Source organism: Equus przewalskii, chromosome 9, assembly GCF_037783145.1.
Source record: "Equus przewalskii isolate Varuska chromosome 9, EquPr2, whole genome shotgun sequence".
NCBI classification, from domain to species: Eukaryota; Metazoa; Chordata; class Mammalia; order Perissodactyla; family Equidae; genus Equus; species Equus przewalskii.
Genome location: NC_091839.1, coordinates 46,471,611 through 46,759,968, shown reverse-complemented (window position 1 = coordinate 46,759,968; position 288,358 = coordinate 46,471,611). Strand labels below are relative to the sequence as shown.

Here is a 288,358-nt window from a genome sequence, read left to right as displayed (position 1 = left end):
TGATCATCTAAGAGCTATAAACATGGAGTTTGTGGGCAGGTTTCAATTCAGAATGTGACCTAGATAGAAATTATCTCCATGAGTGTTACTACTTTAAGTGTTTTAAAAATCTAATTAGATTCAAGAAAGATTTGGAAATTGCCTTAAGGTACTTACACAAGCAGTGTTTGTAAAAACAAGGAAAAGTAAATAGGTATTTTAATAAGAAAAACATTCAGCCATGTAGACTATTTTTCTAAATTTTGACTGTAACAAGCATGGTTGGCTGAGGTCTGTTCACAGCTACTACAGCTACAACCAACACCTCCAGCATCAGCATCTTACCCTCCTCATGATATCCACTTGAATCCATTGAAACTTTCCTTTTAATAGGGAAAGGAGAGAGGTGAGAGCATGACAGCAGTGATGTGAGGCATTCAGGTTCCCTACATGGCCTGCTTTTGAGCCCTGATTGAGGGAGGAGTGAAAGGCAGAAACATGTAGAACAGTTTTGGGCAACATCAGAACTGCACTGGGAATGAGATCCCAAGTATGGTACAGAATTGAGGAGGAGAATAATGTTTGCTTCCCTGCACAGAATGTAGCAATGCAGCTGGAAGATTGAAGACTTCGGTGACATTCAGAGACGGAAAGCTTTGCCTGAATATTATTGATTTCCTGCTGGGCACCATCCATGTTGACTCTTCTGTGCGGCTCAGTGGGAAGAGGAATTGGACAAGCAGAACTGAGGAAAAGAAGAGCAAGACCTGAGCAGAGGCTGTGTAGTGACTGTAGTTGAAAGGCTGATGCATTAATCCATCATGTGAGAAACATACTTGGGAACAACCAGAAAAAAATTAGAACATTTTGAGGAGGATTTGGAAATGAAAAAACTGCAGATTTACTGTATAGATTTGAAATTATTGGAGCATTCATTTGTATTAGTTAAAATGCCCTCTGCTGTTTCTACTGGACAAAATCACTTTTTCAAAATGATTGGAACAGTGAGAAGGATGGTCTTTTGTATGACAGTAGTCCAGAGGAAGTGTAGGATCCAAGCATGGCGGCTCACATTTCTGTAGTCCTCTTGGCTCTGCCTTTCCCCACAGGGTGGCTGTGCTCAGGCTGGTGGTAGGGAATTTGTAGCCGTTGCAGGTGACATATTTGGATATGTGTCCAGAGAGAAGAATAGAGAGAACTATTCCAAGAGTCCCTCAAAGATTTTCCTTTGCATGTCATTGACCAGAATCTAGTGAGATGCCCAATTGTAAGAATATAGCGGTTGAGGGAATGAGATTGCTAGGATTAGCTTCAATTTATCAGAGTATTTTCCTAAGACTAGCAGCTTTCCCTTAGTCATCTGGGGTAGCAATTGAATTTAAACAAAAAAAGGAATTCAAATGTGGCAGAAGGAAGATGAAAGCGATGTTATGTAGACAATCAACAGTGTCTATCTTTGAAACATTCGCACTGACAGCAGAGTCAGTGAAGACTCCAGTCCCCCAAGGAGCCCAGTGTTTGATCTCAAAGCAAGTTTGGTTTTGGCCTCTCAATTATAAACCACACAAAGGAAAGCTGAGACCATAGGGACAATCTAAAGGAAATAATTCTCTGAATGAACATGTAAACAGAGTTAGCTTCCACAAGAAAACTTACAAACAGCCTTGTCTCCCAACTAGGGAGAAGCAACAGAAGAAAGAAGCAAGAACAAAAGGAGAAGAAAGCAAAGGTTTTGGGAGGTGAAAGGAGCCTCATTCTGGCTTAAGGTTAATTTAAAAACATGTTTCTTTTTTTTTAAGTGTTTCAATGCTATGTTTTTTTCTTACATCTTTTCCAGTCCACCTCTCCCATTCCTTCTAAATTTTATCATTTTGGGGGGTATATTAGCTTTTGTGAGCTCTATTTACCATTATTTGCTATTAAAAATTATCATGAGTATTTATGTAACAAAGTACATAAAGGGAAAAAGTATGAATGGGAGGAAGGTTTGGGAGGGTGGAGAAGAATTATGACCTTGCTGCACTAGTTCAATAATTTATACAATTACACCATAGAATGTTCTAGATACTGTATTGGATCAAGTAGAGAATCAAATAACAATCATTACTTTCATCTTTTGTTTTTTCAGTTCAATACCTTCATAGGTATAGCACTAATAATTGATCAAAAACAGATTATGTATCACCTACCTTTCTTTGTTTAACTTCTAAAATGTTAAATTGAATAGTATAAATTCATATTTATTGATTGTCAATGTCATTTAGAGGGAGCATCGCTTTTTGGAAATTTATCTTAAACATATATATACTTGCACAATACATTTATGCTAATTTTTATGTTTAATTATTCTGACAGTAAATCTACATTTGTGAAAGAGGTTACAAAAGAATTATAAGATATAATGCCTGTGCTTTAATCTGAAATAATTGGCTTTACATATATGCAAAATTGAGAACATTGAGAATTGAGAACATACATAAGGTGATGTTTTTAAAATTTTTCTACCACGATTTGTTTAAAAAAAAATTTGGAATAGCCACAAACTAATACAGTTTTAAATAACAAATGCTTCCAGGGGAAACCGATTTTGAGACCAGTATTGAGAGAACACATCTCAGCCAGGACTTATGTTAAAAGAGATTAAGAGAAGGCCTCCATATGTAGAAAGTGGCCTGCAATAATATGAAGACAGGACACTTGATTTTTTACTGTTATGAGGAATGTAAGAGAATTTATTTGGTGAATAATAGGAATTGTGGTTCTTGAGATGGTAAGAAAGGGGACTTCAAAGAAACATTGCATCAGATGCCTCAGAATCCTAGGGGCAAGCGTGTCCACTTACCTCATGTGCTTGGTAATAGCGGTTGTTTGGGGAAATGTACAAAACAATTTTTCTGTTAATTCTAATCTGCTATAGAAAATCTGCAGGAAGTAATGAGTATCCGTGTTAACCGATAGTGTTTGGATGAGAGTATAGACAGGAATTTTACAGCTAATTCGTGATATTATGGATGATGCCTTAATTTTGAGGAAGCTTGATTGCACTTTATTAGAATACTTGAAGAAAAGTTTTCTGCAAATTATTCAATTTATGCAGTTTAGCATTTTCAATTAACTAGGCTTTATTGATTTCTAAACTTCTTTAAATCAGTGATGCACATTTTCATAACTTTTTACTTTTCCATTAATCATATTTCTAATTAGCTTATAGACTCATATAATTTCTTGATAACGTGATAAAGTTGTTTAAAATTCTGAAGGTACATTTGACTAAATCTTCATCATGACTGACAAGCTGCAATTTTGTCTGACAATGATATTTTAAAAGTTATCTGAAAATAAACTAATTACATTTTCCTCAAAAAGATTTAAAATGGTCATTAATTTGTGCACTTGATTTTTTTCTCTTATCATCCATAATTAGTCTGTCAAGGTGATAAATACATACCTACCATTCTTTCCATGCATAATGAGCCACAAAGTTTGCAATAGTTGAATGTGAAGTTTGAACACCAAGTGGCAAAACTCCTGTTAGAAATGTTTGTAGAACTTGCATCTCATTTAAAAGTTTTGTAAGTTTAAAATGTGCTTAGACATAAATATATGATCATCATGAGGAATTCTACACAGAAATGCAAGTAGCCTATAAATGCCTTCACATTTTCCATGCTAATGTGGGTATTGCTATAAAAATGGAAAGTATACTACAAGAATTTTTATCCATTTGCAGTTTGCTTCCTTTAACATTAGTAACACATTGAATGCACATAAGGCTCCCTTGCTCATCTGATTAAAATATTACCATATCTAGGTCCTAAATTGCTCAATTCAAAAGTATGCCCTAGGATTTTATAGTAAAGTTGTTTCTGAGACCTAGAGGCATAGAAAAGAGTAGAAAATCACTTTAGTTTTACTCATAGCCCACTTTACATATTTCAAATTCATTTATTATTAATTCAACAAATTTTTATTTCCCACTCACTATATGACAGATACTCTTCCAATGGTTGAAAAGATGAATAAGACATGAATCCTATAATTACATTTGCATATAGAAGAAAGAAACGTGCTTCTAGTTTTTTCTTAATTTTCTCAATGACTAATGATTTCCCTCTCCATTCTCATGAAAATTGTTTTTGGAAATATTTTTTGTGTCTGAAAGTTGCCAGCAATATGACAGCTGTTGTGGTAGATTGCAATAGCCATAATATTTTGTAGTTTGTCCCATGAAGAGGTGGAATCTATTCTCCCACCCACTGACTTTCTTATGTTCTAGAAAGGACATAGTATAGCTGAATTGAATTTCTACAATATTTATTTTGCAAAGTTTAATTTAAAATAAATGAGTATCCCTTTATGACTGTAAAGGCTCTATTAAATAAGAAGGTTAATCTACAATGATGAGCAAGGTGGATTGGTGGAGACATACATTTGGTAGAAATAAGGAAAACATCTGAGATGTTTGATTCACTTTACTGTTGAACATTCTTGGAGAAATAGTTCATTTCAACAATATATTTCCAAGTCCCTTGCTTCGACCCTTTCAAAGGGTGGGGCTTAGATCACAATGGAAACTTTAAAAGAGAAAGAAACCAAAAGGAAAGTAAAAAAATCCAAAATGGTAGATGGTGAAAGAGGGAAAGATAGAGGAAAAGCAGAAAGAAAAGAATAGGAAAATATCTTATCCCTTTCTAGAAATACAGTAGGATAAACAATTTAATGTGTGAAGATTTTGGATTAAGATGCATTTTAGAAAAAAAGATGGACCCCAGTTATAAATTCAAAAACAATGAACTCAAGAGACATGCATGCAGCAATGCACATAACTAAAAGCAAGAGATTTGACATGAGAAATAGTATTTATTTTGGAAAAACTTAATTAGTGAAAGGGGAACAGGACCCCTGTTGAAATTTAATAGCATTGTCACCTAGCAGGGAAGGGTTAAAGAAATAATTCTTTTATTTGTTTTTACAAATGAAATGCTATATAAAAGAGACATATTGACAGTGATTATGATACTTTCCTAAATCTAGAAAAAGTTGCATTTGAGTTGTTTTTTTATACTCAAAATAAGCATGAAAGAAGACATTATAAGGAAAAGTTGAATGTATAAACCATCTTATCTTAATGTAATGTGTGATGGGAAAAGTGTTTTAAGTACAGGAAAATAACACTGTGATGCCATCATTTTTGTTTTTTAAAGATTTTATTTTTTCATTTTTCTCCCCAAAGCCCCTAGTACATAGTTGTGTACTTTTAGTTGTGGGTCCTTCTAGTTGTAGCACATGGGACGTCGCCTCAGCATGGCCCAATGAGCGGTGCCACGTCCATGCCCAGGACTGGAACTGGCGAAACCCCGGGCCGCTGAAGCGGAGCACGCGAACCCAACCACTCGGCCACAGGGCCAGCCCCTATGATGCCTTCTATAGCAACAGGATCCTCTGTAACATTGTTTAAGGAAAAGAAAGGCCTATGTTTTAAGCCAAGTGTGTGTCATAAGGGAAATAATCTTAAGGGGGATAGCCTCTGGTGTACCAAATAAAAAGAATAATTTATTTGGATAAATTTCCTAAATTTTTCATGAAAGCTATTTCTCACTACCCTACTCATTAACTGCACAAGAAGAGGAAAATGGTAAAAGGAAGTCTTGGAAAAAAATGAGCAAAAACGAGGATGAAATTCAGAATTTAGATAGGAGGGGTGGGGGAAGTTGAAGCAGCAAAAAATGACCCAAAATTGTAGGAAGGAAGAAGAGGAAAGTTTTTACTGCTGAGGGACATTTATGTGAGAAGAGCAAGTTCTTCATGAACTTGATGAAGAAAGGCCAGACATCTTGTTATGAGTGCCTCACAATGCTTTCAAGTTTAAGATGCCTAAAACAAACTCAGCACCTTTCTACCTAAATTAGCTCCTAGTTTAGAATTGGAATTTTGTTTTTTGTCAGCAGTACCATCAGTGTCCAGTTATTTACATATTCCAGAAAGAGATAATGTGTCTTGGACAATGATGGTAGGTGCAGAATTGGTAAGAAATAGGATTTGGAGATATACACATATATACATACACAACTTAATTTAGATTCAGTAAAATTCACCACTTTTAGTATAAATTTCTAGGAGTTTTGACAAATGTATACAGTCACGTAACTACTTTCACAATGAACACTTTCATCACTTTCCCCACCTCAAGATTTTCTTGTGCCCCTTTGTAGTCAAGGCTGAGTGTCCCGACAAGCCTGCCAAAGACATTATTCATTTATGTTAAGTATTTATTATTTCTACCATTTCCATTTGACCTCTTTTATAATTTCCATCTCACTTCTAAAATTCCCAATATGTTCATGCATGTTGCCCACCTTTTCCACTAGAGCTTTTCACATGTTAAGAACAGCTATTTCAATTTCCCAGTGATGTCTTCTACCACATCTCAGTGTGGTTCTGCGATTTCTTAGTCTCTGACAGTCGCCCCACCCCTCCCTTTTCCTTTTTCTGATGTCTTATTATTTGTGATTGGAAGTTTGTCATTGTGTGTAGGACAGTAGAAATTGAAGTAAACTGTATTTATGCCTGGAAATAGCATGTCTCTTCTGCTAAGCCTTTGTTACGGGTGAGTCAATCTAATTAGAAATTAATTTTAGTTTAGTTTTGTTGTACCAGATCTTCAAATTCTTCTCAGTTTACCTTGTGCATGTGGTGTGATCTGGATTCCTGGAGGATTTTTCTCACTGTTTAAATTCTACTCTCAGTGTGCATCTTTCCCTGTTGATCCTGCATTTCTTTGCATTTATTCCTCCCCTGGAGGGAAACTTCTGGTACTTGTTAATCTCTTCTTTCTGGCTTTGTGGTGAGAAATGTGGGGCATTCTCTGCATCTTTGCTCATGCTGAGTCTCAGGCAGGCAATATGTCCTTCTGTCTTGTGGGTAGCTTTCTCTATTTCCTTTTCCCTCTCCAGTGGTAGGAGATGGTTAATAGTCCTGGAACCTTTTCTTGCCTTTCCCCCAGAGTTTAATTTTGTTTTCTGTTTCCCTACTCTAACCACAGTGGCCCTTTACCTGGGCCTAGGGGGTGACAGAATTTGCTGCTTTTCCTCTAGAGGATTAATTCTTTTGTTCCATATGGGAGAAAGATATAGTCAAGACTTCCTGTCTTATCTGCAGCAGAAAAAGCAGCTTTCTCTAGTTTCATGCCCCCTTTCCACAAAAACCCCACTTTTTTGGGTACACACTGTGAGATCCAAGGAGGAGAACATGCAAGTAGGTGCAAACTATCTTTGTGTCTGAGGCTCTCAGGGGTTTTGTACTCTCACATTAGTCCACACTTGGCTGAGTAATTAAGCTTGGCAGCCTTTTCTTCCTCCTGTTCTCTGCCCCAGATAAGCCAGTGCCCTGTTGCTCCACGGAGATGTTCCACTTTCCTTAGATTTCAGGCTAGTTGATTACTCTGTGATGTCAGCTATCTGATAGATTCAGCAAAAGTTACGGGTTTTTTGATTACCTTTCTTCTTATTTTGTGTTGAGAATAGCACTCATTCCAACTTTCTACATTCTAATTGGAAGCTAGAAGTCTGACTCTGGATATATTTTGAAGATCAAGCCAAAAGAATTTGTTGATAGATTGGATGAAGTTTGGGAGAAACAGAGGAGTTAAGAATGTATAAATATCTTCTAATTGAAGCCAGGGAGTTCATTATAAGATTAAATGTATCCAATATTTTGGTGTAGAGAAAGAATTGAGAAGATGGTTATGTGAGAGGGAGGATAAGAAATTTAAAATGATGAGGATAGATGAAAAACAGAATACCCTACACTCTCCAAATTGGACTAAGTTATAAGACAGCTACAAAATGGATATCATCCCCTTATTACAATGTATTTAGAAACAGTTTGTAAAATAGAGAAACAGCTAATGCTTTTTAAATGAGAAGGCAAGACTACAATGTATATATAATCACAATCCCATAAAAATATATTCAGCAAATGACACAAAGGAAATCTGACAAGATATTAACAGTGATTATGTATGAGAGATTTGTTTTCCTCTTTCTATAGTTATATTGTTTCCAGACATTCTATGATGAAAATATTACTTTGTAATAACGAAAAGCAATTTTACAAAAATAGATAGAGCTGAAGGGGAATGTGATTAATAGAAGATTTCCTTATATAAGCATTCCAGGAGAAAAAAATGAACAAGAAATGATTAAAGATATAATTCAATACCAGGATATAATTAAAAAGAAGAAGAAATATGATGACAAATGGCCCAGCTCAAGAAGTAACCAGCATAGTCAAAAAATGAATTTCACTGGTCTTCTCATTTCTCTAGTTATCCCAGATTTAACCTAAATTTGTCCTCAGGCAACCATGTGCACTCCTTACATAGTATTTCATTTCCTAATCACCATGTCCAGACTACTGGTCACATTAATATACCTGCTAACTGAATGCACCTTCCTGTATTCAGCTCTCTTGCCCTTACCGAATCTAAGGCCATCTAGGATACAGCACTAGATAAATTACTGTCTAAATGCTGAAGAACACGGTTATGATACATTAACTAGTGCATAAAAATAAGTGAAAATGTATTTAATAGTTTTTGGAATATAAGAGCTCTCTATCTCTCAGCAGAGGTATCTGAGCGCTCTACGCTGACAGAGGATTAAAACAAGGATGTGGAAGAGAGGAAACAAAATCAGAATTTTAACATGTTTTTGAACAATCTTTCCATATGAATGTACTCTAGAACAGTTCTAGGAAATTTTTTCCTATCCCTTGGCTGCAAATAAAGAACATTTACTTTTCTTAAATCAATATTTACAGTCTATAGCTTTAATCTAGATTTGTCACATGCATTGTCAGTAACAATGATGAGAAAATAATACTCCAGTGATTTAAAATATATTACAATGTTATTGAGAGAAAGAATAATCTGCAGACATTTTCCATTTCTAATGCACTGATAAAATACAATAAAAAATTCAAAGAAATATTACAAGTGGAAATTTATTCTTGCATGTTATCATCTCAAAGGTACAGAAATTATGTGACAATTATTGTCTATGCATTATCAACACTACGATATTTTGACAAAATGTAGATAGCCACTTTATGAATGTTATTCTAAATATCACTATGTGCTTTTAAGTAAACATAAACTTTCCTAATTGAGGTCATTGAATTTTAAAAGACTAGTGATTTTCCTGAAAGAAAACAAAAAGAGGATAAATTTAAAACAAATTTGGACAGGGGCTGGCCCCGTGGCCGAGTGGTTTAGTCTGCGCGCTCCGCTGCCGGCAGCCCAGTGTTTCGTTGGTTCGAATCCTGGGTGCGGACATGGCACTGCTCATCAAACCACACTGAGGCAGCGTCCCAGATGCCACAACTAGAAGGACCCACAACGAAGAATATACAACTATGTACCGGGGGGCTTTGGGGAGAAAAAGAAAAAATAGAATCTTAAAAAAAAAAAAAAAAATTTGGACAAGAAACCAAACTTCAACTCAGTTGCATAACTACTGAATACATCAAAATGCTGTCATAAACATTCTTGACCAGAAAAGAAGCTAAAAATTTTAGGGAAAAAACCCAACATCTGGTCAGACCTACTGATTTTACGTTTCTCAGGTAATTTAGATAAAACCAGACAATTTTTATCGAATTTGACCAAAAAAATGCGACTTATAGGAGAGCTTTTTATTGAATTTGCAATTTCATTTTAACCTTCAGAGATAAAAGAAGATATTAGACAGAATACAAACAGCAGGGCTTTCAGGCAAAGAAAAAGTAAATATACTTACAGATGAGAAGAAAACATGGATGCAACCTATTAGTCTCATTGATTCATTAATTCATTCAATTATCAAACAACTTTGCTTGACACTGTCAGAGACTAGTAACATTAATAATAGAACTCTTCCCTCACTGTAGCGTGAAAAATATTTATGAATGTAAGAAATGAAAATTTATTTCCAAAATATTTGTGAGATGGCAACACAAGATGACAATATATGGTATGATTCAATCATTAATTTATCTGACAAATATATATGTCATTAGGCATCATAAGGCTAGGCATTAAGTGAGTGAGGTGGAAGGCTGGTAATATTCTGCAAGAGAAAGAAACTAGTTTATACAAGAATGACAGGGCAAGTGTCATGTTAGTGGTGATGTTTGGGCTGTCTTAAATATGGGTAAATTTAGATAGCTGCAGAAGAAATATTCTTTCACAAACAACAATGGACTTGAGGAAGGCAGAAGACCTCAAAGAACGTATAAGCATAGTATATTTAGTTAGCTTTGAATAAGTCAACATGGACCACACTAGCCAGTTAGAGTAGAGGACTTATTTTAGGCAATAGTAATAGATGAGGCTGAAGAAATAAAATGGGAAAAAATTGTGGAGGACACCAAAAGTTCTGAAAAATATGTTAGGCCTTTTTGTGTAGGTAATGTGGAGTCATTTAAAGTTTGTGATTAGAGCAAGCCTAATGTGTACGAAGGTTAGAGGAGTATGATACTTGAAATAGAAGAATCAGATAAGTGGAAAGTATAAATAATTTTGGCATGGTCTTTGCTGTTCTAATAACAATTATTTTGGAAGTGTTTTAGTTGAGATCAGTTATATTTTTAATGTGACAATGTTGAAAAAATTTAAATCATAAGACATGGCGATATCTAGTAGAAATGCGAGCATTTGTGCGTGCATGAGAACAATAGGATGCAAATATATTAACAAGTGTAATAGAACATTAAAATGAAACTTTATCTGAAGCGTATTGCAAAGTGCAGCCTTAGGCAAAATGCAAAAGTTTTCAAAATAGATTACTAAGCCACAGCTAAAAGAACTTTTAGTCTCACTTTTTTGCGATGCATAAAAGCCCATGACAATACCTATAATCAAACACTCTCACATTTTAAAATGTATAGTGCTTACTTTATTCTGTTTATTCAATAAATGGGCTATTTTATGGTACATAGAAAATTATTATAAAATTAAATGAATATTGAAATGTACTATAACAATGTAAACCTTTTTTTTTTTTTTTTAAAGATTTTATTTTTTCCTTTTTCTCCCCAAAGCCCCCCGGTATATAGTTGTATATTCTTCGTTGTGGGTCCTTTTAGTTGTGGCATGTGGGACGCTGCCTCAGCGTGGTTTGATGAGCAGTGCCATGTCCGCGCCCAGGATTCGAACCAACGAAACACTGGGCCGCCTACAGCGGAGCGCACGAACTTAACCACTCGGCCACGGGGCCAGCCCCAACAATGCAAACCTTTTAAAGGATGAATCTAAAACAAACAACTAAGCAGAGATCAATAAAATCTAACTGAAAGCTAAAGACAGCAACAGAATTTGGGACAACTAAGAGTTAGTGTGTAGTAAATATGGCATTTCCAATTGTGTGGAAATGGAGAATTATAGAATAATTGTTTAGATATTTGTAAAAGAACACAAGCAATATCTTCACACCATGTAAGAAAATAAATTCTCAATTAAAAATAAAACAAACATCAGAAAATAGCTAGAAAAATAATGAATTATTTATAATTTTTTGTTACCATGGGACATGGCATGGCGATCATAATACCGGTGAAATACAATTGAATAGAATGTTATCTTCAAGAAGGCAGCGCTTTTAATTGTTTTTTATTGTCTTCTCCATATCCAGAACAGTTCCTGACATATAGTAGAGGCTTAGTGTATGCTTTTTGAATGTTGGAGGAATATTAAAGAAATCACAAAAAATTGAGAGATTTAACTACATTATAATTAAAGGTTACAGTATGCCAAACCACACAAGAGAAAAATTAAAGACCAAATGATAAAGTGGGAAAATATTTTACATCAGTTTATATCATAAATAAAAACCCATTAAATAACTGAGAAATAATTGGTATTACATTAGAAAAAAGAAAAGGATAGCTATAAACAAACACTTCAATAAAGAAAACCATTTATGGTCAATAAACAGTTGAAAAGAAGTACTTACATACCATTGGTATTTAATGATACAACCATGAGAAATATATTTTTACTTCTTATATAGTCAAAGATTTAAAAACAGTATTCTTAGTATTAATGAGGGTATGTAGAAAAATTAATATACTTTTAAAATTTGCAAGTGGAAGTATAAAATGGTGCAAGATTTCATAGAAGCAATTTGACAATGTGTATCAAGTATATTACAATTTTTTTATAATTATGTGCCATAATTTATTTTTTTAAGAATTTAAATAAACAATTCTTACACAAGTATTTGGCCATAGAAGCTGTTTATTTTGGCATTTGGTAAAATTATTAAGTATCAAGAAAAATTTAAGAATCCAAAATAAAGAATTGGTTAAATAAATTATGATACATCAGTATGAATCAAAACTGTGCAGTAAATACAAATTGATGTAAACAATTACTTGATTAAACACACCCACACACACCTGTCTTAGATATTCATATATAGAATCACATTCAATTTTGTCTGTATAACTCATATGTTTCACGGAATCCCGCAAAGCTAATAGTATTACTAGTTTTGACTTCCATAGGTAGCGGATCTACTATTGTCTTGGCCTAAGATTGTTTTATGTTATTTTGGTTAAAAGTAAAGATAAGAATGTAAAAATGAGTGAAATTACAAAGAAAAATTGACCCACAATCACAATAAAAAGTTTTAAATACCTCTTTCAACGTTAACAGACAAAGCAGATAAAGAGAAATAAAGCTATAGAATACTTACCTGATGCCATTATCTAACATCGCTGATGATTGAATCATTAACATTTAGTTAGACATAAAACCTGACAAAGAAATGATCAGGCAATGCATATTATTTTCAAGCTTTCTATTTTTATTCATTTCTACTCTTTATTTCCTTTTGCCACTTTCTTGGGTTTATGCCAATATATATTCTCTAAATTCTTGGATTAGATGTTTCCTTAATTAATTTAAATGGTATTTTTTTGTTAAAAAATAGAATTTACGTACTAATGGTAGAATTATAAACTGGTATAACTACCTTGGAGAATAATTTGCAATAATGAATAACATTTTAGCTGCACATGTAGTAGGACTCAGCACGTCTGTTTAATCTTAGGAATATACCCTAGAAAAACTCACACGTGTGCACAAAGACATGTACAAGGATGATTATTGTTATTTTGTTTTTAATAGGGGAAAAATGAGAAAAAAGCCCAAATTTACGTCAAAAGCAAAGTGGCTAAATATATTGTATATTAATCATCTATTAAAACACCACATAGCAGTAAAAATTATTGAACTAGATATTCATGTATAGTTTATAGACATGGATAAGGATTAAACAAAAATGTTAAGTGAAAAAAACAAGTTGCAGAAAGATGTGCAGTATGATAGCATGTTATGAGGTTTATAAACATATATATACAATTATAAATATATAACATGCACAAAAGTACACATGTATTATAGATAATACACTGTATCTGTGTGCTTGTTTGCTGTGTTTGTGTGTATAGTAAAACTATAAAAACATGCTTTGGGAAGTAACACACAAAATTTAGGACGGTTGTCACTTCTAAGTAAGGAAGAAAGGAAAATAGATTGGGGACACTAGCAAAATGGATTTAATATGTATCTGTAATATTGTATTCTTATTATTTTGAATGCTCTGAATTTAAGATACAAAAATGTTAAGAAGTAACAAAATTGAAGGGTAGGAACATAGATATTTGTTCTATTACTCTCTCTGTATTTATTTACACTTGAAATATTTCATAATTTTAAAAAAAATAAACAAGGGATCATTGAACACCCACTTATCCTCTCATATTCTCCTTGTGTTCTAACAATGCTCTTGTGTATTGTTATCACTTCCATGGTTAATCATTATTTTGTGTTGTCTCTCAAGTTAGACTGAAAATCATCTGAGTTTAGGAACAAAGTCAAAAGTTTTGTATCCTAAATGAGGTACAAAAAGTAATAATCAGAAACCTCATTAAATTGTAGTCAGGAGGAGTGACGTCAGCAGCATGGCAGAGTGAGCTGTTCCCTTTATCCTTCTCCCTTTGAACTACAACTAAATGGACATTCTTTAACCAGTGGAGGATACTCACACAGCACAACAGGACACCCGAGGGACCCATGCAGCTATACATTCGAAGGTAGATGGACTTGCTCCCCAGGAAGTGGTGGAGATAGACGAGCACTCCCCTCCCTTCCCTGGCAGCCTTGTACACATACCGAAATGCTTTCCTGGCTGAAACGAGAACCCATAGTACTGCTACAGCCCGCAAAGTGGGAACCTGCCTCAGTGTGAATGTGGGAAGGGGTGGAGGCAGCCCGGGGCCTGCAAGAGAATGCTTTCCTGGCTGCTGAGAGAACCCATCCTGCTACCATGGCCCCAACAAATGGTCTAGACTCAAATCCTGCAAAAAGGCCCCATCCCTCAAGCACAGTGGCCAGTGCAACCGTCAAAAGAGGTGACGGCGTATATACACACACATGAACACTTTCCCAGCCAGTGTGAGCACCCATAGTACCACTGTAGCCCCACAAGTGGGAAAGCATCTTGGCATAGCAGCAGCCCTGAGCCCACGTGCAAATGCTTTCCTGGCCAGTTGGGACCTTTCACCATAGGTGCATAACTTCCAGCAAACAGGGTGCGATTGGAAACACAGCTCCTGCTTCCCCCCAACAGTTGTAGGCGGAATCTGTGACCTGATACTACCACAAATGTACCACCAAAAGATTAGCTCATCAAACACCATGAGAAACTACAGGAACAATGCAGAGCAGAAAGAGAGTGACAAATCTCCAGAAACCAACCCAGAAGTCACAGAAATTTACAATCTAAATGACAGAGAACACAAAATAGCTGTCATAAAGAATCTCAATGAGTTACAAGAAAATTCAGAAAAACAGTTCTATGGCTTAGGAATAAAAATAATGAGAAGAAGGAATACTTCACCAAAGAGATTGAAACTATAAAAAAAAAAACAAGCAGAAATTCTGGATCTGAAGAATATAATTAATGAGATAAAAAATAATCTAGAATCCTTGAAAGATACAGCTGACATTATGGAGGAAGGAACTAGTGAGTTACAGGACAGAAATATAGAAATGCTTCAGGTGGAGGAGAGAGAATTAAAATTAAAAAAAAATTAAAGAATTCTTTGAAAAATATCCCACTCAGTTAGGAAAAGCAACATAAGGATTATGGGTATTCCTGAAGGAGAAGGGAGGGTGAAAGAAGCAGAGAGCTTGTTCAAAGAAATAATAGCTGAAAATTTCCCAAACCTGGTAAACGAACTGGACTTACAGATACATGAAACCAATAGAACTCCTAAGATGCAAAAGTCTTCAACAAAATATTGGCAAACCAAATAAAGCAATGCATTAAAAGGATTATACACCATGATCAAGTGAGATTTATAGCAGAGATGCAGGGATGGTTCAAAATCTGCAAATCAATCAATGTGAATACACCACATCAACAAAATAAGGAATAAAAATCACGTAATCATCTCAGTAGAAGCAGAGAAAGCATTTGACAAGATCCAACATCCATTTATGAAAAAACTCTCAATAAAATGGGTATAGAAAGAAAGTATGTCAGCATAATAAAGTCCATATATGACAAACCCACAGCCAACATCAAACTTAGCAGGGAGAAACTAAAAGCCATCCCTCTGAGAACAGGAACAAAACAAGGGTGCCCACTCTCACTGCTCCTATTCAACACAGTAGTGGAGGTTTTGGTCAGAGCAATTAGGCAAGAAAAAGAAATAAATGGAACCCAAATTGGAAAGGAAGAAATGAAACTCTCGCTGCTTGCAGATGACATGATTCTATATACAGAAAACCCTAAAGAATCCATCAGAAAACTATTATAAATAATCAGCAACTACAGCAAAGTTGCAGAGTACAAAATCAACTTACAAAAATCAGTTGCATCTCTATACACTAATAATGAACCAGCAGAAGGAGAAGTCCAGAATATAATCCTATTTACAATTGTGATAAAAAGAATAAAATATCTAGGAGTAAATTTGACCAAAGAGGTGAAAGACCTATACACTGAAAACTATGACATTATTGAAACAAATCGAAGAAGATATAAAGAAATAGAAAGACAGTCCATGCTCTTGGATTGGAGGAATAAACATAAAGTGTCTATATTACCTAAAGCAATCTATAGATTCAATGCAATACCAATCAGAATCCCAATGACATTTTTCATGGAAATAGAATAAAGACTTCTAAAATTTATATAGAACAACAAAAGACCCCAAATTGCCAAAGGAATCCTGAGAAAAAGAACAAAGCTGGAGGCATCACACTCCCTGACTTCAAAATATACTACAAAGCTATAATAATCAAACAGCATGGTACTGGTACAAAAACAGGCACACAGATCAATGGACCAGAATTGAGAGCCAAGAAAGAAAATGACACATCTGTGGTGAGTTAATCTTAGTCAAAGAAGCCAAGAGCATACATTGGAGACAGGAAAGTCTCTTCAATAAATGGTGTTGTGAAAACTGGACAGCAACACGCAAAAGAATGAAAGTAGACCATTATCTTGCATCATACACAAAAATTAACTCAAAATGGATTAAAGACTTGAATGTAAGACCTGAAACCATAAAACTCCTAGAAGAAAATATAGGTAGTACACTCTTTGACGTCAGTCTTAGCAGCATCTTTTGAATACCATGTCTACTCAGGCAAGGGAAGCAAAATAAAAAATTAATGAATGGGACTACATCAGACTAAATAGCTTCTACAAGGCAAAGGAAACCATGAACAAAATGAAAAGACAACCCACCAAGTGGGAGAAAATATTTGCAAATCATATATCTGACAAGGGGTTAATTTCCAGAATATATAAAGAACTCGTAGAACTCAACAACAACAACAAATCCTAATCAAAAAGTGGGCAGAGGATATGAACAGATATTTTTCCAGAGAAGATATACAGATGACCAACAGGCACATGAAAAGATGTTCAAATCACTAATTATTAGGAAAATGCAAATTAGCACTATAATGAGATATCACCTGGCCCTGTCAGAATGGCTATAATTACCATGACAAAAAGTAGTAAATGTTGGAGATGATGTGGAGAAAAGGGAAACATCATATGCTGCTGGTGGGAATGCAAACTGTGCAGCCAGTATGGAAAACAGTATGGAGATTTCTCAAAAAATTAAAAATAGAAACACCGTATGATCCAGCTATTTCACTACTGGGTCTTTATCCAAAGATCTTGAAACTGACAATACAAAGAGTCTACACACCCCTATGTTCATTGCAGCATTATTCACAACAGCCAAGAACGTGGAAGCCACCCAAGTGCCCATCAACTGAAGAATGGATAAAGAAGATGTGGTATATATATATAAATGGAATACTACTCAGCCATAAAAAAGACAAAATTGTCCCATTTGCAACAACATGGATGGACCTCGAGGGTATGATGTTAAGTGGAATAACCCAGACAAAGACAAATACAGCATGATTTCACTCACATGTGGAAGCTAAACACAGGGATAAAGAGAACAGATTAGCGGTTACCTGAGGGGAAGGGGGTTGGGAGGTGGACAAAGGGTACCAGCAGGGGGCACATGTCTATGGTGATGGATAAAAATTACACTATTGGCGGTGAGCACGAGACAGTCTATATAGAAACTGATAAATAATAATGTACACTTGGAATTATACAATGTTGTAAATCTTTATGATTTAGATAAAATAATCTGAAAAACCATTGGAGTCAGGAGGCCAAAGTGGGATAGCAGGTGGATAGTAGAGCCCAACGGGAAGAAGAAGACTTCTTCACCGGCAAGAGGTTCAGCCAATTAGAGACTGTCACAACTCAGCCAATGAAAAACCATTACACGGTGAACCCGCAATTCCTTTAATGAATCCTTTGTTTATAATAGCACTACCAGCTCCCTCTTCACCTCTATAAAAACTTTCTCCTCCTCTTGCTTCTGGGGGTCTTACATGTGCCTTTCATGGTTGCAGACCCTGAATTGCAATTTTTTTTGCTGATCTCCGATAAACTCATTTTAGCTGGAGAAATAACTGGCCATTTGGTTAAGGCCAAAGTGGTAGTAAAAATTTTTGGAGAAACAGAAAATAGAAATACTGTTTTTCTAGCAGTCACAATTTGTCTTGTCTAACTACTGAAGTGTGTAGCTCCTGAGACAATAAACAGAAATAACTAATAAAAAGACATAATCATAAAAGGACTGAGACACATGGAAATATTGAGTTAAACACATTTTGCATACCATTATTATACAGCATTGTTAGAAGACCAAGAATTGTTTTAAACACAATCTTCCCTTGCAGAGCTGTAGAATGGGTGCCAAACACTTGCAGAAAAAGCATAAAATTCAGTCTTTCTTGCAGACGTTTCTGTATATTTTAGTAAGGTGTAGACATAAAAACATCTATAAATATGACATCCATTTAGAAAAAAAAACTAATTTGTTCTTTGGGGGTCCCTGGGAGATCTGTGTAAGTGGATCTCATAGTGAGAATAAGGGAAAATGCAACCTGAAGCCATTATAAGAACTGTGCTAACAGTTTCCTACCAACAGGAAACATTTTGGGAAACGTAAAGCATATGGAATAGAAATGTCCAGTCAAAGACAATGCAACAGTTTCTCTTTCCTCATCTCCATTCTTTAATAGTGCTTCCTTATCCAGCCAGGGAATTTCAGGGTGTAAACTGTTTCTATATTAAAGACTAAAATTCTAGTAATTCGAACTAATCAGTATTCCTCTGGGTAATACTTTTTACTTCTCTCTGCTTATGTATGTTTGGTTTGCCTCTGAATGAATTTTAATGTTTTCTGATAATGCCTTTTGTTATGTTCCTTTTGGAATTATTAAATAAAACTCTTTTTTCCTTTTCTTTCTCTTTAATCACTTTTCTCTCTCACTCTAAATTATGGTCTCTTGCCTGGGACTTCCCAGACCTTTGATGATTGTAAATCAAGACAGTAGCTATACAGGAATGCAACTTTAAATGAGTTTTGTGTCTTAAGGGAATTACGGATTTTTTTGTTTTACTGACAATAAAAGGAAATTCTTTTGCAATTTTATACCTTGAAATGTGTCTAATTGAGATATGCAAACTTTTAAAACGTATCTCACCAATGGGATAACACTTTAATACGTGTTTTCACGTCAATGCTTGTACGAGGCTTAAGCTTTAGTTTTGAACTTCAAAAATTCATTTAAAAATACTCTGCAACCTATTTTTTTTAACTTAAAATATTTCTTTTAGGGGATTGTTTCGCAGAATAGGATACAATGTAAATTCTAACACATTAACTTTGTTTTATATACTTGAATATCCTTGAGACTCTTATCATACCTAAGAAATATCAGAAGTTTTAAAATTTTTCTATCATTTGAGAAAAAACTTATGCCATCTGTGATAGTTGTGTAATTCAACAGTTTACAATAATTTTTAAATTCGATAATTTCATAGTTGAGAATATCTTAGTGAAAATATAAAATTAGTCTTATTCAAACATTGAGACTTTCAAAAATAATGCAGATTAATTGTATGTACCCATTAGGATGATTTCAGTGCTGAGTAACTGAAAACTCTAATGCAGACTAGCTTAAATAGTATTTTCCTGATACACTATAAATTCAAAGATAGGGTAAGCTTCAGGGATGGTATGAAGATATCTTGAAGAGTTCTTCAAGAATTTAAGTGCTTTCCATACCTACTTGGCCAGCATTAACTTACCCTGGCCAGTTTCCGCATGGTTGCAAGAGGTATTTCGTTCACATCATCAGTAAGAAGGTAGAGAAACCTCTCCCCAGCACATGAAAAATAGTACTTCTCTTCACTCTGATTGGTCAGCTTAGAGAGTAGGGTGTCACGCCCAAATCCAGGCCAGACACACTCACCAGGGACAGAGGTGGATTTGGTGTGAAGTATGAGATTTTTCTAAAATTCTGAGACAGACCTTAGCAATGTGATCATATGTTCATATTTTCTTTTTTGTAAAATTTGCAAAATAAAATATTTTAATCTCAGTTAGTTAAGACTACTATGTCTTTGAACTTTGATCTACTCTCGCTCATACCATCCTTCATTTTAGGTGGCATTTAAGTTTGAATATTTGGAGTGACTGTTGCTAAGGAGAATTTAAATTGAGAGTTCACTTAGTTTTGGGTTAATGGGGTAGATTTGTGTGGTTTGCAGTCACCTTCCTCTTTATTTGATATAGTTAAATTTTTGCTAGCTTTCCAGCTTACTGTCCACTATGCTTAGGGTGAATTGCGATATGAACATGTCTTCCAGTGTCTGGCACTGGAAAGACATGAATACTGGTGGAAAAAAAGATTTGACATGTAGAAAATAAGAAACAGCCTATTCAACACTCTTCCAATATCAGAAGAGGAAAATTTCTAGCTAAGGATTCAATTCTCATGTATAACTTTTTAAAATGAAAGATTATTCTTCTCTGGAATACATTTCATATTATAGAATATACAAGTATAAATAAATAATACATTTTGTTTTGCTATTTGATGGGAATTACATGAAATGGAATTTATCAGAATTCCCCTATTTGTAGGGCATATGCCTGTAGTAGAACTAAAAACCAGCAAGTAATTCTCAATGAAAACAGAGTTTGATTTTAACTTTACGATAAAAGACTGAAGTATATTTTTATTCTCTCTGTAGGAAATGATGCCATAAAATTATTTTATAAGAAGTGGTAATCAATAGCTATGCGTTTTGAAAAAAAAGGATAATGTAGAGATGAGTCAAGCAGTTCATTAAAATGATATTGTTTTTCTGGATTTTGTTGTGGTTAGTACTTTTAGTCAGCTTTAAGATTTTTAAATTTCTTATTAATAACTATTTAATCATGCATATGTTTATATTCATAATTAGTATTATTTTTCTGAAAGACAGCACCCTTATAGTTTTCAGAGCCCGAAAAATCTTGTCCACCTGACCAAGGGAATGCCACGCACAGCTTGACTACACAGACAGATGAAGGTTCCACTTTGGAGTAAAAAATAGGGTAGATTAGTGGTATTATTTGGATTCTTCTGGAACAGGGGAGATAGAGGTTGGGTGGGCCACTAAGAGGTTCCAAGTCAGGACAAATGATATAACATAGATTAATATAAAATTTAAGTTGAAGTTTTAAAAAAAATTAGTAAAGTATTACAAAGAGAGGACTCAGTTGTGTGTCCAATAGTAGGCAAGACCCTGTTCATTTACCGGTCACATTTGTAGCTCTTTTCTCCTCCAGATAAAAATTTCATAAGCGAAGAATGTGTAATACGTAAGTCTGAATTTACAAAATAACTAAATAAAGAAAAGCACTAAGTTAGCCTTCTAAATATTTTTCTTTGAAAAGAATGCATATTAAGATAGTTGATAGAGATATTTGTTTTCTGTGTCAATCTCATCTCAACAGAATATATATTAGCCACACATCTTAGAAAGTAAGATGGGCCACTTTCTGTGTTCCTTCATTAGTACTCATTGGAATAAAACTTTCCCAACAGAAACAAAAATAATATTCCCATTTTGTAGATTAATTATTATTGGATTGCTTTTTTCTTCACTATTATTTCAGAGGAATTAAATTGTTTTAAAGATATTTTCATGTTTGGGCTTGAAAAAACTCTAGCAAACAAAGTAAGCCAGTATGAGAAATTTCTTTTTCTAGCTTTGCCATGAAAAAAGATGTAAAAACTAAATCAGGTGGATGTAAGGAAAGATGTTTGAACTGCCCTTATGGACTAACACAAATAAGTTCCCTCATTTTGTGCCACAACTGAGTCTAGGACCACATGGCCCCTTGTTTTTGAGACTTTTGGCAGCTTAGCCATTATTGAAATGAAGGAGGAACTGCTTGTCCATCTTCCTGCCTCCATTCCTACTCTCTGCCCTCTCTTTTCTCTCTCTACATTTTTTTTCTTTTTAGCTGAGGAAGATTTGCCCTGAGCTAACAGCTGTTGCCAATCTTCCTCTTTTTGCTCAAGAAAGATTCACCTTGAGCTAATATCTGTGCCAATCTTCCTCTACTTTGGCTGTGGCTTGCCACCACAGCATGGCTGCTGATGAGTAGTGTATATCTGTGCCTGGGAACTGAACCCAGGCTGCCAAAGAGGAGTGTGCCAAACTTAACCACTAGGCTGTGGGGCTGGCTCCCTCTCCCTACTTTTTTAAACCGATATTTACTGAGCATTAACCCAGGAGTGGCTCCGGTAATACACTTGTAAACAAGATGTGAATGAGGCTTCAAAGAGTTTCCCAGCAGTGAGGATATGAACAAGTAAAGAGGCAGTATTATGAAATGTCACAAATGCTGTGGTACAGGAAGTTCAGGTGCTGCAAAGTACAAATTAGATTTGACACAACCTAGATTTGACTTCCCGGAAGAAGTGATATCCAAGCTGAGGTTTGAATGATCAACCACAATAAGCAAGAATCATCCAGAAAGAAAGCTTAGAAGGTCAGGGAGAGAGTTCTAGGTAGGGAAAAGCAGAGGAGGAAAGAGAACATGGACTAGTTGAATGATATCTTTAATTTCCTCATCTTGTTTCACAGTACTAAAGATAGCTTATTTGATGCTTCTGTTTCCTGGAAACAGGTTGTGCTGCATCCCTTGAAATCTGTTTCAGAATCTTTTGAGCATTTTTTTCCGTATAAAAAGCATTCCTTTGCAATCTTTCATCTATAATAAACCAATTCTATATCTTTGAAGTGACATTATGATTTGCCATTTTATAATGTTCAACACTGTTCAAAAAATCAGGGTAAAAGCATCTATTACTGATAGTTTTCTTCTGAATGTGGGTCCACTGCCACCACCATCACTCATCTTTGCTTTAATCAGAGATGGGATGACATCTTTAAATTTTAGCATCTTCCAGGGTTTGTGTCACTAGCATGTGATTTTCTTCCTAGTGGGTCCTGAGAAGCACTAGCCGACATGTACTGTCACAGAGCAGCTGGATTTAAGGGAAAACTGTTTCCCAAGGAAAAGACATGTTCAAATGGTACGTACCATCCTCCTTCTGAGTGGTTCTGTAGACAATCTGAAGGTTGGAGAGCACAGAAAGTGCATAAACAAACACAAATATGTTTTTATAGCAGCATCTGAGGTTGCCTATGAGATATTCCACTGCACATGCTAATAATGTTTTCTTAAAAGTGAATTTTCCAATTTGATTAAGTACTTTTACCATTCTTTCTATTATAACATCAATAGCTAACAGTCATTTAGTAATTTCTATATGTCAGGCATTGTATCGTCTCATTTAAGTGTTAAAATGCCTATAAAATTATAGTAGTCATTTTATAAGCATTTCATAGATGAGGAAACTGAGATCCAAGAGGTTAAGTACCTTTCCGAAAGGCACAAATCTAGCTATAAATGCAGGCAGTCTGAATCCAGGATCTGTACTCTTAACCATGCACTATATTGCCTCCCAGAGAGAAAACAGGGTGCAGTAAATGAATCTGATGACAATCAGAATTGCAATCATGATACAGATGAAGAATTTTTAGATTATGATGACTGAGAGTGGCTTACATGAAATTAAGCCTGATGAATAATTAAAACACTAATTTGCCTTTTGTGTATCAGTATCATTTAACTGGAAACTGTCTTTGTATTTTTTATGTATCTTTTGTTACACCAAGCATTTAGTCTTCTTTGAAAATGTAGGTCTTCTGTTTTTCATATTGTCAACAGTTTTGGGCATAGGTGACTTCACCTTTCAAGTACTCAGGAAGCTTGAGTGGCATCTTAAACATAACCATCCGGTAAATGATTTTCTGGAATCCATTTATAGAATCAATTTAGAGCTATGCACACTATAATTTTGAAGTGTTTTCATTCCTGGAAAATGATAATTTTATTTTGGATATTTATGCATGAAATACTTTATGATTGTATGGTTCCATTAGTAAATGCACTGCTTCCATCATGCCAACATTTATCACAAATAAAGATGACTATCATTTTGGCATTTCTTTTTACTCAATATTTATTATGATTATTGCTATTGATTTTATTAATGTAGTAGCATTCTATTTTTATATAATTTTTGAAATATATTCACAAAAGTTGTCTAAAATAAGCAAATAAAATGTGCAAATTCTTTTAAGTGTTTCATTTGCTAGAGCAATGTGTATTTACTGAGACCTTTTTATTTGGGGAGGGAGGATAATACATTTGATGCTTTGTAGGTAATCAGAGCAAGGAAAATTAGTTCAGGCAAATGTAGATGCTTGACTTTATGACTCTCACATCTTATTTTTCAAGGCTTTTAGATTGCCCCATCTACAGCTAATCATTGATCTCATGTTGATTTTTGGCACCCAGCATTGCATCTACAAAGCTCTCCTAATGCTCAAGAAGATTCCTTCTCTTCTGCTCCATATTAAACCTCAGTTCTTCTCTCCTAATCTCAACCAATTAGTTTTTATATCAGAAAATTTCAGATAACAGAAATTCTAATGCTTTAACGAATTATCTGCCCCCACACTTTGTATGGTAGCTCTGCATTTTAACACAGGACTCTTGGAAATGAGAACACTTCAATCTACAAGAATGTATATCTATTAGGAAGTGTGGCATGAAAGTTTTGGCTACAGGTGTTTCTATAGTATTCTTCTTATATCAGTATTCACAATCATATGATTATCATTGTCCCTGGATGAGAATGTCATATAATCAAGAGCTTTGAGGACCATGTCAAGCAGGGTTAGAGCAAGGCTGAGGAAAATGAGGTACTTGACCTGTGCACAAAATTTAAAGGGATACCAAAACACTCACTAATGGAGATAAAAAATCAGTATTAATAAAAAACATCCATGATGAACAAAATATCAAACTTTTAAACAAAGAAGACAGGATCAATATTACTGAATTTTTCTGAAAACCCAGAAGAGAACGCTAAAAATGACTTAACCTTTTTTCTTGAGCTATTGTACAATTAAAAACAAACAGAATGAAAATATTTTAGTATCTTTCAGATCAAAATGGCAGATGCAGCACAGACATCCACTTCCTAGGGCTGTTATTCATCTCTGCAGTGTAAGAGGGTTATCAGAGGACAGCACTCTTCTGAAAGGAAAAGGCTGGTGGAAATGTGTGACGGGGTGGAGAGTGCTCTAGGGGATCCTAGAAACTAGAAATTGGATGCAGAGTAGCGTGGGATGAGAATAGTGGCCAAACCAGATGTATATGGAGCATCTTTGCCTGTTTTCCAGCCAAATTATGCTCACCCTGTCCCCACACGTGTGCACAGCAAAAGGCAGCCAGACATTCATTCCAAGACCTGAAAACCTGGGGCATTTCTCCAAACAGAGATTCTATTCGCATGATTATGCTTCTAAATTCTGGCATGTGGGGGGCTCAAAGCCTGATGGTCTCTTGCTCAGCAATGGGAAGCTATTTTTCAACCAGTCCTGCTTACACAGACAGACTTTCCAGTGGTTAAGGGTCTGGGTCCTAAGGCCAGAGTGCCTGGGGTTCACTGGGGCTTGTGAGAATAATAATACATCTAAAATTCTAAAAGCTTCCAATGATAAGTGCTCAACTAAATTAGTTGTTGTTATAAATTCCCACTCAGGGAAGATTTCTGAAGGGAAATAGCCCTCATTGCATAACCATATAGAAAGCAGACTGGCTTTCTAGAACAGGGGTCAGCAAGCTTTTTATGTAAAAGGTCAGATAGTAAATGTTTTTGGCTTTGTGAACCATAGGGTCTCTGTTGAAGTTACTCAACTCTGTCTATGACATAAAAGAAGCCATAAGAAATAAAGAAATGAGTAGACATGGTTTTGCTCAAATAAATTTTTTTTACAAAGACAGACAGTGGGCTAGTTTTAGCACTTGGATTATAGTTTGATGACCCCTCTTGCAGAATAAATGACTTGGCTTTTAAATATAAGAGTATAAACAAAGGCTCGCTAGAGACATGAAATGTGGACGACACTGTGAAGAACTCCAGATATGCCTCGTTTGATGAAGGACATGTGACCTCAGAAGCTGGGGGGTTGTGGGCAAATGGACTTTAGCTGCCAGCCTCTTCAGTGATTGCCCTAGCTGCATAGTCCCTCACCCAAAGTCACATCCTTTCCTGGGGTAACCCACATCTAATAGCTGACGGATGTGAGGTCTCTATGTCTGACCTTCATGATCTATCTGGAGATATTCTAAACAATCATTCTAGTTCCAGAGCGGACCGTGGGGTTAGTAGAGGCTGTCTTTGAGCCTGCACTGCAGATCGTCTTCTTCCGGTGCTCAACCCTGCTTTCCTCCCCTCTCTTCTGCTGGTATCCAGCCCAAGGGAATCCCTTAATAAATACTTTACACACTAAACTCTGTCCCATAGTCTGCTTTCCCAGGAGCCCAACCTGGTTTGAGGGAAACAAAAATTCTGAAAGAAAAAAGACCAAGATGAATCTGCAGAAAATCTGACCTTGAAAAAGAAAGAGAGAATTGAGAGAATAGAAGGGAAAGCAAAAGAAATTAAATAAGTAATAAAGCAATGTACACAGATTTAAGAAGATATTCTAGCCATAAAATTATAAGAAATCCAAAAATAAACTGAATAAACTTTATGGAATAAAGAATATAAAAGACCTGAAAGTAAAAAAAATGTTCGAGGATATAGGGAAAGTCAGAGAGGACCTATCCAGCAGGGCCAATATTTTTTCAATGAGAGTGTTGAAAAAGAAAATGGAGGCCACTAAAATATTAAAGAAATATTATCACATTTACCAACTGAATCACCGAACTAAATTGTGGAAGACATTTAATTTTCAATAACCTAACTTTCCTTTTAAGTTTTATTTTGTGGAAAAATTTAATTGAGTATGAAATGGAAAATCTTTGTAGTTTTAATTGCATTTCCTGGTTACTGATGAGATTGAGCCTCTCATTATGTGACTATTGGTCATTTAGACACCTTCTTTTGTGAATTGTCAGCTCAAGTTTTCCGCCCACTTTTCTTTTATGTTACCTGTCTTCTCTTTATTATTTATGTGTTCTTTTAATATTCCAGATATAACTTTTTGTTGGAAACATTTAATGATATACAAAATCAGAGTTATGCACATAATGAAACATAAATGACAAAGAGCTCACAAAAATGCTAATCAGTGGTTTTTCCAGTTTATTGATATATAATTGACATATAACATTGTGTAAGTTTAAGATGTAGAACACAATGATTTGAGATATGTATATATTGTAAAATGATCACCACAAGAAGTGTAGCTAACATCTATTACCACACAGTTACATTTTTTTGTGATAAGAACTTTTAAGATTTACTCTCTTAGCAGCTTTCAAATATCCAATACAGATTTGCTAATTATAGTCACCATGTACCTTACTGTACATTACATTCACAGAACTTATTTATCATATTATTGGACATTTGTAATTTTTGACCACCTTCACCCGTTTTTCTCACTCCCTCCTCCCCCAAAATAACTTTTTGTAGGGTATGTGTATTGCAAATAGTTTATATAGCTCTTTGGTTTAGCCTTTCATTCTTTTGTAGTTTGTTTTGACAAACAATTCAATTTATCAATTTTTTTCTTTATGGTTAATGCTTTTTTTTGTGTGTAATATAAAGAAATTTTGCCTACCCCAAGTCTGGAAAATATTCTTATGTTTTCTTCTAGAAGCTTTGTTGTGTTACTTTTTCTATTCTCATCCAGAATTGATTTTATGTATGGTATGAGTTAGAGATTATGTGGGTATATAAATGACCCAAAGCTGTATATTTATTTGTAAGACTATTTATTCTCCCATTGTTCTATCATACCACTTTTGTCATAAATCAGGTATACATGAAATATTTACTTATCATTGTGCCTATACCATACTGCCTATGACCTTTGAACTTCTTTTCTTCAAGATTGTCTTGGTTATTCTTAACCTTTGGAAGAAGCTTGTAAATTCACCCCACCCCCCAAAACTACAGGAATTATGATTGATATTCCTGTAATCTATAGGTCAATTTTGAAAGATTTGACATCTTTACAGTTCTGAGACTTCTATTTATAACTATAGCACATCTTTCCATTTATTTAATTTTGCTCAGCAATATTTTGCATCCATTTTTTTTCTGTAGGGGTACTACACATATTTTGTATATTTAATCCTAAGAATTTGATGTTATTTGATACTATTGTAAGTGATACCTTTTTAAAAATTTTATATTCTACGGGGGCTGGCCCCGTGGCCGAGCGGTTAGGTTCTCGTGCTCCACTGCAGGCGGCCCAGTGTTTTGTTGGTTCCAATCCTGGGCGGACATTGCACTGCTCATCAGACCACACTGAGGCAGTGTCCCACATGCCACAACTAGAAGGACCCACAACGAAGAATATACAACTATGTACCGGGGGGCTTTGGGGAGAAAAAGGAAAAAAAATAAAATCTTAAAAAAAAATTTATATTCTAGTTTCAATTACTAATAAATTGAGCTACATTTTATACTTTTTACACTAAACTTATACAGAATGACCTTGCTAAATCTTCAGTTATGTTCTTCTGCACTTTATTTTGTATTTCGATGTACAAAATTATGAGTTTCAAGATTACTTTTAGTGTTTTTTTCTTTCTTTACAATTCTTATACTTTCCTCATCTTGTTTTATTTCACTCAAAATCTTCAGAACAATGTTGAATAGAAGTGGTGATAAAGATCATCTTCCTCTCATTCTTAATTTCAAAATTGTGCAGTATTTCACCTTTTCACAGTCTCTCATGATGTTAGCTGATTTTTGTTTTGCTTTGATATTCTTTTTGTCTTTAGACACACAATCAGATTAAGGAAATTTCTTTATTTTCTAGTTTATTATCAAATGGATTCTCTGAATCCACTGAGGTCATATTTTTATCCATTATTCTTTTAGTATGTTAAATTCCATTGATTTTTAAATGTTAAATGCCCTTGGTATCTAAACTAAATCTTATTTGTTTATCATATCTTAGTTTTTATATATACTGGTGATTTTGTTTGCCAATTTTTTTTAAGTATTTTCACATCTATCTCTGGGAGAAGGTTATGTTATTTTCATTTCACCTCATTTCCTGTTAGGATTTTGTAATGTTTGGGATTTAATCTTTGATTTCTATCTTGCTGTTATCAATATCTGTTTTCCTAATATTTGGTCAATTCTTATCCCCTTGCATGCCTGGTGATTTTTGTTTTGATGTCAGACATTGTTTGTATGAAAACTTTTAGAAAAAATTTGAAGCACTGGATTATGTGATATTCTTCCAAAAAATAAATGTACTTTATTTTATGGAGACAGTCGGAGTAATGCCAAATTACTTTAATCCCATCATGGACTGAGCTTCTTTAATTGAGGTTTAGTTCTTCTGAATACTGGTCTAATTCTGTCTTATTTTTACTCTGATTGTGTATCAGTTTTTTAAGCCTAGCCTGTTTATCAGAACCTGTTCTTGGGGCTGGGCTTTGATCTTTGATTTCTGTCCTTTTGCTCCCATAAAATTGCTTTTCTCCATTTCACACCCTCTCAGCCACAAGGTTAGAATCATGAATTCCTTGCAGAGAAAAAGTAGTGCCAAATATCATAATCACTTCTCCTAACTTCTCTTCTTTTTGGGATCTTAGCCCCTCAAGCCTTCACAGACTTGGTGGCTTTCTGACATCTTCAAATGAACACTTTAGATATTTTTCCAGTTTCTTTAGCTGTTTCCTGTAGGCGGCTTATTTTGAATCAAGCTAGTCCTCCATTTTTCAAAACAAAAATCTTGAGTTGCTATATTCATTGTAATCAAATTCATAAATATTTTAAGGAAACTAGGGAGTATTTTCATGCTAATTTCAACTTTATTTAAGAAGTCTTTCCTTATTTAAAGGTAAGAATAATATTCTAATTTATTTTTGGCCAAAGTTTTAAAAATTTACTTCCCATACTGAAGTGTCAATCTGTTTGTAATTAAGTTTTGTGAACAGTGTGAGGTTGAGATCCAAATTTATTTTCTTCCAAAATAAAAACTAATAGACCCAGTACCATACTATGCTAGTTCATTCTTTCTGCACTGATCTACAATACTAGCTCTGTCCTATGTCAGATTAGTATATAAATAACTGTTTTCACAAAGTGCTTTTTCTTCTCTTGCTCCATTTTTCTGTCTTTGAGCCAGTAAAACATCTTAATTATATTATTTAAGATGGAGTATTTGCAGTATGCTTGTATCATTGGGGGAATCATCCAATAGTAAGGGAATTTGATGATTCAAGAACAGCAGGAGAATACTTCAAGAGTAATGCCTTTGAAGAGGGACAGGACGTGGGATCTAGTACCCATTTTGACAGAATTACAGATTGCTTGATAGAGTTGGTGGCGAACATATGTTAGGTTCTCTTTTCTCAGTAAAATTAAAGGGAAGATACCAGATGTTAGGACGCCTAAAGAAGTATGAATATCTAAAAAGAGAGAAGATGTGATAAAATGGTATGGATAGTGGGGGTGGGTGGGTTTAGGACAATGCAATAGGCCTGCTGATCTCTCAAAACTCATGTAAAATGCGTGGCAGTGACTTTGGAGGGTGACCAGGTGGCATAACTGAGTTTTCTCTAGCCACTGTCAGATGCTCAGTTGCAGCATAGTGTAGTTGGAGAGTTTATATTTAACCAGGGATGTGGTGGTCACAGAGATGATACAGAAGAGAGAAAGCCATAAAATGGGAACAAAATAAAGAGGCTCTGAGAGGGAGGCTTTTGGGATAAAAAGAGATGTTACAAAATAGTCTGATTGTACAGGTGGGTAAATATGAGAATATGATAAACACATGCTAAACTTTTACCCATAGACACACAGCATATACATAAAATAATTAGAAACTCCAAGGAAAAGCAAATCCAACACAAAACCGAAAAGGGAAAGATCTGGTTAAGAAAACCATGTTCTACATATGGAGCAAATTAAGGTGTTTCATCATTTTAAGCAATCAATGGAATGTTACAAACGGGAATGTCAGTGATGTTGATGCCAGCAATATGTCCCTTAGAATATCCCAATGTTGTGATATTGGAATATAACACATTGTCTGGCTTTTCAATAAACAATACCTACATGGTTTTACTCATATATTGTTGTTCATGGGTTTTCAACTTTAAGAATCAAGAGGGAACACAGAAGACTTCATTGGGATTTCCTACTTAAATATACATATTATCTTAACATGAAAGTGATCATTGAACGAAGGTTCAAGGTGAAAGGGAGGATGAAAGGGCTGAGTCAAGATACTGAATGAAGAGCTTTGATCAACAAATAGAAATGTATTATTTAGTTTTAAAAAGGTAACTGACAGTAAGTAGATATTGTCTAGTGGTGTGCTAGAGCTGGCCTGTACTGGATCGCTAGAGTTAACTGCTAAATTTTCAGGAATTTTTCGAGTGAATTCTCTGGTAGCTTGAAATTAGCCATAGTGAGACTATTCCTGGAATATTCCCACAATGGAAATCAGTAAAAGCTACAAATAGGGGCCTTTTTTCTCCTTAGTGAACCCATTATTAAAGTTTTACCAGAACATCCTTGATTATAACCATGGAACAATTGTAGAGGTGAAGGCAAATGGCTTAGATTTTTTAATTAAGCTCAGTGTCCCACTTTCAACTCTTGTGAAGGAGTAATTCGATATTGTTTAAAATTGATAAATTAATAAACACAGCCTTAAGCTTTTAGAAACAGAAAAAGAAATAAAAACAGAAACATTTAAAATAAATTGATTCAGGAGATTACAAATTGGGGTTAGAAAGATTGAGGTGAGAGATTTTTCATGAAGACTTTTTCTGTTCTGTTTACCAACCACACCACATTGGAATTTCCTTAATAAGCTTACATATATTTATTATATAACAAAATATGTAGATATATAAATTAAAGTTAAAACTATTTTCCTCAATATATGAAGCATTTCAGTGCATCTGATTTTATTTTCCCATTATTACTACAAATCATAATTTAGACATAAAAATTGAGAAATGCACATAAATAAGAAATATGATTACAAATGGAGTCTACCCTGATGGTTACCTAAATCATTTCAATTCACTCGATAGCCACTTATCAGGCAGAAGCATGACGTTCCTCACATTCTTTGGGGGATTCTAATCTCCTTTGCTCCCTGTGGAAGTCCCATTTGTCCTCCTAAACATAGACAGTGAACCATTACTGGAATGCTGCTGCCTTGAGGTAAGCAGAACAAAATACACACAGCGAGGAAGTCACAACTTTTTCTACAGAGATGTTTCTGTAGGAGGAGAAGCAGATCTTAACGTTCCAGCTGAAATTTAGTTTAGATGGATGTGGGAGCTTTACTGCATTTTACACTGTCCACTCTAGATCATTGTCTTAATGCTTTCTTTACAAATTATCTGGCCCCTTTCCCTTATTTTTATTGATGTGAGATTGTAGAACCTGTTTCTTATAGGACACTTTCCAGGAATAAATTCATTTACGTGTGTTTCTCCTTTTGAGGCTTATTTCTCATGAAAATTTCAGTGTGAACTTGAACACAGCAGAGTTGTGGAGATGAATTCTTGATGGGGAAACAAAACATTTGGTTCAGATATGAATCATGATGTGTCAAAATCATATGGAAAGGGAAAAACATTTTTTGGCTATCTTTTACAGTTAGAAAAATTGTAATATGCAATCAATTGTGCTTACAAATATATGTGACTTGAAAGAAATGTTAATACCTAAACAAGGAATAATTATAGGGAATATTTTTAAGTGGACTTAAAACTTTACCTTTTGGGGAAGAAAAGCTTTACTTTTAAATATACACTATTGAAAATTATCTGTTTCCCTAAAAAGAAATAAAAGTGTCTTAACTTACTTTCCAAATTTGTGTCACAAGAAAATAATCTCAAATCTGTGTTCACAGTAAACAGAAACCTGTCACATTCAGTTGAAAAATTAGGTTTTATATTTGGTTGTCAAAATAGATAGGTGGCAACTGTGAGGCGAGATTACATTTTATCTTTCCTTGGTGTACAATAACATAGATAAAATTTATAGAATAGGACTATGGTGGAGGTATTATCTATCAATTTTTGGAGTTTAAAATAATATTGAAGAACTGAATCAGAGAATATTAAAGATAGGAGTCTTCTTAATCACAATTTAATCGCTTTCCTCCAATTTAGATATAACAAAATTGTCATAAACATACAATTTCAATGTGTGATTAGTTTTGTAAGGTGGTCCTAGGTACCACAGCAGAGAGGAGCAGCCAACTTAGGCTGAGGTGGTTTGGGAAAAAGATGTCAAATGTGCTGGCTCTTGTAGTCATCCAGGTAAAGAATGAAGGAAATACATTTCAGCTAGAAGAAAAAGTACATAAATAGTTATTGAGATGAAAGAGTCTATGCCACTAATGTAACAAGTACAAAGAGTCTATGCCACTAATGTAACAAAAGCCACTGGCTTTGAGAATAAAGCCATATTTTATGTCACTCAACAGAAAGTTTAAGCATATAGTGGTACCCAGTTGTGATATGAATTAGTTTTTGGTTCTGTTCCTTAATTATTTTCTTAGCTTTGTGTGTTGGTTTCTTTCTTCAACTCACAAGATGTCTGCCAATAGCAGCTAGAAAATGTTTCTATGTCAAAGTCTAATAAAAACAGAAGGCTACTTCTCACATAATATTGGAATGTAAGTCTTTCAGACTGATTGGCCCAACTTAGACCATGTGCCCAAACTGGCATGTACCACAGTTGCTGAGGAATGTTGTGAGTTAATTGGATTTAGTTTGGGATCCATTGACATTGGCATGGGGTTTGAGATTATCATGATTGACCAAAAGAAATGAGTGTACCCTTGAATCTAGCAATGGGAATAGCTCCCTGTGAATCATGAGTGGGTACTTTCGTAATGCAGATACTACACCTACGCACTCCACTTCCCAGCCTCCCTTCTTTGTTTTATTTTGTTCTATATAAGTATTTATGAGACCTTATATGTTATTTTATTTTTCTATTTGTTTTCTCTTTCCACAAGGAAATGTAAACATAAAAGCAGAGATTTTTGTCAGTTTTTAAAATTGATAAATTCCTAGTTGATAGGCAATAAATATGACTTGAATAAATACAAGTCGGAGAGAAAAATCTAGGGTTGCTCCTACAACGTGTATGAATGTGTGGATTTGGTGACCTCCAAAGACTGAGGAATTGGGTTGAAGATAATATATTCAAGGTTGGAGAGTTACCAACTGCCCCAGTTTCCTGAAGTAAGAGGTTTTCCAGGATGCAGAAATTTCAGTGATAAAATTGAAACAGTTCCTGGCAAACTGGGATGATTGTTCACCCTAGTATTGAGGTGACAGGGAGAAATATGTCCAGAGTCAATAGGCTACCGTGTTGTGGAGTTTAGAAGAAAAATCTGGACTAGAGATGTGTATTTCTTGAGTCACGAACATGTAAGTATTTTTGTGATTTTAAGTGGGTAGATGAGTTTTCCCAAGATCATGCAGATGTGGAAGAAGCAGTTACCCTTCCCTCTCACGTCCAGAGCATAGGCTTAAAGGCTTGCTGTGCATTTTGCTTTGCAGGTGAAATGTGAGCTGTAGAACAGTCTAAAGATTCCATAGGTCTGGCTCTGTCCTTGGTTTTAGGGTAAGAGTTAAATGAGGATGTTTGACGTTTCTACCCTTTCAAGATCAGCTAGCTAAGGAAGAGGCCAGGCAGGAGCCTCAGAATGAGAGGGACTCAAATATCATAGGAGTATTTTAGGACCCAAGGAAAGCAGTTAACAAGCAGATTTGTTTTTTTGGAGAAGTTAGCCAACTTTTCAAGATGAAGAAACACTAAGTTGCTTTTGTTTCAAAATTTACAGTGACCCACATGAAACGTATTGTTTTCTTTGTACTGCTGGCAGCACAGCTAGTTGTAGGAGAGGCCCAGGTCTGCAAGTTACATTATAGGTTTGCAAATAATGAAAGCATTTAATACAAGGGTTTGAGATACTGGGGTTTATGAAATACAGCAGTGACCCTGAAAGCCCAGTGGAATATGAATCTCAATTATATCATAAAACACAGTCTGGAACTCTGTGGGAAAGTGTTAGTGTAAACTCTTATATTCCTGAAAATTTGTCCTTGTCTACCTTTAAGCGTTCCTGAAAGTTACCTGATAAGTCTTATATGTATTTTATATATTCTGTTGGATATTGCACCCTCTTTAAATATATCAGATTTGGCCTTTCTCAGATACGTATTTTTTTTTCCAGTTTTAGCACTAGAGATCTTTTTCACAGATAGAAGGTATGATGAGAGTTGGGAGAGCAACTTGAAAACGGCCATGGAATTTCCTTCTGAGCCACAGAGGGAGTAGAGACTGAAGCAGAAGAGGTTATGGTTATTTGGAGGGCTTCTCAGCCCCTTTCTCCTGCCCGTCGGAGCCCCGGAGCTGGGACTCGCTCAGCCGGCGTCACCATGACCAAGTCTGGTAGCAAGGACGGGAACCTCCGCGACAAGCTGGACGGCAACGACCTGGACCTGAGCCTCAGCGACCCGAATGAGGTCCCCGTCAAGGAGCTTGCCGCCTTCCCAAAGGCCACCCTACTGGATCTGTCCTGCAATAAAGTGATTACTCTACCGTCGGATTTCTGTGGCCTCAGGCACCTTGTGAAGCTGGACCTCAGTAAGAACAAACTGCAGCAACTGTGGGCCGACTTCGGCCGTCTGGTCAACCTCCAGCACCTGGCTCTCCTCAACAGGCTGCTCACCCTGTCTGTCAGATTTGCTCAGCTCAAGAGCCTGAAGTTGGCTGGACCTGAAGGATAACCCCCTGGATCCTGTCCTGGCCAAAGTGGCAGACGATTGCTTGGATGAGAAGCAGTGTAAGCAGTGTGCCAGCAAGGCGTGACAGCACATGAAGGCCTTGCAGGCGAATCAGGAGCGAGAGAGGCTGCGGCGACTAGAAGTAGAACGAGAGAATGAGAGGAAGCGGGAGGCCAGGCAGGGAGCTAAGGAAGCTCAGGAGCGGGAACTAGGGAAGCGGGAGAAGGCAGAAGAGAAGGAGCACCGGAGAAAAGAGTATGATGCCTTCAAGGCAGCCAAGAGGGAGCGGGAGAAGAAACCTAAGAAGGAAACAAATCAGGCCACGAAATCTAAGTCTGGCTCTCGCCCGCGGAAGCCACCACCCCGGAAACACACCCGGTCCTGGGCTGTGCTGAAGCTGCTGCTGCTGTGCGTGGCCGGTGGGCTGGTTGCTTGTCGGGTGACAGAGCTGCAGCAGCAGCCCCTCTGCACCAGCGTGAACACCATCTACGACAGTGCGGTCCGGGGTCTGCGCAGCCAAGACATCCTCCAGTGGGTCCTGCAGACCGATTCTCAGCAGTGAGCTTGTCCTCAACACCGGCTGCCTCCCAGCCTTGGAGCTTGGATTCCTATGGAATTGGGTTCTGCTGGAAAACAACCTCTTTTTAGCGTCAGACCTGCCTGCCATCATCAAATGGCTGCTGATTGGTACTTGAGACCTCCTCTTCGTAGGACTTCTTTGTTCCTTAGTCAGGGTTCCCTGGTTTAAGGAGGAAAAATGGGAGGTGGGGACAGTTACCTGCATGCCTAAAGGAACAGTCTGGGGGGGTCGGGAGAGGAAAGAACATAGCCTTTTCTAGTTGTTATACAAAGCTGTGTAAAGAAAGGCATTTCTACTAAATGGTCAACTGTCACTACACTTATACCTTTTTTATCACAAACCCTCTTTCATTCCTCCCTGGGTAGCCAGGGCAGATCAGGAGGCCGTGTGTTTTTGGGGACTAGAGTTTTGCCACACTCAGCAAATCTAACCTAAATTAGGGGGGAGGGTATACCTGTTTTCTTAAGGACTTCAGGCATTCAGACATTTTAGTGACCAGACACACTCTCAGGCCGTGAAAGGGACTTCAGGATCATCCAGAATAATATAACACCTGCAGACGGGAAAACTGAGACCTTCCATGACTTCCCTACAGTCTCCCAGCTAGTTTGAAGCAGAACTCCAGTATCCTTTCTTTTCCATCATTTTGCCTGCTTTCTAATGTCCTGAGAGGACAGAACTCACACCAGAATTGAGGATCTCTCAGCCAGAGTATAGAATCTCCCATGGTAGACAGATTTATGAGCCACAAATGGAAACCTCATTGCCATGAGGGTCTTGGGCAGCTCCTGTGGAGACCTCCCCCACCTTGTGGCTTCCATAAAATGGGGATGGTCCAGATTCCTTGCCTCAATCTTAGAGCATTAACTCCCCAATTGCCGATAACCAGGAAGGCAGACCCTTGAAAGCACGCTGTCTGTGACAGTTCTGTTAATGACCATCTGTTAGTTAGTGTGACTAAATACCTCAAAGGCAACCTGAAAACTCAAGCTTCATGGGAACTAGGTTTAGAATTGTTTGATTCTTGACCTATAACTACATCTGTACAATGAAGGGGAACCAGCGGCACCATGAAGTTAAGAGCAAGGTGTTCACTAATGACCAGCACAGAAAAGGGCAGGACCGTCCATTCTCTTGTCTGCCAGATTAAGCCTTTTCTTACTCTGTGGCCTCCTCTGCCTCATCTTTTCACGGCAGCTGGATGAAAGGATCAGAAATGGCCATGTCGTGGTGCTCATTCACTAAAAACTCCCAATTGCAAGCTCCTTTCCTCCCCTCGGAGAGAGCAGGAACCTGTCACGGTTCAGAGACAAAGGTCGGGGTCCATCTTTTTAGCCCTAGTGACCCATTTGGATAAGATTGCCACTCATGACTGTCTTGATACTGGAAGGAATGACTTGTGCTCTCCTCCCCCAAGGATAGCTCTGCTGTGTAGGCCCACACCTTACTCAGAATCGCTACACATTCCTAGACGTCCTCCAAGCTCCAGAGTCATTGGTACAAATGCTTTATTGAATCTAAACCCGGAGTACATAAAATGAGATAGAGAATACAGAAGTCAGCATAGTGATCACACCCCTGCTCCTTGGCTGGTCAAGGCAGCTCCAGTGGGTGAGAGGAAGGCTGGAGCACACCCAGCCTGTTCACCAATCCACACAATCCACACAAGTGAGGGCAGTTCACTCATGGTTTTGAGATTTGATGCTGTGGTTCTTTTGGATTTCTGCAATTATTAAATATGTGTCTGAAAAAATAAATAATTTGATTAAATGTTAAAATGATATTTTGCATTGGGTTACAAAAGAATATTAGAACGAATTTCACATATTTCTTTTTGCTTATTTAATATGACTTAAAAAATTAAAAAACATGATTTGCATTTGTGGCTCACATTTATTTCTCTTGGACAGTATTGTTCTATACTTCTTAATCTCTCTCAATCCAACTACAAATGCAAAATGAAACAGCATGTTTTGTGTGTGTGTGTGTGTGTGTGTGTGTGTGCACGTTGGTGAAGTTGTTGGAGTTCTTAACAAATTAGAGATCATGTTGTTTCCCCTCATCCATCTGGAGATTTTGCCTGACTGTAAATTTAAAATACTAAACTCCAGTGACATATCATGAAAACTCTTTTTATATCTTTATACACATAAACCAAATATTAAATAGAGGACATTATGGAGTGGAATTGCTATTTTAACTCTAAAGAGAGAAAATGTTTTGTAGAAGTGCATAATAAATCCTGGAATATTTTCTCTTAACCTTTATATAGCACTCTCTTGAGGAGAGAAAGCAATTTAAAGTGTAATTGTAGATATTACAAGTATTATTTTAATGACAGCTTCCAAATGTGATATCATCTATCATTTATAATCTCCTGAACTCTGAGATATGCTGAAATTCCTTAAAAACATATTATTACAGTGTTCAAGTTTAGAAATGTGGTATTTGCTGAATTTTATATGTAATTCTAAATTAGAAAATATACGTAAAGATTGTTTTCAATTTTATAATGACAAATATTCACATAATTTTTTCCATGAAATGTATGATTTGGAAATGCTTATTAAATGCTTATTATCTGCCAAGTACTTTTCTAAGTTGCATTCTTACAATAAACCTATGAATTGCTTAATATAAATACTCTTTTGTACAGATCAGCAACTGGTACACAGAGAGGCTAACTAACTTAACAAGGTCTCCCAGCTAGTCAGGATAGATGGAGGATTCAGTCCTGGAAGTCTGGTACCAAAGTCTCTACCTACTATCATGATACACTGTCTCTCCTAACAATGATATTTTGATAATATTTCATATCTAAACTATTTTGACATTCATAAAATCTAGCCCATTATAATTAAGTTAGACTTTATACGTATATTTTTTAACAAATTAAAACAGGCAACACGTATTGAGCAGTGACCGTGTACCACAGACAGTAATAAGAACTTTACATTTATTATCTTGTTAAATCTCACAGCAATCCCTGTGAGAGTCATGATCCCCATTTTAAGGATGAGAAAATCGATGACTCCATAGGTTGAGAGCACAGCTGGGACTCAAGCCCACATCTGCCTGAGGCCAAAATCCAGCTCTTGACCACTACAGAACTGGAGACAAGTTGCGAGATAAAATCTTGGATCCTTGGAGACAACCAAAGATAGAGGGGTTTTGTGACGTTAAAATATAGGATTTGCTGCCAAATTTAATATGAAGTCGGAAAAGGACAAATCACTAGGTGTAAGAGCAGAGAAGCAGATGGAAGAAATGAATGAAAAAGTGTAAATAGGAGATAAACGACTTTTTTCTTTGTTTTTGGTTCTTTCATTTAACCAAGCAAGTGAGAAAAGAAAAGTACTGAGACATAATCAGTTGGTAAAGACATAGGAATATAGACAAAACTCTTAGATGTCACAGTGTATCTTCGTTTCAAGTTACTCGTTATAGAGTATCTTTATAACAGCCACTGGTTTGAGATGTTCACATTTGTTTTAACTAGAAGATCACCCTCAGTGCATTCTTGACTAGAACTGCTTTTGAGTCTTTGAAATATGTACCCTGAGGCCTTAAAGCAGGTTTGCAGAGCAAACAGGGACTATGGTGCTCTTGTTACTATTTGCTATCTTCCTGGGAGTTTCCCTTAAAGGTTGGTTGATGCAAACTAGCCATAACATCCTTATTCTGGAAAGAGATTCACTCCATTTGGTGATCAGTGAGATAGAGACTTCGGAGGTTATGTAGAAGGGGCAGTAAAGGTATTCTTAGATGGTGCAATAGAAGAGGTTGTAAAATCATAGGATTAAATCTCTTCACTTCACCGATTTTGCGTGTGGTCTTTAGGACATTGTGGAGTGAACTAAGTGGTCTTTGTAGTGTAGAGCATGAACTCCGATTATGAGCAGTGGGTGCAGGTGTGAGCTGCTATGTGTTTGCACTTACTAAAAGGTTATTAATGGCAGAGAAATGAAATAAATGTCATTTATGAGGACCTTGTTGGGTTCAGATGCTGACTGTTATAACATGGTATCCTCACAATGACTCTATGAGGTATTATTGTCTTTTAACATTTGGGAAGCTAAGGCACGGAGAGGCTATATAACTTTTCAAATGTCACACAGCAAACAATTGATGGGGTTGGGGCTCAAATGCCAGTCATTATGATTTCAAAATTTAACTGTCACAGGACAGCCACATGCAAAAGAATGAAACTGGACCACTATCTTATACCATACACAAAAACTAGCTCAAAATGGATTAATGACTTGAATGTACAGCAAAGGAGACAATCAACAAAATGAAAAAGCAACCTACTGAATGGGAGAAAACATTTGCCAGTCATATATCTGATAAGTGCTCATATCCAAAATATATTAGGAACTCATGCAATTTAATAGCGAAAATCCAATCAATTTAAAAAAGTTCAGAGGATCTGAGTAGACATTTTTCCAAAGAAGACATACAGATAGCTAACAGGCATATGAAAAATGCTCAACATAATTAATCATCAAGGAAACGCAAATCAAAACTACAGTGAGATATCATCTCAGATCTGTTAGAATGGCTACTATCAGAAAGACAAGAAATAGCAAGTATTGGCGAGGATGTGGAGAAAATGGAAAACTTGCGCACTGTTGGTGGAAATGTAAATTGGTGCAGTCACTACAGAAAACAGTATGGAGGTTCCTCAAAAAATTAAAAATAGAACTACCATACGATTCAGCAATTTCACTTCTTGGTATTTATCTGAAGAAAACAAAAACACTAACTCAAAAAGACAATGCACCCCATGTTCCTTGCAGTATTATTTACAATAGCCAATATGAAAACAAGCTAAGTGTCCACCGATAGATGAATGGATAAAGAAAATGTGGTGTGCGTATATATACAATAGAATATAATTCAGCCATTAAAATCTTACCATTTGTGACAACATGGACTTTGAGGGCATTATGCTAAGTGAAATAAGTCAGACAGAGAAAGACAAACACTGTACGACCTCACTTATACGTAGAATCTGAAAAAAAAACCAAGCTCATGGATACAGATACCAGATTGGTGGGTGCCCGAGGTAGGAAATGAGGGGTGGGTGAAATGAGAGAAGGGATAAAACGGTACAAACATCCAGTTATAAAATGAATAAGTACTGGGGATGTAATGTACAGCATGTTGACTAAAATTAATAATACTGTATTTCATATTTGAAAATAGCCAAGGGAGTAGATCATAAGCTTTTATCAAAAGAAAATAAACTTTTTGTAACTATGTATGGGGATGGATACCAACTAAACTTCTTGTGGTGACCATTTTGCAATATACACAAATATCGAATTATGATGTTGTACACCTGAAACTAATATAATGTTATATGTCAAGTATACCTCAATTAAAAAAAAACCTCAACTGTTACAGAACAGTGGTTGCTTGGAGGGATAAAATTTAGCAGGAGATTTGCAGATTCTCACTTCTGTATTCTTTAGTCCTTCATAAAACACTTATGGTTTCAAGTTTATGGCTATCTCTATACTTTACACATAATGGATTGAAAGCTACTGGTTTGGGGCTTCATTTTTAGAAACACCATTAAAATAACCCAAAAAATATTTATTTGGACCATGTCGCAGAATGACTAACTAATAAAAATTACCAGATATATCACAGATGAATAGCATGGTGGCAGACATAGATAATGCTGTCCTACCATTATATTTTCAGCAACTGTGAAGAGGAATGCTTCTCCAACTCTGCTGATAAGTTTTTCCAATGGAATTCATATTAGTATCACACTGCTGCTTTGTCCTCCCACTCACTCTATCCCTGGGGCCTGGGGAGGAGTGACAAGGTAGGTGGTGAATTCGAGAAGAGTAATCCATGCATGCTTGGCTTGGTACTATCTTTCCTTTTTTGGGGGGGGCGGGGAGCAGTCAGCTGCAGAAAGCACACTTTCTCTTCTTCCCTAGGGTCCAGACTTCTGCATGAAGCCAACTCTGCTGTGACTGGATTATCCATTTCTGGGCTCAAGTCTCAGCCCATTTCAATCTCATATGAAGCTCTGTCTCCCAGACTAGATTTGATCAGCAATAAAGGTGCTATTTTAGCCCTTATAGTATAGCAGTTTTTCTTTTTCTCTCTTGGTTCAGAAATTGAAAGGGTAATACAGGTGGTATGTATCATCTCTCTCAAAGCCCCCAAGATTTAGTTGTTTTCTGAGAAAACCAAACTTTGATCTTAGCAGCTTGTCAATACCAATCATAGGCTAGGTGGGATATTATAGTTGTGAGGTTTAAGATGGCCACACCATATTTAATCTTGGTGGGTGGTTGTGCTTATATTGCCTCTGTTCACAGATCCATGGCTATTTCTATAGGGACGTTCATCCTCATAAAACAAGAATAGGATCCCTCATCTCACCCCTTGACAGCAAAAGTTGAAGGATACCCAATCTGTCTAATGTAAAGAAGGAGTAGAGGTGAGAGTCACAACAAGATTTCCAGCTGTCTGTGCTTTAGGTGCCAGCTTGAGATGTACACAGATTTTCTGAGAACCATTGACTTAGCCTGAGACTAAAGGGGAAACATTTTAAGATAAACAGGAGGGGGCTTTTAATGAGTTCCTTAGATAGGTCTATGAGTGGAGTACCTAAACCGCCGGGAGCTGTGTTTCCGTTCACTGCAAAACAACTGTGAGGTTCTAGCTTTCTTTTGTTAGGTCCAAGCCTAGCCTGGCTGTGCAAAATTAGGTGCCCCAACTTCTGTCCTGCAGTTAAGTCTGGGGAGGAAACTTTGGAGAGACCAACCTTGAATTCAAGGGAATAGTTAGCGTGATGGTGCAGGTATTGCCTGCTTCCTGAGGGAACATGCTGGGGAAATTTGAGGAATTCAAAAGAGAGTAAAAAAAGCATGAACTACAGAGTATGCAGCAAGCTCATTGGCTCTCATGGTGTCCATAAAGACACAGATTTCATAAGTATCATAGCCGCTTTCATTCAGAAATCTATTGAGGGTCATTTTGCAGCTGAAGCAAATGTAAGATAAGGAGAAAGCCTACCCCAGGAGGCATAGAATTTATTTTAAACAATTCCCTAATAAGAGACAATCACAGACATTTTTGAGGGCACATACTTAAAATGTTTTTCTCAGAGTGCTTTAGCGGCCATATTATTGCTCATCTTCAGTGCAGACAGAAAATCACATACCCATAGCTCACAGGAGGTTATTTGAATACACTGTATCAAGAGTGTGTTTGTTTTCCATTGCTGCTGTAACAAATTGCCACACATTTAGTTGCTTAAAACAAAACAAATTTACTACGTTATAGTTTTGGAGTCAGAAGTCTGAAATGAATCTTATGGGCTAAAATCAAGGTGTTGGTTGCATTCTTTGTGGAGTCTCTAGGGCAGAATCTGTTTCCTTGCCTTTTCCAGCTTCTAGAGGCTGCCTGCATTTCTTGACTCATGGACTCTTCCTTCATCTTCAGAGTGTATCACTGCAAACTCTGCTTCCATCATCACATCTCTGATCTACTTTGAATCTCCTGCCTCCTTCTTATAAAGACCCTTGTGATTAGCTTGGATCCACCTGGATAATCCAGGATAATCTCCCTATCTCAAGACTCTCGACTTAATCAAATCTACAAAGTCTCTTTTGTATTGTGACCTAGTCATAGGTCTAGAGACGTGGACATCTTTGTGTGTCATTATTTAGCCTACCACAGGAACAAAAGCTGTCTCAAATAAAATCTGTCTATTGTTGCCGTGTCTACAATGCCACTCTTTGAGAAGAAATGAATGTGTTTATGCATTTTGTGTTTGGAGCATTGTCATTTAACATAATTGAAGGGACTCTGATATATCAGTGAATATAGTTGGATGTAATTTGGGATGGAAAATAGAATAACAAAACATTTTTCATTCTTGCCTAAAGAATGGCTCTGGATTTAACGTGCTATTCTGAGTCATTTCTGAAGTTTGCAGGTCAATAGCTAAATAGGCAAATGTGGAAACAGGAAGGTCCCCAAGGAAGCAGTGACCCCAGTTAAGGATGTAATGTGGATTCCCTCTCTTAAGGGGCCCGAGTACACTCCAGGCTGATATAGGAGTAAGGATTAGCCCAATAGGTTAAGGAACTAAAGGTGTGGAATATTAAGAGATCCTTCTTCCTCAGTTCTGATATTTCCTTCCTTATTTAAGATAGCACAGTTTGTACAACACATGGTCTTTCTCCATCCATTTCCTCAATCCACCTCTGGTAAGGTGGAGTATTTATCTGGAAGGCATATTTTGGAAGAGTCACTGGGAGAATGTGGCTCAGCTGCAGCCTTCTAAACGCTTTGGAAACCCACCTGTCACAGAAAGCTGTGGTCTTCACTTTTCTTCCCAGGCTAGTTTTCTCCACATGGTGAGAACCGTGGCAGCACTATTGTAGTTTGGAAGACGCGTCCGATGAGTTCTAGGATACAGTTAGTGTACTCATTTGTCTTATTCCTCAATTTGTTCAAATATCCAGTGGGAATGGAGCGTGTTACATATTTGGTCATCTTAGAGATCACAGGAAGAGTGAGAGCAAGGAAGAGCCACCATCACCGATTTAGCCCAGTGCTTCCCAAACTATGTTCCATGCAGCCTCTGTGTTTTAGCAAACACTTTTTTGAGATATTTCTCAGAAAAGTTGTTCTATGATCAAATATATTTGGAAAAAATTGGGTTAAACAAAGACGAACAAGAGTTTTATATGATTTTATTATTTTATTCAACCTACAAAAGGAATTCTCAAAGCTTTTGATATACTAATACATATTAGGAATCTCTGAAGTGTACAGAGTTTTCGAAATTTGTTCATTTCTCCATAGATTATTTTCTGTTTTTCCATAATTTTTTGCTCATTTTTTTCCATATATAATTTTTTCTCTGTTTGGGTTTTAAAAACTTGATCTACAATATTTGGAACCTTGATTATTGGGTTAAACAATATTTTCCAGATGTATTAGACTTTACTTATATTCAAATGAAACTTCTTCAGTGACCTTGGAAGAATCATACCAACTTTCAATCTCATATTTCAAAGAGTTTTTAAAATTTATAGCTATATAGAATAACTACAATAACTCATGAAGACTACCAATTTGGGGAAATACAGAGACACGTTTTCTGCATTAACAAAAACACTAAAAAACAGATTTTACAAAACTGTATATTAAGTTTGTAAAATATGATGAAAACTTGGTTAATAAACTATCCAGTACATTTAATCTCACACGTCACAAAACTCCAAATGAGAAAATGCACACTACATTTAACCTCATGAGCTAAAAAATTCCAAATGAGTTTCTGTGCATTGGCAATGACACGAGGAAAAAATGCTTTGTTGTGCATTTGCTAACCGTAGGATGTTAGTTCTTGTTTCATAATGAAGGTAGCTGATGCAGTCTTTTCCTATTTGCATTTTGGATTTCTTTAAAAGATGTCAACTCAAGAAGTTAGAAAGAGCAAATCTTGGATGAACTTAAAGAAAGGAATATCCAAAAAGAAAAAAGATAATAATGGAAATTAATATTACAGAAAAAAATTATCAAAAAGGCAAAAGCATCAAATAGACAAGATCATCAAATTCAAAGGTGGCTCTTTGAAAGACTAATAATATAAACAAATTAAATTCAATATTAATTAGGAGAAAAGAAAAGTCTCAAACAAAGAGAATTTTTAAAAAGGAACTAAGACTAAACATTACAAGTGAATTCAGTAAATAACTTTGTCATTAAGCTTGAAAGATTAGATGAAAAGACTAATTTCCTTGACAATATAACCTAGGAATCCAGTTTTAAAAAGAAATTTAAAAATTGGTAAAGGCATTCCTGGGTTAAAATCTTCTCTACCTGAAATTCCAAGCATAGATGTTTTTACAGGCAATTTCATATCAAGAAAAATAGGAGCCCAAACTTCTATTAGCTCTCTAGGTAACAAAGTAGAAAATTCACGAAGCCATTTATTGAGTGTAATATAACTTTGAAACAAGAAAGAGATCAAACTGTGAAGGAAAAATTATAGGTTAATATCACTCTGGATATGCAGTCATGAGCTGCATAACAACGTTTTGGGAAAGGATGGATCCCATATACCATGGTGGTTCTATAAGATGGGGACCATATAGCCTAGGTGTGTAGTTGGATATCCCACCTAGGTTTGTGTAAGTACACTCTGTGATTTTCACACAACAACAAAATCTCCTAACAACCCATTTCTCATATCCTCGTCGTTAGGCGATACATGACTGTAAATGCGAAATCCTATAAACGTATTGACAAAATTCAGGAATATCTCAAAAAAAACCGTACATGACTAGATTTACTTGTAAGCAATAGAAAATTTATTAATATAAATCTTAATATTAAAGGATAATGACTTTGACAGGAATGATTCGATAGTTGCAAAGAACAGTTGATAATATTCAAACCTCATTTGTGGTGGATAAAATGAAAGGAAAACTTTTAATAAAATATAATGTAAGGCTCAAGATCCTTAACTTGTCAAAGTAAATCTCTCTCTCCCCCTTCAACCATTCTCTGTATTTCTATTTCTATAGTGCTGTCAACATCATACTTAGTAGAAGAGATTGATGTTAGAAGCAATTGATTTAATTTTGTAACATGGCAGAAATTCTTGCTAGTGCAATTTTTTTCAGCATTGTGCTGGAGGTAGTCAGTGAAATAATTCAAGAGAAATAAATAAAATATGTGACTAAAAAAGAAAAAGCTTAGATAAATAATTGAAGAAGATATACTGCCACACTTCACTACCTAATGAAGAAACTCAAAAAGTTTGAGGGGTGAAAGATCTATACTTAAATTCAATTATATTTCCTAAAATGAGAAGAAGTTGTTAGAAAATGAAGTTTTTTAAAGACAAAATACATAATAGCAAAAAATTTATTATCTAGAAATAATTTTTCTAAAACTGCGTAAACCTTTGGGTGGCAAAAATCTAATTTTCTTACTTGTTTCTATATAATTAACTAATATTTTGTAACTTTTATTCAAAAATAAATGATATTGCTCATAGATACCCATATCTTCAATAAAAATACGAAAACTCATTCTGTAATGATATATATCAACTTGAGAACGGTGGTTATTTCCAGAGAAGGCGTGTACAGGATGGAGTTAGAGCTTTAGATGACGAGTAAGATTTAAAATACTTTTTTAAAAGATCTGATTTATTTTAAGAAGGATTTGTTAAAGAGGTATTTTGAAGAGATCTGTACTTCCTTATGGCACCAGAAGCAATTGTTTCTGACTGTTTTAAATTTGTTTCAAGTATCTTTCTGTAAAGCATCACTTCATTATGTGAAGTGTATAACATTTTTCTTGATATTATCACCACTGGGAAGGCACAACTGTGGACTAATTTTTTGCCAGAAATTTAACTGATTAAACTCCACAGTCTCTTCAATCCTCCTTCCAGCCAGAATTAGGCAAGGTGACATTTGTACTACAGTTGTGAAACATAAAATAGCTAACTAGTCTAATTTGGAGTCCATCCATCGTTCCATATTTAAATCGATATGGATACCAAATTTTAGTTTTGATACAGCCCTTTCTCCTATAACATAGGTTCCATAAAGTAATATTTTAAGGATTTCACAAATAATATAAATCCCAAAATAATAACCCTGAATGCAGACGCTTATGCCCATTTGTGGATACCTCAGTCTGTGTTGCTTAAATGTGCTTCATCATGGAAGAAGCAGACATTTCCTCTGAGACGTGATCTAAATTAAATTCTCACATGCACTGCATGAAGCTTACTTCCATTTTACAATTAAGGAACAATTAGTTTAATAAAGGTTAAGCAACTTTCTCAAACATGCATAGGAAGATTTTTAAAAACAGCTCATAAATTGTAGCAGGGAGTTAAACCCAGATGTGTCTGACCATAAATTCTGGGCACTAGGTCTTACTAAACACTAAAACACACCAGTGTTAGGTTATGGTGTCTTAAGCTGCATGTTGAGCTCCGTTGGAGGATCATTATGCAGAACAATTGATGAGTAACAAAGTGTATTTCAACTTATGCTGGGAAGTTTATCTCCTGCTCACTGCCTTTGATCCATCAAATTCTGCTGGAGAGATGAATCTGGCAATAAAACCTGACATGGATGCTTGGGCTGATACGCTCTGACCCTCAACGGTTGGAGAGATTGTTGCACACTGGCGGCTCTATAGGCCAAAATATTGAAATGCTTCCTCACATTATCTTCTTTCATTTGAATGCAGTGCCAGATTTGTTTGATCTCTCTGCATCTCTGGCTCTATCTTTCACTTTTGCTTTCTTTCTCATACATGTTCTATGACATAGGTTCTCTCTGATGATAAATGTTGATGGGGTATACATCTTTTGTAATTGATTTTTCAGAAAAATATGTCTTCTAAAATTCAACTATCTGCAGTGATGCTTTAAACATCTTAAAAATTATCAAGATTAGGGAGGTCACTGTAGGTTTTAATATTATTATTAAAAAGTTAATGTTCACATTAAAAAAAATTCCATAGCTTAATATGATTTTTACCTGTGGTTTCAGAATTGTCCTAGGTTTGATTGATGTAGCTTCCATTTTAGATTATAGACTTGGCATTATCAAAATTAAGGTCTTTTTTTTCCCACAAGACTTTATTAATGAAATCTTATGTATAACATTTCTCCCCAAATGTTATATATTAGACACTAAATATTAAGAGGTTTTCATATAATATTAAAATGATCAAGACCAAGAATAAACCACTGTACCTTCTTCTGTATTCTCTATAATTCCAAAAGATCGTCAGTCATGTTGATGAAATATGCTTTGAAGATGTGCTGGATCCAGTACTCAGGGAAACTATGACATCTCCGTGTCTTCCTCTTCGTTACCAATTTCTCTTATTAGATTTATTTTTGAGAAGAAAAGGTAACATTAAAGATAAGCTCAAAATGAGTTTCCTTTCCTTTTTTTTTTTTTTAATGCATGCCCTAATAAGAAGTAAAAATAAAGTGAGAAGGAATGGATAAAGTGTATATATTTTAATTTTTCCTAAGGCAGACTGGGATAATTCAGGCAAGGCATTGTACTCAATGAAAGTAAAGAGATTCCCTTATTATGGACTTCCTATGTGATGAGCACTCTCATTTAATCTCAAGTAATCTTCTCCACACATCAAATCTTCACAGTTTACTATTATTGTCATTGCCATTTTCCAGGAAATTATAGAAGTTGTTACTGGCCCAAGGTCAGGTAGCCAGCACATGTGCAGGCAAGATAGAGACCCTGTCTTCTTGGACTACAGAGCCTACATTTGTAATTACACTATAATGCCATTTGCTAAGCTGGATTATCATTTTACATATAACATGAGTGCTGTTTTTCAGTTTGTTAGACGTGAGAAAACAGCCAACATGCAAATCAAACAAAAGCCATAGTCTTGATATCTGCATGTAGACCAAGTTAAAGGTAATTAGGGAGATACATGATCATTTGCCATTTTGATTTAAACACAAAAACACTGAAATACTATGACTGGAGTAACATCTAACACAATACAAATGAAATTATTATTAAATCAGCATACCTGTATATGAACTGGTAGAGAAAACTATATTATCGTATGCTTTCTTCTAAGAAGCATATATTTTTAATATTTAATTTTATGTAGTGTCTTTTATTTTACTGTCATCAAAAAATTATTCTAAAAGCTGTCATTTTCACCTAAATTATCTAATTTTTTCAAAAAACAACTTCTCTTTACTATGGAAGAAAGATATAAACGATTTGGCGTGATTTCTCTTGGCCTGGCAGATGTGAGCTCATCTTTATCTCAGACCCAGAAATATGATAGATATGAGTCAACAGTATGGATGTAATCACCAGGCATTCAAAGGGTTAGGTTTTTTTCTTATATAGTCAGCCTTCTTTTTCATTAAAATAGCAACTATGCAAGGGAAAGTAATTTACATTCCAAACCGAAGGAAAATAGAGGTCATAGACCTGTTTGAATGGAAGAAAAGCCTGGAACAAGAAGATAAAAATTTTACTTGCAAGTTTCTGAATTATTCCTTAAGATGGGGAAGTTATGAAGCTTAGTCATAGTTAGGAAGTTAACCAAAGCAGGCTGGTGCCAGTATTCAGATCCCGGAGTGCCCAGGAGTGGAATGGGCCCAATGGAATGTGTATGAGCTGGAAATAGACACAGAGTGAGGAGCTGGACAGAAGCGAATGGAAGAAGGGTTAACTCTACAGTGCATTTGGTCCATAGTGCAGGGGTGGTGTACTCTGACATAAAAAAAAAAAAGATTCAAAGCACAAAGGAATATATGCTGATAAGTGTGATGAAATTAACGATCTCTAAGTAATCAAGTAAAAATAAATGTAAAAAGGCAGTAAGAGTATTAACATGGGATTCCAGACTTTAAAATTGGGCAGATTTTTAAAAATGTATTCAAAGAATTCTTGGATTCATCCATTGATGCGTCCATACATGCGTGCATTCATCCATCCATTTAACAAAAACCCTTTGTGAGATGGTAAGATGGTAGGAAGGCTGCATGAATAAAATAAATGTGATTTCTGTCTTCATTATCTTAGAGTCTGTAAAGGAATAAATTAAACAAAGAATCTTACATAACTAAATAGTTATAATTTAGATATCTGCTATAAATACCAAGGACAGGATGCTGTGACAAAAAATTAGTAGTGAAATCTAACCAACAGTGAGGTTTGGGAGATCAATGAATAGCTCCCTGAGCAAGTGTCACTTAACCTGAAAGAGAAGAAGGCAAAAGACAGGACACAGGAAGTGAACTCTCTGTACAAAGCCCTTGGTTATTTGAAGAAGAGAGAGAAGATCATTTTGACTGGACTAGCAACAGAGGGAGAAGAGTGACATAAAATGATTTTGAAAAGGTAAGCAGTGGTCAGAACATTCAGGGACTTTTAGGACATTTTAGAGTTGCTGAACTTTGTTAGCCAAAAAAACTTTCTAACATGAACATGGACTCCAATCTATACATAAAAAAAAAACATAGTTTTTCAGGAAAATAAGATTCAAAATGCTCAACTTTAAGAAATATTCTGGCTAAATTAATGAATATCAAGATAGGAAAAATAAAAGTCTGCAAACTTCTAGGTAGAAAAAAGATTTCCCTTTACTTAGAAATGGAGAGGACCAACCTGGCTTTAGACTTTTCACCCAGAACATTCATTGCTAGAAGACAAAGTAGTAATATGCATGTAATTCTAAACGGTAAAAGACATTAACAAGGAAGATAACCTAGCCTGAAGGTAATTCAAAGATAAAGACAGAGCAGATATTTTTAAACACCAAGGTATTTAAGGAATATAGAATCCATGAGCATGAGTTCTTCTTAAAAATTAAAAAATATCCACTGAGTAAAAAAATGTACTGAATTAAGTACTACACTAAAAGGCATTTGAGTTATTTCCAATCTGTTTCTATTATCAATAATGCCACAAATATAATTTTGAAGTCTACAGATAAATCTGTAGGATGAATCCTCCAGGGTCAAATTAGTTCTGGTATCTTTTGATTTTCTGAATTTGTCTACAATTTAAGCTTCATATACATTTTAGCATTATAGTGACCTTCATTAGTCTAATACATTTTTTTAAACTAGACTTCAAATTTGTCCCATATATACAGATGAAGTCTGCTTTCTCTTTTGCTTATGTTTGCATTTTTGTTCTGTGGAAAATCAGAGTATAATAGAAGCAGAATTTCTGGAGTCAGGCTTCCTGGGCTCAGAATACAGTTCTGTTCGTTTCTGTGTGAACTTGAGCAAGATATATATCTCTTTGTTCTTCAGTTTCTTTATTTTTGAAATGTGGGTAAAAAATGCCTACCTCATAGATCAGGATGAGGCTTAAAAATATCTTTTGCATAAGGTGGTTAACAGTAAGTGGCAGTGAGAATTAGATATTGTTAGGAGGTAAGTCCTATATTTAATACATATCACTTCCAAGTCTCTTCAATTCTTTGCTTACAAACGTTTTTTTCCTCTCTTAAATTTAAAAAGAAAAAACTTTGCAATGAATGTGCATTTGACTTTTAGATTAGGAAACCAATGCATCTTTGAGAGAGAAAAACATCTTAGAATAATACTGTTCTACTAATATTATGTATCAGCTCGAAGCTTTATGATATTGCTAATATATGAGAATTTTTGATCTACAAAAATGGCAATTGAATATAGTTCAATCTAGTAGATGAGCAAGGAGGGTCTTTTTGTAACAGGTTTAACTGTTTCTTAATGCTGGAGTCACTTAATATTCCAAAACTCAGTGGTCTTTCAATATTGGGCTCTTAGCTCTTTTCTGAAGAATTTCTCATCTGATGCAAAAAATGTGTCACTTGCACAAATGGACTCTCATGACATTTTAATATGACTATACTGTTATCTTTATGTTTTTATTTATTTACTTATTTTTAATTTTTTTCATCTAATTTTTTTAAAATTTACTTTTGGATGTACATCATAATATATTATGAATTCTGTGTAGATTACATCATGTTCACCACCCAAAAACTAATTATAGTCCATCCCCTCGCATGTGAGCCTAATCACTCCTTATGCCCTCCCCCTTCTTCCCCTATGGTAACCACCAATCCAATCTCCAATGTTATGTGTTTGTTTGTCGTTGTTTTTATCTTCTACTTATGAGTGAGATCATATGGAATTTGTCTTTCTTCCTCTGACTTATTTCACTCAGCATAATACCCTCAAGGTTGTCACAATGGCCGGATTTCATCATTTCTTATGGCTGAGTAGTAGTCCTTCGTGTACAAATACCACATCTTTTTTATCCATTTGTCCCTTGACGGGCACCTAGGTTGCTTCCATGTCTTGGCTATTGTGTATAATGCCGCAAGGAACATAGGAGTGCAAGTATCTTTATGTATGCTTTTATTTTGAAAACATTTCTCTCTCCAATTGCAGACAAATTTTCATCATTTTACCTTTTAATTACTAGCACTTAGTTTTATATTTCTCATACAGTGATATTCAATATACATTTATGGAATAAATAAATTAATGCACTCATCTATGCATGGTAGGGCATAAGTAGAACTAGCTTTATGTGTTGGTCTACATAACTAATGTTATCAAAAGCTCTTTTTCTCCTTCAAATAATTTCCACATCTGATTTATTAATTAACAAATTAAACAATTAGAGTGCCTGTCCATTGGCTTAAACCAACAAACCATTTGTTTGAACAAATGCAATAATAAATGAATCCTTTTTTTTCAGTAATTAGAACGAATTGATTTGTTGAGCCTTTGTTAAGAACAGGTTTTAATTTGTATACAAAAGTAATAGTATGTAGGTATATTTAATAATATTAGATATAGGAGTCTAATGGGTAATGAATAAACAATAAAAAATCCCACCTATTTGTTAGATTTGCTTCTGGCAGGTCATGGAAGTAGGGAAAGGCAGTCCCTCAGATAAGCAAACCAGAGAGCTTTGTTAGTGATGTCATGCAGTAATAAAAATAGCCAACCCTTCTTAAGTGCTTACTGTATAATAGGTATGGTCTAAGTGTTTTATATATGTTCCCTCATTTATTCCTTACACAGTCTCAAAAGATAATTTATACCATTACCTGCTCTTAGGAAGAGGGTATTTGAGACATAGGGAGATTAGGCCATTTCCCCAAGGTCATGGAGCCAGTTAGTAGAAGAGCTAAGATTCAGACCCAGACATTTACTCCAGAGCCTCTCGATTCACCATTATGCGGAGCTGCCCTTCTGGGCTAGCTATCTCCTGCTTGCCCTTCTATGTCTACTTGTCACTCTTCTCCATTCTGACTAAATGGGTGGTTGTTAATAGGCTCCCTTGCCTTCTAAGGCTTGGTCAATGCCGAATACCAGCAGGAGAGGAGAAGGTGAGGGCAGTGCTCAAATTGTCATAAAATTTTGTTTTAAATTGAACGTTAACTTTTTTTTTTTGAGGAAGTTTAGCCCTGAGCTAACATCTGCTGCCAATCCTCTTTTTGCTGAGGAAGACCGGCTCTGAGCTAACATCCGTGCCCATCATCCCCTACTTTTTATATGTGGGACGCCTGCTGCAGCATGGCTTGACAAACAGTGCGTAGGTCTGCACCCAGGATCCAAACCAGTGAACCCTGAGCCATTGAAGCAGATTGTGCGAACTTAACCACTGCACTGCCAGACTGGTCGGAACATTAACTTTTAAAGAATAATAATATTGAAACTTACAATGACCTCCTAATCTTGACAATTTTTGATATGTTTAAAATTACGCTGCAGATAATGTAATTTTAGAAGCTATATTTTTCTGAAAAATCTCTCACAAAATTGATTACTCTGGCTCCCCTCTTGCCACATTGCTGTGAGTTGGCTATGCTTCTATGCAAAGACCAGAATTCCTTTAGGTGACTTCTCCACACTGTTGCCTGCTCCACATTTCAACAGCCATTCCCTCCCTTATCCCTTCAGGTTTCGGGGTGGTGTGATCCTCAATGTTACTAGCCCCAGGAGTCCTGCACAGTCCCCTTTTGGTTTACTTGAACTCTGTACCTACTTTGTACAGAGTCCTTTTATTAAAACTCTTATCAAATTATCCAGTTTGGTTGTTTTCTCTCTTTTCTACCAGAATCATGAGAAATCCTCTAATAAAACACTCAACTATAGTTTAAGAAAGACTATGCCATCATGTCAAATGATGACTATCTTTTTGCCAAATATATAGCAAGCACATTCATGCTCAGCACATAGGAAAGTGCTTAATTAGTTAAGTGCTTATTGACTGTATGTGAAACTTTGAGGCTTTTAATTTAATTAAGATGTTAAAATAATATGTGATTATATTTAGAGGTTGTCATATTATTTCTGTGGTACTGGATGAAAAATGATGGATCTTTCAAAAGGCATGCTGGAAGACCCATTCTTCACAATAGGCATAGTTAATCACCGTGACACCATTTCATAAAGTCTCATTTCCATAAGGGTCTCAAGTCAAAAAGACTATACAAAAGACGTGTTCTCATTTACCCAATCATACTGAAAGATGCTACTGTCAATAAGTGCTTGTAATGATAGCTTACCTTCACCTCACGTTCTGGAACACTCTAATATAAATTTATGAGGGAGAACTCATCATTGTGAAAAATAAATGTTCATCTAACAAGTGACTGAAGAAATTAGATATTATTTACTTAGAGGTCATTTAATCCCAAACTATTATTTTGTGAGGCTCTGAGAAATAGAATAGTTATGCAGTTTTCTGGACTTTAAAATCATTTACCTTTCCAGTACATCCCATCAGTCTAATGGACAGGATGCCAGTGAACATGCACACATCTGTGGACTTGTTATAAACAGTATTTTTAAAAAGCTCTATACATTTACATTGTAGGCAGTTGCTAAACCACATTGAGAGACAGTTCCTTGAAGAGCAAGTCCCTTATATTTGAAAGGGGCCACATAACTGTGTGGCCTCGTGACCAATGGAAACCATGAATGCCACGTCTAGGCCTGACCCCAGAAACTCCCATGTGATCCTCATATTCTCCCTCGTTTTGCTTGATGACTGTCGGCCAAATACAGAGAATGCAGCAAAGGACTCCTAAGACCTAGGGAACGGAGGAATCACTAGAAAAGAGGATCCTGGATCATTGAATAAATACATGAAGGAGGGCCACTTAGGCCAACCAGCTGTCAATTGTGATTTGAGCAAAAAATTTATTCTGTTAAGACAGCGGGATTTGGAGTATTTGTTGTATTAGACTTAGACTTCCCTGAATGATACAGAAATTTAAGGTAACTTTCTTAACTTGATATAAGCTCTCTACAAAATAATAATAACGATAATAATACTTTTGGCAATTATGAAATATTAAAAGCATCTTTATTAAAATCTTTTCAAAATTTTATCAGTTGTCCTCAGCAATGCATTTAGCCAGGAAAATAATAATAGATAAAAGGGAATGGGTAAAATCAAAATTTTCAATATCGACAAAAAAATGAGAAATTAATAGAATTAATAAAAAGACTTAGATGAATTGCTAAATATAACATCACTACATAATTATCAGTTGCATTTCTATACAACAGCAACAAACAAAATATTTGTTATTTTACCAAAAACAGCAACTATAGAAGGTTTAAATCTAACAAAAAATAGGAGAGGATTAAATTTTACAAAAGGTATGTAAAAAACTTATGTTGAAAATACACAGTAAAAGAATTTTAAAAGTCCCAAATAAATGAAGAGATCTGCAATAGTCATGGATAATATGGTTCAGTATCCTAAATGGTCCCAAATTAATCTCTAGAGTCAGTACATTTTCTTTTCTTTTTTTTTTTTTTAACTTTTATTCTTTTCGGGTGTACATCATATTTCAAATTCTGGATACATTACATCATGTTCACCACCCAAACACTAATTATAGTGCATCCCCTCACATGTGACCCTACTCACCCCTTTTGCCCTCCTCCCTCCCCCCTTCCCCAATGGGAACCACCAGTCCAATCTCCAATGCTATGCGGTTTCTTTTTTTGTCGTTTTTATCTTCTACTTATGAGTGAGATCATATGGTATTTGACTTTCTCCCTCTGACTTATTTCACTCAGCATAATACCCTCAAGGTCCATCCATGTTGTCACAAATGGCTGGATTTGGTCATTTCTTATGGCTGAGTAGTAGTCCATCGTGTATAAATACCACATCTTCTTTATCCATTCGTCCCTTGATGGGCACCTAGGTTGCTTCCAAGTCTTGGCTATGGTGTATAATGCCACAATGAACATAGGGGTGCAAGTATCTTTATGCCTTTGGGTTTTCAAGTTCTTTGGATAAATACCCAGCAGTGGAATAGCTGGATCATATGGTAGATCTATCCTTAATTTTCTGAGGATACTCCATACTGCTTTCCATAGTGGCTGCGCTAGTTTGCACTGCCACCAGCAGTGAACAAGGGTTCCCTTCTCTCCACACCCTCTCCAACATTTGTTGTTTCCTGTCTTGTTAATTATAGCCATTATGACCCAAGCGAGGTGATACCTCATTGTAGTTTTGATTTGCATTTCCCTGATAGCTAATGATGTTGAGCATCTTTTCATGTGCCTGTTGGCCATCTGTATATCTTCTTTGGAGAAATCTCTGTTCAGATCTTTTCAATAAAATGTCAACATGGTTTTAGCGGATCTTGTTAAGCTGATTCTCAAATTTATGGTGAAGGTCAAAAGCTAAAAACTGACAATAGTCCTGAAAAAATATTACCTACTTGGGGAGGGAGATATGCCCAAATGGTCATTAAGATATTATAAATTGATAATAATCAAGAAAATTTGGTGAAGTTATTGGCACAGGAATATGGAATGAGGCTAACAAAACAGAATAGAGCCCAGAAACATACCACATGACACAGGTCAACTTTGCAGTGGGGCAAATTCACTATTCCACAAATTGTATGGGAACATTTGGTTATTCAAGTGGAAAAAATAAAATGTGATCTCTACGTTACCTTATATAAAATAACTTTGGTAGAAACACTTCAGAAGAAAACACAGAAGAATATCTTTACACTCCTTGGGTAGGGAACCTTAATATTCAAAGAATGAAAAACATAAGGAAAAATGTTGAAACATTTGATAATATTGAAAACTAAAATTTGTATTGCTCAAAATACATTATAAAAATATGAAAAGGTAAGATGTAATCTGAGAGCTGGCATTTGTAATGCAAGTAACTCTAAATGGAGCAGCATAAAGAATATATAGAAAACTCTTAATATTTTAAACCTAATCATTTAATAGGAAAATGAGCAAAAGTCATGAATCAATTTTTATGGGAAAGAAAATATAAGTAAACATATTAACACTTAGAAAAATGCAAAATAAAATTACAATGAGATATTTCACACCCAAAAGATTTGTAAAAATGTAAAAAGTCTGAAAATACTAAATGTTAGCAATGATGTGAAATGACAGGAATTGTAATACTCCGTCACTGGGGAGTGTAAACTGATCCAGTCACTGTGAAAAACTTCTTGGCATTACCTAGTAAATTTTAACATATATAGACCTGATGACCCTGAAATTTCTGTTCTTTTCTTTTTTTTTTTGGTTGAGGAAGATTGGCCCTGAGCTAACATCTGTGCTCCTCCACTTTATATGTAAGTTGCTGCTACTGCATGCCTGACAAATGGTGTAGGTCCACTCCCAGGATCCGAACCCACACACCAAGACCACCAATGTGGAGCACACTGAACTTAACCACTATGGCATGGGGCCGGGCCCTGAAATTTCATTTTTATGTGCAATTCTAGAGAATAGAGAATTTTGTATATGAACATCTGAGACATCTACAAGAATATCTATAATATTATTAGTAGTGGCAAAAAAAAAAAAAAACTAGAACCAACTCAAAACTTCACCAGTACTAGAATGAATAAAAACAAAATTTTAAGATACCAAACAATGAAATACAATAGAGCAGTGAAATTGGATGCATTACAGACAAATGCATCTACATGACTTCAAATTTTATATTGAGAAAAAAAATGCAAATAATAGAGAAACATGCATATGATACGATTCCATTTATAAATGGGTCTAGCATAAAAAGGAAAGAAAATGGTTTTAGGGGGAATATACATGTTTGGTAAAACTATAAAGGAGTAGCAAGGAGATGATTATCCTAAAATTCAAGAAAGTGGCTTCCTATGGGAGTAGGTAAGGAAATGACACAGGGGGACTTCAAAGAATTGGGTATTATTATATTTCTTACACACTGTGTAAATAAGCATTCCTTCTATTATTATACATATATATATGCACACATATATAATAAAACCTTTTATATGTTTAATCTTACACAATTAAATGTGTAATCTTATATGCATTATCTTCCTCAATCAAAAAGTACAGGGAGAAAAGGATGAGAAACAAATCACAAACTATCGTTTTCCAAATTTAGAGAAAGAGAGCTACAGCGCTGTGAATAGTTTGGGGGTGAGATAATTGAGCTCGTTTATAGACTGAAGGGAAAGTACAGAAGTGAGTGAGACTGAAAACACAGACTCAAAATGAAATCACCGATGAAGCAGGGTGGCTAAAGAGGAGAGGAAGTAAACCTCAGTGCAGGTAGGAGAGTATCTTTTCTCAGACGGGTCACCTCCATTTGAGACTAGAGGAGAGCAGAGGAGGGTGAGTGTGGTTAAAGGTAATTTGGTTACTTTTGGTGTTAGATACTTGAGGGAATTTACACTTCCTAGTTTTAGTTTTTGTCTGTGAGAAAATGAGTCAAGTCCTTCAGCTCAGAGAGTGTGAGAGGGCAGTGGAGGAGAGAGAAGAAAAGTGTTTGCATGATACTCATAGAGCTGCTCCTAGACAGCTGGTTCTCTCCCCTTTCTGGGCACCATGGAGGCTAAAATTCTTGTCCTCTTGCGGTTCGGTGGAACCAAGTGGCTGGTTCTGGTCAACAACTTTTGAGCAGAAGTAGCATGTGTCACCTCCGAGCTGGAGCATTCTGCTGAATTCTGCTTTTACTTTGCTCTTCCTCGGTAGCTATGAAAGAATACGTCAAAATGGCAACAAGAGCTGCCTTGAGCCCTGAGGGACTAAAAGGAACACAGGCCAATCTGTCTTGGACATGTAGAGGCAGTAAAGGGTAAATATTTGATTCTGTACCACAGGCATTTAAGGATTATTCCTTATCTAAAATGATCTTTCTGATATAGTTTGAAATATATATAAATTTTTTAATAGAGAATGAGAGAGGAGGCTCATTAGGGAGAAGTAACTTACTGGCACTTGGGATCTTAGTTTGGTTCCTGCAAAATAGATGATTATTCAGGGCTTTACAAAAAATTTTTAGTTTTAGTTTTCAATTCTTGCTGTCATCCAGTGAATTAATTAAAGGAAAGATAGGAGCATTAGATGATCAGCTTGGTGGTAGGAGGAATAGTTCTTAAATTTACCCATTTTGGTGTTCATAAAACTCACAAGAGAGAACTAGGTGCACTTGGCCTTTTCAGGGGTGGGAAATATTTGGTTTAATCTCAGTAGATGAGTTTGTTTTGTTTTCGCTTTAAGCTTCCTGTAACTTTTAGGTCTTCAGGTATTTTAGGAAGTATTTTTTCTGAAGTCAGCATCCTCAGAAGCAAAGCCTGAGTAAAGATTCAGATGAAGATGATTTACACACCAGAAACAACTAGCACAACAGTGGGAGAGGGGAGCCAAGCGAGGGGAGGATGTTCATTTCATAAATTTATGATTTATGCTTTAATAAAGTGATGCAATCTCATTGAATATTTAAAATGAAATGTGCTACTCTTTCGTGTTTAATTATACTTAGATATGAAATTCAAGCAATAATAAAATGAGATGTTATTGTCTTGAATACTCAGAAGTTCTTAACCTTATTTTGTACCATTGACACCTTTGCATAGGTGAAGCCGATGAAAGTCATTTCAGAATAGTCTTTTAATGCATAAAATAGATACATAGGCTTACAAAGAAAAGTAATAATAATAAAATTCAGTATTAGCACATAGCCCTTCAGGGAGTGATCTAACAGCTCCAGGTTAAGAACATGGAAAATATCTATTTTATTATAATGGTTATTATTATCATGTGTATATCACTTACTTAAAAGTATGTGTTTTAATGTTTAATATATAGAAATAATATTTTTCTGATTACATAATATAAACTCTGTAAAAAATTGGAAAAATATAGAAAAACTTAAAGGAAATTAAATAATAATTCCAATATGTAGAGATGAGTCTTATCCATATTTCATGCACATAGTTCCAGAATTTTGGTATATCACCCATTTTATTTTTAAAATTGGGCTAATACTAAAAACATTCTTTTAAACATGTATTTTTTCTTAATAATATATTGTAATGTTTTTCATCTCATTTAATGGCTCTGGCATTTTATCTTTGGAAAACAAAATGTAGTTGATATGCTGTTGAATCCTTAAGTTTTCAAATTTCTCCCATGATAAACAATGCTGTAATGAGTATCTTGAGAGATACTATCACAGATAACATTAATTCTTTGTTTAGCTTATTTTTATACAAATGAATTTCTCTAAAAAAATACTATAAATTACTTCTGTACAATTAAGTGTGTTTGAGGCTTTCACAACTGTTTCACTATCTATTTGTACATTTTAATTACATTACTAACATTGTTGCTTATCTGTGATAAATTTTAATATTTTGGTAAAACAAACCCCTCATTATTATTTCTATTTTAAAATGTACAACACTTTCTTGTCAATTTATGGTTTAATAAACTTTCTAGAACTAGTTTTTAAAAATTTCATCATGATTTAAATTGGGATGACCAACACATAAATGCATTAATTATTTCTATTTCACTTATTGACATCTTAATTTACACTTATCTGTAAAGTTTGTTAAAGTTTCTTGATAGGCTAATTCATCAAAAGTTGTTATTTATTGCTATTACTAAAGAGCCTTATGTTAAATTTTTATCTGACTTATGTTGAAATATTGGAAAACTCTCGATTACATTTTTAGTAGTTTATTGGTTCTTTTGAATTTGTTAGTAAGTGTCATATCATTTGTTGATATTAATGATGTTTCTTTCCAAGACTTTTATTGGCTAATTCATGAATAATGATGATAAATAATGATGCAAGAGTTTCCATTGTCTTGTCCTTAAGTTGACATGTATTAAATATTTCAGCTATGCATCATATCGTCTTTCATTTTACTATAGAATTTTTACATGTTTTTATCATGTTAATAGACTTCTTAATATTAAACAGCCTTGAATTTCTGGAGGAGATGCTACTTTTTCCCAGTGTATTTAATATATTGTTGAGTTCTACTTACTAATGTTTTATTGAATAACTTTTTAATCTTTGTATCTGAGATTGGTCATTACATTTTTTATTTATGCTCTCTTTTTTTTGTGTTTGATATCAGGGACATTTTGGCTTCATAAAAACAGTTCAGCATGGACTTTGAGATGATCTGTTCATTAAGGAATGTCACACATATTAAAATGCTTGAAAAGTACAATGGACCATATGTTGGGACTGGCCGGAAAGGCAGATGTATGGGAACTGGAGTCAGTCAGCTGTGGAAGAAGAGATAGTTGGTAGGTGAACAGGAACTGACTCAGGTTCAGTCCCGGGACTGAGATGGATCAGAAATGGCAGCTTACATAATGATCACACTAGAGGCTTTTGGACTACTAGATGAAATAAAGAGGAACAATGAAAGGCCAGAAAAGGCTGGAGAGCTGCTATTAAAATGTGTAATGTCAGAAATGGATTTGAAGAGTGTCACTAACTCAAGAATTCTCAAAATAACTAACATATATAAGGAGTTTTGAACACTTGACACTTAAAAAAAACCACTTTATTGAGGTATAATTGCCATAAAAAAGCTGTAACATATTTAATGTAAACAACTTAAGTTTGGAGATAATTACACACCTGTGAAACCATCACCACAATCTATGCCATCCATCAACTCCAAAAGTTTCCTCTTTATTTATAATTATTACCATTATTATTATATTATGTAATATATTTTTGTGATAAGATCCTCTTAGCAAAATTTTAAGCATATAATACAGTATTATTTACTATAGGCAATGTGCTGTATCATAGGACTTATTCATCTGTTTGTCTTGTGTAACTGAAACTTTGACTAATACTTCCCTGTTATTTCCCTATTCCCTCAGCCTCCAGTAACCACCATTCTACTCTCTGCTTCTATGAATTTGACTATTTTAGATTCCTCACATAAGTGGTATCTGCAGTATTTGTCCTTCTGTGTCTGGCTTATTTCACCTAGCATAATGTCCTCCAGGTTCATCCATGCTGTTTCAAATGGCAGGATTGCCCTTTTTTTTTTTTTTCAGTGAGGAAGATTGGCCCTGAGGTCACATCCATCTTCCTCTTTTTGCTTGAGGAAGATTGTCGCTGAGCTAACATCCATGCCATTCTTATTCTTCTTTTGTATGTGGAATGCCACCACAGCATAGATGGGTGAGCGGTGTGTAGGTCTGCACCCAGGATCCAAACTGATGAACTTCGGGCTCCCTAAGCGGAGCATGTGAACTTAACCACTATGCAACCAGGCTGGCCCCCATTTCCTTCTATTTTTAAGGCTGATTGACATTACATCGTGTTACATACCACATTTTCTTTATCCATTCATCTTTCAATGGACATTAAGTTGCTTCCTTATCTTGGCTATTGTGAATAATGCTGCAATGAACATGGACTGCAGATATCTCTTTGAGATGCTGATTCCTCTGGGTACATTTTCAGAAGTGTGATTGATGGATCACATGGTAGTTCTATTTCTGATTTTTTGAGGAACTTAAGATAACAAGCATTGGTAAGGATGTGGAAGAAAGGGAAACTTTGCACTCTGTTGGTGAGAATGTACATTAGGGTAGCAGCTGAGGAGGATAGTGACTGACACAGTGAGCTCTCTCTCTCCCCCCACCCATGATATATATATACAAATAATATTATTATTTATTATATGGAATGTACTTTTCTCTAAAAACTTCTTCCTGAACTTGGGCTCCTTGGCCTATATCTTAAGGACACCAAAAAGGGCTTTGAAAACACTTGATTCAATGACATGCTAAGATTCAACTATATCATTTATAAGGGTGTATTTTTATTTCCAAAATTTTTCTATCAAATGAAATCTGACCACACAATACACATCACAGCAAAAACTAAATACAGTAAGCAAAAAAATTTTAAACACTTTTAAAAGTTTTACAAAAGAATTTCAAGCTACGTTTTTCTCCCAGTTATTTGATAATATTGATTTAGAACTTTCTACAGTTTCTTAAATTCCTGCCCAAATTGGTTTGTTCATCAAAAGTGATAAGCATCCTTTATTATTTATTTATTTATTATTATTTTTTATTTATTTTTGTGTGTTGTTGAGGAAGATTGGCCCCTGAGCTAACATCTGTTACCAATCTTCCTCTTTTTGCTTGAGAAATATTGTCGCTGAGCTAATTCCTGTGCCAATCTTCCTCTATTTTATGTGAGATGCTGCCACAGCATGGCCTGATGAGCAGTGCTAGATCTGTGCCCAGGATCTGAACCTGTGAACTCTGGCCTGCTGAAGCAGAGCATGCGAACTCAACCACTATGCCACCGGGCATCCCCAAGCATCCATTCAGTCAAGTTCAAAATGTTCAAAGATTTATGCTTCAAAAAATCATTCAATTGGGAAAAAAGGCAAAACAAAACCCATTTACGATTAGAAATACATCTTGGGCCCTGATGTAATTTTTAAAGTCTAATTATGAAGACAGTATGTTGCTTTACCTACTTAAACATAAGGCAGTAATACCGAGCTGTTTGGCACCCCTCTCCCCTTGCGAACTGTGACAACCATCTCACAGAGCAGTCTGTTTTCACTTGCACTGTATGTGATTTTCTTTAAGGTTTGATGTTCCTTTTGCTGGAGAGTACTGCCTCTCTGTGGACAGATTAGGAATCACTGAAATTTGACTGGTTAGTTTTGGCATATATGTCTTCATCAAATTTTACATACCATTTTTTCTCACATATAATGTAAAGAAATATCCACCCATGTTATTCGAAATGTTGTAAAAGATGGTATCTTCTTCTGAGAGAACCAGTTAAATATAATAAATAAATAGGCCTTTTCTGAGTTACAATATCTTATGGATTTTGTTTCATTAGGTGTCTAAGGTATCAGATGGAGTAGTAGAAAGATAAAGTAATTTTCATAATCATAATATCTTCTCAAACAATTTTAATACATTTAATCTCCACTATGGCAAATTCAGGATATGGCCTTCTGTCATCACAAGCTCATATCTTCACATTCAGTTTTGTGTTTTACATTATCTTGCTTGATTTTAAGGCTGTTGGTATGCAACCTAAATAATGAAGATGATGAATTAAATTACATTACTATGGCTTATTCCATCAGACTGATTCCACAAAAAGTTGACACTTGTAATAGAAATGGTGATAATAATTCACTAAAAGGGAATGAGGCCATTAGGTTTACCTTTTTATTTCAATATGTCTGTATCTTCATTCACAGCCTTAAATAATTATCCTCACATTTTAAAAGCAAGTTGCAGTAGACTAAGTCCCTTTCTTTTGAATGTTAGAACCATGTTAGAGAATCATAGCTTTAATAATACTCAGTCCATTCTTCAACATATCTCTATAACCCTTATTTACAGATATAAAAATTCTCCTCATTCTTGTGCTCTTCTTCCTATTCTCTATTTTTACAGGTCACACAGTTTTACATAGTGTTGCATACTGGAAGTAAGGCTGGGCGGGAAATCAGAAAACTAGGACTTTGTCCCATGTGGGCCACTAATTAGCGTGCATGCTCTCGAGTTTCATTTTGCTGCACGTTGAGTTCTTCACTTCTCATCAGAGGTCATTAGATTAGGCAGTTTTCCAGACTCCTTTTAAAATTATCTAAAATAGAAATTGTTTCTCCAGTAGTTTAGATTCTGTTTAATTTGATTCAAATCAATTCCGTTCACATCCATTCAACTGTGTTCAAACCAAAGAGCATTTGTCACTGCCTTCCATAGCCCAGGCCTGTGACGAACACTGGGCTATCAGGGACCAGCTGTGAGGAGGAGAAAAGAGAAAAGATTTATAATGACCAATTCATGACTGCAAAGTCCTCTCTTCTCTTCCATTAAATTTTATCCTCATTACTGAAGTGGATCCTGAAAAACTGTGAAGTCAGAAAAGGTAACCCTTGGCCTGTCTTCCTCCTCTTTGCCATGTCCCCAAAAGCTAACTGTGCCCTTGTCCTGCACCTGGGACTCCCAGGACCCACTTATTCTAAGCAATACCCTGTGACCGTATACATATCTTCCTGCACCTTCTCTCTGGCATATCAGCCACATTTTCCCATTATCTCTGTGCCTTGTTCTCAACGAACTTTTTTGTTGGATGTGGATTTAATAAAATTTTAAATAAACTCTAATTAAGACATAATATCGTGACATCTGTTATTTACTTTTTGGATCCTACATTCAAATAAAGTGGATTAGAATCCCAATTCTTCCACTATAAGGATAGCTTTCCTCCCCAGTAAAATGGGGATAATCATGCCAACGTAACAGTTTGGTTGCAGTGACTGAATCATCAAACAAAGTAATTTGTAAAATACTCAAAGCCTGGCACTAAACAATCACTCATAAATATGGTAATTGTTATGATTATAATTATTACTATTATTTCCGTTTAGGCTGTTTAAGGTAAGGGAGTTTGAGTTTTAGGGGCTCTTCAAGGCATGTCTCTCAGATATATATTCCTCTACTTCGTGACACTGCTCTTTTTCCACATAAATGTATATTTCAACTCTGTATATTACCACGTTTCAATAACAGTCCCATGAGAAACTAACCTGGTGCAAGAAAAAAAAAATGTTTAGAGTAAGTTTGGGAAAACATCATGTTCAATAGGCTCATTTTGAAGGCTGAGATTCTCATTAGTATGCTAAAGACACTTAGAAAAGCTTCAGTAAAGAAACTACTTTTACAAATATTATTACACAACAACTCAATAATGCTTTACATTTAATATGCGTTGGGAGAGACTGGTATATAAATTATGTAAAGACCATTGTTAAGTCACTATCTCTTATTGAGACTTTTAAGTGAATAAAAATTTATATTATTTATTATTGTAGAGACTTCAGTCTTATATAATGGAAGTCTGTATTCCTTTTCTTTTTTGTTTTTGAAAGATTGTCACCTGAGCTAACATCTGTTACCAATCTTCTTTTTTTTTCCTCTTCTTATCCCCAAAGCCCCCCAGTATATTGTTGTATATTTTAGTTGTAGGTCCTTCTGGTTCTGTTATGTGGGATGCCACCTCAGTGTGGCCTGATGAGTGGTACTAGGTCCGCGCCCAGGATCTGAACCAGCGAAACCATGGGCAGCTGAAGCAGAGTGCGCAAACTCAACCATTTGGCCACAGGGCTGGCCCCATGTACTTCTTTTGTAAATGTATGGGATGTTTATTTTGAAATATTCACTTATTAACAAGAGACTCATTGAGATGATAGTGATTTTGGAAATAAGTAGCTCTTAGGATTTTATGGTGAAATATTTTAAATATGCACATATACAGTGAAATAGTAAAAATATTACTTAATAGAGATAACTTGAGTTTGTGGTATTTTGTCAGCAAGAAATTTGTCATTTTGATCTAGTTTGACTCACTGCTGGAATACTTGTGTAACTCAGGACTCAGGGAAGAGTTGAGCACTAAGATTTAAGAAGAGCACAGAGAATGCTGGACCCAGGCACACCTGGAGTTAAGAGCCTTCATGCCAAGGAGACTTTCCTGTCCCTTTTCCCCTCTTCTTTCAAGGCATCGATTTTATTCTATTGGGTGTAAAGCATCTTGCTCTAAGGGCAGAATATATCTCACTGAGAGCTCTCGAGTTCAGCAGTTTACAGTTTTAGTCAAAAAGAGAGATTTTCACAAATTCAGTTCTAGACACCTTGGGGAAACTCTCAAGGTTAAGGTTAGATCAGGAGTCCACCACTAGACAGAGGACAGTTTCACCGTGTACTAATGTGTATATACACATTACCCACCAAAAACAGTGCCCAGAAGAAAAGGGTTGGTGGGCAGAGGATTGATAGATGTTCACTGTACCAGGATTAGATATCACTACTCACTGAGAAAAGGGTCATTAACTCTTTCAATAAACCTTCTTAAAGGCCTATATCAGCTAGGTCTCTTCCCTTTTTAAATTTAAGTGACTTTACTTGAATCTGCTAAATTTTTTTGATTGGGCAAAATCCAGAGCCTCTGCATGATTTCTCTGAGTTCCTGGTGGCTGAGGCTTCTCTGCTCCTTTAGAAAGTGGCTTGCTATTTCTCAGTTCCCACCACCACACCCTTACATCTAAGTGGGGACATGTGTGATTAGTTCCTGCCATGGAAGTGAAGGGATAATGACGTGTATTACTTTCACACCATCCAGAAATGGCTAAGCCATTTTTCCCATAGTCTCTTTCCCCATCTATTAACTGAACAAAGGGTTTCAAGACCCTAGAAAAAGGCAGAGGCACAAGATGGAAACCTGGGCCCCTGCATGGTTGTGTGGAAAGATCATGTGAGAATGCAATAATACTGTTAGGTTAAGCCACTGCGATTTTGGAGTTTAGCTTTACTGCAGCTAGCTAATACATCAATATATTTGTCTCAATTTACCAGACAACTAAATTTTAGTCATAATATATCAAAGCACTATATTTTTATTCTTTTTTAGAAAGAGGGCAACCAAAATTTGACTTAATGTGACTCAGCATGCAAAATTCCCTTTTAATATTCCATTCTCTGAAAGTCAATGTTCTAAAGCAATAGAACAACCTTTTGGGAAATAACTTTATGTATCAAGGCTAGGAATGCTGAATACGAGCGTTAGGATCTGAAGAATGGTGTGCTGAAAATTCTAAGAGTAGACAATGCAGGGGAACTTGGTAAAAAATGTTTATTTCAACTCTACTGCAAGATGATTTGGGATCCACTTCCTTTTTTATAACCTCAGTTTAGACAGCGTCCAGTGTCTTTTAGCAGACAATTTAGCTGCTTCAGTAGATTTTATTGCTTCTTTCTAAATTTGTGAAGTTGTCCTCTGCCTATAGCATCAACTACAATGGATGACAAGAGAATGGCCTCCAGTTCTGATTGCTCTGTTTCCCTATGACCCCCCAAGCCCTCAGTGCTGAGGCTTTTCTCAAGTGCCGTCTCAACACTCAGTTTCAAAGATTACTATGTTTGTCATTGCTTCGCTGGTGTATCAAACTCCAAGCTTATCCTTTCAGGCGTCTGATCCTTTGTCAAGAGTCCTTATGTCCTAAACACTCAGTGTATTATTTATGTTACTAACAGAGTTTATTTCAAAATATGAAGCTCTGTTTTATTTTACTCTTTCTTTCTCTCTTTTTCTTTGCCACTTAACTAGTGATAGGCACACATTTTTTGTATCTGAAAAAAGCATGAGTATTTTTAGTTTAATCTGGCACATTAGATGTAGACTTGTAAATTTAAAATCTGCAATATTTTCTTCAAATTGGAAATGTAATACATGTGTTTAAGACTGAATATATATTCTCATTAGGTCCTAAAAGTTACAGTAATCCCAAACTACAGCATAAGTGTGAAGTGCAATGACTGCTTATATGTATGTTATAGGTAGTGACCACTTACCGATTAAGGTAAACATTATAGGCTTCGCCACACTAAATTAATTTTAGGTGACCTTATCTAAAACTGTTGAAAGATAGTGTATCTTTGCTATAAAATTTTCTTAAAATGGGAATACGCATGTGGGATTTTATGAGCATTTTATTTTGGATGTGTGTATGCTATGACCCTTTCTGTAAAAGATTTGAAAAAAGACCTATCTGACAAGTTTAACTGAATGGAAATACAAAGGGAAATGAAGATCAAGGAAAAGGAGCAAGCAAGCATTCTAACTGCGGCTGACTCTAAAGTTACAAGGCTAAGAGAACAATGTGTGTCTGGGCTACCACAACGCCAGGCCAAACTTCGCCACGTTAGCACAGAAGCACCAGTCTGAAAAGCAAGAGCTCGCGTTCAAGTTCCGGCTCCCCAGGTTGGCAAGTTTGGACAGATCGCATTTCTTCTCCAAGCCTTAGTTTCCTCATATGCGAAATAACAAGTAAAAGCTAGATCACTTCTAAGCTGTCTTCTAGATAGAGAATTGGTCTCTGTATTTTGCTAACAGAAACTTGTACCTTCCTCAGCCCTGGGTTCACGGCGTGTTAAATCAGGAATTCGCTGTTTTCCTAGCTGTTATGCCTCTGTTCCCATTCTTTCCTCTCCCCATCACATAACAGTGCTAAAGGCAGTGATAAGTCTCAGAATATTAAAGCTTATTATGGAAAGGACTATTTTGTTTTAACTGACTTCTTTTCTATGAATATGGCTCACTTGAGTAAACTTAGAAAAACAGATTTGTTTGAGTTAGCAACAGAAGCAGATGAGGAATAATCCTACACCTGGTGAAGTAAAAACACTGAGTCTTATGTACATAGAGGGAAACTCGTTTAATTAGTTCTCATCCATCAGAAGCGGAATAACCTTTGAATAGAGGATATTGTTTTCCTTTGTATTAACTTTATGGAAAAATACTACTTGAACAAAAAAGTTTGAAAAAAATGTAGTATACATTTCTTAAACTGAAGTATGGAGAAAATATTTTTTGACATCTTAGGAACTGCTGTTTTTACTTATAAACAGATGATACCAAATAAAAATGATTCCAAATTTATAAATAGAGTTTTCCTAAAGTGCCACTAAAACTTTATTCACTAAAATAGAATAAAGTAGTGGGATCCATATCCCTAGATATTTCATCAAAATTCTGTTTTATCTCATTTTTTAAAAAGATACTCTGATAAAGTTTGGGTTTTGACCTTCATGAATATTTAGTTAGCTCCCACACCATCCCTGGTTGTAGTATCCTCTTATTTATACGTACTTCTTATTGTCTGTGGAGCTATCATCACTATTTATTTAGTAGTCTTTTTCCTTTAGTACCTGTATCTTCTTGTGTTCTCTGTAAAAGGTCAATGAACAGTTTTGTTTTGCTGAGGAAGATTAGCCCTGAGCTACCATCTGTTGCCATCTTACTCTTTTTGCTTGAGGAAGATTGTCACTGAGCTAACTGTGCCAGTTGTCCTCTATTTTGTATGTGGGATGCCACCTCAGCATGGGTTGATGAGCAGTATGTAGGTCCACGCCTGGGATCTGAACCATTGAACCCTGGGACTTTGAAGTGGAGCACGCAAACTTAATCACTACAGCACTGGGCTGGCCCCCAAACTTTCATTTCTAGGGAGTTGTATGAGTTAAACATGTTTTTGGTTGTGTGTAATAGAAAACACAATTAATAGTAGCTGGAAAAAGTCAGGAATTTATTTATTTCAACTGTGATGACTAAGGAAGTGTCTATAAATGATATAAAGGATATATCCAGAATGGATAATGTTTAGGTTTGTGGTTGGCCTAGAATCAAACGTCTATCTTTCTATAAATTCAGTACTCCTCAGTAACAAATCATAGATATTTAGTGAACATTTTACTTTTGTATAAGTACTTGGTGGAAACTTTTTCATTTTGAAATCCCAGCGTCATACAATGTCTTGGTCCAGGTTTAAGTTATAGTAAACATTTTGTGAGCACAACCATACATGGGTAGGCATACAGGGCTGTGGTTGATAGTGTCAAGAGGGAAACCCATTGCCTTGTTGAAATAGTCTGACGACCTTCAGGGAAGAAGAAGCAATTATTTCTGCCTATTAATTACTATTTTAAGAAGCACCAATTTTGACTCCTAAACATATTCAGCATGACTGCTCATTCCAACTCTCTTCATTAGATGTGGGTAAAGGATAAGTTCTTGTATCTCAATGACTAACTAAATGCATATAATTAAAAAAATCAGAATAAATAGACCTTAAAGACAAGTATGTATGATCATACTATTCAAATAGTGACAGGAAAAAAAACCAGGAGTCTCATTTTTTTTCATAATCCAGATAATTAAAAACATTTTAACCATGTATTTTTGAGAGTACTATTTCGGTACATAAATCTCTTGATAGCTGTCAGTTCTCTGACAAGTCATGGATAGCTGGTGTTCATTGCAAATTGTCACAAGAGGAAAAGAAAAGTATGTTCCTCGCTCTTACTAGTCAACAGCCCATAATATCAACAAATGTTTAGTTTCTAAATGTATACAAAATGCTTTTGATAATTTAATGCAGTTTAATGTTCACATCTCTGTAAAAGATATTACGAGTTCCATTTTTTTAGCAGATTGGAGAATTTAAAGGACTTATCTATTTTGACATGGATACGAGACAGCAGATCTAAAATTACACACACCCTGTCTTACTCTCCACATTCATTTCACTCCATTATCTAAATCTCCAGATCATAGGGATTTCAGGTCTTACTATGATTTAAGACCTACTATATCCAGCATTTGTATTGGGGTCTCACTATACATGGTAGTGAAAGGAAATAGTGGCATACTGACACGAGTAACCAAGAATCTTTTTTTGTTGTTATTTGTGTATGTGTGTTCTCTTGAAAATGTGTTTCTTAGGAACATTTTATCGTGGTTGAGTCTGATATTCTGAGAAGGTTTCATACCTTGACTAAAATAATTTAACCACTATATGGAACTGATTTTTTTTTTTAGAGAGATCCAGAATGCTATTTAACTTTTTCCACCATCTGTCTTGTATAGTTATGACACCATACTCAATCTATGCTGTGATGGAATAGCACTGACTTTCAGTTGCAGTTTAAACACTTTCTCCTGGGGAAATCTGCACTTTTCTTGTAGATTCCCAATTGTGTTGTCCCTCCCCACTTTGGATGGCCCCAGGTCTCCTGGTTAGCAGGAGAACACCTTGGCAGTAAGCTATACAATTCCTCCAGCCCTAACCCAGTTTATGTAAGGATCAGGGGAATGAGCTTCAGTCGTTCTCAGTCTTGGAATCTTTTTACAGGCATGGATAGAGTAAGCAAGACAACCTGGATATGCAAACCTATGTTTTAATACCTACCTTGATATGGCCATTCTGTAGAAGAAATGGCGTGTCTACGGTACCACAAAGTTCTTTTGAATTTGAAGGCTTGAGTCAATTCTTTCAACCTCCATTAAAATGTCTTGTCTTCTGTCCTTGATCTTTTAGAACGTCACAACCTCCTCCCAAACTTCTTCTCAGATTGACCCAAGGTGAAGCTAGCTGGACACAGGAAAGCTAAGCTTCTGTTTACTTCATTTCGATGTTTGTTTTTGTTAAAGTTTTATTATAATAGTGATGCTAGCATAAGGAGGAGAACCATCTCTTTAAGTAGCTGGGGGTACCCATGTGAACAGTTTCAGACTTTCTTGGAAATTAATAATACTTTATTAAACTCCCTCATTGTCTGGTCAAACAAACATAAGACATTTCACAGCTCTGACTTCTTTTTCTCCATGATTTTTTTCACTGTTTCATTCTTTTCTTCATCAATGAACACTGATGCCCTTTCTCCCCCTGTATATAGATCCCCCAATTGCCCTCTGAATTCTCCCTCTGATTATTAACTCTTTGGTAATGAGGTTGAATATGTAATTCCTATGTCCAAAAGCAACTTGCTAGTGTTGTATAAAGCAAGTTATTAAGGCTTACTAAATTTTATACTCACTTAGTCTCATTAGTGCTTGCATCTCCAGAGAGCTATAAATCACTGTTACATAATTCAGTCTGACTGTAAGACAACACTATAAAACTTCTATTGTTTTATATACACAGAAAAGAATCACAAGTCCCAGAATTTGAGGGGACAGTGTGTTTTGCCACTATTGCATCAGTTTTGCGCCTCAAGTAGGATGATTTGCAATCGCTGCTCTTCTTGCATTTAAATTATGGGATAATTATGGAAATAGCTTTTATTTAGGCTATTTATTTAACTTCATCTTTGTCAATTTAGCTGGTTTGAGATTATTTGGTGAACTCTCCAATTTTTAGTAAATACGTTAATTTTGATTTAGCATTTTACAATGAATAGACTTTAAGATGTGGAGTATTGAAGATTCAACAATGAATCATACATACTCTTGTTACTAAAGCAGATCTATATGTATTCCCCAACATATTGACAGCTTCATTGGTTATCTTTTACCTATGCATTTATGCTATCTAAATAACTTGCAATATATTATTAAATAAGTATAATATTTGCCAAATTATATTTACATTATAGCATGCTGTTTTATAATAAAATTCATATATATGATCATATTCATCTCTTGAAACATTAATAAGCAATTCATACCCATAGCTAGCAATAAATTTATTTCAGTGGGTTTGTTTTGTTAATCTTTAATTCTTTGTTGTCATCAAGCTATTTTTCCAAGGAAAGAAAACATGGATAGGGTGAGGAAAATCGGCTTTGGGCCTTCTGACCTATTCCATCTAAATGTAGTAAAATTCTTGAACATCAATGATAGAATGAATACTACTGGGTTTTAAATATTTCAGAGGTAGTTTTAAATCTTATTTCAGTCACTTCATAGGAATTTTACACATGTGTAAATTGGAAATGCAATATTTGTCGTATGGTTATATTCAGAATATGAGTTAATATATGGGATGTCAATCATTATTCACTTCTCCCCTTAGTTCTTGATTCTGATCTAAAATTCAACTGCCTAAAATTCTTCTTTGTCTCTAGTTCAGGCTTTTAAATTGATTCTGAGTGGGATCTAATCGAGTTTGCATCTAACGGATATTTAATTGTTTAAAATAGTTACTATGTTCTCTCTTTTCTTAAGGACCTAGGGAGACAAAGGTTGGTTGCAATAGAGTCTCAAGTGAAGTCGAGTGTCATAGCAATGGAGAGAAACTTGCATAAGGGGGTAGTGTTGGTGGTCTTTCTGGGCATGGAGAGAAAAAGAGTTGTTAATTTTGGTTCATTTTCCACAGATTTAGAGTCTTAAGAGCAAGCTTGGTTTACCCCTAGTGCACTAGGAGGATCCCATCCTCTGCCCAGGAATCTGTATCACACTGGCCTTCTGCACTCGCTGAAATTCTACCACTGGAACATTTTGGAAAGGCCGGAAATATCCCTAGTATAGCCTGGCTTTATGATTTGGATGGGAAACTCATGTCTCCAGATCTTTGCTCATCTATAAAGGAAGAATTATTGTGCTCCCTCCTACCCAAAACTTTGTATGAAACTGATATAAAATATATCATCTCTGATATGCAGATTGGAATAATGTTATTCAACAGAATTTCAGAATTGGGGATCCTATATTTTTATGAATGCAAAACATAAAATACCAGAAAATTTACTTTATTTAATAGAATAAGAGTTGAAGATGTGACATGATTTTATATACCTAGGGACAAACATAATGATCAATAAATGTATATGCAATTGAATTTCCAGAGGAAATATTCCCTCTATACACACATGCACTCCTCAACATCTAAATAAATAGCCATTCTCATATTGCACTAACAATCTATATTATATATGTGTAAATATGTATAAATATATATATGCATGTGTGATGTGTGTATCGTAGATCTATGTATTTGTGTGTGTGTGTAAATGTATACATTTCATATTAACCATACAATTGTATCACAATTAGCTTTGTTCTGCCTGTAGACTGTTGTAGAATAGAGACAGAAAGCTGTTTAAGGCAGCATTTCTTTTAGGCTTAGACACAGCTCTGAATTAGGCATAGTTTGTATCCGGTTTGATCCCCCTTTCCTTGTCTGTAGTATTTTGTTTCCTTTTGATATTTCCTTTTAAAGTATCTGGAACAGACATTTTAAAATACTACCACAGAAGAAACTAGATTACTAAACCTGTTTACAATGAATTAGTGAGAGAGACTAATAAGGGTATTAAGTGAAAACAGAAAGACTAAATCTCTAATGATCAGATTTCAAACATCAAGAAGAGAGTAAGGTGTGAATTCACCAGCCTCCTCAAACCTACGGCTCATATAGGTGTCTAATATCTCCACCCCTTCATGAATCTCATCCAAAAGAGAACAATAGAAGTATTAAAAATAAAAAAGTCAGTTAATATTTAAAAATAGCTACACTTTACAGACTTCAAACATTTGGTGTGGAAGGTATGTTACATGTTGTGAAAGAGAAATACATGTTCATTTGATAAAATAACACTAGCAACCACAAATAAAAAAAATCCTTATTTCCTCTCAGACTTTGGCAATTCCCCAGTCCCTTTAACATTTGACACCTGAGCATGGGCACACAAGGTTTGTGGTTTAGGGAGCATTACTGGTCCAAATAAACTCTGCTAGGCTTACTTGCTGTACCTTAAAATGCAGTCCCAAACTCAGAACTTCTAGACTCGCTGGAGTTCTTTGATAATGTAGACCGCCTACATTTATCGCCTAAAGCCTCGTAGACCTTGACTGTCATTAAGTTCATCAATCTCAGACTGTCTTCTAAGGATAGTGCATAGTGAATGGCAATGCGGGTCATATATGGCACACCTTGTAGGTCCAAGGATGTTGTGTAACTTTGAGAAGGAATTACTAAAACAGACAGAAGTTAGAGTTTCATTTACCACACACTAAATTCTCAGCACAAAAACTTTAAATATTACTTGTTGTTTGGTATTGAGTTATGAATTAGTCGTTACTTAGCATTTAGGAAAATCACTGTATCTGGACTTTAGCAGTTAAAATACAGCAATTGGGTTAAATAAAAATCATAACTGTTTGTGTATGTGTGTGTGTGTATGTAAGCTGCATTGTGATAAGATCTTAATTCCTTGCGCATATTAATGGCTTTAAGAAAACACGTATTTCACTATGTATGTATTTACTGTTTATTATTATACTAGGTTCACTATTTTGGGGGGCCAAAATAAGATAATTTTCTTTTCTTTTTGTAACTAAGGCAAGCACCTTAGTGTAACATTTCCTTAGTGGTCATATTAACTTAATCACCTTCCCCATTTGTATGTTTGTCAAATTTCTAAAGTATGTCCTCTTGTTTCCAGAAGAGTGTTAGTTTGTTACAATCCATCCAGGACTACCTAACCCTTATACCCCAAAATGCTGCTTTCCGAGCAAAGAGAAAAGAACATTTGAAATTTTAAAACAAGTAAATACCAATAACTAAATATGGCTCTTAAACATATCATTTTGCTTTTGACAAGTGACCTGAGCTTAAATTCTATAAAAGAATAAATACTTCATGCCAAAAGCTATAGAATCAAAGGTGATGCTATTGACTAGTCTTTCTTCTTTCACAGTCTAACCAAGGAAAACCTAGATGTGATAGCAATTCCTGACTTTTGCTGTCAAGTTGCAGAAGAAGAAAACAAGAAGTGCCGTGGATCTTTCTCTCTACCCTTTGAATAGTATTTCCTTACACTAGAATGGAGCATGGAGAACTCTAACGAATCCTAGTTTTCATTTTTAGATTTTCTTCAGGAAGTTAATATTTTTGTTAATTTCCATGAGAACAGGTAAAACACTGGAGATATTCATATTTCTTACCACAATAAAAAATACCTTTCCACGTTGGCCTCTTTCATGGACAATCTCATTCATTTCATAAGCTGGCAGGAGGAGTCCTCCTCAGTTCAATTCTGGAGGGGGGGGCTCTTCCTCGAACGGTGCAGTGATAAACGTGGCAAGTATATTTCTCTGTGTAACATGGTGGAAGAAAATTAGTCACAGTAGGAATACAAGAGTGATTCAATGAGCATGCCAGGGTTCTTTTGAAGCATAAACTGAGGTGATATCAGAAGCTGGGAAGCAGGTGCAATTGCTGCTGTTTTCCACAAAACACAGGTCCAATTGATGTGAAACTTACTTTCTGTTCATAATATCACCTTTTCAAGGCACAGATTTGACTTTAGACACCACTGTTTCCTCTCCTAAGCAGTTCAAATGTTTATTAATGCATTTTTAAGATTCTTACTTTCGAAATAGATTTTTAGCATTACTAGATTAAGGACGCAATGTTTAATCATGGACTCTTAATAATCTGATGAAGGTTATTTTCTCCTTCCCAAGGAAAATGTGACTATATGCCCCCATTTTAACACAAATTTTCAAGAGTTTGCTGAATTTGTAAAGTTCATGGACCCAAGATTACAGATTGGCATCTGAGATTACAAGAAGTGAACTTTGATTTAACTATTAGGCAGTTGTAATTAAGTAATAGTTCTTATCTTGTGTGTAGTAAAAACAATACATTTAAATCAGCCAGCATTTTCAAAGTGTGTTCTGCAGATTAATAATTTTGTTGAGTGTTAAAATATGTTACATTAAAAGTATTTCCTTGGCTCCACAGGCAAATAAGCCTTTAAGAAACATTGAGTTAAACAAAACTTAATTATAAACAGGTTTCTCTTGAACAGGCATTTCTCAGAGCCTTTACTATTCTAATGTGTGTTTTGATTCTCCGAGAAAGGAAATAAGCCCAGAGAGCTTGCAAAATATATGTGGACATTGAACTTTTTTTCTTCCATGGAGTATCTCACAGAAGTGGTGTTTCTCTGAATCTCAAGAATTTAGAAAATGTTGCAAAGACCTTTTGCAAATCAGGCAACAAAGATTTCCTTTAGAGATGCAATTATTTTGGGCAGCTCTTACAAACCATTTGAACAAAATTGAATTGTATTTTTATGCAAGCATATTGGTACAGTTTGAAACCCTTACAAATAACTTCGGTTGATAGTTCAAATTTTAACCTGCGCTGATGTGCAAACTGATCAGTAGGATATTTCTTTAGTAACTATAATCACATTATATTTAAGAGAACACAAAATCCTGAAATAAATGATTGTGAGGCAATTTTGAATGCATTCAGTAGATTAGTCCATTTAATAAGTGAAATTGCAAATTTATTTCTCAAGAAAGTGAGCCAATATCATATTTAGTGTCTGAGTGGCAGGTCCTATAGTAGGCGAACTAGACCCTAATTCCGACCACACTGATCCTGTCCCTGGACTTGAAATGTAACCATTCTGTGAGTCAGATTAGAGTCAATTTTATGCGTTTTTAATTCTATTTATTTGGTTTACTTGGGTTATATTATGTGCTCATGGAAAGAGAGAACAGATTCATGAATCTAGGAAAATATCTAAAGATGCTAGACCACTGTTAGCCCTATTCAGCATCCAACACATTAAATACATATAATTTAGATCAAGATGAATTTGTTACACTCTAAGATGATCCAATGGTAAATAGACTGAGCCAGTTTTGCCTCAATGTATATGCTTCTTATGTGGAAAGCTTGATCATTTGGAAACAATGAATTAATTCATGACATTTATTTTGTATTTATTTATTTATTTTTGGAAATTATATCCCTATGATTTATTTATTTTATAGCTGGAAGTTTGTGCATTATAACCCCCCAAGGGGAATTTAGGTCAGAGTACAGGAAACTATTCTGAAAATTTTGAATACGAGTGGCTCTATCTCCACTTTGGTGTCTCTTTCTGCCTCTGTTCTCACCTCTATGTCTGCTATATCTATTTCTATATCCATATCTACTGCTACATGTATATCAGCATATATCACCCTTCTCTCCTAGCCAGGATCTTGGAAAATATAATTACTTTCCTCTTACAGATTTTTATCTTTTTGTAAATAACATTCATATTTATAGGACACATTTTCAAACGGGAATTATTCCTAACTTCTAACATAAAAATGTGATTTTAATATCTTGGTTCCCTTATTTCCCAGGAGATTACATTCCATCATAGATTAGGTACAAGCATATTCTATCAGGACTCATAATTAGAAATGAAATTGCTCTAGAACAGTTTCGTCTTTGGCAGAACCATCTTACCTTTAGTTAGGAGCTTGAACGGATGCAGCCTAATTATCAGCTCTCAACTGAAAATGAGTACCCCAAGCTCCACCTGCTAAGGAGCTTGCATTTCATTTGTTTTATTTTCTCATCACTGAGGCAAGTGTAGCATAAATGTGTGAGACACAAAACCGAGACTGGAGATTCAACACTTTCTACAGCTACACCTATATTAGGCAGAATGTTGTAAAAGCAAGCACATTGCTGTCTGTAAAGTTAAAGAAATAGAGTTTATAAAAATCCAATATTCTGGTCAAGAGAGAGTCAGTGTATCACACCAGTATAAAATTATAAATTTCCAAAGGATTAGAAGGCAATGAAGAGCACAACTCTAAATGGATAACAACAATAATTTGACTTTTCTTTGACTAATAAATGGAATGCTCTGGGTCTTGGGGTCATTATTAACTGCAATTATTGTAGGAATAAATACCTAAGTGTTAATAAGTTTATGTTTCAACAAAATGTGCTCTGAAAAAAAAGTGAACTCACTTTGGTTTCAAGGACACACATAGGCTGAAAGTGAAGGAATGGAAAACAATATTCCATGCAAAGGGTCTTTCAGACCATTTTTAACGTCTTTCAGAATGTGTAAATTTGGCTGGGAAAACTATGTATGAACATTCCCAATTTCTCTACCCTTCTTTTAATCGGCTGATATAAGAGGGATAGATATGACAACACTTTGTTAGATTTCTCTAACATGGATTTGTGCATTATGCTCTGATAAAGGTTGAGGTCTTAAAATTCAAGGTACAGTGAACCTGAATCAGGACTGTGCCTTGAATATTCACAGAACGAGGAGTCTCAAGCCTGGCAATTCTGTTATGTTTATTCATAATTTTGTTTTTCCTTGAGGAAATCACCACGGAGTTCTTTAAGCAGGGAAAAGCAGAAAGTCTGTCTAATTCCAACTTTGTGGATTGAATTATGCTGATTGGTTGTATATGAAATTTACCCCAATATACACCAGATAACCGCTTAATCATCATAATACTCTGGGTTGACTTAATTTGGAAAATAAATGCAAGTATTTAGACAATGGTGTAGAGTTTCACTAATATGAGTTTAATGCTTTCATAGAGCATAAACCAAACATTAATTTTAGCTGCCTTGTTTAATACTTGCCTCCTTTATTTCTGTATGAAATTACTGCAGTTTCTCTCTAATACATTTTTCTTTCAGCAAGTTATTGATTAGATTTTTAACCTTTTGGAAGTGAGTTTCTATTTTAGCATAATATATCTCATTTGAGCTATATATTAATGTCATCACTGATCATCTGTAAAGTTCTCTACAGAGAATTTACGTTTATCCTCAACATGTTGGTAAAGTAATTTATTGGCAAGAGAATCCATAGTATAATTATGAAACAACATGGATGACCTATTTTTCTCAATTTACATTTTTCTCTATTGATTATAGTTAAACGTATCTGTTTTGTTGGTTAAACTTCAAGGTGGCTTTGTATCTGCTTCAATTGAAAGTATGACAAAGAATTACCAGCATGAAAATGATGAGAGAAAAGCACTTCTGAATACATTTTATCCTAGAGGTTGATTTGAGTTTTGGGGGGAGATGGTGATACTGATATCTGTCATGCAGTGGCCCACTAGACTGCTGAGCTTTCTTAAAGCATTCATTCAGTTGTACAAACAACAGCAATTCCTAATTAAAGAAAGTAATGTTAATATAATTAAATTTTAGATTTAAAGAAAGGTTACGTGTATATCCATGCCTCTAATTACAATGTATAGTGCTACTATATATCTAGAAAGTACGAAAGTCTTTCCCAATCACCAGAGCTAATCATTATTCTCTGAATACTTTTAGATCAGGAGCACCTAAGATTGGGCAAGAAACATTTTAAGATAAAACTATTTTCCGAGTCTGGCATGTAAAAAACTTGGAAGCCGCATCATGTTACTTCAACTCAAATTAAATGTTTACTGAGTACATATAATTTGGAAGAGCAAAGTGCTAGATGACAGGGAAAGTTATCCTGAAGTGACTCTCTTTCTCCTGTTGGTGAAAAGCGTGTATATGGACTTTTACACCATTTTATTTCGCTTACCAAAAATAGAGAATAAAAAAATAACAGAATTGAAGCATAGGTTTTAGCAGATAAATGAGACATTTGAATGAGAACCATTTCAGAGAACGCTGAGGTATAGATCGAGCTAGTGACTGAATGAGGGAGGGCTCTCTCTCAGGGTGTGCTAATTATTTCAGCCTTGCAAATTGACTGTGAACTAAAATAATTTTAACAGGAAATAGAAAAAATAGAAACTGGATGATAGGGGTACAGCAAACGAGGATCTCTGAATTAAGACACTGTCTAGAAACTTTAAGGGGAAAACAGAGCAGTCAGTTTTTTGATAGGCCATATAGCCATCAGTACAGAAAGATTGAAAACATTAGACATAAAAATGCCAATATCCTTTAAAAGCTAACAGTAGGCTACAAGTAAAATGTAAAGGGCATAAAGAAAAAAAAAGTGAACAGGAGAAAAGTATGATTTATAGAGTTTAAAGCCAACTGTTTCCCAATAGTGTGAGGGAGACTATAATAAACCAATGGAAGAAAGATTGAAGCAGAGGGGACTCAGATAAAAGGACATTCTTCTCATTGGGATGTGGGCAGAGGGAGTGTCTCTTGGACTCCAGGGTCTAGTAGAAAGGACTCAAAGGGACATGAGTGTGATAGCTGAAAATTCAGTGACAACATCCTGAAATTTCGAAATAAATCCAGTGGAGTGTTCTTTATTCAAAAGATGATGTAACAAGAAAGGGGACAAGACCCAGGAAAAGACTAGGAAATTGCTACTGGCAGGGGCTGATGTTCACACCAGATTTAGAAATGAGAGTATATTCTGGATTAAAGTGCAACAAGGTATCTGTTTTCTTGCATCATGTAATGAGGCTTCTGGATATAATCTGGTGAGGAAGTCATGTACTCTAGATTGGAAATTATACCAACAAGAATTTTATAAGACTTCTTGATCCATTGTAAATTCCCTATTTCATTATTTTTGTTATTCTTTATTTCTTCAGATTGAAGATCTTCAAAATACTAAAACAAGAAAGTACTTGGAGATGATTTGGTGGTGAGAAGGACATATTTAGGTTCTCCTCCATGGACTAATTATAGAGGAGAGTGACACTCTCAAATGGGGAGAAAGCAAATAGTTGTAATATGGAAAGAAAAGCAGGCTGAATGCTTCAGAGTCAGTAACATGAAAAGGAGGGCTCCACAGGATATTGGCTTAGAAATCTCTGGTACCTACCCTCAGGGAAACTGATGTTAGTGGAGGACATGCCCCTAAAGTGGTCATTTGTCATGTTTACTACCTGGTCCCCAGACACCCTGCCTATTTGAGGTGACTTCTAAGACAGCTGGAAAGTAGGACCCTGACCAATATTCACTCTCTCAGCTTCTGGGAGCCAGAACATGGGCATAAACTGAAATGCATAGATACTTTTGTCCAGGACTTTGAATCTGAGACAAATGATGCAGAGAAGATGAGAGAGCTTAGAATTCATTTTGGAGACAACAGTAGAACCAGCATCTGGTACCATGACAGCTGTGACAGTGGCATGTTCATGTCCAGTACAAGCCATGGTGGAGGCGTCAGCAGGGGCAACATGGCGGACTATCCGTTATACCTTTGGGATAATTTTGGCTGCAGTTCTTGCTCCCTTGCTTATTTAATCTCTTTCTGGTTTTCTAAGTCTGAATTTTTAGCCTTTGCTTTGATTCCATGAAATAGAAATATCTTTCCAATAATTTATTTTCACCTTCAATCAATGTGGTTTCCTATATTGCAGCTGAGAATCCTGATTGGTAAACACATTTGCCAAAGAATAATTGTTGCTGTAATAGTTGAGGAAAATCTACCTTGGGAATAAAGATATAAAAATGATGAGTTATGTGTGGGAATCAGAGATATCTTAATGAAGATGTGGGCCCGGCTTGGGCTGTAGGTTTCAAATCCTATCTCTACCATTTAGTTGCTGTTTGCAAATTGCCTAACCTCTTTAGATTTCTTCATTTATAATACAGGGATGACAATACCTACCTTATATAATCATTCAGAAGATTAAATGACTTGTTATACATAAGGTCTTTAGAAAAAAGCCTGGAACATAGTTAATGCTTAATAGCATGTGTAATTATTGCCATTTTTTATTTGAAATTCTTTTCACACAGTTTTATTGAGTTATAATTATGGGAACATATATGCCAGGCACTGATTTTGGCCCTGCAAAAAGGGGAGTGAACATGAGAGATGAAGACCCTCATGGAACTTACATACTACTGAGGGTAGAGGGTTTCCATACATAGAGATAGCGAGTGGGGCAGATGATGGAAATTATTCCAGGATGAGTAAGGAAGCATAAAAGCCTGAAAGGACATCTCACATTTGGGAAATAGCAATAGTCTTGTGTGGTTCCTCCCACATAGAGGCACAAGAGAGAAGTAACAGAACTGCTGAGGCCAAGGAACCTGGCTGAATAGCACAGATATGAATGTTTGCAGACTTTCCCCTCCCACTGCCCACTGAGAGGCCGCTGGCATCACACAATTTTTTGCTGTACTTCAGAAATCCTAAATGTCCTCCTCAGACTGGCAAAATGGAGGTGATTTTATAATAACAAGTAGAGAGAGTGATGTAAAGAGAGATTAGGAGTAAAAGTCTTCAGGTCGGAAGATGAGTTCTCATGGATTTGAGAGGAACAGAAGCTGGCAGGCAGCAATAGTATAGTGCAGGTGTGCAGCCTCACCATAGTGAAAATGATAGATAACAAAGACACACAGAAATGAATCAGTATATGTATTGACCTGACTATATGATGTAATTTGCATTAATGTGCTTTTAGTTGGTAAACTAAAAAGAAGTTTTGAGCATGACCCACTCTGGAAAGGTCTCTTGGAGGGTTTGAAGAAGCAGCTCTCATGGGAAAACCTGGAAATGTCATGACCCTGGTTTTCTTTTTCACTATTATATCTTTTTCTTTCAAAGAAACCATATTCTGTGAAGATCTTTGGAGCTGTGTTTTGTCCTATGACATTTGAATTATTTTGAAATGACTTTTGGGTAAATGGACTATTTCTGTAGACCAACCAAGATGCTACTCCAGCTTAAACACAAGGTCTCTATGAGTACTGAACAAGATTGGGAAGTAAAGGGAGCACCAGACTAAGGAAGTTGAACTTCATTTTGTATATGGGAGGACACTTAGTGAGGTCATTTATCACCTTGAGATTTCAAGTGAGATAAATCTGTGTTCAAACAAATCTCTGCATTTCTAGCTAGAATAGGGGGCAAGCTGCTTAGGGTCTCTATAAAAGAGGATAATAATAGCTAACTCAGACAGGATTGGGATCAATGGGACAACATGTATGGAGTCCACTGTAATATCTGGCATCCAAATGTAATGTTTATTGGGATTGAAATGTGGGCCCAGAGGCGAGGAAGAAGAAGTCAGGGCTACAAATACATATTTGAAGAAATGATGGTTAACGCTATGAAGTAGAACAGGGATCAGGCAACTGCAATACTGTCACATATTTTTGTAAGTAAATTTTATTGGGACCCAGCTACACCCATTCCTTTAAGTACTGTCCATGGCTGTTGTCATGCTATGATGGCAGAGTTGAGCAGTTGTGACAGAGACTATATGGCTCAGGAAATCTATAATATTCATTGTCTGGCCCTTTACTGAAAAGTTGCTGGCATCTGGACTAAAGGAATAGATAAGATGGATCAGGAAGACAATATGAAAAGAAAGCTGAAGAGGCCTGAGCCAACCTATAAGGAATGTCTACGTATAAGGATTTTTTTCTTTCATTTTGGGGCTATCATTAGTACTTCCACATTTATAGGGAGAGGATAGCAGCAGCATCAAAGCAGTCTACTAAAAGGATAATAGAGATCAAAGTATTTCCTTTTACCAAGTCCTGTTCTCTTTGCATCAGGGAAATATAAGCAGAGGTAGGATACCCAACCTGTTTTCAGCATTAACCCTTCCTAAGGAGGCTGAGCATTTTCTAGCCTCTGGAGGGAATTCAAAAAGGTCAAATTCTAGAGATTTCCTGCAACTGAGGCTATAGCTAAATCAATAAGGGTTTATTAGTCAGAAATCTATAGGCATAGACTCCAATACTGTCACAATACATGGGTTGTCCTAATAAAAACATATAAAAAGATACATAGGTGATATAGTTTAACACTGTTCTGTGTATCTTAAGCTCCAGTGAGAAGGTGAAATGATAAACAGATCATTTTGGGTGATAATGTTTTCAATTCACCTCTCTATTTCAGATCCGTCTTTATCACATTACCTCCAACCTGGAAGACAAAAGTTCAAATTGCAAAAGGAAATTCGTAGACTTTCCAGCTATTGAACCCACTATTCCACACATGGATGGTCCCTCAGTGACTCTACATCTAATACTGTCTCTACAATTTTTTCATTAAATTCAATGAACAAATAGTTCAAGAGAGAGCTATCTTTCCTAACACCGTGATGTGTTCTCCAGAGGCCACCCTTGATGATGGCATTTTGGCTTCAAGGCGCCATAGATTTAATGTTTGTGCCCAAACTTTAGATCTCATTGGCACATCCTGACTGAAAATGTTGCCTCTGAATAATACAAACTCATTTGGACATATCCTCCTATGCTCCTACATGAGTATTACTATGATTCAAAACATTTACCAAAACATATTTAATAAAAATTATCTTAGAGTCTAAGTGCCAGATAAGAAAGTCAATTTAAAGAAACAAAAGTGTTATCTGATTCGGTGATTTCTTACTCAACTAGTTCCCTTCTCATTTCATGTTTAGTTTTTATTTGAAAGTGTTTTCATTTGAAAGACTTTTATTTGAAAGCCTATTGTATTTAAAAGTAAGTGAGACAAGTTAGAAATATTTTATCCATTTTATTAATAGGGAAAAAGCTGGCATGACTTGAGCAAATGATTTTTATTTTTATTTCCTAAAATCTTTTGACCATAAAATGTTGAAATCCTTTTCCCTAAATATTCAAGCATTATGGTTTCATCTATGCATCCTGATGTGTCCAACATTAATGTGTGCTTTGATTTTTGACTACTTGCTTAAGACCAGAAATGAAAGTAGAAAAAAGTATGTGTCTCTGAAAGATTTATAGGAATAAGTTAATGAAGATATTTCATGAAGTTCATTCTTGATTTTTCTGAAGTCCTTAGTAGATGAGTTTCAAGATGAAATTCTAGTTCAAATTATAAAACATATGAAAATCGAAAACTCAATAAATCTTGCTTGAGGAGTCCAGGAAGAACATTCATCATGCTGTTCATACTCTCTGATCAATCCTCACATTTAGAATCCCTAAGCAATAATGTGAACTAACCATCTTCATTTGACTAAACAAAGATTACCTATTAACATGTCAAGGCAACTAAATGAAAGTCACATTCCCCAGATGACTCTGTCTTAGGGACGAGTTGTTTGAATTCTAAAATTAAATTGATTCTGATACATTCATAGGAGAAAATTGCTACCAATTTGAATACAAAGTGGAAAAACTGGCCTCATTATTTCTCATCTTAAATGGCATGGAAAAATCAGAATATATTAAAAACATTCTTCAAATATTTTTAAACAGATATTTTCCAAAATTTCTACATCACTTTTCAGTTTCAGAGGACACCGTTCAGCAGTCTTCCCCCTGTTCTTCCTTTATTTATTAGGAGTGGCTGGCCACAATTATTTAATATAAAGTGCCCAAAGACATTTTTGGTAAGTTGAACACACCACTTTCTGTAGTGGCAATATGATAGAAATACATTTCAAACCTGATGTAAGCAGTTTAGTTTAGCCTATTTTTATTTACCGAGTGTACCAGATGCTGCAGAACAGATTCCTCTAAGGAGAGCATCAAGTAAGAAATTTAATTTAAAAGTGTAAGCTATGAGCACTTGAGGTTTAATTCAGGAATTTATAGACTCACCCCTGGCAATAAGCTCTAAGGAGTACATCTAATATAGCACATTATGGCAGCATCATTCAATGTGCTGTAGTTAAGGGCTTGTCAGCATTTCTATTTTAAACTCCTCTTTTCTGGTGTTTATGATTTGACCATTAAGAATTGCTGGGGCTTGAGAAAATGGTTTATGGAGATTGAGTTCGGCAGTGAATTGTATCATTTTCATCCTTGACCAGTAGAATGAACAGCAAGGTTGCATGAAAGAATAAAATCAGATCAACTAAGTTAGGATTTCACCCTTAGAAGGAGGGAAGGGAGAAATCTTCAGTTTAGGCTCTTTATATGAATTGTGCACTAGATGTTGCAAATACGTGATCATAGGTAGGAGAATATAGCAAGAAGTTGAGTTTCGGTTTAAGAGAAAAAGCCAATTGAAAATGAAGAAAATCATTATCTTTTAAAGCCTTGCTGCTAAATGTGATATACATTTAATAAAATGTTCCTTATTTACTAGGAGAATGTTACAATGTGAAATATAGCATTAAGCTTTTGGGAAGTGGGTTATATAAAAATGAGGTATATTAATGCCTGACATATCTAGGAAGAAGGAGCTTTGTGCTCCTCTGTGGCAGTTGTCAATAAACTACCCACAGAGTTTACTTGTCATCTCAGAGTGTTGACTCTGAGCTTATATTCCAGCATCAAACCAGAAAAAATGCAAAGACAAAATAGAAACCTTTGTCTGTCTTTACTTCTCTGACTGAGTGACAAGAGACTAAAGCTGCATAGTGAGGGCACAGTGAAAGCCAATGATTAGATACCATAGCATAGAAAGAGGCAGAAAAACAGTCCCCTAACACTGTAGAACTATAGTCCATGGATCTCATCATAGACTGTTCTGATCCAATAGTAGTGGACAACAGTTGGGTCGAATTCACTCTCCCCCTTTTAAAGAAAGTGCTATGCATGACACCAACTCCTTAAATTTCCAGCATATAGTCATAAATCGTTATTCCACTCCACGGCACCAATTAATTGGTCCAGATTGAAGCCCAGGCCTGGGCTGAGTCATTTAGAATCCCCTTCCCAGGGATTTGGAATTAAGAACAAAGAGAGAGGCAGAGGATACTATTCTGCAGAGAGAAAGAAAAGAAGGGAGCAGACATACAGAGACATGTAAAGATAATAAAGCAGAATCCTCATAGGTCCCTGGCTTTGGTTTGTTCCTGAGGCCCATCTGCATATCTTTTCTTGTCCTCTTTTGGTATTCCACTATCCATTAAATAAATCCCCTTGTTGGGTTAAAGCTTCTTCTAGTCCATCACTTAAACTGGGATCCTAACAAATACACAAGTTAACAAGGCAATACCAACACAGTGGCAGTTGTTCCATTTCATAAAATTGCAAGACTTGATTCATTTCTCCGATTTCTCATATAGTCGGTTTTTCTACACTGGGGATCAAACTGATGAACTATTCTTGATCTTGATGTCTCATTCAAATACGGTCCATATAAACTGAAGCCTATTTTTATCATTATTTTTCTCATTTCCCTCCTTTATTTTTTTTCTCCTTCATATTTTTTCCTCTGAGATCTGAACCCTAAGGACCTATTTTTCACCTGGGGTATAAAATTTCCAGTTTGATCCCAGTCTTTGGGTTTGGATTTTTTTGATTATAAAAGACAAAAGTACTATAGAAAAAATAAACACCTTAAATGGGATTAAATAATAAGGGATATTTTTAAAACCTAGGCAAAAATGTAGTCTTATTTCTCAGGAACCAGATCTAGTTCCATTTTTAGGCCACTTCTTTGGTGGACCCCCAAAACTCTCGTTCTTTTGAATGAGGTAGCAAAATGAGAGCAGAAACTCCAGCCTTCCCACAACACGTTACGCCATCCAAAGGAAAAATAGAGAATCTAATCTTTTCCAGTAGCTCCCAAAAAAGGCAATGGGAGTCCTTTTTATGCATTGCCCCATACTTGGCCAGGTGACCATCTGGGCTAAAGGGAAAGAGATGGGCAAAATTGGCTTAGACCAGTATGGACCCACTCTTAAAGCCAGAACAAAAAAGGAGAATATCACCAAAAATGCACTTCTGACGACGAGAGAGAGATAACTTCTGAAAGAATAACCATAGTATGCCTGGGGATATAAGGAGGGAAATATGTTGGGAAGGCAACCAGCAAATGTCTGCAGTACTATATGTTCCCAGAAGTGAGGTTAGTTTAGAGGACTTGGATCATGTGGTATAAAATCTCAGTTTGTGCGAGAAGATGGAAACATGGCTGGGCCACAGAAGGATAAAGATGTAAGATATAGGACCTCCTGTGGCAACATAGGTAGTAATTAAACAGGCAGAGAAGAGTGAGAGTGCAGATCACTAGAACCAAGGCTGGAGGGGCTGAGAACTGCTAAAGCAGAGAACAGTAGTCGCAGCAGATCCAGGAGAATATGAGCATCCCAAATCTGGACCAGAGGTCTGCTGACCTCAGCGAAATGAGGAATCAATGCCAAAAGATGAGAGACTCTGAGAAGCTTTTGCTGATAAACAGAACATTAGAATTTACTAATAGAGGGAAGGATTGGGCACATACTTAAGAATGTAAGTAAAATTATACCAAACAACAGATGTCTTTACTCATCTCTTCAGTCATGCTGACTCCAGAACACACAGATTTGAAACAGACAGGATCCTGACCGCATGATGCTTATAGTCTAGGGAACTTGCGATTACATTATAAAAAATACTCTAACAAACGCCTGCCCATGTTGCTCTGGGAGAAAATAAAAGGACAGTTGATTCATGATGGAGACTGTGAAAGGCTTTTGACAATTGAGCTGCTGAGCAGAATCCTGATGAATTAGTAAGACATAGTTAGGTGTAGAGAGTTGGACAAAGTGTTCTGTACAGAGGGAACGCTTTTGTGCAGATCCTGATACAAAAACAAAAACAAAAACAGATCAATCATCTTCCTATTTCCCTGACTCCCAGGGACAGAAAATAATTGCATATTGAGAGCATCCAAGAAAAGGAATAGATCTGATCTTCATAAACTAGGGTCTAAGAATTCTTAAATATCTTACAGTGATCTTTAAGGAGTCTTTAACTACCCCCTAATTGTATCCAAAAATGTGTTTGTGTGCAGGAATCTTTATCTGAACAAAAGTTTTAGCACAATTATCAGATCTGCAAAGGGGTCTATGCCACAAGAAAAAGTTTAAGACAGAAAGAAAACTTCAAAAAAGAATAGAGAATCTCTACCTGACAGGTCTTCTAGAGGAAAACAAGAGAGACAGCTAGAGTTTCTAAAGCCTGCCGAGCACCAAGCAGCATATATGCTGCACGAGGGGTCAAGAGCGGCCTTCAGGCTTGGGGCTCATTAAAGACCCTTCTGGCACTAACTAGTGTGACTGCCCCTCCAAGTGGTCTCCATTCTAGCTCCATAGATATTACCTTCTTCCTTATACCCTTTAAAAACTTCAATTCTGCTCTTAGAACACAGCTTTCTGTAAACTGCCTCCAAGCTCCTCATCCACTTCCCCAGGCTGTATTGTCTCTTTGGGACTAGCTTCTCCAGCGTTTTGTTTCAGGAGATAGAGAGAGAAAATTACAAACATCTCGTCTTGGTTGACTTTAACTGCTGTTGTAGTTCATTTTGTTCAGCCATGAAAAGGAAATGGCTCCACGGGCTCCACTGATGAGTGGCTTGTTCCCATGTAGACCTCCTAGGAGCCCTGAGCAGACTGGCTACCTCTCCCTACTGAACTCTGAGTAGTGACATCACAACACCTCCTATAGTATTTGCGTCTCCTTGTTTGCCACGCAGTGTAGTCTCAGCACTTTCCACCATGGAGACACGCTGGGCCCACATTCCGTATTCCCTGGGAGCTGAGAATTTAAGATTGTGGTCCTGACTCTCCATCTGGCGGTTCCCCACCAGGCCAACCGATTCCATTTTTCTTTTCTTCTGTGCTAGATGTGGTACAGAGAATTTAGCAACTCTGCTGCCTAAATAGACGTCCTAATAGAGAATGAAATTCTCATCCTTCCCTCTGGAAGAAAATCCAATATCTAGAGTGTTTTTTTCTTCAAGCCCTTTTCCAACTTCTCTTTGAATAGGAGAAGGGAAATATTCTCTCCTGTTCCCTGTATAAGAAAGAAAACGGCCTCTGTCCATAAACAATGTACTCTTCACAAGGCTGGCGTAGTGATCTGGCAGATATCAATTCTGGCAACTCTCAATAGACCCAGTGGATGTTGCTGGCTTCGGTTGCTGGTGACTTCTTTAGAATATGATATACTTTGCTACTTTTGGCCTACCCTTAAATCTACCTTGCTATCTCCAGTGCTCAGAGCTGGGTCCACCGTTTATCTTACCTGCAAATCTAGCCTTGCTCAAATTCTCTGGACAATTTAGAAGGACAAACAAAATAGTACGGTTAAGCACAATGGAGTGGGGCATTTAATAAGTAAGCCTCTCTCTCTCTTTTTGAAGGCAGATATAAAACCTTACTATAGAACCATGTGCCATTTTTCTGAGATGCAAACTTTTCCCAGTTGGGATGATAGGGCTCTGGAGTATTGGAGCAATGAAGTAGATGTTACAGATACACTGCCTTGGGACACATGGGCCACAAAGGGTTTGTGAGCTGGGAGTGAAGGGTGGGTGGGTAGAGAAATGGGTTCCATTATCACTGTGCCCAAAGGGGCGGGAGTCAAAGTGGAAAACATTTGACTCCCTGCTGAACTGGCACAGAGAACAAGATGGGCAACAGGCACTATTTGGTTGCTGGTCTCTTTTTCTATTTACCTGAGTAGATTGTTGACTATCAGGAGGCAAGCATTCTATTTAGCAACTACTTTGAGTGTTACCACCAAATTTATAAATGTACATTACTGGCTTTTTGTTGTGTCCTCTTGCAGAGACTAAAATCCTGGCTCACTCTTGTTAGATCATCCCTGAGTAGTAGGATTTGCCAAGAAATCACAGACTAAAGGCAACTGTCACTTACTTTCCTTTCTATACTGGCTGTTTCCAATGATTCTGTAAACTACTCAGTCTAGACTCTAATGGAAAATTTTCGTTTATTATTTGCTGTCCGTGACCTGCTCCCCATTTCCCATTTCTATTGTGAAAGAAATCAGCTTATATCTTGGTGGAAAGTAGAACTTGCTACCCACACTCAAGGCTGAAAAAGTTGATGCTCACTTTTCCCAGTTCCCCTTTGAAGCCCGAGCATCACCACTTGACTGAGGAGTGGCTGCCCTGCCCTGAACCTGCCCTGAACTTTGATGGAAAGCAGCAAGGTGGAGGGTGATGGCTCCGTGGGTGGCAACATTGAATCTCTAAGATCAGCGGTTTCAGATTTTCCAGTGAGGCTTGAAGTGTCCAGAGGCAATGACAGTGGGGATCCGATGTGCTCAGCATCACCCAGGCCTCAGCAGCAGTGACGTCATGTCCTCACCAGGCCCACTTTTTAGTACAATATTGTTCAGTGGACTTGGCCACTGTTCGGTCTCCCTGGTCCCGACCAATTTCTGAGCTTGGGTCCTCAGCATTCCAGGTGATTCTGTGAACTATCCAAAATTCTATTCTATTTAAATAAGCCAAAGACAATTTCTGGCACTTCTAATTAAGAAAATAAACTGAAATTTTCTCAACTTAGCTTGAAAGCAGTGCTGTATTCTGGCTGGCTGGGTAAATTTCTATCGGCTCATGCTACTGACTCCTCTCTCCTGTGATTGTCATAGTCAGGCTATATTCTTTTCAGTCCATCTTGTTGGGGATAAATTAAGCCCAAGAGATGATAGAAATATAAGATAGAAGAAATTAAAATAGTAATATTTATTATCTGAATACTTATTCATTAAGGAAATACTTTAAAAATATGATTGCACAAATTGTACTTTAAATATGATTAAATTAAAGATTTAACTTAATCTTTAAATTAAAGTTTAAATATTTTAAATACTTTAAAGACAGAAATGATGGGCATATTATATTATTTGTAGAGATTATTTTACAGGTATGTACATATGTCAAAACTTATACAATGACACATTTAAACATGTAGAGTTTATTGTATGCCAATTGTATGCCTCAATAAAGCTGTTAATGTTTTTATAGCATGTGAATGCTTCTTTATTAGTAAAATTTGTAATGTTTGTAAATCTTTATACTATATGAATCGTGCAAATAACATTGTTATAAGAGTTTGAAAAGCATACCAGATAATTGAAAGATGTTAAGTGATGGATTTTGACAACATCTTTAATTGCTCAAACATATCACTTAAAGAATTCAAGAGTCTTCTCAATGAAGTGATTTTTTTCTGAGAAAGAAAAAGCAGAGGCTGCCAGAAGGGAGCTTGCCTGGCACTCACAGCTAAGCTGTGGTGTTTTCCTGTTTAACGTTAACAATTTCACAAAGAAGGCCACCATGCTACCAAGATGGATCAAGGCCAACACATGATCAATGTGCAATTATATATGAGTACAAACAAAAACCTGAACACCGTCCAAGCCATGAAAATGACCAAAGATCTCCCTGTTCTGGCTAATATGAGTACCTTCTGCCTCTTTGTCAATCACAGCATAAGCCTCACTCTATTCTTCTCAAGAAAAGAATTATCAACTTGTTTCCTGACAGTATCTATTCCAGAGCAAAACCCAGCTAGCTACCTGAACCCTCCCCCAAATCATGTTACACAAGCCCCCATCCTATAACAAGTCTTCCTAACACCCCTTACAGAGACACCCCACAGCTGTCATAATGTGCTGTCTCTGTCATTGCAATGAGTTAATCAATACAAATGTGTTCAATTACAGGTATGCTTCTGGTGGTCTTTGGTTGAAGGCATTGGCAGTTCAAATGGAAATTTTGCCTTGTTTTAAAGTACACATTGAATGAAAGAATATCTGCATTTATCATTGATGCTTACTTTTCAGGGACATTTTTCCTACCAAGTCATTACATGCAATGAGTAATATGCTCAAAAATTTTCTCCAAGTTAGAAAATGTAACAGTATACAAATAGGTAATTATTTTTGTTGTTGGTTCATCAGAAATCAGGATTAAAGAAAACCCACATTTTGCAAAGGGGTTCTTGTAACAGACACATTTTTCCCTACTGCCCTATTGTTCCAGTATTAATTTCATAACCATAAAAGCAAATTATGCTTGTCAGGAGGCAGCTGCTATGCTGTTGCTGGAATGTCATACTGCTATTTAAACCATAAATGTAATTCTCAAGTTGCAAAGGGAGCCCAGACCATTTTTCTTTTACATCCCTCCCTAAAAAAATTGAAATCGAATCATTTATCTGAAGAGAATCTTATTTATACAAAAGATAAGCTCATATTTCTACATAAGGAATCTAAAGAAAATAATTCAGCTGGCCTTAAAAAACTGAACTTGCAAAAGATCACATTGATATTACTATAATTTTCAGATCTTTCTGGCCTGGAATGTAAATATATAACAACCATTTTCTTTGATAGTCTTTAAAAATAAATATCCAGGTTGTAATAGGCATAGATTTCTCATTGAAGGTAAATTTTAAGCTGAAGAAATATGCTTTTGGTCTTTCATCCATCATCTTGCCAGCAGCTATCAGCTTTGCACCAACCGTAATAAATTTTACAGAATCATGGAGTAGTAGCAGTAAGGGGCAGCGTGGGAGTGTGTGTGTGTGTGGGTCACTAGTCATGCCCCAAATAGAGCGACTTATGAAGCTCAATGGAAAACAGGGCAAACATTTTTTATTTAGTTTTGTTATAGTCAAAGCTGGATGCTGGGAACTTATAATAGGAGGTCTTTATAAAACACAAAATATTTGCAAGTGAATTCAGGTAGAGACGTGGGAATTCATTAGGTTTTTTAAAAAAATTGTTTCTAAATCTATGTATGACATGTGTTCCCACGTATAAATTGAAAGTGCTTTATAAAAGCAGGAAAAAACATAGTATATTAGCTTATGTTCACAGAGAATGCAATTAAGTAATCCAGGTGTATTAAAGTGCTTTGACTCTTAGCAAATACAATTTTTCCTGAGTTATTAATCAAACAGAGACAGACATAAGGCTTTTCAGACAACAAGAAATGTCAAAAGGTCATTTCTTATATCGTAAAAATGGCTTAATCACTAAATGTTTCCATTCGTGACAATACGGTAACTCAGCTACTGATTCACAATTCTGTTTTTTTTTTTCCGAGGAAGATTTGCCCTGAGCTAACATCTCTGCTGGTCTTCCTCTATTTTGTATGTGGGTTGCTGCCACAACATTGCTCCCAACAAACAGTATAGGTCTGTGCTGGGGAACCAAACCCAGGCCCATGAAGAAAAACTCGCAGACCTTAACCTCTAGGCCATGGGCTAGCTCCCTGATTCACACTTCTTTTTAAAATTTTTTTAATTGCAGTAACATTGGATTATAATATTATATAGCTTTCGGATGTACATCATAATATATTTTGAATTCTGTGTAGATTACATCATGTTCACCTCCCAAAAACTAATTATAGTCTATCCCCTCACATGTGAGCCTAATCACCCCTTTAGCCCTCCCCCTGTGGTAACCACCAATCCATTCTCCAATGCCATGTGTTTGTTTGTCATTGTTTTTATCTTCTGCTTATGAGTCAGATCATATGGTATTTGACTTTCTCCCTCTGACTTATTTCACTCAGCATAATACCTTCAAGGTCCATCCATGTTGTCACAAATGGCAGGATTTCATCATTTCTTATGGCTAAGTAGTATTCCATCGTGTATAAATACCACATCTTCCTTATCCATTCGTCCCTTGATGGGCACTTAAGTTGCTTCCAAGTCTTGACTATTGTGAGTAAGGCTGCAATGAACATAGGGGTGCAGGTATCTTTATGCCTTTGCGTTTTCAAGTTCTTTGGATAAATACCCAGCAGTGGAATAGCTGGATCATATGGTAGATCTATTCTTAATTTTCTGAGGATACTCCATACTGCTTTCCATAGTGGCTGCACTGGTTTGCACTCCCACCAGCAGTGTACAAGGGTTCCCTTCTCTCCATACTCTCTTGAACATTTGTTGTTTCCTGTCTTGTTAATTATAGCCATTCTGACCGGAGTGAGGTGATACCTCATTGTAGCTTTGATTTGCATTTTCCTGATAGCTAATGATGTCAAGCATCTTTTCATGTGCCTGCTGGCCATCCGCATATCTGCTTTGGAGAAATCTCTGTTCACATCCTTTGCCCATTTTTTAATTGGATTGTTGGTTTTTGGTTGTTGAGCTGTATGACCTCTTTGTATATTTTGGATGTTAACCCCTTATCTGATGTATGGTTTGCAAAAACACTTCTTAATGCACATCAGTTCATATTTTCCTCTCTGTAAATATTACATCAATAGTTTAACTCACAACACATCTAAATAGGAGCTAGCAAAAGAGTTTTGCATTGGTTCGTGAAGCTATCTAAAAATCTTTGTGGATGAAGATTGACAATCTTTTTAAGCGCAAGACCCCTTCCCTGATCCTGTGCACTTTGCACCTTCTGTTTTTGATTCCCAGTGCACTAACACACCATGTCTAAGACCTCAGTATTTCTCTATTCAATGTGAGACTTTCTATTTTTTGTTTATATTTTCCTTTTTCCCATCCAAGTACTAACCCGACCAACCGTGCCTAGCTTCTGAGATCAGACAAGATCTGGCACATTCAGGGTGGTATGGTCATAGACTATTTTTCCTTTTGAGTTCCATCAGCCACTAGGCATCTCCTGGCTTCTCTTTCCCACACAGTCTCTGTCTGCTCTTAGCCGATATCCTGCTTAAATATGACTTGTCAGCATTCCCTGACTTCTAGTTATCCCGTAGGGGTCGGTTGGAAAGGTATTTACTTGTGTGATACATATTCTTTTGGAGGGTATGCAGATAAATTTAGATTTAGGTGGCTGCCATTATCCAGTCATAACCATGGGGCTTACAAATTGATTTTGTTGGGATGATCTTTGCTTCTTTTGAACTATAATCTAAAGACTGAGTTATCAAAGAAAAGGAGAAAAGATAAACTAATATGCGAGCATTTCAATATTTTTTCTCCTTTCAACACATGTTTTCCAAGAACAAGATCTGCCACAAAGTAAAGGGTCAATAAAAATTTATTGAATGTTAAATAAATGCTAAAGGAGAAAGGATTCATCTGAGTTTCATTCTCATAAACATTTTTGTATTGCGACATTTATCAGCTAAATGTATAACAGGTATGTGATATTTAAAGGAAATGTAAATACCACACTGGAATTATAGAATTTCCAGGGTTCCCTCCACCTTCCTAAAAAAGACTATATGTTTTCTGACAAGGAAACATATACCATAAATGTCATATGTTTCTTAGGAAATATCTTCATAAAATATAACAGATTTTTCCTGTTAAAATTACTTATTTTACAAATTCCAAGAAGAAAAAGAAATGTTCTATTTTATTAAGTATAAAGTTTCAGTGATAATCAATATAGACAATTCTTATGATATTCAGTAGGAATCCAATTTAGTTACCCTGCCAATAAACTTTTTGCAATCTAGACGTCTGTTGATATCTATAATAGGTTTGTAGGACTATATAGTTAGCTCTATGTTCCCATTTACTATGAAGGTTAAAAGGAATTATTTCAGATATGTACTGATTTTTATGATACTATACAAATAATTTGTTCATTTTTAAAAAATCTCTCTAAGTCTTTTAGACACTTTTGTGGAAGTACTGCTAAACAGGGAGGATGAACCAATTCTAGTGAGTCAATATTCATTTTATTTTTATCCAGATCCTTTTTGAGAAAGAGACTTCTAATCATCACCATAAAACTGCTAATTAAAAAAAAGAGAAATGTATTTTGTATTGATGAAATAATCATGAAATTCGTACAGAACATTGCTCTGAGCAATTGTAGTTAATCAGTGTCATCAGGTATGTTTGTCTAGTCTGCTCTTAGTAATCAAAATAATAGTTGATTTTTTAGCAAGAATCTTGGCAATGGTAAATAACTAATTATCTTGTGTGATTCACCCTGAAATATCTATCATTTATGAAGTTGGGGGTACAGAGATCTCAGAGGTTCATCAAGGACAAATAGGTTTAGCTCAGCGTTCTTCCAAGCCCCTCAAGGTATTCTTTCCTAATTTGAAATGCTGTTCATTGTATTCGGGTTGCTTCAGTTAATCTAAAATAATGATTATGGTCAAGCATATTCAATTTTTTTAAAATTCCTACAGCTTAAACATAGATAATTTTTTTTTTCTGTATTCTCTCTCATACCTTTTTCATTGAGCTACAATTTGACCACTTTCTCGACTTGCTACTCTTATATCAAGACTAAAAAAGGCAGAACAATAGCAACAACAAGAATTCTCTGTACCTGGCAACAACTGAGGCACTCCATCTCTTCCAAGATACTATGCACCTGAATGAAGGTAATGCTATGAACAAAATTACTCTATGAATAAAAATATGTTGGTGTGTCAGAGTTTTTCACCTGTTACATTTCTGATGTATTTCTGGAATTTCATGGCTTTACCATGAATAACGCAATTTTAACTTTTCACATCTTGAAAACTTCTTTAAGTAAAACCTTATTATCTTCAGCAAATAATTGTGTATTCATGTGTTTTATGGGGAATAGAGCTCTCATTTATTCACCATATTTATGTTTTTGGTGAGTGACTATTAAACAATCATAAAAGATGTATGATCAAACTGCCAAAATAAGTCATTTTATTCATATGTATCAAAAATGGCTAATTTCACTTACAAAAAAGGAAAAAACATCTAAAAGTAACGAACTAACATAGCTGGCATATCATTATACTAATTGTATCATTAATTACTATGAAAATAAAACTTTAATCTCCTTTTAATCTTCTTTAAAAACTCTATCAAGTATTTTATCAATGAATAAACAGAAGGGGCCACAGACAATGTTAAATTTGGAGAAAATAGTAACAACCACTAAGAGTAGAAGTCTAAGTTATTCTTTTCTAGTTCAGCCTTTGGGGCGAGCATGGTTTGTGGGAGGTCAAGGATGAACCCAAGCACAGCCATCCTCTGGTACCTACATCTGAGAATGCCTGGGTCAGACAAAAAAGGGCAGGATTTTCCAGGAAATCCTTAATGTCACATTTAAATCCTTAAGACACATTTAAATGTTTCTTTCTCTTTCTTGGGATAATTACAGCAATAGTACATTTTGATTGCATTAAATATAACTTTTAAATAAATCCAACCAAGTTCTGTACATCCTCCTCAGACATAAATTTCACATCACAGACAAGAGGAACATATAATGTTTATCAGTACTGAGAAAAATGTTTTTAAAAATTAGTCTTTGAAACTAAGTGTTACGACTAAGCAAGAGAGAACTAACTGTGCATTAATCTTGACCAAACTACTTTCAGACAATTATGGCTGTATATTGTTACTGTCAATCTTATTTCTGCCAAAGAGAGTTATGAAAGAGCCAAGAACACCTCCTTCTCTCAAAGTAACATCTAATTATAGACAAAACAGTTGGTATTTGCTTTAAAAATATAAGTGGATTTCAGTTAGGTTTAAGCCTATGAAAAAAAGACTAAATTTTATAAGAGTGCTGAAACTAGTGTGGTGATGTCTAAAGTAAGATAATATCGTTTTTAGTAGAGAATATGGGTAAGAAGAATACCTTTGGTTTGTTTCTAGACCACAATTTGACCTGGTATATTTGTCTCTAGCTTATTTTAACACAACTGAATCTTATTCTTGGGCTGGAGAAGGAAGTCATCACTGACATTTGGCAAGCAATAAACAGAAGAGGTTGAGGGTGGCTGCTGTTGGGTTAGGAGGGAACATTATAACATGATGGAGAATGTAAGTCATAGTAGGGAAGGAAAGCAAGAGGGATAGGCCTAGATAGCCAAAAAGTATACGAGAAAAATAGAAGGGCAAAGATATGATAAGCTCTATGTATATAATGGAATGTTAAAATAGAAGATTAGAGATAAGTTCAAAACGTTTTTCTCTTTGGGTTATAATTTGTCCATTTCTTCAAATTAGCAGTCATATATTATACATAAAATTGGATAAAACACATTTCTCTGTGATTATAACAATAGTACACAGTCAAGGATTGATAAGGCACTCTGTTTCTTCCAAAAGATTATAAACCCAGATAACTAACTTTACAGTAAATTACAACTGTTATTTATGAAAAGATATCCTCCTGGTGAGTCAGTTTTATGTATTGTTTATAGTCTAATTTCATGAACAGAAAGAGCATGACCTGGTGTTTCTTTTATTTGAGTTGGCATGATTGCTGAGCAATTGTGGAAGCTTATGCACAATATTTTCATGATGTCTAGGAGCTAAAATGATTTCCAAGGCACATAGACATAGGCCAGGGTATGGCAGATAGATTGATTCTATTCTCGATTTGGTAGAGGTGGTGCAGGAGAAAGTTTTATAGATTGTGTTTGGGCAATAAATGCATAATACTACTAAACAATGGCGCTGTTATGGACTTAGTTGTACCCCCTCAAATTCATGTGTTGAAGGCCTAACCCCCACTGTGACTATATTTGGAGATAGGGCCTTAAGGAGGTAATTAAGGTCTACCGATGTCATAAGGGTAGGCCATAATCCAATAGGAATGGTGACCTTATAAGAAGAGAAAGAGAAACCAGAGAACTCTCTCTCTCTCTCCACTTGCTCAGAGAAGAAGCCACGTAAGGACACAATGAGAAGGCAGCTGTCTACAAGCCAGGATGAGATGCCTCACCAGAGACCAACCCTGATGAAACCATGATCTTGGATTTCTAGTTTCCGAAACTGTGACAAAATAAATTTCCAATCTTAAGTCACACAGTATTGGGTGTTTTGTTATGGCAGCACAAGCAGACTAATACAAGCATGGAATTTTAAGAGAGATAACTAGAGTTAGAAATACCATTTGAGGTCATGGAGGGATTACATATGGCCCGCATGAGGATGAAACTCCACACTTTGGGCTCATTAGCACCATACTGTAGTTAGTAAAACCCATAATTATTTGACACTCTGCAAGATTTTTTATTTACAGACATTATTTGATGCAATCCTATTAATAATTTTAATAGGTATGTATTCTTTTTTACTTTTTTATTTTTTGGTGAGGAAGATCAGTCCTGAGCTAACATCTGTTGCCAATCTTGCTCTTTTTCTTGAGGAAGATTGTCCCTGTGCCAATCTTCCTCTGTGTTTTGTCTGTGGGATGCCACCACAGCATGGCCTGATGAGTGGTGTGTAGGTCCATGCCTGGGATCCAACCTCACGAACCCCCGGTTGCTGAAGCTGAGGGCACAAACTTAACTGCTACACCACCAGGCCAACACTGAGGTGTATATTCTTAACCTATTCAAAGACTAAGCCTTCGAAGGAAAGGTAAAGTAACTTGGTCATGTTTCACTGGTAATAAATCAAAGAGTATGATTTTAAATCAAAGTCTCCATGACCCTATAACCCCAATGCTCAACCACTCTAGACCCTTTGTAACTCTGTTAACCAACCAGAGATCACAGCCACTCTAATGTAATAAAAGTAGTTCCCCAAACCTGTATTGAAGACCAGGTTCATCTGGAGAGCTTTTTAAAATTACAATTTCCAGGTCCTATAAAAGCAGATTTTTAATTTAGTAGCTCCAGGATGCATCCCCAAAAGCAATTAGGATATTCCCCTAAGTCTTTTTCAATCTTCTTATTAAAAAGTGATGTCATTAATCCTTTTTCTCTTTCACTACTTCTCGTTAGAGCTGGGATGTCCAATATGGGAGCTCCTGGCAACATGTGGCTATTGAGCACTTAACTGTGGCTGGTCTGACTTAAGGTATGAAATAAATGTAAAATATACATTAGATTTTAAAGACTTAGTATGAAAAAAAAGAATGTAAAATAACGCAATAAAAATTTTCTCTTGGTTATCTTTTGAAATATTTTAGATATATTGTGTTAATAAAATATATTGTTAATATTAATTTTATCTGTTTCTTTTTATGTTTTTCCTATTGGATAGCATTGCTTTAGATGATTAATTAAATATCGGTATAAAGATAAGTGCTTCTTTAGAAGAGGCGTTTACTAAAGTAAAGGAGCAAGTACTTTGCAAAAAGATGAGGAAAATGCCATTAGTTGTGTTTTGCGATGCCCATTTATGAAATATAATCATTCCAATTGGAAAGCCTTATATAGTCAACAGTGAGAACTAGAAGAAATTTTCTCTTGTGATGTTCTATCGCATACCTTTGTATTTCTCCTTTCATGGTTGGAATTGATGTTTCTGACAAAAATATCTTTAGGAAAGACTTGAAAGAAACCATTAGCCCTAAATTTCTTAGTAAAGTATTAAAAGCAGTATTTTTTGTTATAACATCAAATTCTTTCAAACGCTCTTGATACTATTTACATAGACCTTCAAAGCAAAGCTAATACAATATTCTTCTGTGTCTGCTATTGCATGATAATTACATTATTTCTGACAAAGGCAAGCATTCATCTGAAAACACTCTGCTGAAGCGGAGAATTTCCTATAAATCTCTTAGGTCACAGATTTAATATAACATTGTACACTGACTGTAAAAATGTCTGTTTTGTTATATAAAAGTCATATTATTATATTTATTTTTCTTAATACTATGACTTTGAAAGTTATAAGCTTCACTATTAATAAGATTCACACCTAGTTTTAAGACCTCTCGTTTTTAGCTGTAGAACTTACATTATATCTGTATTTCAGGGTTTTAAAGTATGCCTCATTAAAATTATTTAACCCATATGGTTGTTTATGAATTAAACGAGAAGAGTGTACATTTTGAAAAAGCATTTTGACAAAGAGAAGTGCTGGTGATACAGCTTGCTCTCCTCCTCTTCTCTCTCTTTTTCTTTCTCCTTTGCAAACATTTTGTTCTGCAACATTTTATCAGCATTTGGTTCCAAACATATGCTTCACCTTTTTAAATACTCAGGATGTTTTTACACATAGAAAATGAAATTGCTATTTCAAAGAGCATATCAGTTAGCAATGGGATAATAAAACAGTCCAAAACTTAAACTTCCAATCCAAACACCAGCTACCAATTTTAACTCAAGAATCTACAGGATATACTTTAGGTGGGTATACTAGTTCCCTACTGCTGTAACAAATTACCATAAAAAATTTAGTGTCTTAAGACAACACGCATTTATTATTTTACCATTTTGATGGTCAGAAGCGTAAAATGGGTGTAGCAGAGCTACAGTGAAGCTGTTGGAAGAGCTGTCTTCTTCGTAGAAGCTCTAGGAAGGATCGGTTTCCTTCCCTTCTCCAGCTTCCACAGATGGATTGCATTCTTTGGTTCACGGCCTCTTCCATCTTCAGAGTAGCAGTGTAGCATCATCACATCCCTCTTTCTCTCTGATCTCTGCTTCTGTCATGACATCTCCTTCTCTGATCGCCATGCCCATCTCTTCTAAGAGCCTTTGTGAATACTTTGGACCCACCATGACAATCCAGGGTAGTCTCTCCATTTTAAGATTCTTAATTTAATCACATCTGCAATAGGCCTTTTGTCATTTAAGGTAATCTATTCACAGGTTCCAGGAATTACAACGTGGATATCTTTGGGGATCATTATTCTGCCTACTGCAGCTAAGCACAGCTAAACTCTCCCACGGTTCTAGAAAGGATTGAGGATCAGTGAGACATACATGCTTCTGGGGCTTGTTGCGGGCTTTCTTCCAAGTGTCTCATACTTCATGAGTCTATCACAAACTTGCAAAAGGCTAGCGTCGCCATGTTCCCATGGCACTAGCAAAGTCAAATTGTCAAGGACATTTATTCAAGGAAGCCATTAACTGGGACCATCAATGCAATCACTCTACCATCAGTATTTAAGTTCAATGAAAAGAAAATGTAACAATTTTCACAAAATAAATTGATGATCTTGAATTTGTATCCATTTCATTGATCTAACTCATGTAGCATAATGCCACCTTTTTAAAAAATTAAGTGGCAGCTGGCCCAGTGGCCTAGTGGTTAAGTTTGTGCACTCCACATTGGTGGCCCTGTCTTTGCTAGTTTGGATCCCAGGCATGGACATACACGCAGCTTATCAAGCCATTCTGTGGCAGGAATCCCACATTTAAATAGAGGAAGATGAGCACAGATGTTAGCTCAGGGCCAATCTTCCTCAGCAAAAAGAGGAGGATTGGTGGCAGATGTTAGCTCAGGGCTAATCTTCCTTAATAAAAGAATTAATGAAAGTACACTTAGGTTTAGATGGGTATGTCTGATCTCTCTCAAGTTACCAAGGACTTCTAGGTGGTCACTCAAGAGTTCAAACTGTAACTTGATCGTAGCTGGGCCACTCCTTAGTCTGAGGTCATTCCTTCTCAGACTACAATCTAATGATTCAAATGCCTTACATTCCCTTGTTAGTAGTTATTTGGACCTTGGAGATTTAGTTGGAAAAGTAAGTTCTGAGATTTACTGGCGGGTATCAGTAGTAACTCAGAATCGACACTCACTAACTGTGTGCCTTTGAGCAAGATATATAGTTTAAAATGTGAAGTACTCAATACCTCTGCCAATGATCAAATATAGTATAACCAATGAGTCTAATAATCCATTTCTCCCGAGCAGCAGAACACACCCAAGGAAGGAATGATAGGATATATATAATATAGCTTGATATACATACACTTGTGCAAATCTTATATTGGCTGTCAATTCAGCTAACTACAAGATTTTCATAGCGAAATAGGAATTTTATGCTACACATAACACACACATTTTATGATGTGACCTATGGATGAATTAACATTTTCCAAGATTTTTGTGATGACTAATGAGCTCTGTGCCTTTTACAGAGATTTTGACGTAACCCCAGCTGCCAAAGTTTCAGGCCGAACTCCTTTTGCCTTATCCAGGGCACAGGTCAGGGAAGCATACAGATTAGATTAATCCGTAATTTATTTCTGAGCTAACCATTAGGAAGCAGTATATATTTGGTATTGAATGTAATTTTATGAAGATGCGGAATTGTGTGTGATTCATCTAACACTGATTCTAAAAAATTTGTCGTGTCAAAAATTTAAAATTACTGCATTTGAGTAGCTAAATTAAGGAATACATGTAAAATGTGATTTCAGATTAAAAAAAGTTAGTTATTTTTGATAGATTTCTATTCTTAACATAGTCATTTTAAACCATTTTTAATGTGTATTATTACAATGGGTGCGAAAGTGAATTCTTGTTTCATTATAATGTAAAGCTTGCCCTCTAGTGGTTCCAGGCTAGTCATAAATTCAGGGAAAACAATTTTTGAAACCCTAATGAAAAATTTAATACTCAATAATGATTTATCCTTTTGTTTTCTTTCAGGAGTTGAATGCTATAAATATAGATACTATATATGCTAAAAATATAAATACTCTAAACAAATGCATCAGCTTCTCTGAAATGTGTATTAGCTAAGTATCTCTACTATAGATGCCACTAACAATATTTTTAAACCAAATGTATTTTAAATAAACATGGAATATTTATTTAAAGTTAAATTAAAAGAAAATTTTGCGTTTCATTTTCCATTTTTCTTGTTCACAGCTCTACTAACAGTGTGATTACTGATAATGAATAGGAAGCCATCCTAGTGGCATGTGCAAATTGTTGCGGGTCAAATGGACGAAGAACCTGTGTTAATAAGATTGAGTCTATTTTACTAATTTATTTTGGCCTGAATCACCAGATTAATTTTTAAAATTGCCTACATATTAGTGATTAAAAATATAATGGGTAGATAAAAATCTGACTGAAAGATATTTGTGTAAAAAATAAAAGAACAAAGGGAAGTTCTTAATTTAACATATTGGGCCCTCAACATAGTGCTATTCACTATAAAGAAGTGCCTATTTTAAACTGGATAATTCCTACACAATTTCAAAAGACACATCGGGGAAGGAGGTCCCATCTGCCTGTTAAATCCACTACAGAGATTTAAAAATTAGAGTGGTACTTTGAGGCTCCAAGAAACATTAAATATATTGATTTATTATCCAAGTTTGTTTCCTTTGCACACTATGGGCTCAGTTTATTTGAAAGCTTGTTCCCATGGAAGTTTTGCAAAATTTTCATGTCCCTAGCGCTGGTATTTCAACATATAAAACGATCTTTTAGGAATGAACAATCATTTTTCTGACTCTATGTTTAGAATAATGATATCTGTTTATAAGATATATTTTCTTCTGAGTCGTATAACCAATCTAATAAAAAATAACAATACTAAAGACTTGGCCCATGACGGGGTTTTTAAAGGTTTCTTAGAATAGAAGCTAAACAGATTAACTGTGTTTAGTCTGCAGAAACTGTTATAAGTAATTTTCTTCTGTTTATTTCATGTTTTCTTCTTAGCAAATTTATTTAGGTATAATTCAGAGACAAATACTACACCCATTTAAAAAGCAAAATTAGATCATTTTGATGGATGCATACAGGATGTTTCCATGACTCCTCCAAAATTTCCTTGTGCCCCTTTGCAGTCTGTCCCTGCCAGTCACTCATATGCCATTTGTCATTATAGATTAGTTTTAATTTTTAAGAATTTTATATTCTTCTTTCTCTTGGTTAAATATCCAGGATTTAAATGCCTTGGTCATATATTAGGTGTAGGGATAAACTTTAAGAAACTCTAAATACTCCCTCAGCAGAGATTTTCAAGGGTTCCACATTCTTGACAATCCATTGTTGTCAGCATTGTCTTTAACTTTTTCAGTTCTAACGTGTGCTTAACAGTATTTTGTGTTTTCATTTGCGTTTCCCTGATGACTAATGATGTTGAGCTCATTTTTATGTGCTTATTGGCCATCTGTATATCTTCTCTTAAGGAATTCCTCTATTTCAACTAAGGTGTTGAATATTTTGGCATACAATTGCTCATAAATTCTATTTGCATTCTTTCTAAGTCTGTAGGATCTGTAGTGGTAATTCTTCTTTCACTTATTACATTGGTAAATTGTGTTCTCTGTTTTATTTCCCCATCAATCCAACTCAGTGTTTATCAATTTTATTGATCATTTCAAAGAACCAATTTTTGGCTTTGTCAAATTTCTTTTACTGTTTGTTAATTTACTATTTGCTTAATTTCTTCTCTTATTTTTATTATCACCTTCCTTTTACTTACTTTGACTATAATTGTGGATTTGTGTCTATTTCTTCTTGCATTCTACCAGTTTTTCATTCTGTACTTTGAAACCCTTTTATTAGGAGTGAAGAAGAAACTGTTTCACTGATTTTATTTTTGCTGTTTTTCTAGTTTTTGTTTTATTCATTTCCACTCTGTTTTTTGTTATTTTCTTTATTCTGCTTTCTTCAATATTTCTTTGCGTTTCTTTTTCTACTTTCTTTAGGTGCTCCTTCTGTTAGTTATTGATAGTTTTCTTTCTTCTTTTGGAGTATAGGCTTTTACAGCTATAAATCTCCCTCTAAGCAATGTGTTTGCTGTATCTCATAACTTTGGTATGTGGTTTCACTTTCACTCATTCCAAAGTATTTTCTATTTTCCTTGTAATTTTTTTGACCCAATTGTTATTTAGGAGAGAGTTGTTTATTTTCCACACATTTGCAGATTTCCCAAATTTACCTCTGCTGTTGATTTCTAATTTAATTTCATTGTGATTGGAAAATATACTTTGTATGATTTCAGCCTTTAAAGCTTGTTTTTAAAGACTAACGTATGGTGTATCCTGTAGAATGTTTCATGTGCACTTGAGAAGAATGTATATTATGCTATGGTTTGTTGGAGTGTTCTATAGATGCACGTTAGATCCAGTCAGTTTATAGTTTTGTTCAAGTCTTCTATTTCCTTGCTGATATTCTAATTGTTTTATCCATTCTCGAAAGTGGGATATCGATGTCTTCAAATCTTATTATTGAATTATCTATTTCTCCCTTCAATTCTGCCATTTTTTTTTTTTTTTTGCTTTACGCGTTTTGGGGCTGTTTTTTATCATACATGTTTATAAGTATTACGTCATCCTGATCGATTACCCTTTTATTATTGCAAAATGTCCTTTGCCCCTAGTAACAATTTTATTTTAAATTATATTAGCATAGTTTAAATTATATTAGCATAACTATTCTAGCTCTCTTTTGGATATTTTTTTGCACGATATACATTTTTTTCATCTTTTTACTTTTAACCTATTTGTGTCTTTGAATCTAAAACGTTTCTCTTGTAGACAGCATATAGTTGGGTCATGCTTTTTTATGCATTCAGCAAATCTCTACCATTGGATTGAAGTGTTTAATCCACTTATATTCAGTACAATTATAAGATAAGATTTGTGTCTGCAATTTTCCTCCTTTTTTTCTGTCTGTCTTTTTTATTCTTCCATCCCTTTATTACTTACATTTTTGTATTAAGTAGATATTTTGTAGTATACCATTTTAATTCTTTTATTGTTTCTGTTACTATATTTTTTTGAATTATTTTCTTCATGGTTTGCCTGGGGATTAAAACTAACATCTTTACTTATAACAACATGCTTTAGACTAATACCAACTAAATTTCAATAGTATATAAAAGTTTCTCCAATATGTCTCTGCTATTCTCCATTCTTTGTACCATTATTATCATAAAAGTTACATTTTTTATATATTATGATCTCATTGACATGGTTTCATACTTATTGCTATCTGCAGTTGTCTCTAAATTAGATAGGAGCAAAAAAGAATTACCAAGAAAAAATACATTTATATACCTTCTTTATTTACCTATGTAGTTACTTTTATTGGTGCTCTTTATTTCTATACTTACATTGCTGAGTGGTTTCCTTTTATTTCAGCCAGAAGGACTCCCTTTAGTATTTCTTGTAAAGCAGGCCTGCTAACAATGAATTTTCCCAGTTTTTGTTTATCATGGTATGTCTTGATTTCTCCATTTTGAAGGATAGTTATACTGGATATATATTTCCTGGTTGACAGTCTTTTTCTTTTAGTACTTTTAATATGCCATCTCATCGTGTGTTGGACTTCATGGTTTCTGATGGAAAGTCAGCTTTTAATCTATATGAAGATCCTTTGTAATTGATGAGTCACTTTCTTTTGCTCCTTCCAAGATTCTCTTTTTCCTTTGGCTTTCAACAATTGCACTATGATATTCCCAGATATTTGTGCCAAGTTTATCCTAGTCAGAAATCATTGAGCTTCTTGGAGATGCAGATTAACGTTTTCCATGACATTCGGGAAGTTTGGGGCCATTATTTCTTCAAATAAATATCCTTATGCCCCTTTCTTTCTCTTCTCTCCTTAATGGACTCCCATTAGATCTATGTTTGTATATTTGATAAGGTCCTTCTAAGGCTTTGATAATTTTTCTTCATTATGTTCTCTTTCTGTTCCTCAGACATGATAATCTTATTTGACCAAAGTATTGAGTTAAATTGTATCTGTCAAAATTTGTGTCTACCCAGAACATCAGAATGTGACATTATTTGGAAAAAGTGTTTTTGTAGAAGTACTTAGTTAAGATGAGGTCATATTGGATCAGAGAGGGCCCTAAATCCAATGATTGGCATCCTTTTAAGAAGGTCATGGGGAGAAACAGAGACAGAGAGGAAACACCGTGTGAAGATGAAGACAAAGATTGGATTGATGCATCTAACCAAGCCAAGTAACATTAAGAATTTCTGGCAACCACCAGAAACTAGGAAGAGGCAAGGAAGGGCTCTTCCCTAGAGCCTTTAGAGGGAGCATCTTCCTGAGAACTTGATTTCAGACTTCTAGGTTTCATAACTGTGAGTAATAAATTTCTGTTGTATTATTCTACTCAGATTGTTGTAATTTGTTATGCAATCTGAGGAAACTAATACAACCTACTACCAACTTTGCTAATTGTTTCTTCTTCTAATTCAGATCTGCTATTCAGTCCCTCTAGTGAATTTTCATTTCAATTATTGTATTTTCAACTCCAGGATTTCAATTTTTCTTTCATATGATTTCTATTTCATTATTGTTATTTTCTATTTCATGAGACATCATTCTATAATTTTCCTTAATTCTGTAGACATGATTTTCTTTAGCTTTTTTGAAAGCATTTACAATAGTTGAATTAAAGTTATTGTCTAGCAATTTGAACATCTGGACTGCCTCAGGGACTTTTTCTGTTGACTTCTATTTTTTCTGTGTATGTATCATACTTTCCTGTTTATCTGTGTGGCTCATAATTGTTTATTGGAAACTAAACATTTTAAGTACTATAGCACTATTCACAATACCAAAGATATGGAAAAAAAACTAAATGTTCATCAGTGGATGAATAGATAAAGAAAATGTGGTATACACATACAATGAAATGTTATTCAGCCTTAAAAAAGAAGGAAATTTTACCCTAAATGACAACATGGATGAACTTGGAGGACATTAGGCTAAATAAGATAAGCCAGTCACAGAAACACAAATACTGCTTTATTCCACCTATGTGAGGTAGCTAAAGTAGCTAAACATACAGAGGTGGAAAAGTAACGGTGGTTCCAGCGGTTGGGGAGGGGGAAATGCAGAATTGTTGTTCAATAGGTATAACGTGTCAGTTATGCAAGATGAATAATTTCTAGAGATCTGCTCTACAATATAGTGCCTATAATTAACAACACTGTATTGTGCACTGAAAAATGTGTTAAGAGGGTAGATTTCTTACAAACAACAAAATAAAATAAGAGAACCAAAGGGACATGAGAAAACTTTTGGAGGTGATGGATATATTTATTATTTTGATTGTGGTAATGGTTTCATGAGTGTATGGCTATGTCCAGACTCATCTAAATATATTCATTAAATGCATGCATTGTTTTGTATATAAATTATACCTCAATAAGGGTGTTAAAAATAAATAAACAAGTAATATATTATGGCAATTCTAGAGATCAGATTCCCTTCTCCCCAGGATATTTTGTTTTTGTTGTTGCTGTTTGTCCAGTGATTTTCCTAGATTAATTATGCACAGGCTGTATTCTTTGTCATGTGTGGCTACTGAAATCTATGCTAGATTTGCCTAGTGGTTAGCTAATGATTAGACAGAGATTTCCTTAAATACCTGGATCAAATAAGCCTCACATTCTTTGCTGAGAAGCCCTGTGTGTGTTGGGGCTTAATTTTAATGCTATAACAGGCAGTTTACCACTCTGCGTTAGCCTTAACTTCCTGCTGCACAGTCTTAAGTTCAGCTAGAGGTGAGAGATTAGGGTCTTCCTAGTTCTTTCTTGGGCATGCGCATAGCCCAGAGCATATGTGTGGCCTTCTAGATTTCTGGAATATGTTTTAGCTTTTCAGAGCACCTTATGAACATTTCAGTCCCCAGTTTTTGTCTTTTAAGTTTTTTGGTCAGTGTCTTGTTAGTCCCAGAAAGTAATGCCACCTCAGACAGATGTGAAGTTAAACAATTGCTGATGATTGCTTTTGACAAGCTCTGGAGATAGAGCTCCTTACTCAAGGTGAGAGCTTTGACTAAGCTCAAAGAAAGACAAATCTTGAGCATGGTGATTTTCAGCAAGCTGCCAAACAAGTAAAATAGTAAGAAATCTCTGGGGATACAACTTTTGGGGAGCTGTTAGATGATTCTGCCCCAAATTGCTGGTTTTAACAGCCATTGTATTTGCAAGACACAATTTTTAAGGTTATAATGGAGCTGAGGACCGGGGGATAATATGAGGGCAAGTTAAAATTCCACAAATTACACTATTCTTACAGAGATTAAGCTGTTTTTCTTGTATAAACACTCCTCATATTGTTACAATCCTTTAGCTTAATGTCCTGAGTTCAGAAAAGGTTGATTTTGACATTTTTGCCAAAAATGTTCTGGTTGCTTTAATGGAGAAGGGGATTTTCAGAGGTCCTTAGTCTGCCATTCTGGAAGTCAAATTCCCCCAAGTTTTAAAAGTACCATTGTTCCTTATTTGGCATTATCCTAAATATGTGAATTAACGTAAGAATTTAGATTTCTGGTGTTATCATTTTCAATCCAAGTAAGTAATGACACTTCATTTTTTTCTGTCATGTATTAAACGTCTCAGTTAACTTTTGTTGTATTCTATTTTCCTGTTATATTATCCAACTGCTTTGTGAAGTTCTGAAGAAAAGCTATTGATTTCTGTATTTTTTTAGATGGTCATTATACTGAATCCTTAATAATTCTAATAGCTTTCATTTTATTTTCTTGTGTGTCTAGTGGGATTCTTAATTCCCATATGCGAACTTATACTTAATGTTTGCTCTCTGTATATACTTTCTCAATAATTAAACTGAGGCTTTAAATAGATTTGTTTAAGGATTATTATGATTTTTAATTCTGAAACATTTTTCAATGATCTCAAGGGCATATGCTCCCATAGCTGTGCTAAGTATGGGTCTAAATTTTGTGATGAGGGCAGAAAACATCCTGGTCAGTAAAATAGATAGGTCTAGTTCTGCTGGGTGTAATATAGCAAGCAAACAAGGGCACATGGGAGGTATTCTTCATATTTATCTACTCTCTTACAGTTGAGCTTGTATGAAACAGGGCTGGGATGACAGCGAGGCAAGTGGGGAACTTGCCTCAGGCATAAAATTTAAAGAGTTTCCAAAAAGCTTAGTAATTAAGATAAATAATATTTGATGAAATATTTAAGAAATAAAAAGTAATGCAAAAAAATGCATTGATGAAAAAAATCATGATGAACAAAATATCTAATTTTTAAATACAGACTTAGTACCAAGCCATATTGGAGCCTGAGGTGAAATGAAAAAGCAGTAACTGCAGCGATAATCTCGTTCTAGTCAAGCCCCTGAAATAACAGTTATACCAATAATTCTAGTGTTTTATTTTATGTGACTTAGTTATATTTTTGAATGAGAAGAAATTCAGTATCATGAGTAAATGTAGCCCATTATATGCAAAAACAACCTTATATAGAGGCCATTTTTTTCTGTAGAGGTCATTTTTATTTCTGTAGGCCATAATTTCATGATTGGAGAAATGTCCATATATGGCATCCAGCGGCACTTGGAGTGAGACAGAAATTCTTCAAGGCTTTTAGAAACACAATAGTGAAAGGGATCTCCAGGTTTTCTGCTCTAAGTCAGGAGTATTGTCTCACTTCTCTATATGTGGTCTTCCTAGAAGATTGAAGAGATTACAATGAATAGGTACCTAAAACCTTATGATTGTAGGCAACACATAGAAAAAAGTTTTGAATAACAACTTTGCACTTTTAATTTGTTAACTAACTGATCCTGTATGATTCATGCACTGTTTCAGCATTGGGTATATAGTATTGGACCATGTGCACAAAACTTTCTGCTCTCATGGATCTTATATTTTTGTGGAGGTGAGAAGCATAAATAACGTAAGTGAAATACCTAGCGAATTAATGATAACAATTACTAAAGAGAAAAGGTAAGCAAGAATGTTGGTTATAAAAGGAATTCATATTTCAAATACGAGGCCAGGGAAGGTCCTACTGAGAAGCGATATTTGTGTAAAACCCCAAAGGAAGTTAGTGAGAAAATCATGAGGGTGTTAACAAGAACATTATTGCAGGGAGAAGAGCCAGTGCAGAAGGGTAAGAAAGTATCAAGTCTGGCAAGTTCAAGAAGTAGCATAAAAGCCAATGTGACTAGACCTGAGTGAGCAAGGTGGAGAGAAGCTGGACATGAGGATAGAAAGAGAAGAAGGGTATGGGTGGGGGAACAGGGCATACAGATACCAAGAACTTTGTCTTTTACTAAAAATAAGGTAGGAAGACATTTGAGGGCTTGGAGCAGAAAAGAATCATGATTTGGTTTCAGTTTTACTATGTTCATGCTGCTCTACTGTGTTCAGAATAGCTTACAAGGCACTAGAAGCAAAACTACTGCTATAATATATGTAGGTGATAATGGTGGCATGGTCCAAGTTAGTGACATTGGAGGTGGTAATAAGTGATAGAATTCTGAATTTTGATCACAGAACCAACAAGATTTGGTTATTGAAGAATTGGATTTGGGATTTTTAGAGAAATACATGAATCAAAGATAACGCCAAATATTTTGACCAAAGCAATTTTAAGAATGGAGTTGCCATTAACAGAAGAGCTGGTTTGTAGGGGAATCTCAGAAGCTCAGTTTGGGCCATTTGATGTTTGAGATGACATTAAAATAGAGACTTCAGTAGGCAATTGGATATTGTGGTTGACTGAATAATGACTCCCCAAAGATGTTCATGTCCTAATCCTTAGAACCCATGAATGTTACCTGTTGTGACAAAAAGGACTTGACAGGTGTGATTAAGAATCTTCAGAGGGATGAATTATCCTGCATTACCTGCATGAATCCAATATAAGCACAAAGATCCTTATAAGACGGAGACAGGAGATACGAGTCAGTAGTGGGAGACATGATGATGGAAGCAAAAGGTTGGAGTGATGTAAAGTGGTGGCCATGAGCTAAGGAATGCAGGCAACCTCTACAAGCTGAAAAAGTAAGAAACAAATGGATTCTTTCCTAAAGTCTCCAGAAGGGAAGCAGTTCTACTAACACCATGATATTAGATTTTTGACCTTTAGAACAGTAAGAGAATAAATTTGTGTTGTTTTAAACCTGTTTGTGGTAATTTGTTACTGCAGCAATAGGAAACTAGTAAAGATATATATGTCTGGTGTTCAGGAGAAAGTCTGGTTAGCAATACAAATTTGGACGTAGATATATATTGTTAGATAAGATCATCTGCAGAGGTAAGAGAAATAGATTAGAGAAGACATCCAAGGAACGAGCCCTGGGACACGCCAACACTAGAGGCTGGAGACAAGACAAGTAAGACCTGCAAAAGAGATTGAGAAGGACTGTCCTAAGAGGAAGGAAAAAACTAAACTTACAGTGTCTTGAAGACTTAACACAAAGACAGCCATTGGGTGCTATTAATGAGAGAGTTGTGGAGGGTGGTGAGATGAAATCCTAAAACAGTGGATTCACGAGAAAATGCTTGCAGAGAAATTAAGGATTGCAGGTATAGAGAAATGTCTCAAGGAATTTTGCTGTAATGGGAGGAGAGACGTGGGGCTTTCTTGAAGGGAAAAGAAGTCAGATAATTTATTTTTTAATGATGAGAGAAATAGCATATTTTTGTGCTGATAAAATTATCAAATATAAATGGAAAGATAGACAATCAGAGGAACGAGGATATAATTACTGGAACAGTGTTCTTGAGTAGGCAAGAAGGCATGGGAGCTACTGCACAAGTGAAGAGATAGCCTTGGCCAGGAGCATATTCGGCTCATCTATAGAAACAAGGAGGAAGGTAGAGTGCACGGGCCCAGATGTAGAAAGTTGGGGGATATAGTAGTGGTAGTCTATAAAAGTTTTTCTCTGATTGCTTCAATTTTCTTGCTGAAAAAGAAATAAAGTCAACAGATGAAAGTGAGAGTCTGGAATAAAGACGTTAAAGGGTTGTGGGGAGAGGCATATCTCCTTTGATCTAATAGCGCTCCTCTTGTTTTCCCTATCCCTACAAACTCTCTTGTAATTATTGTATTTTTCACAGACTTTATTTGTTCAGAGCAGTTTTAGGTTTACAAAAAAATTAGGAAGAAGTTACAGAGATTTCCCATATACCCTGGCTCCCACACATGCATAGCCTCTGCCATTATCAATATCACTCACCACAATGGTGATCTTTACTGTCTCTGTGGTTTTGCCTTTTCAAGAATGTCATATACAGCAGTCTCCCTTTTATGCATGGTTTCACTTTCCATGCTTTCAGTTATCACAGTCAACTGTGGCCTGAAAATAACACTACATCACATTGCCTACATCATTCACTTCTCTTCATCTCATCATGTAGGCATTGCATCATCGCATATCAACAAAAGAAGGGTGAGTACAGTATAATAAGACTTTTTGAGAGAGAGAGAGAAGGCCACATTCACATAACTTGTATTACAGATTATTGTTACAATTGTTCTATTTTATTATTGTTTTATTCTCTTACTATGCCTAATTTATAAATTAAACTTTATCATAGGTATGTATGTATAGGAAAAAACATAGTTTATATAAGGTTTAGTACTATCCTCAGTTTCAGGTGTCCACTGGGGGTCTTGTAACATATCCGCCTGCAGACAAGGGGGAACTACTGTAGTTGGAATCATACAGTATTGTAGCCTTCTAAGATTGGCTTTCTCACTTAGTGATAGACATTGAAGATTCCTCCATGTCTTTTCATGGTTTCATAGCTCATTTCTTTTTAGCATGGGATAATATTCCATTGTCTGGATTACAATAGTTTATTCACCCATCATCTACCGAAGAACATCTTGGCTGCTCCCAAGTTTTGGCGATTATGAATAAAGCTGCTATAAACATCTAAGTGCAGGTTTTGGTGTGGATGTAAGTTTTCAATTTCTTTGGGTTGAATCAAAGAACTTGATTGCTGGATTGTATGATAAAAGTATGTTTTCTTTTGTAAAAAATTGCCAAACTGTCTTCCAAAGTAGTTGTACCATTTTGCATTCCAATCAGCGATAGACGATAGTTCCCGTTGCTCCCATTGTCTCCAGCAATTTGTGTTGCCAGTGTTCCGGATTGTGGCCATTCTAACAGGTTTGTAGTAGAATCTCATTGCTTTAATTTGCATTTCTCTTCCTTCTTCCCATTCTTCTTTCATCTCTCTCCCCCCTTTTTACTCCCATTATTCTTCCTCCTTTTTCTCCTTTTGTTCTTATTCCAACACACTTTACCCTTGTGGCTTATTCACGTAAGTGCTGTTTATTTAGTATAAACGTGTTTTGGAGGCCTATTAAATTAATCACTATTAAACAATAGCTTTAGAATGTTGTTTGTGATCATATGAATGGTTGAAGATAAGCCATTTTTATTTATATTGGAACAACACAGAAAAGAATTATTTAGAGAATATTTATATAATATGTGGTAAACTAAAGACTATAAAGTAGTAGTAAATATTATCATGAAAAATTTCCTATTTATTTCCAAACAGAATTAATAAGTCTGGTACTATTAAGAGTAAAAGAAAAATGTTCTAGGTTCTATTTGGCATAATGAGAATTTTCTACTAATATCAAGTTTATTTGAATGAAATTTGTTTTATCACTAATTATTAGTGAAGAAACGTAATGTATATTAATTAAAAATAACTCAAGCTAGGGAAATGAGATTCTCCTGATTCTATTTTCAGAAATTTTGTCAAAGGCATATTAAGACAGATCTTGCACAGGGGAATTATAGGAAAAGAAGGTAATGTGATTAAAATTTTTTAAAAATTAGGTATTTGGCATAAACTGTGCTCCACTAGGATACCAGAGATAAACTTATTATTTTTTTGGCACAGCTACTGCTTTTTAAGTTTATATTAGTACTAACTAATACTACAGAGTTGATAGATCTCATTTTTATGCTATACCAAAAACATAATAATTTTCATACTGAAGATTATATTTACCATGATGAATATTAAAAAAAGTCGTTAAATTTTCAAAGTGCCTTCTCATTTAGGTTGTCTACAGAAGAACAATTTGAAGAGTCATGCATTTATTAAAAGTGCATTATTAGAATCAAATATAACTAATCCTCAAATTTATGATTTTACATACTTATTGACCAGGAAGAAATTAAAGTAGATAGATTACATACATATACACACAAATAGCATGAATTAAGGGTACTGGTTCGAGTGAGATGCAATGTTTTCTGGCCCTGATTTTGGACAGTGAGGAGGAATCATTCTATTTAAATTGAATGGTACATCAGTGTGAGTTTGTGTGTCTTAGTTAACCTTAACCATAACCAAGGTGTGTTTGGTTAGCATTTGCACTATCTGAATCAGGAATCTACACTTCAGAGTGCTTAAGCACTTCAATACTGTTATTAAAATATATAGGAGCAGGGATTATTGATTGTCATTAGCAATATTTGCAACATTTTTTCATCAATCGGATGAGTGGTATTATAAGACATGGTTTGGTTAGAAAGATTTTACCGCTTCCCTGTGCGTGCATGAATAACGTGTAAGAAATTGGCAAGCTTAACATTCTCACACATAGGGAGCTTCCACTAAGTGGAGAGTCTTCCAAACAATTTGACTAGAGGTTGGTTGATCCTGCCATCAGAATATTGTTATCTCCACATCAGAGTAAAACTTCCTATCAGGTGCTCCTTGGAATGTGTCAGGACAGAGTGAGATCTTCACTCAGGCTATATGAACAGATTGCTTGGCTGTTTTGTGTTGGCTTTCTAGTCAATGTTTGTATCTTTATCAGAATTTGGAATAAGATTTGCAGTTATTGTAACAGACCAGCTGGCATGGAGATCGTGGGAGAGAAGATACATAGCACCTACCTACCACTAACTGCCAGAGGCTACCAATATTTACCCAAAGTACCCAACAATTGCTGAACAGCCAAATTGGCCTGGGTCCATTCAACACAATCAGATAAGAAGAACATCTTGAAGGTGCTGTGCAAATCACTAAAGTTTGGAAGCACAGACAACTCTTCCAGAAAATCTTCTGTAACTGAAAAAGTGACAATTTCCTTTTGAGATAATCTCATGAGCATGTATCCTAATTGTACTTAAATGAGAGAAGAGATCAACTAATAAATAGAATGAGATATATTTAAAAATCACTGAAGAATTTCCAATCACAACATGTTTTCTCTAGGCTAGAACTCAACTGAAGTTAGATAGAGCCAAACATTTTTACCACAGTCTCATACAATGTTCCAACTTGAGGGACAGAGTGTTTTATGTGAACTCTCTAGGATCACATATGTGGAAAGGCCATGATGCTGGAAAGAGATGTGTCAAAGGAGGCTCTGATCCTGGTCTACTCTTCCATTCCTAATCGCAAATAGGTCCTTTGTGCAACCCAGCAATCATGCTGTACTTCACAATCCACTCTTCCATATGACTGGTTCATACTATCTTCTCTCTTCTATCATCAACATCCACTCCTACCCTTACTCACTGATAAAATGGATGCAATTGGAGGAGAACTTCCACCTGTTCCCCATCACATCTACAATCTACCTGCATCTGTGCAAATATTCCTTGCCTTTTCTCCTGTTCCTCTGGATGAATTCTCAGTGATCCTAGCCAAGGTCATGGTTTCTGTTTGTGCAGTAGAATCCATTCTATCTTACCTATTTAATTTCATCATTCCAGCGATTTTCTTTTTCCAAAATCTCTTTTTTCCCATTCTATTGGATTCTTCACATTCACACTTATTTCTTCAATTCTAAAAGCAAGCTTCTCTTGATTCTGATATTTTACGCAATAGTCAAATCTCAGTCTTCATTTATTTGCCCCATTTGCAACATTTAATGCAATTATTTACTTCTTTTTCGGAGCACATTTTTCACTTGGCTTTTAGGAAACTAAATTGCCTTTTTTCCCCCTTAGATGAAGGCCTCTAATTCTCAAGACATTTAATAGATATCTTAAAATTAACAAGTCCACAACAGAACTTCTTTTCACTTCTAAACCTGCTCCTCCCTCAATCTTTTACACCTGAACTGTGGCAACTTCATTCTTCCAATTACACAATCAAATCTTAAATCTTAATGTTATTCTTGATTATTCTCTTTCTTTCATACCATATATTTAATGTGTGGGCAACTTATGTTGGCTCCACCTTCAGACTGTACCTAGAATGTGCCTATAGTATCAATACCACCTTCCTAGAAAAATCCATCTTTATTTCTTACCTCATTACTGCATACATTTTCTAACTTTCTCACTTCCTCATTTGCTTTGTACAGCATAGTCTCAGCATAGCAGCCAGATACAATCCTTCATAGGACTGTATTTCACAGACTTTCTACTTCACATGTCCATAGCTAAAGTCTTTGTAATGGTCTACAAGACTCTCAATGATCTGGTCACCCAATTTCCTCTCTGCTCCCATCTCCTATTGCTCTTCTAGTCACTCAATCTGTCTGATTCTCATAGGTCTTCTGACACTTGTTAACAGCAGGAATGCACTTGATTTAGGAATCCTTCATTTGCTATTCCCTCCACCTGGAAAAACTCTTCTCCCTATTTATATGCATAGCTCACTTCCTTGACACTTTCAAGTCTTGGATCAAATATCCCCAGTTCTATAAGATTCTCCCTGGCCAATCTTTTAAAATTTGCAAACATGGTCTCAACCTCCAAACCATCTATCTCTCTTCTTTTTTTAAAATTTTTCTCCCTAGCATTTAACACCTTCCCACATACTGGGTATTTTGCCTATTTATTTTGTCATGTTCTTGGAACTCAGGAATTTGAGATTCATTAGAGACTTTCTATCTTTTTTTTACCTTTCTCTCTTTTCTTATTTATTTTTCAAGTATACTCCTTTAATCTTCATATCTGCCTTTTGGTATGGTACTATTATCCTCTCCATTTTCTAAATAAGAAACTGAAGCACTGTGAGGTTAACTAAATTACTCCAGACTCTAGAGCTTATAAAATGTGGAGCTGAGATTCAAATCTAGGCAGACTGCAACCACAGTCTATACTCATAATTTCTATTTTATTTTGTTCACTGATGAAGAGTGACAAAATAGGTGTTCAAATATTTGTCGAATGGATTATCCTGTATATCTAGGTGGGTGTCCTGAATTGTCTGGAAGCATAAACCATTCTTATATTGTCTTCCTCTATGAACAATGTGTGATTCCCCACTTAGACTGCAAAGTAGTGGTCACTGGAAAGGGAAAACCACTGCACTTTATGCATTTCAGGAACCTTTCCCTAAATTCAGAAGATCTAGACACAGGGTCAGTACAGAAACCGCTAACCATATGTGGTTGCCGAAGACTTGAAATGTGGGTGATCTGAATTGAAATGTGGAAAATGTAAATTACGCACTTGATTTCAAAACTTAACATTGAAAAGTGAATGTAAATTATCTCATTAATGCTTCTCATATTTATTATCTGTTGAAATAATATTTAGGGTTTTTTTGGGTCAAATAAATATATGTTATTGAAATTAAATTTACCTGTTTCTTTTATTTATTCTTTTTACTTAAAAAAATATATACATGGCTCACATTATATTTCCTTTGGAGAGTGCTGATCTAGGCAGTACTAGAGGAAAAGCCCTTCCTGGAAAGTCAGTTGGGTGATCCATCCAGGTTTAGTCTGTCAGCAAAGATGGTGACTGAGCTTTTACAGCAAGACCCAAATGATTAGCTCATACTTAATGACAGTTTTAAGACAAGTCTTCCAGTTCACTCCCATCCTTTACTCTGATACCCTAGAAATCATGTCTTTGCTATTTATCTTGTTTCTAACTATGCAAATGAAGTTTAAGGAAACAGTTAATACATCATTGAAACAGATCTCTAGTAATGTAGTGCACCATGGTATTTCATCAAGCATAAAAGTGAACTGTGTTATCTGATTAAAATTTGGTAAAGTTGCTATTTAAATTGTTAACATCTCTACACAGAGAAGATAGAGACTTGATCTCTGGACTCTAAATAAATTAACTATAGCCAGCATGTGTTTTTCAGTGAAGTATATAATGACCACACAATCTCATTGCAGTGTTACAGATTGAGTATTAACAGAACATCTGGCAAAATATATTGAGGATTTCTGCCAGGCCGTGTTTGGTTTGTTTTCTAGGAACATAGGTGACTGGGGCAAGGAGAAATATTAATTGATTTACAAAAACAAATTAATGAAACTTTCAGAAGGTGAGATTTTTCTTTCTGACATAGATATATGTATGTTTTCTGTCAGTCATATATGTCATTATTTCAGATGAATTGCTTAGTTTTCTTTGTACAATCTGAAAGCAATCGGATTCCTCTTCTGTGACATCTTTAAAATTTTAGCTTACATATTATTTCTTCATTGGAAATCTCAAATGACATTAGACTACACCATGTGCAGAAGTGTTATACCAAGATTATGACAATAGAGGCCAGCAAAGCACTGGGCTTAGTAATTTCACAAGAAGAAATCATCTTGATAGTGGGAAGAAAAAGCTCAGCATTGCAAACATGTATGCCTTATTCAACTCTAGTTATATCTCAAAATACTTTACACATAAAAGAGAAAATTTAAGAGTTTTTTAGAAATGGAAGCATTTGGCACAAAAACTGAAGATTGAATGTGAACTTTGAACGTATGGTTAAAATTTAAACTTTCTGTTGTGAGGGTTTTTATTGTTTTATAATAGAGACTTTGGGGATATAAGTATTTTTTAATTTATCTCCAAATTTTTGCTATGACCTTTGAACACTAATAATAAAGAATCTAGTCACCTCCTATGAATCCTTTTTCCAGCAATACATTGAAACGTGTGTAGTTCATTTACTGTACATTTTTTATGAGCTTGAGTATAATCAATTAAAAGGAAGAGTGTATCCTGAGTTCATGAACACTTCTTTTTACTAGTCCACAGATCTGCCTCACAAAGTAAAATTTTAATTGAATTTCATTGGTGTTTTCAAAAGGTGAAGAGTGAATTTTTAAAAAATATTAGCTGGTTGTAAACTTTTTTCAATATAATTCATAACAACATAATGTAGACTTATTTACTTTTGCCAAAATAAATACTTGCAAAAATTATTAAATCCTGGCTAATTAGATTAGCTTTAAAAAATACGAGTGTTTTCATGTCAAAAATTTTAGACAGGTCAATGGAACAACCTTCAAAGCATAATAGCTGGAAAGAAAAGTTTTTCAGGTAAAAGTAAGAAAAATCTGTTCAACACATGGCAGATCTAACTGTATGGCTAATAAGAAAAGAGTTATTTTTTTCAATTTGGAATTTGTATATGCCATCCTGATTTCAATACTGATATAGTTTAGAATCACAAATGCTAGAGAATTAACTTCTCTATCTTTTTGACAAATCTAATATAACATAGTTACTTTAGTTATTTAAATCTTGTTTTACTCAGATAGGTTATTTCATGTTGGAGTAGGAATTAGGGAATGACCTTAGTCACAGGCTCGTAGTAAAACATATGACACTTTTTGGTGTTTGAAATAACATGCTGTGATGCTGTTATACTTTTCTTGGTTATATATAAGACATTAAGATTTTATTCCATTCAAACTCTGCTATTCAATCATAGTAAAAGAAGACAATACATAGAATGATGAGTTTACGTTTATGTTAGAAGCAAAAGAAAGCAAAATTCAGTTAATTCCAGTATGAATGAATTTTTAACCAATTGATGGAATAATAAATAATTCAAAATACTTTATTAAATATCTACTTGCCTCAATATAGTAAAATAGTAGGCACTGTGCCTGCCCTAATCACATATTATGAAAACATTATCATATTACATATTCTTCACTTATGCACAACATTGTAAATCATTTAATGCTATCTACCTTTAGTCATTTCCTGTTAATCCTCTTACTCTTCATGAAGTCAGAAAATTATATGGATAGAAATAAGATATTTAAATAATCATGCGTGCTATTGACTTTATGCTAGTGATTTCATTCGATTCCTGGGAAATAGCTAGAATATTACATGCTCCTAATGGTCCTCAATAGTGACACGTCGAATGGAAGCCTTTGTTATACAAGACTGCATATACTATAGTTACTGTGTATTTGAATCAGAACCAGATGGACTTACATATCATGTGGTCCAATAATAAACATAAGTAATTGTTTACAAATTAATGTGGTTCATTTCAATCACATGGAGAAAATATATACATATTTCATGTCAGAAACTATAATTTATGTAGGTCTTCTCTGGGATTGGAATAAAACTCATTCAAGATCCCCAGAGCAAAACCTGAGAGCCAGTTTAGAAAGTCATTTATTTACTTGTGAATTTAACTAGTCTTAGAGTAATGAATTAGGACCTAAGGCTTTTGTACAGTAAACTTTACATTCATTAAAGTTTTTATTGTTGAGATTTCCTTACTCTGTATGTGTGTGTATAAATTTTAATTTTTCTTTTTAGTGAAGAAGATTAGCCCTGAGCTAACATCTACTGCGAATCTTCCTCTTTTTGCTTGAGAAAGATGGTTGCTGAGCTAACATCTGTGCCACTCTTCCTCTATTTTATCTGGGACGCTGCCACAGCGTGGCTTGATGAGTGGTGCTATGTCTGTGCCTGGGATCCAAACCTGTGAACCCTGGGCTGCCAAAGTGGAGCGTGTGAACTTAGCCACTATGCCACTGGGCCGGCCCCTAAATTTTAATATGTTAAAGACAAATAAATGACCAGTAGCATATTCATAATGTAGAAAATAGAAGTAAATACAAAAAAATGAGTAAGAAGCTTAAATAAAGTTTTCCTATATAATCTAGGTAGGTCAGTTTTGCTGTTCCTTTATTGTACCTGGAGCTCAAGAACAAGAACTTTTGAACTGGGAATAAGCTTATTCACTTGAAAATGCCAATAGGGTTAATAGTTCAACAAAACTGTGATACAGCATTTTGATGTATTTGGAACCAAGATCAATGAAATTTTTAAGTGTTTCACTGGAGGAATTAATGAGGCTGCTATCATTGAGCAGTTTCTCTTGGTAACTCCCAAAATGTTAATAACAATAATATAGAACGAAATCCTAATAGAATAATAATTTCAGCCAGCAACCCAGAATAGAAACCAACTTTTATTATGAGTGTCGCGGGGTCACATGTGTAAATGTTCCAAAGAAGTCAAGTGGTTGCTTGCATTAGTGTACTAGAATTCTAGAAGCTTTCACAAAAGTAAGCAATATGTCAATTTATTTAAAACTGTTTCGGTCATATATCCACTTGATTAACCCCACCTCTCTCAAAGACTTTCTTAAATTTCACTCTCACATGGAGGCCTACCTGACAAATTTATTTACTACTATGCCCACTCCTTTCCTCACACTTGCATTCTGATTCCCATCTCCTTGCTCTATTTTTCTTTTCCTTTTTTTCCATGCCATTGTAAGACCAGAATTTTCAAAAAAGTATAACTTCTGTTAAATGTTGACCCTTTCAGCATAGTAAATATGGCGCTTGAACATATTAATGAGACTCCTGTTTTCCAGGCTAGGACTTAGCTATCTCTAAATTGTTCTCCACCCAATTCAATCTTCACCTGATTCAAACTCTAACTTGTTCTTCTAACATCATTCCTGATTTCTTTTCCCTTCCCACGATTCTAATATGTCTGAGCAGCCAGTTGCATTTTTAGAAACCACACTGAGAAATTTTAGTTATAAAATATATACTTATTATAGTTAAAAATATAGTTATAAAATATATGCTTATTAAAGAAATTTCCAAATGTAGAAAAAACTTACTAACAGAGAAAGAAAACTCTCCTGTTCTCCTGTAACCTGAAACCACTCATTATTAACATCTTTGTGTGTCTCCTTCCACTAGCTGTTCTGTTCCAGGTATCATCTGATATTTGATTGTATGTTGTGATCTTTTTAACATAACATTATAGCACAAGTACTTCCCATATCATCGTGAGGTCTTCAGCATCTTCATTTTTAATGGCTGCATATTACCGCACAATATGGATATGCTATACTTTACTCTCTCATTTTCGATTGTAGTTTGTCTGGAGAGGTTCTAGATCTTCAGTCATCTTAAGTTTTAGTCCAAAGGTTATCACCATGCTAACAGGAATTTTTGTAACCTGCAAGGATCAGGCATTTGAAGCTGAGGAAAAAAAAGTGTTTATTTTCACTTCCTGCCTATTGGAGAAAGCTATGCTTTCATTTCTTGTCTGAGTTGATAGAAGTTTCATTTCTTATCCTCCTGCTGTAGATTATTTTTGAAAATTTTCTAATTTCTGACAGAAATTCAAGTAGGGCATATTTTACCTTGTTCTCTTGCATTTTAAAGATAATAAATTCTTTTTAGTTATTTTTAAAGGGTTTTTATATTATTTATAATTACTTTCTCTTTTTCTGTAGTGCAAATCAACATTGTGTCATTCTGTGGTTGTTGAAATATATCCCATAATTATTCCCATCCACAGTGATCTTTCCAATAACCTTTCCATATAGCCACTGATTTACAGAAAATCTTTCATTAACTTGTTATATAACTAAATATAATTCATATTTTATTATTTAATTATGTCTCATATCTTAGCATAAAACTGTGAACGCAGTAGGAATAAACATTTGATAGGAATCAACGCAGCGCTTGGAAATCCCCAAATCTTCCTCGATCCCGTTTTAGGTTTGCAGGACAACCAGTCCCTACAGTCTTTAGACTACTGTACAAATGTGTAAAACTCACTGTACATTCCCTCAGAGAGCTGATCATAACAAGCATTCAGGTAAAACTATCCAGAAGCTTCTTTCATAGAAGTGCTTACCATGGCCCAGTTAAGAAGGACCCATTCCATTTGTGCATGACCTATTTATTCAACAGTGCTATATTAACATTGCAATTACATTGGCCTGGGTGATTCATGGGACAAATTAAAGCATTGAATAAAGTGTTATTGTAGTCATTACCCCTCATTGTAAGTGAGCATTTTCACAGCATTATATAAGTATTATGCACCATAAAGTTAATAGGGAAACAGTATTAACCATGTTTCTGCTTCGTTACTATTTATGTCTACAGGTTTCCTTTGGTGTTTTAAATGGTGAAATATGTATAATGTATTATTGAAACCATTGCTACAGAGTAATAATTTCTCGCACTGTGTTCAGGATTCATGCTCAATCCCCCAGGTCACTAATTTAGAATGATTGCCTTTGCTGGCATGTTCCAACACCAATGCCCAGTCCTTTTAGAATACAAACATTATATGCAAGAGGCAGAGTTTTGATCAAATTTGTATTATTATCAGAATAGCTCCTAATTAACAAATAACATATGCCTATGGTACATATAAGTCTATGTGACAAACATACCTCTTACTTCCTTTTTTATTGTCCCCTCGCTGACCACAGCAGCTCCGACATCCCTTGACTGTGTCCTGACTGACCTAGATCATAGACACTTGGTGGTAAAAGCTGAGTAGGCTGACAAGAATGGCAGAAAATAAAATTTACCAGTTTGAAGATACTACGCATTCTGATTTTCTGAACCTTAGTTAAAATATTTATTATCAGTAACAATTGTATTGAGGCCATCTTAAGATGTATCAAAATTTTAATAAACTTCAACATATTTCTAGAAAAAATATTTATGTATTTCTTTAGTGATCTGGGTGAGGAATTGCAAAAGATGGTAACATGTAAAGAGCAATGTCTGATCACATAGAGCAGCTCTCCTCTTCTTTCACTAGTGCTTTTCATCAATTGAGGTTGTTATTCTGTTTTCCAGCTTTCTAAAATTAACACCACCACTTCTAATAGAAATATGTCTGGCTGGCCATCTAATACTTTGTCCAGCAATAAGGAAGCAGAAATATACCTCATCTCCCTGCTTTATCACGGCTGAACCAGAAGAGTTAGAACAGCCAAATTGAAGATGCTTTTTTATTACTAAAAACTGTTTACATGACAGTAAAAACGCAGTTAAGTTAAATCAAAGAATGGTTTGAAAGAGCATAAGGCAACCAGATAAATGCATTTCTGCTAAGATGTATTACTTCTTTCAAATACTGAAGTTTCAAATATTCATATATGCAATTAAAATTCAAATATATTTAGTGGATGTTTATATGATATAGTCAAGAGTAAAACTTATAAAATGTACAACTGCATAATTTTTTGTTTGGTTTTGTTTTTAATCTCACAGAAGGAATCGACAATTCCTTGAGAGTCAGGCCAAGTAATGTGAGCAATATCAGATGGTAGCTATCTGAATACTACCTGAGAAAAGCAGTATTCATTCCCTCTTCTCTCCTTCAAGACTTTAAAATTTCATTTTTTTAAGGAAAAATATAATGATAATTACATTTTAAGTATAATTTTGGATTTTTTCTTATTTTTAAGTAATCTTTTTGTTGAAATGATATACATACAGATAAGTGTACAGATGATATATATACACATATATACATAACTACAAATATACATAAATACAGATATACATATATGTAAATATGTGCGTATATTTTGGATATTAACTCCTTATCAGATATATGATTAGCAAATATTTTCTCCCGTTCCGTAGGTTGCTTTTTCAATTTATTGATGGTTTCTCTTGCTGTGTGGAAGCTTTTTAGCTCGATGTAATCCCACGTTTGTTTTAGTTTTTATTGCCTATACTTTTGATGTTTCATCCAAAAAATCATTGCCATAATCAATGTCAGGGAGCTTTTTCCCTATATTTTCTTGTAGGAGTTTTATGGTTTCAGGTCACAGAGTTAAGTCTTTGATTCATTTTAAGTTAATTTTTGTGAGTGGTATAAGATAGGGGTCCAATTTCATTCTTTTGCATGTGAATCTAAAGCTTTCTTAACACCATTTATTGAGACTATTCTTTCCCCATTGTATATAATGGCACTCTTCTCAAAGATTATTGACAAGCATGTGCATGGGTTTATTTCTGGGTTTTCTATTCTGTTCCACTGGTCTATGTGCCTGTTTTTATGCCAGTACTATATTTTGATTACTATAGCTTTGCAATATGGTTTGAAATCAGGAAGTGTGATGCCTCCAGTTTTGTTCGTCTTTCTTAAGATTGCTTTGGCTATTTGGGGTCTTTTATGGTCCCATACAACTTTTAAGATTTTTTTTTCTATTTCTGTAAGAAATCCCATCAGAATTTTGAAAAGGATTGTGTGCAACTTGTAGTTTACTTCGGGTAGTATACACATTTTAACAATATTAATTCTTCTGATTCATGAGCATGGGGTATGTTTTTATTTATTTGTGTCTTTAATTTCTTTCATCAGTATCTCATAGTTTTCAGCATACAGGTCTCCCATTTCTTTGGTTAAATTTATTCTTAAGTATTGTATTTTTTCTGATGATATTTTAAATGGGATTTCTTTCTTAATTTCTCTTTAAAATTGTTTTTGCATGTTGATTTTATATCTTGTAACTTTACTGAATTTATTTATTAGTTCGGAAAGTTTTTTGGTGAAGTCTTTAAGGTTTTTTATATATAAAATCATTACATCTGCAATTTAATAGGAAAAAAGAAAATAAATCGAATTTAAAAATGGGCAAAGGACTTGAATAGACATTTCCCCAAAGAAGACATAAAAATGGCCAATAGGTACATGAACAGGTCCCTAACATCACTAATCATCAGAGAAATGCAAATCAAAATCACAGAGAAATATCACCTCACACCTGTTATGATGACAATTGTCAAATTGATAGGAATTAACACAAGTTGGTGAGGATGTAGAACAAAGGGCAACCTTATACACTATTAGTGGGAATGTAAATTGGTACAGCCATTATGGAAAACAATATGGCAGTTACTCAAAATTTAAAAATTGAACTACCACATGATCCAGCAATCCCACTCCTGGGAATATATTTGAAGAAAATTAAATCAGTATCTTGAAGAGACATTTGCATTCCCATGCTCATTGCAGCATTATTCATAATAGCCAAGATGTAAAAGTAACTTTGATGGATGGACAAAGAAAATGTGATATATATTTATATACATTTACATACATACACACACACACACACACACACTGGAATATTACTTAGCCATAAAAAAGAAGGAAATCCTGATATTTGCAACAACATTGATGAAGTTGGAGGGCATTACACTAAGTGAAAGAAGCCAAAGAGAAAGACAAATACTGTAGGGTATTACTTACATGCAGAATCTAAACAAACAACTGATTTCACAGGAACAGATAACAGATTGGTGGTTGCAGGGGCTGAGGGGAGGGGGGAATAGGAAGATGTAGGTCAAAGCATGCAAACTCTCAGTTCTGAGGATCTAATGTTCAGTATTGCCACTACAGTTAATAATATGGTATTTTATACTTACACTTGCTTGGGATATATCTTATGCATTCTCAGTGCAAAAAAAGAATTAATTATGTGAGGTGATAAATGTGTTAGTTATCTTGACCTTGGTAATAAATTCCACAGCATATGTATATATAACATCATCACATTGTACACTTTAAATGCATGTAATTACATTAGTCAATTATTCCTCAATATAGTTGGAAGAATATATACATATATAAATAAAATTGTATATATTTTAATATAATATGTATAAATATATGTGTTTACAGATACATACTTATGTGTATATTTTTTGTATATATATGCATTTATATTATATACAATGTATAATATATGATATGTTGTATGTGCTTATGTATATTTATATTTTGTGTATACAAAAATGTACATAACACATAATATATATATAACATAATACATATATTTTAAATATATAGTATATTTTTTAAAAGTAGCAGTGAGCTCCACATAGGAAAGTGGACGAGCACTTCAAATGCACTGGTTTTTGCCATGAGGTTGTCAAATAAAAATGGCAAGTAATAGGATATATTGGAATATATGAGGAAGCCATTTTGGTGTAAACCTAATTCAGCCTGACCTTGTCTTTCCAAAAGGGCCTGACAGAGGCGTTGAGCATGCATTGTATATCTGCTTTAGAGATTCCCTATGGCAAGAGCAAAAGGCCCTTGAGATAAAGGTGCAACTTCCCTCCCCCTCCCACGTCAGCATTTCCTTAAGGATTAAGCATCTTTCCTTAGGCTAGAAACTGCTGCGCTCACCTGTGACCGCCCAGCTCGAGACAATAGACTTGCCTCCTGCTACACCCATGAAGATAGCAGACCCACTACCTGCTGTGTCCATCAAGCGCTGTGCAGACAGGGCAATCTTGTGACTATTGTGGGAGGGACATTTCAATCATATGTAAAGCACCCTCTTTGGGGGTATATAACCATTCTGTATACCTCATTTCTTTGGTGCCCTTTCTTCCTTTGGGAAGAAAGGCCCCAGGCCATGGTCCTCAGATTTCAGCTCAGAATAAACTCACCCAAATTTTCATTTACAGATTGGTTATGGATTATTTTCGTCGACAAGGTCTTTGAGATTTGTCCAAGGTAGCAGCTGTTCTGGGCTCCTTCCTAGCAGTTGTCAGAAGGAACAAATAATCAAAGTCTATCTGAGGCACCACACGGAACCACCCTTGTTTCTTTGTTTGGGGCTCTTTTCCTTTTCCACCAGGCATTTCTTTCCTTGGGACTTTCCATTGGTGTTTGCTTTGGAACAATAGTAGCTACTTTCAGGGGAGAAGTTGCTGTCATGTCTTTTGCTGAAGTCCGAGCAGATTTGTGTTTGTCTCCAGCCTCCAGCTAACAGGGTCCTACCCTAGGCGTTGCTGCACCAGCACCAATGTGACATGACTACTTCATCCTCTTGATTTCACTTTCACAGACTAGGGATGTTGAGCTGTGCTTAGGAATAAACATCCATTTAGAATGTAATTTTCCCTTTTTCTTTTTTTAAAGCTATGCTTTTTGGTAAGGAAGATTTGGCCCTGAGCCAACATCTGTTACCAATCTTCTTTATTTTTTTCTCCCCCAAACCCCAGTACATAGTTGTATATCCTAGTGTTAAGTCCTTCTAGTTCTTCTATGTGGGATGCCACCACAACATGGCTTGTTGAGCAGTGTGTATGTCTGTGGCCAGGATCCGAATCAGTGAACCCTGGGTTGCCAAAGCAGAGTGTGTGAACTTAACCACTATGCCACTGGGCCGGCCCTCAGAATTTTCCCTTTTATGCCAAGGATTTTGGTGCTTTGATTTTATATATATTAAAAATATTTATAAAAGCCTGATGAACTTTTATGAAAAGGTATAGATACAGGAAAGTCTTTTGTTCTTTTTACGTTGAGAAACTATTTAGAAGATTTGCATCCTTTAACAAAATCTAAGATAAAATATATTTTCTGTAGAATAACAAAATGTCTTAATTTGATATTTTTTAATAAAAATGAACAAGAATTATCAAAGCTTTTCAAGTTAGCGTAATAAATTCTTCTCACTTCTAGCTTTGGGATGTCAATTATTCCATTTCTTTACTTCCCATTACTTTCAAAACCCCACTGAAATGAACAAGAGACTATTAAAACATTTAAAAAGATGATTAATATCCATCATTTGTAAGGTGTAAGTATATGCTCCCTTGAAAATAATGTTAGTGGAAATGTAAATTATGTTAATTTAAAAGAAAAATTTAATAACGTGTAAAAAATTAAATAAAAGGATAAAGAAATGTGCAAAAATGTATGCCCAAAGATATTTACACATAAATACTTACAACAGTAAAAAAATCATTAGAGGCAGAAAAAATGTTCATCAGTTTGCTCAAATAACCTGTGCCTTAAATGTACATTAAATTGTTTAAAAAATATAGTAAATAAAGACAATAGTATTCAGCCATTTAAAATATTTTAAGTGTATGCATTCAATTAAATAAGCCCTCAAATGTGAGTATGTGTTTCTAAGCAGCCAAAAGTGTGCCAAAATTAACTTGTTTTGGCAGTCAGAGACAAATCATAGAGTAGGCTTATGAGAGATTTTAAGCTTTCTAAGCTTATTTTCAATGAATAAACACCTATTACTTTTATTAGAAACTAAAAGAAATGAGTTTCCATTTTCAAAAAATATAGATAAATGTCATTTAATATTGTTAGATATTATGCATTTCCCATTTAATTTATTCATAATTTTATTACGGATCTTCCTCAACTGTTTGAGGCCAGCTTAGGGTAGGTCACAGGATCAAGAAGTAAGACATTGATAAGGATGAATTCAGACTAGGGGTTAGGTGAGGTCATTGTGCATGGAGATTTGTAGAGATTAGTTGTGGTCATAAAGGGCAAACATGGAGCTTATTGTTTTCCATAAATATTTTCTGAGAACTTCCTTTATTGATTTATTCTTTAGTCCTGTGTGAATTCTCTAGCTTTATCAGAAGTACTCAAAGTCAATGTTCAAACAGACTGAAGGCATGGGTCATTCACAGGGTTGCAGGCTTCTGATCTGCCAGGCAAGGGAGTGTGGGAGGGCGGAGGAAGTTCATTTCTATGGTTACTTTCCCTGGAGGGCAGCTGCTCTCATGAAGTCTTTGCTTTCTAGATCTTTAAGACCAATTCCTTAATAGTTTCTCCGAGTATTGAAGAGCCCTCCCTGAGGTGTATCAAGCAGATTCTGCAGGGGCTCTAATAAGGTATCTAACGAAATATCACATAACTTAACTCAGAGCAATACTTGTCCCTAAACTTGCTGGCAGGACAATTAAGGGTCTAATTCACCTTGTCATCTGACATTTTATCATCTAGGGGTGGTAAAGAATACAACTTCTAATAGAGAGCCTGAATTTGAATACTGATGCTACCACTTTCTAATTCTGAATCTTTGAGGAAATTTTCACTTTTCTGAGCCTCAGGTTCCTACTCTATAAAATGTGGCAAACAATAGCATCTACTTCATTGGAATTTTGTGAGGGTTAAAATGAGCTAACATACATAGAGAACTGAGAACTGTGGCTGGTACATAGTACATGCTCAATAAAATGGTCACTGTCCTAAATTCTCTAAGAGGCTGCAAAACAAAGTTGCATTTAAAAATATATTTTCAAATATTTTTAAGTAGTATAGGACAATACTAAAACAATGAGTATGTTTTTAAATGCAAATAGCACACTCTCAATGAAAATTCTCTTGTTCTGGCTACTCTACAAGGCTAATTTGTCCTAATAAACATCAGGTTCAAGAGCATGAAGCTGTTATCTTTAAGAGAAAGTGACAAAACATTCTTAATTGTATCCCTTTGGTTTTAATTTTGTAAAAACATTCTTAATTGTATCCCTTTGGTTTTAATTTTGTAACACTGTTATCTAGGTTGTTTTTTATATGGTTTAAGGAAATACAGATGATTTTATGTGTCGTCAGTATATTACTGTCAGGAAGTGTTTTAATTGTGTAATTAAACTAAAACTAAATTTGCTAAAGCATCTATAGTATATTGCACAGCATTGCCATTAGAGAAATACATCATGGAAACCACTCCTGAGAAATATAGTGGTTTAATATATTATCAAACTGAGCTGTTGCCATAAAGATGTATTAGAAAAACATATCCAAATGAATCACTCAGAGGCTATTACTCCGAAATGAAAATTAAACAAACAGCTTTTGTCTTTCTTTCTCAGTCCTAATTGTGCTTAACGTTGTCGGCCATATTTCTGTATTGCCTTGGTGTTGTGTATGACACTATACAGCATTTACTCTTTTCTTATTTTTACGATCCCTCCTTTTCCCCTCATTAGTCTTCTTTCTCCTCCCCTTGCAAATTATATCTTCCTCAGTGCTGACTCTTTGTTAATTTGTTCTTTTCCTTCTACTCTCCATTGTGAGATGATTTTGACTTTGAGATTCTATGCTTATGTTCCTCTAATTAGTATCTCTTCTTTAGTTTTGGATCCTATTTCTATACCACATATTTGCATTAGCCATTATGTCACCCCAAACTCATTGCATCTTAATCCAAATCCTTCACCCACTCCCACACATTTGTTCCCATTTTCTCTGAGTTTCTCTAATTTTGCAATGATACTTTCCAATTCATTCTAACCCGTGTACTGGTAATGACTCAGGGAACACTGAGGTTAAGCTGCGAGCAGTGACATCTCTCACGGGTATTTGCTCAGACTTGACTTCTGCTCTTCCATTTGGCCAGATGTCTCTTCTCATCTCTTTCTTTTTGTTCCCTAATGTGAGAATTGTAACTTGTTGTGGGTTGCAGGCTTACTTCAAATTCATAAGTGGTATAAATATTGTACTTGATATATATGTTCTCAATAAATGTTAGACGTTATAATTTCTTGGCAGCTTCTCTCTCGTGACTAATTCTCACTTCACCTCTCATACACTTCTCCCAACTTCTTCTGCATCTTCATATTTTATATGTTCCTTCTGTTTTGCAACTTCTTCCACTCAGGGCATTGTTCAGTTTTGCTACTGACTTTGCCTCGGTGTGACCTGCATTGTTTGGATCAGCAACTGACAGGGACTGTGATTGTCCAAGTTTCTAAATCTGGAAAACTGGTAAAACATTTTAAGTTCATCCAGTAAATTACCTTTAAATAAGTATTTTTACTTAAGTTTACCATCTTCTACTGCATAAAATTCTAAGGAATTACCTTTTAAAGAAAGAACTTATTGGGGGCCGGCCCTGTGACTGAGTGGTTAAGTTCTCATGCTCTGCTTTGGTGGCCCATGGTTTCGCTGGTTTGGATCCTGGGTGTGGACATGGCACCACTCATTGGGCCGTGTTGAGGCGGCGTCCCATATGCCACAACTAGAAGAACCCACAACTAAAATATACAGTTATGTACTGGGAGGACTTGGGGGAGAAAAAGCAAAAAGAAAAAGGAAAAAAGAATATTGGCAACAATTGTTGACTCAAGAGCCAATCTTTAAAAAAAAAAAAGTGTTTTAAAAAAAGAGAAAGAACTTATCTTGGGCCCAGCCCGATGGCCTAGTGGTTAACTTTGGTGCACTCTGCTTTGGTGGCCTGGGTTAGCAGTTCAGATCCCAGATCTCAGGAGGATACCTACACCACTTGTTAGCCATGCTGTGGCAGCAACCCACATATAAAGAAGGAGCAAAAAAAGAGGAAGATTGGTGAGAGATGTTAGCTCAGGGATAATCTTCCTCAGCAAAAACAAAAACAAAAACAAAAAAAACAAATGAAAGAACTTATCTCAATATTATTATTACTTTTGATGGACATACAAAGTATTGTACACTGCAGGAATAGAATATGAGAAACATTGCCATGAATGCAGGTGTAATCTGACAAAGAAGAAGACATTATTACGTCTCCTCAAGTATCAGGACCCCAGTGGTTTCATCAGCTTTCTTCTGTTGCCAGCTGGGCTAATTCTACACAGTGGTGAGCAGAGCTAAAAAACCAAATTTAATTAGATGAGGAATATGGATAAAATACATAGAATTCTGCTCTAAGACTTTCCACTGATCTTTAACAAAAGACACTTAAAATTAGCTACCTTGATATTAAAATCTTGGAAAATCTGGGCACGTATATGTGTTTATATTAGGTTAAAATGAAATTGATACTGACTAGAAACATATTGGTTTGTGCTTTTGGATATTGTGCAGGGAATTATTTGTTGAGGTAGAATATTTTTCAGGGCCCTCGTATTCATACACCTGTGCCGTCCCCTCCCATTGAATCTGAGTTGGCTTGTGACCTGCTTTAACCAACAGAATGCAGAGAAATTGAGGGTGTGCCAGTTGAGGCTCAAAGCTTTAAGAAGGCCTAAAACTAGAAGAACCCACAACTATATTATGGCATATTATGCTTTTGCACTCCGGGTCCCACCAGCCAACATGTAAGAAGTCTGATTACTCCGAGGCCCCCTTCTCTATGCTGTGAAGAATCCCGATGGGAGAGACCATGTAAAGAACAACCAAAAACCTTAGACAGCAGCCTCAGCTGAGTTCCCAGTTGGCAGCCTGCACTAACTTTCCCAAAATGTGAGAGAAGCCATCTGAGAAGTGGATTGTCCAGGCTCAGTAAAGCTACCCTGCTGATGCCTTGTGGAACGCAGATGAGCTGTCCTTGCTCAAAATGCAGAATTGCAAGCAAGTGAAGATTATAGTTTTAGCCACTAAGTTCTGAGGAAATTTGTTATGCAGCTTTCGATAATGGAAACATTTTTTTCTCTATATGTTGAAGTATTTAAATTTATTAAGCTATGATTGCTAGAGTTAATGTAAATTCTTTTGAAATGTATTTTAAAAGTACATTTGTGAAGTTTTCCAGTAGTGAGGCAAATTGTATTTTGTTATTACACCTTGCTGTGAGATTTGTGGCCAATCGCAATTTTAGATGTGTGAAGTAATTTATAGTTGTATGAATAGGATCCTGAAGTAGGAGCTGGCCTATTTAACTACTAGTTTGATATACAGCATAATTAACTAAGTGGTAGCAATAAAATTACATAGCCATGTAATAATTCATTTTGTGTTCATGCACCTTGTCCAATTTTTTCTCTAACCTTTAACCTGCATATTATCACTTCTATTAGAAATTTGTACAAACAGATGCTCATTTTATTTTATTTTTCAATTACCTGAGGGATCTGGCACAATTATTTATGCAACTATCATAATAAGATGTGGCTTCAGAACATTGTTACTGAAAAAGAGCAAAGTAGCCACTCAAAATACTTGAATATAACAAAGATTGACACCTCAAAATAAACATCAAAATAGATTATTAAATTATAGCAGCATTTAAAAGTGAAAAATGAAGCATATGCACATGAAATAATAGAGAAATAAAGGGAATACAAAGAGTCAGAGAACTGTTTATAATGCTTTTATAACCACTTGAAGAGCATATTTGTGTAGGGTGGCATAAGAGATATTATCAGCCAATGTTCCCTAATGACCCCTCTGTCCTTTTTTGAAGGTGGATATACTCATGGGTAGATGATCAGATCATATCAATTATCTACTTCCTTTAGAATTCAAAAGACAGAATTTGTAAAGATGGAAGGAAATGGTAGAGAGCATGATTTTTCTGATCTGTAATATATCATTTTCATTCATGTCTATTCATGTAATAGTTAAGCGGAATATATGTAACTGAGGCAAAAAATAGATTAAGGAGACTTTATTTTAAGCTTTATACATGTTATATATTATAGTAAATATATATTATATAGCTTTATATACACTATATAAATATGCATTTTTATATATATTTATATAAAAAAATCCTGTGTCTAAAGTGGGTAACTTTTCCTTTATTCAAATAGGTCAATGGGTTAGCCTTTATTAGGCTGCATCTTCTTTTTCTGAAAATGTCTAATTCTCTATGCAAAATAACTGGTTTAGTAATCCAGAAGTTTTATTCCAATGTTTAGATCAGTTCATGCTTACGTAAAAAGATACATTCACATAAACCATTTTACTTCTCCTTTAATTTGTTTTGTTTTTACTTAAAGAATATTTTCCAAACATAAGAGAGGCAGAGCTAACAGAAGCTAAAAAGGTGATAGTGCTGTGATGGTCATATAGAGCAGATTTTTGTGTTCTCACTGTATTAATATTCTTTCATTTTTCCCAAAGTTACAAAGCATTTGGTTTTTTATATTTTGCCTTTTCTGTTCCTAATTCTTTAACCTGTAGCCCTTCGTACTCTATTAGAAGAAACTGGAACTAATGATAATTTTGATTCATAGTACAAATAAATTTCTAGTGATCATAATTAAGAAACTACTCTGATTCTTACTTGACATAGCTCTACAGAGATTTTGTTGATTGTGGCAAAAATAACTTCTTTTTCAATTTCCTTAATTTCTCGTGGTTTCTATTTAGAGACTGATACTCTTAAAAACTGCCACTAAGGCTCTATTACGGTTCTGCTGGGGGTTTAACTTATTAGATTTGGACCTAACCTTATCAAACGAGCTTCTAACTAATGATTATACTCTAAAGACCACTTTTACACTAATTGGCTTTCCCTGTTTAATTGTTTTACAAAATTGATAATTTAGTAGAAATATAATAAGCCTTTAATATTTTAGATAATTTGGCCCCTTTGTGGTCTTTAGAGGGTTCTCACTTAATAGAAAACCGGAATGCACATTGTGAAATTTAGGTCTTGCTTTCTGCATATGATCTGTAAAGGTTACCGGATGGTATAAAGAAGATTTTGATAATGCTGTGATTCTGCCAGAGATGTTGGAATAGTTATGCTGAATATCACATATTTTATTTTAAATTTTGAACTGTATAAGAGCACTAATTCAAAAGTATTTTTTTGCACAGGGATTTTAAGTAATAATGCAATTTTCAGAAGGACTTTTTATAAATTCTTATTTTTCAATCAAGGCAAAAAATCTATTTCTATTTTCCACTTGGTTAAAGTAAATTTTAGTGTCACATTTCCCCAATTTTACTTAGTGTAACTATAGCAGAACCTGTTGCCTGATTTTCAGAATAATGCATTCTCCTAGACCATACTAACTTAACAGTTTGAAGATTCTTGAGTTACTTTGAAATATTTATTGAGACCGCTCATTTCTGAGCCTCAGATGCTCTGGATGCTCTTCCTAACACTTGCTAGAGAAGTTGTAGTTTGTGCTAGAAAAGTACTTATGGCATTGTTTTATAATATTTTTCACGTCCTTACTCTCATTAGAGTACGATCTTTGTAAGGACAAAGACCTGTACTAGTTTAGCAGTAAATGCCACTGGGTTCCCTGCCAACCTTCTATCCCAATGAAGCAATCTGTGTTCCCTAGAGTGGACTGGGAATGGAAAACTGGAAACAGATGAGCTTAACAATATAAAGTATGGCAAATACGCTGTGATTATGTTTCTCTCTTGAAAATACAAAATATAGAGAATGTTTTATTAATAGAAACTAAAAACAAAGAATGACCATCCTACTATCTTACAGTGACCCACCACAAGATTTGTCGTGCTGTGTCTGGGAAATAAGGGTTGTTGTTTAAATGAGTAATGGGATGAAAGAACTTAAGGTGTTCACTCTCTTCTATTTACTTTGGTTAAATGTGGAAAAATATTCTTTGTTTTTTTGGGGGGGAAGAAAGGGTGGTTGCTAGATGAATTTTTCTTATGGTTTTATGTGTGCACAAGAAAGCTAAATTTTGGACTTAATGACAAAATGAAATAGCTCTCAAAACTTTTATTTTAAGCACCTAACAAGAGTAAAATAGTATTGAACACTTCTAAAAGAATAGCCTTATGTCAGAAGAACAAATCAGAGATTAAACGCTTTGACAATTTTCAAAAGGAAATCGTCGTGTTATATCATGTTAAGGTCAATATTTGTTCTTTACATCATTGCCCCCAAATTTAGATATGCATTTTCTTCCCATAGACACAAATTCTATCTCCATGCTGTATTCTGAGTAGCAAACTTAATCTCCAAATACTTTAAAATAGCCCCAAATTCCAGAAAACCAATATCTAGAATTGTGACTAATATTTCTGTAGCTATGATTTAGATGTAGTTTAGAATATCGTACAGCATGATCCATAGGGTACATCCCCTAGATACACCATCTAATCTCAGAACCCAGCAAATGCCATCAATAAAGCAGGAAGTGAAGTTAATTACAGGCTCCCATTCAGCGTCCCTCTGCCACTGGTGGCCCATTATAATGAATCATTCTTCAAATTGAGAAGAGATTGACAGAAATTTTATAAACTTTTCACTCCCCATGTCTTCCCAGTGTAATAAGTGCCTGCCGTACACTGGGAAAGTGATTAAATATCAATTTCATGGAAACCTGGGAATAATGTGTAAAAGACTAATGAGACACTATTTTTACTGCTTAGGTACTGTGACTCCCCCATGAGTGAGAAGAACGCCTGTCATTCTAATTAGTCATCATTTGGCCAGGTTTTTTTTTTCTTTCTCCCTCACTCTCTTAAAGGTCCTTAATTGGGTTATTTAAGAACTTTAAACTTAGTACCTCAGTGGGAGGAATGTTCTTGTAAGAACAATATGATTACCATGTCCTGATTCTTTTGATTTTTCAAACCAAAGGTAAGCATCAATTTTATTTGAAAAATATCATTTGTAATAAATCCATTTCCAACTGACCTTATTGCCAACATGAAACTTGCTTTATTAAAAATTAGATGTTTTTAAATACTTGAAAATGTTCTCTAGTACCAGAATTATGACTATACCATTATATTTGATATGCATTGGAAATTATTATTCCAATTATTCTGTCTATTTAAGTAAAAGGAGCACAATACATCTCCTATAATAATATCTGAAGTGGAACCAGTTCCTACAAAAGTAAAAGCAGACACATTCTTTCTACAACATTAAAATGAACTGACTACTTGTATTAGATGAAGTGTTCTAGTTTCAGGATAATTTGAAAAACTTTTTTTTTTTACCTGAGCTTAGTTATATCATGACCATTCTGGACAAACGGATTTTTATCTGCCCAGATGCTCAGAGAGATATAAAGAGATTTACTCATATTTTCAAAACAATCCTCAAATTCATATGATATAATAAATATATAATATAATTATTTAACTTCAGAGGAGGAAGAAATCTTAGAAGTAATTTACTTCATTCTCCCATCCAAAGCTTTACATCCTCTGTCTGAAGGCTTCACAGAGTTAGAACTATACTTTCATTTTCCTCCAGCTTTTTAGTGGATTTTGAAACCTAAGTAGGAATTCACATTTATCTTTACCAAAGTTCTTCTTGTTAGATATGGCCAATCAATTCAACTTATAAAAATGGTTCTTTGAATACAGTTATGCTATCTGGATATCAGCTATCCCTCAAGCTTTATGCTAAACCTGAACCTATTTAAGGATGCTACCAGCATCAGTCAAGTCCTTGGTAAAAATTTTGAAAAGTACAGTGTTAAGATTTCTGTCCAAAATGACATTGATGCATTCATAAGCCTGGATTTTCAACCAATTATTAATCTACTTAAGACTATTTTCTTCTAACTCTCTTTCTCTATTTTTTTTTTCACAAGTTTATTATGAGTGGTTTTGAAAAATATTTTGCAAAAAAATCTGGAAGTGCTTATGAATGGCTTCTCACAATCTAATAAACCCGTTAAAAGGCAAAAGACATCTGACACCAGTGATTTCTTGTGAGACATTTTTTGTTTTGTAATTGGGACAATTCTCTGTTTCCAACATTCTGGCTTCTTTCCCATTCTTCTTCTATACTCAACATAGGCATAGGTCAAAGGAATTATCTGTAATTTTCTCTGTACTCTCTTATATGAATTATTCAGGGAAAGAGACATGAGTTCATTCATAGGAGCTAAATTCTCTTACAATCACCTCAGTACTAACAATTACCTGAACATTACTTCTTTTCAAAGTTAAATCTACATTCTAAAAATATACACTCAGAGAATAAGTGAATCAAGCTTTCCTTTTTATACGATATAAAACTAAATATTCACTGAAGGAAGTGTAATAAAGAAGCCCTAAAGAAAAAAAGTAAAACTGAATTAAAAAAATGCAGAACTACACTTATTGCTATCTACTTAAAATTTCCAGGTTTTGGGAGTTTTGAAGTTTGCTTTTCAAGTAAAGCTATCGATAATTAATCTATTAGGAATAAATAAGAATGACAGGAAAAGACTAGGTTAGCTTTGAAAAATAACAAAATTGAATTTGCATTATAAATATATATATCCTAGCTACAGAACTAGACTGGATCATATGTTAGGTATCTTATCAACAGTACTTTGGGTTTAGAATATACTAATCTTATTACAAAACACCCTGCTGAAGATATTACAGTAGCCTCAGTAATTCATTTTGGACTTTTCCCTCTTGGTTACTGCTAATTACTGAGATAGTCTTCTCTGAATTGGGCCATTTGGGGAAATGTATGCAAACTACACATATTTTACTAACTCATGTGATTTGGTACAGCTGCGATGTTTTCTTAAATTTACTTCATGAGACTCATCAGTTTAAATAAGATGCCCCATAACATGATTCTTTTTACTATAAGATATCTTTTTGTTTGTTTTCACATCATCCATGGGTTGGAATAATCTACTAAACTCTGCTGAATGCTGAGATGCAGAACTGAATTTCACCAAACAAATCATTTTTTCCCTTGGGCAATTGAATATTACAATTATATAAAAGTTATGACAAATGTTTCACGCATTGAATATGGTCAGAACTATTGAAAGACTTCTCTGTTTTCTGTCTGAGAAGCTAAAGTACAACATGTTTTTGGCGAACTTATTTCTCACTTGTGCTTTATATTGATTTTGATCCCTATGTATGCGATCATCATTATTTTTTAAAAATCTTGAAAACTCATTTCTAACACTTAGTTTTAGCAAAGTATCATGTTCTTTGTCTGAATTAAACTCAAAATGAATATATGAAACACATTTTCAAAGATAATATGGAAAATAAAACAATCTGACTGAAGTTTGATTACGGTACTTGGAAAAAATGCTCTTGTCATCTTTCTTGTACCTATAACGTTAACCATCTTTTCTTTACAAAATGAAACCATGTTATAAACTTTTCAAGATATTGAGGTTTTTAGGGATTTTCCTCACATATAGATTCAATTAATTGAATCAAATTTGCTTAATCAGGTACTGCCTAAGGGAAGAATTGCATTCTTACTCTTCTGAATCTGTATCACCAGTAAATTAGAGGGTTTAATAAGGGGGCTATGTTTCAGTAGTCAAAAATTTACTTTTTTTTCAATTTGCAAATAATGTACATTGACTTGATTGCTTTTCAAGCTCATTACAGTGCCTGTTTGGAGATTCTCATAGAATACATGAATTTTTAATGAAATATTTTCAGATACAAGGTCATTGGTTAGGGAAAAGTCAGAAAGAATTTGGTAAATGACCAGATATAAACTAATGGATGAAGGGAAATATTTAAATAGAAGGTCAATTTCACAAAGCAATCAATTCCATATGTCCTATGAGGTTACACTAATTGTATTCATTACTTCACGATTTCAATGGTATAGAGAAACAATTCAGACAAAAAATTAATATACTTAAAGGGGTAGATATGTTTTTGCATATGTGAAAATTACTTTTTGTCTATATATCATCATCATTAGCTATTCATTCATTTCAGGGATGAAGTCACATAATTTTCTTGAAGTAATGGGTCAATTATATTTTTGTGAAAATTTCTAACATTGATAAAGGAAAGTAGAGGGGAAACAAAGTGGTACTTATTTGGACGGTGGCTGAGTGTTCATTTCTTGCCTGTTCCATGCTCCGATTTGACATCTCCTTTTGTCTGTATACTATTGGAAAACACAATCAAGATGTTCTAATTGCCTTAGCATTCTTAGGCTTACGAGCAAGTGCACAATATATTATGAACAGATGTTCAGCTTAGCTGGAAGTCTCACTTAAGACCTGAAATCCTGATCCTTTCCAGAAAATGTATAGCATCTGGCATGTTTGAAACAGAACTGCTCTCATTTATTCATCCATGGAATGATACTCCTGTGTGTTTAGATACTATGACTCACTTTTCTGGGGATGACTTAACTCAATTTTTCTCATGAGAAATAACGTAGAAGAATTGTCAGGAAAAATACATGAAATAAGAAAACAGCATCGTGTGTTAAGACCATGGCTGGCGGCAGTATTCCTCCTGTTTTGATTGTGGGTTGATCACTGGCATTCTTAGGATACTGTATTTTATTTCAGGCTTGTTCCACAAATAGGCTATGGAACAAGTTGAATTTCAAAGAATTGGTCATTTTACTGATGTTCTTATCTCTCCTAGATCCTCATTCCTCTTTAGAGTACATTCAAAACTACTTTAATTTTTCTTTTTAAAATGTCACTCAGATACATAGTCATAGAACTGTGTATTTTGTAACTGTTTTTTTCTGAACCACCCTCAACTATTTAAAAATCTTTGAGACTCTGCTGCAATAACCTACTTTTACTTACACGTTTTCATCTGATTGGCCTGTGATTCAGTCGTATGTAATCAGCAAATTGTTTTATAGAACATATAAGCCAATATTAAGTAATGATTAAAAATCATCATTAGATTTTCTACTTTTAATTTGAGAAGCAGCATCACTAGGATTTGAAAAAGTAGAATAAGAGTGTTTTTAAAAAGTACCCCAATGCCTTTCAGAGCCTCTTAAAATGTTTTAGACATACAAATTATCTTTCTTTCAGATGTCCAACATATTCAATTTCTAAGAAAAAAAATAAACGTAGGAGAGAAAGAGAGAGAGTGAGAGAGTGTGTGGGTTGGAGTCTCACAGTCACTGTTGAAAGACCTGGGAGTGAATTAGGAAAAACAGATTGAAGATGTTGAAATGTGATTGGTCCCTTTGTCAAACGAAAACAAAAACAAAAACCTCTAACTATAAAGCAACACTGTCCACAAAACCCAAAAAATATGATGGAAGCCCAAGAAAAGTCTAAAGAAACAGAATAAACATAAAGAGACAGGAAGAAAACCATTGACATTTGATGTAAGCTAAATAACTTTATTCAAGAGGAGGCAGAAAGTGGAGGAACATCCATAGAAAACAAAAGTAGTGAGAGTAGACTGAGAAGTCTTCAGTGGGGAAGGGAGTGAAAAAGGACTTCAGCGGTATCAAATTTCATCAAATGAAGGACCCTGGTGTCTGTAGAGCAACTAAATGTTCAGTTTTTCCTATAACACAGCAGTGATTAAACACCAAGTGTTTACCCACTGTCTTTATTTTATGGTCGAACCCCTAAACAGAAATAGTAGCTAGAACTGGCTATAGCATAGAATGCACCTGAAACACGTGTTTAGGATTAGTGTAACTCCAAGTAAAAGAAATTCTAGTTTAATCAAGATTAAAATTTATTTCCCTCTCATGTAGAGACCCGCATAGTCATTCCAGGACCGGTGTGATCTGAATTATTATCAGATGAATATTATTATCTACCTTTTTCTTCATCATACTCAAAACTTGGATTTTAAGTGGCTTTTCAGTACCAGTTGACATGTCTGTCATTGCAACTAGCAGGGAGGAGGGAAGGGGAAGGAACTGGATACACTCACTCCTTCTAGAGATGTTTCCTAGAAGTTACATACGCCATTTGTTTTCACAACTCACAGGCAAAAACTTGGTTCTCACAATTAACCTAGCTGCAATAAGGATTAGACATCATAACATTTTTCTCAAGGCGGCCATATTTCCAGCTAACAACCGGGAAGTATACTACCACGAAAGAAGAGATTAGCAGTCAGAAGACAAATAGCATCTATTACACCTGTATTTCAAAACTATCTGCCAATCATGAGTAAAGAGAAATTAGGGGGAGAAAAAGGCATAAACCTTAGAGTGCAATTGGAGATAACAACACAAGGATTGAAATTTGTGAAAATAAGATTATTAAGGATTATCATGTTGATTTTTCCATAAGTGCAAAACTTAGAACGCAAAAAATGGCATCTTGTCTTCTTTTAAATTCTGAAGCATTGAAAATTGCCAATGAAAGTCATACTCTGTGTATGACTCATTTGGAACACTTTTATAATACTGGTCTTAGGAAGGAGATTAGAAATTGTCACATCTCTGTCCCAATCTTAATTGGAATTTTCAAATATTTCTATGAGCAAATGAAATTGAATAAGCCATGATTTTTCCCAAGTACAATTTTGTCACTTTAAATACAGACACAACATTAGAAAGCTACTGTAGTCCATCAAAAAGAATGAATAAACCATGAGGCTGCATTATAATTTTGTGCCCTTTTCAGAGAACTCATTTTTGAATATAATCTAGACCCTGAATAGCTTTACAATGCCAGTGAGATTGGTCTATTTATGATACCTACCATATTCTAATTTAGCATTTTTTTCATCAATTGTCTTCCTAATTTTTAAGGGAATAAGTTCATTTTTACTACTCTTACATGCAGCATTCTGTCAGACAAACTCTTGAGTTTTACAAATGCAAATAATCTTAAGAGCAGCCATTCTCAATGGTGAAGACACCCAGAACCACCTGAAGAGTATATTTAGACTTCATAATTTCTTTCCCTGCCCATATCGTAATATATTCCCCACCAAGTTGTGTGTGTATTTGTGTGTGTGTCTTATTGGGGGGGAGGGTAGTGCAGAGAGTGAGTTAAATTTTCCTTATTTAATAACATTCACCCACTTAAAAATATGATTTGCCTTGCTGTGCTCAATTTTCACTTGATTTGTCTAGCTGAGAATGCTTTCATATAAATTTATCATGAGTCATTTATTTGCTCATTTAGATAACAGTGCATACAAAAATTCGTATCTATATCTATCTATCATCTGCACTCATATCTCTTTTTTTCATTCTGTCTCAACCTAATTATCACTTGAAACATCTGCCACTAATTCCTCCCCAAATCTCCTTTCTGCATTTGCCCCAAATAAACCTCACTCTTATCCAACCACACTCTTACTCAAATAGAATATCATTATACCAGGCAATCAATGGCCACTTTATCATGTCCTTACCCACCATCTCTCAGATAGTTTAGTCTAGAAGATCAAGGTCACTGTCACTTGGCCTAATTCTGCATCTGTCCCTTCTTCCCTAAGGGTTCTCGTACTTGGGTACATAGTCTGTGTGTTTTCTGGTTCTTGGTCACTTCCTATCTATAATTCACAGGACTAGGTTGAGGTGAGCTTCAAAGAATGTAGCAGGATGAAGCCAAAATCGATAGTGGGCAGATGGCAAGAATCCGGACAGATGGAAAACTGAAATCAAATTATCAGAAACAGAATATAGTGTTTGATTAATTTAAGAAAAAAGATATATCAGGGGAGAGAGGGGCTATCATTTCTCTTTCATTCTCTCTGTTTTTGTGTCTCTCACGCTTTCTCACACACACTCATTTAATTTAAGGTTCAGGAAACCTGTTAAGAAAGACAAAACAAACACCTATGTATCCCCCAACAAAAATTAAAACAGTAATGTTTTCTCCTATTTGTCTCACACTTTTTCATCTTAAAAATATTTTAGTGTTAAAGACCACTGTTTTGCTCTCCAGTCTCATGCCTCTCCCTTCGCTAAGGGAATCAGGGTCCAGATTTTGTTACTGTTATATATTCAGGGTGTAAATTAGTAACAAATATTATTGGAAGTAAAGGCAGTGTGATGTGGCACAAAACAGGAGTGTATCCCTTAGAAGGGTGAGGAGACTGGGTCAGGCAAACGATTCTGTCAGGGGAACTCAAAGGAAGGAGAATCCCCAGCACAGATAAGCTCAATAAAAAGATCTCAGACAGATTTTACCAAACAAATAATCTGTTCCCATGATCCTACTTTGTTCTAGTCTGTGAACCTGAACGGAGGTTCTGACCCTCATCTTGATCTTTCAATGAGCTTCCATTTTCCCTAAATCTTAACAAATTTACTAGTTGTTCATTGTTTATTTCCTAACCACAATTTGGCAGCCTAGCTCTGATGTCGTGTATCCTGATGTTGCTCACTGCTTGCTGCAGCTCTACTGACAGCTCTCTGTCTCTGTTACCATCAGCACCTAATAACTCAACTCAGATTTCTGATTGTCACCTTGTTGAACTGTTTGCCATCCCTGATCCTGCCACTCTAATAAACCCTGCCTTTGGGCTCAGGTCCACAGAAAGAGTCTCACCCCCTCCCATTGACATTGTGCTAGTGATGCAGAAATAATGGATAATATTTTAAATGCCACTGACAAGGCAAAGGACATTGATAATGAGAGTGGAGAAGTTAACTTTCTGAAGAGCAAGAAAATTACTTAGAAGAAGGCTGATTCAGCCTCTGATTCACTAATTAACTTTTGAAAAAGACAGAGCCCAGGAGGTCACAGAGCTGAACGTTCTTCATTTTAGTTCAATAAGAAAGAGGTAAATGGAAACAAAAACTTGATATCAGAGACTTTCTCAGGAAAGTAAGCTCTGTCTATCTCTGGGAGCTAGTATTTAGTCAGCCATAAGTTCAACACAACAATAACCAGCACCACAGAACAAAAACTGATATTTATTATGATGCCACTTGGCCAGAGTCTGTTGTGTTTACTAAAGTAGGGAAGTTGATATAATAGTTTTGAATTATATTTTTCTCTCAAAAAAAGTTTTATGTTAATATTGCATAAAGATGCAACCCTTCAATTTTCTCTTATTTTGTGCTTAGTCAGGACTCCCAAGGCTGATAAGAAATATTTCCAATGTTTAAGTCACAGAACATTTTAATGTAATTTTTCCTAAAAAAATGCATTGAATGATTGACATTTGCTGAAATTATAAATATATATCAGTTATTACCATGAATATTAGAAATTCCCATAATGTATATATTTTAACATATGTAAAAACAAATTTTGATTTGCAAATTATTCTGAAATTTAAGTAATTACTTGAATATTGTATAAAATGTACTCTTTTTATATTTTGTTCATAAACAACATGTCCACCAAACATGTTACAAAATCATTATACTTTCAATTTTTTTGTTTTGTTTTGCTTTGTTTTTTGAGGAAGATTAGCCCTGAGCTAACATCTGCTGCCAATCCTCCTCTTTTTGCTGAGGAAGCCTGGCCCTGAGCTAACATCCACGCCCACCTTCCTATACTTTATATGTGGGATGCCTACCACAGCATGGCTTGGCAAGAAGTGCCATGTCCACACCCAGCATCTGAAACAGCCAACCCCAGGCCACCGAAGTGGAACATGAGCACTTAACCACTGCGCCATCCGGCCGACCCCATACTTTTAACGTTTTTAACTAAATGGTTATGTGTTCTTCTCTCATTCTTCAAAACTTTCAGTGAGAATTTTAACTTCACACTATGATTAATAAGATCTGCTTTCCTCTTTTCCTATTTTAATTGGACATCGTTATTTGTCAATAAAATTTTTGCATTTAATTTAACAAAGTTAGTTTTCAATCTAATTTTAGAATGGTAGCTAAAATGCCATTAAAAACACAGAATGAGGGGCCAGCCCAGTGGCGCAGCGGTTAAGTGGACACATTCCGCTTCTCAGTGGCCTGGGGTTTGCTGGTTCAGATCCCCGGTGTGGACGTGGCACCGCTTGGCAAAGATCATGCTGTGGTAGGCGTCCCATGTATAAAGTAGAGGAAGATGGGCATGGATGTTGGCTCAGGGCCGCTCTTCCTCAGCAAAAGGAGGGGGATTGGCGGCAGTTAGCTCAGGGATAATCTTCCTCAAAAAAAAAAACCAAACACAGAATGAGGAGCCAGCCTGGTGGCACAGCAGTTAAGTTCACGCGTTCCACTTTGGCAGCCTGGGGTTCACCAGTTCGGATCCCAGATGCTGACCTATGCACCGCATGTCAAGCCATGCTGTGGCCGGCATCCCACATATAAAGTAGAGGAAGATAGCCATGGACGTTAGCTCAGGGCCACTCTTCCTCAGCAAAAAACAGGAGGATTGGTGGCAGACGTTAGCTCAGGGCTGATCTTCCTCAAAAAAAAAGAAAAAACACAGAATGAGGTTTTGTCACAGTTAATAATTAAATAGGAAGAAAATAGTTTGTGTTCACGTAGAGTCCATTAGACTGTTTTAGGAAAAAGAACATGGAATAAAATGAGTACATTTCAATGGCCATCGTATCAGAAAAACTTGGTAAGTTTAAAAAAATGTAGTTCTATCATTATCCTTGTTAAAGACACTTCTGGTTTTGTAAAATGGTAAAATCATGTCATTGATTATAGGCAGAGAAAAAGGGCTTAGTAAAGTTTCACAAGAAATATTATGGATTTGCTTATCTATGAAAACTTTTTCAAATTCATATACACATGAAATAAAATGTGGAATAAAACAAAAACAAAATAACCAAGCAAGAGAAAACAGCATTCCTCATTCCTGTCACCATCACACAGGAGAAACTGCAGAGGGCCAGGCCCACACTCATGATTTCTGCTGGAGACTGACCTGACCAGGAGTTTGAAGGACCTCAGGGCCTCACAATACAGACTCCAAACCTACTTTATAAGTAAAACTGGAACAAGAAATTTTTTCAGGGCATTTTAGGGAGAAGAAAAGCTCTTAGATATCAGTTAAAAGTCTAGACTTCCAGCAATTTCAGATAGAGATTGGGATTCTACTGCAATTAACAAGGCGGGAGGAAAGGATATCCACATCATATTAATAGGTATCTGTAGGAGTCAGAAGAAAATCAGCAAAAATCCAAAAGAAGACAAATTCAGATCACACCTGTGTAGGCAAGATTCCAAGTATATTTGGAATGTATTGAATGCTGATTAATCCAGACCCTCTACTATTTTCTATCCTTCTATCATCTGATCAATTGCTCACTGTGCTTCTATAAGGAGGTTTATTTTGTCCACACTTTATAAATTAGGAAACTGAGAATTAGAGATGGTAAGTAACACACCCAAGGAACTCACTGACAATTCCTAGCAGAGACAGGACAAACCTCTATTTCTTTTTTACTTTTAAACCTTTGTTCTTAATCTATATGCTAAAGAATTTCAGCTACACTACACTACCTCCTCAGGTTAAGGCTTTCAGCCTTAGGGAGTGAAGAAGCATTAACGGAGTATGTGTATTTTGTTGACCGTAACTACGTCTAAATTAACTGTATTATAAAGTATAGATAATTCTTACTGCATAATATGAGTTCAATCATTTTCAATTAATGTTTTTGTTGTCTTCATCAAATTTCAAACTAGGGCACCCTTCTAGGTATTGCTATGTATGGAATGATGTCTAGTCTGAGTCTGCTCAATATAGAAGTCAGGATCCTGATTCTAGGATGAGCATACCTGAAAAGATGCAATTGTAACGAAATGTTACCTGAATAAGGACTATTTTATAATTAATTAAAATCTAATTAATTAAACTTAATGTGGTCATGTCATGACTTTCTACAGAATATTTCCTGAAAGTAACCCACTCTATTTTAGAATCAAAGTTAAGTATGGCACTAAAGAGAGCACAGAATGAAAACTGAAGCATATAGGAGAGTCTAGAAAAGGACTGGAATTGGTGTTTAGCAAAGATATTGGATGTATAAGAGAAAATTGTATTACGAATAGATAGCAAAAGTATCTAATAAAAGAAAAAGAAAAGTGAGATCAGGATTGCACAATGATTTTTTTCTTGGATTAGCTCTGAAAATGGGTAAAATCTCTATGAGAACTGGTCATATTTAAAGACCTGTTTTCACTAGAGGAATATTTGTATAAGAAATTTATCTTTTATTTAATACCTGCAAGCTTAAGCATTCCCTTTATAGACATGATTTTTAATGTGTAAGATACATTTATGCATAAAATTTATATTCATTATTCAGAAAACATTTCAGTATTATAAATGCATTTATAATAATTGCATTTGCTTTTATAATGTCCTTATGCAATATGTAGGAGAAGAACTCATCAAACAGTGTTGCCTTGTACTGGTCACTGCTGCAATCACCTCCTACCACTCCTACCCATAATTACTAATATGTTTATGACAGTTAAGTTGGAGCCATTAATATGACAAATACTGGAATTTAAACTGATTTTTAACAGTGATGGGTGGGAATTCCATTCTCTTAATTTAAAATGTCCTCCACTGTTTATTTCATTATGGTAATGAGGGTAAAGTAACATTACTAGGTAAGCCAGCAAATAGTCACATAATTCAAAGTTGACTCGTTTGCTAAAGTGTGGCTACAATGATTAACATAAGATATCGGCTAACCATTTAACACCCTGCCGGCCACATTGACAAATGGTTTGTCTCATGAACTCTTCAAAGCAGCCCCGAGAAGAAGTTCAGTGATTGTCATTCTCATTTTACAGATGTGGAAATTGAGGTTTAGAGATATAAAAATAATCTGCTTAATTCACACAGCCAAAAGGTGGGGGAACCAGGATTGAAGTCTTGGCTGAATTTGGCTTCCAGAGTTCTGTACAGGCAGCACTTATGCCATCACGAGAGCCTAGCATCAGCAGATCACAAAACAAATGGGAGGAAAAATATCCCCATTTTGAAAGATTAGTTTAACAATTTGCATTTTATTTTCAATAATAACTCTTTTTTAAAGGTGCTTGATTTTCATATATATGTAATGATAAGCAGCATCATGGGATGGTTACGAGCTTAGACCAGTGCTACACTGCCTGGATTCCAATCCTGGCTCAACAAGTTATCTTATTAACTGTGTTATTTAACCTCTCTGTGCCTCAGTTTCCTCATCTGTAAAATGATGATTAAATAGTGCCTATTTCACAGGGTTGTCATAAGGATTAAACGAATAATTCATATAGAATACTTAGTCAATGCTTGGCATGGGTAAATTAGTCATCTAGGCTATTATTATCATAAGTTGTATTTAGAATATTAAACTGGTGTTGATACAAGATGGCTGGAATACATGTTAAAGGGTCATATCTGTTGTAGACTTAACAGATTTACATAATTTTGTATACAGAAATAGAAGTTTCAAAGAAGTGGGATTATAAAAGGAAAATCTATAATCACAGAACTTTGTACACAGAGTGGACATATAATATCTTCCTAAGAGAGTTGAAAATAAAAAAATTTAAGGGTGAAATCCCAGGATTTTAAGCCTGGTTCTTTTGCATTCTAGAATCAATGAAAACTCAAATGGAAAGCGAATGCAGTGAAATGACAAATGCAATGGGAAAATTTAATTTAATGCCTAGAAATATGCAGACAAACTTTTTAAGAAATATGCACTTCTATTTAATGTAGTCTGTGAGGAAAGTCAATTGTTCAGAGCTGTTTATAATAATCTGAATCTGTTCCTCTTGGTGTTGCTATAAAGTTTTTCATTTTGGATTGAGTGTGTGAATAGGTGGGGCTTGCTTTTATGACCTCTGTCTATTATCCATCAAATTAAGGGGCATGAGGTGCACAAGAACAAAGTAAAAATATTTCCTTGCAGGCCAGCTTCTCCCCAGAATAGAATCATCCAAAATTATTCATGCTTATTTCCTCTTCATAAAAGATTATTGCTCATTTATAAAAATGTTTTCTATTTAGAAGAAACCAGAGTAAAGCTTTATCTAGTAGAAAGCAGATCTTGGTGGGCAATAATCTAGAATTAATTTTATCCTGACAGGGCATATCAAAACTCCACTAGATTTGAGTCCCTAGACTCTACTGATGATGAACCTATTTTCCTCTTGATTAATTCACAAAACTCCTTAAAAGGATCAGCAATCAGAAATGGAATCTTTAACCTAGTCACAGAGTGCAATTGGTGGACAAAGCACATGTTCCGTGTCAAACTTCTTTATTAAAACTAACATATCTGACTTATTGTAATGATCATGCATTGTCCTGGTATATACTCAAATTTTTTATACTTTGTAACCAAATAATTATATTTTTCCAAGAAGTTTCTGGTTATTACAAAACATTAAATTTTGTTCATTTTAACTACTACTCATTTTATTTTCTCTTCATATTGCACAGGTCCTTCAGACCACTCCTTGAGCTTATCTTGTTATCTAAAGGTTTAACTATGAAGAATTAACACACAATTGGCTGAGTGATAGAAGAATGTGGTGCTTAAAATGCAGTTTGAAAGTTTGAGTCTAACCTCTTTATCAAAAGTTAGATAGAGAGTTTGAGTTAAGGAGCTAGTTCTCAGAGAGGCCTCTCTTACCTTTCATTTATGCCCAGGGGAAGAGTACAGCTTCCTTCACATGCTTAGGCTACACAGTTTCAAACTGAACCCATCACATCCTCCTTGTTCTGCAAAGGTAGGGACACTAAGAGCTAGCTGTGACATACCTGGTACCTAGGAGACATGGGCGGGGTCCTCCAGGATGGCAGGATGATGTCGCCGCAGGCTGGTGGGAAGTTGGCTCTTCTGTTCAGGGCTGGTCTTGCTCAGGCTCATGGATGCAGGATGAACTGGGTTGCAATTCTTGAAATAGTGTTAATCCTTCTGTAAAGATCATCCCATTTTAGTCATCCTCGTTATTGTGAAAACATTGGCCATACTTTCCAAGTAGAAAAATAAAATTGATTTTCCAACTGGGGCTATTTGATTTTTAAACTGATAGATTTCAGATTGACTTTAATTTATTTATGACTTCTGGTTTTTTGGTTTGTACATAAGTCACAGAAATTTAGTGGCAATGGGTGAATGGCTTTGAGTGAAACGTACATGAAAACTTTGCTTGGGTTTACTTTGTAAACGACCTGATTGAAAGCAAACCTTTAGGCTCTCGTCCTAAGGTCTACTTGTGTTGGGATAGTCTCTGTCCTTGGTTTTGCTAAGCAGCGTAATAAGAAGCTTATGGAATGTCTCGAATTTACTTTCTAAGTCTATCCAGCCTAAACAATGACGGCACTTACAGTTGTATGACATCTAAATATATTGTTTCCCCAGGGGTTTGGTTTTACTTCAGGGAAGATTCAATTACCAAAATTGAATGTTATTACTGTGTAAGTATTATCAATGTCTAGTTGAAACATCTTTGGGAGTTGTTTTAAAGTGGCCTACACAACACATTATTGAAAAAAAAGAGTCAGAGAAACTTTCATTTAATGCCCCTTTTCCCCTTTGCCCCTATTAGGCCACAAGAATATTGTCTAAAGAAAACACAGACTGGAGTTCTCAAGGGCAATGGAAAAATTTGATAAGAAATATTTAAGTTAAGGTTAAACTTGGTGCAAATCCTTTTTAACTAAAAGCTCCCATAAATATTTCTCTCTTTTACCCAAGTAAACAACTCAAATATAAATATTTATTTATTCAAAATAAAATAAAAGTAGTAACCTAGTAATATTCATCAACATGTACTCTACTATTAATTTTAAAGTAAGAATTTACATAATCATAGCACTTCCTCACCAGCTATGCTAGGGGCCATGAGATGTGAATACCAATATCACAGCGATAAAGAAAAAAGTGGAAAATGTGAAAATGAAAAGCAAGGGGATACTGACGCTTATGTTCCTGCCTGTTATTTGCTCCTACACCTAAAGCTAGATAAGTTTTCCTGTAATTAAGTGTTTCTCCCTTATTGGCAATGAGGAAGACTCATTCAGCCAACGTGTACTAGTGTTTAATCTATCACAGGCATTATGTGTACAAACATGGACATGTGTGCCTGCCCTTATGTTCTAGTGAGGAAGACAGATGTGTAAATGCATTATTACAATTCAACTGGTCTAAATAGTCAAAGAGAAATAGGAGTCTAGTACTGTTGGGGCACCGTAAAGTACTAGCAGAAATTCTTAAAATTAAAAAGAACTCAGCCCAGAATGGAACATTGCAATTTGTAAATGTTTGACTGTCATGGATAAATGTATGTAGTAACAGTTACGGAGAAAATCAAAGTGATGCAAGTTACCCTTTCTTGAGAATTAAACTTTAGGTTGAGTTTTCTGCTTCTGCCCAAATAGATATAATTCTTTTATTGTTGGTTGTATTTTTTTTTACTTAGTTCAACTATGAAAGGAGATATCAAAAAGTCTATTATAAAATCTATAATTTAATTTTATATTCCAAAGTTAGGGTTTAATTGTTAGTTAATAAACTATTACTTACTCTTTGCAAAGCGTTGTGCCAACTACTGGGTTGTAAAGACGTGTAGGACAGAGCATCCCTGGCCTAAAAGAGCTCAATTAATCTAAATTTCAGTGTAATGTTACTGCATTTATTCATGGTAGGAAAGCTAAAGGAATGTAAAAGCACAGCAGTTTACGGAATTTATACAGCAAAGTTTGAAGGAAAGTTGGGTATTTACTGGGCTATTGCAGACGTCGAGGCATGTAATCAGATTTCTTAATTTGCTGATTGTGGTAGTGCCATGTCTGCCTCCCTTGACACTACCTATGATCTTACTGGAAACAAGGGTCTCCCACCTCACCCACAGAAGACAATAATATGGTATCCCTTGTTGTTTTCTAAAATGAACATATTTTAAAAATTGACTCTATACAGAGTTTTATTAGGATGTAATACTTCTTTTGAACTTACAAATTGTATTTCTGCTATACTGAGCTTCTATTGGATTAAAGAGTCATTTGGTAGAATAGTTTCCTTCTTTTCAAAAGTAATGTCTATAACTGTACTGAATATCTGTATTTTTTTCAAAGTATGCCTAGATAATCCCTTGGATTTCTAATGTTAAAATGATGATGCCTCTTTTGTATGCATAAGGTTATTTTATTAACTTTTGTGTTAACGAAATTTCCCTATAGTTGTTTCAAACTAATCTTCTGTTCTTATTATTCTAGATTTGGCCATCTGTTCATTTAAAGTGATGCTATTAATCATAAGCAGAATGATATTTAAGGTGATTACGTTCTGCCCTCTTGAATGTATGCGAAAATGTTGGGTGGTGGAGGAGGGACGAGATTATGTAATTAGATCTAAAGATACATTTTTAATCTGCTTACTCTTAGAAGATTAATTGATTAATGAGTACATATGATTTCTAAACCCCAAGAATTTACAAAAAGAAAGCCAAAAAGAGCAAAGGAAACATTTAAATCTAGAAAAAGTCAGACAACTAAAAAGCATTGAAAATAGAAAAATAATTGAATTAGTAGAAACAACACACAGTAGTATTGGTAATCATAACAAATGTGAATATATTAATTTCCTATTAACAGAAAAAATTCTAAGATTAGGTAAAAAAGCAAATTCTATCTGAATGCTACACATAAAGAAATGAAATGAAGACCTAAAATTATTTAAAATAAATGCTTGAGCAAAAATATGTCATGTAAGTGTGCATGAGATAAGTCCGGTTTGCCAATATTTAATTGAGCCAAAAAATTTCTAAATTTCAATATAGAGCATAAATGGAAGAAAGAGGTTTTTTGGCATTGACACAAGCTATGATTCATCAAAATATGTAATAGTTCTGATCTTTTACTCATCAAGTGCCATAACATTGAATTATATACAGCAAAAGTCATGAAAAATAAATGAACTAGATAAAAACACATTAGAGAGGGAGATGAATTACACTTTCTTTAGAATTTGACAATTATATTGGCAACACTATAAATTAGGACACAGAGGAAGTATATAAATGATAAACAATGAGATTGATTTTGTGTCCATGGTTATGTGATGAGAGAAAGAGAGATGAAGACACAAAGACAGAGAAAAGAGACAATATAGATTGTATGTAAATACATAGTACATATAATTAATATATACGCACAGAGAGAGAGAATGTTCCGAATTAAAGATATCTTCAATTTACTTGAAAGATTAAATTTAAAAGATAACTATAGACAATTTAAAAAATTTGTAATAGTGAAAACCAGTGAGGAAATAGGCTGTCAGAATGTGTAGAATTTATGGGCAAGGATCTGGCTTTAGAGTTCTGGACCAAGTTTACCTAAATCTCCAAGAAGCAGAGAAGGATGAGTATTATTTAGACTATATATGTTACTAAAACAAAACAAATGTAAATTCCCTAAGGTCCCCAAAATATTAACAATGGTGTTAGGAGTCAAAATCCAGTCAGCGAAATAGAATTTATGCTAAGTAGTTCGGTAAAGAGGTATTAACATGGAGAGCTGTTTACAAACTGAAACGTTAAAACTTCAAATAGAATATGAGAGGCAATTCAAATGGAAGATTGGTGTTATCAGTCAGAGTTTGGGACTGCGGAAGGGGCTGTCACAGTAGGAAGTGGGACCACGGAAGGGGGTCTGCCCAATGGAAGTTGGAGCCAAGGAGGAGACATGACCACTGCTGGTTACACTGTACCCATCAGTCAGAGAAAAAGGGGAAGAAATAAAGGTTGCTCCCTTCTCACTCTCTAATCTCTCACCAGTGCCTCTCAATGGGCAACTCTAGCAAGCATCAAGTTAGTGAAAGAAGCTGGGACACCTAGTTTGCTGGGTTGGTTCCCTATAGTATGGAGGAGAGCAGGGAAGGGCAGGGAGTGGATCTTGTAAGCTGGTCAGCAACAAGCATACAATGTTGTTTGTTTATTGGAGAAGCTTACAGGTTTACTTTCATTTTCTATTGTACTCAAAGAGACATGGTAACACAAATGTTTTTATTATTAAGTAAAATGATTGAAAACTTATAAGGTCACCAAGAATTCTTAAGGGAAATAAACTGAAGCGTTGCATTTTAGAGGAAAAAATCTGTATGTATAAAGTCATAATGGAGTGTTGTATTGAACAAGCAAGATTTGTGACATAATCTTGACACAACTTTATTTCTTGCCCTTCCTTTAGACTTTATTCACCTAAGTAACCTTACCCAGGATACGAACTGAATAGATATTATGGCTTTTTTTCTCATCCTTAGTTAGCTGAGAATTCTGCATTTACTTTTAAAAAAAAGACAAACTCTCAATTCTGGAACTATAAAACCCAATCCCAAGTAGCAATCAAAACTTCAAATTTGGCCTAGAATTAATTGTACTCTCTCCCAGCTAAGATCTGTTTCAGGCCAGGGAGCTGCCTGGGGCTTAGTCCTTCTGATCATTACCTTCTCCCAGTTCACTCTCCCCCTGACCAGTTGGCTATTTCTTCTCTGTCCAAAAAGGTAGGAGTTGGAGGAAGATGGAGAATGGACTTGGCCAACTTTGACTCAGCTGGTAATTTCCTGCCTTTAAGCCTAAGAGATCCTGACAGCTATTTCTTCTCTTTTGTCAACGCTTCAGTTCCCCTAAAGGATCTATATTTCCTTCAGTTCCCCTGACCCAGACAAGTACTTTTCTACCCCCAGGTTATATACATGTGACTCTGTCCTCAACTTCTGGGTACATGCAAGCAAATTTAGCCTCTTTCTGCTGGGGGCTTCTCACTCTCCAGCACCTATTGCACGGTACCCAAGATGACCTGAAGCAAGCTCTGTCGTTCATTCAAACACCTTATGTTCAGGGGAAACCTGGAAGTGCATGGCAATCCCAAATCAGAGAAATTATGCAAAATTTCTAACTGTAACATCAGGTAACTAAAGAACCAAGCTGGGGAATCTGGCAGCATAAAACGCTCTAAAAGGAGAACTCAAGTATGTCACTTAGATTACATCATTGGAAAGAACAGATTAGTACCGTTTCCATATTCCTTGGGTCATTTGGTTCAAATTCATAATTCTTGGAGAGAGATTCTTATTTGCTAAACAGGTCTTGCGTCTGCCCTTTGGCTTTACCTGGTTGGAAAGGGGTAGAATCAAGTAGAACAATACTTCGGGAACTCTTCTGTTTATACAAGCACTGAAGTTTAGTATCCCACAAAAACTGTACATAATGGGGACCTTGACCAGTAGTGGTGGAAGAGGAAAACCCCAATGTGTAAGCACTTATCAAGCTTCTGCTTAAGTCCTGTTTGCTAATATTGTATCAGGTCACCGGGCCAAACACAGATGGAAAAGATTGAGAAATAGGCTCTGCCTCTTGCTGAGAGGAGCTGAAAAACACAAAGTGAAGGGGATGTGAAGGATTTGTGATCTATCACTTGTATGTCAAAAAGACTGTTCTATGGTCCACATTCATTCTACCTCTAGAAGTTTCCAAACGCTTATTTATTTTTTATCAAGCACTATTCTGGGCATTAAAGATTGAATTATAAATATGAAAAAAACACTTATTCTTAAGAACCATTTACTCGGAGGGGATAAATACAGGCAAAATGGAGTGATTGGAATATTATGTGCTATGGTAAGAATATGCACAGTTTTACAACATTGAAGGAATAGTGATCCCAACCTTTTGGTAGTTCTCACTTCTGTGGGCAAAAATTATGGTCTCTGGAGAAGATGACCTAAAGAGTTTGGGTTAGAAGAAGACTAGGACGAATTATTGTTCTAACGAAGTTTCTAGTCAATTTGTATGGCATGAAAAGGAAAAAAATGCATGAAGTCTGAAAATGAAAGAGTAGATCCTTTGTGATTTGCAAATGATAAAATTGTTTATGTAGAACATCCAAAAGGATCTATCAATAAACCATTAAAATTAACAATTTAATTTAACAAAGTTGCTGGACACAATTTATTATATGGGATTCAGTTGAGTTTTTACACTAGCAAGAAGTAATTGTAGAATAACATTTTGAAAAAATACCATTTACAATCGTATCAGAAGACATCAAACACATAGGACTAAATCTGACTATAGATGTGTAAAACTTCAACACCAAAAACTACAAAACATTGATAACATACTAATTCTTACAACAATCTCTAATGATACATTAAGAGATGTGAGAGAGATGCTGACTGACTTAATAACTTGTCTAGGCTAAAAGAAAATGGCTTATAGTTGGTTATTCAAAACCGGGTGTCTCTTATCCATGAGCTTTCTGCTGCCCCAAACAGCTTCTGGCTCTGAATAGTTAATCACATCCTTTCTCTCCACTCTAGCCTCTACAATAGCCCTAGTTCAGATATTCAAAAATTCTTCCATGAATTACTACAATTGTCTTCTACATGGCTTTCCTGTTCTGATTTCGGATGCGTCAACATATTTGATTGCATCAAATTATATTTGAATATGTAACTACCCTCAGTCAAAATGTGTTGATGGATTTCTATTATCTACGTCTTAAAATCTGAACTTAGCACATCATGAGTTAACCTCGCCTATATTCCACGCGTATCTCCACCTATAGATAGCCTTCTGCTCCATCTCTTCTCTCTTCTCCTTCTTCTCTTCCCTTCCCTCCCCATAATCTCTTGATAACATGGAAAATTCTTGCTAATCTTGGAAGTCTCCACTCAAATTCTCCTTTCCAAATTTTACTCCATCTTTCCTTTGAGCTTACTCTAGTAAACTCTGGTATTCTTCAAATATGCTTTGAATTTTATTATAGACTGATTATGTTGCATTGTTTATATGTGTCTTTCTTCACTGCATATGACCCACTTGAATGAAAATACTAAGCCTTTGCAGTGCCTGGTACAGGGAGAGGTACAATAAACATGTGAAACAACCCAATCAATTAATGAAGTATTTTTATTCAGAATACTTTGATTAATTCCTTAAGGTAGGGAAATAAAAACACATAATTTGATCATTTGTAAAGTTTACCCTAAATAATTGACAGATGAATGTTTTTATTCCACAATCAGAAACTGGTATTTACTCCTAGCTGAGTAACTAAATGATTTTTTAAAAATCTATATTATTTCTCTTCCCAGGATGGAATTGTGATTTTACATTACAAGCTATTCTCTCTGGACCACACAGGCTTCGAATTTAAATTGTTAATGTTCCTTCACATATTAGACTTATTACATACAGATGTCTTCTATGAAGATTTTGAACTATCTTGCGGCTTCTGTCACAAACAAATCATAATGTAAAATTATGATTTTATTTAAATGAGGCATTAAATATAAACTACTCTATACTATGTGAAGACTAAAGTGCATTCTAAAAAAACTGTTTCTCCTATTTGTCATAGATGAATACCAACAAAATGAAAGGCCCATTATGTTAATATACATCAGATAATACAAATGTAAATATTTCCAAAACAATGCAACACTTTCAAAATGCATTGCTCTCCTTTATTAAGTTACAATATAAAGGGAAATAAGGTGGAACTTTACATTTGTAGTTACAGTGTTTACGCCTTAGGCTTCTATTGCAATATACCTTCAGTTAATGAAAAACTTTTTTTAACTCAGGGATGCTAAGCACAGTTTGTTTGGGGAGTTGAATTTAATTATAGAATTTTATTTTGATAGATGAGATAAAATTATAAAACTTTAATTCTTTCTTCATGTGTCCTATTTTCTTGAGGTACAGAATGGAGGAAATTTTCTACTTGTAAACTATATCTGCCCATTTCTGTAGAAATATATTTACTGAATTTGGTGCTATGTTTTTAATCACTAATTTAAGTTTTTATTATTTAAAGTCTAACTTTGGAATGTTTGATATTGTAAATCTATATTTTTCTCTAATGATTTTATATTTAGATCTTAGAATTTTGAGGGCATGGTCTATATATCAGTTATCAGAAATAACAGGGATTGGATTTGGGATGTTATTAGTTTGTGTTTGATAAGAAACACGACATACCCGGCCAAGCCGTTCCTTCTGTTAATAAGGAAACAATCACAAAAGGAAACGATAACCTCTAGTTGTTAGTTCTGACTGACTTCTGCCGGGAAACTAGTACTGAAGTCAACTGAACTAGACTGGACATTTGGCCTATTATAGAGGTCAAAGGAGAACAACAACCCAAAACCTGAATCTTAAAATAAGAGCTTTCTTCATTTAAAAAACAGAAGTGACAGAAATAGCCATTAGATTTTAGAATTCCTATATTTCATACTTTGAAAATAATAAAGTATTATTTTTTAAATTTCTTTCTTTATCTTTGTGCTGAGGAAGATTAGCCCTGAGCTAACTGCCAATCTTCCTCTTTTTGTATGTGAGCTGCCACCACAGCATGGCCACTGACAGACAAGTGATGTAGGTCCATGCCCGGGAACCGAACCCAGGCCACCCAAGTGGAGTGCACCAAACTTAATCATTAGGCCATTGGGGCTGGCTAGATAAATTATTTTTTAAATTATGAATTTTCTCTTCCAAATGATGACCTAGGTGAGAAGGTTCCTGGTTGCTATTTATAAGTATTTGCCTGAATATAGCTTTGGTGAAAGGAGGGTTTTTAGATCCCAACTAATGAAAATGTAAATTGGAAATAAATGTTATAAAGTATTTCATCACTTTTATATAGGTTTTTAATTACTAGGGGCATTTTGATGTACTGTCAAAGAAATTTTATCAGAAGAATGCAATTTATACATCTGGTGGAAATCTAACTGGTTTTGCATAATTATCAGTTTCAATGTTCCTCATTATCTTGTCATATTTCTCCATAAATGTGTTTTGTGCCTGCTTTTACTAGTATTCCATTATAGGCATAAATTAACCAAAGTGTGAGTAAGAATGAAAAAAAGAACTTTAAAACTATTTAGTGATTTTAACTATGACAGTGGTTAGTGAAACTAAAGAGTTGATAATGCAATTGATTGATTGACTATGCCAGGAGTTTCCTATCTGATTTTCACAAACCTGGGATTGTCACTCAATATGAGTTCATGAATTCTTGAAAGGTTTCATTTTAAAGAAAAAAATAATTAGTTATTATTAAATAATTGTGTATTAATTTAAAAGAGAAATAGAACCATATGTTATTTTTTACATAATAATGATGATGATGTGAACCCACTGGAACAAATCTCTCAAAACCTCACAAAAACAAACACTGAAACATATGCAAAAGTGTACCTTGAACAACTTGAAAGAAACTATGATATGTTCTCCAGCAGGAACATCCATCTAACAAACAAGATCCTCACCTAAGGTGTTATGTTGTGCTAGTTTACTAAGAAAGGAGCAGAGGCAAGCCAGAAATCAGAGAATCTACACTGCACTCATTTAAGAATGATTCTTACCCTAACTTATTTCCAGTGCCAACTTTAGTAATAAAACATTACACTGAAAAAGTATATATAATATACATACAAATATCTGTACATATGTGACATATAAGAAATTATAATTTGATAACATATATTGATATACATTATATAAATATTAACAGGAGGCTGGACAAGCTCTCTTTACCTCAATGTTAGCTAAAATACAAATACAACAGATATCTGGCAGCAAAGGGAGGATGGGAAAATGTTTACATATAGAATTTACAAAGGAAATTTAAAAAATGGATTCCATTATTTCGGGTCCTTTTGACAAGATGTAAGTTACAAAAATGGATTAGAATTATGAGAAGAGAAAGAATTTGAGGAGGATTTTTGGAGAAAGATCTCCTAGGATGTGAATTCCTAAGAAGAGAAAGGAGCTCTGTCTCCTTTTACTCAGGTTGGCAATGCAGTGGGACCACTCAGAGTTCTGAATTATGTTTCTTAAAGTTGTGAAACACAGGAGACAAGCACTTGACTTCCACAGAGATCTGGAGAATCAAAGATGGACTAACTTACTACTTTGAAAATGAAAAGAGCAGCTCTTTTGGGATCAGGCTGGAGATGGCTATTGTATTGACTTGGCTTTGTAATCCCAGACTCAGCCTTTTGCAAGGCAAAGGATGTGTAAATCTTTCCTGTGTACTAGGTACGGGGTGTGCATGACAGAGGACAACCATGGTTCATGTTAGGTCCTGCTAAATAAGGTCCCTGGGAAGAATGGAAGAGCTACAACAGCAAGAGGCTGAAGTTGAACACCAGAACCCTAGACGCTAGAGGAGGAGTTGAAAGTGACAACCCAAAAGGATTCACACCCCAAGTCAAGGGATCTGTAGGATGAAGGTCCTCAGCAAACAACTCTCTCAAGAACCCACAAGAGAAAGAGTCACCAGGCACACACAATAGTGTAAGGGCAGCTTATACAACAACCAGTTCAAGTAAGATCTTCCCTACCTTTGACCTCTTTTTATCTTGCCTCACACTGTTCCCATCACACCTCTTACCCCCGCTCCTGATCTCAGAAATTGGTAAAAAAAAAAAAAAAAAAGATAGTTATAGAAGAAGTCAAATTTGCTGGGGTTTTTTTTGTTGTTGTTAAATATCCATATGAAAGTAGGCTCAAGATAGAGAAAAGGAAATGAAAAGGTTTAAATCAAATTTGCATTATTGTATATCTTGTACCAGACATCCAAATTTCTTAGTCAAGATTTTGTTTGTCAGTTAAAAGGGCTGAAGCATCATGTATTAACTAACAGTGGGCAGAAAAGCCATGGGCTTTTGGAAGTGACAGTAATAGAATCATCTCCAAAATCAGAGCCCTCAGCCTGCATCTTGTAAGAGCATGGTATTTATTTCATAAAATCATCATAAAATTAAATACCTGAATGCTTATAACGAGCTTGGAAATAAGTGTGGCACACAGTACATCCTCAAAAATCTATTAGCTGTATTCACTACGCAGTAAACTGCTGAGTTAATTTCATATTTTATCTTCTGATAAAAATGATAACACAGTTTTCATATGCCAAAATTGGCTTATTGGCAAATATTTATAAATATTGGCCTCTTGTATAATACTCAGTGAAAAGTGAAAACATGCAGAGTATTTAACATACATCTTAAAAAATAGGTAGTGTCCTAGTAACAGATCAAATTACTGCCTCAATAACAATACCTCAGATATCAATCTCAAAAAGCTTTCATTTAATTTTCATTTAAATTAGAATATTTTGGGTAATTTTGTATCTATTCTTTAATATATATTTTTATGCCTTCTGTCTGATCATAATATAGACTAGTCTTTCATTTAACTTTGAATATTATTATAATTGGCATCTTTGTTTTCCTTTATCTAATTTTGTAATGTTATATAAAAATATCTTTAGTATGTTTTTGTTATTCTTTAAGCTATTAGATGCAAGTCATTGGATGTGAAAATATAATTTGGTTAGATTTACCTAAAACATTTTTCTTTGTTGACCGGCTGTGATATATTTTAAACAACTGGTCTAATTTCTGTCATTATGGCACAATTTTCATGCTGTAGAGACTTAAAATATCATCATATCCTTGAATACTGAAGAATCACCAGTAATACAATTTTTCTTTGGATTCTGAAGGTGAATATTTTAGACTTCATTACCTATATTAGTTTAAGTAGTCACTCATCCAATTAGCCCAAAGACTCTCAGCTTCCTGAATTGGAAATGAGGAACACCATTTGCACTTGATTTTAGAATGTATGCCCAAAATAATTAGCTTCTGTAACAGAGAATGACTCTGAATTTATTGTAAGCCATGACTATAGCATAGAAAAGTACTGCCAAAGCAAAAGGAATTCTAATGTTTCGAGGACATTAAGTTTTGATTCAGCTCTCAGAAATGAAGTCAGGATATGCTTCAGACCATACCAGAAACTGGAGGTGTAATATGGTCTTAAAAATTTCATAGTATAAAAGTCAAACAGAAAATTCAACCAGCAGTGCCATCACTTTTCAGATGTGGAATAACTAATTATGTACAACAAAGTTTGAATAAGATGGAAGAGTGGTTTTCTTTTTTTGAGGCTCTTGATCTCTGGTTGTCTCTAGTCTTTACCATCTCTATTTTACTCTTCACTGATGATCATATCTGTATGCTTTTAACTGAGGTTCTCATTCAGTTTTGAAAACTGGAGGCTATCCATTACCATATATTGCTGACATTTATATTCATTGCCTGTTCCTGAAATTTATCTACTTCATTAATTTATGTGTCCATATTCATCTTCTACAAATTACTTTAAATTCTTTTGAGAAAACTTATCTTATTCATATGTATATTTTTCCCAAGAAACTCATAGAATCTCTTGTAATATTGTAGGCATTTGCCAGGGCACTAAACCTGGGGAAGGAACTTTTCAAAGATATGTTATATGCTCTCCTATTGAGAGGAAGACACATTGAGGGAATGGGTCCATTATTGGCTGTGTTCTAGGAAATTCAAAATTGTTCTATCATCACCCAGGGTATCCATGATCCTCAAGCAGCAGCTGCCCAGAACCCGAGTGGGTCAACAGTTTGTGTATATTCTTTCAGCCAAGTCTGAGGATTAACAGCAGAGGTTTTTTTGTAATTTGTGAAATTACAATATCTACTGAAATACTGATTTTTCTTTTCTTTCTTCCATATTGTAGTTTTTTTTTTTCTTAGCTATATTTCTCAATGAATCCAGAATCAGGGCAACTTTACATATACTCAGTACATTTAATAAACTTGAGTGATATTCACCTACCACACACAAATATTTAGCAAACTTTATTATTTTGTTGATATTCATGTATAAGACTTATTGAGAAGTCGCTTCAGCAACACCTTTAATGTTGGGCTAAGATCTTTCTCTTATACTAAAGTGTACACGCTAGGGCAAGAAGATAGAAGGCAGTAATCACAGATAGAATGTGAGAAATATTGGGTTAGGAATCCAAAATGTCTTCATGGTGTTAAGAGACAAGGGACATCATTTGTTTCAGGATATCAGGGAAAACTGTATGAGTGTTGTGCATATATGTAGGCTTTTGAATGACAGTAAAGTTTTGTTAGATGGTGGCATAGACGTGGAGTTAGACAAAAGATTTAAGCCCAAAGGAAGAGCCTGATTAAATGTTTGGAGGTGAAAACATGAAGCTATGTAAAGAAAACAGTAAACAACCCAACGATACTAGAAGGTAGAATTCGTGTATGGTAGAAAATATTAGAGTTCATCTTATTTGTAATAGTGCCCTAGGAGGTCACTTACATTTCTTTTTAGCCTAGAACCTACATAAAATGTCATGTACCTTTAAAATATTAGTACATCAATAGCATATAAGGCCATACATTTTTATTCCACTGAAAACCACAGTAATTACATCACCACCTGCCCCGTATATACATATACACATTTAACAAAAAGAAAATCCATAAAATTACTTATCTATACTTATAAGGGACATATTTTCACTTGTGTTATGATATTCTGTCCCCCTGTATTTTCTTCTGTTCTATTCTATCTCATTTTTAATGATATTTGTGACCCACAAGCTTCATTGTGAGCTAGAATTATTATAACTAGTGGTTTGAAAACCACTGGGATCGGGCATATACATAATAGAAAGGGTGAGTTTTTAGATAGGAGGGCTAGACAGGAAATAACTGTACTAGTTCCAAAAAATTAAACTGATCTAAGCATGAGTGGTAAAATCAAGGAATGCATCCATCTGAGAGTATCTGGGAGGGAGTATCTATGAGCGTTACATAGTAACAGATTTGAAGATATTGGGGAGAATACTAAAATTTCAAAGATAGATGATTAGCAGTGAGAACAGCTGATTGAATAAGAGAATAAATATGGGAGTATATGACCATTTATGTGCTTAGATGTTAAATTTGCTGTTGGATACTTGATCTAAAATATTTTCTGGTTGCTCAGATAAAATTCAAAACATAGAAATGTAAGGAAAGAAACAAAATTCGTTAGATAAAAGTAATAGTGCTCTATTCTATCCTCAATGAAACCCTTAAATTTCAGTGATTTAACATGTTAAAGCTTGCATCTTGCTTGCTTCACTGTCCTAAGTGGTATTCTGGTCTGGCCGGTCTTCTCCTGAGAGTAGCAATTTAGGTCTAACGCTTCCTTCATCTGTGGCTCCTCCATCTTCAACATATGGTTTATTGTCCTGGAGGTGTTTTCCATCCTAGCCAACCAGTAAGAAAAAAAAACAGGGCAGATCGTGTGTGGACATTTTGATGGACCAGGCCTGAAAGAAATATTGATCACTTCTGCTCACATTCCATTGACCATGACAATCACTTAATCATGAGGAAGACTAACAACAGTCATCTAGTTGTGTACCCAAAGGAAGAGTAAACTGAATTTAGTGACTCTGTACTAGGGTTTGAGATACGGTATTAGTTTGCTAGGGCTGCGGTAACATACCACAAACTGAGTGACTTAAACAATAGAAATTTATTGTCTTACAGCGCTGGAGGCTAGAAGTCCAAGATCTAGGTCTCAGTAGGGTTGGTTCCTTCTGAGAGCTGTGAGAGAGAATCCACTCCCTGCCTCTTGCCTAGCTCCAAGTAGTTTCCTGGCAATCTCTGGAATTTCTTGACTTGTAGAACTATCACCATAATCTCTGCCTTCACCTTCACATGGCAATCTCCCTATGCCTTTGTCCAAATTTCTTCTTTTTATAAGGACAACAGTCATATCAAATTAGTGATCCACTCTATGTCAGTATGACCTCATCTTAACTAATTATATCTATAACAACCCTATTCCCAAATAAGGTCACATTCTGAGGCACTAGGGGCTAGGACTTCAACATATGATTTTTTGAGGAGACATAATTCCACCAATAACACATATAAAGAGAAACTTGAAGTGCTAAACATAGACTTCGAATCACCTGAATGAATATGATGGATAAATTGCAGCAAAGAAGGCTTTGGGGTAGAGAGAAAAGAGAAGAATGCTGTGGGTAGAGCTTTTGTGAGTGCTTGCAATGGGAAGATGAGCAGGAAAAGAATTCAGTGAAGTGAGCAGGTTTCTTCAGAGAGTCAGAGGTGGGGGTCAGATGAGGATAATCTAAATGAGAATAATACAGAGTCACAGAATCAAGCAAGGATAGTGTTGTGTCTGAAGAGAATGCTTCCTAAAGGAAGAAGTCGCCAGTGCCAATTGCTGCAGCTGTCACGCAGCTCTTAGCCAGGTTTGTGTTTAGGATTCTCTTTGTATAATGAGCACATTCTCGTACAGAGAACAATAGCTTGCCCAACATCTTTTAATGAGCTACTGTCAGAATTGGGATTGGCAACGAGAACTCACAAATCAGAAATAAGCCCAGTTCCTGGCTTTCTAATCTATATATACCACCTGTCTGTTTTCGCTGCAAGAAACAGTGAGAGAACACACATTTGTCTCTATAGGATTTTAACTTGTGAAATGTTTTGGATTGCTTATTCAATCTTTCTGTTATATTTTAGGGCCAAAAAGTTTTCTGGCTCTATTTCATGGCAAATCAGGATCTACAAATTAATGTGGTATGATCCTGTTATGACACCAGTGTCTACGGAAGTAGCATGGCATATGGAAAGCCTGCCAGAGTGGACAGTATGTATCCTAGGTTCTGATTCTCACCCTAAGTGTGTGAACACGAACAGTCATCAAGCCCTCTGAATTTCCATCTCTTCATGTATAACATTCACATCAGAGTAGAAAAATACCTGCGATCTAAGACCATCATTACCGAATCTTCCTTCTTGTATTTCATACTGGATGAAATAAACATGGGCTGAAAGTCTATATGGTATAAAGGCACTAGTCTAGGCATTCTCACATACATTAATTATTCAGGAATCTGTTTAATTTGATCAGTTTAATAGTGAGAGCTTATCCTCTGCAATGTATATTCATGGAGCACAATTTAAAATTGACAGACTGGTGTGAACTTCAATCAAAATATTTTTCTGAGTCATCCCGTCATGTGTCATGAAAGCAGAGTGCAGTGCACAACAAACACAAAAAGAAACAAACCTTATTAAGCCAGTTTTCAGTGAGATAGGACCTGCATAATTTTTTCCCAATTTTGGCACAAGAAATCTGCAATTACTGCTCACCAGGTTTAATTTTCTTTATACGGCAACACCTGGAAGGATTCATTACTTGGGGATTTGAGGCAAATGTCCAAATAATCTGTGAAGCATAATAGTAACTATACTCTTAAATGAGAAATATATATGTAACTTAATATATATTAATTTAAGATATATGTGTGTATGTTTATATATATTCATACTGGTATGTGCAAATGTGTGCATACTTTTTATATATCTGTAAATATAAATAACATCCATAAATGCTATTAAATGGGTTTTTATGTAAACATTTGTGACAAGACTATGAAGTTAACTGAGTATTCATCTTTTACTTTGGGTAATTTAATTTACTTTGAGAAAAAATATAATTCACAAGAACAATCTGTATTGCAACTTTAGTGTCCAGTAACTTCAAATGATTTCTAATTATAATTTTATTTACTCAAAAGAAGTATAATCTGATTTATATCAGCTCCTTCTCTAAAAGCAGAGAGAATTTTGGTGTCATAGAGCAGAAGGTGAATGGATGAAGGTTTGTGAGGAGAAGGAGACAGTGACATGATTCCTAGAGCCTAGGAAGGGAATAGAAGATTTAGGGTCACAAAGCCACAGGCACATGTGCCCTGCTCCGTGGCATTGCCCCAAGGGAGATAGACAACCTCAAGGCAAATGGCCTGTGGTATATGCTGGGTATTGGGTACTGGTGGTTCTAGCCACAATGAATACTTCCATGCCCTAAAGATGGAACAAAAGCAAAAGATCCCTAGATCAAAGGGACCATGAAGACCTTCTACTGGGTATCTTGGGTATAGCTAGTGCAGATTGAGGGCCAGTGGTTGAAAGGGTCTCCGCAGTGCCTTGGTATTAAGTCAGATTCCTGCACCTTTGCACAAGTCTCAGGCATAGATTCTCAAGAATAGCATGCACAATAGATTAGGGTTTGGGACTTACGTTGATAAAAAAAATATATATATATATATATATATAAACTTCCAGTTTACTAGTTTTTGAATTGGAGGAAATCACTTATCCAGGGACTAAGGGAATAATCTGAGTTCTTTTCTGGTCTAAATTCCTCCTCTTACAGCTCATACTAATCCTCCTCTGTTTATCTTATGGCATTATTGTTTAATTATGTTGGTGTAAAAATCATTTACTTCCTACATTTTATGTGCCTTACTGCTATTTTCAGAAAGTTCTTGCTATTTACACCCACAAATGTTCATATTTCACTTGAAATGCTGAGCTGTTGTCAATTGATTTCCAGAGCAGCTTGATTTCTCCGATATTGTCTGTGAAGGGAGGGTGCCGGATTGGCTTGTTGACAGTGGGGTGACTTTCATGACTTAGGTTGGCACGCCCGCTCTTCCTATAACTTGAGTAGAGTCCAAATTCTCTCACACTTTAGTCTGAGGTGTGAAGAAAACACTGATTTTTCTTTTATTCACTATAACTTGTCTAATTTTTCTCCTACCTCCAACCCAGCCATCTAGCTCACCTAGGGGAAAACTAACCTTATATCTGCTAGGTTACAGTATTATTGGCCCTTTCAGTGTAAGTTTTGGGTTAATTTGGCTTTTGATTCCTTTCCTGTCTATCAGATTAGGCTTCTCTTATGCTATTAACTGGGTAAAAGTTCTGTCAAGGAGAAATCGCACCAGACACTTGTTAAAAACGGCTAGGAAGAATTTGATCAAGACTATTGCAATAGGGGCCAGAGAGTGATCTCAAATCTGCTTTAAAAAAAAGCAGAAGAATTTTTAAACACTGGGGCAAATTAATGGAAAAGTACTGGAGGACGTTAGGGGAAGTTTAGTCAATGAGAATAGGCCACTGAATAAAATTTTAATAAAATGACGCAAAGATATTTACAGAGACAAATAGCAAAATAAAATTAAAATAATTTTGTTTTTGTTTTGTATTAGGAAAAAAGACAGCAAAATCTGATATTAAACATTTTTATGAAATATTCTTTTCTTATCTTTTCATGTCTGTTCTTTAGAACAGATTAGACTCATTGCATTTGAATAAATGTAATTCTGAAAACACAAGATTTTTGCAGATACCAACTCTTCATCTAGTTTTTTGGAGAAATTACTTATGTAGGAGTTGAAAGCAGGTGCATATATAAAACAAAGGAAAAAACCCATTGGAAATGCAAAACACTTTACAAATTTTGGCGTGAATTTCTATGTAACACTTGGAAAGAATGTCAGTAAAAATTCAAGACTTTTTTGAGTATTGTGTTGTATCTCTTTAATAAGAATATACCATAGTCAATTTCTAGTTATTTTAAAACAGAGACTATTTTAACATTATTTTAGTAATTCCACTTCTCCATTGGCAAGAACATGAGCAAAAATTTAAGAGACAATTTTTGTGAATTGTGTACTGCCTTCATTAGAAGAATTTACACTGGTCAACATTTTAATTATTTAAAAATAGGAAGAATTTTGACATTATTTTAATATTGTGATGTTTTCATTTTTTATCTCAGTGTGCATGTCTTTCAAAATGATGTGAGTGCCTGCCATATGTCAGGCATTTTCCAGGAATTGGTAGGGAGGCAAGGTCCCTGCTCCTTTGAGACAAAAAACAAGTAGAAAATACGTGTAAAATAAAATATGCAATAGAAGGAGGGTGAAGGCTGTTTGAGAATGGGTGTCTGAAAAGGCCCTGCTAAGGACCCATCATTGAAGCTAAGAACTGCAGGATGATCAGTAATCAGGGGAAGATGATGTGTGTTCCAAGCAGATGAACTAATGCACATACATTTAGGAGAAGAGGACTTGGAGTGTCAGATGGACAAGATGGAGGCTGAGTCAGGGAACTGAAACAAAGAACGTTAGGAGATAAGTTCAGTTTGCTTGATTTATTATTGCTGTTTACTGTGGTGTTGAGAATTTAGGTAAACTACTCCATAAATTGGCTGTCTCCTCGGCCTCCTTTCGTGCGGCCTAGCAGTCTGCAGGGGCCTTGAACTGACACTCGCCCCCTCCCTCAAGCGCATGTCCTGCAGAGTCACAAGTAAATGTAAGTTCCCGATATGGCTCCCCCAACCACTCCTGTGGTAAGCTCTTTCCCAGCCACCCAAAGCCTTCCCCTTATGAGACCCTTAGATAAGACACTGCCCACTTGAAGCCTAACAAAACCTCCTCTCTTTTTGGTTTGAATTGACCAATCAAGACTTAGCCCAGGAACCCCAAAGCAATCCACCCCTGGGCCCCAATAAAGGCATATGCCCCAGGTCCTGCTGTACTCTTTCTCCACCTACACTGCCTCGACCTCCCCATGTGGCCCCTTGAGGTATGCTGTGTACCTCCTCCAGGACTTGCGAATAATAAAGTCTCTATTTCACTTTCTCTAATGGCCTTTTGTTAAATTGTGGCTAAACATCTGCACCCTGGGTCCGTACTTAAGAAACGTTAATTTAACAAAGTTATAAGGATGGGGTGTTGGTGAGACTCCCAGGGATGTCACTGGGGCTGTAGGGTCTGGTAAGCAAGGGTATTTCAGCCTTAACGGCATAGAGTTAGGAGATGTTACCAGCCCTCAAAAAGATGAGTGGACAGTATAGCGTAAATAGATGAGAGATATGGCCAAGGACACAATGCTACACATAATCCCCCTGCCTTCTGATAATCTTCTCACTTGCTGTCAAGGCAAGTTGCTGCATTAGGAGAGTTTGAACTCCAAGTGTATGTTGAAGATTTGCCATGGAGAAAAGGCTTGCAATGAACCGAAAGCTTGTTTTCTCCCAAAATTCATATATCGAAACCCTAATCCCAAAGTGATGGATTTTGGAGTTGTGGCCTTTGGGAGGTGATGTTTTAGTGCCCCATGAGAACAGGCCAGAGAGCTTGCTGGCTCTCTTTCTGCCAAGTGAGGATACAAAGACTAGTCAGCCCTCTGCAACTCAGAAGAAAGCTTTCACCAGAACTTGACCATGGTGACACCATGATCTCGGACTTCCAGCTTCCAGAACTGTGAGAAATAAGTTTTCATTGTGTAAGCCACCCAGTCTATAGTAATTTGTTACAGCAGTCTGAACTGACTAAGACCCGGGTTTCCTTTACTTTACATGTGTTAAAATTATTTTATAGTGAGACTGACAAGTGTTCTTACAAGAAAAATCTACTCAGATTTATCCACACAGACTGGTGGGTTTTTTCCTTCTAAGATGCCCAACATTCCTGAAGTGCTGCACGTCCTATAAAAGGAATCCTGGCACTAGTACCACTACTCAGCCCATTTGTGCTTGAAGGAATGCACCAATAAATAAGTAATAATTAAGGGGGCTGGTTACCACGGTGGTGTAGTGGTTCGTGAGCTCCACTTTGGCAGCTCAGGGTTCGCAGGTTTGGATGCTGGGTGCAGACCTACACGCTGCTCATCAAGCCATGCTGTGGTGGTATCTGATAAACAAAAGAGAGGAAGATTGGCACAGATGTTAACTCAGGGCTAATCTCCTCACCAAAAAAATAAAATAAAATAAATAAATAAATAATAATTAAGCATCTATTCTATGTAAGACATTCTGTTAGAAGCAAAATAGAATGACAGAGTCCCTATTCTGCAGGAAATTTTCTTTTACTTGGGGAGAAGTGATACAGGCCAACAGAAAATATAAACAATATGAGTCAATACCTCATTATAATTATCATCCACTTCATAATAATAGCAAAAGTAAATTTATTGAGCACTTACAATGTTCAGACATGCTTCTAAGTGCTTCTAAGCACAGATCTTGTCATCAAATCTTCACATTAATTCTATGAGGTATATTGCTGTCATTATACTCATTTTACAAATGAGGAAATAGGGAGACTGAAAGACCAAAGAAATCGCAGAATTCGTAAAAATAAATGTAATAGGAATTCAGAGAAGAGAGAGTTTTTTTCAGCTTAGGGAGAGGTGGAAGAAGCTTAATCTGGGGCTCAAGGTACAGGTGGGTTTCTGAAAGGGGCGATTAGGGAAGGGAAAGGAGAGGATAAGAAGGGTGCATTCTAGGCTGAAGGAGTAGCTTGGGAAGTTTTAGAGATCTGAACGCTGAATGTGTTTCAGGGTTATTGAGTATACCTGAACAAAAGAGAAAGGATCTTGGAGGGCTGTGCATTGAGAGATACTGAGTGTTCATCTTTGTAATTTATTTTATGAGACCGTGTTGCAGAGTTAAAGACTTAGGAAATTATGACAGTGGTTCAGAGGCGGAATGATAAGGACGGAATGAGTGTGGAGCTACTGGGTCTGGAAATGAGGCAGCAGATGTGAGGGGAGCTTTGCAGGGAATAATCAATAGGCTTTCAAAACTAATTAGATGTGAGCGCTGTGCTGTGTCGCTTGCGGAGGACTGAATTGCTCAAGGAGTGGCCACAGGATGGAGCTCTCCATTAACTAGCACGAAATCACGGTCGGGGTCTTTTAGCAAGAGGGCTTAGAGATAAAACACAGGAAAGAATTCCACAGAAGCCTAGAAAAATCAGGTCCTTTTAACAGCAATAAATAAGCAGTAATAAAAATGAGATTTAAAATAAACACAAATCTGCACATTTTACCTCCAAAGCACAGCTCCTGAAACAAATCAAGAACTAGTATGTGAGTAGAAATATACTTGCATTTGGACTAACGATCATCGATTATATCCTTTGACCAGGCAGTTTTTATCTAGGAATTTATCATAAATAAAATATCGGTGATAACCACAACTCTGTGTGTGGGTGTGTATATGCACATATATATGATACATATTCTGCAGAGTGTTACTTTAATGTAAAAACAAGATAGAAAAATAATGCCTAAATGGCCAAAATAGAAAATTAGTTAAATTAATTATACAAATTATCATATAATAATTAAAATCATGTTTTCAAGAAGGTTTAATGGGACACTGCATAGCTATAAGATTATTAAATGGAAAAAGAAGAGTGTATTAAGCATTGTATAAAGTATGATCCAGGGGCTGGCCTGGTGGTGCAGCGGTTAAGTTCACACATTCCGCTTCTTGGAGGCCTAGGGTTTTCCAGTTTGAATCCCAGGTGTGGACATGGCACCGCTTGGCACACTGTGCTGTGGTAGGTGTCCCACGTATAAAGTAGAGGAAGATGGGCACGGATGTTAGCTCAGGGCCAGGCTTCCTCAGCAAAAAAAGGAGGACTGGCAGTAGTTAGCTCAGGGCTAATCTTCCTCAAAAAAAAAAAACAGTATGATCCATGTTTAAAATTTATATTTTATATTTTAAACATGCTTATGTACTTATACATGTGTATATACATATGTATTTATACATCAATAAGATTTAAGGATGTCTATAAACCAAATTATTTGAATGGATTATCTCTAAATTTCTGGATTTCTGCATTATGGGCAAGTTTTTAGTTTTAGTTTCTTTTAAACATTGTTTTTCTAAATTTTGTTGCATAAGAAATCACTAAAATAAAGCACGTTTAAAAAATAAACTGTATTATGTATCAATGGTAGAGTACTTCTATACCTCAGTTTAAAAATTTGCTCACAAATCACACGGAAGCTGGGATCTTTCAATGTCGTCAAGACTCTGCAGGCTCACACACTCACGGCCTGGGGAATTTCCCTGCAGGGACAACTGCTCCTTCACTACCTTGAGCTTCTGGAGCGATGTCAGGAAAGCAGCTGTGCGAGTGAGCTGCTACAAGTTCACCTTGACTTGAAATACCCACCACTGGCAGGCTGGGCCTGAATTTATCCAAGCAGGAGCTTTTCTTGCCATTTCTCGTAGTAAAGCAAGAATATTCTAAGCATCTGCTGTATACTTAGCTCAGCTATACGGTTAGCTCAGGACATAGGAACTTTTTATTTTTACTAAAACGAGGTTGGGGACCTCAGAGGTTAGGAAGTCTAATGTTATCTGATTCTGTTTTATGTCTTTTGGTTGCATATTGGATAAGATGCTAGAAATAGAATTATAATGAATAACTCCCATTGATCTACTATTAAATTTCAAGCTTTCTTTATATTTAAGGATTATAGCCTTCATGATACTATAGCCGGATTCAGTTCCTAATAGTTATCAATTTTTGCATATTCACAGTGCCAGGCACTTTATAAGTATATTAAGTCATTTAATCATCCCCACATTTATTCCAGGCAAATATAGTTACCTCATTCTTGTAAAAGAATGATACCTCAGAACTGATAAGCAACTTGCTCAAAATCACACTGCTGCTAGGTGGAAAGAGAGGGGCTCTGATAGGATCCATGCCTGCCTGCCTCAGTGGCCTCTTTGCTCTTTGCCAGGCTTCCTTTTAAATCCTCTGACACTCTTTCTTAAGGATTCTTTACCAGCTCCACCTCCTCCTCCTCAGTTATAGGCATCTCTTGGTATTATTTCTTCTGTGTTTTTTGTTGATCCTTGTTGAACTGAACCATCGGTATTACTTGGATTAGTACTTATTAGGCTAACTCCCCCAACTGATGCTGTTGCTCCAGCCTCTACACCTAACTCACTTCTAACCAATTACATCTTTTTAAGTCAAACATTTTGGTGGCCAGTCGCTGAGGTGGCCCTAGTGATCTCTGCCTCCTGGTGTTCACACCTTTGTGCAATCTTCTCTTGAGTATGGGTATGACCTTGTGGTACATAGTAATGCCAATAAAACTATGCATAATTTTATATTAAGGAACTATTCCAGGAACTATTTCTAGAATGTTAGTCCTAGACGCCATGATTTCCCGTAAGTTTTATTTTCTACCACATAAATTATTTATGCTGGAGTTTGTGAGTGATATAGCAGAGGATTTTAAGGGTTTGGGAAATCTCTCTCTTGGCTCTCCACTACGAGGCAGGACCTCAGTGTGGATGGGCTGGAAACTGTTCCCACCAGCTAAGCACATTCCCCATGTGGTATTGCTGGAGAAGAGAGGCCATGCACAAGGACCATCCTTCATCCTGTTCTCCCTTTGTAACCTTTGAACCTATGGCTGGAAACAATACCTTGTGTAAAACTCAGGTGTACCTTTCAATTTTTTTCTAATTTTGTCTTCTGCAGGAATAGTTCAACAATGGAAGAGGACATAAGATTTTTTTTCAAATTTTGAGGAGCTTTTTGGAAATGACTAAGTGAGAAAGGCATGGTTGGATGGTTGAATTCATAGTCTTTTTCCTAGTCAAATCAGAGAGGGGCTCATGAACACCTCAAGATGAAAATAGCTGGTCAAAAGACTTCAAAACAGCCCCACTATTAGCAAGACAAGGGTGACCTCCTCACAGAAATAGAGCAAGATGAGGCACAAAGCAAGAAAAATGCAGAGAACTCAGGGATCCCAGGATAGTGACATCCTACTTTGTATTCATGGAAGACACTTAGACAACATAAGATTCTCATCTCAGCTGCCACAGATTCCATTTGATTTTTGTGTTACTGATAATTAAACCAACTTCCTCATCTTGAGATTGGGACTGCTTATACTTGCAAGAGCTCTAGTCTACACCTTGCCCCCAAATCACTCAGAGTCCCTTGGGCTCCAGGAAAGCTAGGCCTGTCTGAGTCCAAAACTTGTTTTCTTTCCATTAAATAGATAAGACAATCGTTTCTCTCAAGGTACACTTGAATTCCAGGAGAAAAAAATGATGTTTTCCACAATATGCTTTGGATAAGAAATGATACAAGCCACACGAAAAAGCAAAGTAAAGCAAAACAACCAAATCGTACAAACAAATAAACAAAAACAAAACTGAGACAGAGAGGCAAGAAGAATCAATGACAGGGTATAGAGGAAGACATTGGATCTGGTTTGTAGGACCATAGACAGAGTGATATTTTGTTATTTGAACAATGGGCAAGATTTGGACATGGAGATTAGAGGTGATGCATGGCAGTGGAGGACAGTGGGAAAACATTTACAAGCAGAGTTACACTTTATTAGATACTGCAGATTAAAAACAGTATAAATAATACTCAAGAAAGAAGATAAACTAGGGGAGTAACAGAAGAGCACAAAGAAATAAAGAGTAAGACTGGAATATTACCTCTATGCTCTAGACATTAGGACAATATTGTGGTCTTTTTAGAATCAGAATGATGTATCACAGCAAAAAGATTGATGATTTGGCTGCAAAAATAAGAGTGAATGGTGATGGGAAGTCCTGCTGAGAGAGTAAAATACTCTCAAAGGTAATGAGGAAACCTGCTAGGGAAGCTGCATTTAGAAGAAAGAAGAGAGAATGGTGGAATAGGTGGAAGCAAAACCCAAAGGATTTTAGGAGTTTCAGGGCAAACAAGCATTGATGAAGGGAAAAGACTCAAAGTTTTCAGCCTGGGTAGATGATGCTAGCAATAAGAAATGAAGAAAAGGAAGACTTGAGTGATATGGACAATAAACAGATAGCTTTGTGTTTTGAAATTTTAATTCTAAAGAAATGATGATAAATTTTCCAACTGGGTCTAATGAGAGAAGTTAGCATGGCCATCAATAATTGGGCCACACACAAAGATGTAAGCTATTATGCCAAGGTCAAAAAGTTCTTAGGGCTGAGTGGGTTACTATATTTATAGTTTGTGGTGAGCTTCACAATACAATTGTCCAGCTATGGACATTTTTAAAAGGAAAAAGCAGTGGCTGGCCCAGTGGCATAGGGGTTAAGATTTCACACCCTGCTTCGATGGCCTGGGGTTCGTGGGTTCGGATCCTGGGCATGGACCTACACACGGCTTGTCAAGCCACACTGAAGCAGCCTCCCACATAAAACAGAGGAAGATTGGCACAGACGTTAGCTCAGGGACAATCTTCCTCAAGCAAAAAGAGGAAGATTGGCACAGATGTTAGCTCAGAGCCAACTTTTCTCACCAAAAAACAAAGGAAAAAAAAGCTTACAGTTTCTTGGAGCCCTTTCTTTCTCTCAGTACGGCATGGATGGTAATATTTTTCACCTAAAATAATGGGATTTAGTGAGAGGTTGATAAATAACTACTCTTTCCATGCCAAAAATCAGAAAGATAAAATAAAATTGATAAATAGAGAAAGAGTGAGCCTAAACAGAAAACAGAGTATCGTAGACTACATGCGGGGAGGGCAAAGAGAAGATGTAGTGAAGGGAGGAGGGCCCACATTCTGGGATGGGAGAAAGGCAGCAATGGAAGCATCCTTGCGCATACCTCACATATACATGAGGTACACAGAGAATGAGAGAGACAAAGGAGAATAAGAAAACATAGGGACAATTATGAGGTTTATGACAAGGGTAACAAACCCTAAAATGTTGGAAATATCATACTGGGACACTTATTTAGGGAGTTGGCAGCCTCTCTCAAAATGAGGGTGGAGAGTCTTTGAGACAATGATCAGCTCAAGTCATGGTATCAACAAGGACTAAGCAACTTCAGAAGATGGAAGACCAAGAGTAAGAGGACAGATAAGACACAGACTGAAATAGGGTTGTAACCTCTTAGGCTTGCAAATTATTAACCCTCAAGAGAGGATGAATAATTGTAAAAACTATAGTGGATAATGTATTGCTTTCTTGGAGACATCTGTGATTCATTGTGTCTGTAATTTAGTGATTTATTAAATTGGGTCAGTTTTAAAAATTAAAGAAGAAGAATTCCTTTTTCAGTTATTCTCGATAATGATTTCAGGGCCCTATGTTGTCCACTAACCACTGTGTCCCTAGTACCTAGCTCAAGCTTGGACGATAGTAGACAATAAATATTTTTGAATTAGTGAATGAGTGAGTGAGTGAATCACTGAATTTGGTCTCAAATTTACCATAGATCTGAAATCGTGTAAGAGAACTTCATGGGTCCAAGTGGACCCTAATGAAAATCTTTTCTTCACAATAGTGTGAAAGTAGGTGATAAATCATTCCTGATTATGTCTACCTCAACTTCTACTAACGTGGTAGAAGGTAAGTCTCCGACACTTACAGATTCGAGGAGCATAGTTCTCTTTTGAAATGCCTGCTTGCTGAAGAGAATTAGGACAGTGATTTAACACGGCAGTACATAGTTTTGAGATAAGTTTTGAAAATTTATAATTCAACATTCACTTGTCTACCTGGTGGGATGTAAAACACTGCAACTAATTAATATGCTGTTTGTAATCTTTTTTCAATATATACTAAATAATAAATGATTTTAAAATAATTAAACATGTTAATAAACATCTAGTTTCAAAATGAATGTTAGAAACATAATTGGCTGTATACTGATCATGAGGTCTGTTTTCTATGATGAACAGGAAAACAGTTATTTCTGCTATCTGTAGCAACTACTTTTAAACTAACTCTAATACACTGTCTGAAAGGTAGCTCAATGAATAGATACTAGATAGAGATCAAATAGATGTGGTTCAGAATACGGTTAACATTAAACCGATATTAGTTTCACATCAATCATTTTGTCTATTCTAATATATTTTTCTGAAACCTTTTATTTTCTTTTTCTTAACTATATTTCCAAAATACATTCCTTAATATTAATAGAAACACTTAAATTTTTTATTGAATATTCTATAAAGGCTCTTAATACACTGAAGTTTTTGGCTCTACATTTTGGTTCTTTATACTTAAGCCAGCTGTATAAGATTCCATTTTTGTACATACAACTACTTTTAGCACAGTAGACTGCCAAACTTCACTGACTTTTTTTTTCATGCTGCCTGCTCTATATTTATTATTCTCCTCAGAGTTTTCAAATTTAACAAATTCACAGATGCTTTCTCTGTCTAGGCTCATTTATGTAGATTTTTATAACAGTAAATATGTCTACTGACCCACTCAACACTTCTCTTCTTGCAGCTCTGGTAAATTCTCAGTGTTTTAATCATCTCTTCTTCCAATCAGAAATTTGCCTTAGTGTAATCATTTCATTATGTGATGTTTGAAAACTGTTCTTAACCACGATAGCATGGAGGTTAATAGGACTTAGATTATTGTTTGCACAGAATTTTATGACCTCAACACACCCATTTGTTTTTTATTAAAAAGACATTTTTAAGCCCCCTATTTGAGAAGAGATCAATATAATTTTAAGTTTTATGATCAGCTGTACTTGGCAGGATACCTCATTGACTTTAAAGACAAATTTGGACATATTCTTGATAATGCTGGAAACTAATATCTTAGCAGTGAAATCATTTTTCTGGACTATGGTCAACTAAATTTCCAGAAAATTGAGTTATTATTCAACAAAAAAAAATAAGCTACATTTTCCATTGGTAAATTTCATATTTTCCTCCCCTGCATATCCTAAGCATTTAAATTTTAAAGAAAAATATAAATTATTGGAAGAAAACTGTTAGCTATTGTCTTGAAAATATAGAAATAAGGTTCTTTAACCTTATAAGTAGTTTAAGTTTAACGTGATGATCTAACGTCTTTGTTTCAATTTCCACTCCTAAAATTGTAGCTTTTCACATCTTTCTATTGACATGATGTTTAGGCACGTTATTAGGGAATGTTTGTAGAATTCAAATATTAGCATTTTTAATGTTACCAGATTTGAAGTGTTTCAGTCTTGGTTTCAGTGAGTCACATGGTAAATTCCACTTCAGTTATTCATACTGGTGACATTTCTTTATATTGCAAATTCCATGTGTGCATGAATGATGTTGCCTGATCTGTGATAAAATTACATACAATTTTACTAAGTCTATTGCTAATCTAATTCATCACACTTAATTCCATGAAGGAATTACTGTTGATGATGATAAATTAAGAAACAGAACTAGACACAACATTTCTGGGGCAAATTTTGTGTTTGGTTAAAAATGGTAGGTGTTGAGGATCCAACTTTTATTAAGGTCAATAATTTTCCTGTCTTTGATGAAAATGTGTTTTGTTTACCATCTCATGGACTTACGTTACCATGTCCTGCCTACTATAGCTGGTGTTGTAGTCAATAATGATTTTCTGCAATAGTCACTTTCCTAAAGATCTTGATTCTTTTATATAGCTGATTGAGAAGTTATTCTGGGATTTCATGAATCTTAATAGAAGTTTAACTAATGTTATCTATTTTTCTTCATCTTTTAACATCCAGAAACTGTACCTAGAATACCAATCAGGACTGAAATCTCAGCATTCCAATAGAGAGTAGACTGGTAACAAATCTATAGTTATACCTTTAAGAGAAGTTACCAGAATGAACTGAAACATTATTTTGTCCATGATTCTCAAAATGCAAATTGTAATATGAATTTTTATTTTACTAACATATAAGTATATTTTAACTAATTTCCAAAGAAAATTAAAATGTTGTCAACAACTTGGTATATTCTATTTGCCATAGGCCATTGGAATACATGTTTCAATAATTGGTAGGTATATTTTTTAATGTTTTACTATTACACAGTGAAATCCTGTTTGCAATACCATAGATTATAAACCTGTTTTAGTCTAAAAATAATATTGTGCTAATGTTTTCCTTAGATTAATTTCTAGAAATTGCTTCCCTCCTCTAAAATGGCCATTGGATTCTCATATAACTACATTATTTTGTAGCTTTTAAAATAATATCATATTTAAAATATGCAGAATCCACTGGAACAGTGGACAAGTTCTCTAAAGTTATCCTCTTTAGGGATCCTACTTTTAATAAACATTCTTTGAACAGATATCAGACTGAAATTCAACCTAAAACATAGGAACTGAAAACAGAGAAGAAATACAGCTAGTTCATATTTAAATAAAAGATAAATGGAGGGAGGAAAAAGGTATGCCCCTGGCCAAATGAAATTGTTTTATTTTAAATTCATAGATGAATAATTCATATAAAATACTGCATGTGTAGAAATAAGGAATTTTAAGAGTTATCAAATAATAATTTAACTACAATATGTTGTCATACTGGTAACATGGAAAATATATTAGACTATACTTGTTATAAAAATATTCAAAACAGATCATGCTGAAAATGATCAATATAGTCATGATACTGAGTAAGAAGGGTGGTTTCATTTTGTAGAATTCATTGAAAGTGAGACTATGGGGAAAATAGAGGCCAGTTTAAGAAGCAATGAAATAAAAAATTGAGAAGTTCATCTGTAAACTGACCAGAACATTACCAGAATATCTGGTAAAAGAATAGGAAGAGATAGTTCTAAGAAATACTAAATAGTGGGAATAGTATTTAGTTTAGAATTGGACATATTAGATACTTACTATTGATAGTTACGTGGCAAAATTCATTCCACAACCACACAATTTTATTATGATAGTATAAAACACATAAATCTCTGAGTGGGATGATTTAATACCATATACTGTTACTTAAGTGTATTTTTTAAAAATAGTTATTCTAATTTACATAATTGATAATAATTCCATCAAATTTCCAAAGCATTCTCTGTTTACTTAAAGAACAGTACCTGGTGTATAATAAGCTATATATTATACTAGCGCCATATATTTTTCTGCAGTATTATGTATATATTTATAAGCACTATATATATTATTATTGCTGTTACTCATTTTCAAAGATTTTTCAAAATTTATGTAACTTTTTTTATTGAGTTAATGATAGGTTACAATCTTGTGTGATTATAGTTGTACATTAATGTTTGTCATTCGTGTTGTAGGTGCACCACTTCACCCTTTGTGCCCACCCCCCAACCCCACCTTTCCCCTGGTAGCCACTAATCTGTTCTCTTTGTCCACATTTTTAAATTCCTCATATGAGTGGAGCCATACAGAGATTATCTTTCTCTAACTGGCTTATTTCACTTAGCATAATTCCTTCAAGGTCCATTCATGTTGTTGCAAATGGGATGATTTTGTTCTGTTTTGCAGCTGAGTAGTATTCCATTGTATATATATACCACAACTTCTTTATCCATTCATCTGTTGATGGGCACTTAGGTTGCTTCCATGTCTTGGCTATTGTAAATAATACTGCAATGAACACTGGGGTGCATAGGACTTTTGGAATTGCTGACTTCAAGCTCTTTGGATAGATACACATTAGTGGAATGGCTGGATCGTATGGTAGTTCTATTTTTAATTGTTTGAGGAATCTCCATACTGTATCCCATAGTGGCTGCACTAGTTTGCATTGCCACCAGCAGTGTATGAGGGTTGCATTCTCGCCACAACCTCTCCAACATTTGTTACTATTAGATTTAGATATTTTTGTCATTCTAACGGGTGTAAGGTGATATCTTAGTGTAGTTTTGATTTGCATTTCCCTGATGATCAGCGATGATGAGCATCTTTTCATGTGCCTATTGGCCATCAGTATATCTTCTTTGGAGAAATGTCTGTTCATGTCTCCAGCCCATTTTTTGATCGGGTTGTTTGATTTTTTTGTTGTTGAGTTGTGAGAGTTCTTTACACATTATGGATATTAAGCCTTTGTCAGATATATGACTTGCAAATATTTTTTCCCAGTTAGTGGGTTGTTTTTTTTGTTTCAATCCTATTTTCATTTGCCTTGAAGAAGCTCTTTAGTCTGATGAAGTCCCATTTGTTTATTCTTTCTATTGTTTCCCTTCTCTGAGAAGACATGGTGTCCGAAAATGTCCTTTTAATACTGATGTCAAAGAGTGTACTGCCCACGTTTTCTTCTAGAAGCCTTATGGTTTCAGGTCTCACCTTTAGGTCTTTGATCCATTTTGAGTTTATTTTGGTGAATGGTGAAAAAGAATGGTCAATTTTCATTCTTTTACATATGGCTTTCCAGTTTTCCCAGCACCATTTGTTGAAAAGACTTTCTCTTCTCCATTGTATGCACTCTGCTACTTTGTCGAAGATAAGCTGTCCATAGATGTGTGGTTTTATTTCTGGGCTTTCAATTCTGTTCCATTGATCTGTACACCTGTTTTTGTACCAGTACCATGCTGTTTTGATTACTGTAGCTTTGTAGTAAGTTTTGAAGTCAGGGATTGTAATGCCTCTAATTTTGTTCTTTTTTCTCAGGATTGCTTGAGCAATTCAGGGTCTTTTGTTGCCCCATATAAATTTTAGGATTCTTTGTTCTAATTCTGTAAAGAATGTCATTGGGATTCTGATTGGGATAGTGTTGAATCTCTCGATTGCTTTAGGTAGAATGGACATTTTAACTATGTTTATTCTTCCAATCCATGTACATGGAATGTCTTTCCATCTCCTTATGTCGTCATCCAATTCTCTCAGAAAGGCCTTGTAATTTTCATTATATAGGTCCTTCACTTCCTTAGTTAAATTTGCCCCGAGGTATTTTATTCTTTTTGTTGCTATTGTGAATGGTATTATGTTCTTGAGTTCTTTTTCTGTTAGTTCGTTGTTAGAATATAGAAATGCTACTGATTTATGCAGATTGATTTTATACCCTGCAACTTTGCTGTAGTTGTTGATTACTTCTAAGAGTTTTCCAATGGATTCTTTGGGGTTTTCTATGTATAAGATCATGTCGTCTGCAAACAGCGAGAGTTTCACTTCTTCCCTCCCTATTTGGATTCTTTTTATTCCTTTATCTTGCATGATTGCTCTGGACAGGACCTCCAGTACTATGTTAAATAAGAGTGGTGATAGAGGGCATCCTTGTCTTGTTCCTGTTTTCAGGGGGATGGCGTTCAGTTTTTGCCCATTGAGTATAATGTTGGCTTTGGGCTTGTCATATATGGCCTTTATTATGTTGAGGTAGTTTCCTTCTATGCCCATTTTGTTCAGAGTTTTTATCATAAATAGCTGTTGGATCTTGTCAAATGCTTTCTCTGCATCTATTGAGATGATCATGTGGTTTTTATTCCTCAGTTTGTTGATGTGGTGTATCACGTTGATTGATTTGCGGATGTTGAACCATCCCTGTGTCCCTGGTATGAATCCCACCTGATCATGATGTATGATTCTTTCGATGAATTGCTGAATTCTGGTTGCCATAATTTTGTTTAGAATTTTTGCATCTATGTTCATCAGTGATATTGGCCTGTAGTTCTTTTTTTTCGTGGCGTCCTTGTCTGGCTTTGGTATCAGCATGATGTTGGCCTCATAGAATGTGTTGGGAAGTGTTCCATCCTCCCTAATTTTTTGGAATAGCTTGAAAAGGATAGGTGTTAAATCCTCTCTGAAAGTTTGGTAGAATTCCCCAGGGAAGCCATCTGGTCCTGGGGTTTTATTCTTTGGGATGTTTTTGATTGCAGTTTCAATCTCTTTCCTTGTGATTGGTCTGTTCAAATTGTCTGCTTCTTCTTGAGTGAGCTTTGGGAGATTGTAAGAGTCCAAGAATTTATCCATTTCCTCTAGGTTATCCATTCTGTTAGCATAGAGTTTTTTGTAGTATTCTCTTATAATCCACTGTATTTCTGGAGAGTCTGTTGTTATTTCTCCTCTTTCATTTCTGGTTTTGTTTATTTGAGCTTTCTCCCTTTTTTTCTTTGTAAGTCTGGCTAGACTTTTTTTCTTTGTAGTCTGTCAATTTTATTTATCTTCTCAAAGAACCAGCTCTTTGTTTCATTGATCCTTTCTACCAGCTTTTTCATTTCAATAGTATTTATTTCTGCTCTGATTTTTCTTATTTCTCTCCTTCTGCTGACTTTGGGCTTTATTTGTTCTTCTTTCTCTAGTTCAGTTAAGTGTAGTTTAAGATTGCTTATTTGGGATTTTTCTTGTTTGTTAAGATGTGCCTGTATTGCAAGGAATCTTCCTCTTAATACAGCTTTTGCTGTATCCCATATGAGTTGGTATGGCATGTTATCATTTTCATTAGTTTCCAGATATTTTTTGATTTCTTCTTTAATTTCTTCAATGATCCATCGCTTGTTCAGTAGTGTATTGTTTAGTCTCCACATCTTTGTGCCTTTCTCAGCTTTTTTCTTGTAATTAATTTCTAGCCTTATAGCATTATGATCAGAGAAGATGCTTGTTATTATTTCAATTTTTTTAAATTTGTAGAGGGTTGCCTTGTTTCCCAACATATGGTCTATCCTTGAGAATGTTCCATGTGCACTTGAGAAGAATGTGTATTCTGCTTTTTTATGGTGAAGTGATCTATATATGTCTATTAAGTCCAATTGTTTTAGTTTTTCATTTAGCTCCACTATTTCTTTGTTGATTTTCTGTCTGGATGATCTGTCCATTGATGTGAGTGGGGTGTTGAGGTCCCCTACTATTATTGTGTTGTTTTTAACATCTTCCTTTAGGTCTGTTAATAGTTGCTTTATGAACCTTGGTGCTCCTATGTTGGGTGCATAGATATTTATAAGTGTTATTTCTTCTTGATGAAGTGTCCCTTTGATCATTATATATTGTCCCTGTGTGCTCTCTTTACCTGTCTTACTTTGAAATCCACTTTGTCTGATATAAGAATTGCAACATCTGCTTTTTTTTCCTTGCTATTAGCTTGAAGTATGGTCCTCCACCCCTTCACTCTGAGCCTGTGTTTGTCCTTGGGGCTGAGGTGTGTTTCCTGGAGGCAACAAATTGTTGGATCTTGTTCTTTAATCCATTTTGCCACTCTGTGTCTTTTTATTGGAGAGTTCAATCCGTTTACATTGAGAGTGATTATTGATGCATGTGGACTTAAAGCTGTCAATCTGTTGCTCATTATCTGGCTTTCCTGCTTTTCTCTTCCTGTGTGCTTTATCCTACCCATTTGATACTGCATTTTCTTATGCTGGGTTTCTTAGATTTTTGCTTATTTATGTTTTGTGTCTCTGTTCTGTTGTTTAGTTTAGTGTCTACCCTGAAGTTTGTATTTAGAATCTCATGTATAATATAGTCTATTCTCTTGTGGTCTCTTACTTACTTGGCCTAGACTAATTTAGTCCCTTTGCTCTTCCTCTCCTAAATTATTATTTTCACTTCTTGTACCAACTTGTGTTATGAGTTTGTAGTTAGACTGATAAGATTGTCTTTGCTTTGGTAGTTTCCTTACCTTTACCCTAATGCTATAGTTGAATATTTGCTATCGTATTCTGGTTCTATTTATCTGTCTCCCTACTCTGTGGTTTGTGGCCCCTTTCTCCCTTTTTTCTTTTATCAGGTATGAGAGCCTTCTTGAGGATTTCTTGTAGTGGAGGAATTTTGGTTACAAATTCCTTCAACTTTTGTTTGTCTGGAAAAGATTTAATTTCTCCCTCATATCTGAAGGATATTCTTGCTGGATAGAGTATTCTTGGCTGAAGATTTTTATCTTTTAAAGCTTTGAATATGTCACTCCATTCTCTCCTAGCTTGTAAGGTTTCTGCAGAGAAATCTGCTGAAAGTCTGATAGGGCCTCCCTTGTGGGTAATTCTCTTATTTCGTGCAGCCCTGAGTATTCTTCCTTTGTCATTCCTTTTTGCCAATTTTACTACTATATGCCTTGCAGTAGGTCTTTTTACATTGACAAATCTAGGAGATCTGAAAGCTTCCTCTACACGCATTTCTCCCTCAATCCCAAATTTGGGAAGTTCTCTTCTCTAATTTCATTAAGCACACTTTCTGCTCCATTTTCCTTTTCTACGTTCTTGGGAATTCCTATGATCCTTAAATTCTTTCTCCTCATTGAATCTGCTATCCCTCTGATACTTTCCTCATTCCTTTTAATCCTTAGTTCTCTTTCTTCCTCTGTCTGGAACAATTCAGCCTGTCTATCTTTGATTATGCTAATTTGCTCTTCTATGGAGTCTACCCAGGCATTCAGGGAATCCGTATTCTGTTTTATCTGGTCCACTGTGTTTTTCATGTCTAGTAATTCTGTTTGATTCTTCTTTATAATTTCAATCTCTTTTGTGAAGTAACTCCAGAACTCGGCTTGTTTCTCTATCTTTCTCTCTACCTCATTGAGTTTTTTGATTATAGCTGCTCTGAAGTCATTTTCATTTAGTTTACCTAATTCCAAGTCCTCAGGACTTAATTATATGTTTTTATTGTTTTCCTTCTGGTCTGGGGCTTTTATTAATTGCTGGATGGTAGAGGAGCAGTTTTTTCACGTGGTGGTAGAATTCGGTTGCAGTTACCGCCTGTCGCCACTAGATGGTGGGTCGAGAGCCGCGTTTTCTTAGCTCTCCACCTTTGGGCAAGATGTCGGCGCCCAGTGTGCTTTGCCGGGGTGGGGGCAGGGGCGGTTTCTCTCAGGCACCGATCTGGATTCAATCAGTTCTGTTCTCTGGTCCCCTGCCCTGCATTTATGGGGTCCCTGCGCACGGAAGTTTTCCCCTGTCAGTAGGTTTCCACTGTACCGGCGGCAGGAGTCCTAGACGATCCCCTGGTCACGCGGCCCCTACCCCGCTCCTTCCCAGACCCCCGGCGATCCCGGTTTCTAGGGGATGGAGCGATGTTCTCTCCTACCCCGTTCCAGCTCCTCCAAGGCGGGCAGTAGGGGCTCCGTCTTCTGTCTTTTGATACTGTAGGTCTCTGAGTCCTGGCATTAGGTTAATTAGCTGAAATTCAGGTGTCTTTTTTTTTTTTTTTTTTTTCAGTCCTTTGTTGTGCTTTGGAGGGGAGAGAGTCCCAGGTCAGCTCACTCTGCCACTTTGCTCCCAGAAATAAAATTTTTGTAACTTTTAAATGGTAGCTGCAGCTGTGAAATCAACTGTTCTTACTAACAAAAATTTAAAAATCAATTTTTTTTCAGTTAAAATTCAATCTATAAAAAGAGAATAAAGACTTTGGTTTAATATAACACATCTACAAAGTGTCTAATGTATATATGATTCGTACAGATTTTTCCTCAGTTGGGGACCTTACTCCTGAGAATTTTTATGGGATATTCTATTTAGGAAGAAAAGATTTTACCTGATTCCAAACGTTTCGGAGAGGCTTTCAGTCTAATGTTACTCATGGGGCATGGGTTGGGACCAGTCTGACCCCTGTCACCCCCAGAGTCCCGTGCCTTTTGGCAGAATTCTGAGAGGTAGATGGGGATGACTTGTTCCCATTACAGAGAACACTAAGTGGATAGGCTGCTTTCCTTCTAATCTCATGGATGATGAGTTGTCAGAATGTCCTTACCAATGGGGCTTCTTTGAAAATAAATGAATTTCAGAATTTAGAGTATTGTAATACTAGTTGAGGCCTTCTGTGCTCTCACACACAGAAATAGTCTTCTTTAGAGTGACACAGCTCTTATTACTCAGCCACAGAAGGTGCCATCAAAACCAGTATGGCTTTGAGGATACAATCATTGGATTGCTATGTTCATATTGGTATTAATCATTAAACCTATTTAACCTTTGACTGTCCTCAGTCATTGGTGGAAATTATAAAATGTGGCAGAACACTGCTGTTGCAGTGTTAGGGGCATATGGACCTGAGCAGGAGATCCTGAGATGGAACATTTAGAACCGTTATGCTATTTAAAAGCATAAAATGTCACAAAAACTTCAGTTTTTATATTTCATTTTCTTTTAAAATGGAATTTCTTTTTATCAAGTACATTATAAAAAATGTCTAATTAATCTCTTAACTGATGTTTACTGCCATAAAATAGTAAACTTCTTTACTTTTAAAAATGTTTCTATTTACAAGTGAAACAAAAACCCTTGTGTATTTAAAATTGTATGGAATTTTTAAAAGATTCACCCCAACTTCTTGGGGATGGGCTTTTATTGCCTAAAATGAGCTGTAACCTATGATGCGTGTGTGACAGGTCTCCATGCCCCCATACTTCAGTCTTGTCACCTCAGTTTTCCAGTTGTATGTGGTTGTGTGGTGACTGCAGAATGATATTAAATGGTTGCCCGAGCTAGACCTGAACTAAAATTATTTCCAGATATATGAAAGGTATTCCCAACCAGCAAGCAAAGTGTCTCCATTAGACTCACCGTCCAGCTAGAGAACCATCTCGTCCAGTTAGAGAACCTGAGAAGGACTGGTCTAAATGAATGGGTTAACAAGTGAGTCCCCAAACTGCTGTAAATTCCAATAACACACAAACGGAGTGGGTAGGGGGCACTAAACTCAGTCCCTTAATCCTAAACAGAAACCAACAAGGGGATTGTGAGGAAGGGTTATGAGATTTAGCAAAGAAAAACAGAGGATGTCCAGTTAACCTTGAATTCCAGATAAACAAGAATAATTTTTTAGTATAAGACTGTCCCATGCAAAATTTGGGACACAATTATACTAAGAAATTATTCATAATCAATCTGAAATTCAAAGTTTACTGGGACTCCTGTATTTTATTTGGCAAACCTCAGGGAGGAGGGGATTAAAGTAAAACAGAAAGAAAGACAACTTCTGACTACTTTCGGGGAACTGACCTTACCAAAACACCGAGGCCATGGTGCTCTCCTGTAGAACATGAATAATTTCACAGGACACCACTATTAGATGAGGTTGACCACCATAGAACGAGGCAAAACCAAGACCGCCCACCACCGTGTCTGAGCATAGACTAAACTGAAAAGAACAACTACGGATTTGCTGCCTGCAAGTTTCTTATTCCTCTACAGCTGGAGAAGGAACATTACATAGTGCCTGGTAAAACGCTGTGTTTCTTCCTATACCTCTAAGAACCTGAGCGCTTCTTGCTCGACAATCTTGGACTGAGGATCTCTGTGCGGCATAGTAATTTGAATGTATCTTTTCTTCCAGTTTTTAGCATGGTGTTGTTGTGAAAGTTTTTCCAAACTGCTCAGGGACCCCTCGGTTGAACTAACTCTAGATTTATTTAAATTTTTTTCTCAAAGCACATGTCTTGGATGATAGTCAGCCCTACTTTATTTCCATTAGTGTTTTTTGATCTTTTTGACGTAAGCTTGGTTGTTTCTCAAAACCCATTCTCTCCTTTTTCAGGGTGAGAATGTCTCAGATGGGCTTATAGAGGGTGGGTGGTCTGGATGTGCTCTTTCTATGGGCTGTAATTGAGAGGTGGCTGTGGTTCAACTTGAAAATGCAGATGAAAACAAAACCCTAGGAAAAGGCAGAGCATCAAGGTAGAATGAGTCTGTGTTCTGAAGGGACACAGCAAATAGAGCTGCCTACTGAAACTCACTCAGTGTCACAGGAGAAAGAAATAAACTCCTACCTTATGTATACCATGGAATTATGGGCATTCTTAGTTACAGTAGTTTAACTTCTACACTAATATATATTATTTTATATTAAGGTTTTATTCGCTATACTTGGTTTTCCTTGGGCTTTTTATACTATTTCCCAAAGTTCTTATTGTAATCTGCCTAGGTAAGAAGTACCAAGACAATCTTACTGTATAGTTATTGAAGAAGTCCTAGATTAGAATTTAGAGTCTATATTTATAGATAATTGAGCTTGAACAGTATTTTACTTTTGAATGTCTCCGTTTTCCCATTTGTAAAAGGGTGATATTAATAATAATAATAATAATAACTGCATCATAGAATTGTTTAAAAATTTAATGAAGTAATATATAGAACAAACAGTATATTTTCTGAAACATAGTAAATCCTCGATAAGTACAATAAAGATGATGACTACCAATTTTCTCAAGAAGTAGTATTTATTACTAATAATAGTAAAACAATAATTTACATGTATTGAGTGTTGACAGTATGCCAGATACTTTTCCAAGTAGCCTGCAAGGGTTATCACATTTGTTTTTTATTCATTCAAGAGATGTTTATTGAGTGCCTAATATGTGCACACTCTGTTCTTGGTGCTATATAAAGCAGTGACAAAAATAGACAAAAACACAGCCAACTTGATATTTTTATTCTACTAGACTAAAGAGAACATTAAAAATAGTTGAACTTTTAATGTATTAATGACATGGAGAACAATAAAGCTGGACAGATGAAAGCTTTATTGGAATATCTTTCATATAGGGCGATTAGGAGAAGCTATCTCCGATAAAGTGATATTTATGGAAAGACCTGAAGGAAATAAGGAGTAAACTTAGCAATATTGGGGAGGAATGCTCCTGGCAAAGAGGGCAGAATGTTCAAGTCCCTGAAGGAGGAGCAGCCTTGGCATGTTTGTGGAGCATCAAGGAGGCCAGTGTGCCTGGAGTTGTGGGGTAAGGCTGAGAAAACTAAGAGGAAGCAAGGAAGGGTTCTACCCAGAATCTCAAAGGGAGCATGGCACTATCGACTCTTTGATTTCAGACTTCTAACCTCAAAAACTTGAGACAGTAAGTTTCTAGGCTTTTCAGCCACCCAGTTTGTGGCACTTTGTCACAGCAGTCCTACAGAACTAATGTACTCTGCTTCCTGGTCTGTGTGCCTTGTGTTTTAGTCCTGGCCTTCCTAGGGAAATACAGAAGGCCATCTCTACTACTCCACTACTTTGAGTGACTTCTTTACAACTGAAAACAGATTTCTTCCCTTAAGCAAAAATGTGGACAACAAAACATGTCTTGAGTAACGTAATGAATTATCAGTTTTCACTATAGCAGCTAAGGCATGAGAGTTTAAATGTTTTTTTAATAGCTGACATCTATTGAATTTTTACTACATGCCACATACCACGCTATGTTCACCAACTTGTCTCGCTGTCACAACAGCTCTCTGAGTTAGGTACCATTTATGTCTTTCCATTTTTACAGATGAGAGGCTAAGTGTCTTGTCTTGTGAGTTTGGGTGGCAGCCTTTGAACCTAGGCAATCTGACCCATCACTGCTGGGCATAACCTGCGCACTCTACCTTGTTCTGTCTCAGGACCACTACTGAGACGACTACATTTTTTAGTGGACAATGAAGTTCCTTTGGCTATTAATTTCAAACTTCCAAAATTTGTTTTCCCAAACCTTTTGTTTTTGTTTGCTCCCTGTCTTTAACTTCTTTGTCTGTAGTTTGCTTTCAGTTCTATCAGCTAGTTTGATGTCTGTTTAATATTGATTTAGCATTCCAGCAATCTTTCTGCCAGTACTAAATTGGCTCATTTTCTCTTCAACAGTTCAGTACACTGACCATGCACAGCAGCCTGTGTGATTTGCTAAACCGAGTCACTTGTGCTGTTATTTATGTTTATTATAAACTGTTATTTACGTGGCAAGCTGTAATCGTGATTTACAATGATAGCATTAATGGACTGCATTGGCTATGCACCTTAACTCTAAATAATTTGCCCATAAATTTTCAGAATTTTGTTCTGTTGTTTAGCGTGGGAGGCTCATGACCATTTTTGCAAGGCTGTCCTATCGATGTTGTTCTCACTAATTGGCTGTATGTGGTGTAGAGCTTAACCTCACAGAAAAGTTTACAGTTTTCTGCCAAAACAAAATTCCCCTTTATCCCTTCTTAGTAATGTTTACCTCTCCTACTGCTTTCTAAATCACAAGGCCATGAAACCACTGGTTTCCACCTGTGGCCAGATAAATTCACTCTTCGGTCGCAAACAGGAATTCCCATGAAAATCTAACTTAAGCTAATAGAAAAGGCAGAGATCAGTAGGAAGTTACAGTGGCTTTTCCATAAGTCCTCTGCGTCTGTCAGTTTTAATAACTAGCCTTACCTACCTTAGTCTCCACTCCAGTGCTCTGCACCTAGGCTCTGCATCAGAATCACCTGTGGAGTTTTTAAAGCAGTACATGTAGCCAGGAGTTTTTCATCCTGTTGTCCTAGAAGGAGTAGGGGTGGGGGCTGGCAAATCTGTTTGTAAATCACACCACAGATGAATATAATGCATAGCCCGGTTGAGAAGTCTCTCTCTCCATTGTCAGAAGGTAAAATGAGGAATAGCATGTGAAAATACACTTTCAGAATCCTGGCCCGTTCTGAGAAACTAGTGAATGGACCCTGTTTAGAGAGGTTCACATCCTGGGATGAATCACTTTGGGGCACTTATCCTTTGTCATCCTACTCTGACCCTCAAGACACATACTTTGTGTTTAACCTTAAATGACTTTGTAAAATAGCTGGGGAGAAAGGGAACCAGTAACACTGAAGGCAAACCAGAAGTGCTACAGTTTCATCAAGTCAATGGTCCACCTATGGAGTTGATTGTCTACTACCTTACTTTTGGTCATCCGCTGCCCCTCTGTGCCCCTCCAAAGACCTGGTCAACACAGGGAAATTTCTCCAGTTGGTCCTAATCTGGAGATGACAATAGATACCTATTTTTATTTTCTCAGGATAAACTCCATACTATTTAAAATGCTTAATATCTCTGATAATATTTCACATATTGACATCATAGGTCAACTCATTGGTCTATCATTCTGTCTAGTTTTGAGCATAGAAGATAAAATAATCATTTTGCAGAATAAAAATGAATGAAATACAAGTCTGTCTAATGTTGCAATGATTTCAATTTGATGAGAAACGCCCTGTGCAGTTTTACCCAGTCGACAATGCACTGTGCTTTGCTGTGAGTACACTGAGCCCTGATACCTAAAAAATAGGAGAGAATTACCATGTTCATGGATTGGAAGACTCAACAAGGTAAAGACATCAATTCTCCCCAAACTGATATATGCTTAATGCAATTGTTGTCAAGATCAGACCATGGATTTTGGTAGACACAGATAAGTTTATTCTGATTTTATATGCAAGGGCCAGGAACCTAGAAAACTGAAGCAATTTGAAAAAGAAGAATAAAGTGGGAGGAATCACTTTACCCAATTTTAATATTTACTATACAGTAAGCCTAATTAAGACACTGTGGTATTGTTGGAAGGATACATAGGTAGTATTTTTCTGATTTAATTTTTCTTTCTGCAACCAAGGTAAGGATATCTTGTTTCTTTGAATAGCTTGTTTAAACGTTTGTGACCAGCATCCTCTAGCAGTGTTGCAGGTATGAAAATGTTAGGAACAATTATATTATTCAGTAACTTTTCTTTTCTTTCAGCATTTTAAATATTCAAGTGATTATTTCAATATGACAATACTTTGCTACTTGTCTTTAATCATCGCTAAGCTTGTTTTCTCTGCTGATGTACACATAGTTGTAACCAATTGTAGAAATATACCTTCTAAAATTTTAATTTTAAGATAATCTGAAATCCATTGACCATGTTTAATTTAAGTTTGTAATGAAAAATGTGAAAAGTTCCATTACATGAAGCCACAAGTTTGATTTTAGAATTATTCTCTTGGTAAGATTTGCAGATATCTATTCTAATTAATAAAACTCTGGATTGACAAGTTTCTAAAGATTATTTTTCCTCACCCTCTCTACTCTGAAGAGATTTACGTCAAAATAATCTACGAATTCAGCCAAATATGATCACTTCTCCATCTTGTATTTTTTTCCACTTAGTTTAACTAGAAGTTGGATTTTGTGTAAAAGAGAAGTGCTGACCATATTCTTTAAGCTTTTGTTTTTGAAATTGTGGTATACAGTCACTTTGCAAGCCAATTGCTTGGAAAACTTGCTTAAATGTAAGTTCTCAGGACCCACCTCAGACTTACTGAGTCCAAATGTCTGGGGATGGGCCCCCAAATCTGTAGTTTTGAAAGTTCTCCATATAAGTCTTATCTGCCCTAAACTTTGAAACTTACTCCACAGAATGTTCTTGCTTTAGGCTTTGTACAAGTCTTTTCTTCTCTGTAGATTCTGTCGCACATAGTATTGAAATTATACATCCTAAGCTCAGTTTGACGATTACCATTGTTATTCTAGTGTCCTTTGTTGAAACAGTGGTTCATTTGCAAGCCTCAGGTACATTTATTTTGACAATAATCATCCTATGAACCTGAGATGAATTAGACATGATTTCACCTAGAAATGCCCATTTGCTTTACTTTTATCATTTATTTACATTAATTTCTATATAGACCAATCTGTTTTCCTAAAATAACAAAAGATGAGAGGCATAAGACCCAGGAGAAAGCAGTGAAAGGACTGAGATTGTTTTGCTCGAAGCACAATCTACAAAGAGGGCACGGAGTACCTATATACACTACTTAGATGATGTGTTCCTTCCCTTTCTCGCCGCACATTTTCACTTTCCCCCATGATCTTCAGCAGTTTTGGGCAGATTTGTTGTTATACAGATACTTAATGGAGGAAATAGAACGCTTAGGATTCCATGGCTTTTGTGGTCACTCCATACACTGTGCCTTGTATGTATGTGTGCAAATACATGAATGCATGCTTAATACTGACCCATTAGTCTCAAACTTTAATGGACAGGAGGTCAACAACTTGGTGTAAAACTGCAGCAGAAGATTTATCATAGCTGTACTCCAAAATAGGGTAGATATAGGCAGGATTATCCTACAATTGCATTAGTAATTTACTAATTATTTGAAGATCACCATTCCTTCCCTCCTGTATACTGTGCACCCCTACCCCGCCAACAGACTTAGTCTTTCCATGATTGCTCAAGATCTTGATCCCTTTTTTTTTAACTTGTTTCTTTCAACATCTACTTTTCTTCTCTGTGTTTTCAATTTTTCCCTTCCGGTTGAATCGTTCCAGCATTCAAATATGCTCTGGTATTTTCCCATATTAAAAAATGAAAGCAAAAATGAGTAAAAACTCATTTTGACAAAGCTTATGTCTTCTAAGATATAAAACCCTTCTGCTTTTCTTCATGTAAGTATCTCAGAAAAGCTGCTTAGAATGACTGTTTTTACTTATTCAGTTTCCTTTCATTCTAAAACGTACTCCAATCTGGTTTCCACTCAGATTGCTACAAGAAAACTGCTCCTTCCTCAGTACTTAATTACTAATGGAGTTAAATGACCCTGCATTTTAATCTCTAGCCACGAACCTGCAAATGAGATACCAATTTTTGCATCCACCTACCCATTTGATATATTCACAAGAATGATTCTCAATGATAAAAATTTGTGCTCGAAAATTCACCTAACTTTTGCTCTTTTCGATCAGATTTTGCTTCTCATTGTTTACTTTTTTCCTCCACATTTAAATAAATGGCACCTCTCTCATGGAGATACCCAGAATAGATATTTTTGAATCATTCTTATCACTTCTCTCATTCTCTATTCTCTTTCATTCTACTCTCATTCTCTATATCTAATCCATTACATACTTGTGACAGTTTCATCTCCAGTATTTTTATACTTGGGTTAGTCTTTTGCATTTCTGCTGGCATCTCTCTATCTCAAGCCACTGTCATTTTTTCTGGACTACTGCAATAGACTCCTGTTTATTCTCCCTGCTTTATTCTTGCCCTCAAATACATCATTATTCATAAATTTCAAAATGATATTTTACAACTGGAACTTAATTATGTCATCACCCTACTGAAATCAAAATTCAGTGCCATTCAATTAACATTTTTCAAGGAAGTAAACATGACCCTGTAGGATTAGATTTAAAGACCTCTTCAACTTCATCTTGACATTCTCTCCCCAACTCATTGTGCCAATAACATGGTCCTTCTTCCAGTTCTTGGAATTTTCTAAGTGGCTTCCTACGGCAGGTATTCACACATGCTATCCATTCTCTAGAATGTCCTTTACCTGCCTAACTTTTCATCAAAGTTCAGATCTCAGCCTAAATTCCACTTCCTCAGACTGCCTCAATTCTCTTATTTAAACTTACAAAACTGTGCTTATTTGATATAGGTGATGTTTCCAATTATTATTCATTTATATTTTTACTCATTTAAGGTTTGTCTTTCCCATTAAAGTATAAGTTTTATGAAGGCATAACTTGTGTGTGTGTTATTTTAAACATTGTACACCTAGCATCTGTCATAGAGCCTGGAAATATAAGGTATTTAAGAATTATTTGTTGAATAAATAAATGGACAAACGACTAAAATAAACTTTACTTCCTTCTTTCAATATCTCAAAAATAGCATATGATGATGCCTCTGTGACATGTGTTGCATGATATAAAGCCAAATAATATACAACATTTAAGAATTCTGAATTTGTTTTAGCAAATTAGTGTAACCTCATCATAAATTGCTTGGAGCTATCCATTTGCAAAATAATGCTACAAATGTGAAAAATGAAAGCACTGAAAAATGATTCCAATTTTAGAAAAGAACATTTTGAATGAGAACATTAACATTTGCAAAGACATTTATTTTCAATTTTTAGCAAGATGGCTAAATGGCAATATGTGCTTTTGCTTTGTGTATGAAGGTGTAGCTGGTGGATTCTACTTATGTGCTGGAGTGAGTGTATTATATACTAAAAAAATATGTTGAATCCAATTACTCTCATTTCTCAATCTAAGCCCAGGATATGTTGTAATAGAGTCGGGATCTGCTTAATGACACTGTGACTTCTGCTTAATATAAGTTATAAATTTTCATCCTGGCACCTGTGTAAGGTGGTGCACCCTATTTGGTAAGTGACGATTCTCTAAAAACGAAATGATTAAAAGGATTTTTCAAGGTGGCAAGTTCAAGGTTGGCTTTCATGGGTGTCTGATTCCAATTCACATACTTTGGTCCACTAAGCCATTCTGCCTTTTCTTATAAGGATCACTGAAGCCATATACTTAAGCCCTGAACTCAAGTTAAACATCATAAGGAATTTTCTGGGCTTTATACTTTGACCTTTCTAGGTTTTCAAGCTTAAATTATCAACCTTGGTTTTCTCTGTCAAAGGAGGCCAAGTGAGTACTTGTGAGGCTTTACCATTTTTCTTTTCTTTCTTTTTTTTTTTTTTTTAAGATAAGAGGCCTGGTGGCAGGGAGCTTTTTGGAGATTTTTCCCTTAGCTCTGCTATTAAAACATGCCCCCTACAAAACAGAAAGCTCAGGCATTTGGCAAAATTTGGAAGCCTCGCTATCTTGAAGGCATGAAATTAGGAAGCCAAATTAAAGGTAAAGAATCTATAAGAGCCTATTAATGACATTTGCCTTCATATCTCCGAAGACTATAGAGTGCATCTTGTGTAATTTAAAAGTGTCTTATCTTTCATGATCTTTCCCACTCTTTCCCTCTTGGGTTTCTACAGTTTATTCCCTATCAAGCAGAAAAGGGGCTAAAAGAGAAAAAGGTTTCTGCCAAAGAGCCACGTCTGCTAGTTACAGGCATGGGTGGAAATCTCCATGATACCTCTCTTTCTAATTTCACTCCATTTTATGAATTTTGATGCTTAGCCAAGAAAAAATATTTCCTCAATTGTTGCAGATTTGGTTATGGATTGGCAAAATGATGTCGACTATTTAACAGGAATTTAAAATGTTACTTGTCCTACTAAGAGTTTTCTATTGATGTTGTGAGATTCATTCACAGCCAAATGCCCTGCCCATTAATAATGAAGCATTTTTTTCTTCCATTGTAACAGCCAGGCTATTGATAGAGTTGGTGAAATAAAAACATAAGTGCCCACATATATGAGGTATCATAAAAGCACTTCTATTTTTCTTTATTGAATCTAAAGGTTTGTTTTGGTTATCGCAGATTGATCTTTGAGTCACATATGCCCATGGCAAATATCTCGATAAGCTTGATATTTGGCAGTAGAAGGTGATGAAATATTTTATCTGCCATGAAGTTCTCACGTTTATAAAGACTTGAAGGAGGGCTGGAGGGTGAGTGGTTAGCAGCCAGCTTGAAGAGTTGAGGATTTTTAAATTGTCATTTTTTTCTTTTTTGTTTGAGATCTAACAAGAATTCTGAAGGAAACTACTTCCAACATATTTTTAAATTTTACGCACTTGGGAGTTGGGCTCTGGAAGCTTTCCTTAAGGGAAAATGCCATGAACGTACAGATGCCTCCATTAGTTTTTTATTAAGTAGTCTTCATCATTTCAGCGATGGCAGGAGAGAAAATGAAAGGAGAGAGAATTTTGAAATGTATTTGTGAGTGTGAGAGAGCTGTTAACCTTATGTAAAATGTTATAAAAAATTTTATCTGAGCTGGATTGAGACATTGGATAGAAAGTTAAGATACTCATAGGCATCGCGAGGTCAATAAAGTATGCCAAGGTTTGGCAAGATATGCTTGTTTTATATATTCTGTTATGCTAGTCAATACCTCTACCACTTCTCCCATGTCTACCACCACTTTGATTCCAACTATTAAGTTAATAATAATCATCGTAATGTTATTTTTATCATCATAAGAAAGTCATGAATTTAATATTTTACATGTAGATTATTTTTTGCTCGTTTATTCTTCACACATGTCATATAGGTGGGCATTTTCACAGGATGTGTATTTCAGACACGCCACTTAGAGAAGTTAAGTACCTTTTCCACCAAATTTAGAGCTAGAACTCTAAACTAAGTCTACCCAGCATTTAAGTCTGAGTTTTAATTACTGAATTGTAGGATCTACTAGCTTCCAAGGGGTCAGTCATAAAAAGGGTGGGAGGATCCTGATAGCAGAGACAAGCAACATGAAAATATGTTTCTTAAATCTTGCTCGTAAGATCAATAGCTGCACTTTATTAGAAAGGGAGGGGGCTATCTCTCTACGAACTAGATGCGAAGTTGACTGACTCGCCTAATAAAGCCAATTAGATCTTCAAATTGAAGGGAAAAAAAGGGAGACTCTCAGGCCCCACTCAAACTTTCTGAAGCAAAATCTGCATTTTAGCAAGCTTCCTAAATGAACTGTAAAGTTTGAGGAGAAATGCTCTATTTTCTCAACAGAATATTTTGAAAAATAGAGTCAAATTCTTTGCTGAAATCTAGAGTCTATGTATCTATATAACGTGCTCAACATAATAGGCTACTAAGCATTTTATTCATTCACTGGCTCTTTCATTTCGATTTCTTTGTCCAATAGTTCTTTGCTTATTTGTACATCTTATTCTGCAAGACGTTTAAATATTATACACAATACGAAGATAAACAAAAGATTCCGTTCTATGAAAGGAGATAAATGTAAACAATGGATAGTTATTTAAGGTGTCATTTAATAAATGGCATAAGCAAAAATAAAATATAAATATAGGCAATACTTTTGCATTCTGAGGATTATCAAAGAAAACTTCATAAAGAAAGTATTTCCTATCAACAAATAAATGAAACATATTAGGAGAATATTTTCTTGGTGTACTTATTCCCTCCTGTAGCATTGACTGATTTCTGTTTTTAATTTACACATTTGGCCTTAATGAAGAAGGTGTACCATTTTAGTGTTTCTGAAGTGCATTTTCAACTTTGGTGAAAATTGGAATAACATTTAACGTCCTCTTATGTGGTGTCTCTCTTGCCCTAACTTCTTCTTTTTAGAAATAACTTCTACTTATATTCGTTTTTTTCCAGATTCCAAAAAACTGAACACTCTCGGGAGTCAAAAGTTGACTTTTCATGTCATCTTTCTTTTGGCAAATAACACAAAATTCAAATAGAGGAGGAGAAAAAGATTTTACTAAAAATCCTAAAGTGTTTAGTTCTAAGAACTTCATGTTCACTAGAAACTCCAGATTGAGTAGCAATAGTCACCACCTGATGAATTTGATGCTACTGATGGGTTGTCTTTTACACGTTTATATATTCTAAAAGAAGAATGCTCAACTGCCTGTACAAACATTCGTTTCCTTTTCAAACAACTTAAGAAACAATTAGAAGACAAGCATTGTGATATAGACTATATTCTATTTCTAAATGATAAAATACGGATTTTAAGATTTTGGCGATCACACTAGAGATCAGTGGTAGTGTTTAGACGAGCAGAGGTTTCAAGGAGGAGATTGATTATGACCTTTTTCTTTTAAACACATAGCATTTGTTATAGGAAAAGAGTACATTTTAAAGGAGGCAGGCAAAGATGAAAAAGTATGAAAGAGATATTAAGTTGAGAGAGAGAAGATATGTTGAAATCAACATTTATGTGGTGAAGACACATAGACACCCAGCCGCAATATGACTGCGGGAGATATGCTGTTGATGTTATTAAGATATTTTAGTAGAAAATTACTACGTATCTTTATGAATCTAGTATTGCTTATGATTTTTTATATTTTAGATTAATGTTTATTGTGCAAGAATCCTATTATAACTTCATTTTTTCAAACTTTTTTGCTTTTACTATTTATCTACATTAACACATTTAGATAAACTCCATTATCCTGATATATGACTATCCTATACCTTATTTGTTCTCCTTTTAGTAGGCATTGGCTTCATTTACAATTGTTTTGATGTAATAGGGCTACAATAAACATCTTGTCATATGTGCTAAAGTTATGTGCCTATAAAAACTTGGGAATCTGGATTAGAGGATGTAAACTTCACTAGGTATTTACAAATCGCTCTAAAAATTTAACAATTTATAATCTCACCAGCAATGGAAATGTTCCTGTCAGTCCATACCTTCTCCAATACTTAGCAGCATCACTCTTTTTTTAAAAACCAAAACCAGAACAAAATCAGAGGCCTCCACTATCTGACTTCAGGACTTACTATAAAGCTTCACTAATCAAAACTGTGTGATATTGGTGAAAAGAATAGACAAATAAATCAATGGAAGAGACTAGAAAGCCCAGAAATAGATTCTGCATACATATACTCAACTGATCTTTGACAAAGAAGCAAAGGCATTACAATAGAGAAAAGATAGTCTTGTCAACAAACGGTGATGGAACAACTGGACATCACATGCAAAAAAATAACGATCTAGACACTGAACTGACACCCTTTACAAAAATTCACTCAAAATGAATCATAGACCTACATGTAAAACACAAAACTTTAAAACGTCTAGTAGAAATTGTGAAAGAAAATCTAGATGAACTTCGACATGACAATGATTTTTTTAGATACAACACCAAAGGCACCGTCTATGAAAGAAATAATTGATAAACTAGACTTCATTAAACAAAAAACTTCTGCTCTGAGAGAGACACTGTCAAAAGAGTGAGAAGATAAGCCACATACTGGGATAATACTTGAAAAAGACACATCTGATAAAGAACTGTTATCCAAAATAGACACAGAATACAAACTCCACAATAAGAAAATGAACCGCCTGATTAATGGGCCAAAAAACCTGAGTAAACACCTCACCAAGGAAGATAAACTGATAGCAAATAAGTACATGAGAAGATTCTTATCATATGTTACAAGAGAATTGCAAATTAAAACAACAAAGAGATACCACTACACACCTATAAGAATGGCAGAAATCCAAAGCACCGACAACAGCAAATGCCAGTGAGGATGTGGAGCAACAGGAACTGTCATTCATTGTTGGTGGGAATGCAAAATGGTCTAGCCACTTTGGAAGACAGTCTGGTAGTTTCTTACAAAACTAAACATACTCTTACCATATAATCCAGCAATCTCACTCTTTGGTATTTACTGAAATAAGTTGAAAACTTATGTCCATACAAAAACCTGCACAGAGATGTTTATAGTAACTTTGCTATAGTAGCTTTACCAAGTTTGCCAAAACTTGGAAGCAACCAAGATGTCCTTCAGCAGGTGAACGGACAGATAAACTGTTGTACATTCAGACAATGGAATATTATTCAGCACTAAAAAGAAATGAGTCATCAAGTCATGAAAATACATGTAGGAAATTTAAATGCACATTACAAAGTGAAAGAAGCTAATCTGAAAAGTCTCCATACTGTATTATTCCAAATATATGACATTCTGGAAAAGACGAAATTACGGGGACAGTAAAAGGATCAGGGTTACCAGGGCTTGGGCAGAGGGAGAAATGAATAGACAGAGCACAGAGGATTTTTAGGGCAGTGAAACTATTCCATATGATATTCTAATGGCAGATGCATATCATTATACATTTGTCAAAACCCATGGAATATACAACACTAAGAGTGAACCTAAGGTAAACTATGGACTTAGTGTAATAATTGTGGATCAATGTTGGTTTACCAGTAGTAACAAGTGTACCACTCTGTTAAAGTATGTTAATAGGAGGAGGAGACCGTGTCTGAGTAGGAGCACAGGGTATATGGAAAAGCTCTGTAATTTCTGCTCAATTTTGCTGTGAACCTAAAACAGCGGTAAAAAAATAAAGTCTAACATAAAAATAAAAAATATACATACAAAAATCATTATTACATCTAATTATGTTAATAATGATTCCTTAATATTATAAAATATCCAGTCAGTATTCAAATATTTGTCTCATAAAATTTATACATTTTCTTTTCTGTAGATTGCTTACTGAACAGGGTATAATCAATCCTTTTTATACTGCAGGTTCTTTCACTCTCTATCTCTGCACAATTTTATTTTGTAACAATTGACAATTGAAGAAAATCTGGTTCTTTGTCTACCAGTTTCCCACATTTTGTAGTTTTTATTTTTTTTGGTGAGGAAGATTCGCCCTGAGCTAACATCCGTTGGGAATCTCTCTCTGTTTTTGCTTGAGGAAGATTAACTCTGAGCTAACACGTGTGCCAGTCATCCTCTATTTTGTGTGTGGGATGCCTCCACAGTATGGCTGATGAGTGGAGTAGGTCCGTGCCCAGGATCTGAACCCAGGAACTCAGGCTGCCAAAGCAGAGTGTATGGAATTTTAACCGCTAGGCCACAGGGCCAGCCCCTGGATTTTGTTGATTACATCTCAATGGCATTGTTTAATATGTTTTTCTGCTCTTCGTATTTCCCATAAATAGGAAGTAAGATTTAGACACTTGGTTAGACTTAGGTTCCGTGTGCATGCATGTTTGTGTGTGTATGTCTGTTTGTATTTAATTTTTATCATTTATTTCATCTTGTTTTATTTGGTATGGCTACCATACATGTGGTGTTCATTTTGCCCTCAAGATACACATATTATCTGGTTGTCTCTATTTATGATACTAGCAGTTGTGTATGATAACTGCATAGATCCTTTAATTCAGACCAAAGAAAGTGCTATTCCAATTAAATCAGTGTTTCTTTGTACGTTATATTGAAGAGAAGATTCTGTTGTCTAGTCATCTAGACATTTGGTTACCCGGGGGAATAGTGTGGGAAAAATGAGATAATAAATGCCTAATTTTTACTTTTTTTTATCAGCTTCAAAATAATGAAAAATATCCTTCAACAGTAGCCAATGGGTGAATGGTAGTTCCTTTTTGTTCTGTTTTGTTTTGCTTTTTTAGTCTTATTATGAACTCATGGCTTTAAATACATTTTGTATATTTCAATCTATTGCAGTTAATACTGATACTCATATATGTGTATGTATATATCTATATATGAATATGTATGTATGACCAAATTTAGATTCATTACTAATGGTTGGTTCTTGTTTCTAAGCTTTTTTATTGGAAAAGTATAGGAAATACGTTTATTTTTTCTCAAAGATATTTTCTTAAAGATATTTTTACTAAAATATCTCATGAGCTCATACTGATGCATTCAATTCAAATTCAGAGCTTCCAGGGTTTTTACTTAATTTCTTTCATATTATATATGTTTCCCTCATATTTGTGCTGAGAATTTCAGTTCTCAGTAAGCCTGAGACTGTTAGAATTAAAATAGAAAATTATTACTCATTTGGTTTATCCCACATTACACATATAAATATATCAGTATAAAAATACAAACACTAAAACAAAACTATGATTGTATAAGTGTTTCAGATTTCCTTTTGCAGTTCTTTTTGTCCTTAACATACATCCCTCTGGGATATATAATCAAATTACTATGCTTTAAAGTCATTTTAAGTATTTCCTCTCTTTATGCCACCAACTGAATACAAATTTGCATTCGTTTCTTGTTTTATTTTTAAAAAATCCTTTTAAAAACTGTAATTCCAAAGGTAAATGTAAAATGTTTGTAGATTTCCAAGGTCAGATCTACAAAACAAGGCATATTCAAAGAAGTCTAGGATCCAGGCTTGTCCCTCCACGTTATTTCCACCTTCCTCTTAGGGACAACCGTTTTCTCTCCCTTAATGCTTAACTTATTCTTCTATTTATTTTTCTGCTTTTAATATAAATAGATGTCTCTTTTTCAATATTTTGGTATCCAGGAAGGTTTGTGTTTTTGTTCTTGTAGCTTCCTTCATGCTCAATACCTTTCTGTAGCACTCTTAATCCTCCTTTTTTGGATTATTATCTATTGGTTCCTTATTGTAAGTAATAATCATAACTAATAATGAAATTAGTTACTAATTCTGCTTTTTCCTGTCTTGTTTCTTCCCCAGCATCTGATTTGAAGCAATTCAATTTACTTCACAGTTAAGAACTATAAGGTCATCAGCGAGCATATTCCATCCCCTAAACTCTTTAGATTTTTGATACTGTTACTCACATTTGATTTAGCCTCAGTTTTGAATCAACCCCATCCCTAAATATTCTTTAATTTTCTTTCCTTCATTTCCTAGAAATCATAAGTTCAGAATATTTTAAAATATTATTTCCTGAATATACCATATGTTCAACTTTGAATCATATTTATTGAATACATTGTCTAAATTTAGTTTCGTACTTTAATGAAATGAAATGACTTAATGAATTTGTCATAATCTAATATTTTACCCCATCCTATTTTTCAACTTCCAGAAGATTTTGAAATTAGCTGTGGAATCTAGGATTGACTATTTCTAACAATATGTCAAGGAAATAGAGCTCAAAATCAGGACAAAATAAGATTCACAGCAGATGGGAACTGAGCAATTGTCTAGCGTTATGGGAGAATAAATGTGCTGGGAACTTGAAGGTCTGATGGATTCTAAAAGCCATTTACTACTCCTAAAAATGTTCCTAGTTTCCAGACTTTTTTTCAGACATTCTCCTTTATAGATAGAATCTTGGATGAATTCTCTACTTTATATTATTAATAATTTCATACATGTAAGAAACAGAAAACATTTGCAAGATTGTCTTATATCAAGAGTATTTTAGTTACATAAGAACTTTAATTCCATATTTGTTTAAATATCTATATACAAGAGTATTTTATTTTAATATACACTTTATATAAAAAAGACTCTTTTAAGGGCTGGCCTGGTGTCATAGTGGTTAAGTCCACATGCTCTGCTTTGCCAGCCTGGGGTTCACGGGTTCAGATCCTGGGAGCGGATCTACATACCACTGTCAAGCCACACTGTGGCAGCATCCCACATACAAAATAGGGGAAGATTGGCACAGACATTAGCTCAGTGACAAGCTTCCTCAAGCAAAAAGAGGAAGAGTGGCAACAGATGTCAGCTCAGGGTCAATCTTCCTCATCAAAAAAAAAAAAAAGACTCATTTAATAAATATTTATTGAACTCCTTTTTGATAAAGTAGGCATTACACTAACATAGAAGACCAAAACAAGAGCAACAGAAACTGAAAATACACTTGAATTGGAAACAAAATGTGCATAATCTCTTAATGGATTACAGTTATTCCATATGCTGCAGAAAGTGGGAGTTTCCATAACCTAAGTGCCATTCTTTCTAATTTTGATAAAAGTAAGCCGTATGCATATTGTCCTTAAATTGATAAAATAGGTAATAGATGGGTCAAAATGGAAATGGTTTACCTGTAGGGTATTTGGAACTATAAGGAAAAATATGCTCTTTTTTCCCCCCTTTCATTGAGAGTATCATATTATCAGTATTGTTAGTTATGAGTAGAGTTGCAGCTTGAAACTTCATCTTTGTGAACTTTCTTATACTATGTATCCTTTATTTCTGTCAGTATGTGAAAAAAAGGTATTTATAGAAATGTATCTATCATGCATCTCTTATGTACCATTCACTAGTATCGGTGCTTGTATGAAAACAGTAAGTCAGATACAATGCAAGCCTTCTCATACTTTACAGGCCAGTGGAAGAGCCATGCACAGGGACTTCCAATGTAGAGAGGAATTGACAAGTGAACCTTCCTTATGGAAGGTCTGAGTATGAAGCAATCCAAGGGATGGGAAGGAAAATTTTAGGCACCTGGCTGGGCTTAAGTATTTCTATAATATAATTTGATTTTATGGCATGGAATCTGCTCTTAAAACTCAAAATATAGGGTCGCTCATATTCGGCAATTGTGCATCTGTGAGTGTAATATTGTGTTGGCAAGGAGAAAAGTAAGATATCTCATTCTACCTTTAACATTACTGTCTTTCTGGCCAACAATTTAAAGACATCGTGAAGCCATTGATCTAGAAATCATAATGCAAACATTACTCTGGCAATCACAGACTCATACACTAGTTTTTAGAAAGTTTAGAATTTGTGTAAGTACACTTTGAGTATTCTTTATATTTGCAATGAATTGTAAATTAGATTTGTCTGAAATATGCAATTGTTTAGATAGCAGAAAACCTTATTGTTGTTAACTAAGATTCATATCATAATACGTATGCGCTTTTAAGGAAACGTTTAATATACTAAAGTGGATCACGATGTACATCACAATCATACCTGGTCACAAACACAATTATGAACTTTGTTTTTCCACCTGTACAAGGAACTCTGAACACCATTTCATGACCCTGGTGAAGAGTCTCAATATCCGTGCCTTTGTTTGCCTAGAATCATTTTTATGGTCAACGAAATTTATTTAAAAGTATGCTAAAGAAATGCCAAAAATCTTTGTTGGAGGGTGAAATAAAGGTGTAAATAAATTGCCTCTTTTGAAAAATAAAGTTTTGAAAAGGAAACCAACAACAACAACAAAAAGAAATGCCATAGATTTGTGCTGGGGAAACTCCAGTAACTATAACTAGGTAAATTAGTTTATATCTATGTATTTGCATCATATCAAAGCATCGTCTCTGCACTTGTGTGAGCTTAAGAGCTATCTGAAGCATCTGCTGTGCAGTTTTGGATCTCTCTCCTATTTTGTATGTCCGTAAAGACTGATGAAGTCACAAAATAACAAGATTAGAAGGGAGCTTATAGTCAGCTCAACCTCATCATTTTTGTGAGGTATGATATGCTTTTTGCCATTTGATAAATAATGCAAAATTAAACATACAACATTTTTCTGCATTTGGTTGCATCAGGGTAAATTTTGATAGTAAGAGAAAAAGTTATTTTTGGCGAGTGAATATGGTAGCAACAATCTAGAGGGTTAGTGATCCTGCGGTAGACCCTAGCACAGAGCAGGCCTGTGATTAAATTTCATCTGCTTCATAACACCGTCATCAGGACATGTATTTGAAACACAGATCTGAATGTTCTGAGATTTTAGAGAAGCTGTAACTTTACTTCAGGATACCAGGTGGTGCTGTTTCATTTTACAAACAGAAACCGCAGTTACCAAAAGCTAGCAAAGCTAGAATGAGGACATCATAGCTTATAAAGAGAGCAAGAGTACAGAAGCAGCCAATTCCTTACCTCTACACGCCAGTTATGATTTTGTTTAACGGAAAAACAGATAAGTTATATCTATATACACTGCACGATGTAAATACAGAAGCAATAACAACATTCAACCAAGGATGAAATGTTCACTTTTTAGTAGTTTACAGGGTACTGTGGTCTGAGATATTTGCAGTGGCTGCAAAGGCCCTGGCCTTAAGGGACTAAAAACAGGTGCTTTATGAAAAATGAGTGAAAGTTACGGTTTATTTCCAGCTCTGATTGTCTTTCTGTACTGACAATCAACTATTTTACTGGTTTAGTAAATGCAAATCTAAGTTCAACTTTTAATTCCAAATCTCCAGACCTATAACATTAACGAAGACCAAAGACTGCTCTGCCTTCTATCTATTCCAACGCTAATCACCATTGCCAGCTTACAGTGTGAATCGAAGTGCTATAAAAAGTGAGGCTTTTTTTTTTATATCAACCTTTCTCTGTACTTATTATTACTTTGCATAGAGGATATAAATGAGAGTTTGGGCTTCTATTTCAATATCAGAGTTCCTGTGTTACACAGTCAAATTAAGTTACCTTTCTGAGCCTGAGTTTTAATCCAATTTTAAAAGATGCTTAATACTAACATTTTCACAGTTCTTGAGGTGTTTGTAATGTTTGTAAAACAAATTGAGAGGGTATTTTCTTTAATCACAGACATATTTGTTTACTGAAAATTGGTAAAGTAGAGAAATTTGGTTGTTTTGTGTATGCTGATATCCTTGGGAGATTTTTGCAAAAATGATTGACATCTATAAAAATTTTATCAGGTATTTCTTTATATCTCAATCTATTTATCTTATTAGAGGTTTTGGCTACAAAAAAGAAAACATAACTCAAAACTTCAGCTGAGGAATTGTGAAATATAGTTATATCCTTTACTGATTTTTTCCACTCAGTCTTTTTACCCTAACATATCAGTTAAATGTCAGCATTAACATCAGTTTACTTTTCTTTTTATACTTTTGCATTTTCTTTACTAAAAGCTGACTCATATTTTCAAATAATAGGGAGGACAGAACTGCAGTATTCATTTCTTTTGGCATAAAATAGACTTATTTAAATAATGCTTTTTACTCAGTGTTACTGACAGAATAAATAGTAGACTCATTTATTGATGATATTATATTAATGACTTTATTTATCCTATGGAGTACAGAAATATCATTAACATAACCTTGAAAAGAAGTTTTTGCCAGCAGAATTTAAGTCAATGAGGACAAAGAAGGCAAGGTAGTTCATTTAGCAACAAAAACCCAACAATAAAAACGTTTAATAGATAGTAACTAATGAGGCTTAACTTGCTAAAAAGGAGATCACATAACCTCTGAAATTTCCCTAAAACTTAATGTCTAGACACTATGGCATGGAGACGTATTAGAGATTTCTTCTTTTGGAGGCATCTAATACCTTAGGAGGCGTTATTGTTATAGCGATATAAATTGTGCCTTTGAATTACATAGGAGCCTGGATTTGAAAACTAGCTATGCCACCTACTATTGTATGGTATTCAGCAAATAAGCCTCTTTTTGAGTTGGTTCCTTACGTATCTATAAAATGGGGATAATACCTACTTCCGTCATAGTTAGATGAACAATTATATGAAATAATTCATATATAGTACATAGCCAGTAGTAAACACTCAATAAGAATTAGCTAATTATTATAGCTTCTGTTTTCCAGTAAACACACGATTTTTTCAAATCTTTTCAGATATCCTCAAAATACTTAATTATTAAACTTTACTAATTGTTTACTGTTCTGTATATAGGAAAGAGAGAAATGGTTAAAAACTAATTCAATGCTTCCAAAGAGTACAGTACAAAGAAGGGAGGCAGGGTAATTTTACAGTGAAGAAACCTGATAAACACCACCTCAGCCAGGTGATCAAGGTCAACATCAACAGTGACGTCATTTTGACAGTATGAATCCTTGATGTGATATGATGGAATGACACCTTACGTCTGTGGTCTCCTTCCCAAAACACATGACCCCGGTCTAACCAGGAGATAAATATCAGACAAATACCAGTTGAGGGACAGCATACAAAATTCCTGATGTATACTTCCCAAAATTCTCAAGATCTGAAAAACAAGGAAAGCCTGAGAAAATGTCACAGCCAAGAGGAGCCTCAAGGAGGCACGATGTCTAATTATATAGAAGTGAAAGTATACAAATCTGACTCACGCTCATAAAATCCTTAACCTGAGACAGCACTTGGTCATCATTAACAAAGCACCCAAAAATGGTCACTACTAACATGAGATGACACCATGCCATCTACCTCTCCACCCTACGCAAAAATGTGGATTAAATAAAGGATAGATTAAAGATACAAGGTATTCTATTAAAATGAGATGATGATACATAAACTCTATTAGTAAACATTCAGTGTTATTTGAATTAAACAGAAGAAAAAAGAAACAGGAAAAACTAAAGAATCTGATGATCTTCAGATAAATATTTCTTCGTCATAGGAGATGTTATCTGCAAAAGATCAGGCTAAGGTTAAGGATTTATGAAACACATTATGAGGTTGAATCATTGTTTTTTTTAAAAAACCTACATTTTCCAGCTTTTTATAGTATCGATTTACTCTGGCTATAAATGATGAGGTAATTAGCTGCAGGATAGAGCTTATTAAAGACCTATAAACATGACTGCCTGAGACATCTGGGTAACTGATCCTTGTTCTTGTTCCACAGCCCTGAGTTAAAGAATGTACTTACATCAGGCTGTGTAAGCCTGGAGAGGGTGATAAATGGGATCTGGGTTGATGCTGGCTATATGGGACCTCACCTTGTTATTGTATTTTAAATTATGTAAATGTTAAGATTGATGGGGAGCACTTGGCCCAGAGGAGATGGTCCCTGGCACATGTCAACTAGTTTGAACTAACATTATTCTGGGCTTAGGTATAAAAGCCTATGTATACAAGGCTGGGCTAAGACACAGACAGACAATGTCTGGAGTGACTCACACTCAACCAGAAACTATTATTGGCAACCCCTTGTGAAGATTTTGGGGTGCATATTTTTGTCTTTCCGATGGCTCTAGAACATGTTGATTTCTCCTTTTTGTGCTCCTATTTTGCTGACTTTCTTCAGTATTCTGAAGACAAGTAAACCCTGTGTGACCTAGTGCTTTGTGTGCTTGGTCTTTCCATCCTTTTGTTCCTATTTTTGACAGAGAATAATAGAGTAGAAATGTATTATAATTTTCACACTTTCTCTTTCTTATAAAGTTGTACAAATTATATTATTATGGTCTATTGTTATGGTTTAAGGCTTTTGTAGGCATAACAATGCTTACTTTGATTCCCCTCGTTAGCGTCTTCATCTCATCGCTGATTTTATATTTTGGTTCATTTGTTAATAGCCTGGGCCTGACATTCGAGAATTTATTTTTCACAAAGGGAGGATAGGTATTGTATCACCTGAGTAATTTCATGTTTGATAAAATCTCTCTCTTGCTTTTGTAACTGAGTAATATCTGGTCAGAGTCCAAGGAGTCTTGGGTCCCTTTTTATTTCTCTCAGAAGTTTGTACACATGGATTTGTTATCTTCTGGTACTGAATGTTATGAAGGGAAGTCTCAAATAAGGCTTATTTTTTATTTCTTGTAAGTGTCTATTTATCTTCCAGGATGACTATAATCCTTTTTTTTATCCTAGATATTCACTAATATAATTTGGATGTGAGTCACTGTTAGCTGTACTATATCAAGCTTTTCCTGGAAAATGGCACATCACCCAGTCTATAGATGCCTCCTTCCTTCATTTCAGGCATTTGTTTCTTGTACTGCGTTATTGAATAATTTCTTATTCTATTTGTTCAGTTCTCTACTTCAGGAATATAAACTGTCCTGTTGTTGGATTATCTGAATTGTACGACTGTTACTTGCTTTCGTTGTGATTATCTCAGGACTTACCTGTGCATCAGAATTTCCATTTCATTTTTTTTCTATCCAGTTCCTGTTTTTGAATACATTAATTCGCCCCCATCCTGCTTTGTTTTGACACTTTACTATTCCCTCACCTCAGTAGTTTTTTAAAATCTCATTCTTTTCTTTAATCTCTAATTTTTTTTCACTGATTTCTCATTCTTACTTCAATGTTCTATTACATCAAGCTCTCCTTTACACCCAGCTCAAATTTTCCATTTAAGCCAATTAGAGGTATACTAGGCAACAACTCTATGTAAAGAAACCCCCAAAATACAATTGCTCAAACCAGAGAAAGGTCTGTTTTCCATTTATCTAACATCTCAGAGTGGATGTCTCAGGTTGCTGGGTGGCTCTCCACATAGGTATTGGAGGGCTTGCACTAATTGTGACTCTGGATCTTCACCACATAGCCTTCAGGTTCATGCTGGTCATTGCCATCCTTATCAGACAAAAGGGGAAAATGTAAATAGAAAGTTTCCCTTAAGCAAGAGAGGCATACGCTCCAACAGTAGTAGTCCCAATCACACCTTCTATTTCTTGGCTCGCATTTTTTCTAGACTGAATAGCCATTATTTAATTGTTTTTTTTATTCTGCAGTATATTTGCATATTTCACGTTGTTTCATTTTCTTTGAATGACATTTAGAGAACTTTGCTCAGATTTTTGCTTGGTACTGATATATTTTGTTTAGCTTTTCCTTGACTTTCTCCTGAGACCTGTTTAACTTCCCCTCTCAACTAACTTTTGCAGACCATGTATTTTTATATTCTAACCACATTTCTTAGCCACTGTGTCTTTAAACAGGGGAACACGGGAAGAAAGTTAGAAAAATGCCAGGAAGCTCTAAATCTTACTTTCTTTTTTCCTTTGTCATCATCTTTTGAAGTTTATGGCGTCAGATTTTTCCCTTTCGTTTTTGGTAACTATAAATATTTTCTTAATTTTTTATTATGTTTATATTTCACTGAGGAAGGATAGTACTTATGAAGCTTTAACAAACTACCATGATCTTTACCAGAGTATTAGTGTAATGAATTTTTATTGTGCTTTTATTATTTTTTGTATAGACTATGAGAGTTGATACTGTTAACTAGTTTGCCACTCTGGTGTCAATGATATTTAGAGTAGTGTCTGAATAGTAAACTGTCAAATCATTGCTGCATAGTTCAATCAATGAGTGATATGAATATTCATAAACTTACAGATACAAGTCTCTAGTTGGTATTTTGTTTAAGTGAATTAAATGTCCACTTTTAAAAATGTATGAAGTATGCCTGGGGTCCCTTTTCCAAATGATAGTGTGGGGGAATTCTCTACCCATCATCTGACCTTCCAGTGGCAATCAAAACCCTCTAGATCAATTTCATTTCCCACATTGGAAAAACAGCTGGAAATAATTTCCAGCTTTTGTGGCAATTAGTATTTGTTCTAGAAATGTGGATAAAGACTCTTAAAGGGAAATACATTTCATTTGTTTTATGACTGTGTTCTCAAACTGGTAGAAGCAAAGAAAGTCCTCTATTATTTGAGTAAATGAATGAATTCTTCCTAAATCAAAATACAATGGTTCATCAAATGGAGAACTTGCCTAGTTCACTTCCAATTCTTGATACTATTCTCTTCTAATATTAGCTTACTTTTAAATATCAAAATACTCATGCAATTTCTTTAAATATCACTATTACAAACAGTCATGAGCATCAAAATAAAAGAAGGCAACTTTTAAAAATAATTTTGTTTGGACTGACAGCAAATATGAAATCTTTGGTTAATTTAGAATGTGAAGTCTCTGAGAAAGGACCTAGAATAAAACTGTAGCTTCAGTTATACATAGAGCAGCAATTCTGTGTGTCTGGAACACAAGCCCCGAAATTGGATTTATGATTGCCATATGCAATGTATTCCTTATACATTATTTTTTTCTTTTTGCTCTGGTTTCATTTTTATAGACTGTCATATACTATATATGAACTCATTTTTACACTAAACCCTTTGGCAAACTCACCTTAGTATCTAAGGAATTGCCTGTCTATTTGAGAACTTGGCTTATAACAACAAAGGGGCAAATGCTAGAAAGATGGCAAAAATCTGCTTCTAGATTAACAGCCAATGAGCAGAAAATAGACATATACACACAAGTTAGGCTGAGTATCTAAAATAAGTTGTGCTTAATTATAAATTATGTAAATCTTTAATTTGCATTGAACCATAGGTTTGTGGAGCTTTCAAGTGTGTGAGGCAAGTGGGGTGCCGTGCGAGTCCAATGCTGGGGAAGTCCTGCATCCCAGGACTGGATCCTCCTTTAGAAACCTTCCCAGTGACATGACCCAAAACTGGTCATGCATCCGGGATCATTTTGTTCCTTTTGTGAACTTGGCTTTCACAAATGACATTATTTTGGTCCCAACAGTTTGCTAAATTGGGTTAAATTCTCTCTAAATTCCTTAGATTACAATCGTACATGTGGGTGCTGACGTGACAGCCACATTTCCGTCAGCTGAAAGCTAGCTCATGATAGCATAATGTACTCGGTAAAAATATAACTTAATATATGTAAAATTCTACTTATGGCACCCCTGCAGGTATGTTTCCCCCAGTCTTCTTCATTTTAGCTGAAGGCCAAATTCAGCTAAAATTCTATTCGCCCTACTTTCAAAATATATCCAGAATTGGAACACTGATCACCACCCCAATGCCAACCCCCTGGACCAGGGCACGGGGAGCTCCTGCCTGGGTTATTACACAGTCTCCTATGAGGTCTCCCCCTTTCCACTTCTGCCCTCATTGTCGATCTGCAGCACAGTATCCTGTGTTCTAAAGCATAAGTTACACTGTGTCACTCGGAAGCCCCAAGCCCCTCTCACAAAGTAAAGGAATAAGAGTTCCTTTTAGCTGCATATTATGATCATTAAAGGCTTTGCTCCAGGAAGGAAAAATTTAGATATTTATCTAATGAATATACAGATTACCATGTAAAACACATGCTCTCTGTTTAAAGGCATTGGCTGTAAAGGCAAACCAATCTGAATTCAAATACAATTTCCACTGTCAATTATCATCAACTATGATTTAAGAAATTTGATTAATAACTCCAAATCTCAGTATTCTAGTATGTAAAATGTGATCCAAACAATGCAATAGCATTTTATACGACTGTTAAAATGCGTAAGACTTGTATATCAGAGTCTAACCAGGAAAACGGAAAGCACTTAAAATATTTATAACAGGGCATTTAATTCTGGGAATTCGTTACAAAGATGATGTGGATTTGGGGAAGCCATTAAGGGGAGGATGAAATAACCCAGAGATTAGCAATAGCAGGAAGCCGCTGCCACTTAGATCGGAAGGATAAAGGATGGTGCTGCTAGAGACCAGAAGCCAACCCTTCAAAGCTAGAGCTACAATGTCAGATGGAAGCCTGTCAGATACAAGCTTGCACCACAGAGAAGCCATGGTTGAAAAAGCTGTCCGGCAAAGATGAAGGTAAGAATAACCTCAATTTTCCCTTCCCACTGCCCTCCAAAATCCCATTAGTGTGTCCACTGTGCAAAGCAGCCAGAAGCCAACTGACAGCAGATACTGGGAAATGCAGCCTGAAGAGGTTAAGTCGTCTCATGAGGAATGGAGCAGGACAAGAGAACAGATTAGGAGCAATTGGGCCCAGGACTGGCACAGTGTGTCACCAAAGATCTTAAAATCAGCTGTGTGGTCTGGAGGATAAGTGTTCATGCAAAGCAGCAACTTTAAATTGCCATGGTATAGGCAACATATTCTCTAAGAGACTAGAGGAAAGGAAAGTCATTGTTATGGGCTGGGGTTAATAAAGGTCAAAATTAACATTGACTTAATGCCAGGGTAAACATTTCTAATGTATCACTGATATTGGTCTATGCTTTTTATTTTTTGTGTACCTTATATATATAATAAACTTTCTTAATGAAAATAACGAGTACACAACTGTCAATCAAGGGATGATATCAATAATCAAATTTTGAAAAATAATAATTGTACAGTGTTATTTGAGGCACTTTATTGATTCACAAATGTGAAGAAGCCATTGAGACATCTGAATTATATAAATTGGAAAACCAATAAAACAGCCTAAGTCCAGATGCAGAAATGGAGAAGAGCAAACCTGCTCATTGATGTGGATACACAGTCACCATTAATTACAAGACTTTCATTCATGATCAGTGGGGAAAGTAAGTCCCACAGGATCTTGAATTCATATTCATTCTGTTGACTAATACATATTTTCATTTGTTAATGAAAATTTAGAATGTAAAAGCATATCTTGGAAATGTATTTTTGCTAATTACAAGTCTCCTTTCATTATGGTAATGTTGCATTTCTATTACATAAGTTGAAAATTCAGGTACTGCATTTGAAATACTTAACATGTCTAGTTTGGAAGTAAGCTCAGCCTTGTAATATTACAAGGACTTAGGTTTGCATGTACCTCTGATCAAAAAGAGCTGAGAATCAGCATTCTTTCTTACTGTGTTAACAGAAAGCTCAAGAGTCATGCACATATCCCCAGACAATTCTGAGGAAAAATTCCTGTTACATAGAAACTCAGTATCAGTGAAATTAAGAACTAAATATTTGTATGTATACAAACAAATTTTTGCTTTGACTCATTTTCTACCTATCTTGAGGCAAGATTATATGGAGCTCAAAGGTTTTAGATTGCGTTGGATAACTCAGTAGATATACTCTGCTATTATAACTAGCAGTGTTGGTTTAAAGTTTACGGAAGGAAAAACATGAAGCTAATGCTCTAGATTAGAAACTAGGTTAAAAGTAAAGAAGAAAATTAATAAGTAAATGTTTAATTAATGCAAAATCAAAGCTCTAGCAGTGAGATGGGGTCCTTTATTATTAAAGATGAAACTTTTAAAAAGTAAAGCCACACAAAGCAGGGGCCCAGCCCAGTGGCACAGCAGTTCAGTTCGCACGTTCTGCTGCAGTAGCCTGGGATTCGCCGGTTCGGATCCCGGGTGCGGACCTAAGCACCGCTTGTCAAGCCATGCTGTGGCAGGTGTCCCACATAAAAGAGAGGAAGATGGGCATAGATATTAGCTCAGGGACAGTCTTCCTCAGCAAAAAGAGGAGGATTGGCACAGATGTTAGCTCAGGGCTAATCTTCCTCAAAAAAAAAAAAAAAAGGTAAGGCCACACAAAGTATGTGAATCTTGACCAAATTTTATTTTGTTACTATGAAGTTAAATTTCTTTGAAATTACAATAGGCATCTTGTCTGCTATGTTTGCATTCTGAAGTATTGACAGAAATATGGCTATATTTCTTCCAACAGTAGTTGATTTAAAGTCCCATGTGTTTGTCAGTTTACAAATGAACTTTGCAATCCTGTAAAGTGGAAGGCAATAATAAGTGGAAATAATTATCATTGCTCACTTATTTTCAGTGAATACACCCACATTTGTCTCCTTCACGATTACATAGAAGCAACATTGACAAGTATATAGCTCTTTCTTTTAACCTAAACTGTAAGCCACTATTATTACTGACCTCTGTTATTTTTTCTTTTTTGAAAACGATAAAAACAACATTTAAATTTCTCAGTACATGTAGTGTTGCCTGAGTGAGAACATATCATTCTGTGAGGTCTGAGGAAAGTTCCAAAACATCAATCAGTTTGTAGTCTTTAGGTAAAGGTTGTCACTTTTTCTTTTAATTTCTCTCTAAACCTGTTCCCTTTGGAATACGTAATGTGGAGTGAAATTGCTTAGCATAAAGTGCTACTAATTACATGCCATTGCAACTATATTATTTTAAGTTATTGTATTCCTTAGATTTAAGTGATCTCTAATGTGTTTAAAGTTAATGTTTGATGAAAACTTGTTAGTATTTAAATAGCTTGCCTAATGTAATAGTTTCTACTGAAAATGAGAGTGTATCTTGTGATCATCTTTGAGTGAAGAAAGAAAATATCACAAATGATCTTTCCTTTGGTCAGTCACACCTTACTATTATCAAGACTGTAGATTTGTCAAGAGTCACAAATATGATTGATGTGAATTTTAATAAGTTTATAGTCTTCACATTTTCTCTTTGAATGTGATTTTTTATTACATTTTGGTTATCTTTCAGAGATTAGAAAATTTATTATCAGCCTTCATTTTTTAGTAATAGGAAACTTCTTGTGAGCTTATCGATAAAATATAAAAGATTGATGAATTTGATATTTTCATTTATCTAGAGTCCATTTATTTAATTATCAAGGTGGTATCTTTATCAGTAACTCATTGGAATAGTCCGTGATCTCTGGGAAGAGTTATGATTTTAGCAGACAAATGCAAGAGAAATTTAAAGTGTTTTGCGTTGTAAAGGTAGAACATTGTGATTAAGAGAAGTTAAGGCATCCTAGGAGAGAGAACACCACCTATAGAGCTAGGAGTACAGTCATTCGCTTCAAGAGAATGACCTGAGCATCAAAAAGCCTGAATCTTTTGGAACTCATTTGCTTACATCAATGTTCTTTCAAATTATGCTTCATATTTTGCTGTAAAAGATGTTAACTATTTTTTTAGTATCAAATGGCAAAATTTCTTAGCTTCATCTCCTACACACAGGCTAGGCAGGAAATAAATGACACTTGCCTCATAAGTTCCTTTTTCCTTTCTTTCTTTTTTGGGTACCCGAAGTTTTTGAAGAAAAAAGAATAATCTAAGGGGCATCTCTGTCTCTTTTTAACTAGCTGGGGCCTGAAATCTGAGGATAAACATCTCTCTGACTTTCACAGTCTGTCAATTTTATAGCATATCCTTGGAATTGGGGTGCTCTCCTTATAAAGAGTAGTGATGTGGCAGTAATATATTTACATTTTATATTTCTCAAGAACTTTCACTCAAAAATCCATATCAGCATCTTAAATATACATGAAGAGTTTGACCAAAAAAGCCTGCTATTTTGAATAGTAATTTTCAAGTGCTTCTTTGTACATTATTCCATTTGTTACTCAAACTTATAGAACTTCTCATGAATATAGATTAGGGAAGATGTACTCTACAGAGAAAGAAATTGAAAACTTAGAGAAAAACGGTTTTCCAAAATAAATGGAGTACTCTTAGAGATGTGCTGTTTTGATTTTGGATTGAAGACACTGTCCTAGATACTTAACTAGGTCATGGTTACCAGAAATCCCAGTGAAACTGACACTGCTTGCCAGTAATGGGAATTCCCTCTCCATAGAATATTTTTGTCACCTGTGGAAATATTAACTTTCCTAGAATTTCACTATTGGAAATAATCTCTCCTTTTCCCATTGGATTGTTTCATCATTGAGATTTTTGTCTTCTTTCCTAGGAATTAAGAATTATTCATATATAAGTTTCCCCTAAACTGTGAAATCAAGGTCCAGGATTAACTTAGCTTTTTGTCTCCCATGACATCTAACAACATGTATTTCATACAGTAGTACTTATGTATTTGTTTATTTAATAAATATGTCACAGTAATTTTGAAAATCTGTAAGAAAGGAAACTAATGGGAGACTCTGGATAAAACAAACAGCAAAATATTAAGGAACTATCAGAAATTTAGTAATAAATGTTTCACTAATTTCTCTAACAAGCTATGCAAATAAATCAGGTATCTAAACTGAAGGAAGTTTTGGGGAATATGAATTAAACAATTATAGCAAGAATCAATGAAAGACTATTTAAAAACTTTTTAAGTCCTTATTAAAGGCCAGATGGAAAATTTGCGCTTAATTTGTGTAATGGGTGCTGTGAGGTGGGATATTTTGTGAAAGTTGGGCAACTTACTTGGACTCTCTAAACGACAGAGAATAGAAATATTCCTGTGACGTGCTCATTCCATTCAAAATTTAGAGTGAGTGGAAAATGGCTGTACATTACGTGCTGAGAGCTCTTATAGCAAAACTACATGCTAAAAGGAGTATGAAATCCTCCTAATTGAGGTACTTTTGGCGGTGAGAGTTTGGAGTAAAGGAGCATATTGTTACATTTACTTATGCCTTACATGTCAATTTTAAAAAATTAGTATCTTTAAAGTAGAAATACTAACTTTCTTGACTCGTAAAATAATAAACAGGCAGTCTTCCATCCTTGAGAATATTCCTGTCTATAGTAAGAAGATAAAGGGGCTGACACTACTGCTTCTGCCATAGTCATACATATTCCTAAGACTACTTAATCGTAACCTTATGGTTTATACAAATTACATATGTGAAAATGTTTCTGAACATTTCACTTCTGCCCTGTATGACGGCATAATGATTGAATTACAGCATTACGTAGTAACCTTGTCTCATGTAAATCAAGTAAATCAGAGAAATTATCCATGTCTTAAGGAAAGTCAAACATACCTCTAAAAGTCTAAAATGATTTCCAGTTTAGCACCATAGATATTCCACAGCATTAATTCAAAATTTCTTCTAGTCTTTCAAATAGATTTCTTTGTTCCAATGACACTTAGAGGTTAGGATATTTGTTTGGGAAATTTTCAATGAAATCTGGGGACTTAAAAATTCTTAGTGTAGTTAGAAAAAAATGCTATTTTCTTGTAGAAACTTCACAATATAGTGTAGTTCATGAATGTTAAATACTATTCATTTGATGTCACAAACATCAGTACATTTAAGAATTCATGTATTTATTATAATCAGATATTAGAATCTCTTAAGTATCTTTTTGCAAATATGCCTCTCTCTCTCTCTGAAGTTCAGGGGTTTTTAATCCACTTCATTATTCACATGACATTACTAAAATCGTCCTTAAATATTCCAAAAACAAATATTGATAACGTTGAGAGGCATCTGGTCATAAGCAGATGTATTTTAGCTAACTTGATTCATGTGCTGAGAAGCCTCAGAGAAGGCCAACATGTGATTCATATCTAAAGGCTTTCCTAAATATCTGGTAGCAATTGACATAAAGATTACCATTGATATTAAACAAGTGTTTACTATTTTAAACATTATAGTTGACGTGTTATTAAAAAAGCATGGTAGAACAAAAGCATTTAGAAACCTGTTAGTATTTTATAACTATTTGGCATTAACTCAAGATAGTCTTTTTCTTGGTTTGCTATTTATTCATGTCAGTCATTTCAAAAGATGTGTAATCTGTAGTTTCTACAGTTTATACATAATTTAAGTTAAATCATTTGAATTAATTTCCAATCACTAGCACTGAACAAAAATAGTATACATGACTTAAATATATATTAGTAATATATAGTTATTTGCATCCATATTTAATTATGATTTTAAGTATTTGATATGACTCCCTCATCTGTTAAATTATTTACTGCATTAATATGCAACGTGATGAGTACAAAAAGCAAAAGTTTAAAATAAGGTGTTGAAAAATCATATGCTTAGACTTTTGAACTTTCTTTGGGGGTTCATTAGCACCAAAAAAAAAAAAAATAGTGCAGAGATCTTTTTAACACATCAGACAGCTAAACAAATACTAGACTTTTCTAGAATAACACAAAATGACAGCTCACTACTTCATAAATGTTCCACTCCCTTAATGCATAACTCTAACGTTAGAAAGATAATCTTTATGTTAAATGAAATTGCAAAGATTTTTCTTACACAGAGGTTACTTAGCTATAAAAATTATAGTTGCATTACTTCTTCTTGATATTATTCCTCTTAAGTGCCAGGCACCAAACAATTATGAAACAGTCAGGGCAAAGGGCAGAAGCCTTTGACAATTCCCTGACTTCTTTACAGCAGGACTCAGTGTTCTCACGTGCGCGTAGAATCTCCCAAAGAGAAAAATGATATGCAGCACTTGTTAGAATTCATCTGACCAAAAGTCATTGCTAAGAGATTTTCCACAAAATAACTATGTGGGAAATACTACAGAAGAGGGCTGTGGTTCCTGGAACCCCTTGCTCCTGTCCACTTGTTCCCCCAAGACCGGAGATGCGTTAGGGACAGCACTGGTATGTCCCGGGAGGCTGGCTGTGTAGGCTGTCAGCCAGCATCAGTCTCACTCAGCAGGTGCCCACTCTGATTGGCTGTTTGAATAAGGCATTGGCATGCCTGACAGGTTCTCAAATATTTTCAATACTTTGTATGAACATCCTTAGTGTCTCAATCCAAATACGCAAGACAGAACTAGGGAAGGAGTATAAAAGAGATATTTGGAGGAAGAAAAAAAGACCCTTAACAGCTCTCTTCTCCTCCTGCTACATTCAGAAACAAATTAGCCATCTCTTTGTTTTAACAAGGAAAGAGCATATTCTCCTTAGACAAGCTTTTGTTGGTGGGAGCTCTTGTTGAATTAAGACAAAAAGTTATTAATATCTGGAAAAATGCTATGAACGTTATTTTATTTTTTTACTTTAAATGTCATGTGGAATCTCTAGAAGAAAATATGAAGTGAACTAAATAGGTTTACTCAATATTCTATGATCCTTATAATTATTTTATTTCAAGTATTTCCTTGCTAAGCCTAATGTGTAACAGATTTTATGATAAAATGTTTATTTTGTTTTGAAATAGAAACTGAATACTATCAAGATTATTATTCATCAAAGCAGATAAAAATGAACTGACCCTGAAAAGGCATATTTTGCAAATATGCATTTGTAATTATTTGGTTTAAAAAGTTCATTCCAGTAAGCAAAGTAGGGAGTTAATGGCTCCCATTTGTAAATAGATGACATAACTTATTGTAATGCTCAATTATCTCTGGTCCATGAATTGTTCAATTATGCAAGCACTCATCTGACCCAATAAATACTCATTAAGGTGAGCATCTATGCCAAAAATACAAATTTTCTGTATTTTTACTATGTATGTACATAGTAAACTCCAGAGAAATGGATGAACAGCACCAGGAGAAACTCTGGAATCTAGATGTAATTTGAAAAAGTAGATGCCTATTAAAGAGCAATAAAATGGGTTTACTTCGAAAAATGCATAAAATTATCTTGTTAGATAGATTCCCTGGTTGGAGAATAATAAATGAAACCCCACATTAACATCCAAATTCTATTTTTTTTTTAAAAAAAAAAAAGGAGAAATGGTCAAGGGTGAAAAAAGTAAGACTATCACTCAAGTCATAAGTTAGAATAATAAATAGCACACACGCTCGCCCTATAAGTTCTTCAAACTCTGAGAAAAGGAGAGTTCATGCATCTCATTCAAACTTCAAAGCTACTTTCTCCTTTTTATGTTTAAACCAAAGCTTTCAAGAATGGAGGCCAGGTTTCCTTTACAATTTAAAATTCAAAGAGCACCACTTTGAAATTTAATAGAGCAGTGTTTGCTAAAGTAAACATTTTAGTCACAGTGACAGCAGATGCCTCCGTGCATCCGCAGCCTTTTCTGTAGGCATTAAAGCGGTGCTTCAAACTCTTGGAATGTCTCTTCCCCAACAGCCATTCAAAAAAGATACAGATTTCACGGAGGGCAGCATCCCCCGCTCTCCAAACAAAATGCACCGTTAGCGTTAAAGCAGTTCCGAGACTTAGAAACCCCTGATGGCGCTTTAAAAGTTGTGCTTTAGGAAAATCAAACAGAAACGTAGAAAACGAAGACCCTCGATTCCTGTTAAAGGTTTTCACTCCCACCACCCCATCCATAACCACACGGGCTTGGAGGAAAAGGCCTCTGGAAAGAAGACAGAGAAGTGGGTTAGACAAGCATTTATGGCGATCAACACGTGGTGTGAGAGCCTTTTGTATTATAAAATGGGTTACTAACACTGCTCAGTGAAAGGCGCTGTTTCTTTTAGAATGCATACCAAATCCAATTACGGAGAAAGAACGGTGGAAATTCTTCTCTTATTGAGAGCTAAACCAGCTTACTAAACCATGTAATTTTTTCCAGTAAGCCTAGAACATAAACATGTCTATGTATTAATAGGACTTTCTTCATGCATTGACTACTACATGTTATCAAACATCTTTTTTATTCTTGCTGAATGTTTACTTCTTCTTTTTGTTTTTATATTTAATTTCAATTATAGTTCATTCAGAATACATTTAGATGGATCAAGAAATTGCAAAATTAACAGTGGAAGAACTTGAAAATCCAGTGATCTGGGAAAAGTGTATTAGAAAAATATTATTCTAATTTAAATTAGTTTATTTTTCTGTGTCTTTATCCATATGTATATATTTCCAAATCAATATTTAATTTATAAACTATTAATATAGATTTTTCCAAATAATAATTAGAATTAATTTCTCTCATTTTCATTATATCAAGCCAAATATCTATTTTAGTAATGTCCTGTAAAAATAGTATATTTAGAAATAAATGTATTGGCACAGTATAAAATTATATTTTGGGGGTCGGCCTGGTGGTGCAGTGGTTAAGTTTGCCTGCTTCACTTCAGCAGCCCAGGGTTCACAGGTTTGCATCCTGGGATGGACCTATACACTGCTCATCAAGCCATGCTGTGGAGGCATCCCACATCCAATATAGAGGAAGACTGGCACAGATGTTAGCTCAGTGACAATCTTCCTCAAGCAAAAGGAGGAAGACTGGCAATGGATGTTAGCTCAGGGCCAATCTTCCTCACCAAAAAAACCCCCCAAAAAAACCCAAATTCATATTTTTATTGACAGTGTATAAATAGAAATAGGTAAACCTCTTTCAGATTTAAATTCAATTTTAGTAAGAGAAATAAGGATAATTTTCATAATTTTTCATGTTAGCTGCATAATCCTAACTTCACAGTTACAAATGCACATTGATCTCTAGAACTAACTCCTTTCAATCCATGGTATGTTTAAACATATTGCATTTAATGAAATTTTCTTCAAATGAAATTCAATTAAAATAGAAAAAAAAAAAAGGAGCCATATTTCTAAACATGCAAGAGGCAAATTCAAATACATTCTTCTGTTTGTTGTGCTATCAGTCGAATATGTTTTCCCCCTGGCACAATAAATGTAGCATTGCAGTTTTCTGGCAACAAATGGCTGCTGGGGGTCACCAAATGTCTCTGATTTGCTACAGCGTTTAATCTTCCACAAAAGCTGTTTACTGCTTCGTGTACACTGAACTCCAGGAACATTATCCTTTAAATCATGCCTAGCTGCTAATTAATGGATGTATAAATGTTCAACAGCCAAGTCTTTAAAGCAGAGCCATGAGTGAGTACAGCAGACCTGCACGTAACTAAAATAGAGTTCTGATGAACCATAAACTCTGATTTTTCTGCATAGCTATTGTCATGCTGCGTACCTAACCAGATTGAAGTGCGTTTGAGAAATTTGCTTTAAAGCCATCTGAAACTAAAAATATGTTAGCCGTGCTAGAAGGGTTCAGCAGTGCATTATTAGGTTATGGGGCTATGTTTCTGTCCCTTCTGTGTTTCTCTTGATGTCTACATTTTGGAAGCAAAACAAAGGCTCAAGATTCTGAATTCAATGCCCAGATCTGACATGATGTCATTTTGAGACTTTTGTCGCTATGATATCTTGAACTTTCTTTTCTAAAACAAATGCAAATTTCTTTCAAAATATTTCTTTTGTCTTTTTTTCTTTATATGGTCAGGCACAATCTGATATGACACGACAAACTGATGGAAACGCCTAGGAAATTGTATATTTTTGAGCACGCACTAGGTGTCTGGCACCAGACTAAGCACGTGAACATGCATGATGTCTTGTAGTCCTATTAACCATGCTGTATCCTATAAGGGAGATATTAATATCTTTAGGAACCAGATGAGAGCAAGTGGTTTAGGAATTTGGAGACTTGCTCTGGGTGTCACAGCTTGCTAAGAGCAGAGGGATCAGAACTATACCCTGGCTGACACCAAGTCCTCGCTCCATTAACTGCGACCGTATGTTACTTTCCCATTAGTCTTGACTTTACGTATATGCTAATATTTTAGCAAGTTTTTATGTCACAACAAGAACATTGCTAGGAAATAAAGAGAAAATACCTCAAGGATAGCAAAGGAAGGAGCAAAACACAGTTAAGCAGACAATAAAGAATGGCAGAAGAAACAAGTCGAAGGAGATGACTCTGACTTTCGAAAGTAGTGCCAGAAATCTTGATTACCTTCTTATTTTAGGAATTATCTTCAAATTCAGACTGCGATAGAATGGTAAATTAAATGTAACAGACAAAATATAAAGTGCCACTCTCTACTTATTGAAGCATGAAGGGAGAACAGACTTTGTGATCATTAAACATGGACGAAAATTCCACCTCTAACATTTCTTAATGATTTGTCCCTAGGAAAGCTCATTTACTTCTCAGAGCCTTCGTCTCCTTATCCTTCAAACAAAGCTTATAGAGTTATTGTGGACATTACCTAAGCATATATGTGCTGAATAAGTGAATAAATAATTAGAGTCCAAAATTCTGATTTCAAGTCTGGCTATGCCATGGATTAGCGATGTGACTTTAGGCAAGTCACTTAAGTGCTCTTTCTTTCTTCAGCTGCAGAAGTGTTTAGTAACGCCCACTTTACAGGTTCCTGTGAGGATTCAGTGACATAATATTTGCAAGTATTCCATAAAAGAGAAAGATCTTTAGCAATTATTGTTACTTGTTTGTTGATCCTGTCCTCCGAGCCATCCCAGGCGTCTTCCTGCTCTTCTAAGTTACCAGGCAGCCACAGCTGGTCTTCCACAAAATTTCCTGTTTTCCAAAACTATATACAGGCATATCTCAAAGCTATTGTGGGTTTGGTTCCGGACCACCACAATAAAGCGAGTCACAAAGTTTTTGGTTTCCCAGTGCATACAGAATTTATGTATACACTATACTATAGTCTATTAAGTATGCAATAGCATTATGTCTAAAAAAATAATGTGCACACCTTAATTAAAAAATGCTTTATTGCTAAAAAATGCTAACCATCATCTGAGCCATCAGGGAGTCATACCCTTTTTGCTGGTGGAGGGTCTTGCCTCAATGTTGATGGCTGGTGACTGATCAGGGTGGTGGTTGTTGAAAGTTGGGGTGGCTGTGACAATTTCTTAAAATAAGACCACAATGAAGTTTGCCATGTCAATTAACTCTTCTTTTTGTGAATCATTTCTCTGTAGCATTTGATGCTGTTTGATAGCATTTTACCCACGGTAGAAGTTCTTTCAAAATTGGAATCAGTTCTCGCAAACCCTGCTGCTACTTTATCTACTAAGTTTATGTGATATTGTAAATTCTTTGTTATCATCTCAACAATCTTCACAGCTCTTCACCAGGAGTAGACTCCATCTCAAGAAACTTTCTTTGCTCACCCATAATAAGCAACTCCTCCTCCGTTAAAGTTTTATCATAAGATTGCAGCAATTCAGTCACATCTTCAGGCTCCACTTCTAATTCTAGTTATCTTGCTATTTCCACTACATCTGCCGTTACTTCCTCCACTGAAATCTTGAACCCCTTAAAGTTATCCATGAGGGTTGGAATCAACTTCTTCCCAAAATATTGATGTTTTAACCTCTTCCCATGAATCACAAATGTTCTTATTGGCGACTAGAATGGTGAATCTTTTCCAGAAGATTTTCAATTGACTTTGCCCGGATCCATCAGAGCAATCACTGTTCATGGTGGCTATTGCCTTACAAAGTATATTTCTTAAATAATAAGACTTGAAAGTCAAAATTACTCCTTGATCCGTGGGCTGCAGAATGGATGTTGTGTTAGCAAGTGGGAAAACAACATTAATCTCACTGTTCCGCTCCATCAGAGCTCTTGGCTGACCAGGTGCATTGTCAGTGAGCAGTGATATTTTGAAAGGAATCTTTTTTCTTAGTAGGTCTCAATAAAGGGCTTAAAATATTCAGTGGACCATGTTGTAATCAGATGTGCTGTCATTCAAGTTTTGTTGTTCCGCTTGTATACCACAGGAAAAGTAGATTTAGCATAATTCTTAAGGGCCCTACGATTTTCAGAATGGTCAATGAGCATTGGCTTTAACTTAAAGTCACCAGCTGCATTAGCCCCTAACAAGAGAGCCTGTCCTTTGAAGCTTTGAAGTTAGGCATTGACTTCTCCTTTCTAGCTATGAAAGTCCTAGATGGCATCTTCTTCCAACAGAGGCTGTTTCATCTACCTGGAAATCTGTTGTTTAGTGTAGCCACCTCCATTAATGATCTTAGCTGGACCTTCTGGATAACTTGCTGTGGCTTCTACATCAGCACTTGCTGCTTCACCTTGCATTTTCTTATTATAGAGACAGCTTCTTTCCTTAAACTTCATGAACCAACTTCTACTAGCTTCAAACGTTTCTACTGCAGCTTCCTCACCTCTCGCAGCCTTTATAGAATTGAAGAGAGTTAGGGCCTTGCTCTGGATTAGGCTTTGGCTTACGGGAATGATGTGGCTGGTTTGATCTTCCATCCAGACCCCCTAAAAGCTTCTCCATATCAGCAATAAGGTTGTTTTGCTTTCTTATCATTTGCATGTTCACTGGAGTAGCAATTTTAATTTCCTTAAAGAACTTTTCCTTTATATTCACACTTATCTAACTGTTTGGCACAAGACGCCTAGCTTTCGGCCTATCTGGACTTTTTTTTTTTTAAAGGTTTTATTTTTTTCCTTTTCTCCCCAAAGCCCCCCAGTACACAGTTGTACACTCTTCGCTGTGGGTCCTTCCAGCCATGGCATGTGGGACACCGCCTCAGCGTGGCCCGATGAGCAGTGTTGTGTCCGCGTCCAGGATTTGAACCAACGAAACACTGGGCTGCCTGCACCGGAGAATGCGAACTTAACCACTTGGCCACGGGGCCAGCCCCCCTATCTGGACTTTTGACATGCCTTCCTCACTAAGCTTAATCATTTCCAGCTTTTATTTTAAAGTGAGAGACGTGAGACTCTTCGTTTAACTTGAACACTTAGAGGCCATTGTAGGGTTGTTAATTAGCCTAATTTCAATATTGTTGTGTCTTAGAGAATAGGGAGACCCGAGCAAAGGGCAAGAGATGGGGGAACTGCTGGCTGGAGCAATCAGAACACCTACAACATTTATGATTTTTTGCTGTCTTATATGGGCACAGTTTGTGGTGGCCCAAGACAGCTACAACAGTAACATCAAAAATCACTGATCACCATGACACATATAATAATAATGTAAGAGTTTGAAATATTGTGATAATTACCAAAATGTGACACAGAGACATGAAGTAAACAAACGATGTTGGAAAAATGGTGCTGATAGACTTGCTCAAAGCAGGGTGGCCAAAAACTTTAAATTTGTAAAAAATGCAATATCTGTGAAGTGCAATAAAGCAAAATGCAATAAAACAAGATATGCCTGTATTTTCCCGCCTGATAATAATTCTCAGTCCCTTAATAAAATGAATATAACTTAATCACCCAAGGAACTTTTGTTTTTACCTGAAATTCATTACTATTAGGCAAAATTTCAGCCAGGGGTGCAAAATAAAATGAAAAAGACTGAGGGAAGGTGGCCACAATGCAAGCGGGCCTGCTCTGAGAAATGACCAAGCTCCCCAGCATCGTTAGGTCAGTGGGAGGCAAAAAGCCTCAGTCCCTCGCCCCTCGTCCCTCGTGCCTATGCATTCTCTTTAGCTCACAGTATTTCAGACCCTGAGAGGAATTCTGAGAATTCACACTGAGAAAGAATCCCACATCTGGAGAAGGCAACAGCAGCAGCAACTCCAGCTGTAACAATGTGTGAATTAGTGTGTGTCTGTGTGTATGCATGTGTGTTGTGAGTTGGTTTTAGGTTGGAATAAGATTACCTCCATCTGTGTGAGTTTGTTTGGCTGGAGAGCAGCTGTCTTTTTTACATGCACGAAGATAGTTTATATGGGGTGTTCTATTTGATATTAACACATTAAATTTGAGTTAAATTTGAGGAAGAACTTTGAAAATTTTTTAAAAATATGCAACAAATAACAGCAAGCAAATTTACCTTCCTAAAACAGGAGTTGTAGGATGGATGCAGCTTAGAGATCTTCTGGTATAAGGCTCACTCAAGTAGAGACAGGTAACCTTCCATGGTTGTGTTTAAAATCTTCAAAAATGGGGAATTTGTTATTCCATGACATGCCTTATTCCCAGGTACATATCCAACTGATAATTATGTATCCCAGGCTAAATTTTGCCTGTCCAGAATATGAGCTTGATTTCAGTTGTCTGAAGCAACTCGAGGATACACCCCTCTCTTCTCCTTTTGAGGAGAGATGCCACTCTCCATTTAATCTTTGCTTTTTTTCAAGCAGTCCTTTCAACAACTGATGAAGTGACCATTTCCAAACTATTTCCATGTTCTCTTACTGATGCTTTAGACATAGTTCTAGTTTATAAATGTCCCTGTGTGGTGGTGCTGAATCAACATAACACTTACTATCTGGACTCATCAGTGCAATTTATGGAGGGACTACTCTATCCTATGCTGGGGCAACAAACTTTTACGAATGCAAGCTAAAATTACTTTAACTTCATTACCAGTCAAATAATACTTGAGTCATATTGTTTTTGTCATCAGATAAAACTTCCAGTTATTTTTTCACATGAACTCTTACTCAGTAGGACTCCCACATCTAGTTTCGTTCAACTGATTTTTTAAGATAAATATGGTACTATGTATTTATCCATACATATTTTATTCCAATTACTCCAGCCAGCTGAGATAAATTTGAATCCTGTTCTGTTATCTGTTGAATAAATTGTCATCTGCAAATCTAATAAAATGGCTTATTTAAATACAATGAAGAACATCTAATTGGTATTTATGATTTGTATTTTCCTTGGTGCATAATGTTTTCTTTTAGAAATCATATATACAAAGAAGTAGAATATATTCAGTTAAATATAATAAATAGCTATTAAACATCTACTTTAAACTAGAACCGAAGTGGAGATGTTATTAAGGATTGTCAAAATAGTTGGTTAGTCATCTATACAAACAATGACTTAAAAAAGTAGCAAATTTAAACATAAAAATAAATACAAAATTATACAGAAGTACAGAGCTGCGAACAACTGATTAAGCTGAAGTGAGAAGTGAATGTTCACAGAGATGGTTCTGGAAGAATAAATAGGCATTCGTGTGGGACAAAAAGAAAGAAAATAATTTCCAGGCAGAAAGAGGCAACTAGGGCAAAAATGCTATGGCATAATACATTAAGCAAACTTTTTCAAATTACAATCCATAGACCACCTGCCCTATATCACTTAGCCACATACATGGAAACTACTGATTCATAGATTTCTCTCCAGACCTCTAAAACAGTATCCCTGGGTGGGGCCAGAGAAACCACACTTGCATCAAGCCCCCTTGGTGATTATTTTGCATACAAAGATTTGAAAACCACCATTTCATGGTAGAGGGAATTGTCTAATGTCAGTACGGCACTGGATTCATGATGTTGGAGAGAGATGCATCAATAAATAAGCTTATGATCTGACTGTGGAGGGTCTCATGTGCCTGATGGAGGAGGTCGTCAAGAAGATGTGACGGCCGGTTGCCCCATGAGTGTGACCCAGGCAATTGGAGGTCCCCCCGGACCCTGTGTCTTTGGAACATGTGTTCCACTTGTCTTCCCCACTCCCAGAAGCTGCTCCAAGGATATAGCCTATGAGACTATCTGTACTGGCTTTGTGACTAAACCCAGTTAAGGCCCCCATGTACATAACTGAAACAAGTTAAGGCCTCTGTATAAGCTTTTAAGATTCTAATGGGCACGTGCAAAAAAGCTGCTTGGTCTCGAGACCATCCAAGATAAGCCTCATATGTAAGTTTCCTTGCTTATTAAACCTGCCACCTACCAAGCTGAAGTGGTCTGCCTTTTCTTCAGTCTCTCTCTGCCCTCTATGAATTCGGGGGTCAGTTTTAGATTACACCCAGGATGCTCCCACAGAAGACACGACCCAACAGTTCCATTTTGAGGAGTTTGGAAAGGAAAACTATTGAAAATGTTCCACAGGGTAGTGAAAACGTCAAATTTATACTCAGTAAAATAAATGTTGTTGCAGTATGAAAGATATACTGGGTGGGACACTGCATAGAGACATAGAGATCTTTCCAAGATGCTAGATGTAACAAATCTAGATCAGGGACCATGATATTGATGAGAAAGACTAATAAGGGAGTTGATGAGGATCAATGAGTGCTCTACATGTAAGTGTTAGAGAATCCGGTGACCAAATAGATGTGTATTTGAGATAAGGGAGATAAAGATGATCCAATAATGACTTGGAAGCTTCTGGATATATGATGCTGATATCTATCAATATTTTTTATGTAAAAAATTAGAAGCAGATTGTGATGTAGAGGCTGAAAAGTAGTTCAAATTTTGAATTATTTGGTGTTAAATGCTTGAGTTTTGTTTATAGGAAGATAGCCAGCAAACAATTGGGAACACAAATCTGAAGTTTAGGAGCACTCTCATAACTAGAGAACTAGATTTCGGGCCCATTATCAGATGTTGGGTGAATACATAAGACTAGATTAATGGAGGTTGCCCAGCAGCAGCAAGACAGGTGAGAAGGAAGAGGACTGTGGATGGTGCATGGTTGATGCCAATGTTGAGAAACAGGGCCCCAAAGAGAGCACTAAGGTAGCAGCCTAAGAAGAAACAACCCAGAGGCCCAAGGAGAAACACAATTAACCATGGTAATGAAATCTGAGAGTGAGACAAGCTGAAAGAAAAAAGAATGGTCAAGAGGGTCAATTATAGCCAACAGTATAAAAACTGAAAGTAAACCACTGGGTTTGGCAAGATCACTGGTAACCTGGCAGGAAGCAAGGACAATATTTTTTAAACAATTTTTTTAACATTGGGTTCACTCTTAACTAATTTTTTGCTTGAAGAAAAAAATCTTGAGATAAAATGATATTTAAGCAAAATGTAATTTATTCTTTTAAAAATAGTTCTCTAACGTTCAGCTAATCATTTAATCCACAGTCATAGTTTTCAAAAGTTAATCTTTAAGGGATTTCAAATTTTATCTCTGGGATGAACCAATAGCATTAACACTTCATAAATGTATCATCAATAGCAAGGTAATTTATGCTCTCAGCTTTAGGGGAGGTCTTATGGTCTTTGCTCAGTAAAGCAGAGCATGGAAAACCACTGCTTCTCAATGTTTAAGTTATATTTCAGTTGCTTTATCAGTTCCTAAAACATAAAAGAGAGCTGAAAAGATGTTACTTACATTCATAAACTGTGATAACTCTAGGACCATTTGCAGATATTCCCATTTTTTGTCCCAGCACCTGGTAAGATTGTACCTTCTCAGTCCCATTGAAGTTAGGCATGGTCATGTAACAGGCTTTGGCCAATAAATGTTAATTGAAGTGATATATTTCACTTCTAGGCAGAAGTCGTTGAGAGCCAATGGGCAATTCACCATATACATTCCCCCACCACAGCATTCAGCAGTGCTCTAGATGTTGGATATATCGTTAGCCTGGGTATTTGAGAAAAGCTCCCAGGTAAGCTATGACTTACACGTGTGCAAATAATCCTATAGTATTTTATGCCACGTTGGTTTTGGAGTTATTCATTACCTGAGCATGACCTAGCCTACCATGACTAATACATAAATCGTTATATGAGTACTTTGGTGCAGGAGTTCCTTCTTGCTTACACTCAGGGGCCCCTACTCTTATTGGTTGTCCCTGATTCTCACTGCACTATTCCGGAGATCAGATATGGTGTGAAGGTAGGGAGTTTTATAAACATATTAGAGTGAGCCTTAAAAATCTCTACTTGTGGATCATGGAAAAGTGGAGCACGCTTTTTTATTGGTGAGGATCTTCAGACCAGTTGCAAACTGAGGTAGGTGTTCAGAGAAGGACTATATTTCTACTTATATACATATTAGATTAATCCAAAAAGATTCATCCAAATACTAGAGAAACTTTCCTTTCATCTCAGAATTTCTCTGGCATCAGAATTTAAGGCTAAAGACAAGGCTGGAGACATGTGTGGCCACATATTCTACAGTGAAAACACTCTGGTATGCTTGTCGTTGTGAATGCTGACATCTTCTCTATACATGTCATACCATGCCTTATTTCATGATTACACATCCGGGCAAATATTGAGCTGCCTGAACATTTCAGAGTCACATATCAGTCACTCTGTAAATACTGTGCTTTGAGCTGTTTTCGCTATTTTGATGATATGCAGACACTGCCTAACCCATGTTGGACTGCCTCATTTCTCTTAATCAAGTATAAAATTGACAGAATAATAATTTCCCAAGTCGAAAAGTTATTGCACAGAAGAGACCTGTGCTCTCTACCCACTTAAGATGTAGTCTGTGGATACTTTTTTAGCAAGAAGAGTATGAAAATATTTGTTATAATGCTTGTTTCTTGTTCATTACATCTCCTTCAACTGTAGTTTTAGTACATTGACTTTCTTGATCTCTATCATCTGAATGTTTGCTTACTTCTCAGACTTTCGCCAGTTTGAAATAAATGTTCTGTGTTAACTTCCAGTTTCCGTGTACTCCCTGGATCCAGGTAATTTTTTTGCATGTATCTTCAGTTCTGATCCCAATCTCCTCCTTGACACACTAAGTTCAAGAGCATAGCTTGGCTGTTCACCCAAAATATATGAGAACCTACTTCGTCCAGGCACTGTGCTAGGCTCTGGGATTCTGAGGTGAGTGACACAACAATCTTAGTGAGGGATGGACAATCCAACAAATAGTTACATTGGGACTATGTTATAATTGTCATGTGGTGTTAAAATAATTATGCCTCCTGTTCTGAGCGGCACAGAACTGTCAAACGTCCAGGATGTCAACTGACCTGAAGAAGTGTCCTGTAGGATGGAAAGCATTTGGCCCAGTTACCCAAAGATTTTGTTTTGGTTATGTTGTTTTTCTTTTTTTGTGAGGAAGATTGGCTCTGAGCTAGCATCTGTTGCCAATCTTCTTCTTTTTCCTTGAGGAAGATTGTCTCTGAGCTAACATCTGTGCCAATCTTCATCTATTTTGTATGTAGGGTGCCTCTACAGCATGGCTTGGCGAGTGGTGCTAGGTCCACACCCAGGATCTGAACCTGCGAACCCCGGGCTGCCAAAGTGGAGGATGTGAACTTAACCACTATGCCACCAGGCCAGCCCCAACCAAAGTTTTGATTAGAAAAAATAAATAAATATATATAATAAATATATATATAATTCTAATTCAATTATATATTCTTTTCCTAATGAATTTGTATAGATAAGTTGTCTTTAAAATAGAGAAAATGCAAATGGATGGTATTTACAGAAATGCCGGAATGATTGCCTGATGGGTGGCTAGGCTTGGACAAAATAGGCTTCTAGCACGTTATAGAATCCTAGAAGTGTGAATGGGTTTGAGGCTTGATGTAAAGAGAGTATATAATTTTTTAACAGATTTCATGAAAATACACAATGCGAATATTTACCAAAATAATACTTCCACTAATAGTATAATTTTAAATAAAATCTCAAACTCTGACCTCAGAAGTCAAATTAATATACTGGGAAAAAATATGTATGCTCCAAAATAGATTGATTGTTTAATTATTCTGTTAAGATTATGGTAGGATGATTATTACAATTCATGCTAAAAACATATTGTATAAATTAGTGTATTCATATTTTTGTGGAATTGATATGGAATATTTAATAACATCGGTTGCCTATAATAATTTAATTATTTTAACACAGCAGGAGTTATTCATACAGGAAGCTGATTAATTTCTCCCTCCTCTATTTTCCTTCTCCCAAACACATGTACTTAAGGTCTGAAAACAAAACGGGTGAGAGAATATTCTTGGATATTCAGTTTCCATACCAGCAGAATGAGCTCCAACTATTTTTCAGTAGTACACACAAAGGATTGCATGCTAATAAACTTGCTAGAGAAATAAATCTTCAGATGCAGATGACTTTAATTTGCTTAATTTACCAAATTTCCTAACATTTTACAGAACAAAATATTGTTGAAATTCAACCAAAGTTCTCCATTTTCATTGGTCTTTCTCGTAGTAAAAAAAGGTCATTAAAGTAATGTTTCAGATTTTGTAAATTTTAACTGCTCTCTCAAATAAAGCTCCAATAATCTTGCTCAGATTAATCTCTTGTTATTATTTGATGAATAACAATGTGTATTTTTTATTTCTCTATGATTGAAAGAGTATTATAAAACATCATCAATCTTGCATGCTTTCTGGTATCTGCAAGATAAAGCTACAAAGGAATATTATGGCCTTTAAAAATCAATTTGCCTCTTTGTTTTGGGTTTAGTTTCCTTTATGCAATAAGTCACAGAAAATGTATTATTAAAGGAAAGTCAACTTGTCAATTATTTTCAATTCGGGTTATACTCTGTTGTTGCCTTGTATTTTTGTGTAATGATGGTAATTCATTTCTTTCTTTCTCTTTCTTATTTTTAAAAATCTCATTGTGATTAAGAATCCGATTGAATCTAGCTTTCATGTTTTTGATATGCCTGGATTTCCTCAGAGAAGATACATTTTTTTTTTTTTTTTTTAAAGATTTTATTTTTTCTTTTTTCTCCCCAAAGCCCCCCGGTACATAGTTGTGTATTCTTCGTTGTGGGTTCCTCTAGTTGTGGCATGTGGGACGCTGCCTCAGCGTGGTCTGATGAGCAGTGCCATGTCCGCGCCCAGGATTCGAACCGACGAAACACTGGGCCGCCTGCAGCGGAGCGCGCGAACTTAACCACTCGGCCACGGGGCCAGCCCCAGAGAAGATACATTTTAACTTAAATTTAAAGGCTGATTTTTCTTAAAGTTAGGCTCTGGCAATAAAAAGAAAAATATATTCAGGCACAGGGTACTGCTATTTATTTCCCTCACAATAGGATATGCCTTTAAATAAGATCAAACCTCAGAATACTTCATGTTTCTCACAACAGATGTGTTATCCCCTCATGGAGAGGAGGGAAAATTATATAATTATTTGCTGTTATTGTGTGCATTTATAAGGAAATTCATAGTTGACTTGGATAGTGCACTTCATAAAGCAGGAAATAAGGTCTTCTACTGAGATTGATAGGATTGCAGATGGGAAATGGACAGAAGAAGTAAAACCAAGGGTTCGGGTGAAGAAAGACATCTAGTTGTAGATCGACTGAAGAAAACTATCAGGGTATTAGCAAAAATAAATTAGACACCCATTTGTACTAGTTAAGCGAGTTCAATTCTTTTCTGGAACACGATACAGGCAGAAAGTCTGGTGTTTTTGTAAATAACTTTGTATTAATAAAATTGAGATTGTCTGAACTTTTGAAGGTCTTAGCAAAGAGTAAGTTTGGTAGACATAAAGCAGGGGAAAAGATGATTAAAATTTATGCTCAAAGAGGGGGCAACACATAAAATACTAATGATGATATTCACCCTTTATGGAGTGTCTTCTTTGCACCATGCACTGGTGGGCACTTTACATGCTATCTCTAACCTTCTTAACAACCTTGAAATAACAATTAGCTCTATTTTGCAGATGAGGGGAGAAAATTTAGAGAAGCTAAATAACGGACTACGTGGTAGAGCTGTGATGATTATTGGCATTTAGGTCTCTCTGACTCTAAATAACTTGTTCCTTTGACGATAGCAAGCTGGAGAATTACAGACACCTGCTCAGGATGAAAACAGCAGCAGTTTATGTCTCTATTCACTCCCTATCATGACTCTACCTCCTGGGATTACCGAAATAATATTAACATAATATTTCTCTGTTAGTTCTCTATATATATTTGTTAAATCATGAGTCTCGATTTTAGCTTTACAATATAATAGAAATCGAATGCTACCAATTCAGTTGCTTTATTACCCGCTGAATTGTATTGTATGAAACCAGATACCAATGCTCCAGGATCCCAGAAAATCTAACAATACTCCTTTCACCACCAACTATAGCAGACTAAAAATGTCCCCCAACATCCTCCTTCCCTTGGTAAAAGAATCCCAACATTTTAATTGGATACATAGCCACTCAGAATTTACTCCACTAGGACTGGTAGGGCCATGTCCAGCCATTTGGATGTGGTAAAATGTGATGACTTCAATGCCTATGTTGTGTTCTTTTAAGAACGGGGCCGGCCCCATTCAATTTCCCTTTCTCACTGACTGTAATGCAATTATGGTGACCCATCTTGGACCACATAGACCTAGGCAACACTTGAGCAGTGTTATTACAACAACATCAATATCTTTCTCTGTGGAAAATAGAATGGGTATTAAGGAAAAGGCAGATATATCGGAAATTTTGAATGAATTCAAAAGTGCGCAATCTAGGGGTTGACCATGAAAGTGAACTTCCAAAGGGGTGGAGGTATCGAGAGCTGAGTGTGTAAAGAAACTGTGGAGTAAAAGTGTTGGATAGATGCAATCATCACACAGAATATTTGGCAGATTTAGAATGAAGTTTGAACCAAATTTAAAATACTAATGGCAGTGACACAAAATTATTGATATCAGCAATGTGGAGAAGCAGAAGATTATTTGGGTAAGAATGTAAACACCTCTTAGGGGCAAGGGCTTTTACTAATGGCTGAGTGTGTAAAAATTTCAAAGTGGCAATGAAGAACTTAAAAAATCACCATCTCATCTGCCAATATTGTTCAATGTATGCTATTCAAAATAACGACCTCCCCTTGATAAGGAAGGAGGGCAAATTGCAGCAATATCAAGTCCTAACAGTTTTGTTGAGGATATGATTTAATGTAACAGCAAAAGATGAGATGGAGAGTAAAAAAATGAGTGAGGAATGGAATGTGCTTAGAATTATAGAAGTGTTCTCTGCTGGGCTGAAAGCAAATGGTAATGACTCTTAGAAAAAGATGACACTAAAGTTCAGGATGAGAATTTATGAAAGAGTAAAGGTTGTTATTTGGAGACGTGCACCTGTATCTGCAAATTAGGGAAATCAACCATTTCTTTTCCCCTATTGCTATGGACTGAATTGTGTCCCCCCAAATACATACATTGAAGCCCTAGCCCCCACTGTGATAGTATTTGGAGATGGGGCCTTTGGGACACAATCAGGTTTAGATGAGGTCGTGAGGGTGGGGGCCCTCATGCTGGGACAATTGCCCTTGTCTGAAGAGACACCAGAGAGCTTATTTCTTGTTTTCCCTACCATGTGAGGATGCAGCAAGAAAGTGGCCATCTACAAGCCAGGAAGGGAGCCCTCAGAATCTAACCATGCTGGCACCTTGATCTTGGACTTCTAGCCTCTTGAGCTGTGATAAATAAACTTCTATTGTTTAAGCCACCCAGTCTATAATATTTTGTTATGAAAGCTTGATACAACGAAGACATTTATTCTGTAACTTTTCTACTGCTGTGAAACAAATTACCACAAACTGAGTAGTACAAACATAACACAAATTTTCTATCTCACAGTCTCAAGGGGCAAGTATTTGCATGGATTAACTGGGTCCTCTGCTCAGGGTCTTACATGGCTAAATTAAAGTGTTGGTCAAGGCTGCAGTCTCATCTAAGGCGTGGGGTACTTTTCTAAGGTCACCCAGGTTGTTGGCAGAATTCAATTCCTCTCACTTGTAGGAGTGAGGTTCCCATCTTATTGCTAAGTCTCAATCCACAGTCACTTTCAGCTACGAGGCTGCCCTTAGGTTTTGGCCATGTGGCCTCTCCCAACATTGCAGCTTACTTTCTTCAGTGTCAGCAGGAGAATTTCTCTCCAGTCACCTACAACGACGTCTTATATAACACAACATGATCATAGGAATAACTATCATATTACCTTTGCCTTATAATGCAATCTAATCAGGGGATTGACTATGTTATGTTATTCACAAGTCCCACCCACACTTGAGGAGAGGGGATCATACAGGGTGTGTGTACTGGGGGGCCAGAAGTTTTAGAGTGATCTTAGAATTCTGCCTACCACACTGATTAAGCAGGTCCTGGTAAATTATGTTCCCAAAGATGACTGCAACAATCTGTCATCCTATGTGTTCTTCCTCAATACGATCTTCCCTTCATAGAAATGAAGTGTATTTCCCCTGCTGTTGAATCTGAGGAGAACTGAGGACCCAGACAACAGTTCCGGCTGAGCTCCCACCCAGCAGCCAGCGCCAAATGCCAGCCATGTGAGTAAGGTCATCTTCGACCCTCCAGGGCTCTCCTACTGCCCCAGCCAGCACCATGAAAAGGTAAAGAATTGAGGATCAACCCAGAGAATTATTTAAAATAATGAACAGTTGATATTTTAAGCCAATTGTTGATATCGTTTGGCTGCTTTGATATGTGGCAGGAGTAACCAAAACATAGATGAAAATAGGTAGGAAAAGATTGGGTATAAGGGGAAGACAGCCTCTGACATGGAAAGAGAGAATAAATATACATGAGTAACTATGGCGACCATATGATTTTTAAAGTGCAAAATGGGACATTTTTGAGAGAGAAAAGAAGCAGAATGAATATTATGTCAAGAGGACCAGCAGAGGGATGGCATATAATAAATGAAGGGGACAAGGTACCACCGGTATGGCTGGTTTCATTATTTTATGGAAAAAAATGAAGTTAACAAACACATTAGGGCAAGCTACAGTTTATACATACTAAAAAAGAATTATACTCCTGATGAGCATAAGATGATTGCATGGGAAGTTGAAGGTTATCCAAATGCTGGTTAAAGTTAACCAGAATATTCCGATACGCTAGGCTATCACTAAAACACTGACTGAGAGAGAGTTTGGTAAATCTTTTGAGGCCATCTAAGAGAGGTTATAACTGGAAACAGAGGAAAACCTATTTCTTTTTCCTGTATGACAAAGTACCTCAGAATGGACCCCAGAGGACCACTTACAGCAAAACTTCAGTGTGTTCCTCTTTCGTTGATAGATAAGCACAGAGCTGAGCTTACTTATGAAACTGTGTGTCTCTCTCTCTTTTTTTTTTTTTAACTTATGGCTATTTTTAACTTGCGTAAAATAAGAGTATAAATGAGAGTTAAAAATCATGTTCTTAGTTTGACCACAGTGAAAGTAAATGATATGTATGAATTGGTATGTGTACTAAAGATTTCAGAGTTTATTAAGTAGAATTGGAGCCTGAGTAGTTTTAAGACTTTTTAAAGTAATTGATAAGGTTTATTAGAGGTGTTCTTGAATAATGCTTTGTGTTATTTTAAATCTTTTCCCTCTCAACTAGGCTTCATAAACATCTGAAACTCCATTTGTTTTTAGAGTTTCATTCTATTTAATTATCAGAATCATTGACACAGCTGTCCACTCGTCAGCTGTTCACCTCTATTATATCAGTTGGTCAAAGGATGTAAGTGAAAGATTACAGAGAGTTGAAGTCTAAAGGATGGGCTTCCAGAATCAGAATTTTTACTATCAGTGTTATCTTCTACAAGCATTTAAAGTACAGACATAAAGTCCTATCATTAGTAAGGTTAATGTCTAAGTTGAAGAAAAAAGAAAAGTTAATCACCTGGCATCAAAGTTCACTGACTTTCTTGATTCCTATGAACGTTCCAATCACCACGTTTCAGCAAGGCAGGCCAAGGCCACTATGAACCTTGACATCAACGGGAGACGTTCCGTTCTGAAACCTTAGCTTCCACTGCCAGCCTCTGTCCACCACCGCTTGTCCTTCTAGGATTTTCAATCCCATACACTCTCAACTTTGCACTTTGACCTCATTAAAACCTACAGTCTATTGACATGTCCTTCTTCACTCATTGCATAGTCTGAGCCTTATTTTAATTATTTATCTTTTGCTGCTGAATCAAGTTTCTTTGATGTATTATCACAGACTTCTTTTTCTCCACATCAATTGCTGTTGCCAAATCTTCAACCAAACCCAACTTTAGATCAACTTTACCATCTTCACTGACATTCTTTACTTCTACAGCAGGCTTACTGGTAAAAATAGTAACACAAGGCATTCTTGTCACTTAAACTCTGATCTTAATGCCCCTTCAACGTGGACCATAAATGCCATCAAGCAAACTTTTAACATATTACATCCTTCTTTCAATGGCTACTGCAGAATTTTACATTTCTCCTTAACGCCCCTAATTTATCACAGGCACTAGCTCAGGAATAACTGTTTTCAGTTTTACATACACACAGACTCGACATACACACATTCTTCCACGTACTTTTTGAGGTTTATGTCAAAATCATAACGACTCCCGCCCCCCACCTTTTTGGAATGGCTCCTTCCATTTCCAGGGGTGAATGCGCTGTCTTTAAGAGGACCAGCAGTAGATATCTGGCCTGAACTGAGTCAACGCAATTCTGTCCTCCGGGAGTTAGGCATTGGGAAAGCAACTTAATCTATGTAGATATCTAAAATTATAGCAAGTGAATTCAGAACTATATTATTTTATATGAAGTAAAGAATAGAGAAAGTTGACTAGCAATCCAGCATGTATAAAGAAGCAACGAGATAGAAATAAAAAAGTAACTTTGAGCTCAATACCTTTGAAGTTTTTGGTCTGGTACTTGACGGTCCTAGGATGCACTTCTGCCAACGGACTCCTAGCTTGTCGTCCTGGAAACATTCTCCTTCACTTGTCTAAGCTAGCTGAAATTAGTCTCTATCATGTGTAAATGAAAGTTATTTATTTTTATAATGTATTTATTCCATTACTTTTAGCTTTATTGAGAAAATTGAAAGATATTTAAAGTGCATAATGTGATGATCTGATCTATCGATACATTGTAAAAAGATTCCTCCCACTGAGTAAATAAACTTTCTTAAATAAGACATACGTGCCTCTGGAAAAAGCTAATTATTTGAATGTGTGCCAATCAGAGGGCATTGACAAGTTCTGTTATAGATATTTAGGTCATTTTCACATTTTTACTTTTACTAACGATGCTCCTCCCATGTGCAGTGTGTGGGTGGATGGGTGGGTCAATTGATGGGAATGTACATTCTCACCAAGACTATTGGCAAGCATCTCCTTCTCCACACCCTACCAATAAGGAAAAGTTAATTTTGGGGCTGGCCCCGTGGCCGAGTGGTTAAGTTCGCGCGCTCCGCTGCAGGCGGCCCAGTGTTTCGTTGGTTCCAATCCTGGGCGCGGACATGGCACTGCTCGTCAGACCACGCTGAGGCAGCGTCCCACATGCCACAACTAGAAGAACCCACAACGAAGAATACACAACTATGTACCGGGGGGCTTTGGGGAGAAAAAGGAAAAAATAAAATCTTTAAAAAAAAAAAGAAAAAAAAAGTTAATTTTAAATTATTTGCCACTCTATTGGGATAAAATTATATCTCCTTATCGTTATATCCATTTATATAATTATTTACATTATAATTACATATTTGTTATCTAAGTGAATATAACGGCAAGGTGATATCGTTTTGTCCATTTAAAAGTTTTTCTCCAGCTCTTTCCAGGAGTACTTTATAAATTTAAGTGGTTAAAATTGCATTATATAGTTGTTGCATTTTATAGTCTCTTGCAGTTAAATATTTATGGTATCACTAATAATTTTTCTATTTTGTATGGCTTTGAGATTTCTCTTCTGCTTAGGAGATTTCTCTCTTTTTAAGATAATAGTAAAGGAATTTTTATTTTCTCCAATAGTTACCAAGAAGATCTCCCATTTTGATTTATAAAAATATATCTGGGATATTGTAAATAAATGGTGTGACCAAAGGATCAATTTTAACAATTTGTTTCCAAATTATCCCGATGCCATTTAAAAATTAGAATGCCCTTTCCTCACTGATTTGAAATGCCATTGCTGTCATGGATTAAATGCTTGTATATACTGGAATTTGTTTCTTAATCTTATTTTGTTCCATTCTGATCCTGGGTCAGTACCTCCTTGTCTTAATTATTATCAAATTTTTGTGTGCCTTGGTATCTAGTAGTACAAACCCCTCTATTTTTTCTTAAATTTTTTCAAAATTCTCTTCATTTTTATTGGGTATTTCATCTAAAAACAATCTTGGTAGGTTTTAATTGAGATTGAATTGTATATATATCTTGTATATACAACATTGTATATCCAATTGTATATATATTTTGAGATTATGTTCTTTGTTATGTAAACATTCTGAATGTTTATATCTTCTGGTTTATTTTTCCTTTTATTATTAGCTAGAAACCATTTTTATTTCTAATATATTCTCAAAGTTTATTTTGTGGGATTTTATTGTAAGTGTATTAGCTCTTTCTCTATCTATATATGTAGATTTTATTATTACCTAACTATACCTGCACCTTCTTTCTGACTTATGGTATCTGTAGATTTTGCTTTGCTATCCATCTCAGAATTATTGCCTTTGTATTGGCAAGATTTTCTCCATTTACATTTATTGTTATTATTGTTACATTTAATTTCATCTATGATATCCTGTATTAATGTGCTTCCAAAGTGGTTTCATGTTTGCTTTTACCAAGAATTCCAGTCATACCACTGTCCAAAGGTTTATTTATTTTTTGGGTAACTTTTCTTTAACACATTTCCCAAAAATTACGTATTATAAATTCTAAACTCTGATGCTTATAAAATAAAATGAATTCTCAAGGGAATCATTCCCCTCCCCTGTCTCCTGGTCTTTAGGCAGAAAAATACATGAATACTTATTATTGTTTGGTGCTTAAAAACAGTCTTTGCCTTGTCTACTTTTCTACTGAAGGTATAATCCTTTCAGGGTGCAGCTTTATGTATGAAGTCTCAATTCCAAATCACACATCATTCTGTACAAAAGCTTCACTCCTCATCTCCCTGTGAGAATTACATCTTTTCAACCCCAAAATTGCTGAGAAAATTCATAGCCCAAGCAGTATGAATTATTATTCCATTTTTTGACAGATGATAATTTTTCTTTATTTTCAGTAAGCTCAGCTATGTGTTTTATGCTATTGTACCAAGAGAGATTTAAATTATCATAGCCTGTCATTTCTAGAATTCAAAGCTTTTTTTTTGTTTCTTTGTGTTTTAAAACTTTTTTAAGTTAAAAAATACAGAATAAATGATACTTAAATTATCTCCTGAATGAGTGGAACTATCTAAACTCATTTTTTTCAATCTATATTTTATTGCTTCCATTTAATTACAAACTGTCTGATTCTGTAGTACAATATTATTTGTAACTGATTAAATCTAGACTTGCTAGTAGAAAAATATTTGATGTGACTTAATTTCTTTGGGTTTCAATTAGAGCACTTTTCAGTCACAAAAATTTAATAAATAACATAACAAAATCACTGTTTGCTTTCCCGTTTAGAGGTGTGCCATACTGTACCACAGATGTTTCATAACTGCTGGACAAGCGACTCTTTATGGACTAGACTTTGGCTCAGATACCTTTGAAAATCTAGTGATATATCCTGTTAAAAAGTCCCCAAAGATGTGCTTTCTTCAGTAATATTTCTACTCAGTTAGCAGGAATTTGTCACTCTTTACATTATCAAATTTAAATGCAAAAGAATAGAAACTTTAATTCACTTCTGAATCCTTCCAAACTGCCCAAGGAGGGGGGAAAAAAAGGCTTTTAAACTAGCCCATAATAATTTTCATTCAATCCTGCAATAGGAATAGAACACAAATTAGACATAAAAAATCCCTTTCAACTTTTCAGCACAATTTTAAAGTGAAAGTTTTATTCAGAATTTGAAATTTGCCAAGGTCTGTGGCTGAGTTTCAGATACCCACTTCCCTTCTTGGCAGTAGATAATTTGGAAATCAGAAGTCTGCATATTTGAGATATTTCCAGGCTCGGAGTGTCAAAAAGACAAGATGGCATATGGTGAAGTAAAAGGGATTTCTCACATTCAGGGAACACATTTCAACTTCCAAAACATAAAAATAAATAAGTGCTTTTTCAAATTCATAAAAGAAATAATGAGAATTTTGCCCAAATATTATAGACATATTAAAGTTAAGCAGCAAGATGTTTGAGTCTGTCACTTCCTGCAAGCTTGCCACTAAATGGATAAGTTCAAATTTCAGGATTATCATATTAACTTTGGCATAAAAATGTTTCCTTCTTTGGCAGAGATGACAGTATTCCCCCTCAAAGAAAAATTATAGTCTAATTAAAGTATACAATTTGATGTTTTTATACCAACGTTTTCTTGGGGAGTTTCTTCAATACTCCACTTGCTAATTTTAAGTTCAATGGATCAGAGTCTGAAGGGAATTGACTTGATGGAGACAAGGTCTATGAAGATGGCTTATTTTGTTGTCCGTTTACCTGCTCGGTTCTTTATCCTGATTGTCTGGTTGTTATAAAGACAGAAGTTAGCACATTTTAGTCTTACTCCTCCACTTCTTTTATTTATTGGTCTCGTGAGCATGTTGATATATATCACTCCAAGAGTTGTAGAAGAGATAAATAGTCACAAATTATGTCAATCAACTTTGTTACTTCTTCTGATAAACTAGTAGCAGAAGAAATAAAAAATATTCACTAAAGAGTGAGAGACTAATCGTGCTTATAGATTTACACTAAGTCATTATTATGTATTATCGATTATTCGGTTAGTGTGAGTACTTAAAAAATATTTTCTTCTTAATTGCAGAATAACTTATTTGACAATGGTGCTGGGCTGATTTGGAGGGATTATGCAGAGAAATCTTACAACTTTAACAGAAAGTTTTACGAAGTTGCCCGTAGGAGTCTTTGTTCATTATTTAGATTTATACAAGGGATATCTGTGCGACAGCTTCATTAGGAGACGTGCGCAAGGCTAAACACATTTGGAAAACGACATAAAGTTATCAAAGAAAGTAGCATATTGTAAAAGCTCATTTTATAAAGCAATTTTCCAAACTGTCAGATTACAGAAAGCATTTGTATGTGGGTAGAGTAGGATTTTTTTCCACATTTATTTTAAAGTAATAAGAAACGAACTGTAAATTTTTCAAGTGTCTCACTTTTCTATGCTATAAAATATGAAACTTGAGTCCCCAAGTGGCTCCTGATCTTAAGCCACTAATACTCTAGATTCTGAAGTGTTCACTGATTTTATTAAAGACAAAAATCTATTCTTCACCATCTCCAGACTTGTGCTTGAGGGGGAAAAAGGTAGAATAAATGCATAGGTCTGGACAATAAAGCATTAGTTTTAGCATTAGCAATTCAGGTGGGCTTCACTTTTTTTATCCACAAAAATCATTTATTGTTTCTATCCCAAGATAGGAGGCACGCTGAGCTCTCTAAGAGAAGTGCAGTATCAAAGTAAGGTGTTTGCTAACACAAGTTATAAATTCTTTTAGACTTAATATGGCATGTGTGTTAGATAGTTTCATTTGTAGGGATCACCCAAGTCACCATTTCCCTCAGGTTCATTATAGAAAAAAATATCTAACTTACATCTGAGATCATAATTTGGCCCATCAACTAGAAATAGAGAAAATCAAATCTACATTAGTATGTGTAACATTAAGAGTTACCGAATATCCAGTATTATTCTCCAAGCTTACATGCCCCTTCTTTGGTGACTTTTATGTCTACCTTTCTTTAGGTTTCCACAAGTAGCAGATCAGATAAATAATATGCTGTCTTTTATATTTGGATTACTTGTTATCAATAGGTTCTTCCTCAAAAAAGCCCACTCTTTTCTGATGATATCGCACAGAATAGGCTGAGGTGTTTGAAAAATGTCCACCTCTGTGAATACTTAAGGAGTCTCACTTTCAAAATAACTTACCATTGTTTAAAATTCAAGGGTTTAGACCATGAAAATATTTGTGTTCTCCCTCGGAGTGAGGTATTAGTATTTCAGTAAAAAACAAAAAAAGAGATATCTGAGAGTAAAAGCTGAAGTCTTTCTGGGAACAGCTTTGAGCATATCTATATCATGAATCAGCTTAATATTAAAGTGAAATTGAGAGCAATTATCCAATGTAAAATGAACATAAACTATTTAAATACGTAATGTTTAAAACTCAATTCTGTGTAATATTTTGCCAATTTCTTAGAAAGGTAAGAATAATCATGCATTTCCAATAGATCTGCATGTGTATATAGACTCATATATATGTGAACGGCATTGCACACTATTTGTAAACAAGGCTATTAATTTAATCTTATATCTTTGCCAAAATCAATGCATAAAAAATTGTTAAAAATTGGCTTACTGTTTTTAGTATAACAAACATCTTGTGATGATATTCTTGTAGAGGAATCTTGGTTTGAACGTGTGGTGATAACCTTGGGATAACTCCTTAAAAGTGGAATTCCTCATTCAAAGAATGTGAGAGGTTTTCAAAATCTCTCTAAACTTACTCCCTAGATAATCTCTCCCTTCTTCTGACTTTAAATACTTTCTATGGTAGACTCTTGACTCTGATGCTCTAATTCAGGCCTCTCTCCTAAAATCTGAAGTTATAGGTCCAACTAAAACATGTCTCCAACCGTAATAAGATGTAAAACTTAAAATGACCAAAAGAGAAAAAAAATATCCTCTGGATTTTACTTTGGAAAAATTGTCCTCTAAGTTTCATCCTCATTTCAGTTAGTGGCACTTCTGTTGTTCTGGTTGCTGAGCAAAATAAAAAACTTGAATCATTTTAGGATTCTCATAGTCCCTGAAATTGTATATCCATTCCACTGGCATATCCTATTGATCTTTCTGTGAAATGTGCCCAAAATACACCTACTTCTTAATACTTGTGTCACTGCAACCATGTTAGATGATCATCATGTCCCAAATGGACTGTTCCACCTCTCCCCTCCCGCATTATCCACGTGGCAATCAGAAGGATATTGTTAAAATGTAAGTCATGTCATGTCTCTCCTGTTCAAAATATATTAATGACTGTCCATTTCACTGAATAAAAGTGCTTGCCATGTCTTATCAAGCCCTACTTGATCTGACTATTCTACTTCTCTATTTTGTCTTCTCTCCTGACCTATTCTGTGCCTTCCACATTGGCCCCCTTGCTTTATATCAAACGTGTCAAGCATGATCCTTCTCTAGGTGCTTTTTAAACGCTGTTCTCTATCTCTATATTGCTCTTCCCCAACATAGCAACATGCTCCCTTCCCTCTCTTCTTTCAGGTCTCTGCTCATGTGACACTTACCTGAGATGCCCTCAGTGACCACCATTTGTAACATGGCACTCTCTACCCTAACATTCTCTTTCCCTTTGTGCTGTTTTATTTTTCTTGACAGCCCTTATTACCACTCAGACTCTGACACCTTTCTTTTATTGTTGTTATTTTGTTTCGCCTTCAGTGCACTGTCAGTTGTTGAAGGCAGGGGTTTTGTCACTTGTGTTCTCACCTATCTAACCACATTTAGGACATTTCTTGGCATATGACAGGTGTTCTTTAAATATTCATTGAATTAGTAAATGAATAAACATTTTTGATGCATATTAACAAATAGCTTTCTGCAAGTTTGAACCAATTAACTCTATCACCAACAATGTTTGAAGGTGTCCTTTCAATTGTGCCTTACAAACACTTGGAAATGTAGCTCTCTGCTCCAAAACAAACACACGCAGACACTAATTCTCTCTCTCTGCTAGGCTAACAGGAACAGAGTAACAGAATGATGCCAAACTAGGGCACTTTCTTTGAGAGCAGAGTACTCCAGATAAGTGGGACCTTGGGCAGTTAGAGAGTTACTGAGGACTGAAAGAGGAGAAAAACAGGAAGGGTGCAAAGCAAACGCAAAAGAGAAAGATAGAGGGCAATAATGCACAACAATAGAAAACGGATTTGGGGAAGCTATTGTAGCCAAGAACCGAGATGACTTGGGTTTTCACATATGCCCAAATCATTCATTACATTTTTGCACCTTTTCTAACAGTATGCTCTGAGAACTAGCGCACCAAAAGGAAACTTAGTTTTCACTATATATGTCTGGGAGTAGAGAAACTAGAAGACCACAAATAATATACCGTGATTAAGTCTGGGTGGTGAGATAATGGATTATGGTTTTAAATGAATTATCTCATTCAATTCTCACAAGAACTCTTTGAATTAGTTTCTATTATTAGTATGTAAATATCTTGCCCTAGGTCCCAGAGTTAGAGCCTAAACTTTTAAGTTCTAAGTTATTCTAAATTCATGAAACATTTCTTCCTTTTATTTTCAAACTAAAAATATTCTTTTTCTCTCTTTTTTTCTCTTCTCTTCCCTCTTATCTTTCTGTTGTGTGGCTGTCTCTCTCTCTCTCTGTGTCTGATTCTCTTTCCCTCTGTCCCTATCTATCTGTCCATCCATCCATCCATATACACATCATAACTGGGTAATTCATAGGCTAATGATGGAGTGTGCAATAAACAAGTGTTATCATTACTCTAATTCTGAGCAGGTGAGCTTCATTTAAATGAAATGTTATTTGTTTATAGTGAATATTGTGTTTGATACCCACTATCTCTTTCCCCTTAGATGATTACCCTAAATCAATTATTGCAGCCTGAGTCTATTATCTTTACTAGTAATTTGTTTCCAATTTGATAGGTTTTAAACTGTTTGGCCAATAAGAGACCAGGGAAAAAGTTTCTCCAGGATTTTGGTAAAAATAAGCAAGTGGTTTTACTCGTACTTGATGAAAACAAAGAAGGATCCTTCTCTAGCTACTGCTAAAAACTAACACTGGGTGAAGCCAACACTTGTCTGGCAAAGGAATATACAAGAGATAGAGATACAAAGATAGAGAAAGAGATAGAGATGAGAGAGAGAGACACAAAGAGAGAGCTAGCTTAGAACTGGCATTTAAAAAACACTAAAAAGGCTTAGTACTCATTATTGAAGCTTAAACATAGTAAATGACGATTAGGACAATCCATTGGCTTGAGAGTAACCTCTACCACCACTCAGAATGCTTAGTGAGAAGGGCATGGATTTCTGTGGAAGCAACGTTTAACTGAGAACAAAACCCATTACAAACTTCAGCCTTTAAGACTTAATTTTAAACTAGAAGTGTTTGAATGATTACTGGGTTAGAGTAGGATATTATTATTGGCAAGATATTTTTATTGGCAAGTTTCCAATTGCTAAATGCTTTTGAGACTCGATAAAACACGTTGGTAGCAGTTACCACAATAAAATAAAATGAAATGAATATCCCATATTACACATACCTGAATTGCGACTACTCACCACATCCTGTAGCATTTTAAATATAAATAATTATTTACATTTCTAATGATATATACCCTCAATTACTTATCAATTGAATTCCATATGTCTAGAATTACTACTGGTTGCCGAAGAAATTTATATTAAAGGATCATGACCTTAGTGAAATTTTAGGAGGAAGGCTATTTAGTACTGCATTTACAATGTATAAATTACTGCTAATTGTTATTGGTTGAATACTTTTTAATCAAAGGAGGAATTATTATAAATCATTTACCTGGCACCACGATAGGCAAAAAAATAGATCTAGATGGACTTTGATTAATTTAATCATAATTTAATAGTAGTTCCATTCTTCAGCAGGATGCTAAGCAAAAACGAAGTTTCACTTGGCATGCAAGGATCAATGGATCCTGCTTCATTGCCTAGTCTCACTTATTTCCCTCACAAATTCTTTGTTCTGAAAAAGTAAAGTTTCAGAAATTTCCCTCCTTTTCTTTGGGTTAATTTTTCTTTCTTTTTTTTCTTATTCTCTTATCACACCTTATAAACTTTTTCTTCCTTATTAGGCTGACTACATGCCATTCACCTGTGTCTTTATAGTATCCTGTGCCTACCACTGCAACAGATTTTATCATGCTGCATAACACTGCTGTAATTGTCCACCTCTGCCACTAAAATGGAAGCTCCTTGATGACAGAATTCTTTTTAACTCTTCATCCCTAATACATACCACAGGGCCTAGCATATGGGACAAACTCAATAAGTATTTATTGAATGAATATGTAAACAAACAAAGTTAGTGGGACACCAGTAAATTCTCTGCGTATCAATAAAGTAAGAAAACTTCAGGCAAAATTTTAACTTTGGTTCTACATAATGCATTTTGTTATTCTTAAATAAGCTTCAAAAATGTTATCTAAGCCAGCTTCGTAAATAGAATTAACACTATACTTAAACAATTATAGAGCACCAATTATATCTTAAAGTTTATATTAAACCTATATTTCATAAAAGTATTATGTCACTGCATGAAAATATTAGAGCAATATGATTTCTTAATTGTATGTTTTAAAAATTGGAGAAAAAAACATCTTTGTCTTATCAATCAAAGAATGTAGCTGAGAAATGTACATGGGAAAGCAAACATCTAAAAAGCGATATATAAGCAGAACTGCTGTATATATGAAGGAAACAATCATTATTTACTTAACAAACAAAGAATATTTGGTAGCTCTCAGGATAGAAGAAACAGTTAAAGAATCAGGCTTGTGGACAGTAACTATGGATATTAAAAGCTAAAATGCACACATCATCTCTCTTAGACATTGTCACTGGATGATTCAACCCAAATTACTGCTGGTTCTACACTCATGATCAATATTCTTGGGGAGGGAATCTGAAGAATCTAATTTGAAGTTAGGGGAGAGGTGGTTGTGATTGGCAAACCAGAATCATGTGACTTGCTATGTGTCTTTCGCGGGGAGGGTGGATAATTTCCCCAAAGGTCACAGACAACACCAAAAACAAAAACAATGTCAAAACCAGAAGCAGATGCCCACCATAGTCGTTCAACTCTCACACTTTATATATGTCTCAAGTTGTCTTTTTTCTTTAATCTTGTAGCAAAAGAAGAAAGTAATTGGTATAGACAGACAATAGAGTTAACTGTTGATTGATATTTCAAAGGTAGACTATGGATTGAAAAATTTTACTCATTTTTTCAATTAAAATAGGCCAATCTCCAGGAAAGTTAACTTTCTCTTATGATAGTCTATCAGAAGTTTCAGGAAAATAAAAACTCATCATTATCACTTTCAACAGACAGAATTTACTATTATAAGAGATTGATTAAACCAGATGTTTGGAGGATTAAAAAAGAAAAAAAGAGATTGAAATAACAAAGTGGTAATAACTGCAGGAAGGAGATGCTACTCATCCAGTTGGTGAAATGAAAGGGATGTTAGAATCCAGAATCTTAGAGGAGGAGGCCCTGTCTAGACACAGATCAGTGTCTGGGTTCTAGCCGGCTGTGAGAGTTGGCTGAAGCTGGTTCTCAGAGTACCCAATGAATCAGAGGACTGGAATGAATAGTTGCTGAGATGAAAGGACATTTCTTTGCTGGGAGGGCCGCAACAAGAGAAAGTCCCTTCTCTTCTTTTCCTATCATACATTTTCCCTCGTATGTCTCTCTTGATAAAAGAGAACCGAAGCCCCAGCTTACAAAAAGACTGTAGAAGAGTGAGAGACCAGAGTGCTGAAGCTGACGGACAATAGCTTCGCAACCAACACAAATACATTACATTTTGTGAAACCGATATTTTTTTCTACATTAGCCCTTATTTAATTGGCATTTTAATTTGACATTGTTAATTACGTGTTACTTTGGTGCTACTAATAGTGTGTCCAGAATGCCAGTAAAGTTCATGCAAATTAAATTTTTGTTTTGGTTAAAAAGTTATCCAGAGAATCCCTAACTTTTTGACTAGATAATAGTTTCATAATAAATTCATATTTCTTTGGCTCCAGTAAATGAAGAAAACATTATAGATTTTGTTGCCATTTTTTTGTCTTCCATTAAGGTAGAGGATAATGTCTATAAGCCTGCCATCCCAGATATGGCCCATTAGTCACAGGAGAAAATAGACAGCAGTGTGTGGAATGAATCAGCCCAAATTCATCATGACCACTAAAAAACAAGACAAAGCAAATATCCTATTAGTGATGTGCCAGGAGCTTGATCACTGCTAGTGAAGGATGGCACGTTAATGAATACATATAATGGCAATTCTCAAATTCACATATTTCAAATTAACAGCAATCAGTCAATTACACGCATGATATTGACTTGCTTCACATATTGCCCTTGAGCGGGCTAGAAACATACAAATGGAACCGGGTCAGATTTATGACAGATTTGTAGGAGATTCCTAATTGAAATCATAGCAAATATGTTATCTTCCTGATACATAAAGCCACATGTCTTTAATTAAAATAACCAACTCTAAAATAGGTATAATTAATGGCTAAGCAGATCTGGAGGCAAAAGAAATAAACAAGCAATAAGAAGAACAACAAATCTTTGATGAATAAAATGAGAATCTTGTCCTTTGACCCACCATTATATAATTGATTTTCTCAAGTAAGGTGATAACATTCTCTGAAGTCAATAATAGAACAGGATTCCAAAAATACATGGAATGATGGTAGCATCACCAGAACAAATACGTATATAGGAACTCATGCAACTCAATAGCAAATAATCATAATCATAATAATAATAATAACCAAATTAAAAAATGGGCAAAGGACTTGAATAGACCTTTTTCCAAAGAAGACCTATAAATGATCAACAGGTACATGAAAATGTGCCCAACATCACCGGTCATCAGGGAAATGCAAATCAAAACCACAATGAGATATCACCTCACAGCTGTTAGGAAGTCTATTATCATAAAGACAAGAGATAAACAAATGCTGGCAAAGATGTGGAAAAAAGAGAACCCTTGTACACTGTTAGTGGCAATGTAAACTGGTATAGACACTATAGAAAACAGTATGGAGTTTCCTCAAGAAATTAAAAATAGAATTACCATGTGACCTGGCAATCCTACTTCTGAGTACATATCCAAAAGAAACAAAACCATTATCTCAAAGAGATATCTGTGCTCTCATGTTCACTGCAGCATCATTCACAATAGCCAAGGTAAAGAAACCTATGTGTCCATTGGCAAATGAATGGATCAAGAAAATGTGATATATGTGGTATATAATGGAATATTATTCAGCCTTCAAAAAGAAGGAAATCCTGCCATTGGCAACAACATGGATGAACTGGAGGGCATTACTCTAAGTGAAATTCACTTATGTGTGGAATCTAAATACGTACATTCTTAGTGCAGTCATTTCAATAGAGAAGATCAATTCCAAAGTATGTTTTATTTAGTTAAAAAATATAGTGTTGGGGCCAGCCCCGTGGCACAGCAGTTAAGTTTGCACATTCCACTTTGATGGCCCAGAGTTTGCTGGTTTGGATCCTGGATGTGGACCTATGCACTGCTTGTCAAGTCATGTTGTGGCAGGCATCCCACATATAAAATAGAGGAAGATGGGCACAGATGTTAGCTCAGGGCCAATCTTCCTCAGCAAAATGAGGAGGACTGGTGGAAGATGTTAGCTTAGGGCTAACCTTCCTCAAAAAAACACAAAAGTATAGTATTCAAAATACAGTAAAAAAAATACAATACATAAACAAATAAAAAAAGACAACTAGGATACACAACCATGCACTGAAACTTTAAAAAATAAAATAAAATACAGTCATGTGTCAATTGTAAAAATCCTTTTAAGTTCTTTAAAGTCTCTGATAAAATATGAAAACAATGCCCTAGAGATCACTATATTTACGTCATGTCTGCTTTGGGAATGAGGTAAGGCATCATTTAAATTAATGATGCCTTTGAGGAAGAAAAATTTTTCCTATACCCTTATAGGTTCTTTTGGCTGGTCTATTAATTAAATTGATATAAGACAGATTAACAGAAGAGAAACAAATGTAATTATGTACATACGGGAGCCCCATGAAAACATGAGACTCAAGGACAAGTTGGGCAATTGAGGCTTATGTGCTAGGAATGCAGGGGCCTGGGCCTTCAAAAGGGCGGAGGGTAACTCACCGGACAATAAGAAGAGCAGATGTTTGGTAATTAGATGTTTGCCCTGCCATAGAGCATAGAGCATTCAGATAGAGGGTTATCTCTGGTCATAGCAGACCCCCTATCTAAATTCTTTTAAGTGTTTAAGGAAGAGGTGAAAGTTTTCCTGGAATCTGCCAGGTCTTGATTGCCTTCAGTTCAAAATGATCCGCATGCCGAAGTGGCATATCTTGGGGTCACATATTCTGCTCCCTCTCATGCCTTTAATTATTATCATAAAGGCAAAGGAAAATTTAGCAGTTGTGACTTAGCAGGAATGCACTTTGTAAATTTTGTTCAACTCCATTCAGCAAGGTAGATACTCGAATTTGTTCACCATTAACAAAAGTCTTTGAGGCCTTTGATTACGAGAAGCAAAACAAGTGGTGAACATTCAAAAGATGAAACATCCAAGTGAATAACCAAGTTGCGTTTCCTCAAGTGATATATAGTTTTTATTGTGAGCTTTTTTCCCAGCTATGTTATACGTGTGCCTATTGGTGGGAGAGAGAGATTCCTCAGGTCTTGGATTGTTTACCTCTAATGGGATCATAGTGATATATTTTTAATAATAATTTAATAATAACTAGTATTTTAATACTAACTAAATTAATACTATCTTTTTTGGTTGGTCCTACATCTTGTGAGTGTGAATTTGGATACGACCTCAGCTCATGATATAGCTCTGTGATTTTTAATCCTCACTCCCACCCTCTCCTTCATGTATTGGCTCTGAGTAGACAGTGACATTCCTGGTGGCTTCCCTGGGCTGAAAAATGGAAATGTACTGATCATCTTTTCATTTGTTGGGCAGTTTTTCAAGGAGCTGTTTTTTATTTTATGTTAGTTTTATTGTTTTTTGTTTTTGCTGGGAAAGATTCACCAGGAGCTAACATATACTGTCAATCTTCCCCTTTTTCTCCTCCCCAAAGCCCCAGTATATAGTTGTCTATCCTAGTTTGTAAGTCCTTCTACTTCCTCTATGTAAGCCACTGCCACAGCATGGCTACTGACAGACAGGTGGTATGATATCGTGTCCAGGAACCGAACCCAGGCTGGCAAAGCTGAGAACAATGAATTTTAACCACTAGGCCATCAGGGCTCAATCTGAAGGAGCTTGTTTTGTATAGAAGCTTAATGACAGTACGCTAACTCTGATTTTGCTCAAGTCTCTGCCTTCTGTCCCTATAAACACTGAAGACCTGGTCCCAAACACTAGATTTGAGTTTGACATCCTTCACTCATGGTTCCTGATAGATGGCATCTACTCTGCCTTGATGTCTTCTCATTTTTGTTCCTTGGTAGTTTAATATTTTTTCTCCTTTTTTTAACTTTTGTTAAGTACTTATTTTTTCATTATTTTATCTCACATTTATTCTTTGTCTTATGAGTGGTAGGAGTTGAAGATGTGCACTTTTACCAGCTTAGTACACTATACTGAGGGAAGACATTGTATATTGAAGACAAATATGAAATGGCAGTTGCTATTGCTGGTGAAATGAAAACTTTCAGAGAGAAAGCCTTATTTATTACCAAGGCCCAGAACAACCTACACTTCACTTACTGATATTTATATGTGCTACTGGAAATTTTTCAACACTGAAGGAAAGAAAAACAAAACTAAACCAGAGAAGTCTGTACTAATTTGCTATTTAGAAAACAATTAGTTGTAAATCTTCATTTAAAAGTCATTAAGTTCTGGGGCCAGCCCCATGGCTAAGTGGTTAAGTTCGTGTGCTCCTCTTCGGCAGCCCAGGGTTCACTGGTTCAGATCCTGGGCACAGACCTATGCACTGCTCATCAAGCCATGCTGTGGTGGTGTCCCACATCAAAGAGCTAGAATGACCTACAACTATGTACTGGGACTTTGGGGAGAGAGAAAAAAGAGGAAGATTGGCAACAGATGTTAGCTCAGGGCCAATCTTCCTCACTAAAATGTATTTTTAAAAAGCCAGTAAGTTCTGTAGGGAAGGAAAAAATTTTCTTCTGTCCTTATAGGATTTGTGGCTGGTCTAACAATCAAAATGAAATAAGACAAATGAACAAGAGAAAAATAAATTTAACTACATATAAATGAGAGCCCCATAAAGACATGAAGACTCAAAAGACAGCCAGGTAATTGATGCTTGTATAACATCCTGAGATAAGGAAAGGTGTAGGGGTGTGGGGATGCAAAGGGGAGGAAGGCCATTCTCAGGAAGGCAGAGGAGATGTTTAGAAACAAGGGTTGTCCTGTTATGCAGATAAGTTTCTTAGGTAAAAAGTTATCTCTAATAATAGCCTTCTTCCCAGTACAAGTCCCCTTTCCAACGTAAATTTAGGCAGTTAAGGGGAAGTAAAGAGCTTTCCCTGAGTTTGCTGGGTCTTGATTATCTTTAGCTCAAAATAATCCTCATGCCAAAGTGGCATCTCTTGAGGAGACTTGTTCTGAACTCCTTGAGTTCAATGCACACGTTATTTCACGTGCCAAAAAATCTATCAAGAGTTGTACTACATTTTGTGGTATGCAAAAATGCACCATATGCACATTGATCTCCTAAAGTTTAAACCATATCAATGAAACAGACCCAAGTACGCCAGCTCTACTACAGCCATAAAATGAATGAAACAGTACGAAGCTGAAATTATCAATCTGACTGGGTAGTGGTCAAAATTCTTTGGGAACAGGCAATATTTTTCAGTTGTCTATGTAATGAAATTTCTAAGCCTTTTAGTGACCCTAAGATTTTTGTGTTTCGTGAGCTGTCCCTTTTGTAGTGATCACAGGAAATGAGGAAAATGAAACTGAAATCTACCTAGTAAAATTCCTTACAAATTAATGGGTTTGAAAACTTGGCTGGTTGGGAACACAGACACATAAACAGAATAGTTAACATTTTGTTGAGTGTTTATAATATGACAAGCAGTTCCCTAAAAATCATATTTTTTACCAGTAAATTTTAAATAAGCAATCTATTTCCTGTGCTATGTTACAGAGTACATGCAATTGTATTTTTCCTATTCATAGATATAGATGTATCTTTCCATTTATTTTAGCACAAGTATAATTACCAGATTCTTTAGCCAAAGAAAACTTCATTGAGTTTCAATAGATAAAAGGACTCTAGAAATACAGTGGGGATACATGTCAACTTTCTCTTAACATGTGAAGATGATAAAAGCAATTAAGAATTTAAAATATAAAATGGAAAAAAGATTATCTATTTAATATTGATGGGAAAAAGGATATGAAAATGTCTAATCCAAATAAAACCTCAACTTCCTTTGAAATATAAAGCAGGCTGTGTGTATATTAAACTGCACAGTGTTTGGCTAATAGCCACGATAGGCTAATGCTACCCTAACTCAACTGGCTTGTACTTAGAACTTTGAAACAATGAATAAAACATTCTTCTTGGGTTCAAAGAAAATACGTGCTTATTGAACATATGGCCGTGAAAGATTTTTATTTTCTTTTATTTTGCTTTTTAACTGAAGTTAAATATTTTCTTTAAGTGAGCAAGTCCCAGAGAAGAAAAAGGGAAAATTAATGGTGCTTGGTGTTGTCTTCTTTTTTTGTATCCACTTAGTCATGAGTCAATTGACTAAGATGTGTAGATTTCTTAATTAATCCAAAGGGGGTATAATATTGCCAATGTTGTTGATAAGCTTTCTCATAGAGGAGTATATTGCAATTACTTAGCAAATGAATCACTGTGAACACTAAATATTTCCCTTCATATGTTAAGAAAAGCAGTCACAATGGTAATCTAGACACTAAATTCATCTAGAAGTCAGAAAACCTAGATACCAGGGCTGGGACTGATACTCAGCCTCACTGACCAGTGAATGATCTTTTCATTTATCTATAACATGGTGAGTTCCACCATCTGATCTTTAGAGTATGATCTTTAAAAATTGATCTATAAATGCATCAGTGAGAGAATACTAGTATTGTTTTGGGAGCAAAGGCAATGGATTCACCCTGACTTTGATGATTGTTTGTTTGCTTATTCCCCTCTTAGCTAGTGATATACGTTTAAGACAGTCAGCCTATGGAGGGAAAGATCAGTGTCATGAAACAAAAAGGGTAATGAGTAGTCCAATCTTGACTGAAAATCCTACTATAAACAATTGGATTTTCATTCAGAAACTGGTTCTTTAGAATTTAAATTTAAATTTAATATCTCCAGAAAAAAAGAAGCAAAACTAATGAAAGCTTATTTTTTTTGAGGAAGATTAGCTCTGAACTAACTGCTGCCAATCCTTCTCTTTTTGCTGAGGAAGACCGGCCCTGAGCTAACATGTGTGCCCATCTTCCTCTACTTTATATGTGGGACGCCTACCACAGCATGGCTTGCCAAGCGGTGCCATGTCTGCACCCAGGATCCGAACCGGTCAACCCCGGGCCACTGAAGTGGAACGTGTGCACTTAACCGCTGTGCCACCGGGCCGGCCCCTAATGAAAGTCTTTATCTAGATGTTTGTCAGTAGCTGTGAAGAATTATGATTGAATGACATGTGTGATAGACACAGAAGTACAAACAACTCTCTTTGAGTAGAAACTACACAATTTGGGTCACGTGAACATGTGAAAGTTCCTCTTATTCTTGCCACTATCAATATTTACCCATCCTTTCAAACCACACATCCTCTATCTCTCCATGACTAGAATGAGAGAATCATGGGTTTTTAGCACGGGGAGACTTGAGAAATCATCTAGTCCAACTTTCTAATTTTATGGCAGAATAGAGAGAGCCTTGGGTTGTAAGTCAAAAGAATTGGATATTAGTTCTATGTCATGGCTCTAGTTATTACCAGCTCAGCAACATTGGGCCATTTCCTCTTTCCAGATATATTTCCTCCCCTGTAAAATGGGATTAATATCTTTTTCCTACCTCATTTTTCCAATCAAAGTAGAAAAGGGACATAAAGTCACTCTCATCAGCTAACTTTTATGTTTTTCCTCCTCAAAATTCTATAGCCCTCCTTCTCAACCGTTAAGGGGTTACAGAGGGTCAGACTTCCAGGGATAGTGTTATAGCTAGAAAATGAAAATGGGCACAAACATGCCAGCCTGTCTTTCCTTTATACCAGCCTAATGTGAGCCACCATAGCTGGTGGGATATGTTATCGTCCCTGACGTCCAATGACTGTGTCGGTTGGAAAAAAGCTGGAAACCAATGTTCTATCACATTGATTCTCATATCTTTAGGGCTATGGCAGATGGGTCACACATTGATTTCAAAGATAATGCCTCATTTTAGTTTTTACAGTACAATGATACAACTCCATAGCCTTTTATTTTATGAAAGGTTAAGGCTACTTCTTAGTAAATAGTAAGCATAAATTTTAACACTCTAAAATTAAACTTAGTACAATGTTAGTGTTTCTAAAGTTTCCAACTCTGTGGAAATTCTACCTACCAAGTAGCCTTATGCAATATTGTGAAGGGTGCTTTGAAATCCCAGGTTTTCAAGAAAAAAGTTTTTTTAAGTACATCATTAGTGTAGTCTAGAATGGGATATGATTTTCAGCTCTTACCCATTTCATTAAATATCTCTCTGTATAGGCAGCCTGAGCTCATCATTAATTTTTTTAAATGTTTTGTCAAAAAAGTAAATACGCTTATAGTAGTAAAACTACAGAGATGAAAGTTAAAATAAAACCTTCAATAGTAAGATTCTTTTGTATAAGGGTCATGCACTTGAATGTTGCTGTAAAATTCTAAATGCAAAATTAGCATAAAATATAACCACATATTGAAAGCTACACCATTACCAAAAGAGTATTCAAACACTAAGAGAAGTAATGATATAATTAATAATATTAGATATACAAACTTCTCCATTCCTTTTTATGACACTGAGATGTCTTAAGTATTGGAATGGGAGTTTGGAGGTAAGTGGGTTATGAGAAAGTTCAGGCCAGCAAGGGCTCTCATGTGATACTTAATCCTATTAATTGGGTCAATTGAATCTACACCTAGAGGCAAACTCACTTTCAGGTGAAAGAAGGAAACCTAGCTGGTCAGAATGCCCTATCTAGAGAATATGCTGATTGATGAAAAATGATAACGCTGCACAGTAACCAAAACAAACAAATTTCATTGCCTTCAAGGAGCTTAAATTCGAGCAGGATATGTAGAAAATAAATACAAATTATAAGAAGTAAGTAAAATGTGTTGTATATCAGAAGATGGATTTAAAAAAAAAGTAAAGCAGAGTAAAAGAGAATAGGGTGTTGTGGGAGAGAATGGGAAGAGAATGCAGCACTATATTGCGAGATCGTGGGAGGTGTCATGGGAAAGATGATAAAGGAGCATTTGAAGGACAGGAGGGAGCAAGAGAGCCCAGAGGATATTTGGGAGGTTAGTATTCCAGATAAAGGAAACCACAAGATGGCAACAATCTTTCTGGGTTTAAGAAAAAGTAAGACTTGAGAGTGACTCATGTGGAGGGAGTGGGAGATAAAAGCAAGATGGTCACAGAACAGAGTCAATTAAATTGGACTTTACTGACTTATTTGGAGTAAAATGTTGAGCTATCACACAGTAGGAAGTAGAAAAGTGACATTTTCTGGCTTATGTTTCAAATGGATCATTCTGGCTGCTGTATTGCGTATACATTGTGGTAGGGAGGGCATGAACTGAAAAAAATAAATCAATTATGAAATTATTGCAGCATTCCAGGGGAAATAAGATGGCGACCCAAACCGGAGCAGTATTAGTGGATGTGGTGAAAAATGGTTGGATTGTATATATATTTTGAAGACAGAGCTGGCACGACTTCCTCACACACTGAATGTGTGGTGTAAGAGAAAGAAAGAAACTGAATATGCCACTGAAATTGTAATTTATTAAATCATTATTGTTACCATTTGCCATTAACTGAGATGCGAAAATCGGCAAGTGGCACAGATTTGTCAGGGAAAATTGGGAGTTTATTTTTAATGATTTTAAGTTTTTAAAGGTCTATTAGACATCCAAGGAGAGATGTTAAGTAGCCTGTGGAGGCTATGAATAGACTGGAATTTGGATGGAGCTCTGGGCTGTAGCTCTACAGTTTGAGGTTGTCAGCATACTAATTTCAAAGACATGGTATTTTAAAGACATGGGACTCAGCGAGATCACTGGGAGAACAAGGCAAGTGTCCAGCACTGAGCCCTGCAGTGTCCCAGCACGAAGAGATTACTAGGTCAGGACAGTTAGGGAGCCAGTTCCCAGGGTAGGGGATATGGGATCTCAGAGAGAAAAAGGCAGAAGCTGATTTCTAGAACCTGGCACATGTTTTGCGAAAATAGCAGCAGTTTATTAACGTTATGGATCTACTGTCTCTTAGCCCCCTTTGAGACACTTATTGGTTCCAGTGTTCATTTCTTTTCAAGTATCTGCAGTGAGTAGGGAAGAGTGGCAGAAGCAGGGAACCAGACCAATCAGTGTGCTGAGAAAAAAAACGCTTACATTTTCTATTGTTGGTGCCAATTTGATGGACCACAAGGGAAGTGGTGGAAAGAGTAAGGACAGAGCTCCCTAAAAGAGTTATAAGACATAAAAAGTTTAGGAACAACTGGTTTAGGTCCAGCAACAAGAACGAACATCCACTAATTTGCAGTCTGTAATAATTTTAGATGTGAAATAAGTAATAGTAAAGTAAAATAATATATATTAACTTTGATTTTGATAGAAAAGTAATTGTATTTGTCATACACTTATCGTCAACATGAAAAGTAAAAACAGTTTTCCCCAATTTAGTATGGACACTCTTCATGAGGCACTCATAGAGTCCTTGAAACATCGAAATGCCATTTAATAAAAATCTAATTCATCTTGTCTAATGCCATTCAATAAAATTGTCATTTGGTAAGGCCATCATTAATTACTCAACTGGCAGAAATAATTGTTTTTAGATATTCTCCTTTTGGCAGCTCAGCAAAAAGAAAGCAAAAATTGCCTCTGTAGAATAAGCAACGGGAGGTTTCTTTGTAGTCAGCATTTAAAGGTGACTTCTGATCTGTTGTTAAGACACAGTCCTCTGGAAAAATAGCATACGGCACATTCCCCTCACCCTTTGCTTACCTTACAGTTCATTCATAGAAAAATTAGAGGCTCAACAATAGCGTAATTTCGTCCTTGATGCTTGCTCTTTTTTTTTTTTTAAGGAACTACATCAAAAATGACACTAGTGCAATGGGATTTTACTTTCCCCTTACAGAGCAAAGATGTTGCTGATTATACAGATCTGAAAATGAAAATACTGAGATAACAAATTTAAAGGATCCAGGACTTAAAAAAGAAAGTACAAGTTGTAAATTGAAATGCCTTAGAATCTGCTTCAGGATACAAAAGTCTTAAACTCATCTGTGGAGCTGAGTTTCAATTTATAGCTAATTTTCTTTTCTTGTCATCATCAGCACTTGACTTGTGTAGCACATACTTGCAAATGGAAGGTATGAAGTCGCTGGAGCACTGCCCTGTGCATCCCAATTCAGATGAACGGTCTATTGATCAACCTGCCTTGGTACCTTCACTTACATAATTTTAGAGGTACACAGACTTAAACAAAATTACTGGTGCCCAATTTCTGTAGTATGTGAGAAGTGTATACAATTTCTGGAGTGTTGTGTTTCCATTTCAATGAAATTAAAAAATAATTCCCTTAACTCTTATCCTAGCCCACATTAGAATCAAATACTGCCAAATGAGTTAAGTGTTCACAGTTGCTGTGACACCAAACTTGTAAAATAATGAACAATAAGGGGGAGGGCACTTAGTACGTAAGTTCACATCAAAGAAAGGCCATATTTCTAATGGAAAAAAGGAGTAAGAGAATTGAGCCATCTCCCAGACCCAGACAGTATCAGCTTACCAAAAATCAAAGAACCCACGATGAAGCAGTCAGCACTATGTTCACATTTTGAGCAGCAATATCATTTCAGAATAAAACATCATTCATAGCATTAAATTGGTATTCTAAATTTTAATTTTGTTGGACTTGTAGATTTTCAAGAATGAATTTATAGATTTTCAAGACTCACAGAAATTCTTAATGTAATGATTTTATACTACTTAGGAAACATCTTGGTAAAAATAATTTGTTAAAAGATGGCAGAGTGAAACTGGATTACCAAAGTCCTAAAGCTAATATCCAATGAAATAGATACACACACACAAAACTAGGATACACACCAAAAATTCACCAACAGCAACCAAGCAAGGAAAGGGCTTCAAATTCATGCCATAACTGTAGAAACATGAAAGTTAAAGAAAATCTCATACCATTCTGGAAGGTCTTCATGGAGTGTCTAAGCCCACCATCCAAATTCAAAGTAGTAGAGAGGAACATAATGAATCCAAAAAAATCCCATAAATTATCACTAATGAGCCACAGTTTAGAATGAATATGTAGATAAGCAGCAGGAGGATTGAGAAAGAGAGAGAGAAAGACACAGAGGGAGAGAGGGAAAGAAAAAGAAAGAGAGACAGGGAGAGAATATGAACAGAAGTCTGTTAACATACAATAGAATCTGAAGATCCAAGAAGAGGTGGGAAAAGCCATCGGGCTTTGCATTTTCAATAGATCCACGGTAAAATCAGAAGTGGTGTGGCACTTGAGTATGTCGCCCTTCCCCTCGGGAATAGGACATAGTAACCTACCAATGAAGTGAAATCTTAATAGAGGTAGTTTAAAAAAAAATCTAGCTAGTCAGTATTATTTCGAATTTTCTAACATAAATTCATTCACAACCCTAGTTTTACTCATAATTGCATGACAAGTATGAAAACATGTTATGATAGAAAAGAAAGAAGGAAGAAAGGAGGGAAGGAAGGAAATCCAGCACGCGAAAGACAAAGAATCATATTTGTTTGTAAACTCAAGTAGGAAAAACAACTCTCTGGGAGTACTTCCCACCTCAGAAGAATTTAACAAGGACTTAATTCCATAGAATAAGAATTTAAAGGTACATCAAGAAAATAGAGAATGAGATGTTTGAGCTATTGGAACAAATCAACACTGTTCACTGAACAAATAAGTGAATTGGGAAAAAGACAGGATCAGGAAAATTAAAGATGAAACTCAAATAACTGCCACAGAAGAAGGTCATGAGATTATTTTGAATGCAGAAGGAAAAAAAAAGAGCAATGTACTAAAGAAGTTAGCGAGATAGGGCAGAAAGAATATATCGCATCATAAGTGCTATTTTTGCAGTCAAATATTCAACAAGTAGAATAATAAAATCTTGAAATGAAGAATGGATTTTGAAAATGTGAAAGGTCACACCATGTTCTATGAAAAATTGATACAAAGTGGTACACACTGAGACATGTTCTAGTTTAGCTATTGAATTTCAAAGATAACTGAAAAAATTTTCATGCACACAGGCAAAAGAACAAGTGAACAAAAGAAGAAAAAGCAAGCTTGCCTCAGACTTTCCACAGTGAGAATTAATGACAAAACAAGCGGAGCGATATCTACAAAATTCCAAGGAGAAAATATCCAAAAATATGGTCAACTTGTAATTCAAGTTCAAAGGTAATTTATATTTATAAAAGCAGTAGGCAGTCATTATGAACACAGGGAAAACCCTTAAATTTCTCTTGAAAACCTACTTGCTGTGTGCCAATCAAGTGAACCAGGAGATGAATCTAACGTAAAAATCAGGAATGGAGACGGAAAAATTAACTGATAGTTAAGTGCTCAACCTTCACTCGGATGTAAGGCTGAGCTTACACAACTGAGGGCTTTATGCCCACAGAAAAGAATGTAAGTGGTATAAGATTCGATAAACCAAAAGTAAAAATATACCATCTTAAAGCAGAAAGTGGGGAAAGGAAAGAGAAAAACACACAGGAGTGCCGATTTCTCATCCTTTGTAGGAGGGAGTCATCTTGATAATGTAAAATTGAAATTTGGAGGAAAAACCAAGGGCTCCAGCTCTACATTGTCAGTCACAATCTTTTCTTCTTAACTTAAAAGGAATATTTTAGGCATTACAGTCGTTTTTGTCTTTTTAAACAAGGAAACATTTATCTGAAACTTCAGCTTCTTTTCGATTCATTTTTATCCTAACAACTCAAGAATTATGAAATGTAATGCCTTTTAATAAAGTATATAGATACGACCTTCATTTTAAGAAACAATTTTTATCGATCTACAAATTGCTTAGTTTAGTTTTTCAGCACACATGCATAGGAAGAAACTGGAAGAAGGCTCTGTTTCATTTTCTTTCTTGATGAGATTCTAGTGGATTTTTCAAAAGTTATTCTTATACATTCTGTATTGCTTGACTTAAACAAAAGAGCATGTGTGATTTCATGTAAATACTATAAAATCATTACCCCAAGTGAAAATAGGTTTATGTAACACTTATGTTTGTGTGACGTGGACTTAGCTGTGTGCCTCCAGATGAACGAAACTTGTAGGCATTGGCCTGGGTAATAAAAGAGACTGAGGACTTTTTTTTTTCCACAAAATTTTTAAGCTCAGTTGTCGTAGGATATGCTCTTCTACTTTGGTGTTACCTGGTGGAAATGCTTATGAAGGGAGTTTTTTCATATTTTTAATGTAGGGCAAGGGCAGTCAATCTCTGCGTTTGGAAGCCATGGCTAGGACCCTTTTGACTCTGCCAACATTTACAGAGTCTTCGCATTTCATTTCTTAAAAGCCTTTTAGGAAATCCCCATGGTCTGTCAGCAGTAAGGGAAATCTTGGTGTATCTCCTGGCTTTATCTAACTAGTACCAGTATTGACGGGAATCACTAACAACCTGATAGAAATCACGAGGACAAGGAAGGAAAGCAATAGTCATCTTCAAAAATATATGTATATGGTTAAATAATGATTTTGAGATTGAAATCTGCAAAGCAGGGCAGATATTTAAATCTCTTTCATCCTAATGGAAAAATTCCTTGACTGACAGTGAGATGTTGTATCTTGTCAGCTACAGCAGTGACCTTTAGACTTGATGCTGACATCCACACACCACAACAAGCTATCTGTTAGAAAACAAACACATATCCATCTGCACTTCAAGAACCTTCAATGAATACTGCACGAAGTCATTTACCCGATGATCCTTATCTTTTGAAATGCCTAGAAATTGCACTTCTAAAAACTTCATCATAACTACTCTCTGAGTACATTTATTTAAATTTTACTTTTTGTTTTTCGTGGAAGAGTGATCTCAGAAGAGTGATTTTAAGACAATTGCTTTCCTGGAACCTTATTGGATATTTTTTAATGTCTGCATCATTATTTCTATTTGAAGTAACATTCTCCAAAATAAATGGAAGAAAAAAGGTAGCAGAATTCCTGCCTATGCGGCATTGGCATCTGTGAAATTCTGTTCCCATATTTTAGTCGTTAAAAATATAAATTTATCAATTAAAATAATAATTCAATTTTAGAACTCCTATAATATCTGCCTCCTTTGAAGAGTTATTTCTTCCTTTCTCCCTTCCTTCTTCCCTTTCTTCCTCCCTCCCTCTCTTCTCTTCATTTTTTTCTAATTCATTCTGCAAACATTTGTTGAGCACTGTATACGAGCATTACACTGTACCCATACATAGCCATGTACTATGCTAAGTGATGGGAATAAAGAGAGACCAGACACAGGCCATGTTCTTGCTCATCTCAAATCGAATTCTGGGTAGTGTTGCTGAGAGTCAAAGATTACAAGGCTTGGAGGTCCACGACTCTGTTTTTGAGGTAAAGCAACATCTTTTGCAAATTATTGAAGGGAAGTGTTAACTATCTCTCTCTCTCTCTCTCTCTATATATATATATATTTCATATTTTAGTTTTAAGCACCTTTGACTAATATTAACTGTTTCTATCTTTTGAGCACCTGTAACGTGTCATGGATATATTGTACTCATGTTCTTCTCTAAGCTGTCCACCTTGTTCCTCTTCTCTGGAATGTAATTTCATATTCCAAATAGAAAAATTCTTCATTTCCTTCAAAGTGCATCTCAATCATGAAAACGTCTTAAATTCAGTGGGTCTCATTAATTTTTTCATCTATAAACAGATCAGTTATAGACAGTTGATATAACTTAGCAGTTAACCTATATTGCATTCTTCACGTGTTAGTCTTATGTCCCCTGACTGGAATGTAATCACCTGGAAAGAGGATCTTTGTGTTCTTATAGTATCTGAGGGAGTGTGACTACACAGTACGAGCTTGAGAATTACTTATTCGTTGAAATGTTTTATTTTCTAAATACATTTATTAAGAGGTGTTGAGTTTTCTTTTATGTTTAGAAAGGAAAACAGGACATTCGGTGACATTTGAATTTTAGATAAAGAATGAATTTTTTTTGGCATAAAGCATGTCCCAAATATTGCATGAGATATACCCACACTAAAAGAAATTATTTGCTGTTTATCTGAAATTCAAATTTAGCTATGCTTCCTGCATTTTATCTGGCAACCCTCGTTGGAAGAAAAAAATTTTTTAAATTGTGTTAGCTGCTTCTGTCAGTAGACTAGAAGTATAGTGCATGTATATAGTTATAATATTCAAAAGGACAAATGCAGAGAGCAGTTTTGATTTTTTGGAGGGAGGGAATTTTTTCTTTTCAGTACATGTGTATGTGCTTATATATATATGTATATGTGTGAGCACACGTGTGTGTGTGCATAGGAAGAAGGGCACTCAGTGCTATTTTTAGGTTCTAAAGCACACTTACAAAATGACAATAGGAAAAAAATGCCTGATTCACAGAGGCATATGAAAGTCACTCAAATATAATCAGATGCTAGAAAATTATTCCCTGAAAAGGTTAAGATCCATCATTGTAGACAAAGACACATAAGCCTGTCTATAATCTACATTTCATTTGAAAAAAGATATCTAACTATTTCAAATTCATTTCAGTGTATTTTCTTTTCTTTAATTATTATTTGACTATTTTGCCAATCCGTGGATAAAAATGTGGGCAATTTTTATTGCATTTGGACTTTGTCAAAAGTGTTGGGTTCAGGGAAATATTTTCTGCCAAGTTCCTCTATGTTCATGCCAAGTAATTTTCAATTGGTTTATAAGCCCATGTGTATTTTAAATGAAATGAATACATACATTTTAGATTCCTTTACCCTTAACTCACCCAGATGGTTCAGAAGACATCCAATAAACCTTTGATTCATGTTATAAGAAATAGATTGCTTAAAGGTTTTGAAAGTCATGAAGCAAGACACCTCATTTGCAAAGAATAAGTGGACCCAAATGTTCTAACTCCACGTATTTGGTGATAGTGAGAGTTACACTCTCTTGAGGTTGGAATGAAATTTTGGACTGAAACTCACTAAGGTACATTTAGTGCTTGGTTAAATGTTCAAGCCTAATAATACTATACTTTACATTTAATATCTACATGCCTTGGATCATACTAACTTCATTAACCTAACCGATATATGCAGCCTACTACTAGCCTCAAGCACTTACTGCCAACATATAAAGAGAATTGAAAAGCGTATTATATTCCTGGTTAATACTAGATACTTTAGTATGTGAATTAGCTTCTATGGCGCATTGGAAGTCAGGGATGCAGATGCAACTAGAAAGCAGAAGAACTAATTAACCCTACTGTGCACACCTGAATTTTTTTGCAGAGCATTTCATGTCTAGAATATAATTAACAATATGTAATGATAAAACATTTTTTACTCGTTTTTTTTGTAATTATATTCTAGAAATGAAACTCCTTGTAAAAACTCAAGTATGCATGGTATACAACAGTTTTCTACACTCAAATTAATTTTCACTTTTACCTCCTATTAACCGCTTGGTGGAAACTCATTCTCAATCAAGGCAACCCTGCTTTTCCCAGGGTTGGGTCAAATATTTGGGAGGTGGGGGAGCTTACACAGTGCTGAGGCTTTGCAGGATAGGGCTATTTATCCTTCTGCATCTGGCAGCTGGGGAGATGTCCACCTGCTGCAGCTTGGTCTTCAATCCAACCAGGTTGAAACTGAGATATTTCTTGTTCCTGTCCCCATGTCCTTTCATTTCTGGTGGAGTTCTTTGTTATGTCAACCACATCAAAGGATATGGAAATCCTGTTACCTCTGCGCCATTCTGAGTCATGAAAATCTTTCATTCCAGTTCTGCATCCTGAGTCCTTGTCAATAAGTCAGGACACTGGGCCTGCTACTATTGATGTGCTAATTTTTCCCCTCTTAATTTCCTTCCTGTTTCTCTCTAGATTGGGGAAAACGTATGTGTGAGCCAGCATGTGTGGATTTTACTCATGATAATCTTTGTCAGGAAGGTACAATCTGGCTCTCTCTTGATGTTTTATGAAATGCTTTGTCTATGCCCACAGATCTCTGTTTCCCTAAAGGCTAAGGTTTTTACAAAGCAAAGTCAGGAAAAGCACAAACCACCAACTGGACTAAATATTTGAGCTATTCTGAGGATTGCAGATAGAAAAGAAGTGTTATTCTGAGAAGCAAAACATTTCAACAGTTTTAACCATCAGTTTTAGAAGAAATTTATCGTCATTATTTAGTAACCTATAAAAACTACATAATTCTTTAGCAGTAAAATAGTACTACAACCAGGGACTTAAAATTTATAAATCCAAGGTCGCAGATGAAAAGATTTGAATCATTATTATTCCAAAATATAAAAAAATTAAAAAGCGCTACTGTAGAATAGAGGTATTTTAAAATTAGCCTAAGACCGAAGGGATCCTTAGGGGGTGGGAGGCTGATCTCGGGGTGGGGAGAGTTCAGCTTGTCATGTTTGAACTTAAACTCCCTAGAATGACTTCTGATTATTCAAGAAGGAAAATAAATTTTCCTAATGCTTCTACATAGATTGGAAATAGTAAAATAGAGAATAAGTGGGAAGTTGGAACACATTTAAGAATAAGAAAATTAGGAAAATATCTTTTCAAAGTGTATTATGTGGATTTAATGGGCTATGTAACTTGGGTTCCTTTCAATTAATAGTGATTTAAGACAATTTGTTTTTAGGCTGCAAGCACACATAGGTGCAAACTCAAATACCTTCGGAATCCAGGCAGGTGTCTGACATGTGGTTAAGGCCTAATTCTAATCCCGCAGGAAGTAATGGGAGCTGGAAATGTACTTTTCGTTCTATGGAAAGATTCACTGTCTAGGCCAAACAAAACACATCTGCAGGTAACATCGGGGACTTTGAGAGCAACGCCAAGGAAACCATACATCTCGCACGTGGTTTGGAAGAATTTGCAAATGAATTATAAAGTAAATGGATTACTTTGTAAATTATGATATCTACGCATGAAATTTTGAGAGGGAAATTCCAAAACTATTAATTTCATTATTACTCAAGAAAACCTTTTGTGCTTTGTGCCCCTTTGAGAGTCTGCAGCTCTTTCCTTATAGTTCTCTTTTCATCTTTTCAAAAAAGACAATAGCAGTAGCCTGATTGTAAAGAAGCAAGAATTTGATTCTAAAAATTTGATTCTTACTATATGAAATTATTCAAACTGGAAAGCTCACTAGAATAAGGTAGAAAACAGTGTTTAAAAGTATTTTTAATAGATGGTGTGATACACTGGCCATTGCTAACATTTCTCGGTTTTCTGACAAATTTTGAAATGCAAGTTTCCATAATTACCTCTCTTCCATAGATTTGCCATTACTCTTCCTATTGTATACCACTAGAAGTGAGTTTTTAAAATTGTCTGTGTTATTTCTATGGATTGTTTCCTTTTCCACATTGCGTTTCAATACGTTTTCGCATCTGAGCTACATACAAGCACATCTATCCTTATTTCCACTTTACATCTTAGGAAACTGAGGTTCTAGGACGTTAAGTGATTTCCTCAAATTCAGGCATCTAATCAACAGTAGGAACAAAACAAAACCTGAGTTTTTCTACTTGATACTCTGGGCAGGGCTTGCTACCACAAAAGAAATGTAATTGTATTATTTTGTCTTTCTCACAAATATTTCTTCAACTATTCTATTTTACTGGTCTTTTCAATATATCTGTGAAGGAGATATGATTTGTCTCATCCTACATGTGCAGGAAAAGCAAAATTGAGGAAGTGGAAGTTCTTACTAGAAATCAAACAGTGAATCAGGCCAGATTCGACAGAAAATGGTTTCCTGGCTCCTGTCAAGAAGTTTCCTTATGTCTTCTAGCATGAGCCTTGCAAGAAAGCAAGAGCTCTTCATTTAGCTTGAGATAATTATTCTTGGTGTTTTCACCCATGGACTGAATGGCTCTGTAGTTTACATGCTCTTTTACTTACAGTTTATGGTTTTAATTATAGCTTTCATCACTTCCTTTGACTTTTAGTCACTTGTCATTCCTTTGCAAGATTCTTTCTTTGCCATTGGCCATTGGTGGCAATGTTGCAGATACTTTATTTCAGGCCTGTGCTTTTGTTCCATTTATGCTAATGATAAATCCTACACTTCTAACATGATACTTAGGGTAGAATTCAGTGGAGTTAATTATATTCCCTGCATAATGTAATTCTGAACTCCCTGGGATGAAAATAGCATTAGAATTTTCTATAATTTTATGTTTGCTCTCTCATTGCTTCTGAGATTTAAACAGATTTAGTTTAGGTGACCTGAAGTTCAAGGTTTTCCTGAGTGAACTGAATGAATTATCTCTGCTTTCCACTTAGCAATGATGTTTATAAACTGACAATGAAATGGGGTGACAGTCTCCTAAGGGTAGGGAGCCAGCAAGATGCTTGTCAGCACCATTATGTGTTTGTTGGCTTGTTTTGTATTTCTTTTTACTGGTTCTTTGTTCATGAAAGTCAAATCACAAAATAATCCTAAAGGATCTTGAGGTCAACCAGGATTGTATTAGCTGTTCTCACATTTCAAGTTTTTGATGAGAAAACATAAAAAGAAGCAAATACAATTATTTTTAAAGCAGAAATAGCCTTTTTCTTTATGTCCTACCTATACATTCATGTGGAATTGTAAAGATTGATTTTTACAAACAGTGATGGAATTTTCTTTGAGACTTCTCTATGGCTCCATGGTGTAAGAGAACAAAGACATCAGAATAAGCCACAGATTTGTCTAGTGGATATACTCGTCCCTAGAGAAACTACCTAACCTCTCTCAGTTTCATGTGAGAATCTCGGACATTATACCCACTCAGAAGAGTTGTTATGAAGATCAAATGTGATAACATACATTGAAGTCCCCAGTAAAATTAGTGATTATTCCTGATCAGTTTTCCATTTATACATTTATGGTGGTTATTCAGACTAACATCCAAAATTTACAATGTGCCAGAATATTCAAGAAGAGAAGTACTCTTGAAGTATCTAAATTATCTCACGTTATTCTCACTCTTGGCCACATCGCAGAAGATAAAGTTATAATAACAGACCCCATTCTCTGAGTCTCTGAAACCTCTTCCGTTTAGTCCCTCCATTCTGGTTCAAGAATGTCACCAGAGTTTTGCGTGGCCTCCCCAATGGTCACAATTTACACTTTCATCTCTCACAGCCATGTCTTGTCTGCTACCTTGGGGGGACCTTTCATCACCACCATGATATCCTCTATCACTCTTGAGGTCGATCTCCAGACTCAAACAATCTGACCATCCAGGTGAACTTCGCTTATGTTTCTAATACTGTGGAGGGTGCTTTTATGTAGATCGATACTGAGCGGAAGTGGTAGAACAGATTCTTCTGTATCCAACCCCACCTCAAAGAATTATGTTGCAGTCCATTACTAGACCCCAAAATAGAACCGAATTTTTCTCTTATTTTCTTAAACTGACATATGGTGATAGAGTTTGCTCATTTCACCTACTTTTGTTACAGCTCTTTTTCTCTGTAGGAACCCAGGGATAAGCCAAAAAAACAATCTGACATGCATCATTACTAAGAGAAACATTCCCCTTGTGCCAGTCCTCATCTTCTGTCCATATTTGTGAACCCCAGCTGCGTTTGCCTCTGGCTAACTTCCTTCTTTATGGGTTAATAATGTCCTGAAAATGGGGCACCCATTAGTCTCCAATCAAACTGCAGTCAATGATCTCATGAATAGACGTATGCTGACTGGCCTCCTTTACAATTCACGCCCTGGCCCCCCAACACATTTTTCAGAGTTGAATTAATTCTCCAAGGTACAAAGAATGGGTTCTCTTTATGTTACTGTGGCTACTTAAGATATGTGAGGATGCCAGTCTCTGTCATATAACTGTGGTCAAAGTTTATCAAAAGTACCAGAGCCCAATTTTGATTTACATTGTTGACTAAAGTGATAAGCATACATTATGACAGATCTACTATTAGTTCCAGTCATGTTTTTGCAATTTTATTCTTGATGTTAGTTTTATGTTATACTCATCTGGTCTTGAATTACAAATGAATCACATTTCCCAGACTACTAGATTCTTATTCAAAATATTTATCAGCAATCATCCGAAGAGATGGCAGATCAAGCTAATTTTAAATGTACCCTTTTACGTAGGCTGGAAGTATTTTCTATCTTCAGAGGCCCTACTTGGGGAGATTATTATATTTGGGAGTTTATACTACACACTTGTAACTATAGCTGTGGAATTCTAACAGTTGGGGCAGACCGACCTGCAGTCTAAAGGATTTCTTATGGACCCATCATTTATTGCAGAATATCAAAAAGGTTTCTGGAGAAGCAAAAGCATTTTCTTCCTAAATAGAATCAAATTGCTAGTCTATTCAGGGAATCTCTTTGCATTAAAGTAGTTATGTTACTTCCTAATCACCCATGAATTACTGAAAACGTCTTTGAAAGATTTGAAATGTGGGGTTCTTTACTATCATCTGCTGTGCTAATGTTGAAATTAAAGACGGGCTTAGATAAGAGATCTTACTTTCTTTTTAAATAAATGTGCCTTTTCCATTAGATTATTGTCTCTATGGTTGTCCCACTGAGCTGTAAATTATTCCCATTATTTTATCATGTGCTTCATTTCTGTCGTCCTGGTAACAAAGCATAATTGCCTTTTTAATATTTATGTATTTTATTCAAATGATTCTTTTTAACTAAAGGAAAAATGAACTCTAACAGTTGAAGGGCATGCCAATTCTAATCTCCATAAAACTTTCTCTTCTTTCCTTTGTTTTTTTTGCCTTTCTATTGTATAAGTTCTATAATATGAACTTCAGTGCAGACATTAACATCATTTTAAATATTTGTATAAAAATTGTATGTTCAACAGTAAAACTATTCATATTTATTTAGTAAATGTAAATGTGATAATCAAATGTTCCAAATTATATTAAATGTCATTATTAGTAAGTTAGCCATTCTCATTAAGGCATACAAATTATTTTGAAGAAAGCTAATTCCGACCCTTTATTATTATCTATTATTATACTGCAGTGCTCAAAATATGATTACATTTTCTATAATGGGTAACTCATTTAAGATTGCCTGTTTTAAAGAGGTTAGTCAGTCATTAAACCTGGACAAAAATCTCCATCAGTTTGCACAAATTTAAAACCAATTACATTAAAATGTCACTTTTTGTAAATAACATTTTATTTCAGTATCTAAATATAATTTGGGGAATTATATGTAAATATCCTGGGAATATTATAGTAAGTGGTGATATGGCACATTTTCATCTCATTCTACTGCCGTCATAATTTAAAAAAAGAAAAAAACTGCAAGAAATCTAGTACTTAAATTAGAGATAAACAGATTGTGAAAACAGATTCCAGTTTTCAAGAAGAAGGAAACTATTACATGAGCTAGAAAAATGAAAAGCTTTCTAAAATTTCATAAAGCAGCATAATCTTAACCGCTGACTGCAAACTCAGTGCGTATCAACCACTTTACAAATATTTTTGAGTCAAAGAAGACTTAAAAAACACTTGCAAACTAATGCTGCGTACAGAGAAAGGAGAAATACGATTATAAAAAATCCTGCTAAGGAAAATTAAAAATACAAAATTAATATTTATAGATTCTTCCAAGTTTTGAAACAATCGATTTTTATGGCTTACACATTAATTTGGGGGGGGGGGCATTGATAGAGTTATTCCTGTCTTTGATTGTAGTCTATTGCACTGTGGAGAAATCTTGTAAACATTATCCAATATTTCACAAAATTTATGGAATAAAATTTGTGTGGCAGCCATTTTTAAGGTGGTTTTGTAAGTTTAAATTATAATTTCTTTAAGTTATGTATTCTATCTTTTATCCAATCTTAGGTTATTTGTAAGTGACTGGAATTTTTAACAGTTTTGAACTAACGTGAATTACAAATTCTGGTTCAACGTATGATAAAACAGTGTCACTTTAAAGATAAGACTGACAGGTTTTTCTAATAGACGATTTTTAGAGCAGTTTTAGGTTCACAGCAAAATTGAGAAGACACAGAGATTTCCCATATACCTCCTGCCCTCACACATGCATAATCTCCCTCATTATCAACGTCCCCTGCCAGAGTTTTACGTTTGTTACAATTGATGAATCTACATTGACACATCAATATCACCCAGAGGCCATAGTTCACATTAGGGTTCACTCTGGTATTGTACATTCTGTAGGTTTGGACAAATGTATAATGACATGTAGCCACCATTACAGTACCATGCGGAATGTTTTCACTGCCCTAAAAATCCTTTGTGCTCTGCCTGTTCATGGCAACCACTGATCTTTTCACTGTCTGCACAGTTTTGCCTTTTCCAGAATGTCATATAGTTGGAATCACACAGAATGTAGCCTATTTAGATTGGGTTCTTTCTTTTAGTAATATGCATTTAAGTATCATCGATGTCTTTTCATGGATTGACAACATTTCTTTTTAGCCCTGAATAATCTTCCACTGACTGCATGTAGCACAGGTTATAATCCATTCACTACTGACGGACATCTTGGTTGCTTCTAACTTTTGGCAATTATGAATAAAAGTGCTACCAATATCTGTGTGCAGGTTTTGTGTCAATATAAATTTCCAGCTTTTCTGAGTAAATATCTGATAGTGCAAATGCTGGATTGTATAGTAAGAGTATGTTTAATTTTATAAGAAACCACCAAACTGTCTTCCAATGTGGCTCTATAATTTGCATTCCCACCAGCAGTGAATGAGAATTCTTGTTGCTCCACATCCTTGTCAGCATTTGGTGTTGTCAATGTTCCAGATTTTAGCCATTCTAATAGGTGTATAGTGGTATATCTCATTGTTTTAATTTCCATATCCTTGATGACATATGACTTTCAGCATCTTTATTTATGCTTATTTGCCATGTCTATATCTTCTTTGGTGAAGTGTCTGTTAAGGTCTTTAGCCCATTTTTTACTTGAGTTGTTTGTGACCCTGTTGTTCAGTTTTAAGAGTTCTTTGTATATTTTGGATAACTCCTTTATCAGATATAACTTTTGCAAGTATTTTCTGCCATTCTGTGGCTTGCCTTTTCATTCTCTTGACACTGTCTTTTGCAGGACAGAAGTTTCTAGTTTTAATGAAGTCCAGCTTATCAGTTCTTTCTTTGGTGGGTCATGACTCTGGTGTTGTATCTAAAAAGTCATCACAAAACCCAGGTCATCTAGATTTTCTCCTATGTTATCCTCTAGGACTTTTACAATTTTTTTTTTTTTTTGAGGAAGATTAGCCCTGAGCTAACTACTGCCAGTCCTCCTCTTTTGTGCTGAGGAAGCCTGGCCCTGAGCTAACATCGGTGCCCAACTTCCTCTGCTTTATATGTGGGATGCCTACCACAGTGTGGCATGCCAAGCAGTGCCATGTCCATACCTGGGATCCGAACTGGTGAATCCCGGGCCGCCGAGAAGCGGAACGTGCAAACTTAACCGCTGTGCCACTGGACCAGCCTTGGGAGTTTTATAATATTTGCATTTTGCATTTTATTTATCTATTTTGAGTTAATTTTTGTGAAGGGTGTAAGATCTGTATCTAGATTTATTTCTTTGCACGCGGATGTCCAGTTGTTCTAACACCATTTGTTGAAGAATCTATCTTTGCTCCATTGTATTGCTTTTGCTCCTTTGTAGACTGAAATTTTTTAGAATAATTTTCTGATATATTTATGAGGCAGAGGTAATGCTATGGGTCCACCAAACTTAAGCATCTAGGAGAGACCATGTATTTGAGTTCTAATCAAAGGAATACGGGCACAAGTGATGTCTGCTGCTTGTAATCTCCCACAATCTTCCATTCTCTCTCTGTCCCAATTCATGCGCCTAGCAGCAAAATTACTAGATGGATAGAGTCTGGATCCCTGGTTAACACTTAGAGAAGGGCTGCCTTGGATAGCTGTCTGACCTGCCTTAGAATATGATAAGAATGATAAATGAATGTTTATTGTGTTAAACCACTGAAGGCATCAATTATGGCAACTAGTATTATCTGAATAATATAGTGTAATATAGTACACTATAAGTCTCTAAGAATCTCCAAAAAGTAGAAATTGTTTTAGAAAACAGTTGATTCATTGAGTCAAAAGTATTTTACAAATTGTAGCATTTTAAAATTACAATAACAATTCATTTTTCTTATACAAAATTAAATAATAATGATGTTTTTAATAGCATTAAGTATATGTTTATAAAATTTAAATGTCACAGAATATCTAGCACTAATTACTTCTAGACTTTTAAAAGTAACATACTTTATGTTTGACATATGATCTTCAGACATCTTCTTACAGACTCTTACCACCTTTAAAACCATTGTTTTGGCACTCAAAGCAAGAACAAAATAGATCCTTTGCCTGAGGATATCTTTCACTCCAATCACTTAAATTTTTATGTTAAATTTGTGTAGCTGTAGGACAAATGATGGTGGAAATACATGGACAAGTAATTAAACATAGATAATATATTTTTCAGGTTAAATATGTCTTTACTGATTTTCTGACTTACTGAAAGAGTGGTGTTGAAGTATCCAGCTCTAATGGTGGATTTATCCACTTCTCTTTGCAGTTCTCTCTATGTCTGCCACACACATTTTGACACTGTTTTGATGCATGCATATTTAGGATTGTTAGATCTTCTTGGAGAAGGGATTCCCTTATCATCATAAAGTGTTATTCTTTCTGCCTGATTGTTTTTCTTCTTCTGAAGTCTGTCTTATCTGAAATGAATATACCTACTCCAGCTTTCTTTTGATAACTGACAGCATCATACATATATCTTTCTATCCCCTTAGTTTCAATCTCAGTCTTTACGTTTAAAGTGACTTTCTTGTAGACAACATGTAGTTGGCTCTTGTTTATTTTTTAATCTACTCTGACAATCTCTGTCTTTTAATTGGTGTATTTAGGCGATTAATATTTTACGTGATTATTTATATTGTTGGACTAATATCTATCATATTTATACCATTTTCTATTTGTTATATTTGTTCTTTGTTTCCCCTCTTTCTTTGCCTCCTATGGTTTTAATTGAGCACTTCATAATATTCCAGTTATCTCCTCTCTTAGTATATTAGTTATACTTTTAAAACTTTTTAGTGGTTGCCCTAGGGTTCCCAGTATATATCTTTAACTAATCTAAGTCATTTTACATAAAGACTATATTTATAATAGAGCATCCCCAATTCCTCCTTCTCATCCCTTGGGATATTGCTATTATTCATTTCACTTATCCAGGTATTATGGTCACTGAATATACGGATATTTGTTACTATTACTACTTTTAATAGTTATATTTAGATTGTTAAAGAATAAGAAAAGTAAAAGATTTTAGTTTACTTTCACTCATTCCTTCTCCCATGCTCTTCTTTGTGTAAATCCTAGTTTCTGACATAGATCATTTTCTTTCTCCTTGAATACCGTATTTTAACATTTCCTGCAGGCACGTCTCATGTCAGTGAATTCCCTTAGGTTTTGTTTGTCAGAGGAAATCTTTACTTCTGCTTCACTTTTGAAGGATAATTTCACTACATATAGAATTTTAGGTTGGTGACTTTTTTCCTTCAGCTCTTTAGATATTTCACTTCGCTTTCTTCTTGCATGTATTCTGTTAAGATGTCTGATATGAATCTTATCCTATTCCTCTATAGGTATGGCATTTTTCCCCCTCTGGCTTCTTTCAAGATTTTCTTTTTATCTTTGGTTTTCTGCAGTTTGAATATGATATGCCTAGTTGTCATTTTTGTTTTCTTGTTTATGAAGTAACCTGTTTGATGTTCTTTGAGCCTCTTGGATCTGTGGTTTGGTGTCTATCATAAATTTGGGAAATTATCAGCCATTTTAATTTCAAATATTTCTTCTTCTTCATTCTCTCTTTCTTCTCCTATCGGTAGTGAATTTTTGTGTATGATGTAACTTTTGAAATTGTCCCACAGTTCTTGGGTCTTCTTTTCAGTTTTCTACATTTTTTTCTCTTTCCATTTCAATTTGGGAAGTTTCTAATTGGCATATCTTCAAGTTCATTGATTCTTTCCTCAGCCATGGCCAGTCTACTGTTGAGTCCATCAAAGAAACTCTTCAGTTCTATTATGCTTTTGATTTAGCATTTCCTTTAGATTCTGTCTTAGAGCTTACATCTCTTTGCTTACATTAACCATCTGTTGTTGCATGTTGTCTACTTTTTTCCATAAGAGCCTTTAACATATTACTCATAGTTACTTTAATTTCCCTATCTGTTAATTCCAATATAGTATGATATATGAGTCTGGTTCTTATGTTTCCTTTTTCTCTTCTGACTGTTTCCTCTTGCTTTTAGGTATGCTTTGTAAATTTTATTGAAAGATAGACATATCATGTTGACTAATAGGTTTCATGTTAATCTTGTTAAGAATTGGGCTATGTCTAGTATTTTCAGTAGTTGTAGGTTCCAGAGGCTTCAAATTCTTGTAGTGACCTTGTTTTTGTCTCCTCCTTAAATAAAGTATGAATCTTGCCACTCTTTCTGTTGTTATCCATTTTTATTATACTGGAGACTTATTGGTATGTTGGCAAGATTTGGGTGAGGATAAGCTTTCTATAAGCTTATGATTTAATCTGAGTTTTTCAGTGGTCCTGTAGCCTAGGTCTGTGAACTTCATAAGTGTTGATCCAGTGGTATAGTTTTTTATCACCTTAGGTGAGAAAGAAAGGGTAGAGTAGGCTGGAGTGGGAAAAATGACCTTCTTCAAGCTGAGATAAGGCTCTAGTAAGTTTTTGTCCTTGGAGAGTGGGCTTTTAGGGAGAACGTTCTGGGTTTATTTTGCAATAATTACTCTTCCTTTCCAATTGCTAGAAATTCATTGTGTGAACCTGGTGGGCTTCCTGGAAGTAAACCATATGAAAGCACTGGGCCCCCATAAGACTGTGGGGGTCTTACTCTCAGGCTAATCCACAATTGCTGTCCACAATTCATGAAAATTATCCTTTAAGTACTCCTGCAAATTTATGGTTCCAATAGCTTCTAATCCAGGCAGGGAGATCTCAGCTGTGACTTTACATGTTCATCTGTTTCTTGAGCTCTTCAGATGACAGTTTTCCCCAAGACCTCAGATGCATCCAGAAAAAGTAATGATTTTCAGTTTGTTCAGCCTTTTCTTGTTGTAAGGACAGGTATGATGACTTCCAGGCTCTTTACATGTTGGAGTTAAAACTAGAATTCCCAGAATATATTTTTAAAATATAATTTATCAAATTTTCAAGGGCCAGGCATTTCCCTTCCATTAGGTGAGCACCATTGCCTTCTCTTCCTTTACTCTTTCCTTCCCTCTAACCCTTCTCTCTTCACCCCAAATTTCATGTTCTGCAAAGTTTTTAAGACAGGATACACATTTGTGGTAGAAGTACATCCAGTTTTGATTTCTTTGGCCCAACATTTATATTTTTAATTACATGACAACATTTTCAAAAACATAAGATTTCATGCAAAAATAAGGCTTTGCCCTTTCCCTTCAAAGCAATGCTAAGTCCACAACTGTGCAAGAAACTAAAAGTTAGGCTCAGTTGCAGATGCCTCCTTTAGACCAAGTATGTGCTATTGTATTTACCACATTGAAAAACCCTATTTATTTTATTTATATAACTTTCTCCCAGCCATGCATTTTGGTTTGCCAGTGAAATGCAATTCTGACTAACTACCTGAGAGTAGGTCAAATTTCACAGGTTAATGGCACAGTCCCCCACCAGCCTCTTCTCTCTTCAGACACCAGCCACAAGCTCTGGGTTCCTAGGTCATCTGCGCCCTGACCAACAGGTTATAAATTTGGAGTTTCCACTAACTTCTCAGGGGCAAATCTTTGCTAGAATGGCTCACAGAACTAAGGAAAATGGTATACTTATGATTACAGTTTTATTATAAAGGATGCAAATAACAGCCAGCCAAAAGAAAAGAGCCAAAAAGAATGCTCTAGGAGGGTCCCAAAAGAAGTTTTCATATGCACAGAACATGTCACTCTCACATTCGTGTGTATCACCAGCCAGAAATCTCACCTGACCTTTGGTGACCAGAGTTTTAATTGGGATTTTATTATGAAGGCATGATGTTTTGAATCTTTGGCCATGTGGTTGAATTCACTCTCTAGTACCCCTCCCCTCCCAGGAGGACAGACTACTATCACACAGCTCAAATCCTGAGTCCTCCAATCACGTCGTTGGCCTTTCTGGGGTGGCATGCCACCACCATGACTCATTTCATTAACAAACTACTTAGGAGCCAACCATAAGTCACCTCACTAGCATAAACTCAGATGTCACCTTAGAGTGCCACCAAGAAGAACAAAGACATTTTTATCATTCAGGAAATTCCAAGAGTTTAGATATTCCCTTTCAGGAACTAAGGACAAAGACCAGTCAATTTTTTTATTATATGACAGCCATTCATATTTTGAGGCAAAGTTCTGGAAACACATAAAACTGTAAACAGGGGGCTGGCCCTGTAGCCAAGTGGTTAACTTTGCATGCTCTGCTTTGGCGGCCCAGAGTTTGCTGGTTTGGATCCTGGGTGCAGACCTACAAACTGCTCATCAGGCCACGCTGTGATGGCATCCCACATAGAAGAGCCAGAGTGACTTGCAGCTAGGATATATAACTATGTGCTGGGGCTATGGGGAGAAAAAAAAAAAGAGGAAGACTAGCAACTGATGTTACTCAGAGCCCATCTTCCTCACCAAAACAGAAAAAACAGCAAGAACAACAAAAAACTGTAAACAAAAAAATTTAGTAACAGAAAAAAATAGAGGTTAGTCTGTCAATAAAGAGGACTGGAGGCTACCATACAAATACTGATAATTGTCAGGAAATAAATAATCATTTTGGTTGAGTTGCAAATTTATCAGTTACCTTAAAGTTTATACTCAAGCCAATAACTTCACTTCTATGACTAAAAATCATAATAGCTAACATTTATAGATTTTCCAATGTGTAAACTACTATGTATTTTAAATATTTTATTTCTAAATCTCATAATTGTTCTACAAGATGGGCATTGTTCCAATTTTATAGATAATGCATTTTTTCTCCCTGAGGTAAAATATTCAAAGATATATATAAGTAAATGGCAGAAAAAGAATTGAATCCTCTGATAAGAGAATTTGAAATATCTGAATATATTTTACAAGTATAAATTAATGTACCTGCCTAACTCACTCTAAACTTATAGAACTAACTTTGGCTG

At 35.5% G+C, this 288,358-nt stretch overlaps 2 long non-coding RNA genes and 1 pseudogene across 4 annotated transcripts; 2 read left to right on the top strand and 1 right to left on the bottom strand.

Moving 5' to 3' along the window:
* Positions 1 to 35,432: 35,432 nt before the first annotated feature.
* Positions 35,433 to 36,609, top strand: LOC103541144 (leucine-rich repeat-containing protein 59 pseudogene; annotated as a pseudogene).
* Positions 36,610 to 59,422: 22,813 nt separating this feature from the next.
* LOC139073349 (uncharacterized) lies at positions 59,423 to 234,853 on the top strand. Of its 2 annotated transcripts, none has more exons than XR_011521977.1 (5): positions 59,423 to 59,537; positions 62,360 to 62,534; positions 99,152 to 99,293; positions 102,636 to 102,711; positions 232,731 to 234,853. It is a non-coding gene; the product is annotated as an uncharacterized lncRNA (long non-coding RNA). The 2 variants fall into 2 exon arrangements; XR_011521976.1 differs by having other exon boundaries at positions 59,432 to 59,537; positions 99,195 to 99,293.
* Positions 77,549 to 155,022, bottom strand: LOC139073350 (uncharacterized). Of its 2 annotated transcripts, none has more exons than XR_011521979.1 (3): positions 154,939 to 155,022; positions 127,721 to 127,831; positions 77,549 to 77,679 (listed from the first exon to the last, which is right to left on the bottom strand). It is a non-coding gene; the product is annotated as an uncharacterized lncRNA (long non-coding RNA). The 2 variants fall into 2 exon arrangements; XR_011521978.1 differs by lacking the exon at positions 77,549 to 77,679 and adding an exon at positions 113,807 to 114,003.
* Positions 234,854 to 288,358: the final 53,505 nt, after the last annotated feature.